Source organism: Centropristis striata, chromosome 5 (genome assembly GCF_030273125.1).
Source record: "Centropristis striata isolate RG_2023a ecotype Rhode Island chromosome 5, C.striata_1.0, whole genome shotgun sequence".
Taxonomy (NCBI): domain Eukaryota; kingdom Metazoa; phylum Chordata; class Actinopteri; order Perciformes; family Serranidae; genus Centropristis; species Centropristis striata.
This window is the reverse complement of record NC_081521.1, coordinates 9,946,257-10,234,614: the sequence shown is the minus strand read 5'-3', so window position 1 is coordinate 10,234,614 and position 288,358 is coordinate 9,946,257. Positions and strand designations below refer to the sequence as shown.

General features: G+C 38.3%; 1 protein-coding gene, 1 long non-coding RNA gene and 2 other non-coding genes across 4 annotated transcripts; 3 read left to right on the top strand and 1 right to left on the bottom strand.

Moving 5' to 3' along the window:
* The first annotated feature begins 47,711 nt into the window (after nt 1–47,711).
* Nucleotides 47,712–282,331, top strand: LOC131971174 (kelch domain-containing protein 8B-like). The gene is made up of 5 exons (XM_059332498.1): nt 47,712–48,135; nt 193,878–194,042; nt 205,028–205,252; nt 262,670–262,771; nt 281,548–282,331. Exons 1-5 carry the CDS (start codon nt 47,745–47,747, stop codon nt 281,742–281,744), a joined length of 1,080 nt encoding a protein of 359 aa, XP_059188481.1. The 5' UTR covers nt 47,712–47,744; the 3' UTR covers nt 281,745–282,331.
* trnak-uuu (transfer RNA lysine (anticodon UUU)) lies at nt 189,167–189,239 on the top strand. The gene has a single exon. It is a non-coding gene; the product is annotated as a tRNA-Lys (tRNA).
* trnak-uuu (transfer RNA lysine (anticodon UUU)) lies at nt 189,700–189,772 on the top strand. Its single transcript has one exon. It is a non-coding gene; the product is annotated as a tRNA-Lys (tRNA).
* Nucleotides 269,267–269,549, bottom strand: LOC131971176 (uncharacterized). Its single transcript, XR_009394359.1, has 2 exons — nt 269,519–269,549; nt 269,267–269,435 (listed from the first exon to the last, which is right to left on the bottom strand). It is a non-coding gene; the product is annotated as an uncharacterized LOC131971176 (long non-coding RNA).
* Nucleotides 282,332–288,358: the final 6,027 nt, after the last annotated feature.

Genomic DNA, 288,358 nt, shown 5'->3' with positions numbered 1-288,358 from the left:
ATTTTGTGTCTTTATTGGTCAATTTGTTAATTTTTTTGGTCATTTTGTGTATTTTTTTGGTCATTTTGTGTCTTTTTGGTCATTTTGTGTCTTTTTTTGGTCATTTTGTGTCTTTTTTGGGTGATCTGAGCTGTGCGTGTGAGATTCTGTTCAGTGAGCGGGGGTCGCGGACAACCTGCATGTTAAATTGGGGGTTGCGACTCAAAAAGGTTGAGAACTACTGATCTATAGAGGGTTAACCTGCTCAAACATGATTACCCAGCACTACTCTAACTGCAAACAGAAAGCAGCACACTGATGCCAATATCTTGTCCTGTTGTCGACAGATTCTGTATTCAGATATCTGTTCATCTAATTGTTGGAACACTGTTCCCAGATTTCAGCAATTAGTTTGGTCGTTAAGTCGTTATCGTACCCAATAGGACTGATGGCAAAAACTCCCTAAGCATCCATGCTCCAATAAAGTAGAATTATGCTTGAAAGTTTATAATGTAGCAAGCTTTAGGCCTGTGAGGTTTATGAGTGAGAGAGAAATGAGAGACAACAGCCGCAGAGAGGGAAATCTAAATCAGATAGCAGAGGGAGGCAATTACTAAATAAATGAGTGCGCTCCAAACGAGATCATACAGTGCTGGTGGTGCCAGACGGGTGTGGTTTACAAACCATTTAAATTTTGTACACAAAATGCCACATCGCATTTGTATCTGAGAGAATCTACAGCTGGGGTGGAAGAAATATGCAATATGTGTAAGAATAAAACAACAAAGGAGAGTGGTAGAATACAGATCTTTAATGTGGGCTTGGCTGTGCTATTTTTTCCCACTTCTGAGATGAGTAATTAAAATTGAAGGTTATTGTTTTGATAAGGGCTTTCATATTGAAATCACAATTTCAATCAAATCACAAAAGCTTAATACCTGATAACCAAGTGTTCTTACAAGCCGGAGCAAGTCAGAGTTTAAGCTGCGACTGTCACCAGCTGAGTCATTCAGCTGTAGCTAATGAATGTTTAGTCTGTGAGCTGGCAGAACAATGAAAAAGAAACTCTTGGCTCTGGGCCTTTTTATTTTGGTCTCCACTGACTGCACATTTACGCTTGGCCAGATATGTTTGTTTTTCTTCCTTTCCTTTTCTTTTTTTCTTTTAAAGAAGAAAAAAACAGTCTGTCATGTCCTATGTTTGATTTAAAAAGAAGAGTGGTCTGTGTGTTTTTGCAAACTAATGTGAGTGGAAAAACGAGCTATGTCTCCGTATTTCACCGCCCGCTCTAATCAGGTGGCAACCTCCGGGTTTGAGCAGGGAGGCAAACCAGGAAGTGCCTTAAGCTGCATTATACTGAAAATTCCAGCAGGGGGCGCTGACGGCAGCTGCAGAAGCATTTTGGTCCATTCATTTCAATACAAAATGAGAAAACTTCTCACTAGATTTATGACATCAGAATTTGTTTTAGGACAACACTATGGTCTCAATCACAAAAAACTTCTTTAAGACAATTTGATGTATATAGTTCAAATAATGGCCCCATTTAGAAGAAAATAGAAGAAAAAGAATTGGATGATTTGGTGCGTGTCACTAACAAGACGAGCCGTCATCAGGAGAGAAGCAGAACAATGCGTATCCACGGCAACCTGTCAATAAAGTCATATATCGCTCTTGCTCCTCCACAGTCCAAATATGGTCTGCTTCCCCTATCGGAAACAAGATGGCAACACAAGATGGAGATGAGTGTAACGCTGAACTCGATGCTTCCAATGGGCAACAAACCAATGGGTGATGTCACGGTGACTACGTCCATTATTTATATACAGTCTATGGCTGTAATGCAGCCGCCGCCATCTTGCTGACGTAGTAGTGATTGATAGCCAAGGAAAGTTTAAAAGGGCCAATTCCCATATGGAAGGAGGTTGGTGGTGAATGGGCGGACTTTCACCTGGGAGAGTGGGGTTCGCGTCCCCTGTGAAAATAAATGCAATCCATTTTTAACTTAAGTTTTTTACGTAACTTGCGGCAGTCACAAGACCCTTGTAACTACTTAATTTACGGCATTAACGTACATTTATTTACTATTTAAACTGTCTTTTATAATGCCTTACCATGACTTTTTTTGCCCTAAACCTAAGGTCAGTCGTTTTACAACACAAATCCACAGAAATCTGTTTGAACTGCTGCCCTCAGGGAAACGTTTCATGAACAGTTTCTATCCCATAGCTATCACCATACTCAACTCAGAGCTGAAAACAAACCCACTGGTCCCACAGCACTAATCAGTGACATCCACACCTAATGCAAATCTCTGCACTTGATATATTTATATATTTACACTACTGTTTTAATGCATACAATGGCACCGAGTTGATGGTACAGTGAATGAATGACATGACATGAATATACTAAGTGCTGAGATGATGAAAATGTATCTTTTCTATTTATTATTTATTGAGATGAGATGATGAGAATGTATCTTGTTATTTACTATTTATTATGCTTTTTTATGAGTCCAGTACGTGAGTGCATTGAATTTCGTTGTATTTCTGTTCAATGACAAATAAATCTAATCTAATCTAAGAAACTGCAACCTATTTTACAACCACGGACCCTACGTGTGTGCTATTTTTTGAATGCGCTGAGTCGGCCCGCGTCACAATACACACGAGTCATGATATGTGTCTACGTGCCGTAATTTGTGGTACTGACACACGACCTCTTCTGCTGTTTATGTTGGAGAACTTGTTGGTTTCACAACAACTTGGAATAGGTAGTCAGCAGGTAGTATCACACCTCTCAAGTGTAAATGATGACATACAGCTGGAGAAAAGGACTTGCCGTACACTGTAAAAAAGGATCTGATCAATTAGTCATAATAACTTCTTTCTATAATTTACTTACACATAACATAATGAGTTATTATCTTTTAACTCATTTATCATCACTCAGTTATCATCATTAAAACTCAGGTTTGCAAGTCACTTCAGTTAGATGTAAATTTCAATGTGTCAACTTAACTTAGCGCAGTGAGTTACAATATTTTGACCGGATCTCTTTCAAACATTTGAAACAGTGTGCCAGCAATAGTACTGCGCAGTGCAAATAGCCCTGGTAATTTGGTCGTAAAACTAATAAGGAAAGAGATAAGTTCTAAGTTTAAGTGTGATCTTTAAGGAAACTGGTGAACCTGCCATTATTAGTTGAGGTAAGATTTAAAGTTATTTAAAACATTAGTCTACTTAATCTGAATTAAAATGCAACACAACTATTTTAATATCATCAAGTTTTGTTAAAGTCGCTGTTCTTGAAATACAGAGAAAAATCAGTCTTGAATGGGATTGCCCTCACGAGAGTTTGATTGATATTCAGATTCTGATAAAGAGTGGTGGAGGGCGGATGAAACGTAAGTAATGGGGTCAGCTCAAGGATAGCCATAACTCAGGAACAGAAGACACTTGGTTGTAAACTGAATGACATCAATCTTGCATTCCCACCTTGAAACTATGGTAACGGAGTAGATCTTGGGAGCTGACAGGTGAAAGATATGTGTGGAGCATCCACGTATCAGAATGTGTAGCTTCTTTGCAGCATCATCCATATTTGAAGCATTGTCAACTGTCAAGGCTACAAATAAATAGACATAGAACAACTGTAACTTGACTGGTATGTGGAGGCATAAAACTGCAAGGCAGTAATTCTAGTTGTATCATGTAAGTGTCCTGATGTGTGTACATTCAGTAACATAAAGCATCATGCTCCTACTAAAACTATCCATTACATTTTTTTTTAACCATAGTTTCCATTCCCCTCAATTCAAACATCTACACTTTTTCCTTTTTCTTTCTTTTCCCCCAAAATCTAATCATATAGTTCCCTTTCTCCCTAAACGAACCACGAGATTTATTTTTTCCTAAACTACCTTTTGTATCTAAACTTAATATAATAAAACTGTAGCTGGCTATTTTGTGGTATAATAACAACCATCTGCACATGTAGTAAGTGGAGCAGGCACCTTCCAATAAAAATTTCAATTGAGCTTTTTCCCCCACTAATTTCTTGTTATGTGTAAATTGCTCTTGCAAAAAAAAAAAAAAACCCTTTAAGTTTGGAAAAATGCCTACACCCCTTCTAACTGACGGTAGTTTTTCTAAATTTAATATTTTCCCCTGACTGATATTTTACATTTTGTCTACTACATGTGCATCTAAATGATTAGAATATCATAGAAAAGTTTATTTATGTCAGTAATTCAATTCAAAAAGTGGAAATAACACATTATACAGATCCATTACACACAGTATCAAACATTTCATGTCTTATTTTTTTTTAATTTCTTCTAATTATAATGATTATGGCTTACATTTAATGAAGACCTAACATTCAGCGTCTCAAAAAAAATTTAATATTAAAAAAGACCAATTTTCAAAGTATGTTTAATATGTAAATGTTGTCCTCTGAAAAGTGTGTCCATTTATATGACGCAATACTTGGTTGGGGCTGTTTGACTTGAACTACTGGAAATGGACTTTTCCATCATATTAAGTGCTACCCTTCCAAGAAAGCAGCATTCAGTCACAGTACCTGCCAGTGTTTGACCATCATCTGACAAGCATTACCTCCATTTAATTGATTTCTCTCCACCCCTGCTGCTACACCACATGCTGTATGCCAGCCAGGCAGAGCTGAGTGCAGCCTGTGATATGATGGAGGAGTATTAATCTTTTTAGTAAAGCTACATACCACACATACTGCTATATGTTTTGAGTGGCTTCACAGCTCTCACTCACACACAATCCAGTTTCAGTCTTTGTTATTCTGACCTTCTGTGAAAGATCTCATCAACGTCTCCTCTACTCCTTTCTTAGTTGTTTAAGTCTTGTTTCCAGGCAACCCATTTTGGAGGAGAGAAAGCGCTGTCGGATGCAGCTCCTAAATCTACTGATATATCTCTGTTGATGTTTACAACCGGCCTCAAACTATCTTCTCTGCTTTCCTCACCCCAAACTTTTTTATCAGCAAACTGACCTACTTCATGATTTCCCCTGGCCGCTTAGAGGAGGTACTTTTCTCCTTTATTTCTCTCTTCTTCTCTTGATTTCTTTTGGACTAGAGCAGTACGCTGCTGTGTTCTCAGAAAACTTCACATGCAATATGAGCTATCTGCTTCACTGTCTCCCTGCAGGAAGGCGCATCACTCAATATTGCAGCAGGGTTAGACCGTTAAAATCAAATAAATAATAAAGCTTGCCAATCTGTGCGAGTTAACGTCACTTTTATAGAAGCAGTTTAGAAGTAGATGTCAAAGGGTGTCAAGTGTTTTAAATAATATGAATGTCAGTCATGTTTCTTGTATTTAAATGAGCATTTTCATCTTGCTCTCCACAGAAATGCTATATTGTACTGTATATTCATGCTAAGAGTTGTAAAGTCTGCACGGCTGCAGGATGAAGACACTGTAACACTCGAGGGATTTGAAGAAAAATACAAACCCACCCAGCATCCTCCTGCTCCAATTAAACCAGTCAGGCACTGGTATTATGTCCAGCCTAGTGTGTGTGTGTGTGTGTGTGTGTGACCTAGGACCAGTTGTAGATTAAAACTCAAGGCATTATCAAACAAAACAGATGGACTGGGAGCATGACAGGCTGCTGGAGCATGCACACGTCATTTTGATGCTGTTAAAACATTTTGAACACACTAAGCTACACACAAGCTATTTAAAAAAAAAAATGTAATCAAATTGGGACCGTCCTCGACTAAAGACATTTTTTTTATCCCAAATTAAAAAAAAAAAAAGAAAAAAAAAAATATATATATTGTAATCATACAATTCTTTATCTTCTACTGTCTTCTAAATGGGGCCATTATTTAAACCAGCTCTTCTCAACCTTGGGGTCGGGAGTGTGTTTTTTGGTAATTTTGTGTGTTTTTTTTATCATTTTGTGGTCAATTTGTGACTTTTTTGGTAATTTTGTTTCTTTTTTTTGTAATTTTGTGTCTTTTTTTTTTATAATTTTGTGGTCAATTTGTGTCTTTTTTTGTCATTTTGTGGTCAATTTGTGTCTTTTTTGGTCATTTTCTTTCCTTTTTTAGGTCATTTTTTCTTTTTTGGGTGATCTGAACTGTGCGTGTAAGATTCTGTTCAGTGAGCGGGGGTCACTGACAACATGCATGTTAAATTGGGGGTCGCGACTCAAAAAGGTTGAGAACTACTGATTTAAACTAACATCAAATTGTCTTGAAGAAGATTTTTTACTAGCAATTGAGACCATAGTGAAAAAAAATCTGAGGTAATAAATCAAGTGAGAAGTTTTCTCATTTTGTATTGAAATGAATGGACACAAATGCTTCTGCAGCTGCCGTCGGCGCCCCCTGTTGGACTTTTTGGTTGAATGCAGCTCAAGGCACTTCCTGGTTTGCCTCCCTGCTCAGACCCGGAGGTTGCCGCCTGGTTTTCAGTGAATAAGCAACAGAAGAAAATGTAACGTTTGTATTACTGTTAACTTATCCAGCTCTGATACGTCAGTAGGGGAGTGAACAGTAAACTGGCTGCTATCAATAACATGAAATTAAAACACATATTAAAATGGCTTTATATGCAAGCTTCATTTCCTCTGAATCCCTTGTGAATAGGGAATGGCGGACTCTGCCACCGACAATGACTACTATACAGAGAGGTTATTACAGAAAGTAAATACTTTGAATGACTACTACTGAAAAATGCTGTCCATAATTACAAAACTGGCCTTGATTTCATGAAAATATGTGTGTGAGACAGAGAGGCTTTTAGTATGAGGCAGTTTCAATTTAATAACCAGAAAACAAAGTAACCTGGGTACCAAGAGCAGTTTTTACTTTTTTGTGTGACTCATCACAATTAATGAATCAAAAAACACCTTGCACATGTTTTGCATCATCTTGCACGTCGTCTTTGTTTAACTGTAGTACATTTAACAACATGGAAAATAACATTTCTTAACTGAACTTTCAACATTCTCTTCAAAATGGAGAGCATTTTGCAAAGTAACTGTTACAAAATGACCTATTTTCTCTGACATAAATTAATTAAGGGCACGTGGCTGCAAAATTATCTCAGTTCGAGGCAGACAACTGGAAGGAAGTCCCCGGTGCAGGGTCTCTGGGTATTAATTAGATGAGTTGGATCTAGTGGGGAAAAGGGTCAAACTGTTAGCGCAGGTTAGTGAGAGTGTTTTCAGAGTTGATGGTGATGGATGACACCAGTGGTGGAGACACATTACTGGTGGGAAAAGTGACAGCCTACACAGATAAGAGACTGGGTTAATCAGAGTGGAGTCAGTGTAAGTCAGAGAGTCAGGGAGTGTCAAGGAGGGCACCCTGTTACCGTATTTTCCGGACTATAAGTCGCTCCGGAGTATAAGTCGCACCAGCCATAAAATGCATAATAAAGAAGGAAAAAACATATATAAGTCGCACTGGAGTATAAGTCGCATTTTTGGGGGAAATTTATTTGATAAAATCCAACACCAAGAACAGACATGTCATCTTGAAAGGCAATTTAAAATAAAAATAGAATAGAGGCAACAACAGGCTGAATAATTGTACGGTATGCTTACGTTACATGACACAACTGAGAACGTGCCTGGTATGTTAACATAAGATATTAAGAGTTATTCAGATAACTATAGCATAAATAACATGCTAAGAAGTTTACCAAACCATCCGTGTCACTCCAAATAACTAAAATCCAATGAAATCTTCATCCTCGGTGTCACTTTTAAACAACTCCGCTAACTCCGGAGTAGAAGATGCGGCGCTTCTTCTTCTACGTCGCTTACGTCAGACTCATCCTCATACTCGGCCTAGAGCGCCCTCTTGCGGTTTAGTGTGAAAATAACAAGTGAAATGATATACCGGTAATAATGTGTTAATAATTTCACACATAAGTCGCTCCAGAGTATAAGTCGCACCCCCAGCCAAACTATGAAAAAAACTGCGACTTATAGTCCGGAAAATACGGTAACCCTTAATAGGACACTCATTGAAATACTTGCAAATTCCAAATTTCAACCCTAGAGAATATTGGAGGATATTACATACAGCCAGAATGTGTAAAAAAAATCATACGGACCGGGGGAGGGGGGTAATATTTTGAGAAAAAAGTTTACGATATTAAAGTAGCAAATCTACAAGAAAAAAAGTTGCAGATTTATGAGATGTAATGTGGTGAATCTGCGAGAAAAAAAGTTGTTTTTTGACCCACTTTGTTCTCGTAAATCTGCGACTTTTTTTCTTGTAGATTTGTCACTTTTATCCAGTAAATTTGCAAAGTCATTGAAGAATAACTGTTTGTATGAGTGTTTCTTGCAGATTTTTACATTGGAGGTCAAGGTCAATAAAGTTAATAATATTATATTATCATACTGATTGGTCAGATGTCATGGTGTCACCGTCTGTGACGTAGCCTGATCTGTGCTGATTAGCTGGAAGAAATCCATGTGGTTCTACAACCAAACAGAGAGACATGGGGACCTCGTTTAGATATCCACTGAAGTTACCAAATATAGTTCTTCGCCTGATAAAGGGTTAAAAATGTTTGTGGAGCTCTGAAAAAGAAGATTTTCATGCATTTGGTCACATCTGTCTGTCTGTCTGTCTGTCTGTCTGTCTGTCTGTCCGTCTGTCTGCAGCTAAATCTCTTATACTACTGGACCGATCGGCCGAATATCTTTTGTGCATATTTATCACTGTCTGCTCAGGGACCTTTGGGGCCCCCAGTAAGACCATAGGATCACGTTTGTGTTTATTCTTGCGTGACATTCGCCGCCCTTATTGTCTGTCATTAGCTTTATTAGCTTTATAGTTTTATTGCGTTGTACCTGTTAGGGCTGGGCGATATGGACCAAAAGAGATTTCAAAATAAAACACACCGGATCGTGTTTTTCTGGCGAGATCTTCGCGACAAAGTGATTATGTACATTCACTGAGTGAATATTTAGAAAATAAAGCATATATTTGTCGCTAGAAATGTGATCAAAATCCATTTTTATGCAGAAACGAAGTCAAAATATTGATTTATTGATGTTTTTTGTCTTGACTGCCAGGACCTTAAAAGTCATGTGACTTGGACACAAACCAATAGGAAAAAATATCCATGGAATAGCCACGGGATATGACTGTCATTAACTTGCATTGTAGCGAAATCAGTGTCAGTTTCATGGAAATTTGAGTTATTCCGTGACTATTCCATGGATTTTGAGTTAAGCGAATCCGTGGCTATTTCACGGATTCCTGTGAGACCATGTTGACCAAAAGTCATATCTCGATATATTTAGGCTGAATGTCGATATACGATATATATCAGGATATTTTTATCGCAAAGTGATAGCAAATTTTCAGTCAAAGCCAAATATAACATGTCACAATTAGTTTTATTGAAACTGTTTATTTAAGTGAACATAAATACTGTATAACAACAGGAGTACCTTTTTAAAAAAACTCAAAGCTCCATAAAGTGCACATTTAAATAAATAAAAAAAATCTGGAATAAAAATAGCCTATGAAATAAAATAGGCCAATCTTTTTCTGAAATAAATATATTTATTAGAGAAATGAATAATGAACATTACAAAAGGACTAAATATGACAGCATTTATATATACAGAAAGATTTTTTTAAAACTATATTGATATATGCGATATGGTCTAATTCCATATCACATTTAAAAATATATCGATATATCTTTCATATCGATATATCGCCCAGCCCTAGCCTATAAACAGGGTCGGGGTAGAACAAATAAAGTCTGATCTTACTTTTTAATTTTTTTTTTATTATACTCTACTGTAACAGGCCAACTACCTACCCTGCAATACAAGAGCAATGATGCTGTAGTACCATTTGCTAAGTGGAAATTGAAATGCCTTTGTTGAATGAGCTCTGATTTAACAAATAATATTAATATTCATAATTATAATAAGATAATGAAAGATAATTATTTTTATTTAAACAAATATGTCTTTATTTGTTTAACTATATCGATATATGCGATATGGTCAAATTATATATCACATTTAAAAATATATCTATATATTTTTTATATCGATATATCGCCCAGCCCTAGTACCTGTTGTAAAAGTCCCTGTCATGTTTGCATTAATAATTTCATCCAGAGGTGCACACAGCTCAGTGAATGCGTCTCGTTCTCCAGGAATGTTGCTACACTGAAAAAAGAACCAACTTAATTGAATTGTTTCATTTGGTAACACCTAAATGAATTAAGTTCTTTCAAATGAATTTAAAATCAATTGTGTTAATCTAACTTATTTAATTAATTTGAAAGAGCTTAATTCATTTAGGTGTTACCAAATGAAACAATTAAATTAAGTTGGTTCAACTACTTTCTTTTTTCAGTGTACTTCAGCACTATGTAACCACAATTAACTGATTTTACTGTGACTTAATTAAAATAAATGGATCAAATGTATGCTGAAAATTGTAAAATGTGTTTTTACACATCGGGATAATGTACTTAACATTATCCCGATGTGTAAAAACACATTTCACAATTCATGCTTCGTCAGGTTTTCTGCAAGAGGGCGAGCAAACAACTTTTAAAATGCTTGTTTCATGAAAAAAAATCAGGATCAGAGCTGTGCTGACTGTGGCTATTACAGCAGTATAAACCCAAAATAAACAACTAAATAAATAAATAAATAAAGATCCAACAAACGCAAACAACTTTAAAAAAATGCTCTAATTTCATTTGATTTTTTTCTAGTTTTTCTAGCAGCTATTATCCATCAGTTGTTAGGATGGGTGGAGAAAAAGAAAAGTGAAAGCCGGACAAAGAGGATTACATGTGGAAGATTAAATGGCACAGATTGAAGTGAACATAATACTAACAGTCTTGTATGTGCCCGTGGGGTCACGACACTAGTGACGTGGCTGCTTATCAGTTTGTGTTTATACCCCCAATGATGTCATTGAGGCTGTCTCCGTGGAAACGGGTAGTGGAGCGACTGATTGGACAGTTAACCTCAGGGGCGTCAGTGCCGACTGGGCCTGCTGTTGCTCTTAGTGGGACTGATGGGGAATGTGCGCCAGAGAGAAACACTTTCATTTAGTGCGCCGGACCGACAGCGAGCGTTGGTATAATTCCCATGCAAACACATTTTTCTTTGCTCTTACGTGCCTCATTGACTGTGACCGTCCTCTCCCTCTATTCTACTTTCTATCTCTCACCAGCACTCTGCCACTGTCTTTCTTTCCAAGCCTCTATTTTTATTTGGCCACATCTTTCAGTCGCTGTTCCTTTATGTTGCTTTGTTCCATCTTCCTTTATCTTTTTACTTTCATGCAAATTGCACGTACTTTGCATTTTGCGTCCAGCCTTCTCTCTCTTTCTTCTCTGTCTGCTTTGAAGATCGTCTCTGCCCTTGTTCTTTCCCTGGTCATAATATACCTAAGCTGCATGTATTACTGCTATACACTTATATGCATGTGTCCAATTTGTATCTTTCTCAGTATATTTATAAGCGTGTAAACTGTTGCACTAAATGACTGTTTAACGGTGGTTGCCTTGATGTGCAGTAAAATTCACCACCCGTGTTTACAGTCAGTGGTTCCAGTATTGGATCCCTGTCTAGTGGTGACTCAAGCTTTATGGACAATGGGACGACTGACTGAGCCAGAACCCATTCACATTTCAATATAAAGCCCTACGAAGCCTGATTACATTTTTAGCCAAAATTGAGTTATAGCTAAAAATGAACTCCTAATGTCTGTTTTATCTTGTGACAAAGTTTTAGATTTCAATTTTGCTTTATTTTAGAAAAAATAATAATGCAATAATGAACTGCAGTAACTACAAAATCCAACTCAAAACCAAAGCAGAATGCAGAAACTTCACTTTGACTGTGATACATTGATTGATTGATTGATTGAGAATTTATTTGAACACAAAATAAAAGATGAACAATTAAAAACAAACAAACAACAATAAATACAAGACAACAACATAAAATGAAACAACAACAAAACTGAACACTTATTTGTGTTCAAGTGGAGTAGGAAGAAGCCAAATCTTATTAAATCCCGCCCCTTCTCCCTATGTTAATTTACTATATTCAGTTATATAACAACAATAATATTTATATATATGTATGTATAACACATAATAATGTAGTATATGAACTTGTTATTACCATACAGTTTAGCCTTGTATTTTGTCGATGTGTTGAATAGTGAAGACAAGAATAATAGAAATTATGATTATATTATAATTATTATTAAGTTTATGTGATAGGGAAATTATTATCTAGATAGTTATTAAGTAAAAAAGTGAGATAAAATTATATTAAGACGGAAATATCAGTCTAAAATACACAAATACTCTACTACACAAATATTTGGTTTGAAAGGTATGAAAGTTTGCATGTTCTCCCCGTGTCCCCTGAGGATCCCCTTACAGGGACCTCTCACAAAAGCATGCATTGATCCTGGTCGCTATAGGGCGACCAGGAGAGGAACCGGTGGGAATAACGTGATCCTCCCACGCGCTACGTCCCACCGGGGAATCTCCCCCTGTCAGGTGTCAAGTAGCGGTCCGCAACTCCACATGTATCGGAGGAAGCATGTGCTCAGTTCAGGGCCCTCCCCAGACCGACAGAGACGAGGTAGCGCCCAGGATCAAGATAGATAGGACAAACTGGGTGATAAAATGGGTTACAAAAATCGTGGGATAAAAATATTTAAAAAAAAAAGAAAATGTTAATTCACTGAAAACAAAACATAAAAACATTCTGTTTTTGATCACTATTAGAACTTTTCATAGCAATGCTAAACCAGAGTGCAGTAACTACATTTTTGGGGTCAAAGGTCAAAAAAATCGTCATGATTTTTTAGCATAAAAATGACATCTTCAATACATGTAGAAATAAGTGTCATATCACTTACCTACATATAACCCATTAGGCTGGCCAGTTAAAAAAAACGTTAAAATACTTTAAAGCAGTTTTTTCTCAGTTTCACTCGTTGTGTAGTTACTGCAGTTAGACTTTGTAGGGCAGAATACAGTACTGGACTTCAGGAAGTTCTACAAGGTCAGGCTTTTTTATTTGCTCACATTGTCTGGTAAAGCAGTAGTTCTCAACCTTTTTGAGTCGAGACCCCCAATTAAACATGCATGTTGTCCACGATCCCCGCTCACTGAACAGAATCTCACGGTTCAGATCACCCAAAAAAGAAACAAAATTACCAAAAAAAGACACAAAATGACTAAAAAAGGACACAAAATGATCCAAAAAAAAAGACACAAAATGACCAAAAAAAGGCACAAAATGACTAGAAAAAGACCCAAAATGACCAAAAAAAGACCCAGAATGACCAAAAAAAGACACAAATGACCAAAAACAGGCACAAATTCACCACAAAATGACCAAAAAAGACACAAAATGACCCAAAAAAGACACAAATTGACCCAAAATTACCAAAAAGACTAAAACACATGAACACCTTAACACAGTGGAGACAAAGCTGACTTCCAAAATGACTTGGCGACCCCCAGAAATCATCTCGCGACCCCAATTGGGGTCGGGACCCCAAGGTTGAGAATAGCTGTGGTAAAGGACGACACACTGCCAGCCTTTTCTTTGTGTCATTCATGTCTAGTTTTATTGTTGGATAAAATAATTAGTTTGGCTGATTGATGAACTGCCACACTTCAGTATGGAAGAGGATTGGGCCCAGGTAGGAGGAAATTTTCATTATGCAATTTGAGAAAAAAATGAAAATGTCTGCAATGAAGAAGACAAGAGTTTGGTTAATTTAGAAAGATACTCACAGATTGGTTGTTCATTAGAGGAACATTGTTTTCTATCCCAACAGTTAGGTAGACTACAAGCTTCAACCTGATTCTCATCAGTGTCAATGTCCAATTAATAGTCTTGTATTTCTGTGTGTTTTATCATTTTTATTGCAACTTTGAGTTTGCAAACTGTAGCTTAATCCAACTTAATTCTCAGCTCATTGGCTTTTTCATGTATGGCCGTTGTCAGTTCACTTAGCGAGCAGAACGGAGCGCTCGGCGTGTTTCAGTTCGGTGAGTACAGATACAGAGTCACAGCTCCGGTCATGTACTTAAGGTGTGGCCCAAGTGAGCCGCGATGGGATTGAATAAGATTCAACTCTTCGTTGGGAGGAGAGAGGGAGACACACCTGACAGAGATCTGCAGTCTACTGGGTGCACTTTCAAGTTGTCTTACTTAGAAGGACAACTATGGCTAGCTATCAAACTAAAACATGACACTTTCTAAATGAGTGGATAAAAGCATCCTTTACTTATGCATGAGTAGTCAAACTTCTCAGGCACAACCCTCCAAACCGTAGTCTCTAATGGTAATCTAATGACTGTTTTCATGTTGGTCTCGGTCAGTCAAGGCCAATAAATCACATAATACTACTACTTAAACATAGGGCTGTCCTCTTTTAGTCCATTAGTCAACTAATCGTTTGGTCTGAGCCAACTCAATGTCGTAATTAGTCTTTTTTTCATGCTTTTAGCATGGTTATGACTTAAAAGCTTATGAGCACATCTGATAAAACAACACACTCACCACCATAGACTGATAAAACATCTGCAGAATCTTACGAAAGATCTGAGCTTCAAGAAGAAAAAGAGCCGGCTCTGCCCTTTTTGTAGAGAGCGTCAGTGTTTAGGGACCAGTCCAACTTATTATCCAGGTATACACCTAGATACTTAGAACTTGGCACCACCTCCATGTCCACCCCACAGGTATTCACTGGCTGAAGGGGGGCTTGAACCTGCAGAAATCTCTGATCTTTTCCTTAGTCTTTGAGGTGTTCAGTAGGAGATAGTTCTTGTGACTCCAGTCACTGAAGGCTTTTATCAGATCCCTATATTCAGATGCATGTCCATTCCTGATACACGCCACAATAGCAGTGTCATCTGAGTACTTCAGGATGTGGCAGGACTCAGAGTTGTATTTGAAGTCCCCTGTGTACAGTGTGAACAGGAGTGGAGCCAGAACAGTGCCTTGTGGAGCCCCTGTGCTGCTCATTAATGTCCCAGAAACACAGTTCCCCAACCTGACATACTGTGGTCTTCCTGTCAGCTAATCTGTGATCCAGGAGATAAAAGAAAGATACTAAGATACTAGATACTAAGGTTTGCACGCTAATTTTTGTAATACTAAATGTTTCTTTTATCTGTGTAAACATGTAATGTTAGCAAAATAATGGACAACTCGTCTCTACGCTGGCCTCAGCTCTCTGTCCTGCTTGATGTTTTTCATTGCAAATATTCACGGCATGTTCGTATTTTATTGATGTTACAGAACAAACTTTTATCAAACTGAGTACGGCTTGTTTTGTTATTGCTGAGACTCTGTTGCAGAAGCACCTCAGTGGGTATACATGATTCTCAATTCTGTGCCACCCAGCATCCACAATGTTGCTTCGGCATAGCAGTTGTTGCCAATCTGAATGGAGGTATTATAGTATTAGTGCAGTATTGGAATACACTGGAATGGATTGTGTTTTTAAAAGCAATGAAAATAGCTGGAATGACAATCCTAAAAAATGCAACCCTCTATCAAACCGTGCTGGCGGTGTTATGGATGATTCACTGTGTAACATTGGGATCCAATTTAACACTTCAGAGGGTATTAACAGCTCAACACAAATGTTTTTAACTCAACCCTGTGGGAAATAATCTCTACGTTTTCTCGAGGCTTCTAATGCACTTTGCATATCTGTGCAGTTCCCATGGAAGATCCCAAGTGAAGATGCTGAATTCAGCTCAGGCTGCAGTGACAGCTGGCTCTGCACAAGGCTCAACATTTATCTTCTTGCTGCACGTTGTCCTCAAATGACAGCCACACACACACACACACACACACACACACACACACACCTGTTTCAGCATACTGTAACATATTCATACATGAGCTATATTATATCTTGTTGTTCCTGGACAATGAAAAGAAAATGTCTATGATGTGAGCAGAATACAGCTGAGCAGAATTAGACAGCTTAATCCTGTTGACTAGCCTTGATGAAAATGATTGTCAAGCTTGTCATTGTACAGTGAAGGCCCGTTGCCGGAGGCTTGTGGGTAATTACAATAATTAACATCATTTTGTGACATGTAGGATTTGGTTGCTGTAAAATACAGTGTATGTGTTTGTCACAAGGCAATAAAATCAACATACTTGCTATTATTAAATATGTGTATTCCTATATTGCCTTGAAATGGAGAAAAAAAAGATTGTGTAATGTATTGTGTAATTCACATACAAGTGCCCAGCCCACGTAGACTTAAAAGACACTTTTGCAGTGGTGAAACATTTCTCTGATAACAATATAACAACGCATTGCAAACAAAGGACTCTTGCAACTATTTTTTTTGTAATTGTCCAACCAGAAGAACTGATGATTCATTCATTCATTATCCTTTACTGCTTATCCACATCCCAGCTGACATTGGGTGAGAGGCAGGATCTAACCTGGACTGGTTGCCAGACGATCACACTCTCATTGACACCTACGGGCAATTTAGAGTCACCAATTAAACCTAAGTGCATGTTTTTGGACTGTGGGAGGAGTGCTATCTGACTTTCGCAAAACAGTTATCATCACACAATCTACATTAATGCATGAAAACAATTCTGGCATTAAAATAATTTATTTTACATTATTTTCAGTTATTTAACAGCCCTATTCATAATAAAATCCAATGTACAAGAATGAAAGACATAGAACTGTGTGTCATCTGCATGCAGATGGTAACATGTTTGGATAATGAATTTTCAGTTGACAGACCTTAATGACATCATAAAGAACTGAAAAACAAGGGGGCCCAGGACTGAACTGTGGGGGACACCATAAGTAACTCATTTTCTGTGTAATAGTCATTAATTCATTATCAGTAACTGCTTATCCACAATGGGTCGCTGGAGCCAATCCCAGCTGACATTGGGCGAGAGGGGGGGTACACCCTGGACAGGTCGCCAGACTATCGCAGGGCGGACATATAGAAACAGACAATCACGCTCTCATTCACTCCTACGGACAATTTAGAGTCACCTCTTAAACCCAAGTGCAAGTTTTTGGACTATGGGAGGAAGCCGAAGGACCCGGTGAGAACCCACGCTGACATGGGGATAACATGCAAACTCTACACAGAAGAGCTGCAGGCCGGAGTCGAACCGGCGACCCTCTAGCTGTGAGAAGAGAGTGCTAAGCACCAACCACCGTCTAGCCTAAGAACTGATGAGACAGTATTAAAAGCATCATATAATAACATGAAATAAACTTCAATCTTTTTTGCTTTTTCTTAAGATTTTTTTTTTCTTTTGCATTTTCATCCTTTATTGGATAGTGACGGAGAGAATGGAAGGGAAGACATGCAGCAAAGGGACCTGGGGCTGGATTCTAACGCAGGGCAGCTGCAACAAGGACTCAGCTTTAATGGTGCGCTCTACCAGTGATCTACTGTCAGACAAAAGAGCCAGGGGGATGTTTTAATAAAACCATTAAACAGAGAGCACAAATATGTTTTTTTTTTTGCAGCTTTCTGATTTTTGTTAATTTATTTTTTGTTGAAAATGGTTTTAATGTGCTGTTTAATATTAAAATACTATAAATAAAAAGAGGCCTTCTGTAAGATTTTGAAGTTGTTTAAATAAATTGTTGCTATGTGGACATTAATACCAGTATGTCATTACAGATGTGCACAACATCATAAGTAACTGATGTTGCTTCAGACTGCTGGTATGAAACCAAGGATTTTTCATTTGGCAGCTTCGGTTTCTCCGTCTTTCCCTCGTATTTCTCGCTCATATCCCTGCTGAGAGGAGCTAAGTCGCAAGGAAGACTGGAGTGAGGTAAGCGAGGAGACGTGTTGGCATATTGAAAAGCAACCATAGTCTTTACTCTACAGGGAGATAACCTGCCTCTTCCTGTAGCTATTGGTACCAGAAAGCTTTCACCTGAAGGATCCAGGGATATCCATGCAATATTAGAAGACCTTGGATTAAATAACCCTCACTATGATTAAATCAGCTGCAGAAGATGCATGTAATCTTCTAATGTCTATGCAGACACCATTTCATAACTGATGCAAATGAATGAATAAATTAAATTAAATTTGCATGAGTTATAAAGACAGTGAATGGCATCCATAGTCTGTTTATGCAAGGGGCAGGGGGCATAGTTGTCTCAGAGGAGTCGGCTGTTCATTTTGAAGTGACCAAAATCTCTGATTAACTGAAAACACACTGTGAAAGTTTTAAGACAGACAAGTCACAGTGCACTGTGGTAGCAACATGTCAATCATAAGGTATACTCTGCTCTATTGGCTTTTTTGCTCTAAATAAGACCATTATTTACTAAATGAACATCAGGCTGTATTGGGGAACACTGAAACTAGGAAAATGTTTACTCTATTAATAAATCAGGTGAGAAGTAAAATATTTTCTCTGTAGACTTTCATACAAAGCGACTTCTTTTTGCAGCTAATGGCGTCAACACCTGCTGGCCATTAGATAACACGCTAACACGCTAAACTATCTGCTGAGTTCCTCTACAATCTTTATGAAGAGACTAAAGACCCAGCTCTTAAATGAACACCACCACACATAATCTACAGAAAAAACTTAACCATGGCACTTACTCCTGTGCGGTCTTTTGACTTCATCTTTGCTTGTGTTGTATGAACTCTCAAATGTACGTCGCTTTGGATAAAATTGTCTGCTAAGGTAATAAGGTTTCCCTTCTAACTCATCAATGCATCTACGGAAATGCCCATATCTCAAAGAACTACTCACCACACAAAACACAACACGATCCCTCCGCTCCACCCACTCAAACTGCCTCCACACACATCCAGATGGTTTTTAGCTTGTGTATGTATGTATGTATGTATGTATGTACTTTTTCTTCTGTTTTTAGCTGTTTTAGCCTTTTTTAATTAGACTGTTATGCTTTTAACCTGTAGCACTTTGATATTTCCTTTAATGTAAAGTGCATAACAAATAAAATGTATTATTATTATTGCTAAGTGACATTGTAGAATTTTAATTAATTGCTTCAATTGCCTACATTTACCATGAACAATCACATAGAATGTGGAGAATTTTCTCTCTAAGAAAACACTGTGTACCAAGTACAGAGCCACTTGTGGCTGTGAACTCTTGTTAATTAATATGTTTGTTCACTGCTGTTGAAGGGGTCTAATTATTCAGGGAACTCAGATACAAGGAAAATTATCTCCTGGCTTGTTGGTGTGGTTTCTGCGGTTGCCATGGTCACAAGCGAGCTGTGGCAGCAAATTGGGAAGAACTCCTTCTTCAAGTAGACAGCAGCTGTATACATTCGCCTACTTCAGCAGCGTGGCTGTAGTCGTGTTTACATTGGGAACAGAGGAGGCAATCATTTGCTATCTGTAAGTCCTGTCAGTATTAAAAGGAGGACATATTTATCAGCTTGTTCACAAGGTTGGCATGAGTTTTAAGCACACTTTATCATGCACACAGGTTCTTTATTACCCTAAAATACATTGTTTCCCCAATCCCACAGGAGGGTTCTCTTCTCTATATCTGATGTGCACAATCCTTTTTTGCTGTTTTCCAAGAGAGGACACACACACACACACACACACACACACACACACACATCCTTGTACTTCTGTCTTTTTGAGGACCCTCATTGGCCAAAATGTCCTCACTTCGCAAATATGTCCTCACTCTGTTGGTTAAAAATGTGTTCCGGTCCTCACTATGTAGGAAGTACAAGTACACACACACACACACACACACACACACACACACACACACACACAGACACATCTTTTTGAGGATCCTCATTGGCTCAAATGTCCTCACTCTGTTGGTTAAAAATGTGTTCCGGTCCCCACTATGTAGGAAGTACAAGAACACACACACACACACACACACACATCTTTGTACTTCTATCTTTGTGAGGGCCCTCATTGGATGAATTCCCTAGCCCCTTACCCTAAATCTAACCTTCACCATCACAACTAAATGCCCAACCCTAACCCTAACATCAACCTAATTGTAACCTTAACCCTAAAACTGAACTCTCAAACAAGCATTTAAAGAAGGTGCGGCAAAAATGTCCTCACTTTGCAAAATGTCCTCACTCTGCTGGTTAAAAACGTGTTGCGGTCCTCACTATGTAGAAAGGACAAGAACACACACACACGCACACACACTGACTGAGCCTCTACAGCAGACATAGAAAGCCAGCCACTGTGATAATGCTCAGACATGACAGGATCCATGTGAGCCAAAGTAATATTTTTACCCCTCTCATCGTCTCATTTGGTCAACATCTCTTTGATCAAAAGTCCTGCAGCCTGGGGAGAGCTGATTATGCTTCCTGGCCAATTTGTGCACAACAAGAAGGAAACACAAACTGAATGCCTGCTTGATTTTTAAATAAAAGACTAAAATTTAAATCTGTGATGAAGCACATCATTTACAATATGTTCTCTGGCCCCGATCTGCCAGGAATACTTTGGGCTAAATTCCACTGGTAACACAAAATCTCATTAGAACTCATCTTGCACTGATATCTTGCTCTCTGGATGTGTGTTTGCATGAAAATCTCCTGTTGCCTTTCAAATCAACTCAGGTCAGCTATCTCTATTTATCATTTAGAAACTTATACAACACAATCGATATAAATGTTTTTAAAAAAAAAAAAAGAAAGTCTGATGGGAATGACTAAATGTCCAATCAAAATACTACAACATTGGGTTGACAACTTTACATTTTGAAATCATTTAACAGTTAATTAAATTAAACTTAACATCCCAAACACCAATTATTAAGGATTAATCAAGTTCTTTAAAATAGATACAAAATGTCAGCTTCATTGTATTAGTTGACCAACTTTAGGGCTGTTTCCACTATCGCCCAATACCCAGAATGAGGCGGGTCTCACTCGTCGAAACGCCCCTAATTTGAATACGAGCAGTCCAGTATTTTTGTCAGGACTTTTTTCATCCCTGTGGAAGAGCAGGGTCTTTTTTCTCCCCCGAAAACAGCCTGGTTACTGATTTGATAGATCACTAAGCGGGATGGACAACAACACACGCCATTTGTAAAAGCAGTGTTGCCAATTTAGTGACTTTGTTGCGTGGTGAAAATATTCTAAATATAACGTACACTTAAACTTTAATAGATTTTATGTAGGAGGCTAAAATATGTTTTGCCGCTGCGCCTGTCCATAGCAGTACATGCTTAGCGTCCATGCCTGTACTGCTACTGGTTTCTCCAAACTGAGGTTGTGCCTTCCGCCATTCACTATATAATACACTGTCAATGTATATGTACCTCAAACAACCCCAATTCAAAAAATCTGAACTATCCCTTTAAGGACAAAGCGCTGCACTGAACTCAAGTTGACACATAATGAGGCAGCTACAAAGGAGGTGTTCACTTAGCGATCTCTGTTTGTTTACAACAAGCACCGGACACTCTGTGCACAGTTAGTGATGCTGGTTAATTCACAATCACTGTGTTTATGATCAGCGGAGACAGCGGAGTGCATAATTAGCCATGCTGCTTTCAGCTGCTGACGTTGTGCACAGCTAGCAACGGTGAAAACCATACGTCACCTCCAGAGTCTCTAAATCCCTCTGGGGGCTAACTTGTAGTGGAGACACGTTGAGTGAGCGGACTTTTGAGAGGGTGCGGTCTGAGACTTTCCTGGTGGACACTTTTCCCCCTAGTGGAAACACGGCTTTTGACCAAAATTGAGTTGACAGTACAAGATTTAGCATTACTTCTAGAGCTGACTGACCTATTTTTGAGAAAAAGCCCCATACACCTGTGTTTTATTAATGTACTAGATTATTACAGCTTACTAGCTACCCTGAAAATACAAGAGCAAATCTATTTCTGGATGATATAATGTCCTTATCTGCTGCCCTGGTCACTTGGTTTGTGATGTAGGGGTAACCAGTGGGAAATTCCTGAATGTTCTTCCTGACCCTGTAAAACAGCCAATATGACACTGTCCTTTGAGCTGCAGCTACTTCTTTCATTATAAGGATATATTAAATTACATTCTATCAGTCAGCCATCGTGACACATTAAACAGAAGCTGAAAGGTGACAGTAAAGGAGCTGAGAAATAGAAAGAGGAGGAAATCTCAAGGGAGAAATGAGCCAAGGGAGGAGGATGTGTGGAAGCAGAACACAATGTACGTCAGATTTAAATTATGAATGACAAGCAGCATCAAACTTTCAGACTGAATCTAAGATACAGAAACCAGAAGGGATGAAGCAGGAGAGGGAGGCAGGGTGCAGTGAAAAGCTGTTTTGAACTATTTTAGGTTCGGGGTGGACTTGGATTTCAGGGTATTGTTCGACGCATTAGAAAACAACCTTCCTGATGAAATGGCCAAGAGGAAATTAAAAGGCTTCAAAGCAGAGCATCTGCTGTGATGACGCGCCTGTCTCGACGCACTTCACAGTTTCTACATGGAGAGGCTCTCCAGCCTCCAGAGTTGTGGGAAGTGAAACATAAACATAGTTGACCTTTTTGTTGCACAAGATGTCTCGAAAGGTTGGCACACATCCTGCTCAGAGATGAGATCTGCTGGCATGAATCAACTGACTTGCACATGTGATATCATATTCAGGTATTGTTATATCTAATGCTTCTCTGTAAACCCTATTTTAGGAATATATTACCTGGTGCAGCTGCAGAGGTTAGGCACATTAGTGAGACTAACATTGAGCCAAAACAACTTAATTGAAGTTAACAGAACTAGTGCAGTGCCACACTACAACGTCTGCAACTCCATAAAACACTTTTTATAAGGTACCTCACCATCCCGCACATACATATTGAACATTGATATTCGCTGGAAACTATTTGAATATTATTGGAAAATCAAACCTTGTAGCGCACTTTAAAACTCCTAAAGATAGGTAGGCTAAATAGACTTACAGATGAGATGAGTCAGGGTGTAAATCCAGAGTGAATTGTGTTATTGACCAGGTGTAGGCCTATCACGCAATGGGGCGGGGCTCCACTAAAAGGCGTCCGATCGGAAACAGTGCAATGCCGCAACACGTCCTACGTAAATAATGATTTTTTGAAAAATGAATTTAAAAATCTTCAAAATCGAGGATGCACTCCTTCGTGCCATGAGCAAGAGACATACGAAATACCCACTTGATGCCCTATGTTTTTGTTCCGGGGTCATATGCCAGCACGGGGGATAAGATGATGGAGCAAAAATCCTATTCCAATCGCATTTTCTGGGTGTCTTATTCTGAGTTAGAGAGCTCCAACATTAGTTGAACTAACATGTTGACATGCACTTCAGTTGTCCAGTTACCGTCGGATTAAGGCAGTTTTTATTTTCAAATGTCATGTAAACTGATGGGTTAAGGATATTCCTAAAAAGCAATACATAGACTCATACAGAATTAATCCCCCTCCGTCATTACTTATGACCCACTAGAAGTATCTGGTGGTGTCTGTATCTACTGAGACTCTACCCTCTGTTTGTGTTTTCTCTTTTCTTCTTATTTGGCCGTGTGCTTTAGTGAAAAGCCTTTAGGCCAAATATGGTTTGTGTAACTCATCGCCCAAAAGACGCTAAAGGGTGCCTTGGGCCTAGACAAGGTGTCTGAATTTAATGATCTGGAACTGATAATGCAAAATGTGTCACCCATTCTAAATGACCACACTTGAAGTTTGGGCAAAGGTCTGCTGCAATTAAAGAGTGGGTGATTACATTTGAAATGGGGGTAACTACACACGTTCAGACAGTCATCCCTTGAAGGCATTTGGGTGTTTCACTTGTGAGGAGAATGAAAGGAAAGCTTGAGAGAGAAGTTCAACTCCATATTTTCCCACACTTCAACACACCTTTGCCAACTCTTGCCTTTTTACATCCTTGGTTTCAAAAAGTGACAAGATTGTCGGATGCACAAAACACTTTTTTGATCATCTGAGTGCTTGTATTTTGATGATAAAAATGATATTCAGTTCATTGGCCATAGGCAAATAAGCTGTTGTAAGATCTTGGATTATATCTTTTACCAATGTCCTGTAATGTGGGGTAAAAGACAATATTCTGTTTGGATAACTATGTAGTGATCAAAGAAAGACGTTTTTTACTTTCTTCCTTTACCTTCAACTGAAAGCCTGTTTCTCCTGTTATATTTAGTCAGAGCATGTCTTTAAATAACTCAACTCGGTTCTGTCTTAAGATGCTGGTACAGTGCACTGCCTTTTCCAGGGTATTTCTCTTCTGTTCGGCAAGTTTTCTCTCATGTAAATATGCTCTGCCAGTTGGAAAAAACTAGAACACTGTGAGCAGCCCGAAAGGTGTCAAAAGAGGATTAGAGATGGAGCCAGAGTTGATCATTAGGCCCTTGCTGTGATCTTGGCACTGTAGATACCTTTAAAGCCATTAATAGAAGAGCCCCAAGAGTTCATCATCAGTGAGGATGACTACTGAGCACTCGTCATTGCTCATGATCTAAGCAATCGATGGTGTTTAGAATGATCCCTTACACATAGACTTTTTCCTCTGAACTCATACCTCAATATTCCAAACCCCAACCCTAATCTTAACTGTGAATGAAAGATGATAAATCAGTTAGAAAAGAAAATGTTGCACAAAACCTAAGTGAGCACATGCAGCCAGCTGGATTCCTTTTATTATTTAATTCCCTACATCTTGAATTAAACTGATCAAAGTAGGCTATGCTGAACATGAATGGCTTCCTAAAAGGAGTTGGACGCGTGACTCAGTACAAGAGGAGATGGCATCAGGGCTTGTTAACAGGATCATTATACTTCAAACAAAGTGCTTGGTGAATCATTGAAGATCATCTGAACCCCCCTATACCTCTCCAATCTTAGAGCTGGCCGGATGTGAACTTTTCTCTCAAGTTCTATTTTCTTTCATTCTTCAAATGGTAAATGGTAAATGGAGTGCACTTATATAGCGATTTTATCCAAAGCGTTTTACACTGTGCTCATTCACCCGTTCCCACACACATTCATACCATTGGGAATTCATTCACACACTGATGAACGCAGCACCGGGAGCCATTTGGGGTTCAGTATCTTGCTCAAGGTCACACTGGTTCCGATCAGTGTGTGACCACTCTACCAATTTAGCCACAAACTCTGGGTCTGACCAGTGAGGCAAACCAAGAAATGCCTGCATTCTACCAAAAATTCCAACAGGGGTCATTGACGGCGGTTGCAGAAGCATTTTGGTCCTATCTGTCTCAATACAAAATCAAAAAAGAGTCAACTTCTCACTTGATTTATTACCTCAGAAAAAATTTTCAGGACCCATATGAACACGATGGTCTCAGTCACGAGTAAAAATATTCTTCAAGAAAATTTTGATGTTAATAGTGTAAATAATGGTCCAATTAAGAAGAAAATAGAAGATAAAGAATCGTATAATTTGGGGCGTTGTTACATTTGATTGCCTCTGTGGTATGCACTCAATCAACACATATACTCTATGGGTTTAGTTTGTCAGGGTGAAAATTTAATTTAGAGCACAGAGTGGAATGGTAACAAAGCGACAACCAAAGAAAGACAAATTGCTATGTTGCTAACTTGCAGTAGATACATTTCATGATATGATGTCAATATCATATTCAATGTTCTTGTACCGTCCCTCTAGAAAAACAAAAGATGTAACTGTCATCTGTGCTGCTGTGCGACTGATTTGCATATCTTTGATAAACAAACTTTGTTCTTTTGTTTTCTTTATTGATTTCAACTGACAAGCTAACGTCAAGTCTGTCCCTCAAGTTGAAGTACCACTTGATAAATTTGAAATGATCTTTTTGTAATTAATCGTCACATTCTACTGATTGTACATAGACGGGTGGAGGGAGGGGCCTGCAGGCTGCATTGTCACTCAAAGCCTGTAGGAGGTTCAAGAGCTTAGCAGCCTCTTTAGCATTCAGTGTTGAATCAAGTTACTGTGATTGATATTCACATCATTTAGCAAGCAATAATTAAAGATTCACCTTGATTCCCATTGGAGTGTGAGGAAATAAAAGGACATGATTACACTGGGAGCATTTTGATTTTAAGCAGTAATGATCCATCATTATCACGCCACTGTCATTCTTTGCCCCGAGGGCCTCTTTGTGATCTTCCTCCTCCACTTCTCCTCATCATCACCTCCACAACTTCATCCTCAATTACTGAAACGCTAGTGCATAAAACAAACGTATTATTATTACTTACTTAAAGACAAAAAACACATTTATACATTAACATGAAACAGTAAGATTTTTATTGCCACTGTCACAGATTCCGTTGAGGGAAATTCACTTGTTTGACAGTGTGATCACATTAACACGTCTGCAAAATACATCTTCTTTATGGGTACACATTAGTAAGACAGATCTTTGTCTCTCTAAACCATTCCCACGTTGAGAATATTCAATAAAAGCAAATGTATGCTGTTAGAATTGTTTAACAGATTTTTAAAAAGACTGCTGACATCACTGGAGACTAGAAACACTCACTATTGTTTTAACTGTGGGAGACATAAGGGACAGAAAACTACACATATTGGTTAAACTGCAAAGTTCTTCAAATACCAATAGACACATCTGTTTTGTTTCTGTTTTTGTTTTCTGAATAGCAGCCAGCTGCTTTTACCACACTAAGTGTTACCCATTTTGTTAACTGTTATTTAAATTAAATGGCCAAAATGCATTGCCAAACAGGTGTTACTCCTTGGCTACCAAGTCCCTGGTGATTGTATTGTATGCAAAATATGGAAAGGAATCACTTGGCAGTTGAGAGGCACAACAAGGGATTTTTTTAAACTCCATTTAACCTGAAATCCTCTTATGATATGTGTGGCTCACGTAAATCATTTGTGTGTTTGGAAAGTGGGCTTTGTATTCATTGTGCATCTTATCGTGCTGCTACACAAAGTCATCTAATCTGGTGATTCGTCCTCTTTGGAATCTCGTGCATTTCAGGTCCTACTGACTTTTTCACATGAATGCCTGTTTTGGTTGTCTTGTGTGAAGTTCTGCAACATAATTAACCAACGGCACCAACATTTTTATACTAGATATTCATATTTATTCTGCACAGGAATTCTACTCCTTAATACATACTCCTTCTTTAGACACTTTATTTTTACATTACATTTTATTGTATTTTTATTGTATTTTATTATATTTCATTGTATTTTTATATAATTTATTGCTTGAAGTATGCCTAGGTTGTTCTTTTTATTTAATTGTGTTGTCATTGTCTCTGTGTGCAATGCTGCTGCTACACTGTAATTTCCCAGCTTGGGATAAATAAAGTACAGTACAGGCCAAAAGTTTGGACACACCTTCTCCTTCAATGTGTTTCCTTTATTTTCATGACTATTGACATTGTAAATTCATCAAAACTATTAATGAACACATGTGGAATTGTGTACTTAACAAAAAAGTGTGAAATAACTGAAAACATGTCTTATATTCTAGTAGCAAAGGGTGGCTACTTTGAGGAATCTAAAATACAAGACATGTTTTCAGTTATTTCACACTTTTTTATTAAGTACATAATTTCATATGTGTTAATTCATAGTTTTGATGCCTTCAGTGAGAATCTACAATGTAAATAGTCATGAAAATAAAGAAAACGCATTGAATGAAAAGGTGTGTGTCCAAACTTTTGGCCTGTACTGTATATCTATCTATCTATCTATCTATCTATCTATCTATCTATCTATCTATCTATCTATCTATCTATCTATCTATCTATCTATCTATCTATCTATCTATCTATCTATCTATCTATCTATCTATCTATCTATAACTGAATAATGGAAGGGCTACACGGTGGTGTAGCGGTTAGCACTTGTCTCACAGCAAGAGGGTCGCCGGTCCGATTCTGGCCTGCAGCTCTTCTGTGTGGTTCTTCTGTGTGGTTCTTCTGTGTGGTTCTTCTGTGTCTTCCCGTGTCAGCGTGGGTTCTCACCGGGTACTCCGGCTTCCTCAAACAGTCCAAAAACATGCACTAAGGTTTAATTGGTGCCTCTAAATTGCCCGTAGGTGTGAATGAGAGCGTGATTGTCTGTATCTATATGTCAGCCCAATGTCGGCTGGAGCTTATCCCAACTGACATTGGCCTGAAATATAGATACTTGACACACATACTTGTGACCCAAGTGTGGATAAGCGCTTATGAATGAAATCAATAATGCAAGATAAGGTCATCATTAAGGCTGGGAACACAATACGTCTTTATGAAAAATTAATTGTGTTTTGGTAGCTCTGGAATTTCTTAGCATTACATGTTTTACACGGCTTGTCAGCAAAAAGATTTGAAGCTCCCAGTAAAGGCCGAGGAAATCCTGGCATTCAATCTCTTTACCTATCAGCAATCGGTCTGACACTGGTTTGGCCTGTGGGGGCAACAGACAATATTTCTGGGGTTCTGGTGTAGTCAGCAGATATCTGCACTGTAAAAAATAATCTGTTTAATTTACGGTAAAATACCGGCAGCTGTGGTTGCCAGAGCTTTACTGTAAAAAATACAGTGAGTGGGTTTTCTACAGTAAATTTAAATGTAAAAATCAGCAAAACCTGTAATTTAGAATGAATAATCCCGTTATTTTTAGGGTCATTGTGTCATTGTGACATCATGGTATTTCTCCATTAATTTTACATGGTAATGTTATATTTTTACAGCAAAACTGTAACTTTTACTGTCATAAACTGTAGAAAACACAAAGTTTTGTGCTATTCTTTGATTTACAGTAATTAAAAGTGTCGACTACAGTGATACACAATTTACACCCTATTTGTGATGTAATTTGACAGTGTTTTACTGTCATTTCTACAAACATTTTTTACAGTGTGGATAATAGACATCTAGGCCAAGACTTTCGAGACTTTTTAACACTCTGACCATATGCTTAAATTTGGTATTCTCCACGATAACATTGCATTAAAAGTTAGTGTGGTTGCATATATGCAAAACGAAAGACTACAACAATGGTTATCAGTTTGGCAGAGTTCTGCAGCGGGAATCTAACGTTCTGCTAGTGAACTCATTCGGGTAATGCCGCCCCAAACAAACGTTTGTTTGAAGATCACTGCATACTTAAATGTGCCTGAATCAGCAATCTTAGCTTTATAAAGCAGCCATTCTGTGCTCCAGATGAAGAATTTTGCATATCTAAGTCTTGCAACATATAAGAAAGTAACTTAGACAGTGAGCAGGAAATCCCATGTGTAGGCTATACATTCTGTTCATAGTTTTTACATTATTAAACTTTTTTATACCTAACACTTGCAAAATGAAATTATACTGCTGGGTTGCCAAACTTTGAATTGGTCCATCCCCTTATAAAAAAAGAAAAAAGAAAAAATAGCCATTCATTTATTTGTATGCTGACCTGAAATGTACCAACATTTTGTCCCATTGAATAGAGATTCTGCCTTCATATGCTGATATCTGTTTGTAGAGATTACATGGCATTTACCCTTTGGCAGTACATAACCTGCTTAATGAGTTATGTGGGGACATTTCTAAAACAAGATGCCCAATTTTCCTGGACCTGATGGGAAATATTTCTCCAGTGATTTTCATGCCCCCTTCCCAAGACTGGTATAATGTAGATGAGGGTATTTTTTCTACCTCACTTCACCTTCACCTTCTCTTTTTCCCCATGTTTGACTGATACTTTTATACATCCTACTGAAATTTTGCCACAAGCATGGCAACCAGTGTTATACCATTGTTATTGTTCACACCTAGCATCATACCTGACCACAGAGAAGCAAGGGGGAGGAAGTACTCGTGCAGGGAAGAATGTAGGCGAGTAATATGGATTTGGATTACCATCCACCACAACAGAAGCATTGCTGATGATATTATGAAAGTGCCTCTGGAGTGGCGTGTTTCCAACATCATTCTGAAGTGGATATTTACAATTGTGATTTTTGAGGATTTGAGTTATGTTGACATTACTGCAGGTGATCACAAGTACATCTGAGCAGGTAATGGGTTGAGATAAGTCCAGTAGAAAGTGCAAATGAACCCACACACTAATAAATTGTGCCTCTGCATAATGTACCTAAACAGACCATCTTTTGGAGTTTATAATCTGAAGAATGTTGCTGTTGTCATCCTCTTATCGCAGTCACTTGGACAGCAGTGTTGCCAACTTAGCGACTTTGTCGCTATATTTAGCAACTATTCAGACCCCTCTAGAGACTCTTTTTCAAAAAGTGACTAGCGACAAATCTAGCGACTTTTTCTGGTGTTATTGGAGACTCGTTACTCTTCTTAACATGTAGCAGGCACCGTCCCAAAGCACTCACAAGCGGCCCAGTCCTCCCGCAGCAGTCTCTCCCAGCTGCAATCAGCAGAGCAGGAAATGTTAACCCCTCAGCGTCCAGTTTGCACCAGTCTGCAAATGAGTCACGCATTTGTGAAATCGCCGCTCAGTAGCAGTTCAGAATATCACCTACCAGAAGCAGGTACTTCCTGAAACGCTACCTGAGCCAGGTAACAATTTAAAGTTTAAACTGGACAGTTCAACAATAACATGTTCCTTGAGAAGCCATACTTTCTGACTCAACCAGACGTTTGACACACCTACCCCACACTTGTCAAAGACCACAACCGGCTGTGTGAGAAAGAAGCTATGCCCGTTACTCAACTGCATGTCGAAGTCTTTCTAACTTGGGTTTAGTGGCGCAATGGATAACCAGTTCATCAGAACATTATAGGTTCAACTTCTGGCTAGCTTGTGTTCTGCTAACTCTCTATAAAATTAACATCTGGAAAGAGCCACATGATGTGTAAATGGCCTTCCAACATGTGATAAAGTGCCTTCCAACCCATCAATTTCAGTCTGTCACAGCAATCATGAAACGTATTTGTTTCACTTCTTATAATTTTTCTTTGGAAAAACAAAATATTGTTCTGAAGAAAAAGAGCAGCGCTCAATAAGCCATTTGTCAAACCACTTTGAAAAACAAAGTTTGTCTCTGAAGAAAAGGAAGAGCATCGTCAAATCTCATTTGGTAAATCCATTCAGATAAATAACAGTAGATATTAGTGATGGGAGGTTTGCTCTTTTGGCTCAGTTTCTTTAGATCCGTCTCTTATGGCACCTAAATGCTTCTTCGTGTAATATCACTCAGCCTTCTATTTTAGCCTAAATTAGCAATTATGAATATTTTGTGTGTTGGTTTTTGTTCAGTGTTTTCATAAAAGCCTTATTTTTTGCTATAAAAGATCAGCTCTTACAGCTGGCTCGTTTGCTAACAACACGATACTTGTAGATATGACAAATACTTCTCATCAAGCTAGATCAGAAACGTTTTAATGGCCATCGCCAGTGCAAGTACCTTGCCAGAGGCTGAGGTGAATTAATTGTGGGTATTGTCCTGCTGGGTTAAACTTTTAAAGCATTATTGAGGGCTAGATGATGCTTTTCCAAAGTGAGTTGCTCCATATTGTAAAATAAGCAAAATAAATAGAGTTGCTTCATTTGTAGGTTGTCAGTATTCAGATTTTACTGCAGATTACCCCGTAACCTACTGAGTGCTAAAAGTATTGACTGTGGCATTCAGTCTAAATATGGAGGAGTTTAAGTCTCAAGGCTAATTGATACAGAAATTTGAATGTCAGATCTGATGCCCTGATCACCCAGAGTCTGTTTGTGTTGTTTTACTCTTGAACATTTGCTCGTATGTGACTTATTTATTCTTTAAAAAGCAGCAGTTCCAGCTGTCCCTATTATCATCAGCCGCATCAGCTTAACGACTAGGAATACACTGAAAGTAGCCCCAGGAGGGTTTTTGGTAGTATGCCACTGCTGTTCCTGTTGTCTCGTGGGAAGTCTCCTAGCTGATGATTTCCTATCTCAGTAGAGACCCTTGGGCCAACTTCTCTAAAGTCCTTCCCTTACAGTTCTGCTCTGTATTACAGGAGCTAAGTCCCAAGATAACAGTAAAAGGGCTATTTTTGGTTCTATGCTAAGAAAAGCCTTAGAGGTACCCACTGTAGTCTATGTTAATGTCACTCAGTGAGGCTTCAAGCATCTGCTGAGAACATTAAAGTAACATTACTAAAAATCACCTACAAATGTGTTTTTGTTAATGTTTATGTCCCCTAAAAAGTCTGACCTTAACTATGCTGACCTATATCTGAACTAGGGCTGGGCTTTGCTTCACAAACAGCATTTTTGATGTATGTATATATGTAACAGTTCCCATATTCAACAAATCTTTAACATTGTGAAGTGGTCTCAGTTTTGTGGGGGGAGACTTCTTCCAGCTCTCCTTTTTTATTTTTATGTTGGAAAACCATGTGAAACAAAAAAAGTTAATATCAATTTGGCATCTCAAAATCCATGGGCCTTTCCTTCTCTCTCATTTCAGTCACAAAACAGAATACCCATGTGACTGTATCAGTGATTGATTAAGTTGCTCATTTACACGTATTTATCTGACGAGGGCGATTGCTATATACTAGGGCCAGGACTCGATTAAAAAATTAATCTAATTAATTAGAGGCTTTGGTAACACTTTCTATGAAGACTACATCTATAGTGCATTATGAACGCATTCATAGTGAATTATAATGCTCATTATAATCAATCATAATGCATTATGACTGCATTCATAAACACATATAAAACTTCATGATGCACTATATCAACAGTTATAAATATAGCTTATAATGACTTATAAATCCAAGTGTCTTATGAGTGCTCTTGACTGGTTATAAACTACAGGCTGACTGATGAGGCTTATAATACATTACAACTACTCATACCCCTCTATACACACACCTCAACAATCAATTGTTATAAGGACTCATAGGATGCCATAAGTATAAATTAATGATCAATGTAAGTAAAGTGAGGTTCATATAGACGCATCTATAATGCAGTATAGCTAATCATGATGTTTCATTGTTGGCGTTAAGTAAAGTGTAACACATTTTCATGCATTTAAAAGAAGCTATGCTGCATCATAAGTCATTTCGTCAGATACCAAATATAGAGAATTACACTAAGATTAGGAATGTAACGGTAAAGCTCAGTTTCAACCTGTAGGGGCAATCCACGTGCATATTTTGTCCACAAAATGTATATTTTTAAGATTCACAGATTTGGAGCTCAATCAATCACCAACACTACTTAATACGTAGATATAAGGGTTTACATTGGCGTCATAGAGGAAATAGGACTACAGGGCTTTTGAAAGAACATTTACGAATAATTGAGTGGGAGTACTGGCTTGGACGAAGTCACAGATTTGGCATTCTTGGCCGGCTCATTCATGACATAAGAAAATTCAACATTCATGAATGTGAATAGAGACCTTTGAGTGGAAAGAAAAGCTGTCCAGTGTGGCCACAACATTCATTGTAAGGTGCCACAGTCGATGACCCCTCTGCTTCCACAGAAATATAAATGTGAATCGTTGTACTAAAGGTTGACACTTAGTTCAAAGTTGAAAGCTACAGTATACAGTATAGTATGTTTTTATATTTGTAGAATTTGTTTTTATATTTGTAGCAGTGGTGGCTTTCCATGCCCGTTGCCTATGTTTGCTACAGTAGTTAATTAAGAAAGAAATGAATAAGAATAAGATGAGAAAGAAATTCAAACTTCAAATATTTCCTCACCACCAGATGGTTGATTAAGACTGTTTTAATTGATTGACTATTGAAATAAAGTTTGAAAAATGTACTGTCTTTTTCTCTTTTTTTGTTTTATTCCTTAAACTGTAATTAAATCCCAAAACCAAAGTTTTCATATGTAAACCCTTATATCTACGTATTAAGTAGTGTTGGTGATTGATTGAGCTCCAAATCTGTGAATCTTAAAAATATACATTTTGTGGACAAAATATGCACGTGGATTGCCCCCTACAGGTTGAAACTGAGCTTTACCGTTACATTCCTAATCTTAGTGTAATTCTCTATATTTGGTATCTGACGAAATGACTTATGATGCAGCATAGCTTCTTTTAAATGCATGAAAATGTTTTACACTTTACTTGACGCCAACAATGAAACATCATGATTAGCTATACTGCATTATAGATGCGTCTATATGAACCTCACTTTACTTAAAGCATACATTGATTTATTTATACTTATGGCATCCTATGAGTCCTTATAACAATTGATTGTTGAGGTGTGTGTATAGAGGGGTATGAGTAGTTGTAATGTATTATAAGCCTCATCAGTCAGCCTGTAGTTTATAACCAGTCAAGAGCACTCATAAGACACTTGGATTTATAAGTCATTATAAGCTATATTTATAACTGTTGATATAGTGCATCATGAAGCTTTATATGTGTTTATGAGTGCACTCATAATGCATTATGATTGATTATAATGAGCATTATAATTCACTATGAATGCGCTCATAATGCACTATAGATGTAGTCTTCATAGAAAGTGTTACCGAGGCTTTGTAATTAATTAATCGAAATTAATCGCATATACATATTTGACCTGAGAACAGTGAGAAGTCATTTTTTTCACATGGATCTTTAGTATACCATTGAATAATGACTGAATACATAAGCTTAAGCAACAAAAATATTGTTTATTTTTTACACTGGTCCAACAGACCAGTGCAATTTTTGCTATGAAGTGTAGCAATAGCATATTTATAAATATAGTACATTTCATAAATCCAGGTAGCCTATAGGTAGGTAGACCTTCTGTAAACTAGAATACTTTGGTTTTTTAAGTAAAACACAACCACGCTAGCTACCACACTACCCGCTAGCTGCTATATGTTTAGCATTGAGGTGATACTTGAGGCTGGATGTGCTGCGGTGATATGTGAATTCCTTGTTGCTTAGCAACACAACCATGCTCTTATGGAAGCTTCCATCCGTTGGTTTTTAGTAACTAAATGTCCCATCATCCACGGGGCCAACCAAAGCGTCTCATCAGCTTCTTCCTTCATGTTCACTGTGGTTTGTTGTTGTCTCAACTCATCAACACTAGTTGGTGCTCCAGTATAATCGGTCCTCCTGAAACTCATCCAGTGAGAAACGTTCCGCGGTGCAAAAATAAGGGTGATTAAAATGTGTCAATTTTTTAACGCGTTAATTTTTGTGTAATTAATTAATCTTAATTAACGCGTTAAAGTCCCGGCCCTACTATATACATCTGTCAGTCTTTCTAAAGCCCATTATTGTTTTCCCATGTTAGTGGGATGCATTTGATTTATAGGCACTTTTCTCAAGTTTTTATCATATTTAAGGCTGCTGTGGGTAAGATTTGGATATAAACATAAACCCATATTCAGCGACACATTTCCAGCTCACCAGAGTCATGGTGCAGAATATTCTATATGCATACACCGCTGCCAGTGAAGCTATACAAGGAAAAGTTAATCATGCACTAAATTGGTCATTTTGTAAAATGGTTCCACTGCTATAGATTTATACATTTACACATTTTCTAAGTAAAATTGCCCTTCAGGAACCCTTCAGGAGACACACTGCTGTAAACGTTCTCCATTTTTCCTTCCACTGGGTGGTTGATTGTCTTGCCCTGAGCTGTTATTGTGCTGTTTGCTCACTGTATTAGGCTGTCAGCATGTGTTGCTAGTAGAGACAGAGCACCCAAGGGAGTCTTGGTCATAGTCACATCTGCCAACAGGGCACCATTCACAGCTCATAACCAGAGACTTTAATCATTTCTAGCAGCTGAGCATAGAGAGAACATTGTGTACTCTTAAGCCTACTGGTATCATATAATTAAATGGCTCAATTAGCCCTTTGAATAAAACTACAGATAGTTTCAACATGAGCACTTTATAAATTCATGGCGGCCTTTAAGTCACCTATCTTTGGCATCATCAAGCACAGTATACACTGCAAAAAACATGAAGCTTACCAAGTATTTTCTTCTTATATCTAGCAATAATGTCTTTATTTTCTTGTTTTGAGTATAATCTACCTACTGACCATAGCTTCATGTGCTTATTTTGAGAACATGTGTCTTTTTTGGCTTGTATAGTTAGCAAAACCTTAAAAAAAATAAAGTCATGAATAACCCTTCACAGGGATTTCAGTCTTGTTTAAAGACTTCTCTTTAGGATTGACACTGTGAGCTTTTCCATGCTTTTCAATCTATTCAACTGTTGAATATGGTGAGTTGTTCCCCAAAATATTGGTTACAATTGAGTTTTAGTGGCATGTAGTTTGAATGTTATTTCAAAAGCATTTTCTACCACCAGTATCTACCACCAGTATCTACCCACAGATCGTGAAATGAGAAAAAACATGATAGTTTAAGTATTTCTGGCTTATTTAAATGTTACTACAGTTGGGCTTTTCAAGGCATAATTGCTCAAAATATGTTTGTTTTTTTATTATTATTTTTTTAAACTTATTTTAAGACATCATTGTTTTTTTCCAGTGGCATGATATTTTTACTTACTTAATCCTCTGAAGTCACCAAAAGAAACACACTCTGGCACGTAACAATGATATACCAAGTAAAACTGGAGACAAGGTCAAATATATTTTGTATCAAATGATAAAACTGGATGTAAGCTTCTTATATGTTATATTTGCAACCTTTGTTCACATGTGCAACATTTAAAATTCTTTATTGAGCATGATAGTGTTTTGAAAGTAAAAAAAAAGATTCAAAATCACATTTCATGTTGGACTTAAAAAAAGACACAAAATGACCAAAAAAAGACACAAAAAGACTAAAAAAAGAGACACAAAAGGACACAAAATAACTAAAAAGACTCGAAATGGCCAAAACAAGACACAAAAAGACACAAAATGACAAAAAAAAGACACAAAATGACAAAAAAAAGACACAACAAAATACACAAAATACACAAAATTGTTACGCTAAACACACAAGACACAAATAAAATCGAGTCACACTAGAATAAAAACCAGAGTTGATGACAAGATCACACACAATCACAAGATCACATTTATGTGTTTCTTTGGTTCAAAATGCTGACCCAGTAAGTCAGAATAAAAATCAATTTTTATTAGGTCATATAGGTGAGGTTGTGCTGAAAAAAATCCCCAACATGGCATTTAAACATTTTTTTAAGTGGTGTATACAGGCAGGATGAAAAGGATTCAAAATGGACAAAATAGCCCAAGGCTCCATAGAGTTAAAGAATTCTTACAGAGAAAAAATGACTCACTGCACTGGCAGATAATTGTACTTGTTTCAAACATGTATTTGCTTAATTCTAGTTATTTATTTCTCATTTTTTGTCAGTTGGTTTTTGCAGTTTAACTAATAGAAAGACAGAGGAAACGGAGAGAGATGCAAGTTTTAAGTAATAACTGTGCACTAAATTAATCAAGAGATTGCCATGTTTTTTAATCTCTCTGTAGACTCACTAGAAGTAATGGAGATAACAGGGAGGACTCATGGCTTTTTGTCTTCTCGGAGGGGTGAGAATATGAGTGCATCATTTATGATATGACATTCTTCAGATGTTAATTTTAGCGGCAAGACTTTAGCCGCATCTTGTTCATCAAATGTTGCCATGAATATTTCTCGATATTGTAAGACAATCTTTGTGGCAAAATTCCTTGTATTGTGACAAAGCAGTAAGACTTGGCTCTCCTTTCAAAATCACAGAACACTGATAAAAGATTAAAAATGAATATGAGCAAATATAAGAACGAAATATGCTGTCAGATGTATTTTTTTTGCCATCATTGCACACTTTCCCACACTGCAAACACATAAACACACACGCACACACATTCTTCCATCCATCCATCCACCATCCATTCTCGTCCGCTTATATGGGGCCGGGTTGCGGGGGCAGCAGGCTAAGCAGGGCATTCCAGACGTCCCTCTCCCCAGCCACAACGTCCAGCTCCTCCTGGGGGACCCCGAGGCGTTCCCAGGCCAGACGAGAGATATAATCCCTCCACCGTGTTCTGGGTCTTCCCCGGGGCCTCCTACCAGTTGGACCTGGAACTCCTCTAACAGGAGGCGCCCGGGAGGATCCTTACCAGATGCCCAAACCACCTCAGCTGACTCCTTTCGACGTGAAGGAGCAGCGGCTCTACTCCGAGCTCCCTCCAGATGTCTGAGCTCCTCACCCTATCTCTAAGGCTGAGCCCAGCCACCCTACGGTGGAAGCTCATTTCAGCTGCTTGTATCCGCGATCTCGTTCTTTTGTTCACTACCCAAAGCTCATGACCATAGGTGAGGGTTGGAACGTAGATGGAGCGGTAAATCGAGAGCTTTGCCTTCAGGCTCAGCTCCTTCTTCACCACGACGGTCCGGTACAACACCCGCATCACTGCTGACGCTGCACCAAACCGCCTGTCCATCTCACGCTCCGTTCTACCCTCACTGCTGAACAAGACCCTGAGATACTTGAACTCCTTCTCTTGAGGCAGTGCCTCTCTCCCCACCCAGAGGGGGCAGTCCACCGTTTTCCAGCAGAGAACCATGGCCTCAGACTTGGAGGTACTGACTCTCATCCCAACCGCTTCGCACTCGGCTGCAAACCGCCCCAACGAGTGCTGGAGGTCCCGGTCTGATGAAGCCAAAAGAACCACATCATCTGCAAAAAGCAGATATGCAATACTTAGGTCACCAAACCAAATCCCTTCCTCCCCCCGGCTGCGCCTTGAGATCCTGTCCATGAAGACCACGAACAGAATCTGAGACAAGGGGCAACCCTGGCGGAGGGCAACACCCACCGGGACGTGTTTGACGTGCCGAGTATGCGAACACAGCTCTCACTTTGCTAATATACGGACCGGATAGCTCGTAGCAACGAGCCCGGTACCCCATACTCCCGCAGTACCCCCACAAGACTCCACGCTTCTTGCTTTATAGATATAAATATGAATTTTTGGACCTTTATTAGCTTTCTTACTGTGAGCTGGATGAGAGAATCAATACCACTCTTATATCTATACACTGCCTGTATATTAAACTCTCTGGTTATGAGAGTTTAATCACTTAACTCTTGTCATCCTTAAATTTCAGTTTGTGAAGAAATGAAACAAGATAAGGTGTGCTAATTGTTGAAATTGGTTCCTCCAGTCATGGTACAACTAGATTATTCGTCTGTTGGCTCTTTATGTTATTTTCTTCTTCTTGGCAAATCAAATTTGAAATTAATTGGGTATTTCCTAAAATGTCAAACTTATTCTTTATATAATTTGAGGTCAGGATTCAGTAATTGCAATGTAACAATTGCTAACATTCAAATTTTAAATGAAGTAACGGTACAAATAGATATTCTTTTCTCTCCTCTGAGACTAATCAGGCTTCATCTGTGAAGATCAAATACATTACAATGTTTTTAGACAAATGGAAACTTTCTGATGTATTTTGGGGTAAATTATTTCTTTCATATTTCTTTTTTATTAATGTCAAACAGGAAAGAGGATTTGCCATTTCCCAAACTAAATGCACATTCTACTCAAACACGTTAGTGAAACTGTTCCCTGGTCAGTAGCTATCAAGCTTTTATTGTTCCTAAATGACGATTAATGGCAAATAATGGCAAGTACATGGAGCCCATGATGGTGCTTGATATTGTTGTTATGAGATTTGCGGTGCAGCTGCAGTATGTTCCGCCGATTATATCAGATCACACAATGCCTTTGTTTTTTCTTATTCAACCCACAGCTGGGGCCTCTCATGAGGAGATTATACTGGTTGGTCATCCACATTCACAGACTCACATCACTTGCTTTTGTTTTTGCACTTTGCCACCAGCATTCTGTTCATACCACCCACTGACACAGGGGAGCTGTGTGTATTAGCAGCTTATGTTGAGTATGAAAGTGTCAGAGGAACAAAAATAAGCTACAGTCAGAACACACATCTTAGGACATTCAGTCAGTGGCGGTTCTACACAGGGGCCTCCAGGGGCCACTGCCCCTGTGAAGAAGCCTTTGGCCCCTGCTGTGACCCCTGTGTCAAATTAATAATAAAATAACAATGAACAATGGAGCAATTCTAACCTTTTTTTTTGTTCAAACAATATCTCATTGTACACAAAAGAAACAGAATGTTTACATTGTATAATATTTTAACTCTATGGAGTCTTATATGGCTATTTTGTCCATTTTTGAATCCCTTTCATGTCTTTACGTGTCTTTGTAAGTAATTTTGTGTCTTTTTTGGCCATTTGTGTTTTTTTGTGTCTTTTTTTTGGTAATTTTTTGTCTGTTGTTGTGTCTTTTTTGTCATTTTTTGTGTGGTTATTCTGTCTTCTCATTATGTTTTTTTGTGTGGTCATTTTATGTCTTTTTTGTCATTAGTGTCATTAATGTGTCTTTTTTGTGTCTGTTTTAGTTATTTTGTGTCTTTTTTTGTCATTTTTATGTCTTCTGTGGGGTTTTTTTTGGTAATCCTGTCTTCTCATTTTGTGTCTTTTTTGGTCATTTTGTGTCTTTTTCAAGACATTCAAAGATTTTGAATGCTTGAATATCATCTTTGCCTTTTTTCATGTGCTAATGTGCCCCTCTGATTAAACACTGGCCCCTCCTTGGCCCCCACAGGAAAATTGGTCTAGAACCGCCACTGCATTCAGTGATGGATATATGATAATGTATGATTGTAACACAATTTAGAACGGTAAATACATAATTTATTAATGTTTAACTAACTACATAATTTAAAAATAGCAAATAGATGGTATATTAATGTAAGTTTATAGTTACTTTACCATAAACAAACAATTAAATTATAGTTAATAGTTAATTAATAGTTTTAGTTGCACTCATTATAACATTTTTAACACCATATTAAGTATGTTAATGATTTTTGAAATGATTCATATAGCTTTAAGAAATTGGTTGCATTTTTTTTAAGATTAAATATGTATAGCACTTGGTAAATGTTTATTATTGGTTTATAAACCATCTATAAACATTATTTAGTTGGTTATTGTAAAGTGTTACCAAACAACCTAATTAAATTGCTGAATATAATACTCTTTAAAAATTATTTATTTCCTGAATAATTACTATTATGTCCATTTTCAAATGATAAAGGTAATATTTTAGGCTAAACCACTTCAACCTAACTTTGTTTTGTTGGCTCAGCACAATTAATTCATGTACTTCACTATTTTAAAAAGTAGTTGTAACTACCCTATTAAATAAAGTAACTCTTAATAATGTCATACATGTTTAAATGGCCCAAGAAAATTACGTTAGTATGTTACAATTACCCTTACAAATCTCGTTGGACTGACCCCTGGTAATTAATTAACAATAACGCAAACACATCATGTTGACCCAACATATTTACATTTTGCTCACTCAACAAAACCGTTTCTCGCTAAATTAAAGCATTATATTTAGGTGGAAATTATTTCCATAATTTTATTTCGTTCTGGGAACAAGTTATTTTTTTGAGTGTGCGTGTATTATTACAATATTGGGGAATTATTACATTATCAGGACTTGCGAAATGAAGGCTAACCTGATAATGTAATAACCTCCCATTAATGTTATACTTTATTACATTATTGGTAAAAAGTGTATTACATTATTGGGAAATGCACTTTATTACATTATCGGGAAGTTATTGCATTTTCAGGTTTTATTACATTTTCACTGGACTCAAGTGCAGATTTTTATTACATTATCGGGGTTATTACATTATCGGGAATTTATTACATTATCAGGTTCTACAGGCCTGAAACAATTGTTAAAAAAGTAGAGAATTGCCATACTGTGTTATTAAGAGTTGGCATGACGGTAGATGCTTAAAAAACAGATTTCTAAAACAAAGTGGTGCATGAGGTGGATTTTTCTACCACAGCTACTGAATAACTCCAACCCCCCTCAGGTATGGGCACACCTGACCTCTCTGCTGTTGTCCTCATTTCTCTTTTCTCTCTCAATTGTAAAAGGTCAGCATGTCCACAGGGCTCAGGCCACTAATTGGAACCAGGAATAAGGCATCATTAATTATGAATACAGTATTATATTATATACATAGTTTGAGAATGAGAGGTTGAAAATGAGGACAGCAGAAGAGAAACGGAGGAAAACGAATTGAGAATTGAATTGAATTGAGATGAATTGTTTCGCTTTATTTCACTCCTCCCACCTGCTAAATGTCATGTCTTTCCCTGTCAATCCTCAGGTCACAGTGTGCTCACCTCCTGCTGTGTGTCTAACACACACACACACACACACACACACACACACACACACACACACACACACACACACACACACACACACACATTCTTGTACTTCTATCTTTGTGAGGGCCCTCATTGGAACAGTGAATTCCCTAGGAGGTTGTAATAGTTTTGAATTTTTCATTAGTTTTAGTTTTCATTTTGTTGTGAATTTTTGTTTTCAAATTCAGTTAGTTTAAATTAGTTTTTAGAGTTTGTTTGCTAGTTTTAGTTGACTTTTTATTAGTTTTAGTGTTAGTTTTATTTTTTTTTGTAATGGGGTATTTGTTGGGTTGGAGATTAAAAGAGGTCACAGTGAATTTTGCCTTTATTTCCTTTGTCTGATCCATCTTTATTATGTTTGAAAAAAGTTGACAAAGACGAAAACAAATATATTAATTTAGTTTGTTTTGTAACCACACAATACAGTTTCAGTTAATTATCATTATCATGTAACATTTAACCCTTAAAACAAAGTCAAAATCAAACAAAATCTCAAAAAAGCCTTTAAAGAAGTGAGGACCGGCCCTAAATGTCCTCACTTTGCAAAAATGTCCTCACTCTGTGGGTTAAAAACGTGTGCCGGTCCTCACTATGTAGGAAGTACAAGAACACACACACACACACACACACACACACACACGTTCATGCAGAGCCAGGCATCTCATTGCTATCAACAGTATGAATGTGCTTCTGATTACAACATGCTCTGTAATCTGCATGTTACGCTGCTACCTGACAAGATTCATTCTCATTCTGTCTGGTTCCATGTTCCAAGTAGAACATTTTCTGAAATCAGTCAAGTGAAATAGACAACTGGAAATCATACTAACCACGAACACCGGAGATGCTACTTAAAAAACACCAAACAATCAGTCATATACTGATTACTAAAACCTTTTTACAAAAAATCCCAGACAAGCCCACATGTATGTCATGTCCCAGTTTCTAGGGCTATATGTTGATGTAATTTAACCCAGGATACAAAGGAATTAAAACTAGGTAAACAGAGTATAAGCAAAGTACAATTATTTATTACCATAAGAAAATTATATACGAACAACAAACTCAAAACTACTTCCTAAACAGAACCAAACTGGTGGAACTAGTGGAAACAGCCCTATAGTCCATGTAAGAACAGAAAAAAGGTGAATCTAGTGAAGCCAAAGAGGAATGTGACTGACTTTGGGGGCAAACTAGGATCAACATCAGCAGGGCATTGGATTCATGGAAGGACCATTTGGTTTTGGGGTCAAACTATAACATCAGTGTAACTCTATCAACATGATGCTGGATAATTACGTTCATTTTCACTGGCTGATGCCCAGGACGGCAGCAGCAAGATGCTAACTGCAGTTTATGGCCAATTCACACAATCTGCCCAACAAAAGCCAAAGATCAGAGGCAATATCTAGCATGCTAAATATCTGATCCGTCAGGGAGCTACAGCCAATGAGAGCGCAGGACACGGGACAAGGAACATTGAGCGCTGTTGTGGTAGCATGTGTGTGTGTGTTTGTTCGAGATGGAAAAAAATAGAGAAAGAGAAGGGACAAGTTGGATGACTTGACATGTTTCCGTATTAATATACTACCCAGAACACTGCTTCATCACTTTTTAACCCACCTGCCCAAACCATTAATATTTTCTAAGAAGCTCTAACCCCAGACTTGGTCAATGTTCAAAACCATAATTATTTGTCGTGATTTTGGTGAAAGATCTCATAGTGTGTGTCCCCCAACAGAAATGCTAAAACCACACAGGCCTCTGGATATTTGACGTGTTAGATCAGGGGTGTCAAACTCAAATACACAATGGGCCAAAATTTAAAACTTGAATAAAATCGTGGGCCAACATTGAACAAATAAACTTTTTAATATATACCAAACATGTTTTGCTTTAACATTAAATATGGAACCAGCAACGCTTATAAACATACAATATATAACTAAATAGTGCAGACATGCAAAATCAAATTTCAAATAAAAAACATCAACAATCAATCTACTTTCTTGCTCCTTTCAGTTATGTCCATGTCCTTGTACTTGTCGTGGTGTTTTGTTTCAAATTGTCGTCTAATGTTGTACTCCTTAGTTATAGCCACGTTGGCTCCACATACAAGACAAACCGGTCTATCTTTTACATATGTAAACAGATATTCTGCCTCCCACCTGTTCAAAAAGCTCCTGTTTTCTGCCTTTCTTTTCGCCATTTTTGGGAAGGGGTAGCTCGGAGACAGCTCTAGCTTGAGGTTGCTATGGCGACTGTCACAGAGGAGCGCGTTTCTGGGTCCTGTCCTGATTGACGTGCCAAAACAACAGCAGGGCATTGTGGGATTTGTGGGATTTGTAGTATTAGCGGTAAATGTGCCGTATAATACCGGCGGGTCAGCTTTTATAGTACAATAATAATATAATAATTTGGTATTGCCTCGCGGGCCGAATAAAATTACACTACGGGACAAATTTGGCCCCCGGGCCAGAGTTTGACACCCCTGTGTTAGATACTGTTTTTGTGATCCCTCGTGCATGTTGTTGCAGTTATATTGTCCAGAAGGCATGCAGCTTACTGAACGTCTATCTTAGAACGTATTGACTCTACCATCATTGCACAGCCTCATTAACGGCCCATAATGTGTATCTCTGCAGGCTAATAACAAGATGACTGACACAATATCCCCTTTACAGCTCCATTATGTTTAATTCAAAGCAAACATATGCAGTATGATTGAGCCAATTGCAGAACACTTTACACTTGTACGCGTACAAACATTTTTTGTGGAAACTAAAGGAACAGGGAAATATGGTAACTGACTAACAAACAGCCTATTTTAAAAATGTAATCTGAGTACTTGCAACCACAATTGCAAATAGGATGGGAAGCTTTGTAAAAAACATTAATGAAAATAGAATGCATCAAATTCAGAATTCAGGGTTCATATTTACACTGCAAAAAAGCCAACTTGTATTTTTTGGCCTAAAACAGTGATTTAAGTTGGTGAAACTTGGAAATATAAATTATTGACATTTAGGGCAATAATGTAAGTTAGCACAACAAAGGAAGCCAGTTGTATGCTCAAAAACAAGTTTGTGAGTTGTTGTTACTTATATCTTTAAGTTGGGGTTCACAACAAGGGACAATAGTTCTGATAACTCTTATTTCTTTGTTGTGAAATGCAGGAAAGCGGTGAAATTCGGTCATTAGCGAAAGCTAGCGGCTAACTGGTGCTAGCGGCTAACTGATGCTAGTGGCGCTGCTTGTTACAGCTACAAGAGTAGCCATTAGCGTATCAAAGCTAACTCAAAATTTTAGTCGCAACATTAGCTGACATTTCATAGCAGCGTTACAATTTTGCCAATTCAGCACATTGCAGAAGTTAGCAGAAGTAAGGATTAAAAGTTATTATAGATTATAATGTAAAATTATAAGTTAGTACAATTTACAGTTGAGTTGACATAAATCTGAATTCAGAGTTGAGCAAACTCAAAAGCAAAACTTAAAATATTTAATTTAATTGCCCAACTTAAAATGTTATTGGTTTGTTGCCTTGCAATTTTGAGTTCACCCAACTTTTCTTTTTTTGCAGTGTACAGACACAGAAGTTTATTACATGAACATTTACTCTTCATAACGCACCTGCCTGGGTAGGTTTAGGTTTAACTTTATCTTCTATTTTCTTCTAAATGGGGCTATTATTTACACTTTTAACATCAAATTGTCTTGAAGAAGATATTTTACTAAAGATTGAGACCATAGTGTTGTCCTAAAAAAAATATCTGAGGTAATAAATCAAGTAAGAAGTTTTCTCATTTTGTATTGAAATGAATGGACCAAAATGCTTCTTCAGCCGCCGTCATTGCCCCCTGTTGGAATTTTTGGTAGAATGCAGCTTAAGGCACTTCCTGGTTTGCCTCCTTGCTCACACCCGGAGGTTGCCGCCTGGTGTAGAGGAAGGGTTACAATCAGATCAAAAAACAATGTTGAGCCAAAGCTCATAACAGAAGAACTATAAGGTGAAAATGAGGCTGCATTTGAAATTTAACATGTTCTAGTTTCTACAATTTTGCTTGCATGCTTCTGCTACCATGTAGTTAAAATACAACCAGATCCATTAAAAAAAAAGTCTAATCTAATTTGAATATATTGTCTTTGTACAGTTTTGAATTTAATATATACAGTCATGGAAAAATGATGAAACCACCCTTGTTTTCTTCAATTTTTTGTTCATTTTAATGCCTGGTACAACTACAGGTACATTTGTTGAGACAAATTTAATGAAATGAGTTTAATGTAAGAACTGATATCTAGACATTTTCCATGGTTTTCTTGATAAAAACCAAACTCATTCGGAAACCAAGAAAAATATGGGTTGCTTTCGGTCATAATGCTTGCTACCTGATTAGTCAGTAATAACCACTGGAAGAAACTTGACATAACTTTTCAGCACATAAACAGGATGTTATTTGTCTAGCTTTTAATTTGGACTCTAATTCCTTGTCTAATCATGTGTTGTCTTTTCTTCTAGGTTTGGCTCTGTCAAGGGACCCTTATCCTCTCCAAAGCTACCGGGAAGCTGCGAAGCACACAGTTCGTAACGCCCTGTGCCTGACAGCGAGGCACAGAACGGCGCTCTGGGATTTGGATTCCTTGTTTAATTAAGAGAAGAAAATCTTTCATAAAATGCAAGGAAGTCTTGCAGTCATTACACTCCCGTAGAGTTTTCATTTAAAGACAGTGGTTCATTTATAAAAGGTTTTTCTTCACTGTAGGCTCTATCACTGGGGTGCAAATCGAACTGCAGAGCTGCAGCAGAGGGGGACTGGTAGCCCTGAATAATTTCCTTTTGTTTGAAGGTTTAATACTCTGCCGTAAAGGCTTTCTCTTGGATTATCAGGGCACTAGTGAAGGTCAGTGTTCCTTAACTCTCTCTTCCTGGGTCTTTGATCCAGTGCCATCTCTCCACTCCCGTCGTTTTTCTCTTTTTCAATTCCTCCACTCTTGACTTTGAGGTTTTTTGTGGGATTAAGTCTTAAGCCATAGGACACCCTCTTCAAGCATATTTTTTTCCCCCCCAAGGAATATACTCAAGCCGAAACTTTAACCAAAAAAACCCTCCAGGCTGGATACAGTGAACGAGAGAAGAGGGCCGGTGAGAAAGGAATAGAGGTGATTGAAGGGCAGATGGCTTCGCTGCTCGAAAAACACCAACAGCCGGATGAATAAAACATTTGAATAGAGAAGGAGTCGTGACATCTGGCTGAGGATCGAGTTAGACACTCTCCTCATTCCCTCTCTCTTTTTGCCTATTCTGTCCATTCTTTCACTCACTAGCATCCCTGTCCTCTTCACCCTCCCTCCTTCTATCCATCCTTCACTTCCCCTTGTCTCTTTCTCTCAAACAGCTTGTTTGAACTGCTTGTTTCGTCTTCTCTCGCTCATTTTCGTTCCACCTTTTTGCGAGCCCCACATTCCACTCTGTCCCTCTCCTACCCCTTCTCTTCCTCCTCCCCGTCCTGGTGTGTGATGGTGTGTCCCCTCCTCTCTGTCCTGGAGACATGCCTGTGCAGGAGATGGCGGTGAGTCCTGTCAAGTCCCTGTACTGGGAGCAGTTCCCCCCCATGTCGCAGCGCCGCGTCTACTGCACTCCCGTCTACCACGAAGGCCTGCTGTATGTGCTGGGGGGCTGCAGTGAGACCGGCATGCCTCTGGACAGCGTAGAGGTCCTGGATATAGAGAGTCAGACGTGGAGCCAGCTGCCCCCACTGCCCACTGCGCGGGCAGGGGCCTCGGCTGTAGCATTGGGGGGGAAGGTGATGGTGCTTGGGGGCATGAACCAGCAGCAGACACCGCTGGCCTCCGTGGAGATGTACCACCCCGACGAGGGCAAATGGGAGACGAAGGCCGGCCTGGGTCAGCCATCCATGGGAGTCACCATTGTGGAGAAAGGTAAGAAAGTGCAATGCACGTGCTGCTTTTAATACCTGAAGTCCTGAAACAGTTGAGCTTATTCTGAACATGATTTGGCGGCATGACAACTGTTGGATGAAGTTGGACTGTTTTAGCCCGGCTCAGTTGGTTGATATACGTTTGATATTTGCCACTGATATAGGTGACTAATGACTTCACTTGTGTGGAGTGAGGATACTACTTTTGTGGGGTTTCCAGTGCTAATTTCATTCTTGCAAAACATTATTACACCATTGTTTTTCTTCAATGTCTTGTTCATTTTAATGCCTGGTACAACACATATAATGATAACAACAAAATAGTTCATTAGATATCAGCTCTTAAATTAAACTCTAGATATTTTCCATGGTTTTATTGATAATGATTTTGGTTATTATCAAGAAAACCATGGAAAATGTTTAGATATCAGCTCTTAAATTAAACTCTTATGTGCTATTTTTGTTGTTAGCATTATATTTGTCCAAACAAATGTACCTTTAGTTGTACCATGCATTAAATGAATAAGAAAATAGAGAAAACAAGGGTGGTCTTATATTTTGTTTCATGACTGTAAACAGTGCAAGATGGTGGTTGACTTTCATTTTTGTTTCAATGCAAAAACATGCAACAGTTGGTGTTCTTTCAGGATTTGTAGTGTAAACTACTATTTTCATAGTCACAAGGTTTATGCTGCTTCTTGACCGTCAAAGTATAAAATATCTGTACAAGTTGGTGGAATGAAGCCTTGTGTGGTTTGTCTGTTTTTTGTAGGCTTCAGCTAGTCTTCAGGTTTGTCCCAAGCTTACCAGCTGCAGATGTAGTTGTGCTTTTATGTGTGTGTTTGTCTGCTTTTTGTCTGAAATGTGCATGTCTGACTGATAAATTAGCTTCAGTGCCACCCTAGCGTTATTCCCAAGGCCAGGAGGAGCATATATCAATAGCTCACGACATTATTTGTTGGGTTTACATAAAAAGCCCCATACAGGAGCAGGGATGGATGAAGGTAAGGCTAGCTAACAGCTCTGATCTGCTCTTGTTTGGATTTGGGGAAATTTAGTCAAAAATGTCAAATTTGGGTCATCCTCAACCTTAAAATCCTTTAAAACATAATGCTGACCTTTGATTGTTATGATCCAGGCTAACTGAGCTCACTAGCTGAAGGCAGTGTTGCCAACTCCTCAGTAAGGAGAGTAGATATTGACTGTCCTAAGTCACTAAATTATGTCATTTAATTTGCATAATTTACCATGTGCATGTACTTGTAATGGACGCTGTAGGAGAGAGCAATAACGTTGTGGGAAAGACTAAAAGTGAGTAAAAAACACCCTAAATATGTTTAGAACTGCAAGCGCACTGTCTTCTGTCACAATCCCAACCCTCCTCCTTTATCCGGCCTCGGGACCGGCTAAAATGACCCAAAAGAGACACTTACTATAAACCAGCCTGCGGCGACTTAGCACATGCGGGATTTGCAGACTGGACACTAAGGGGTTAACATCTCCTGCTCTGACTGCAGCTGGGATAGACTCCAGGAAGGACTGTGCCGTCTGTGAGTGCTTTGGGACAGGTGAGGAGTCGCCAGCAGCCCCCGCTGCTCGTTAAGAAGACTAAGAACAAGTCTCCAAAAGTCTCCAATAACACGAGAAAAAAACGCTAGATTTGTCTCTAGTTGCTTTTTTGAAAAATAGTTGCGAGGGGCGTTTGAAAAGTCGGTAAATATAACGACAAAGTCGATAAGTTGGCAACACTTGCTGAGGACAGTTAGCGGCAGCTAGCATTAGCTTTACTTCTGTTCATCAGGAAACTTAGAGACTAGAAAACAGGAAAGCTAGAATTCATTTTATCCTTAAAATATGATGCAGATTTACCAAAATCAGTGACATAGTTGGTGGTGTGTGATTCACTTCTTGTGGGAAATTGTACCTTGTAACCAGAGTTACATAATGTGTAAACAGGCATTCAGGGCACCATTCTCAATATTACAAGTCAGTGTAGAGTACATTTTTTTAGCTGTTATTTTAAGTTAAAATAGTAGCATACTGTTGCTTTAAAGCTGGACATAAAGTTTTCAACCTATGGTAAGGGAACGTGTCTATGTTCCCCGGGTCCTCTTTGTATGAGACTGGGGAACATACGTAGGTACCTTTTTCCCCACTTTTCCCAAAAAGGGTCCTATGTTCCCCAGTCTGTTACTTTTTCCACCATGACTGCCAAATTCCATGGCAAATAGGCCTATGTAGGCCTACGGGCTTTTTGGCATGCACATGCAAATAGGCCTAGACGAGGAAAGAATAGGTCAGGGGTGGCAAACTTGCAGGTCTCGAGCTAACCCTAACCCCAGGTGTGGGGACCCTTTTTTTCAGAAAAAGGGTCCTATGCTCTCCGGTATGTAATGCTACAGGGGAACATAGGACCCTTTTGGGGAAAAACGGGGAACATAGAACCTTTTTTCCAAAAAAAAAACCTGGAACATATGGATGACCCCTAAGGGAATTAGCTAGGTAGCTAATTCCAGTTACATTTCAGAATTCCCAGGACTAACTACTCTCTCAGGGACTTTGGGTAAAAAATCTCAAACCTCTGCTTTGATAGGTAAAACACATGTTTCATTCTATTCTTTTCTTCAACTGTACAAGATTGCTGGCGTTCGTGAGTCAAGAAGCAGTGTTCCTGAATGTTAGTTATCGCCATAGGCCTACACATGAGTTGCATACAATCTTTGTTTGACAGGTTTACTTGATGCAGTGCTTTGGGAACGCTCACTCTGTTTCTGCTCTAATATTCTAAATGTGTCAGCGCAGACTATGCCTTCACCCCATCAATTAGTGCCAAAAACTTCATGCAGGCTCATTAATAACTGATTATGCAGCTTCTTTGACACATTCTTAAGACTTTGAAACAACAGCGGCAACAACAAACTCATTCCTCTGAAGGGGTGAAGTTAACTAATTAGCTGTTCATTTTGGGAGAAGCCCCTCCAAGCTTTTCAGTCACTGTGGAGCTGCTGAAGTGTCTCTGGAGTGGGAGCTGTTCATTTGTGATTAAAGTGGTGTGAGGGGTGCAGAGATCGATGGCTACTCACACACATGATGAAGCTGAAGGTTTGGTAAATATTGCAGTGAACCAGTCCCAAACTTCTGATGATGTAAATGGTGAGTGTTTGTACTGCGGTATCCGTGTGCGCTACCTCGCACGCTTTATCCGAATGTCAAACATAGCTCATGTGGAAGAGCCAATTGTCACGCAGTCTACCTCTGCTGAATAAACATACTGGACTTAATGCTCATTCCCCAGGCGTGTGCAGGCTGTCTGAGGTTGTGTATGTTGGCACAGAGGAAGGTTTGAGTCGTGAGAAAGCGAGGAAGAGTGGGAGGAAGGAAACAAGAAAAGAAGCGATCACAGGCCATAATAGGGGAAAAGATACACCACATACAAAGGTCTAGAGCAGGGATGGGCAACTTAAATGCTGGAGGGGGCCACAGTTTTTCATCGACACTACCACAGGGCCACATATAGGACTGTGCACTTACTCTACTACTAAACTCTACGGAGTCTGGGGCTATTTAGTCCATTTCTGAATCCTTTTCATCCTGCCTGTATACACCACTTAAAACATGTTTAAATGCCATGTTGGTTAATTTTTTACACCTATATTACCTAATAATAATAGATTTTTTATTCTGACTTACTAGATCAACATTTTGAACCAAAAAGAAACAAAGAAAAACCAACATAAATGTGATCATTTTGTCTTTTTTTTTTGTCATATTATGTCTTTTTAGTAATTTTGTGTCTTTTTTGTCATTTTGTGTCTTTTTTGAGTCCTTTAGTCCAACATAAAATGTGATTTTGAATCTTGTTCTTACTATCAAAACACTATCATGCTCAATAAAGAATTTTAAATGTTGAAAATGTGAACAAAGGTTGCAAATATAACATATAAGAGGGTTCCATCCAGTTCTATCATTTCATACTAAATATATTAGACCTTGTCTCCAGTTTTACTTGGTATATCATCATCAAACTGAAACTGGCCTCATGGAGTTTACAGCCAGAACTTTAGAGGTAAATTTACAGTAGGGCTCCACGCTGCTTTGTTTTCTAGTCTGGATGTGATGAAGAAGTCATGATTTGGTGCTTTTGGTGACTGCAGAGGGTTAACCAGATATGATGAAATTACAATTTTAAATGTGTTTACAGTGCAGTAACTTAACATATTTCATGCTCAAATGCATGTATAACAGTATGAATAGGAATACAAAAGGTTTGAAGTAAATAAAAAATAACCACTTACTGTAATTTCTATTTTTTTCAGTGCAAGAACAGCAGACCAACATTAATTGCAAGAAGGAATTTTGTGCATTTTTAAACTGCACTTTTAAGATTTCATGCTCAAATGCATGTAGTTGTACTGAGGGCCACTTTAAGTGAGGGTGCGGCCCGTATGCAGCCCCCGGGCCTCCAGTTGCCCATCCCTGGTCTAGAGAGACTTTAAACATTACATTGACAGTAGACTGAGGGCTGACAGTGAACAGAAAGAGAACACAAGTGAGATACCATTTTTGAAATTCCTCTTCACTGCAGTTTCCTGTGTTTACATCACATGCTGTTGAGTGCCGACTTAATACACCAGCAAGGGATCAGTGTGACCTTTCAAGGAAACAGAGACAAAGTGGGGGAATATTTCTATTATATGTATTTTCATTCCATATGCTGTGTTTTATACACTAGTTTAAATAAGCCAGAAGACAGGTGCTGCTGAGTGTGATGCAGACCAGGTTGGTTCGTCCAGCATTTACCCCGTCTGGCTCTGTGTCCTGTGGGGTCTTCCATCAAGGTAAATCCTGGCCTATTTCGATAGGTCTGGCTAATTAAAGTGAGGAATCTGTTTCATTACTGTGGCTTATATGGTCCCCTGCTCAGTAACCAAGGTAACTTATACAGCTGAACTGCTCCGAAGAAGGCAAGCTGTCGAGCTCATGTTAGCTTAAAGCTTAGCATGCATAATTAAAGAAAGAAAAACAGTTGAAGTTATTTATTAGATCACTCGTTTTGTTCCAGCTGTGAAGATAAAACAGTAAAAGCTAGTGGGTTTTTTTTTAATGCCGATACCTATTATTTTGACATCAGTCTTAACCGATCCCCGATATGTGCTGTTGATTTTTTTTTGGGCCGATTCTTGAAGCCGATATTTACTTTTCTCCCTCCATTTACATGATAAAAATGACACAATGACAAATGTTTCACAAGTCTCAATTAAAAAAAAAAAAAAAAAAACATTTATTAAAAAAACAAACATTGTAGAACCTGATAATGTAATAAATTCCCGATAATGTTATAACCCCGATAATGTAATAAAAATATGCACTTGAGTCCATTGAAAATGTAATAAAACCTGATAATGTAAAAACTTCCCAATAATGTAATAAAGTGTATTTCCCAATAATGTAATACACTTTTTTTTTTACCAATAATGTAATAAAGTATAACATTAATGTTAGGTTATTACATTATCAGGTGAGCCTTCATTTCGCAAGTCCTGATAATGTAATAATTCCCCAATATTGTAATAATTTAACAGCAGACCACCCATTACTTGGGTTCAAGTGGTGATACTGTGTATCAACTTTAGCTCAAGAGCTCTAGCGCCACCAACAGGTCAAAGTTGAATGTTGATTAACTTTTGACCCGTTCATCCGTTTTTCACCAACGAGGTATCCATGATGACACACGAATGCATCTAAAGGTGCTTGGTGTTATACTTTATTACATTATTGGTAAAAAATGTATTACATTATTGGGAAATGCACTTTATTACATTATCGGGAAGTTATTACATTATCAGGTTTTATTACATTTTCAATGGACTCAAGTGCAGATTTTTATTACATTATCTGGGTTATTACATTATCAGGTTCTACAAACATGATATTAACAGTTGGATAGCAAACAATGTGTATGTTGTTCTAGGCCTAGAGGTGGTGGCGCCTCAGATGATCCACATATTTGATGTGTTTTTCTTTTTTCTGGTATCAGCAGCAGCTCACCAGAGAATGGAGATGTTGCACCGAGCCTTGCCTGCGTATCGGCCGATATTTGCGTTTTTTACTTGTTTCGGCATCGGCCGATATATCGATCTATCTATAGTAAAAACTGTCCAAACCATAATCCTCTCCAGTTTCTTTTCCAACTCCTGAACTTTTTGAACTAGATGTCCAGTTTCTTGCTTGAATGAGAAGATGACACTTGTCATGCAGCAAGGTACATACACAACTTATAAAAAGCAGATACAAGCCATAATCATTATAATTAGAAGAAATTCAATAAATTAAGACATGAAATGTTTCATTCTGTGTATAATGGATCTATATAATGTTATTCCACCCTTTTGAATTGAATTACTGACATGAATAAACTTTTCTATGCTACTCTAATTTATTGAGATGCACCTGTAGTCTGTCAACAATATTTTGCAACGCAATCTTCCTTGCCTCATTAATTGACCCCCATTATATTTTTCTTCATCTATAGTTCCAGTAGAATGGTTTTCTCAACTTCTGAGAAGGCTGCTCTTGTCTGGGCTGCTTATGAGTTAATATTGATTAAGACTTGGCTTAATTGTGTTGATGTAACGGCTTGAGCCCTAAGCAAAAGTTGACGTTAATTCAAACCAGGCTTTTTTCAATTAGGTGCAGATTTCATTAGCTGCGTTGATACAACCAACCTCTGAGGGCATCAGGAGGGTGTTCTATATTTAGAAACCTATCTGGTTTGATCTATTCTGATCATTCTGTGCTGTGTTTCCCTGCGTTACCCGTCTACACACCTGCTCTGAATCAGCCTCATAATCATTCCCCAGCCAATCAGCTCCCTGTCTGTTCTCCTGCCTAATCACTACATTTTCCTCACCTGAGCTTTTCCGTCTGTCTCCCCACCTGCACTTCATCCCCTCATCATATTAGTTTATATGCAAGGCCTGGTTTGGATCCTTGGTTCTCTATCGCAGTAGTTCTCAACCTTTTTGAGTCGCGACCCCCAATTTAACATGCATGTTGTCTGCGACCCCCGCTCACTGAACAGAATCTCACACGCACAGTTCAGATCATACAAACTCAGTTGACACGACGAATTTTGGAAAAATAATGAAGCAGACAACAACTAAAACATCTCTCTGTCTGTGCATTTATATATATGTATTTATATTTTATTGTTACTTTTAATCTAAGTCCTTTGCTATCAGTTAAAAGGTCCATTCTGACCTCCTGAGTGTGTAACAGTCAGCTTCAAGCCAGAGACTCCTTGGGAAGTAACAACTTGATACTTTGGGATTTGTCAGAAAAGACACAAAAATTACCCAAAATAATCAAATTGACCACAAAATGATCAAAAAAAGACACAAAATGATCAAAAAATTACATAAAATTTAGCAAAAAAGGACTCAAATTGACCAAAAAAAGACACAAAATGACCAAAAAAAGACACAAAATGACCAAAAAAGACACAAATTGACCACACAATGACCAAAAAAGACACAAAATGACCAGAAAAGACACAAAATCACCAAAAAAAGACACAAAATCACCAAAAAGACAACACATGAACACTTTAACACAGTGGAGACAGAGCTGACTTCCAAAATGATTTGGCGACCCCCAGAAATCATCTCGCGACCCCAATTGGGGTCGGGACCCCAAGGTTGAGAATAGCTGCTCTATCGCACCAAGACTATCTCTTCACGCTACCTATTCCATATGTATGGGGTCAGTCCCCATACATATGGAATAGGTAGCTGGAATGATAGTCTCTCTGCTCAGAGAACCTGGGGGACCCATGTAATCTAGCTCTGCCTTGCCTGCATGAACTTTAAATAAAAGGTTTTAAGTGAAAAATGTAGGGCCGGGACTTTTACATGTTAATTAAGGTTAATTAATTACACAAAAATTAACGAGTTAAAAAAATTGACGCATTTTAATCGCACTTATTTTTGCACCGCGGAACGTTTCTCATTGGATCAGTTTCAGGAGGACCGATTATACTGGAGCACCAACTAGCGTTGATGAGTTGAGACAACAACAAACCACAGTGAACATGAATGATGAAGCTGATGAGACGCTTTGGTTGGCCCCGTGGATGATGGGACATTTAGTTACTAAAAACCAACGGATGGAAGCGTCCATAAGAGCATGGTTGTGTTGCTAGGCAACAAGGAATTCACATATCACCGCAGCACATCCAGCCTCAAGTATCACCTCAATGCTAAACATATAGCAGCTAGCGGCTAATGTGGTAGCTAGCGTGGATTGTGTTTTACTTTAAAAAACCAAAGTATTCTAGTTTACAGAAGGTCTACCTACCTATAGGCTACCTGGATTTATGAAATGTACTATATTTGTAAATATGCTATTGCTACACTTAATGGCAAAAATTGCACTGGTCTGTTGGACTTATATACAATAAACAATAAACAATATTTTTGTTGCTTAAGCTTATGTATTCAGTCATTATTCAATGGTATACTAAAAATCCATGTGAAAAAAAAACTTTTCACTGTTCTCAGGTCAAATATTTATATGCGATTAAAATGCGATTAATTTCGATTAATTAATTACAAAGCCTCTAATTAATTAGATTAATTTTTTTTATCGAGTCCCGGCCCAGGTAAAAAGTTATTTCTGTTCAGTTTGTGTTGCCTGCAGTCTCCTGTGTTTCGGTCCACCTGCTCAAATCCCCATGCCAGTTGTATTTAGTGCAAATCAAAGCATTACGTACATGTTGGATTAAAAAGGAATTATATAAAATTACAGTCAAAGTATGAAGCTACAAATTTGTAAAACCGACATGTAGATGGACACTTCAAAAAGACAACAATTCATTTACTTTCGCTAAAACCGTCTCCCAAAACACAATAGTCCAATCACAAGCTTATGTACTTATGTGCTGTAATGTAAGCTCAAAACATTGGCATGTCCAGCTAACTCACTTACTGCTGACAGTGATTTTAAAAAGCCAGCTTTAGGACTGGAAAATCCATCCACTGTGTGGGAGCTGTCCTGGATGCTACAATGTTACAGTATTAAATCACAGTTGAGGCTAATGTTAGTGGCTCTGTCCTGCTCTGTAGAGAATTTGGGGAAGATTACTCCGGCAACCTGAACTGAACTCGTTGCCAGTGATAGCCTTATGTTTCCATTGGTTAGTCCTCACCCTCAGAGCCTTTTCTCTATTAAAAAGTGAAATGTGAACAATAGAGGATAAATCTAACCTGTGTTGCTTGTACAGTTGTTTTACTAGCATATAATAGGGCTGGGCGATATGGACCAAAAGTCATATCCCGATATATTTAGGCTGAATATTGATGTACGATATAAATCCCAATATATTTATCGCAAACTGAGAGGAAATGTTCAGTTAAAGTCAAACTTAAATATGACATCTCACAAGTAGTTTTATTGAAACTGTTTATTTAAGTGAACATAAATACTGTATAACAAGGAGTACCTTTAAAAAAAAAAATCAAAGCTCCATAAAGTGCACAATTAAATAAAAAAAAATCTTAAATGAAAATAGCCTATGAAATTGTATAGGCCAATCTCTTTGCAAAATAAATATATTCATATCAGAAAAGAATAACGAACATTACAAAATAACTAAATATGACAAACCCTAATATTTATATATCAAGAAAAATGGAAAAGAAAATTTGAACTATATCGATATATGTGATATGGTCGGATTCCATGACATTAAAAAAATATCGATATATCTTTTATATCGATATATCGCCCAGCCCTAGCCCATAAACAGGGTCGTGGTAGAATAAAAAAAAGTCTGATCTTACTTTTTTTTTTTTATTTCATTATACTCAACCCAACTACCCAACTACCTACCCTGCAATACAAGAGCAATGATGCTGTAGTACCATTTGCTAAGTGGAAATTGAAATGCCTTTGTTGAATAAGCTCTGATTGAACAAATAATATTAATATTCGTAATTATAATCGAATAATTAAAAATATATTTTTTTATTTAAACAAAGAGGTCATTATTTGTTTTTCAACATGCAATGAGCAGGGCAATATAAAATAATAATTTTTGGTACGTAAGCTCTTAAAAAAATCTTTATTTATATATATTTACTAGGGCTGGGACTTTAACTAGCTAGCGGCTAGTGTGGTAGCTAGCGTGGATTGTGTTTTACTTAAAAACCAAAGTATTCTAGTTTACAGAAGGTCTACCTACCTATAGGCTACCTGAATTTATGAAATGTACTATATTTCAATTATGCTATTGCTACACTTAATGGCAAAAATTGCACTGGTCTGTTGGACTTGAACAAAAATAAACAATATTTTTGTTGCTTAAGCAACAAAAGTGTATTCAGTCATTATTCAGTGGTATACTAAAAATCCATGTGAAAAAAAAGACTTCTCACTGTTCTCAGGTCAAATATTTATTTGCGATTAATTAATTACAAAGCCTCTAATTAATTAGATACATTTTTTTAATCGATTCCCGGCCCTAATATTTAACTAAGAGAATGGTGTTTTTGTGAAACTTTCACTGTGCATGCTGCAGTGCGTTTAAATGAGCATAGAGAACACATACATGCGTGTTGATGCTTTCAGTGTGGTAACTCGTGCAGCGGAGGAGTTCTGCTCTAAAGCCCTGCAGTAAAAACACTTCCCCTAAGTGGATGCTGTCACACTCATTAAAGAAAAACTCCCATTAAAGAAAAGCTTAACATTAACAGCTCAAGCGCTCTGGTTTTCATGTTTGTTGAGTGCAGTAGAAGAGATATGTGTGCCCTCTCAGCAACTCCAGCGTGACTATAAAATAAATAGCATGAAATAGAAATGAGACCAGAACCACACACCGTTTCCAGTTGTCAGTTATTAAGGAAGAAGAGAATTGGTGTAGCTGATAATTAACACCGCCAGTAAATCCAATGGAATTTATTAAACTGAGACACGACAGCAGCCAGTGTTAATCTGTGAGGATTATGCCTGCTGTTCTACATGTTAATCTTAGATTTACATCACCCAATTGTTTATTACTAGAGGGGAACCCTGCAGCAGTGTGGAAACAATACAATTGCTCCTGTTATTCTCTGATGCCTTCTGACATCTGTGTGACAAATGACCAGCTATATGTCCACTGTGTGTGGTGTGTTAATGTCAGAGACTGTGCCTCAGCCATAAGTGTATGAATGTGTATATGAATGGGTGAATGAGCACTGTCTGTAGTGTAAAGAGCTTTGAGTGGTCGCAAAGAGATAGAAAAGCGCTATATAAGCTGTCCAGTTACCATTACCATGTGCACAACATGGGTCTAAAGCAGGGATGGATAACTTAATTGCTGGAGGGGGCCACAATTTTCCATTGGCACTACCACAGAGCATGAAATATGTTAAGTTACTGCACTGTAAACATATTTAAAATTGCAGTTTCATCATATCTGGTTAAGTGCACGGTCCTATATGTGGCCCTGTGGTAGTGAACATGAAAAATTGTGGCCCCCTCCAGTATTAAGTTGCCCATCCCTGCTGTAGTCAGAAGTACATTCACTTTCTCAGACTTTCACACAATTGGACTTTCTTTTGCAACCAGTGGAGTCGCCCCCTGCTGGCCATTAGAAAGCATTGGCCGAACCCAGCTTGTTTTACGTGTGTATACTTGTGCATGTGTGGCATCTTTATTGCTCTATGCTGGTGGATAGTTGTTGGCCAACAATGGCTGTAAGTGTAAACAGAAACTTGCTCTAATTGGGAACTTGACTTGACAACACTGACACCTCTACAAGGATACACACTACAATGTTCCCCTTGCCATCCCTGCCAAAGCTCCAGGATTTGGGCCAAAATTTTGAGAAACCATTATCCAAAACCATGTGTGTGTGTACAGTCACATCTAAGAAGGTTTGCCTGCAGCTGAATCATGTGAAACTCCTGCAGTGACAGCTGACCTTGAGGGATACAGAATTTAAATGAGTTTGGTGTGTCTGATGGAGGGACGGAGCACTGATGAGAATGGTTGTGCACAGCATGTGCAAAACAGTGGCCTTTAAACCCTGTTGCTTCATTTAAATAATGATTTCAAACCTAAGGCAAGGCAAGTTGTGACATGCAAAGTGTCCAAAGAATTTAAACTCAGAATGTCATGACTTCAGTTGGGATGTAACAACTCAGATTTAAGAAGTGATGAAGTGATGAAGTGTGAACTTACAAAGAAGCACTTATGTTAGTTGCTTCTGTGTGTGACTTTACTGCATGTTGATGGATGCAAATAAGACGCTTTTTTGTAGATTTGTAGAATTGTAAAATTGTTTATTTGTCTCCTTGTTTATGTCCTTACACAAAAAATGGCATAAAGAACTGAAATGTTTAAGTGAGAGGTAATAAATCAACAACACAGAGGCTCCTTAGTTGAACCAAGATGGCAAACTTCACTCTTTCTACCCTGATAAAACACAAAACCACTTACACTGTTGACTTGCCGTTTGTCAGCTGTTGTCATTCCATAAGTATCTGCAATAAAGGGCCTGTTCCACGTCGTAGTAAGTCCAGTAAGTCCAGTAAGTCCAGTGGCTGGTTGTTTCGTTACACTTCACTTTCTGTTTTTCTAGGTTTAGGTACTAAAAGGCTTCGTTCAGTTCATTTTAGATGACAAAACTACTTCTCTAAGGTTAGGGCTAAAAAGTTCATGGTTAGGTGTCATAAAAGATAGTTTAAGAATTAAAATAAGTGCATGTAAATGGCAAAAGTGAAGGAGTAACGAGGACTATATGAATACTGGAAGTGACATATTTAAAACGTGACATACTGAACTTAAGTGACGTTACTTAAAATAACATTATTTACTTTTGCCTTTACTTTGGACATGCTTGGCGGTCTGCTGAGTGAAAGTCCTGAGTTAGTTTGACTCATCCACCAACCTTCGTCCCGTCCTAACAGCAACTTTTTGTTTTTTTATACTACCCTTGCATCCCCCTTTGCTTTTAAACGCTTTCAAACACTCTTGCTTTCAATGTCACTGCAACCTTGGCGTCATTGTTAAATACTACAGTCAACAATCTACGTAAATATAGCAGCCCATTGAATGAGCTGATAAGAACTGAGTGAACCTACTAGGAGGTAGAGTCGGCCCATACTCGATCATATTTATGGGATGGTAACGACTGATAAACACCCATTCAATAGTGTGATAACGACTAAATCAGCACAGATCAGATCTTGTCTTTATCTTTACGTTCTTACCTTTCACAATAAAAGCCCTAGACGTATACATTGAGTACATTTTTGCTATTGGGAACTCAAATTCAATAAAACTTGTTGTGCTAAAAGAAAATTTGGTAGGGCTGTACAATAATTTAGCAGTCTGCCAGATGCTGCTCTGGCTCAACAGGAACTAGTGTGTCCCCTGCACAAAAACCTGATTTTCAAAACCTTTTTGAACATGTGTTGCATTGCTGCAGGTTTAAACAGTTTTGAATGTGAAATTTTCCCAACTGAGTATTTAGCATTTTCATGTCAATTATCTGTCATGCCCTTGTGTTTTTAAGTGCCTTTAGTCTTGTTGATGTTACTCTAAGAATGGTGTCAAATTTGAATAATTAGAACTGGCAGCTAATTCTTTAAATCAATCTGAAGTTGACCTACATATGCTTAATCCTTAACCATGCCGTTCAATTAATGTTTTTCTATTTATTCGTAGTGCCTCTGTTTCCTCAGGTGACTCCTCTGACTAGGATTTTTCTCATCTGTGGTGTAAAACTCAAAATACTTCAACACATTCCTTCTCTGACGGTTTGATGCAATGATTATCGGTTGAACACAGCTCACTAGTTTAATTTTGTGTTAACAAAGACTAGAAGAAAAGACTCATTACTGCATTCACTGCACTGCTGCTGACACTTGCTTTGGCACGTTTATCATTATTGGAGATATCAGAGTCACATGAAAGAGATGAACAGTTGGAAGATGAAGGTCCTCAGCTGGATCCTAACCAAAGACGTCACATGTTAGACCACTGATCCAACAGAACACCCACACTCTGACTGCCTATAGTGGTTACACCCTCCTACCAGTCCTGTCAAGCTGTAAGGACTGGTATTTTTACATGAATGTGTGGATGAAGCAACCAAGACACAGAGTTTGGTGTACAATTTATGCTGCCATGAGCCTTGGATTTATTCTAGTGTCAATAAGAATCAGCTCTAGGGCAAGTTAAACAAGTAGATTCAATTTTAGTATCCATTTAATGTGTAACATGAGGGGTGTAGTGACCTGATTGCTACTCGAAAAAGATGCCACTACTATGATGAGATCCCGTTTATAGTGTTTTACATGCACAAATGAAATGTCCAGTTTCCGTATATATCAATTAACTGAGTCTATTGTAACGTTTCCAAACGACTGTATACTTCTTTCTTGAACAAATAAAGTTATATTTCCAACTTATACATCACATTTCTGTGGTCAAAAAACTGTGTGCCTCTCAGGCATCTCACAACAAATTAGTCATACATTATAGTGAAATGTGAACTCTAACATCAGAAGCCATAATGAGTGCTCTTCTCTACCCGGTGGTGGGAGGCGCAAACAAACAAATAAACAATCAACCCCTTGTAAGAGCCATTTTGCTTTAAGTCAAAATGAGAGACAAGATTGACCAAACTGGAGAAGGACAATTAAATGCTGCTGGAGGAAGAAATAACAATGTTGAAGAAGAAAACAGAAGAGAAGCAAAGTGAGGATATTACCTGAATGAATGTATTAAGACCATCTCCTGTGGTGGCTGTTGTAGAGAGGAGATGTTTAGAGAGGCTCAAATACATTGGATATAAACTCTGCATTTTTCCTGACTGTACAGCAAAACATTGGAAAATGTAAGCATCGTGAGCTGAGGGCACTCTTATGCAAGACTGATCTCTGCTGCGGAGTGGGCTACCAAGCCAAGATGCTCATCACCTTTGAGAATACCGCTCATGAATTTACATGAGCATCAGTTTGAATGGATTTCTACTTGACTGTGATAAAACTAACTTCATATGGTGCCCCTTCTATGAACTGCACTTGTTTGAGCTGTGGAGCAACGTCCCTAGTTACCATTGACACACTTAATGACAGAAGGAGATAAAGAGATGGTGCTCTGTGACCGAGGTAGAAGTCATCACAGCCTTGCAAAGTAATGGTCCATTTAGAAAGTCTAAAGAGATCAAGGGAGAACACTGTTAAATAGGGATGCACCGACAAATATCGGGCCAATACAAGGGCTGTTTCCACTACCGCCCAATACTCACTACGGGTCTCACTCGCCAAAATGGCCCTAATTTGAATAAAATTAACTGGCCGCGGCGACTCATTAAGAAGAGTAAGAACGAGTCGAATCAGCAGTAGTCTCTCCCAGCTGCAGAGCCGGAAGGGATGTTAACCCCTCAGCGTCCAGTCTGCAAATTGCTAATTGGCTAACAGTTAGCTCTGTAGCAGTACAGTGTGTATGTCCTGCTGCTGCAGGAGGTTTACAACAAGCACCGGACACTCTGTGCACAGTTAGTGATGCCGGTTAATTTTACGATCACTATGTTTATGATCAGTGGAGACGCTGTGCATAATTAGCCATGCTGCTTTGTTTATGATCAGTGGCGGACGTTGTGCACAGTTAGCGACTACGGCCACAGTTGAGTCTCTCGTGTTTAGTCCGTCGCGTATGTGATCACGGATTACGGTCAAAACTGTCGCTAAGCAATTACACGACGCTTGAAAACCATACGTCACCCCCTGTTCTTGCACTGAAAAAAAAAGAAATCACAGTAAGTGGTTATTTTTTATTTGCTTCAAACCTTTTCTATTCCTATACTGTTATACATGCATTTGAGCATGAAATATGTTAAGTTACTGCACTGTAAACATATTTAAAATAGCAGTTTCATCATATCTGGTTAAGTGCACGGTCCTATATGTGGCCCTGTGGTAGTGAACATGAAAAATGGTGGCCCCCTCTAGCATTTAAGTTGCCCATCCCTGCTGTAACCTAAAGAGTCCCACACTTGTAATAGTTACTGCAAGTTCATTCAAAGATTTAACCTCACAGCAAGAAATAGATGCAAACTAAGAATTACTCAAAATCCCATATGCACATCCCATATGGTGCTTACATGCATACAATGTTGGTATGCTCTTTCTGTGCTCAAGTTGCTGCTATCTTCTCTGCCATCTTGAATATTTCTGCTCCAGAAATCTTGTTACTGAATGATGAATAAACTCCATGTCTATCTTTTCACAACAAGAGAGTTTCGTTTGAAGGATTAACAGTAACAAAAAACCTCTGGTTATGAGATGGAGACCTTCTGGTGAACTCTGAATATTTCAATAGAAGCTCCTCTTGTCATTTGAATCTAAAATTACATCTATTCATTCTATGAGCATTCAATTCTATTCTCAAATGAATCCTTTAAACATATAATATATGGAAATATAATACTTCTTTGAACTTTTATTCTGTCTCGGGTAAACAAAATAAATGTCTAATTAACTTGTTCTACACTGGAGCCTGTAAATTAAGCAGTGGGAGACAGCTTCAAGTTTTATTTGGCTTGTATATATTTGTCTTTGTGCAAGCAAGAAGTTAACCTAAGTATGGGCCATGGGGAATATAGACTTAGACAAGATGTATCAATATTTGTCTAAAGTCTTTAGACTGAGTTTTTCTTCTTGTAAGTATGAGGGAACTGTCTTTTTTGTAATATAATAAAACAGTTGATCAAATAAGACAGAAATTATTTTTAGAAGACAGTATTGGAGAGCTTTAGTGTCTGTTAAAGGGGACATGTTATGCTAATTTTATTTTTATTATCTTGGGTTTATACTAGAAGATGTTTACATGCTTTAGTGTTTAAAAAACACATTGTTTTTCTGATGATACTGTTAGAAAATACCAGTACTGTATTCAGGCTCTGTCTGACACGCTTTGATAAATCCCACTCTGCTGTGATTGGTCAGTGTTTCAGAAACCCAGTCTCATCAATCTGCATAAAAATAACCAACTTTATACTTTCAAATTACGGGCAATGCGTTTGCCAAAATAGAATTTTGTGTGCGGATGACGTGTTCAGGAAAGTTTCTAAAAAAAGTGACCCTACTAGCAGCAGGACATTGTGAGGTAGTAGTTTCCTTGAATTCATGCTACAAAACCACTTCTCTAGGTTTAGTGCAAAAAACGTACTGGTTAGGCGTTATAAAAGACAGTTTAAAAAGTAAATAAATGCACATCAATGCCAGAAGTGAAATTCTGAGGATGAAGTGGCATACAGTACACTACTGGTCAAAAGTTTTAGAACACACCAACTTTTCCAGAATTTAATTCAAAATGATGCAGTTTAATGTCTCAGTCTACTCTGAAATTAATGCATATTTAAAATTCTTTATTGAGCATGAGTGTTTTGAAAATAAAAAAAAGATTCAAAATCACATTTTATGTTGAACTAAAGGACTATAAAAAGACACAAAATTACCAAAAAAAAGACACAAAATGACAAAAAAAGACACCAAAAGACACAAAATGACTTACAAAGGCATGAAAAGAATTCAAAAATGGACAAAATAGCCCAAGACTCCATAGAGTTAAGTTGTTCACCCATTTCTTGTTCCCTGAAAAAGGCCTACTTGTATAATTCTGAAATGTACATTATTTTTCAGTTTTGGTTAACCTTACCTTTTTTTATTTACCTCTGGCAGTTCACCACTTACCTTTGTACCCTTTCAAGCTGTTCATTTGACTTGAACTGCTTAAATTTCAATAAAAAATTGAAAAATTGGGATGTTCTAAAACTTTTGACCGGTAGTATATATAGGTAGTTACATAATACGTGAATTTAAGTGATGTTTGTATCAAATGGTTTACTTTGGTTTTCATGTGGGACACGAACCCTGTTCTCCTGGCTGAAAGTCTTGGGTTTGTGTGACCCATGCAACACCCCTCCCACTCTCCCTAAGGGCAATGTTTGTGCTTTATTCATAACAACTATAACCAATGAGAGCACTGATAACTCCAAGCATAAACATGGGGACAGATTGGCACAAATTCGATTTTGGCATACACATTGCATATGTAACCTGACTGTGGAGGCATTTTCTGCCAATATTTAAAGTACATACGTAGTATATATTAATGCTGGTGTTGCTCAGTGTCTTCCATAAACATCTGTTGGTTCTTCACACAAAAAGGTTATTACATATTTAGACATAAAGCCTATGCACTGGTCTTTTATGCAGCAATTGTTGCTTACTGTTTCTAGACACAACATTCAAACTTGGCCCCTCCTCCTCGGCCTGGGGCTTGACTTTCTATGTTTTTGTTTTTTAGCTTTGTCTCTGCTATTTTCGTAGCTTGGTGCACAAAGAGTACCACTAAGAAATGTCTCAAACAAAAAAAAGAAAGTAACAGTCTCTGCAGATGCAGACACCACCACACAATTCTAGTGGGTAATAAGTGGTGATTGAGAGGGACGTAGACATAGAAACGAGCTCATATCTGAGCGTATATATTTTGTCTTGCAACAGGGTTCATGTGTGATTCATCAAACGTTCGCATCTGTTCGTTTGCCCGCACCAAGAGCAGGCTGCAGGTGAGCAGCCTGCAGGTGGGCAGCAAGAATAAATATAAAATGGGTGGAACACCAAGGGCAGTTTTTTCCTCTTGGAAAGGCTTTGCTGTCCTCTATCTTTTCTCATTTTCTCTGCTCTTTATGGAGGTTCTGAGAGCAGGAACATTAAACATAAATGGAGGCAGAGACAGAGACGAACGTGCATTGTTAACTGAGATGAGCAGAATGAAACATCTAGATGTGCTTCTCCTACAGGAGACACACAGCTCAGTGGACAAGGAGATGGACTAGGCTACGTCTTGGAAGGGACAGTGTTTAAGCCATGGTACCAACCTTATTGCAGGAGTAGCAATTTTTATTTTCTCAACATCCCTCCTTAAGAAATAAGGTAGAACAGGTCAGGGTCCAGGTGGTGCAGGCCACTGGCACACCCTTTATATTTATAAATGTATATTCTTACACTTCTGCTGCTCAGAGAATACATCTATTTCAGAAGCTAAGCGACAAACTCAACCAGTTCAACAGCACCTCAGTAGTAGTCGTAGGAGTTTGTGTTAAACCAGAAGGTGTCAGGGTGGGCAGCGGGGACTCTCCAAAAATTTTATTTTATGCGGTTCTGGAAATCCATTGGGCCTGACTTGCACGGTGCTGTATTGAAGTGCTTCAGGTCAGCAGGCAGTACTTTCCTTGCTGCCAAAGAAAGGAAAGTATAGACCTGGCCTTACTGAAGAACTGGAGGCCAGTAGCTCTTCTGTGTACGGATTACAAAGAGATATCCAGATCCCTGTCAAACAGGCTCAAAGACTTCCTGGGGATTATTGTTCATGCTGACCAGAACTATTGCATGCCGGACAGAACAATAATGGATAATATTTTCCTCTTAAGTGACGTCATTGATGGGTGTAAATTGTATAATATAGACTGTGGTGTGTTGTCTGGAGATCAGGAGAAAGCCTTCGACAGGGTCGATCACTCTTATTTGTTTTCTGCACTTTGGTGATGGGTTTGTGTCTTGGGTTTGTGTTTTGTATATTGGTGCTCCGACCTGTCCCTGCAGCGAGGGATCAGTTGTCCTTTTTCAGGACAACTCTATAGTTTAGCTGTGCAGGTTGAGGGGTCGACTCAGTGGCCTCTTATTGCCTGAGTCTCCTGATGCACATCACATCGACTCTTTGGCACAAACTTGTTGCCCTGACAGCACCGACAGGTTTGGTAGACCACATCCAGAGAGATATCCTGGACTTCTTTTGGTCCCACAATCACTGGGTTCGGGCAGCAGCCCTTTACCTATAGGCGGTCTACCAAACTTTTGTTAAAATCCTGAACCTGCGTTCTCTGGCAGGCATGAAGGAGTCGAGATGGACCGAGTTCTTTGGTCCAGACTTTTCTCCGAACATAAGCGGGCAACAGACCTCCAGTGGAGGGTTGTGCACGCGTCAATCGCTACAAACAGATACAGAGAGCACCTTGATCCGGAGCTGGGGTAGCAGCGTATTTTCTGGGCTCAGACTGAGACCCTTGAACATTTATTTGTCAATTTGTCGGCTTACATCATTATTCCAACTCTTAAAAAAGTGGTTTCTGGGTCTTGGTGAGTGTTTTTCTTTTGATTTGTTTGTTTTTGGCCCAAAACACAGTGCCAAGAAATAGACTGTGCACACTCTGGTGAACTTTTTATCTGCCTCTGCTACGTTAGCCATATGGCTAACACACAGGAACCGGACTTAGGGATTTTCCAATGTGGGCTTGGTGCTGGTTTTTGGTGGACTGCTTTTGGCCAGACTGAGGGTGGAGCATGCTTACTACAAAATGATGAACAATGTGCAAGCCTTTAGTCACACATGGGCTGTGAGGGAGGTTTTATGGTCTGTGGGGGGAGGTGGAGAACTCATTGTTTATTTTTGATCTTTGATTAGTGGAAAACACAATGGCTGTGGCTCAGTTGGTAGAGCGGGTCTTCTTCTGATCGGAAGGTTGGTGGTTCGATCCCCGACCATGGCAGCCTACATGTCGAAGTATCCTTGAGCAAGATACTGAACCCCAAATTGCTCCTGATGCTGCGTTCATCGGTTTGTGAATGAATTCCCAATGGTGGCACCAGTATGAATGTGTGTGTGAATGAGTGTAGAGTGTAGTGTAAAGTGCTTTGGATAAAAGCGATATATAAGTGCACCCCCATTATTTATTATTAGTTGGTTTGTTGTTTTTGTTTGCTGTTTTTTGTTTTGTGTTTTGAGTGATGGCGTAACATTTTCAAGGTGAAACCAGATCATGTAAATAAAGGCACTTTAAGAACCTCCTCTCTTCTCTTCTCTTCTCTTCTCTTCTCTTCTCTTCTCTTCTCTTCTCTTCTCCTCTGCAAGCATTGCTGTTCCTTGGCAACAAGTGTGTGACTGCCGTGTTTGTTTTTAGACTAATCAGAGGGAGTTGTAAGTGTCTGTTAGTGTGTGTCAGGCAGAGCTACAGACAGAGCTTGTATTCTTCATGTTTTCCTAAATTAGCAGCTGACAGAACATGCATATGTGTGTCTCTGTGTGTTTTGCTGCTTCTAGTGAAGTGAAACCCATGCATGTGTGTGGATTTATCTCTTATCCTCCAGTTCTGTCTTTTCATCCTTCATCAGTAATCCCAAACGCTGCTGTAAAGAGCCCCCCCACCCCTTTGCTCAAACGTTGGCCCACTTTTTGTTTGTCTTTGCCCTTTCATGTCATCTTTCCCCTCTCACCTCTTCTGCTTCACTCATGGATAAGCTTACACCTCAGCTAACACACATCTTTTTTCCTCTGGCTTAGCTCAGATTGCAGAGACATGAAACATTGTGTATAATAAATGCAATCCCCCGCTGCTCCCTTCCAACATCTAGCTTTTAGTCCTCTTCACGCCGAGACACTTTTTAATTGCTGCTGTAGTGTGACTCAAAAGTGTCACACTCCCACTGCACTGATGACTATAATTTCCTTTTTTCCCCTTGGTTTGTGATTAGCGGCCGCTGCCCTCTCTTCAGTCACAGCAGTCACTGTCTGTCTGGCTGTCAGCCGGCCTGCACGCCACCTGACTGAAAAATAACTGTTCACAGGGCTGTCAAGCTCCTGAAAGATGTAATGTATGTTTCTACAAGGAAGAAAATAAAGGCATGCTGTCACAACTTCAGAGTGGGAGAAGAGAGAGTTCTTTGGGGGGGAAAGTGTGATGTCGGTTACAAATAAAATCCCAGGAAGACTCTATATTACAGCTATATTACAATGGGGTTTTTTTTCAAATTACATTTCACAACATTTTACATTACATTTTCTTTTTTAAATATATTTTGACCTCACTGTATAAAATGATATGTATAAATCTGTTGTGACCTCATGAAACTTTACAACCACAAACTTGAGACATATGATAGGGTTGCCAACCGTCCCTTGAAAATCGGAATCGTCCCGTATTTAGAAACAAAAGCACCCGTCCCGTATTGAGGTGAAAAGGGACGCACTTTGTCCCGTATTATTGTGACAGTCAAAAAATAGTCAGTAAATGCCAATGAAAATTTAATAACAGGGCGCTTTATAAGTAAACTTACGGTAAACTTGTTCCCAGGCCCCGTCCTGCTCTGTGACCAATGAACTTACAGCATATTCACACACGAGTATGACGATACAGAATACGCTCATCCCATTGGTCGAGGAGAAGATAGCAGGAGACAACAAAGCAGCATGCGTAGGTGACAGTGACACAGACGCCGACACTGCTTTACGGGGCGCTACACCTGAGCAGCAATGTGTCTAGTACCCCTCCGAGAGAAAAAAACAGAAAATGATGCAAAAATACTGAAGAATGGGTAAAAGGAAGCACCTGGGTGGAAAAAGTGCGTGATAACATCTATAAAGCCACTGTACGGTGTGCCGGCGCTCTTTTCCCGTAGCCCATGGTGGACTGACTGATCTGAAACAACATGCTTCCAGTACTGCGGTCACGCCATCTGCACTTTAAATTTTAGTGCGCAATTACATTGCACTTTACGGCCCGTTTGTCAGCTGCATGACTCCAAAATAGCCATTCAATTGTATTCATGCTGCTCCAATAAAATAAATACATCAATTTGTTATCAGCAAACTCCAGTGCATTCTTGAAGACCAGGTCCCCATGTGTTCATGACATGAATTTCATGCCTTGTTACTGAACCAATTTGGAATTATGGAATGCTATAATCTTCCAAAATGGCCATTCAATTGCATACATGCTGCATTTTAAAAGCCAACAAAAGGAGTGAATCAAATTGTTATCAGCAAACTCCACTACATCTAATTGGGCCTAATTATTATTTTGTGTTAAAGTGAATTGCTGGATAATCATTTTTTCATTTTTTTTCATTTTCCATGTATTCATGTCACACAAAAATATGCATATAATTCAATTCAGGTTCGAGTCGATTGTTAAAAAATCATTTTACTTACAAAAAAGGGGCTAAAAAATTTCACCACGCCAGGATGAGTGAAGGCAATCGGGTCGGCCGGCCCTGCCAATGAAGTGTCCCTTATTTATTTTTCGGGGAGTTGGCAACCCTAACATATGGTGCCGTACAAAGTCTAACTACAGTAACTACATTTTTGGTCGAAATTGAGTTATAACTAAAACTGAACTCCTTGATATCTGTTTTTGTGTTGTGACAAAGTTTTAGATTTAATTTTTGCCTTATTTCAGAGAAATAATGAACTGAAAACCACAGCAGACCGCAGTAAGTTTTGGTTCGGTCTACTTTGACTCTAATACAGTAGAGCCTTGTATTTCTTCATTGTGTTGAATAGTGAAGACAAGAATAATAGAAATTATAAGTTTATTTGAAAGTGAAATTAATATCTTGACAGAGATCAAGTAAAAAAGTGAGATACAATGATATTAAGACTATCATTCATAATATTAAGTCTAAAATACACAAATCTTTGAATTTGTCAAACAATTTTAAATACATTGATAACAAAATCAATTTGAAAATGTTTATTCACTAAAAGCAAAATATAAAAGCTGATAGAAGACAACAACATTACCATTAGAACCTTTTACAGCAAAACCAGAGTGCAGTAATTACATTTTTGGGGTCAAAAGTCAAATAAATCATCATGATTTTTGAGCATAAAATCACATCATCAATAAACATAAAAACCATAAATGCCCAATGTAACATTTATGTCACATCACAGATCTTTTATGATGTGGTTTTGAAAACACATCATAAATGTGTTCTATGTGGTCCACTTGGTCTGTGGCATACCCCCCATAACTTTCCTTCAAGGATAAATAGGTCTGGGTTCTTATGGGTTAAAATATGTATTTTTCTACATTCTTTGGGCTTTGGGACCTCCTATAGCCACATCCACATATTTTCTACTGCTTGCTTTTCTTGAACAACTTGCAATGACCTGGTTTCTGGGCTCCTGGAGCCTCAGAATGCATTATGTAAGAGTCTGTTCATTCTTCAATAAGCAGGGGAGCTGTAGCACTCTCTGTGATGTGATAATGTGCTGAGTTATGGGTCAATTTGATGGCATGATATCATGTGACTGGTTGTTATGGGAGAGCGCTAACATAGAAATATTAAGGTAAGGGAGCTCCGCCTGACTTATTATTCTCAGTATGTGTGATTTCATGTGTTATATATTCTTGTAAATAGTAAACATGAAAGCAGTAAATATCTTCAGGTGTAGTCGTACACATTAGAATAACAAAAGCCTGTAAATATGTTCCTTTTCCTTCAGTCATGGAGTTTTAAGAGCTTTCTTTTATCAACACTGACACCAATTCACATTCTTTCTCTACATCTCTGTGTTAACAACATAAAGACGTGCTGGAGGACACAGCAGGACACATTTCTCAGCACTTTCTGTGTCTTTATCAGCACTTTCTGTGTATCAAACAGTTGCTCTTGCAAAGGAAACTCAGCTAGATATTGCGCAGTGTTATCTAACACGTTTTCAGAGCTTCTCCTCATATGTTTTTGGTTGCTCCACTGATCACCTCCTGGGCCTTTTTGCATCTAAATAGTTATTTATTGAAGTGATATCAAAAGAAACACCCTCATTCCTTTCTGAGTACATCTTATGGGCTTTGACGTTTAAATTGCAACACAAAGTTCAAGTTTCTTTCAAACAACTTATTGCTCTTCTTAGAAAACGCATTTTATTTGAGAGAAATATAATTATTTGGAATAGAGCAAAAGGACATTGCTATCACACATAGTATGCATCAAACAAGATACTGAGGTCTCCAGTACAAAAAGGTCCAATTTACTTTTTGGTATATATTTTTAAAACAATTTTTAACCACCACCAGTGATCTGTTTCATTCTGAAGATGAAAATTTCTCATTTCTTTTCTTTTTTTTTCTTCTCATGTTTGTTCAAACAGAGAGACTGTTGTGTCATTTGTCACTGGATTTAAATGAATGCCTCTGACTGCAGTAAATTCAGAAAAATCTAATTATATGTCAATAAAGGAATGTATTAAAATACGACTGTCTTGTGATTAGTCTAAAATCAGACGGTTAGAGATTTGTAGCTTTGTGGAGTTCATCTCCTCCTTTCTTGCCTGCTAAACATGTTCATGCATTTCAAACAACTTCACCTAAAGCTAAAACAGTGCTGCTTTATGATACCTAAAACAATATTACAATAAATTTTACAATTTAAAAATGAAAATCTTTCATTACCCCCCATAAAAGGTCTAAAATAATGCTTAAATATCAAATTAATAGTAAACAGGATTGAATGCAACACTTTGATCTTTAAGAAAACTTACTTTATAAAAGACATATTGACAGACTGGTCCCCCCTCAAAAACAGTAGCAAAATCCAACCCAAACCCCACTGCTGAAATAGTTGTAATGATTGACAGCGATGTGGAGTGTAAATGGCTTGTGAATGACATTTTTCCGTAACTTCCATGGATCACGTAATGCTTGTCACTACTTCACTTCTGGCATTTACGTACATTTATTTACTGTATAAAGTGTCTTTTATATGTCTTACTAAGAAATTTTTTTTAGCCCTAAACCTAGGTCAGTGGTTTTGTAGTATGAATTCACAGAAACTGCAGCCATTTATTAAAACCGTGTATGTGTAATGATGTGTGTGCTAGTTTTAGAACGCTCATATGTGTTGTTATGGTTGGTTTGAGAAATGGTCTATTCTATCATTTAAGTCAGAGATCTTGTTGTTTTGAAGCCTCAAGTTTGGCAGTTAGGCCATCACCATCTTGGTTTTTTTGAGCTAGAAGTGACCATATTTGGACGGGAGGTGTTTACCAGCCTCATGGGGCGAAGTCCAGCAGAATAAATGCTAATTCACTAGCCTACGCTAGCGCTAGGAGTATAACGGTGTATTGATTCAATGACTAACGATCAAGATTATCATCTTCATGGTACAGCTTCATTTTGAAATCCGTACTTTATATTTTTTATTTTAATTTTAAATAATGTATGAGTGTTGTAAGATAAGATATGATATGACTTTATTTATCCAGTGGGAAAAATTATTTGTCACAGCAGCTCAAGATGCAGACACATAGATAGAAGAACAGAATAATAATAATAATATAAAAAATAAGACATATACTTACATTCTAAACACATTATATACATACATTTCTGCTATTTGGCATTATTATTAATATATATATATATATATATATATATAGAGAGAGAGAGAGAGAGAGAGAGATTATTGTGTTGTTTGTTTTCCAAAGAGTATTTTGCATTTTACACATATTGCAAATTGGAGAAAAACATTTAAACTATTAACATGCAAAAATATAAGTTGTTGCATGTAGTGGTATGAAAATCAATGAATAAATATATTTAAATATATACAGAGATATACACAGTATGTGTCAGTAATATAAGTGGTATATGACAAATATAATACATTTGTAAAAAAAACAAAAAAAACATGGAATTCCCCTTCAGATCAATAAAGTATTTCTTCTTCGCTGCCTGACTGATCACTAACACATCCAATAATCGATGAAGGACACGGCTTTAAATTTGCTGACCTGTGACTAATGACACCAAGAGGCTACAACATGTGGAGGTAGCAGGCGAACATGAACTGAATCTCTGACATCAACATTAATCTCTTTCATAATGACTACACAAAGCCATGGAAGATGAGGAAACAGATTTGTCCTGCTTAGGTTTGATTTTTATCTGTTAAGTGCATTTTACATTCAATGCCATAACACAAGATAAGCTCAGACTTCCTGTTAGAATTGTAGAGAGTATTCATGAAAATGAGAATAAAGCTGGGGTTAATTTTTCAGTCATGAACATACCTGGAAAACCATTTCAGAGCTCTTCTCACATTCATGATCATCTGTATTTCTCACATTGTAATGGCTTCAGCCCAGCACAACAATATGCACATACACACAAATGTACCCGCTCCGTTTGAATGTGAGGAAACCATTAGTTTTGAGGATGCTAAGGCTCTTTGATCTGATTTTTTCCGATCCTCACCTTGCATTACTGTTCAGATTGTCCAACAGATATCTACAGTGTTTTACACACACACACACACACCCACACACCCACACACCCACCCACACACACACACACACACACACACACACACACACACAAATGGGTGCACTGGGACCATTTTTTAAGATATTTTGCCCCTAGCTTCAGATGAGCTGGTTCAGGCCTAATTGTGTGTATCTATGAGTGTGTGTGTGTGTGTGCATGCAGTTCTGTTTTTAGTTGGTTCTGTGTGTGTATGTGTGTGTGTTTTCTCCTGCTTTAGTTACACATTCTGTTTGTCTTCATTAAAAATAATGTTTCTCCCACAGACAAACACACCACCATTCAGACTATCTGGAGACTTCACTGAATGTTGGAGCAGCTTGTTCATAAAATGTATTTCAGAGTTAAATAAGACATACTTTAAGCCCCTTTGCTCTGACTGGTTAATGGTTTTGGGTCTTATTTATGGTTTCAGCATCTCTGCACCACCATTGCAGCCGGGGAATGACCGTAACAGCACTTTCTACCGATATGTAGGCCTAATATAGTTGTGACATCACAACCTTTTGGCGGACCTAAAAGCTTGTTTAAAGCAGATAAATGAGACGGCTCACTATTGAGTTGTTTCATGTATATCATGTGAGTTACTCCCATAGACTGTATATAAATAATGGACGTAGTCACCATGACGTCACTCATTGGTTTATGGCCCGTTGGAAACATCGAGTTCAGCGTTACACTCGTCGCCATCTTGTTTCGCCATCTTGTTTCTGATACGGGGAGCAGACCATATCTGGACTGTGGAGGAGGAGAGGGATCTGATCACTGACTACAGCCTCTCTACACCTCAACCTGACTGAGAGAAGCTGCTGCTAATTCATGTTAGCATTAACTGGAGCATTAACTGGGATGTTAGTTTTGGCTAGCAAAAAACAAAAACAAAACTTTTGTAACTTACCTCAGAAAACTGAACAGTGACTCCTTGGAGTGTCTGTTAGTCCAACCAAACGCTGAACAAGACATTTTAATGAAAAAAACGTTTAAATATAAATGTCCTTTTTTCATATGTATATAACGTTATAACTTTATTGACAAAGGTAGCCACGCCCCAAATCATACAATTCTTTATGTTCTATTTTCTTCTAAATGGGGCCATTATTTGAAATATTAACATCAAATTGTCTTGAAGAAGATTTTTTACTAGTGATTGAGACCATAGTGTTGTCCTAAAAAACATTTCTGAGGTAATAAATCAAGTGAGGAGTTTTCTCATTTTGCATTGAAATGAATGGACTGAAACCTTTCTGCAGCCACACTTAACTGCTGGAATTTCAATTTTCATTAGAATGCAGCTTAAGGCACTTCCTGATTTGCCTCCCTGCTCAGACCTGTACTAGACTAGCAGCAGCTCCTGTGTCTATTTCATTCACCTTTATTTAACCAGGCAGGTCATTAAGAACAAATTCTTATTTACAATGGCGAGAAGTGAAGCTGATTATGGATAATGACTGAATCTTTCAAGTAAATAATGTTGCATACAATACATGTCTTCTTAACTTTTTGATGCCAAAGTGGAAAAAAATGCCTTTTTTCGACACCTTTCTCTGTTATAGCAACAACCTCCCATAAGATCAACACATATGACAACACATACACGTCTGTTAAACCCTTTGGAGATCAACAACACAAATAGTGTTAGCCATGCACTGATGTATGATTGTAATGCTAAATATAACTGCTGAAATTAGTTATTTACACAACTACCAAATAAAATATAAATCCGTTATTATCAACATTCCCAACATTTGTAGCATGTACACATAGGAGACAGGAAGTCATTTCATCCCATTGGAGCAGCTTGTAGTGCATCATCTTCTGTAATAGAGTATCTTTATTCAACGGCACAGTTACTGAATAAGGGCTGAGTGCATTTTTGAGTGTTTTGATACTTTCAAGGTGTTTTCATCGAACCTAGTTCTGCTTTTAATCCTACTTTTTTTTTTTTACAGTAAGGAACATTTAAACTGAATAGCCTCTGAATGGTTCTTTTTAAATCCATGATTGTTTGTTTGCAGCTTTTAAGAATGGTCTTCTTTATAAAAGGGTATTTTTTCTGAGAGGCTTACATTCACAAAAGCGGAAAAACCTGAAATAATGACATCAAAGTGACATTTGTCTATGGAGACGTCACAATCCCTCTTACTAAGGGTTATTTCGTTTAATGTTGCAAACTTTTAAAAAATAAGCCTTGTGCTTGGAACAAAGTTTCAAACTTTTTTCTTTTCATGCACCTCCGTAAAACCATAAAAACCCACAGTGCTGAGCATAGTGGTTTCTATTCTCAGTATGAGTTTGTGGTGACAGAAGCCTCTGATAGTCCGACCCGACTGAGCTGAGGTTGAGATGTTCTGCTGGAGGCTGCAAGCTGGAGTTCCTGCGTATTCATGTCTCATCCAGTACTGTATCATTTATTATGAGAGCTACAAGAAACATCTGCATTTACTTTCAACTCACTGATTCTTATCCTCTGTGTTTGAATTTGGATTGACTCTCTTCTGTTAAGGCTGCTAAGCAACAAGAAAAGCTACCGCGAAATGCAGCAAGTACTTTCTACAGTATGTAACGTTTGGAAGATGAAAAAACACATTCTTCTTCTTTCAAAATATTAGTTGAAATGAATTAAAAATGAATTATAATTCAGCCTGATTTGGTCCTGTATGACCACAAGCTTAAAGCTGCCTAATATTAGCTGATGGTATCAAACTTTATATAGGCTAGATATTGCTGTATGACTGTCATTACTGATTAATTTCACTGACCACTACCATTTTTACTCTACATTTTATTTTCCTGTAATCATCAGTTGTGGGTTCAGTGGCTGTTATTTTCCAAATATTCTACGTAGTGTTCAGGGCTAACTTTTTAGCTCATCACCCACTGTAGCTAGTTAATAACTAATTAACATTTTTAGTAGCCACAATTTTGTAGTGGGAGTTTGTGTTGATACATTAATGTGCATTAGCACACTGTAAAAAAAAAATCTGTTTAATTTACGGTAAAATACCGTCAGCTATGGTTGTCAGAATTTCACCGTAAAAAATACAGTGAGTGGGTTTTGTACTGTAAATTCAAATGTAAATATGAGCAAAAACTCTCATTTAGACTGAGTAGTCCCTTTATTTTTTAGGGTAAGTGTGTCCATTTTACATGAAAAAAGCAGTGTTTTCTACAGTTTAAAAGTGTGTACTATTACTTGTTTTACAGTAATTATAAGCATCTACTACAGTGATATTCAATTATTAATTTTATGCCCTATTTCTGATGCAATTTGACAGTGTTTGACTGTAATATCTACAAACATTTTTTACAGTGCATTTTTTAATGTGTTTTATTCAAATAGGCCTAACTTGTAGAGTTAATGCTTCACCTTTTAATTTGTGCTTGCCATAGTGTGACTGACTTGCTTCACTATTAGCTTGTTGTGGTAACTAGCCACCAAGGCAGCAAGTAAGTGTGACTCATCACTGCCAAACTCCAACCACATTTGGCTAGTGGATGGATGCTAATGTCAATCCCTGACAGTGTTGCTTTAAGGAAATAACTGATTAGCAAATACGCTAACCAAGCTATTTGATTTCTCTCCCAGAATAGGATTAGAAGATTGATGTGTCAAATCTACATTAAAACATCTAACTTGTGTGGACAATGACTACTGTAGCCACCAATGACAATAAAATATGTTTAATGTACATATATACTGTACATAGTGAATATATAGTTTAACATGAGGACAGTTAGGGGCTAGGTGTGAAGTCACTCAACTGACTTGGTAACTCTAGTCACACATCAACTCAGCCATTATTGCTAACACTAGCCACCACAAGCTATTGGTAGCCAGATAAACAGGCTGCAGCAGCAGGGTGTTGAACTGAACAAGGCTGCAATTTAACTTTTCAATTGTAACAGGTAGAATTTGTCATTTCTTCTTTTTAAAGAACAGTGCTTGAGTCTTAATCTCCGTCTCTGCTAAGCTAGGCTAAACATGACCTGAATCATAGCTTTTCTTTGGAAAAAAAGGAACATAGTTGTAGGCTTAGAACACTAAAACATTATTGGTTAATGTAGGCCTTCTTTGCATTTTTTAAGTCTGATTTTTGTTTGTTGGTGTTACCATTGAGAGCTCACCAAATGTATATATCTTAGGATATTTATATCACTTTGAATATGTTTGATAGCAGGACATTTGTAAGCTTATTAAAATGTTTAAATAGACTAGAATTTTACATTTGTAAATAGAAAGTTTGGGGTCAGCTGCTCAACAAGTCTTGTGGAAATACTCCTATCCAGACTCATTATTTTTGCGCTGTTGCTCAGATAGAAATCCACTACAGGCAGATGTACTATACAGTCATGGAAAAATATTTTATTTATATATTTTGAATTTTTTGAGTCTTAATTTGTTTTGCCAAATATAATGATAACAACAAAATAGCTCATAAAAGTTTGATTTAAGAGCTGATATCTACCCATTTTCCCTGGTTTTCTTGATAATGATTTTGGTTATTGTCAAGAACACCATGGAAAATGGTGTTATTTGAGTTATTTTTGTTGTTATCATTATATTTGCCCAAGCAAATGTAGTATAAGTTGTACCAGACATTAAAATGAACAAGAAATTGAAGGGAAAAAAGTGGTCTAATCATTTTTTCCATGACTGTGTATCCATAGACCTGAGTGCAAACCAGTTCTGAGCTGAGCTTTAGCTTTTTCTCAACTGGAAAACATTGTAAGTACCACTATTGCTCTTTCCAACTTAACATACTGACTGCAAAGCATTCAGCAAGATCCTTCCACTGCAAAGACACACTCAGAAAGAATCTGAAAGCACAGCTCGACGAGAGCGGCAGAGCAAAAGTGCATGTGACTAAAAATGTAAGAGACAGCCCGTGGAGAGAAAATAACTCCTGGAAGTGTGGTGAACATCACAGGTTGATGCATAACAACTTTTGATTATCTGAGAGTGCTGAAATAAGTTGAGTAAAAACACTCTGATGTTCAACTCTGACCCAGCAGAGCCATAAGTCTAGACTTAAAGGGGCTTTGGCCAATGACTGAGGTGCTGACTCTTAAATGTTGAAGCTAGGATTACTTATGCTGGAAGCCTGGCGTCTGATGATACTCTCTCCATTTGCCGTAAACTCTAGTGGCAGCGCCTCATCCTCTCAGTGAAATCGCTTTACCATGGGAAGCCTGGAGCCCTGCTGAGGCTTTCATTAAACGCTCAGAGAGGGGATGATTACAGAGGAAGACCTACACAAACAAGAACTGGCTGCATGACAGGCAGGAATCTGACGGCATAAAACAACAACACTCCTTGTGTTTGATCTGGATGAAGAGCTTTCCGTGTACAAAGGGAAAACAGGGAGGCAGGAAAACAGTTTGAGTGGAATGAGACGCAAAGTAAAAACATGAGAAACACGGAGGCTTCACGAAGAAAAAGTAAATATTAAAACTCTTGAAATCTTTTGATTCTGTTTGATGAATGCTAATTTGGTACATGCAGTGGCGGTTCTACACAGGGGCCTACAGGGGCCACTGCCCCTGTGAAGAAGCCTTTGGCCCCTGCTGTGGCCCCTGTGTCATATTAGTAATAAAATGATCACTCTATAACAATGAACAATGGAACAATTCTAACCTTTTTTTTTCCCGTTCAAACAATATCTCATTGTACACAAAAGGAACCCTGAATGTGTACATTGTATAATTATTAATAATTATCGTATATATTATTAATTGTGCAATAAAATATTGTGTATATATATATATATATATCAGATTATTCTGACTGTATTGCACTTTCAAAATAAAAAAAGTGATTGTGCACAAAAATGAGAAATGTCATTGTCACACAAATTTTTTTTTTATTGTTGGTGAGTCTCATTATTTAAATCAATGTATTTGTATCTTCCAAATATACTTAAATGAGATGTTTAAATAAGCTAAACTAAAGATTTTGAATGCGTAAATATCATCTTTGCCATTTTTTAATGTACTAATGTGCCCCTCTGATTAAACACCGCCCCTCCTTGGCCCCCACAGTAAAATTGGTCTAGAACTGCCACTGGGTGCATGGCACTGCATTCATAATAACAATACAATACAGCATCCAATTATTATGATAGAAATTGAGTCCCGTTTCTTTCTGTTGACCGGGTGCTGTAACATTTCGATTTTCTTGCAACACTTGTATTTGCTTGACAAGGACCACCAGCAGTGAGCCCCAGCAGTAAACTTAAAAAAGAATAAGAAAAAGCCAAGACTTTGGAAATACAGACATCAGTTGACTGTAGGGGGGCAGTGATTTTGAGCACATGCTGTGCTTCATACTGTATGTTTCATTAGAGTACAGCTTTAGGTTGTCAAATAAAGAACTTCTATCAGTTTCTACATTCCGCCTTTTATAGATCCGCCTCACTTTCTACTCTCTGTTTTATTTCACAATAAAAACTGTTCTCATTATCAGTTGAGCTTTGCAGTTATAGGCTTTTTAAAAAACTAAAAACTTTCTGCAGAGAGCTTGGTTTTTAGAGTGATTTATTCATGACATTTAAAAACACATCACTGGCTGTAACAATACAGCGGTGGACAAGTAATAATTTAAGGCACTTGCGTCAAATAATTGGCCATTTATTGCAATCACAGTAGATTTTGCAGAAAAGGCTTGGACTGAGATCATAGAATCCAAGCAGCAGAGAAGATTCTGTTGGGGGAATTTAATCTGTGTTAAAAGAACAAGCTCTGCACTCATAACGGATAGTAAAAAAAAAAAGAAGAATAAGAAGTCTGTTGGCGCAATCAGACCCAGTGAAACATGGCATGTGGAATTACAAACACTGGATCCGTCATGTAATGACACAAAACTACTTTTCTCAAGAGGCTATTGTAAATGGTAAATGGATTGCACTTATATAACGCATTTATCCAAAGCGCTTTACACTACAGACTGCACTCATTCACCCGTTCACACACACATTCATACTGGTGGCAGAGGCTACCCTAAACGGTGCCACCTGCCACCATTGGGAATTCATTCACACACCGATGAACGCAGCATCGAGAGACATTTGGGGTTCAGTATCTTGCTCAAGGATACTTCGATATGTAGGCTGACATAGTCAGGGATTGAACCACCGACCAGCCAATCAGTATCCGACCGATCTACCACCTGCGCCACAGTTGATACAGTTTTGAATATTGTCACTATCCAGTCCAGTAGCATTTGGAAAGTTTAGAAGATCTGTATGTTTAAATCATTTTCCCCCATTCAAGTTAGCGGATCGCTAAACTGGATGTAGCATCTCAGCTGGCGGGAAGTCTCCAGTCCTCTAACAGCTAGCTAGCTGAATGAGTCAAAAGTAAAATGCTTTAAGCACACACTCTTCGTCATAGTGTAGTGTTAGCGTTAGCATCCAAATCTATTGCACACGCATGGAAGGCGTCCTCTAGAAACTAGTCAGTAAGGAAAGAAGCTATTTGCTGTCCTAAAAGTCACTAGAAGTCGTTAAATGATGTCATCACCTAATTTGCATAATTTACCATGTGCATATACTTGTAATGGACGATGTAGGAGAGAGGAATAACGTTGTTGGAAAGACAAAAAGTGAGTAAAAAACACCCTATATATGATTAGAACTGCAAGTGCCTTGTCTCCTGTCACAATTTCAACCTTCCTCCTTTATCCGGCCTCGGGAACGGCAAATGTGACCCAAAAGAGACACTGACTGTAAACCAGCCAGCGGCAACTGTGCACATGCGGGATTTGCAGACTGGACGCTGAGGGGTTAACAACTCCTGCTCTGACTGCAGCTGGGAGAGACTGCTGCGGGAGGACTGTGCCGCTTGTGAGTGCTTTGGGATGAGGGAGGGGCTGCCGACAGCCCTAGTTAAGAAGAGTAAGAACGAGTCTCTGAAAGTCTCCAATAAAACCAGAAAAAAGTCTCTAGATTTGTCTCTTTTTTGAAAAATAGTTGCTTGGGGGGTCTGAAAAGTTGCTAAATCTAGTGACAAACTCCCTAAGCTGGCAACACTGGAACTACTATGTGTCTGTGGTGGCCACAGCTGTTCATATACGCCTCCCCTTGGCAGTATAACAGGCATTATGCTAGTATTGCCAAGCCTCAGACAAAGATGAAGAGCAGTTTACAGAAGTCTGGTAAACTTTCTTTCTGACTACACAAATCCAGATTTTTGTGAGGTAATGCTCACAGTAGTAGCATATTGTGCTTCAGTTGAAATTAACTGCTGAGCTGAGATTGAGCCCTCTTGTACTATTGTGCTACTCTCAGAGGTACAAAAATAGGACTTTTCCAAAATCACGAACCACAGCTGGAATAGGAAGTAACAAAATAACAGTAACAGTTGTCAATTAGCACTTTGTCCACTCAGAACAGGCTGAAGAGAGAGACATCTCTTGTAGCTGAGAGACCCAAAACAGACTTGACTTGTGACTTTAGAAGTTGAGAACTAGAAAGAAAAAGAGAGCTGAGGGAGCACCCTCTGTGTTTCTGAAGAAAGTTTGTCTTGACAGGCCGATTTTGCCGCAGGCAAAGACATCCACTGCAGAAATCCCCCTGTCACTCCTTGCCTCTCGGTCTGACCTTCTCACAGTACCACATTTTGGCAGAGGGGTCACGGGTCTTTGGTAGAAGAGGAACAGCATCAATCTCAGTATGGGTTGTGTTATGCCTCAGGTTTGCATCGTAATAGGGAAAAATAAAATATCAACATTGTTTTTGCAGTTTGGACTTACAGCGTTGCAGTTGGGATGTACCACAAACTGCAGGGATGGGCAACTTAAATGCTGGAGGGGGCCACAATTTTTCATGGACACTACCACAGGGCCACATATAGGACCGTGCACTTAACCAGATATGATGAAACTGCAATTTTAAATATGTTTACAGTGCAGTAACTTAACATATTCCATGCTCAAATTCATGTATAACAGTGTAAATAGGAATACAAAAGGTTTGAAGCAAATAAAAAATAACCACTTACTGTGATTTATTTTTCAGTGCAAGAACAGCAGACCAACATAAATTGCAAGAAGTCATTTTGTGCATTTTTACACTGCACTTTTAAGATTTTATGCTCAAATGCATGTAGTTGTACTGAGGGCCACTTCAATTGAGGGTGTGGGCCGTATGCGGCCCCCGGGCATCCAGATGCCCATCCCTGACATACTGCATCTTATTTTACAGCTGTACAACTTCCTGTCACGTATTTACCAGCAGGCTGACTGAGTGGCACTTCCTCTCTGGTGTATACTGCTATCAGCAGGCTAATAGAGTAACACAGACAACATGTTCTCACAGGAATCCGTGGAATAGCCACGGAATCACTCAAATTTCTGTGAAACTGACACGGATTTCGCTACAATGCAAGTTAATGACATGTCATATCCCGTGGCTATTCCAACATACAAAGTGATTATGTTCATTCACTGAGTGAATATTTAGAAAATAAAACATATATTTCTCGCTAGAAATGTGATCAAAATCCATTTTTATGCAGAAACTAAGTCAAAATATTGATTTTTTTCACAAAAAATGACAGAACTGTCCGCCATGTTTTTTGTTCTGCCCGCCGGGACCTTGAAAGTCACGTGACTTGGAACAAACCAATAGGAAAAAAAATATCCATGGAATAGCCACGGGATATGACTGTCATTAACTTGCATTGTAGCGAAATCCGTGTCAGTTTCACGGAAATTTGAGTGATTCCGTGGCTATTTTACGGATTTTGAGTTAAGCGAACCCGTGGCTATTTCACAGATTCCTGTGAGACCAGGTTCGACACAGAGCAACTCATACCACTTTACATTAGAACAGCCTGTTTGATTTGATTTGCTTTGGCTCAGTGGCTGCTTTTTGCCTCAACAGGCACATTGACAGACAGACACACTGCTGGAAGGCTTTAGCTGTGCACAACAGGAACAGTTCTTTCCCATTCTTTCATGCTTGTATTTGCAGATACTCTGCAGTCATTCTTCATACACGATGCAGACCATTAACAGCCCCGTCACTGTCTGTTGGTGCACACCTGGTGGTGTTCCAGCAATGGGTGACAAGTGTGAAAGTTCAGCTTTACCCCACTGACAGATGTGAAAATGAAACAGATGTGGTCATCGTTATCTCAAATGTCTCAAGTCACATTTAATAAAATCGTACCATAGATCAAAATGTCTTTGCAGTGTAAAGACTAAAAGACATGAGCAGACATCTCTGCACTGTTTTAAAGCTAAATTCAGAGATTCAACACAAGTAGTCTAGTCGTAATTTCTTGAACCCAGAAATGTTGAGTACCCTAAAGTTTTATTGCAGAAATGTCATATATAGGCCTAATGGATGGCATTTCACTTGGTTGCTAAAAGTTTCACTTTGGGCAATTTGCATAATCAGCATAATAAGCCAATAAAGTCAAGACACCACAGGTGAATAGGGTAAAAAAATGAAGTAGTAGATATCACCATGAAACTTTCTCCGTTGATCACTTATGTTAAGATGAGAAAAAAATGTATTGCATGTTTTTTGTATTTTAATGTTTGCATATGCAAATGAGGCCATATCTCATCAAATATGCACTCATTTACATACAGACAAAATCAGATTGTTTGATAAAGTCATGCTCAAAATATTTTTTCCAAGGGTAAACATGTATACTTGGGGGTCTGAGTTGAGTCTGAGTTGGTGAAAACCTTTGTGGAACCTGGTCAGGAGGCAGTGTTGACCTATGGATGGACGGATTAAGAAATTAAGTGCCCCATGCAAAATAACTATATAACAGCATGCATACACACACAAACCCACAAGAACTATATACAAGAACTACATACAATGTGCACAAAAATGAGAAATGTCATTGTCGTGCAAAAATAATTATTGTTGGTATGTCTCATTGTTTCAATCAGTGTATTTGTATATTCCAAATATATTTAAATTCGATTTTTAAATGAGCTAAAATTAAGGTTTTGAATGCCTAAATATAATCTTTGCTGTTTTTTAATGGCCCCCTCTGATTAAACACTGGCCCCTGCTTGGCCCCCACAGTAAAACTGGTCTAGAACAGCCACTGCTGTTAACAAATTTAAAATTGCAGTTTCATCATATCTGGTGAAGTATACGGCCCTATATGTGGCCCTGTGGTAGTGTTGATGAATAATTGTGGCCCCCTCCAGCATAAAAGTTGCCCATCCCTGGTATAGTCGGATAAAAAAATAAAGCAAATGCTTCACAAAGCTTCAGCAATACTAGTTGGGCGTGAGAAAGTGTTGCAATAACAGAGCCCCATAAAATCTGAATGGACCCTGAATTATACCATTAACTTTGAAGATGTCACAAGAAAGAAACCATATGAAACATTTTAAGTGAGTGTACTACTGAACTGAAGCCAGACAGAACCAGTGCTGAATGGTGATGTGTTCACTTACAGATAAACACAAGGAAGTTTCTTTAAGGGGTGATGTGTTTACTTCCAACTATACATACTGACAGCCTTTGAATGGTGATGCATTCACTGTTGTAGGTACAGATATGTCTTTGAACTTTGACGCATTCAGTTATTTTTGTACGTGCTGAAAGCTTTGAAGAGTGATGCTATATGCATTTGAATGTAGATGCCACAGCTTAATTAAAAATAAGTTATTCAAAGCTCCAATCTGTGTGAAAATAAAAACCCTGCAGAAGGAGAACAACACTTTAGTAAGTAGGTATGTATAAGCAAGAGAGAGAAGAAAGCAAGGGCTGTGTGATGAAAGACAGGCAGAGAGGTGTGTTCATCAGTAGAAGAACACAGTAATAAAGACACTCGCATTCAAAGCACAGCAGACTTGCAGGGAAGAGGGAAATAAACAACACCACTAACTTCAGACTTGATAACAGCCTACGTTAACATCCAGTGAGTCAGTGACCCACACACTCAATAGTTGACCCCACAGTTGTTCACATGCTAATAAAGATTGATTAGCTGCTTTGTTTATGCACCATTAGATATTGTGATGAGGGGCAGCACGGCCGTGGGTTAAATACATGCTGGGCTCCTCATACACTTGCATACACAAGATGCACACACACACACACACATTTTACATTTGCACTTTAACCGCTTGGCTGATGCTGTCACTTGAGTGTTTTGATGTTTTATTTAGGTCTGTTCCTCAGAAGTCATTTTACAGGAAGCACATTGGCTGTTACAGGAACCAAAGTCGAGTGTTTCTTCACTGTGTTAGGTAATGCCATGATGCTAGGTTTAAAATTTTAATTACTGCTGTTAACTACTGACTACCAGACTTGTTCCTCATGTAACAATGAATTATTTTGTTGTGTTTTGGGAGTTGTTTCAGTAATGGATCAAATTGTGTTTTCATTACTAATGAGCCTTACTGCCATTGGTGGAGTCAGGTTGTCTAAGGGGTGCTAGCTGCATGCACTGCATCTTGTTTTCCTTACTGGAAAGTCATCATACCACTTTTTCTCACTTCTTTCACTGGAAGGCACCATTTGTCGTTTTCTTCACTGGAGAGGTACTCCAGAGGGCACTACAGCTTGTTTTCTTCACTGGAATTGCAATCTAAAAGGCATTTCTACGGTGGCCCCGAGAGCTCACAGTGCTGAAATTTAAGAAAACACATGCAAATACACAAAACACAAGCAAATTGAGAAAACATCTTCATCAATTTGACATCAGAGCGCAGCATTTAGAAATTGTGCTGCAAAGACCACAACACAACAGAAGTGTTTCCAGAGGACTGTTAAAAGTGATGCACACGTCTGGACACACATGTGATATTATCAAGTAATTACAAGATAATGATAAATTCACGTTATAATGTGAAACTATCACTTTATTTCATGATAATGATATTTTCATGTTATAACGTGATATATATAGTTAGCCCGCTAGCCTGTATGAATCACTTTGCAGTTAAACAAATCAAATAAATGAATGATACACATTTTAGTTGGTCTCTCTCAACAGCACCGAGTTGGTCTTGCTAGCCTGCTAACGTTAGCACAGTATCATCAGCCGCTTACGTTAGCATGCTATGACCGTTATAAAATTATAACTTTATTATTACTTTATATTACTACCTTTCTTGAGTGAGAAAATTAATCAAAGAGCACGTCGATGTTCCTTTTCGTTTTCTTTATGATCAGACATCATATTACACTGCCTAGTTACAGCGGGAGAACACTCAGATTTTACGAACTGCTTAGGGTCCCGCCTCCAATTCAGTCCTGTGTCCTCAGAGTTTCTCTCTCTCTGTGTCGGGGCATATTTAACTATTCTGTAAACCAGAATTGTGATGGCCCACAGTTCAATGTTTAGTGCATGTTTTTAGTACACGTGTAAGCTGCTAGGTCTACTTTTAACCTTAAAAGGATACAACTCATACTGTTTATATTAAACTCTCAAACGCCTCTAACATCTGACAAATCATAAAGCCCTATAGCAAGTTATTACCTTACCAGGAGTCTCTGGCTTGAAGCTGACTGTTACACACTCAGGAGGTCAGAATGGGCCTTTTAACTTATCGCAAAAGGCTTAGATTAAAAGTAACAATAAAATATACCACTTGTAACATAAAATATACTACATGTGATAATATCACAAGTGTGTCCAGACGTGTGCATCACTTTTAAGTGTCCTCTGGAAACACTTCTGTTGTGTTGTGGTCTTTGTTTTCTAAATGCTGCACTTGTGTTGTCAAATTGATGAAGATGTTTTCTCAATTTGCTTTTGTTTTGTGTATTTGCATGTGTTTTCTTAAGTTGCAACGCTGTGAGCTCTCAGGGCTACCGTACATTTCCATCATTGTATCCACCATAGGGCCCTTCTGCTGCATTTTTGTTGTTGAGCAGGGTTGCACCAAAGGGATGATCACCCCGATGCTCCCTCCCTGAGTTCTCCAGTGCTCACTGCCCAACTAAAGGAGTGAATTCTCCAGTTTGATAATGTGAATGGCTGCGACTGAACTTGTAAAGCAAACGCTGCTTACTGCTTGACCGTCCGTAGGACTCTTCTCTGTTCCTTCTTCAAGTCTATTCTGATCATGTTCCTGCTGCATTTCATTTCTCTTCTTTTTTGATATTTTCCCTCTCTCTCTCATTTTACTCTCTAATTACACTTTCTCATTTTTTTATTGTCCATGCCATCTTTTCTCCTGCGCCTGCCTCTGGCCATCGCTCCTTCTCCTCTGCTCTGCATGCATAATAATAGTGAGCCAGATAATAGAGTATCTGTGTTGTCTTAATGACACAGCCTGAATATGGATGAGAGTATCATTATTTCTGAGGGCAGGTTGGGGGACAGATAACGATGATTACATTGAGAATGATGAACATGCGTCTGAGAATAAACCCTAATTTGATCTGTATAATCTGATTCAGGGTCTGTACATTAACTGAGGTCAGGACAACAACAACAAGACAGGCACAGAAAACAAGACAGTTCATCTTACCGCAGAGTCAAAGTTCTGATTCCACAGGAGCTGCTCTGAGAATAGAATAGGCAGTGTTGCTTTCATTCAGGACAAAAAGAGAAAAATGAAATGCAGTTGTAGAGAATTAATGGTAGTCCCAGGGGAGGTTGCTTACTTTCTCAAAGCATTGATTCATACCTGTTATGGACAACCAAGAGCAAACCATAATCTACCGTGTTAAGATAAGAATTTTATTGATCCATTCTGGGAAATTGAAGCATTGCAAGAGCACTTACAGAAAATCTATGAGAAACTCTGAAAACGATGACACAAAATATAAAGAAGACAAGCAGTAACAGCAGGGTTGTATTAAAATGCATGTACCAATATCAAGCACCTTATAAAAATGTATGGGAAAATGTATAAAATACAAATGTGTTTTATATATCTGTAAAAAGATATTAGCACTGTTGATTTCACGTTTAAGATTGTCATTTTATTCCATTTTTTTCACCGTATAAATAAAAAGTTTTTTCCATCAAATGACAAGAAAATACTTTATAAATGCTGCATAAATTAAAGATTTTACCATTAAATATTACCGTATATTTTTGTTAGATATATGGTGTTTAGTACATTTAACAGTTAGAAGAAGTATTTTTACGAAAGATAAATGCAAAAATTACATTGATGTTGATATACATTACAGTATATTTTTTCAGAAACGGCAGAAAATATGTCAATCACAATTTCCAAGAGCCCAAGCTGGCTTGTTTTGCCTAGCCAACAGTCTGAAACCCAAAGTTATTTGATTTGCTACCATATAAGACAAAGAAAAGCCCATAAATATGGGAATGTTTTTATTTGGGTAGGTATTTGGTCTAAATCCAAAATACTGGACAAAGGACCAAAATGTTTTTTATTACAAATGATTCAGAGGGGAACATCAGTGCCTGTACCAAATCTAATAGCAATCAATCTAATGGCTGTCAAAACCGCTCCAGTAAAACCAAAACATCAACCTGCTGGTGGCCCTAGGGGATCCTCTGGGCGCCATGACTGTCTGTATTGAATGTCATGTCAATCATCTGATAATTGTTGATATATTTCAGTCTGGACCAAAGTGGTGGACAGACTGACTGCACTGCAAAAAAGCCAACTTGTATTTTTTGGCCTAAAACAGTGATTTAAGTTGGTAAAACTTGGAAATATAAATGATTGACATTTAGGGCAATAATGTAAGTTAGCACAACAAAGGAAGCCAGTTGTCTGCTCAAAAACAAGTTTGTGTGTTGTTGTTACTTATATCTTTAAGTTGGGGTTCAAAACAAAGGACAATAGTTCTGCTAACTCTTATTTCTTTGTTGTGAAATGCGGGAAAGCAATGAAATTCATTAGCGAAATCGGCTAACTGATGCTAGCAGCTTACTGATGCTAGCGGCTAACTGATGCTATCGGCTAACTGATGCTAGCGGCGCTGCTTGTTACAGCTACATGAGTAGCCATTAGCGTACCAATGCTAACTCAAAATTGACATTTCATAGCGGCATTACAATCTTGTCAATTCAGCACATTGCAGAAGTTAGTGGAAGTAAGGATTAAAAGTTATTAAAATGTAAAATTATGAATTCAGAGTTGAGCAAACTCAAAAACAAAACTTAAAATATTTAGTTTAATTGTCCAACTTAAAATTGTATCGAAGTTTGTTGCCTTGAAATTTTGAGTTCACCCAACTTTTCTTTTTTTGCAGTGTGGCTTCACCGTCCCTAGAGCCATGGCACCATTATTAAAATAGTTACAAAAGAAGTTTTGGTCAATGGATTTATGAATGTCTCCAAGAAAATCAGCAAAAGAAAAAAATGCTAAATGAATGCTTGTTTCTTTGCACTACCATTATAAGTAGTTGGTTCATTGAGATAATTAGGTTACTGCCAATTCTCCAGTCGTTAAAATCATTATATGATTCAAGAGGAGGGTAGAGGAAAAGAAACCGGACTTATACGATGGACGGATTTATTTGCCAATTGACACCATTTATAAATTGATAAAAGTCGTATCTTGATCAACATTACTATTATTACTTATTTCATAATTTGCAGGTCAGTGCTAATTAACTAACGTTAGCACAAGCCAACTTCTAAATAATGCTAGTAATGCTAGGACTAACTTAGCGTCACCGGCATGTCGTTAGCCTGCAAGCTAAAGCAGTAAGTCTGTAAGTCCATGAACTGTATATTATTTTAAATAAATAAAGTACATTTTTTTAAAGATAAATATTGGATATACACTGACTTTACCTGTGATGCTTCACCTGAGCTGACAGCTCCACCCGCTCCACTGCTGTCAGTCATCTTTGGCTTTGACATGTTTGGAGAAATCTTGGTCTGATTATTTCCCCCTGTGACCTACGTGACGTCATTTCAACCAATTTCTACTCGTACCCACAAACTTGAATTTGTGTTCACAGTGAAGACTTCGTAGTCGTAGAAATTAGAGTTGTGTTCAAAAGACATTGCACTCACAGCTTTTAGATTCTTTATTCTCGCATAAAAACAGTCCTAACCCAAACAATTTCTCATATGAATAGTGGGAATCATGCACACATCTTCATTACAGCTATCTTACTCCATAGACTGGTTCCTAAACACAGACGCTCTCTACAAAAAGGGGCAGAGCCGCCTCTTTTTCTTCTTGAAGCTCAGATCTCTGGACATGTGTAGTGCGATGCTGCAGATGTTTTATCAGTCTGTGGTGGTAGTTTGTTGTTTTATGCTGCAGTCTGCTGGGGAGGCAGCATCACACGCAGAGATGATCAGACTGGTCTAAAGAGCTGGTTCTGTGGTTGGAGCCAGGTTGGACACACTGGAGGAGGTGGTGGAGACAGGCACTGTCAAGATGTTCGAGTTAGGGCTGGGCCATATATCGATATAAAAAATATATCAATATATTTTTAAATGTGATATGGAACTAGATCATATTGCATATATATAGATTATACATTGATATAGTTCAAATTTGCACTGTGATCCTTGCTTCAGGCAAGCTGCAGCTTTTATTTAAGATATTTTTTAATTTAGTGTGCACTTTATGGAGCTTTGATTTAAAAAAAAAAAAAAAGGTACTCCTGTTGTTATACAGTATTAATGTTCACTTAAATAAACGGTTCCAATTAAACTACTTATGACATGTCATATTTGACTTTGACTGAACATTTGCTCTCACTTTGCGATATAAAAAAAATATCAGGATATAGTATCGGGATATGACTTTTGGTCCATATCGCACAGCCCTAGTTTGAGGCCATCCTGAAATACCCAGATCATCCGCTACACAAAACCTTTATGGACCAAAAAAACAGCAGTGGACGGCTCCTCTCTCTCTGTTGCAGGACGGAGAGATTCAAAAGATCCATCTCTCCTACAGCCATCAGGCTGTCTCATTCTAACAGAGATTCTACCAGACTAACTGAATTTACCCTCGGGGATAAAAAAGTAATTTTGATTTTTGAATTGAATTCTGTCTCTCTTTAAAACTCTGACCTTTTCCAAAAAATCTTACTTCTACACGTTTGCATAAAAACTAATGGCTCTACTTCATTTTGGCTTCACCTCGTTTTCTCTCCCTCCCACTTAGACTCATTCTCATGCTTTCAACCACTTTTCCCAACAGCATTCTCAATATCTCATCAACTTGATAGCAATGTGATTATGAGTGCCTTCTCTGACTAATTACTCATCTAAATCTCTATGGACAGCATGAGTCATAGGCATTTGCTCTTAGCTTTTTGTAAAGCTTTTTACATAAAATTCATCCACACACAATTTTGCATATTCTGTACAGCAAATCCACGATCACACATACAAATAATATAGTGGTCAGTCACTGCTATATATGAGAATATCTAAATACTCCTATATTTATGTCACACTGCGGAGAGGTGGTGTTTTATTTTGTGTTCTGGTCTTGTTATTTCCTGTTTTATTTTGAAATAGTAACTCTCCTCTGGTTTCAGGTCACTTGCCCTTCCCCGTGTGTCATCTGTCTGATTGTCTCCCCAATCACTGATTGTGTTCACCTGGTGCTCCCTTCCCTCCACGTGTTCAATAGTCTGTGTTCACCTGGTGCTCCCTTCCCTCCATGTGTTCCAATAGTCTGTGTTCACCTGGTGCTCCCTTCCCTCCATGTGTTCCAATAGTCTGTGTTTTCCCTTGTCTTGGTCCAGTGTGTTTGACCCCGTAATACCAGACAGTTACAGTATCTCCTTCTTGCCACAGCTTGTCGTGTTTTCGGCCTTTTGGATTCCTCGCAAGAGTGATTTTTCTTTGTAATTTATTAGTTAAGCGCAGTTCTTAGTTTCATAGTTTTTTGAGTCAGACGTTTTGTTTTTCCTCCTTTTGGAGTGATTTTGTGTTCTTTATTATTTTTCCCCCTTTCGTCCTGATCCAGTTTTTCATAGTGTTTTAGTAGAATATTTTACTTTTCCTATCAGGTTTTGTCCCTCCCTTTTGGAGAGCTTTTAGTTTGTAGGTGTTATTATTTAATTGTTTCCCCCCCTCCCGAGAGTTTAGTTAGTTTTTCCCCCTTATCTTAGATTAGGATTATTACATTTAATTTTTAATGTAGATAGATTCAGTGTTCATCCTCCTTTGGAGCGACTTTTCTTTGTTTAGTTTTTACTCAGAGTCAGGTGTTTCATAGCTCTTTTCTTTCACTCTGTTAGGATTTACCCTGCTGCATTCTTTGAGTAAAGAAACATTTAAGTTCACCTGCTCTGCATCTGAGTCCTGACTTGAGCCAAGCCTGAAGTTTTAGTTTGCAATGTTGTGTATTTAAATGACACTGACTTGCAGCAGTGGAGAACCAGCGTGTGTTCACTCAACCAGTATGTTTCCCCTAAAGCAGCCCCAGGCGTCGTCACACACTGGTGGCCCTAAATTGCAATGAGATGTAACTATTTAATTTCTGCAGATGCACCTAGATCCTGCAACATGACACCAATAAAGAATTAATTCATGTTTGACAATGTCTGCGGCTGCTTTATATCAGAGAATAAAAAAAAGGAACAGAATTCAAAATGTCTTCCTCTGAGGTATTTTGACCCACTGTTATTTTCTCTGCTTTCTCTTTCTCTTTCATTTTTCTCTTTCTATTTGCATTTAGATATGATATTTCGGGTTCTGTGGTGCGTTTTTGTTTTGGTGTCTTTTGTTGAAGATGTGATGATAATGATAATGTAATGGATAAAGTAGGACTACTTTACATAAGTCAGACAACTGGGACTTTGTCCTAGAAGTTCTGTGCTGTCAGTGGTACAGCTGTTTACCAACACAGAACAAGGGAGAAGTCTTTCAAGCTAAAATTAATATTCATGTCTGCAAAAAAACCCAACAACAAGCAAAACAGTAGTTTGTTAACTTGTTTAGTCCAAATTATAAAAAGAAAATAGCACATATTCTCAGGTGATAACAGACGACATTGGTGTTGTCAGTGAGGTGTGACTATTTGATGCCGGCTGACAATGTTGGTGTAATTTGATTAATATCAGTGTGGACAGATACTAAACATTGTTCATAATATCACTGCACTAACAGCCACTCAGGCAGTCGCCCACTTACGAGGCAAATCTTGTAAGATTCCTGAAGAACTGAGGGTCATTCAGTCATTTATTCTGTAATAACAATTTTAAAGTATAATGTCATGTATGAGGTGGTGTCTTTCAAAATATATCCACACTGGTTATGTAGTTCAGTAGTTCTCAACCTTTTTGAGTGGCGACCCCAAATTTAACATGCATGTTGTCTGCGACCCCCGCTCACTGAACACAATCTCACGGGCACAGTTCAGATCACCCAAAAAAAGGAAACAAAATGATCAAAAAAGACACAAAATGACCAGAAAAGACACACAATGACCAAGACACTAAATTACCAAAAAAAAGACACAATATGACCAAAAAAGACACAAAATTACCCAAAAAAGACACAAAATTACCCAAAAAAGAAAAAAATTAACATAAAAAGACACAAAATGACCAAAAAAAGACACAAAATGACAAAAAAAAAGACACAAAATGACCACAAAAAGGAAACAAAATTACCAAAAAAGACACAAATTGACTAGAAAGTTATCAAAAAAAGACACAAAATGACCAAAAAAAAAGACATTAAGTGACCAAAAAGACTAAAACACATTAACACATGAACACTTTAACACAGTGTAGACAGAGCTGACTTCCAAAATGATTTGACAACCCCCAGAAATCATCTCGCGACCCCGAATGGGGTCCCGACCCCAAGGTTGAGAATAGCTGATGTAGTTAACAATTGTTAAATTGAAGGTGACAGTTTTGCTATGTTAGCTCACTGAATGGCTGTCTGTGAGGAGTCGCACATAACCAGACTTAACTCCACTATAGTCTGTATATACATAGACTGTATCCCAAAGTCAAGGATCCTTCTTTGGTAGGATCCTTCCTTCAGAGTCGGGTCCTCCAGAGACGAGGCCAGAAACCTTCCTTTTACGGTAATAACGCACAAATGGAACAGCCTCCAGTGTACAGGTGTGTGTCATTGTGTAACAGGACGTCCTGCCTAAATTCAGCGCTGCAATTTCAAAACCAGCTCAGACATGGATGTGTCTTTGGCATCAGTAACTTGACACATAGTATTTGTGGAAATGGAAGAAGATGCTTAATCTTCACGATTTAGCAAGTAAAAGCCACAAAGTGGATTAAACCTGAATATTTACCTGATCCTGGCCGCTATCAGTTTCACTTTTCAGTTTCATAAAACCAGCGGAGCATAACTCAGCATGGAAATGTGTTCTGTGATATTTTTAATTTAACCGCCAGCGTTGCTGTTCCTTTGCTCACCGTTTTTCACGGAGGATACACACATGCATCCTTGGAATTTGGACAAAAGAAGGACTCTGTCCTCTGGAGGATCCTGGACATTGGGACAGTGCTTCAACGGATGTCGACAACATAGTATCCTTCAAATTCAGCCGTTTGAGGATCCTTCCTTGACTTTGGGATACAGTAGGGTGACCATATTTTGATTTCCAAAAAAGAGGACAATCGGCACGGCCTCGAGACACAAATTCAGACAGGCTTCTCGGAGGTTGATGAACATGCTTTATTATGCTTCAATGGTGCAAAATTAACTTCTGTAATAAAATAAAATAAAATCTGTAAAAAACCTGTAACAAAATAATAGCTCTTGTAGACTCTTTTAAAATAAATGAATAAATAATATGAAATAATGTTCTAAATATGAACTCTTCTGTTAGAAAATCTCACAAAGATACTAACTTAACAAACAAAAAGAATCTATACTTTTCATCTTTAGTTGTCTTTGAGCTTTGAGATCTCCAGCACTTTTATTAGACACTGAGACATATGTGCCAGCATTGCACACGGTGCACTCCGCCTCCCACCTGTCCCGACCGGGACGGTATGTCGGAAATTTTTTTGCAGTTCATCTGTGAAGCTGCTCTTACGCTTCGGCATTTCCCGTGCAATGCTGCTCCGCTGTTCGATCTGCCCTCTGTCTGCTCTGCTCTCTGTCTCTCTGTGTGTGTGTGCGCGGCGCTGACCCGCCCACTAGGCAGCCTCTTGGTAATAACGTCTCGCAAAATTGTGTGCAAATCGCCGGTCAATTTACGTGCACGTGTACTGGTCCTATGAAAAACAGTGAACACCGGACATTTTCGTGAATTAATAAAACCCGGCCGGACGCCCCGGACAGGACGTAAAAAGTGGACATGTCCGGGCAAAAGAGGACGCTTGGTCACCCTAGGATACAGCCATTGTGACACATCCACCAGAACTCTCGTGGCCGTTCTTTGGAGGCAGACCGATAAATTAACAAAATAAAAGGAAAAAACTAAAAGAGATGCACTCTATGCTCAACTTACCAAACCTGTCTTGTTGTTGGCTTCCTACAACATTTTTTTTGTGAATTGCATGCACCAACCTTATGTAGGCTTGATGAAATGAATAAATAAATTGTTAATGTTTTCATGATATGCTGTATACACCCACTCAACCACTCGAATATGTCATTGAGATATCCAACAACAGTTTAACAGTTTGCTTTTGAACAATGGATACATCTCCCAATCCTGTTTCATGGCTGTGATCAATTTCCTTCCCTTTTCATTGTCATTAAACAGCCATCACCATAAAATACATCACATCTTTTTTGTAGCGTCCATGTTGTTTAAAGCTCTGAACTCACAAGTCGCAAGAAAGTGAGCAGAATTTAAATTCCAGTTGGATTAAATTTCTTTTAACATGCTAACTTAAAACCCACCTTCACCCAGAAACCCCTGCAAGCACCATTCCATTTTTCCAGCACATCTGCTTTCTGTGTGCTCCACTGGAGGCTGCTTTATGGTTGGGTGGGACCTCTGTTCTGAGGAAGAAAGTTCCATTAGTGATTCAGCTCGTGTTTTCAGACCAAACACGTTTCTCTCTTTCTCTCAAATCACCTAATAATTGGTCAAGGACCCAAATAGGTAGGATGATATATTCTACCCTCATCCACACACACACACACACACACACACACACACACACACACACACACACACACACACACACACACACTGCCAACTGTCCTTCCCTTATGCCTTTTCCTCATCTTTAAGCCCTCCTCCTCCTTGCTTTATGTAGCTCCATCTATTCCATTGCCCCATGTATAATCTAATCCCTTTATTATAATATTCATATATGGGCTTTATCTCTCTAGGGATAATGGAAATGTCCCAGTGTGAAAACCTATAGAAGGCTTTCAGATGGCCATACTGGAAGTCTGTGACATTAGGGTAACATTGGCTATGGACCACTAATTGCCTTTTAATGACCTGATCAATCCCTCTACTGTTGGTTGTTTGGAAAGTATGTTTGCTAGCTAGCTAACTAAGGTATCTAGTCAGCTGGTGTTCTTGTTGTCAACATAGTACACAGATTAAATCACCCAGTAGACTTACTGTTATTGTATCCTTTATTTATTGATAAATGAGATCCTTCACTACAGCAGGGGTCTCAAACTCAAATTACCTGGGGGCTGCTGGAGGCAGTATCAAAATGACCAAAAAAAGACACAAAATTACTAAAAAAGACACAAAATGACAAAAAAGACACATAATTACTAAAAAAAGACACAAAATGACAAAAAAAGACACAAAATGACTGAAAAAACACCAAATTACTTTAAAAAGACAAAAAATTAGAAAAAAGACACAAAATGACCAAAAAAATACACAGAATTACCAAAAAGACACAAAATGACAGAAAAAACACTAAATTACTTTAAAAGACACAAAATGACCCAAAAAGACACAAAATGACCAAAAAAACCCTAAATTACCTAAAAAAAAAAGACACAGAATGACCAAAAAAAAAGACACAGAATGACCAAAAAAGACACAAAATTATAAAAAAAAGACACAAATTACAAAAAAAAGTAATTAAAGGGACCTTCCACACACAACACGGTAAAGTGCCATTCATATAAAACTCACATTAAACTTTCCTATTAAGTTTGGGGCCACAAAATATCGTCACGAGGGCCGCAATTGGCCCGCGGGCCGCGAGTTTGAGCCCCCTGCACTACAGGAACTTAACTGGTCACTCAGAGCAGCAGACCTCCACCAAGGCCATACCCTATCTTTCAATGTTGATGAAAGTGAAAAAAAAATTTTTTGTGTCCATGAAGCCATGTCTGAAGCTTTTAAATGCTGCATTCACCAGACCGCAACAGAGTAGATTGAAGGGATTAGGTTGATGTTGCATCTAGGTCTTTGCATGACACAAGCAGTCCATAGACACTTTTAAAAAAGGACTAAAAATATTCCTTTTTAGCAAAACCTTTGGTTCCTCCCATCTAGATGGTTTTTAGATTATGCATGTATGTTTCTGTTTTTTTTCCTTTTTTATCCTTTTTATAATTAGACTGTTATGCTTTTAACCTGTAGCACTTTGAGATTCCCTGTAATGTAAAGTGCATTACAAATAAAATGTATTATTATTATATTATTATTACAAGCAGGATTGGTTTGTTTGGTCAAGATGCCTCTCACTTTAGGCAACTTGACAGAGTCTGTTTTTTTGTGTGTGTCTGCCTATGAAATAAGGTTTTCAATAATAATAACTCTCATAAAGGTAAAAGAAAATAACAGGAATTTTGTATATTTGATTATTTTTTGCTATACCTCTATTACAGTCATGGAAAATAATATTGGACCACCCTTTTCCTTCAATTTTAATGCTGTTTTCCATGTTTTTCCATAGAAAATGTCTACATATCATCTCTTAAATTAAACTCTCATCAGCCATTTGGTTGTTATCATTATATTTGTCCAAACAAATGTACCTTTAGTTGTACCAGGCATTAAAATAAACAATAAAATGAAGAAAACAAGGGTGGTCTCCTAATTTTTTCCATGACTGTATACTACTACTGCATGTTTCAGATTGTGGTACTCGAAGCTGGATTTTACATTTCACCAGCATATCTACCACAGAAATCAACAGGCTGGAGAATGAAATGGAGCTGGTGAATCAATATATTTGGAGCAATACTTCCAACTCTCACACCTCCCCCTCCATCTATGATAGCTCCAAGCATGTTAAAGTGAAATGGTATGAGAATGTGAAATCCACTGAGTCAGTCAGTGTATGTGTGTGTATGTGCTACTACATGCATTGATAAAACAGCAAGGGGGAGTTTTGACTCTATGAGAAGCCGATCAGATAAATAATGTAGGGAGCCCTTGTAGCTCGGCGTGTTGGGAAGATTAAAGGCCATTCATACTGCTTTTTGCTGCAGTATGGTTATGCATATGCATGTTAGAAGTGGTTTTTATGCATGTATATGCATGCACTTAAGAACCAATGGTTTCTAGAAAATTACAGTATGTTATATAATATTTTGCAATCCATGAAACCCTTAGGTGATGTGGCAGTGCAACTCTCTTCACAGCCTCCACAAATAATTGACTTATGAAAGTGAGTAACACACACACACACACACACACACACACACACACACACACGCAAACCCACATTCACAAACAAAGACCCACATACACTATTTATAGCTGCACACTGGGATGCTCAGAGCACTGTGATGTCTTGTTATTTTCTGCTAACTTCAGTTTTGATATAGCAGGATTCCATTTTCTATGCTCATCTATCATCAGCTGTCTTTACCCTCCCTATGCTACTCACAGTTTGCATCTCATAAAAACACTATCATTTCATACCTGTTAGTTCAGATAAGACCTGTATTCTACTACCCAGACACTATTATTTGTGCTCTATATATTTACTGTTTTCCACATTGCATTGCAACTGCTGCACAAATATAAAATCTGATTTGAATCTAATTGTAATGTTCAGGTTTTTTTTTACAGGGTAGCTGCAGACAGAGAACGTCATTATAGCATACGTATACACTCTTCCTACAAGTTTTATTTTCACCTCATTAATGAGGCCTACACAGCAGGATGGTCTCTAAGAGTATTTGTGATGTCTAATCCGCAGAAAGTGTTTTCTTTAATTACAAATGAAGTGCCTTGAAAAACTAAAGCAAAACAGAAATATGAGGTGATACTTAACTAGTCAACAGAAGTGTATGTTGTGAAGGTGAAATGGGTAGAGCATTGTTTGGTTTGTGTGGTGAATGAGCCAGCATGCTAGTTACTTTAACATGTTGTTAGCATGCTAGTTACTTTAACATGTTGTTAGCACGCTAGTTAGTCTTGTGTCTTGTGTATTAGCTAGCTTCACATGTTTATAGCTAGTTGTTGTGACTATTACCATGAAAGGTGTTGGTGATGCTCTATAGACAGGAGTGGTTTCGTTGAATGGTGGGTTGAGCAGCATGGTACCAGTGATAGCAATAATGGGGAGTGTGTCTATGTTCCCCTCTTTGTATGAGACTGGGGAACATGGGACCCTTTTCCCCGCTTTTCCCCAAAAGGGTCCTATGTTCCCCGGCCTGTTACTTTTTCCACCATTACTGCCAAATTCCATGGCAAATAGGCCTAACCCTAACCCTATTTAAAAAGCCCAAAAATGAACTGCAAAGTAACCAGAAAGTAGCTGCTGTGCAAATTTAAGTTTTGGGCTGCTTGAGTTAAGGTGGGCCATGCAACGGTAGGCCTGCTTTATTTTAAGTTTATTTAGTTCACAAAAGAGCTGTTAAATCTAAATGTCAGTTGAAAAAAAATATTTCAGGAGTCATACATTTTGATAAAGAATAAAGAATGTGTAACGGAACCCAGATTTGACAAACTTAGAAATATGTTAACAGGATCTCCAACATCTCTACTTTGTATTTTTTGAGCTATGAACCTTTCAAGTAGTTGGCTTTTAGTACTCGTCTGACTTAGGTTCTTTTGGAATGTCCAGAATTGCCTTCACACCAATTTTCGCAGTTATTTTTTTTTCCGTGGGCCTGGTGTCAGTAGGGTTACCTCCTTTTCAAACTCCTCTTCCAGCGTTTGCTTCCTTCTAGCTTCAAAGTCGTCACAATGAAAACAGTCGCTAAATGATTACGTAGCATTGAAATAGATGCATGGTGTTTACATAATCAACAAAAAGCTACAAGGGAATTGTTGGAAGTGGAGACATGCCGCCTGAGAGGGCAAAGTAAGTGGACGGGGTAACTTGTGGGACTAATGCGTGTAATGTAAACGGGGCTATTGTAACACAATGTTGAGCCTTTTCAGTGTTGAGAACGAAAAAATAAAAAATAACAGTTAGTGCTTTTTCTTGCGTAAGACATGTCAAGGGGCATAATTAAAAGGTTTTCTTATATCAGTGGGGTTGCAAATTATTGATAGGACAAGTGGAAACATTGAGTGGGCCATTGTATTCAGATCAAACTACCTTTGAGGCCAGTGGGGCCTGTAGGTACTTACAATGTAGATTTAAGGCCAGATAGAGCTGTCTCGTATTTGCTTTTGCTTGGGTGAGGGAAGGATTTAAAGGTAACTTAGAGGGACGTCAGGACAGGACTATATAACTTTGTTGTCTCTCAGAGGGATCAGTTAATTAGACAGCCAAGCCAAATACTCACTGTAGGGCCTAATGATATGTCCAAAAATCATTAAAGATTAATATTGGCCTTCCTTTGGAACAATCATCCAACTCTTACCACATTTTACTGTGAGCAAAGTGGAAAGAATGACATGGTTGTGGTATCTTTCAGTAAGGAGGAGAATGGTAGAAGTGCATGGATGTTGATACTGTATGTTGATATATGTGAAAACCTTGCTTTATATACCCTAATACAGGCAGTTTTCACTCATTTTTTTTCCTGCTAATCATATAGATTGGTTGTGAAGAGCTGGATCAAAACGACTTGGCTGTTAAAGAACTGAAAGAGCCCAGGTCTCGAGCTGAAACCTTGCGGTGCTGCTGCCAGCTGGATTTCCCTCGGTGTACTAAAAGCTGCTCCAAGTCCTTGTCCGTCATGTTGTCAGACTCACTTTGTCAAAGGATGGCAAAGCACCACACAAAGTTAAAAAAAAAAAAACCTTGTAAATAATTTATAAGCTAAGTTAGTAAATGAGTTGCCTCATCTGTCTGTCACTTTCTTTAATGATGGATGTTGGTGACATGGCACAAACTTTCCACCTCTGATCTTTTTTTGTAGATTGGATTTTTTTCCCAGTATTTCACATTATGTAATTGAATTTCTTGGTAAGATGACGTTATTATTTCTGACAACAGCGTTTGGTTTTGTGACGATCTTGGATTAAAAAAACAGCAAAGACAGTATAAGGAATGGACAACATGTCTACACCTCTCCCCACTGTACAAAAGTGGAGCCAAAATATCCCTGATATGTGCGCCGCCATCTTGCCCTGGTGACGTTATTTTGATCAAATAACTATTTAAAAACCTGAACATACATACAATGTTGACAAGAGCTACCTTAAAATGGGCAAAGTATCGTTCGGGAAAAAAAATTAATGTGTATTTTGAGTTTTTGGTTTGGCCAGGCGGCAACTTCCGGGTCTGAGCAGGAAGACAAACCAGGAAGTGCCTTAGGCTGCATTCTACCGAAAATTCCAGCAGGGGGCACTAAGTGTGGCTGCAAAAACATTTCTGTCCATTCATTTCAATGCAAAATGAGAAAACTTGTCATTCGATTTATTCCCTCAGAATATAAACACTATGGTCTCAATAGCTAGTAAAACATTTTTCTTCAAGACAATTTGATGTTAAAAGTGTAAATAATGGCCCCATTTAGAAGACAATAGAAGATAAAGAATCGCATGATTCGGGGCGTGGCTACCTTTGATTGACAGGTCACTAACAAGGTGAGCCATCATCAGGAGAGAAGCAGAATAATGCGTATCCACGGCAACGTGTCAATACAGTTATATATAACGTTATACAAATATATATAACGATATAAAATGATTTGAATTGATTTGACCCTTTTACTGTATTTTCACTTAATGACAGTTTATTTGAACGTTTTGTTCATTAAAAATGTCTTGTTCAGTGTTTGGTTGGACTAACAGACACTCCAATTTTGGCCACATAAAAAGGTCTTTTTCAACATCTGGTTGGATTTAAAGACACTTTCAGGAGTCGGCTGTTCATTTTGAGTGATACTTATCCCTTACTAGTCAAAATAGTTGGCTCGCTGCTCTAGCATTATCATATACATACTGCATTCCAGTACCTGATCCATTCTGCACGTGTGCTGGTTGCAAAAAAAAAAAAAAAATATGGTGATGTACTGTGATATACAGTCTATTGTGTGCACACAATTAAACTAAAACTGATGTTCTGTCATGGTTTGTTATGGACAGGATCACCCATCTTTATCTAGACATTTGAAAACACTCTCAAAATGTCAGATTTGTTGTTTGTAGCAGATAGCTCCAGTCAGGTTCAGTTTGTAGGGAAAGCTTGGTAATATTTAACTGTACTAAAAGTATATCTGTTGAAATTCACAAAACAAAGACTTTTCGAGGGAATTTCTGTACACTCACTAAAGGCAGAGAGACAAATGATTAAATATAATAATAATAATAATAGTACAATTAAATGTAGGTGTGTGTTCAGTATTAGTGCGCAAATATCAAAATGTTTTTTTAAAAGAAATGTCATTTAAATAAAAAGTTGTAAATTTCATGTCTCTAATAATTAGCATCAGGCCATTTTGCGGCACATTAGCCAACAGCAAAAATACAACTTTTTACTTAATGGGTGCAGTTTTTTGTTGTTGTTATTGTTCATCCCAGTAGATGGTGACCCTGCTAATCAGCATTTTAATTTCCATGTGGATACTTTGCTTTACAGCTGGCTTGTAAAATAAGTTGTGAAATAGTTGTGATGCAACATTGGATCACAGATCTGGCACAGAAAGGCTCAGACTCAGGTGTGGTAAAAGCAGTGTGCTCTTGGTCAAAAGGCAAGACAAATAATGCAGAGGTTCAAAGCAAGCAGATGGTCTGCAGAGCAGGTAGAGGCAGGAAGAACACAGTAGAGGCTGGACTGCTCTGGTGAAGTAGACGAGCTGGGAGAGCGTGACTGATGTGTCCTCTGACATACTGAGGCTGACTGTGAATGAGGAGCAGCTGGGCGGGCAGATGACTGGGTCAGGTGATGGCAGGAGAGGTTAGTATGTGCAACACACATGCTGTGTCTCAATTTAGGGGCATCTGTAGACCAAATTCATCGTACCAGACCTATCTGAGGCCAGGCTGCTCAGAATGAAGCTGAGAAATGTTGCCTTGTTCCACCCAAATTTGGAGGACATTGATGGTCAGTTTGCTCTGAACCCTCAGGTTGTTGTTTTTTCCCTGCGAATTACAGGAAAATCCAAAGAATAACATCTAAACATTTAGTGATATAATTATGCTGATGCCCAGGCCTCACTGCCTGCATGAGCAGTGTGTGTGTGCTTCACAGAACCTCTTGGTTTTTATTTTGGCACCCATGCTAACATGTAAGATAAGCCGTGGCTTGGCTGTGTGTTGGCTTTGGCACACCTCAGTTTTCCATGTGAGGTAAGTGGTTCTCAACAAAAATGGACAGCAAAATGATGTTTTGACATTTTGTCATATTGACACCATGCCAGCAACGTCACACCTTTCACAACTCATTCAATGTCTATGTCCATAGAATATGTCACAGACATGAAAAAAAAGTATATATATGTATTAATAATAATGATAATAATAATAATATGTGTGTGTAGGCTACCTGGATTTATGAAATGTACTATATTTCTAAATATGCTATTGCTACACTTAATGGCAAAAATTGCACTGGTCTGTTGGACTTGAACAAAATCAAACAATATTTTTGTTGCTTAAGCTTATGTATTCAGTCATTATTCAGTGGTATACTAAAAATCCATGTGAAACAAATTACTTCTCACTGTTCTCAGGTCAAATATTTGTATGCGATTAAAATGCGATTAATTTCGATTAATTAATTACAAAGCCTCTAATTAATTAGATTTTTTTTTTTTATCGAGTTCCGGCCCTAATAATAATAACAATAATAACTCAATTAACCTTGATTTGCAATATAAAAATGAAGCATTTTGAAAAAGGCCACAAAAGTCTTGTATTATCCTCCAATAACACTTGGCTGGGTAGAAATGTTCAATTTCCAATTATTTCAATGAATGAATTTCCAGTGAAGCTGAAAAACTTGCATGCAGCATTTATCATCTTGTGGTTTCTGACACATACTGTGGAAACAAAGTCCGATTCACTTGCTGGATTTAAGGGGCAACAGCAGCAGCTTTCTTTTTCAATAAAGCGGCTTTCACTTTCTGTTGTTAAGATTGACAACTGAGAACTTTTTCTAAGTCAAGACTTAGTATGCAGTGCTCACGCTACAGTCAGTTTGTTACGAGCAGCCCCTCTGATCCTGTGATCTGCTCATGTTCATATATAGATCAGACACTCTGTCTCCTTTTTATTTGAACCTATTCCCAAGATTGTGCAGTGACAGCTGCTCCGCATGCTGAGATACCAGAATTACAGGGTGAACGTTTGAGGACACACTCTCCTTTTCACCTCAGGGGGTCCAGATTTCCTTTCACTGTATTCTTCCATGGCACTTAGATCATTCCATGTCAACTGGTTGCAACTTATATATCATTTCCCTTTTTAAAAATAGGGGGAAAGTTGAGAGCCTGACCTGTGTAAAGTTGATGGGCTGACAAGCTTTTCTGTCAGGCTGCTTCTGCCACCACTGAAGAAAATGTTTCATTTGAAGCCTTTAACACACTTTTATGACACGTTTTTTACAAACTTCAAATGCTTTGTCAGAGCTGCACTTACAGATCTTGTTTCACCATCAAATACTAACAACAATTTAAAACCCAGTGGGTAACCAGTAAGTAGGCTCCAACGCAGGGCCGTGATGATGTTTGTTTATAACATTTAAGTTCCTGCTGCATTTTATACAAACTTTAGACAAACTTTAAGTTGCTTTAAATGTCAGAAAAATGCTGGGAAGCTTATTCATACTGGTAGCCTCGGCAACCTGTACACTGTAAAAAATATTCTGTTTAATTTACGGTAAAATACCGGCAGCTGTGGTTGCCAGAACTTTACCGTAAAAAATACATTGAGTGGGTTTTCTACTGTAAATTTAAATGTAAATATCAGCAAAATCTGTCATTTAGACTGAATATTCCTGTTATTTTTAGGGGTAATTGTGTCATTAATTCACACATCATGGTATTTCTCCATTCTTTTTACTTTAAAAATGTTATATTTTTACAGCAAAACTGTGTGTTTCTCCTAGTTTATGACAGAAAAAAAAAATCTGTTTAATTTACGGTAAAATACCAGCAGCAGTAAATTTAAATGTAAATATCAGCAAAATCTGTCATTTAGACTGAAAAATCACTTGCCATTTTATCCCTATTGTGTCTCTTTTTGGTAATTTTTTGTCTCATTAGATAATTTTACGTATTTTTTTGGTCATTTTGTGTCTTATTTTGATAATTTCATGTCTCTTTTGGTCGTTTTCTGTCTTTTTTTTGTAATTTTGTGTCTTTTTTTGATAGTTTTGTGTCTCTTTTGGTCGTTTCCTGTCTTTTTTTGGGTCGTTTTGTGACTCTTTTGGTCATTTTAGGTCCTTTGTTAGGTCCTTTGGTCTGCTATTATTTTTAGGGTAGTTATGTCCTTGTGACATTTTGGTATTTCTCCATTCATTTTAAATGAAAAATCTAATATTTTTACAGCAAAACTGTGTGTTTTCTACAGTTTAGATAAAAGTAAAAGTTTTGTGCTATTCTTTGATTTACGGTTATTAAAAGTGTCTGCTACGGTGATATTACATTTTTAATTTCACGCCCTATTTCTGATATAATTTGACAGTGTTTTACTGTAATTTCTACAAACATTTTTTACAGTGTATGAATGTGTGTGTGAATGAGCGTAGTGTGTAGTGTACAGTGCTTAGGATAAAAGCGCTATAAGTGCAATTTAACAGAGCCTGAAAGTCTATTTTACTTGTTTTGGGTGTAGTTTATTTATTTATTTATTTATGTTTTATTTATCTAGGATATTTTTTTTTTCAAACATGTTTTTATTAAACTTTTTCTTGCAAAGCAGAAGCGACAGAGAGAACAGAAAACATCACTAATAATAGTGCACAAAATACAGACATTTAAGCCGGCACAGTAAAAGTGAAGAAAGAAAAAGAAAGTAACAAATAAATAATATAAATAAATACAAATAAAAATGGGGGCAATCAGGGAGACCAAAGAAGCCAATATAATATATACTCAAGTTTGATAGCTTATCATTCTATAACTCTGCATATTTTTCCCAGGCCAGGTCCACAAGTCCTGACCTCATCCTACGAGATGTGGATCTAGGATATTTTAATATTTCTTTTCCACATTTCAATTCCAATGTTTAATATTCTCAAGATTTAAAAATCCCTTGCTGTGGAAAAGGATGAACTTATTATGTTCTAATATTGTTATAAAACGAAAACAATACTATGTACAACACTATGTAGAGTTTAGAACAGATGGTTTTTGGAGATAGTTTGCACTGAATGCATACTGTATACACTACCGGTCAAAAGTTTTAGAACACCCCAATTTTTCCAGTTTTTTATTGAAATTCAAGCAGTTCAAGTCAAATGAACAGCTTGAAAGGGTACAAAGGTAAGTGGTGAACTGCCAGAGGTAAATAAAAAAAGGTAAGCTTAACCAAAACTGAAAAATAACGTACATTTCAGAATTATACAAGTAGGCCTTTTTCAGGGAACAAGAAATGGGTTAACAACTTAACTCCATGGAGTCTTGGGCTATCTTGTCCATTGTCCTTTTGTCTTTTTTTAGACATTTTGTGTCTTTTTTTTGTCATTTTGTGTCTTTTTTTGGTAATTTTGTGTCTTTTTTTAGTCCTTTAGTCCAACATAAAATGTGATTTTGAATTTTTTTTTTTTACTTTCAAAACACTATCATGCTCAATAAAGAATTTTAAATGTTGCAAATGTGCATTCATTTCAGAGTAAACTAAGACATTAAACTGCATATTTTTCAATTAAATTCTGGAAAAGTTGGTGTGTTCTAAAACTTTTGACGGGTAGTTTATACATTATCAATGTATGTTGAGGAGATTTGCGCTGGCTCACCTGTCAGGTGTACATATGCCTGGCTGCACTTTGAAGTGGAGTCATCAAAGCTGGGCTGCAGGGCGTCCAAACCACCTATGGGCACTGATTAAGTAGTTCCGGTTAAACTGTCTCTTCACCATTATAAATTTGCTGGCTGGTAGTAACCATAGCAACAGGGATGCAGTTCAACTTTCCGTTTGCAATTCATTGTCCTTTATCATCTGAACGGAGAAAGGAGAATGAGACAGACTGTAAAACACAAGCTGCAAGAAGTCCAATGCCCCTCTGAACTTACTGACTGAGGGAAACTGAGTTGATGGCTTGCAAAACACTTTAGATATCGATTTCAAAATGCATGGAAATATAAACAAGTGTTTTTTTATACATGACCAGACAAGTGACCATGGTATAACCCTAACCCTAACATCTTCAGTTAAAATGATTTTTAATATGAATATTTTAATATGTTGTTTCTCTGTATACTCTGCACTTTTTCTAAACCAATTGGAAACTTGAATGGCAGTATATTCCCAGTTAAGGTATTAATAACTATCTATACCTCAGTGCCAAATGTTTAATATATTTTTAAGTGCATTTTTTGGCAGACAGACTAACCCTCCCTCCATATTCCACCCTTGGATTGATATTTCTTTTCCACATTTCAATTCCAAAGTTTAATATTATTGCAATTTAAAAATTAATTGCTGTGGAAAAGGATGTACTTATTATGTTCTAATGTTGTTATAAAACCAAAACAACATCGATACAACAATACTATTGTTTATTGTGATAGTTTCTGGGAAGATATATCGTCCTAAAAAATATGTTAATGTGACAGGTCTACTGCTGAGTCTTCCATCACCTAGAACAGCTGTTCTCAACCTTGGGGTTGGGACCCCAATTGGGGTCGCGAGATAATTTCTGGGGGTCGCCAAATCATTTAGGAAGTCAGCTCTGTCTCCACTGTGTTAAAGTGTTCATGTGTTAATGTGTTTTCGTCTTTTTGGTCACTTAATGTCTTTTTTTGTCATTTTGTGTCTTTTTTTTGATCATTTTGTGGTCATTTTGTTTCTTTTTTGTCATTTTGTTTCTTTTTTGGGTCATTTTGTGTCTCTTTTGGTCATTTTGTGGCTTTTTTTTATCTTTTTGTGGTCAATTTGTGTCTTTTTTGGTTATTTTGTTTCCCTTTTTTGGTAATTTTGTTTCTTTTTTGGGTGATCTGAACTGAGCGTGTGAGATTGTGTTCAGTGAGCGGGGGTCGCGGACAACATGCATGTTAAATTGGGGGTCGCGACTCAAAAAGGTTGAGAACTACTGACCTGGAAAGCCACATCCACATCTCTGACAGATGACTCATGTAGAACACTGCAAACCATGCAGTCTTAATGAAAGGTGAATGTGGTCACAAGTGCAATGGAAGAAGTTTGACTTTGTGTTCATCAAGAAACCACAGTCCTTTCAACGGAACCAGTTGACCTCCTGAACCTGCCGCTCTGCCACTGCTTTATCTCACATGTATTCTCACAATCGATCCATCAGCGTTAGCTTCCTCCTAATGATTAATGCAGTGCTGCCACACATTCATCAGCAGCTTGGTATCAGGTGTTGCCTTACCTCTCTTCTTTCTCTCATTTGAATTGCAAATTTCCTGAAAGGAAGATAGTGAAAAGCAGTGGTGGGCTGCAGAGCGCCCTGCCAACCCAGGAGAGAGACGAGGGGCCAGCATCAGAGCAGCCAGCTGGTTGGGAAAAAATATGACACACAAAAAAGAGAGAAAGAGAGAGAATCTAGGGCTCAAACCACCCACATAGTTCACATATAGAACACAGAAGCTCATGTCCTGAACATGCCGGTGCCATGAAACACACACACACACACTTTTTGAGGGCCCTCATTGGCTGAAATGTCCTCACTTCGCAAAAATGTCCTCACTCTGTTGGATAAAAATGTGTTCCTGTCCTCACTATGTAGGAAGTACAAGAATACACACACACACACACACACACACACACACACACACACACACACACACACACACATCATTGTACTTCTATCTTTGTGAGGGCCCTCATTGACTGAAATGTCCTCACTTCGCAAAAATGTCCTCCCTCTGTTGGTTAAAAATGTGTTCCGGTCCTCACTATGTAGGAAGTACAAGAACACACACACACACACACACACACACACACACACACACACACACAGTATAGGCTGCTTGATGGAGAAAAGGAGGGATGTGGGAAGACAGGATAGAAAAGGAGGGATGGTGATGTAGTGATGATTCTTTTCTTCATCAGGAACACTGACAGAATTCCTGCGGTGCCTTCGTTAAACAGCTCCACTGTAATCCATCTGAAAACTAATAATCTGAATATTCATTGTACAACATGGTGCAGGGCGTAAACTGTTGCAGGCAAGTGTTGAATTTGAAGTAATCTTCTGTGAAAAACTGTTTTCCAGTGTGCCTTTGGAGACTGCCTGCAGAACTACTGTAGTACAGCTGAAACCAGTGTGTGTTTGTATATGTGTGTGTGTGTGTGTGTGTGTGTGTGCCGCATTTGACTGCATTGTCCTTTGGGAAGTCTAGCCACTCGAACATGAGAGAGGGGGTGAGAAACAGGGCGACTCACAGGGGAAAAGGAAGTAAGGGGAGACAGGAGGAGGAAGAAAGCAAGGCTGTGAGGTGTGGGGAGGAAGTCATGGGAGAAGACAGCAGGGAGAGAGAGGACGCAGTGGACACAGTCACACTCTTCACATTTTGCTGCATCGCCAGAATGCTAACACTGTTACTGCACTCTTAGTTTGACTGAATCAATTTTTAAATATCTGACATGGGGCTAGAAGAACTCAGCGTGTTTTTAGCATAAGTCAGCTTGTCTGGATAAACTCTCAAATAAAAATCTTGTGTGCATTTTCTTGTTAGGAATAAAGTGGTCTGCTTTATTTTGCTTAAAAGAGAATTTCTCATTGGAACTAGTGTGAAATAATGAGAAACAACCACTCACCCAGTATGAGACTTAGCTGCTATATATAACTATATATATGCTATATATAACTATAGACCAGGGGTCGGCAACCTTTATGAGCAAAAAGAGCCAGTGTTGGGCAAAAAAAGGGAAAAATGTCGTTATGTCCTTATTTCAAGCCTTTCAATGACTATTACAGCCTACTAAGTCTAAACTAATATGTCATAATGAGCATTTATCAATATGATTTTGTCAGAAATCAGTGAGAACCAAAGTGCAAATGAGAGGCTTGACACTTGACAAATATCTCAGGAGATTTGGAATCGAAAGCTAGCCTAGCTAGGGATTGATTTGGGTCTACACCAATGTTAAAATGATATATGTTAAAAAATGTTAATGTCAACAAATATTTTCCTAAATTATTTTATTTTGTATCAATGTTTTGGCCACAGCCAGAGGGAGCTTACCGCTGCTATAGACTATCAAACTCAGTGGAAAATGCATCTGCACACTTTAATTTGCAAAAAAGGTGAGACCAGCACATACACACTGTACTGCTACAGAGCTAACTGTTAGCCTGTTAGCACATACACACTGTACTGCTACAGAGCTAACTGTTAGCCTGTTAGCACTGACTACCCTGCCTCTTAAAGGAGCCATGCCTCTCTTATAGTGGACGCATTATAACGCAGACTTTTGTGCCATTTAAGTTATACTGCAAATGTTTGACAGGCAGTAGGAATTGCCAAAAAATCTCTCTGCTAACAGAGCCCGAGAGTTTATTTTATTTGTATTGATTGTAGTTTATTTATTTATGTTTTATTTATCTAGGATGTTTTAATATTTATTTTCCACATTTCAATTCCAATGTTTAATATTCTTGAGATTTAAAAATTCATTGCTGTGGAAAAGGATGTACTCCACAATACTATCGTTCATCGTGATAGTTTCTGTAAAATATATCGTCCTAAAGAATTTGTTATCATGACAGGCCTATGTGTCAGTATCTCAGAGGTGATCAACTCTAGATCAAGTTCAACCAAGTTCAGCAACCCAATAGGATGCTCTTTTGACATGGAACTGCTGAGAAGTCGGATCATCACAGACACTTTTCCACATTGCACCTGTCCCTGGTCCCATCACTTTTGAGGCAAAACCCTGCAGAATCAGCATTTTCATATTTTTTCCTGACATCTCCAAGCACCACGTCTGCCAGTGTTTGAATTATTTCATTTTAGATGTGTATTTTGCATTATGTGGGATACCTTTAGCAGTGTTTGCTCGTTTCTCATCCTTCTCCAATGTGTACTCCATCAATTTTAGAAAAAAGACCTGAGGCATTGCATCATTATCAGCTGTCGGCCTTTCATGTCTCAACGTTTCTGCAGTCCCAAAATGTCATTTGAACTTCAAATGACATTTTAATAGCAAAATTCAAAGAGGTTTTCAAACTGAGGCGAGGAAGTGTTGAAGCAAAGTTAGAGACATTATACAAAGTCACTGCATGAGGTGAACGCTGGTGTTCTAGGTCCTAGGAAGTCAGCTATTGTAACATGGCTACTCACTGGACCTGCTGGAGATCTTGTTGCACAGTCAGCAGTTGGAGCTGCAGCAGTGGCTGTGACACAATACATGGAGACGATGTAGGTCCTTTAAAACCCAGAGCAAAAACCAAATATCAGACTCCTTCTCTGAGGCCAAATCTTAACACACAAACATGATGCACACATCTTTACATTCATGTGATTTGCACTTTCTGAGAATATCATCACAAATAAACATTTATAAATCCCCTTGGCAAAATAGACACCTTATAACTCCAGAACTGGAACTTGACGGATAATCTGTCTGTTTTCTTGGTCTCACGTTTTAGTCATGGCAACATCATACTTACAATCATAAGAATTACAAAATCCATCAGTATTAAAAGTGTGTATAAATGTACTTAACTAAGTCTCAGAGTGTCCCATCAGCATGTTGTTATAATCCAGGATTATGCATTTATGTACTGATATTTAAATACCGAGCCATTTGAAATTGCATTGGTGGATTTGACAACTTGGAAAGGAATGTAATAACAAGTTAAGCAAACGGAGCTCTTGGACACTTACGTCTCTTCATCAATTACAGCTATAGTGTAGAAGCAGCATATTTTGGTAACACTTTACAATAACCATCATTTATAAATGGTAAACAGATTATTTACCTAGATATACTAGATATTATAGTTTATTAACGTTTAATCATAATTTATAAACCGTATATAGGCCATTTAGAATGGTAAATACATAGTTTATTAATGTTTAACTAACTAAATCATATATAAATGGCAAATAGATGGTATATAAATGTAAGTTTATACTTACTGTACCATTAACAAACAATTAAATTATAATGAATACTTTATCGATAGTTTTAGTTGCACTCATTTTAACATTTTAACACCATATTAAGTATGTTAATGATTTTGAAATCATTCATATACCTTTAAGAAATTGGTTGAAATCATTTAAAGATTAAATATGTATAGCAATTTGTAAATGGTTAATAATTGGTCTATCAACCATCTACTAACATTACTTAGTTGGTTATTTTAAGTGTTACCCATATTTTTTATATCTATAGAATACAATCAGTTCCATTATTTGATTGTAAGTAAAAAAGTGTGTATGCAATGTACACATTTTTCATTTTATTCACAATATAGTGGATAAACAGGCCAGCTTCCAGCAAAACATTTGACTATTTTTACGATTATGCAAACCACAGATAACATTGATCTGTAAGATTTAAAAAGCCACATGGGTGGGTTGCCAGGTTGGTGGGAGGTGAGGCTGATGGACCAACCAACAGGACTTTGAACTGGGAGAGCAGATTATTCAACGTTTGGTCCAGAAGAAATGTTTTTGTGTCCTGTTGATGGAATTATTGATTTATAAGCCAAACCCCAGAATTTTTTTTATCAAAGTGCAGAAGTTAAACAATATGTAATCTTAATCAGTAGAGGTGTAAATCACAAGTTTCATCAAAATATGATTAAATAGATTTTTTTGGCAACCATATGATAATTGCTGATGTTACAATCTCTCCTGATATGATTACATTTTGATCCAGACAGTATTATATACCCACTTAACACATCATCATTCAATCATTCATTCATTATTCTTAACCGATTATCAGCACTCGGGTCGCAGGGGGCTGAAGCTCATCCCAGCTGACATTGGGCAAGAGGCAGGTACACCCTGGACAAGTCTCCAGACTATCACAGGGCAGACACATAGAAACCAAGCGGCAACCTCCGGGTCTGAGCAGGGAGGCAAACCAGGAAGTGCCTTAAGCTGCATTCTACCAAAAATTCAAGAAGGGGGGTGCTAACTGTGGCTGCAAAAGCATTTCTGTCCATCTATTTCAATAAAAATTAGAAAATTTCTCACTTGATTTATTACCTCAGATATTTTTTTTAGGACAACACTATGGCCTCAACCGCTAGAAAAAAAATCTTCTTCAAGACAATTTAATGTCAATAGTTCTAATAATGGCCCCATTTAGAAGAAAATTGAAGATAAAGAATCACATGATTTGGGGTGTGGCTACCTTTTATTGACAGGTCACTAACAAGGTCATCAGGAGAGAAGCAGAGCAATGCGTATCCACGGCAACGTGTCAATAAAGTTACATATAACATTACATAGATATAAAAAAGGACGTTTAACGGTTTTGTTACCTTTGGACACAGCCAGGCTAATTGTTTCTTTCTGCGTCTTTATGCTAAGCTAATTGGTTGCTGGCTGGAGCTTCATATTAAATAAACAGACATATGACCGCTATCATTAGTCTCATTTAACTCTTGGTAAATAATCCAATAAGCTTATTTTCAAGTTGAACCATTTCTGTAGGACAAAAAATATTTAAAGAAAAGATCAAAGTGGTTAACAGCTTTTTGAGATAAAGAAAAACTTGAATATTAAAGAGAAAAAAAACTGTCTGTACAAATGCGTCTCGTGAGCTGGCAGCAGTGCCTAAAAGGGGAATACAACGTTGCTCCTGTGTTGCACCATCCTGCCTGTGTTTCTCTATGAATCTGTGCTCCTCTGTGAATTACTAGAGACACTACAGTCACTGATTTAAGGTTTGTAGTTATCAGTCATTCATGTTTAACAAACCTGCATTGCTTAGTGTGCAGTCCACACAGTATTATAGTGATGCACTTTTTGTGTTTCTATTCCAAGAGTGGATTTTTAAATGAGAACATCACTGTGAGCTCAATCCTGTTTTTCAATTTTAGTTTGAGGGTGATTTCATTCACACTTCAGGTTGGAAGAAGTATTCAGTAACGCTTTATAATAAGGTCCTTGTAATAACCATGAATTAACAAGTAATAAGGCATTGTTCTCGCTTTATATCCGGTAGCTGCAAAAAGCATAGTTAACTGTTAGTTAACTAATAATAGATAAATAAAGTATATTCTCATATCAATAAGCAAACAAAATAAGATTAATAAAGGCATGGCAAATACATAATAGGTGGGTCAGCTTTTATTGATGTTCTTACGCATTTGCAAACTGTTAACAAGTTTCTTATTAGTGCTTATAAATCTCTTATAGCCTGCTATTAGCTGTATTATAATGCCATTATTAACTCTTATATAGGCTTATAAACACACAATAATGTTAATAAGCATCTTGTAAGGACTTACAAGGGCCTTATTACTTGTTAATTAATGGTTATTACAAGGACCTTAATATAAAGTGTTACCAAGTATTCAGATTAGACCTTTTTCACAACCACCCATAAGATAAAATAAGATAAGATAGAACTTTAGGTAACACTTTACAATAAGCAACTAAGTGATGTTTATAGATGGTTTATAAACCAATTTTTAACTATTTACAAAGTGCTATACATATTTAATCTTTAAATGTTTTCAACCAATTTCTTAAAGGTATATGAATCATTTCAAAATCATTAACATACTTAATATGGTGTTAAAAATGTGATAATGAGTGCAATTATTTAGTTTTGCAGTTAATTAACTATTAATTATAATTGAATTGCTTGTTAATGGTAAAGTAACTATAAACATACATTAATACACCATGTATTTGTCATTTATAAATGATTTAGTTAGTTAAATATTAAAAAATTATGTATTTACCATTCTAAATGGCCTATAGACGGTTTATAAACATTCATAAACTATCTGTTTAACATTTATAAATGATGGTTATTGTAAAGTGTTACCAAACTTTATTAATCCTGAAGGAAATCCTTGTTCCAGAATGCTCCAAGTTACAAAAACAACCACAATATAGGATAATATAAGAAAAACAATGAACAAAATAGGTAACAACAACGATATATAATATAAATAAGACAATAAATATTATCACTCCCTCCGGGACATAAACAACACCATGGTTCTGATTACTGATGGATTCATTGCTTGGTCATCATTTCTGAGACAAAGATCAAGCATTCATTATTATTAATAATTACCGTATTTCCTCAAATAGTAGCCGGGGCTTGTATTAATAAAAAATCAGTTTGGGACCCGGCTAATAATAGGGGCAGGTTATTATTTGAAGGACGCTTTTATTAAAAAAAGAAAATCAGAGCAGCTCTGACCGGCACTTTTTAGAGTGTTTTACACAGCATATTGTAGCCAGTTACCCAGATGTCGGCCATATTGGAAGTACTGGGATGTAAACAAACAATGAACAGCACGCTGAATGTTCATTTGAAGCAGGATTTAAAATGTCTACACTACAAAAAAGCCCAGAAGAACGTGCGTAAATGGCTCAACTTTACAGAGAATGACTAGGACAGCAGGAGAAACAACCATATTTACCTACAGTACTAACTCGTGTGGACAAACTTCTAAATACAGAAATCTGTTACCGTCAAATGATGTTTCCTGAATGGTGTTCTCCATAGCATCACCTCCGCGGTTGGAGTTAGGATTTAAGTTTAAGGTTCGGCCTTGTAGAGAGAACTGTTTGGGGTTCAGGTAAACTTGGGCTCATATTAAGCAACTTATAAGCTTATAAAAGAGGCTGCCTTTTAGTTACAAAAAATTGTTTTTACACCAGGTTACTAAATGAGGCTGGTCATTAATCGGGGCCCGGCTTTAAATTGAGGAAATACAGTATATCATACTTCATCGTCCTATATATCACACCAGCCCTGAGCATGGGGAATGACTTTGTGACAAATGGTTTTCTATTGGGTTCGGTGGCCCTGTTAGTATTATTTAGCCTCTCCTGAGGGAGTGTAGAGGTTCCATCACTGTCACATCACCTACAACTCATCTCTGCCTGCCTTTGTTTAACTTTCATTTCTGGCTGCTGCCTTCCCCGTTTCTCACCTGTCTCTGGTCTGCTCCCTCCCCATCACCCTTTCTCATACTTTCTCTCTCTCTGTCACAACCTCTGTGTGTCTCTCTCTCTCCGTCTCACACAGGCATGTCAGTATTGATCATACAGCCCAGTGCGTTGCCTTTGGCTGCTCAGCTTTTCATGGAGTTGACGTACACATAATGGTCTCCCACTGAACCCCTTAAAACGCCTAAGGCACTGAAAAAGAAGGGGTTTAGTTTGACACACAAACCCACACACACACACACATCAGAATACAGATGTGTACACGGCAAAAAAGGTGTCTAAAAACAAGATAAAACACTAAATTTGAGAGAAATAATCTTGCTGCATGGACAGATAATTTCACTTGACAAGATTTCTTAAATTAAGATTATTAAATCTAGAAATAAGCATGTTGTACACTTAAAATAAGAAATTAACTCTTAAAACAAGATACATATCAAACACTTCTAAATCTAAAGTTTTTTTTATCTTGGTAAGAAACAAATAATATGGATTGCACTCTGCTCGGGCCAGTTCATCGCTGCTTGCAGCTTTAATTTATCTTGTTTTAAGAGTTATTTTCTTATTTTAAGCATTCAACATGCTTATTTCTAGATTTAATAATCTTAATTTATGAAATCTTGTCAAGTGAAATTATCTGTCCATGCAGCAAGATCATTTCCCTCAGATTTACTGTTTTTTATTCTATCTATTTTTTAGTCACCTCTTTTTTGCAGTGTACATGTTCATATAACACACATTGACTGCCTATAGAGCTCCATTCACAGTACTGTATTAAAGGTAAAAATAGATAACTGTGAATTCCTTTTCAGCTCTCTTTCCTATTATATTCTAATGCATTTTGATCTTGTAGCATTACGATGTACATTTGACACAAGTCTCTGTGTTGTAATTTAATTTCATACGCGCTCACTTCATTTGAGTGCTTAGGATCATTAGAGCATTTGTTTAGGACTGCTAGAGCTAAGGATATGAAGATAAACAACTGTGATGTTCTGGCTGCCTGGCAAAGGATTGTCTGTTTAATAGGCTGACACAACAGCAGGAGAGGAATATCAAACACACGCACAAACACATTAATGCAGGCACGGACGAATCGACATGCTAGAGTGCATAAAGAGGATAGCACACAGACATACATGAATAAACAATCTAGCACACGCACACACACAAACACACACGTGTGGCACTCTGAGGTACCTTGAACAGTGCATGCCCAAACAAATATTCATACTAACAACTCACATGGATTATTGTGATCTTCTGTGTTTGAATATATATCTGCATGTTCTTACAGCATCACTGTGCTGCCAGATGTGAAGGTAGCTTTGTGTGACAAGCATTAGGGGTGGGACGATATGCTTTGGCCACGATTCAATTGTACCATGATTCTAAGGTGCAGATTCGATTTGTATCATGATTCTTGACCAATAATTGCAATTTTCTTTTTTTCCTTCTTAACCCATTGACGCCTAAAACGCCTGTAAAACCTCTGGCAAAAACCTCTTAAAATAACCCCCTAAAACCTGAAGTTTTTCTGGAAATTCAACAGAAGTGTCAACGCTTCGACTAAATAATAGATTTTTCAGCCTCTGTAGCAGGTAGAAATGAAATTCAAAAAGTATTTCAGAGCTTATACAAATACTACAAAACAACGTATCCACTTTCCAAGCTTCAATAGGTTAAAGAACAATAGAGATGATAAACCCTGAATACCATTCCCATAAACAATGCACATCAGTCTGTGTCAGTCAGTCCTGCAGCTAACATTTATTTCAACTGAGACAAAAAGAGGTGTATAACATGTAGAGCATTTTTTAAAGTTTACAGCTACAAAATAAATTGAAATGTCCACACAGCACAAATGTGGGTTAGTTTTAATATAATTAACTTAATGTAATGAATTGTTCAATAGATTAACAAATATGTTTCTCAATAATAAGTAAAGTGCTCTGACTACTTAGTGCTCTCTGAAGTAGTGCTGTAAGATAAAAATAAAACACTTGGTCAAAATAGAGACTCTCTGTGTTGGATTCTGTTAACAAACTGTGCTCTTATTTTGAAAGCTGCATGTGTTTAGCGACAGGAAGTAATAGTAGCTATTTGTGATTAAAACAACTTGAATTGTAAGCTAATGTTAGCTTGTGGCTAACGAACAGCATAATGCAACATTGTGTTTGGACCTCTGAATGCCCGGACAGGTTGATAGTATTTAGTTGGGCTCGAGCACACGCAGACGCACACAGAGAGATGATGTGGGGACGGGACTGATAGAGACAGGTAGGCACGTTTCTCTATCATGCTGTTATTTTGCAGGTCTTTGTAGCTGTTTTGTGTGTCTTTCTAGCTGTTTTGCTTCCCTTTGTAGTTGTGTTGAGTGTCTTTGTAGCTGTTTTGATTCTCTCTGTGAATAGTTTGAGTCTCTTCATAGTTGTTTAGAATCTGTATCATGTTATCTCTTTATATCAAGTCTCTATATCAAGTCTCTTTGTAGTTGTTTGAATGACTTTAAAAATAAATGATAAAGGGACCCCCTAGCCTAACTTTGGAGAACTATTTAGCCAAGTCTGACGAGATATCATGACATATGTGGTATAAATGAATTCCTTAGGTGTTCTAGTTTCATATGAGTACCAGTATCATCACGTTAAAACTGAACCTGCTTATGTTCATCTCATTATAACTGGATGAGAGGTTGCAAAAACCAAATTCAGCTCACAATAAGCTACCACGCATGAAGGCTGATCCCATATGAAAATAACTAACTGGTTAACCAGATATCAGTCGTAAACAAAGATTACACTGTTGCCTTGCTGCAGCACCAAGTAATGAGCTGAACCAATCTTTCCATATTTGTCACGCTGATTTTAGAACACAATTTTAAATGGAGAAGCCTGGGAGTCAGCGAAGCTTGTAATTGGCTTACAGCATCTGCAGGTCCTCACAGGAACTATCAGAACCATAGGCTTCATGCTGTAGCACAGCGCATGAGGGCCAGACAGATCAAATGCTGTCTCTTTCTATGGGGATGAGAGACATGTGTCTGAGGTCGATCTCAGAAGAAAGGAATGAAATCGACGGGCAAAAAGCTGCATTGTTCGGTTTGTGAGTTTCAGGATTATCTGTGTGGGTGCTGAATGTGTGTGGGCGCAAAGCAAGATGGGTTTGACCCTGAATCTCCTTGGCTATCAGTAGAGCTTTCTCTCTCGCACTCTCCCATTTCAGTAAACATCTCTCTGTCTGGATCCATTGCTGTGTCTTTTGTTCCTCCTCAGCCCCCCATCCATACAGACCACAGAGATCCCGGTTATATAATGAAGTCGCTGCTGTCTTATGTGCAATAATGAGCCAACTTGTTTCCTGCAAAAAAGATGGGGAGAGCTGGGAAATACTGAAATATGAAAGCAACAAACTCTGATCTGATCTCTAGAGACTCGCTGATTTCCTACCTGCATATGTTAATGGTCTGCCTCTGCAGTGTGCTGAGGACCAACTTCAATGGCAGCCTTGTGGAGGAAGTAGTCCACGGTGCGCGTTAAAACATTACTCGCACAGTACCTGAGGAAGATTTAAAATACCTGAAGAAAAACAAATTAAACAAAGAAATGAAGTGGAATAATACACATTGTTATATGGGGAGCGTGTCTATGTTCCCCGGGTCCTATGTTCCCCTCTTTGTATGAGAGTGGGGAACATAGGACCCTTTTTTCCGCTTCTCCCAAAAAGGGTCCTATGTTCCCCGGTCTGTTACTTTTTCCACCATACCTGCCAAATTCCATGGCAAATAGGCCTAACCCTAACCCTATTTAAAAAGTCAAAAAATGAACTGCAAAGTAACCAGAAAGTAGCTGCTGTGAAAATGTAAGTTTTGGGCTGCTTGAGCTAAGGTGGGCCATGTGACGGTAGGCCTGCTGGCCATGCTGAGAGTCTACCGCAAAGATTGATAGATTGCGGACCCTATGCTCCCCGGTATGTATTGCTACAGGGGAACATAGGACCCTTTTTGGGAAAAACGGGGACCTTTTTTCTATAAAAGGGTCCTATGTTCCCAGAGCTACATGGACTTTGTCACTCTTTGTACTACTTAAACTCACTGCCTCCTTTGCTCACATCATAACTGCTACGACCACTAGAGGTCACCCTAATTGTAAACATAAATCTGAGTCGTAATAAGTTGTTTGTACAAAAAACCTATAGGCGTGTGTTATGGCAATTTTGTGGATTGCACTAAGTTAATGGGTGAGCTGGCCAAACACAAAGCACTCAATACTCTGTTCAGCAAGTTTTATTAGCACATTCGTATTCCATACACCGCACAATCCCGAATGGGTCTTTCACAGTACAGCAAAGTCCCGTACACCGCTCGACTTATATCTGTTGTATTCCCCAGCATTGATTCTTCAGCAAGTCTCAATGTGGCCCTATCTTCCTCACCTATACATCACATCAGGACAGAGCCCACTAATCTACATGTTCCCCTCCATCATAGTGTTATCAGAGTTAAGTTCACAGAGTGAGTTCCCACAAGGCCTTGCGTCTTGAATATCAAGTAGGTCGCCGCCTACTTCATGTCCCACCATGCAGGAAACACCAAATTTCCTTCACACGTGTTTCGACTGAGTACTTTCCGAGTACTTTTTGGAAAGCGGCTGAGTGTTTTGGCTCCGCCCACTAATTAGTTCCCCTCGGCCTCTGTTCCCATATAGGTATTTTTGTAGCAGCTAACCAACGGAGTTCCAATGTGACAACAGACCAACAAAGCAAGCAGTGTTGCCAGCTTAGTGACTTTGTGGCTTTATTTGACGACTATTCAGACCCCTCTAGTGACTCTTTTTCAAAAAAGTGTCGAGCAACAAATCAAGCAACTTTTTCTGGTGTTATTGGAGATTTTTGGAGACCAGTTACTCGTCTTAATGAGTCGCAGGTGCCGTCCCAAAGCACTCACAAACGGCCCAGTCCTCCTGCAGCAGTCTCTCCCAGCTGCAGTCAGAGCAGGAGATGTTAACCCCTCAGCGTCCAGTTTGCACCAGTCTGCAAATTAATCACACATGCGCAAAATACTACAGCTCAGTAGCGGCTCAGAAAGTACCTACCCGAGGCAGGTACTTTCTGAGCCAATTCATGTTGAAAAAAAAAACAAAACAAACAAACACATGAAGCACATAAAGCACAAAAATGTAGTTATTAGTAAATAAAAAGTGCATTAAATAAATACTGTACATAAAAGGAAGCTACCTTTTCCCTACATGCATAAATACTCTGTCAGGGAACTCTGCCTGGGATTGCATGTGTATTTAAATTATCACAGATTTGCATTAAATATAAATGGGGCCTCTGGAGTATAAGCGCAAGGAAAACACACAGCAGCTTGGCATGAAATGTAGGCCAGAATACAGAATACAGATGGAATAAACGTGTCATACACACTTAGTGCCATCTCTCCTCTCTCTTGTTTTCTCACCACTGTCTCTGGGTGCCAGATCAAGCTGCAGGCAACAGCTGAGAGAGAAACGTGGAGGTATGAGCGCTTGTAAAGGAACAGTGACATTCCATACTTCTTAGAGCTGTATAATCCTGACAAATATATGATATTCTTTAGAGATGTGACTGGAGGTTGAGGGGGGAAAAATCAAAGGAGGTAGGAAGGAATGTTTATTCATAAGCTGGTGCACCTGTGCATGCTGCAACCAGCTGCAGGCAGGAGAAAAAAAGCTTTCTCTGTGTACAGTGCAGGATGTTGCACAGGTGTAAACACAATCAGAATTCTGATTCTGAGTCGCTGTCTGTCTGTCTGTCCTCCGATTTTCTCAACAACCGTTCATCTGATCCTCATCACACTTGGTGGATGTGTTGCTGAGGATCCTAAGGTAGTACGGTGATGAGTGTGAGCTCTTCAGATCTGTGGGAAATATTTATTAGCAGTGTGTTATGAACACACTGTGCAGTGTATTCAGTGGGGAGCCCATTAAGTGTTACACTGTGAATGGCACGTTGGGTACAGCTCTCTCTTCGCTGCTCTCAAAACAGCACAAAAACAGATTGAGATGTTGCATTGTAGTAGTGATGTAGTAGTTTACTTTTAGTCTTAGTCTAGTCTTTGTGTCAAGCTGTCATTTTTGTTTTTATTAGTTTTAGTCACATTCACACTAAGGTTTTTATAGTTAATGAAAACTAAGGAAATAACGAAAACTAGAATTGAAAAAACATTTTCGTTGACTGAAATAAAAATAAAAACGATAACTAACTGAAACTGTATTTTGTGGTTACAAAACTAACTAAAATTATAGTGAAAATGTCCTTTGTTTTCGTCTTTGTCAACTTTTTTCATACATAAACCTTTTTGGTTGATATAAAATCTATTTAATCTATCTGGTTTTATGACTTAATAAACTTATTGGGGCTGAGATGGATCAGACTAAGGGAATAAAGGAAACATTTATTTTGACTTTTTTAATCTGGCACCCAACAAATACCCCATTACAAAAAAACTAAAACTAATAAAAACTAAACTAAAACTAGTTGTGGGCACTTGTTACATGTTTTTAAAAAAAAAAAATACATCAGAGAAATTAAATTTGCATTTTTATGAATGATGTTATTATAAAATAGAGGTGCAGGACTTATTGTAGGGCTGGGCGATATATATTTTTAAATGTGATATGGAATTAGACCATATCGCATATATCGATATAGTTCAAATCTGCACTGTGATCCTTGCTCCAGGCAAGCTGCTTTATATATAAATGTTGCCCTCACTAGGGTTTGTCATATTTAGTTCTTTTGTAATGTTCATTATATATTTATTTCAGAAAAAGATTGGCCTATTTTATTTCGTATAGTGGGGCGGATTAGCTGAACAATCGTTCATTTTGTGATAAAAGCATGAAATTTGGTAGATGTGTTGGTGAAAATGTTTCAAACAAATCTGGATATTGGGCCACCTCAAAAGCGCCCCCTAGTGGCCGTGGCAGGCATTTGTTATACAAATAAATCAATAATGAATAAAAACTGCCCTTTTAATAATACCAACTGGTGATGAATTGTATATTGTTGGAAAGCCTGATTAGTCACCTTTACAACGAGGTACAGTTTGTAAGGATCGTGCATTCATGGAATGAGCAACGGGGCTAAACGTGTGGGTAGCACCCCCCAAAAATGTGCATCCCCTGTGGGGCGGATTATAGCTCAATAAACCACAAGAATTGTTTATTTTGTGATAGAAGCACACAATTTGGTGGATGTGTTGGTGGATATGTTTCAAACAAATCTCTATATTAGGCCATCGCAAATTCGCCCCTAAGTGGCCATAGCAGTCATTTTCTTCGTTAAAATTACAAAAAATATGTAAATTATTTCTTAAAATATTTAAAAAATGTAAACTAAATATACAAACGTAAATTAAAAAGTGTAAATACACCTATTAAATTAACAAAAATCCAGTTAGACACTCTTTCAGTTATTTTTCCTGCCCCACCACAATCGGGCTAGCCATCGAGCTATCTAGCAAATGGGCTAGCTAGCATTTGCTTCCTGGGACAAGCAGTGCAGTGGACTGTCCATCAAGGTATGTCTAAATATTTTATTTCACCTGTTATGAATAAAATATGCTATGAACATCATAAAGGCTACAGAGAAAAACAATCATCATGGGCCTTGGTGGAAAACTAAATTAGTAAGATAGCAAAAATAGGTACTTAAGATAGCTAGTTAGCTTGGAACATGTATCAGTGGCTGTTGGGTGTGAAAGCTTAATAAGACACTGTTAAATTATGTCCTGTGGAATGTGGACATCTCTCTCTGCACACACACACACAGGCACACACACGAACACATACACTATATGTCATATGTCTTCTTTGCCCATGTGGTTCTTTTTTTCTTTTTTTTAAAATGTATTTTATAACTCCATCGCAGTTAGTCAGGCGGCTTAGGACCAGATTTGAGAAGAAAGGGGACACGCCGGAAAAAAGCACCAACATTTAGACTTAAGTGAGAGAGTTAAGTTGTTAACCCATTTCTTGTTCCCTGAAAAAGGCCTACTTGTATTATTCTGAAATGTACATTATTTTTCGGTTTTGGTTAAGCTTACCTTTTTTTATTTACCTCTGGCAGTTCACCACTTACCTTTGTACCCTTTCAAGCTGTTCATTTGACTTGAACTGCTTGAATTTCAATAAAAAGCTGGAAAAATTGGGGTGTTCTAAAACTTTTGACCGGTAGTGTATATCATATATCGATATTCAGCCTTAATATATCAGGATATGACTTTTGGTCCATATCGCCCAGCCCTAACTTTTATTGCAGTGAAATACAAGGCCACAGTGAGTAAAATGTAAAAAACAGCAACAAACATCCTGAAACAGCTTGGGGTTCAGAGGGTTAACCCAGCAAAAAACTACACCGCTTCATTTGTATGTAAAGGGTGTTGGGGTTTGAAAGAAATCCTGTCTCGCTACTCCCACATAACACCTCCTCCTCCATGTGAGAGTTTCCCTGAGTGATAGCCGGGAACTAGAAATGTGTGGGGCGACCCGCAACCCAGAGCTCTGAGTAACTTACTGGAACATTGGATGCATCCACATTCTCTGTTACTCACTTATTTCTCTTTATGGTTGCAGACAATAAATGGATGGACTGGACCAATGAAACCATCTGCAATTTTTGTATTACATTTCATACATACATACATACATACATACATACATACATACATACATACAGTACATCCCAAAAGTTTGGACACACCCATATCATTCAATGCGTTTTTCTTTATTTTCATGACTATTTACATTGTAGATTCTCACTGAAGGCATCAAAACTATGAATGAACACATATGGAATTATGTACTTAACAAAAAAAGTGTGAAATAACTGGAAACATGTCTTGTATTTTAGATTCCTCAAAGTAGCCACCCTTTGCTACTAGAATATAAGACATTTTTTCAGTTATTTCACACTTTTTTGTTAAGTACATAATTCCACATGTGTTCATTAATAGTTTTGATGAATTTACAATGTCAATAGTCATGAAAATAAAGGAAAAACATTGAATGAGAAGGTGTGTCCAAACTTTTGGCCTGTACTGTACATACATGCATACATACAGCTCAACTTTTAAAAGCAGTTTGGCTGATAATTAGCCTACATTAGAGCAGGGATTTGAAGTCAACAGTACTGTCCTACAAAGTCTAACTGCAGTAACTACATTTTTGGACGAAATTGAGTAAACTAAAAATTAACTCCTTGATGTCTGTTTTATCTTGTGACAACGTTTTCGATTTCAATTTTGCTTTAATTCAGAGAAATAATGATACTACAAAATCCAACTCAGTAATTGCACTTACCACGGTCTGCTTTGGATATATATACGAATTTAAACATAAAACCGTGTAGCCTTGTATTTCTTCATTGTGTTGAATAGTGAAGACAATAATAATATAAATTATACATTTATTTGATAGGGAAATTATTACCGAGATAGTGATTAAGTAAAAAAGTGAGATAACATTATATTCAGACTAAAATATAACATTACTTCTAAAAAGTCTTAAAATACACAGATCTGTTAAACACTTTTAAATACACTTATTACAAAATCAATTTGAAATGTTTTATTCACTGAAAACAAAATATAAAAGCTGAAAAAAAGACAACAACATTGTTGTTACTGCACTATGTTTATCATCACTATTAGAACCTTTTTCCAGCAAAACCTGAGTGCTGTAACTACATTTTTGGGGTCAAAGGTCAAATAAATCATCATGATTTTGAGCACAAGAATTACATCATCAATACATGTAGAAATAAGTGAGCTATCTATAACCCATTTGGCTGGCCAGTTAAAAAACATTAAATCGGTTTAAAGCAGTTTTTCTCAGTTTTATCCTTTGTGTAGTTACTGCAGTTACACTGCATTTCGGTAGATTTCAGTGGTCCAGTCCATCCGTTTAATGGCTTGCAACCATAAATGACTTCGTCAGCCCTCTATTCCCGAATTACCTTTTTTTTTTTTTTACCTTGTGGCCATCCACAATCATATGAATCTGAAGCCTACACACAGAAATGTCAAACATTCTTTTTATCCTGAATAATAATGAGCAACTTCAGGTAAAACAAAAATATCTGTTTCCATTCCATTATTTATGCATAACATATTCTGATTCAAGCACACTGGTGCATGTGCTGCTGAACCTCCTGCTGGGTGGGTGTCTGTCAGCACCACAGAGAGAGAGAGAGAGAGAGAGAAAGAGGGGGGGAGAGGGAGATTTTAGCTCTAATGAGGATTGTGATGTAAGATGTCCTATGGGACTCAATATGGCACTTCTACTGTCTTCCTTCCTGCACCATGTGCCGAGATATAGAACAGAAGTGAGGCTGTTAAGAGGGTCAAGAGATGTTGGTTGCCAGTTCAAATCCTCTCTCACTTGCTTTTGTTTTGGCCGTTGTACTCACCCATAAACTGTATATAAATAATGGACGTAGTCACTGTGACATCACCCATTGGTTTGCGTCCCGTTGGAAGCATCAGTTCAGCGGTACACTCGTCGCCATCTTGTTTCCGATACGCGGAGCAGACCATATCTGGACTGTGGAGGAGGAGAGGGATCTGATCACTGACTACAGCCTCTCTACACCTCAACCTGACTGAAAGAAGCTGCTGCTAATTCATGTTAGCATTAACTGCAGCATTAACTGGGATGTTAGTTTTGGCTAGCAAAAAACAAAAACTAAACTTATGTTACTTAGCTAAGAAAACTGAGCAGCGACTCCTTGGAGTGTCTGTTAGTCCAACCAAACGCGGAACAAGACATTTTTACTGAACAAAACGTTCAAATAAGTTAAGTCATTAAGTGAAAATACAGTTAAAAGGTCAAAGTTATGAGACCAAACCGCTAAACCTCCTTTTTTTGATATGTATATAACGTTAGATATAACTTTATTGACATGTAGCCATGGATACGCATTGTTCTGCTTCTCGCCTGATGCCGGGTCGCCTTGTTAGCCACCTGTCAATCAAAGGTAGCCCCGCCCCAAATCATACAATTCTTTATCTTCTATTTTCGTCTAAATGGGGCCATTATTAGAACTATTAACATCAAATTGTCTTGAAGAAGATTTTTTACTAGCAATTGAGACCATAGTGTTGTCCTGGAAAAAAAATTCTAAGGTAATAAATCAAGTGAGAAGTTTTCTCATTTTGTATTGAAATGAATGGACAGAAATACTTTTGCTGCCACACTTAGCACCCCCTGCTGAAATTTTCAGTAGAATGCAGCTTAAGGCACTTCCTGGTTTGCCTCCTTGCTCAGACCCGGAGGTTGCCGCAAGTTAATGACTCTTATTTAGGAATGCTTTGACATGGCTAAGTTCCATGAGGTGAGAATTACAAGCAGTCGGATGATCAGACCAACCTCGTCGCCACAGATGTTGCAGATATTTGATTGCAGTTTGTGTATAGATGACATTTTAAAATACCCACACTGTGTCACTGCAGGCCTCACAGTGTAATTAGAAAACTCGCCAGGAAGCAGCAAATGGGACTCAACAACATGAACACATTTCCATCTAAAGCTATGACTGCACTTTGCCAGGGTCAGACTGGGAACAAAATTCTTGGCAATTTTTGTCTGGACAAGCCCCAATTACCCCCCTGCACCCCCTGCCTGCAACACCTCCTGGCAGGGCAGGTACTCTGACTTGCAGCCAACAACATAATAACTCCATTCACACACACAGGACAACTCAAGTCACAGCACAAAAACTACAACATTCACCTGCATCTCAGCAACGAAGGATTTAAAAAATACAACAATCTTGAACACAATTAAGCGTACTTGAACATACTGAATTCTGCGAAGTCCTTTGCAGTGGTCTCCTCTTACCCCTGTTTTGCTCGTGAATCAGCCCGTTGCTGCTCATGTGTCCAGAGTAAACGTCAGAATAGATCGCTTGTCAATACCACCCATAAGGACATAGGAGTGTTTGTCCAGCCTGTCCTACTGTCAAAATGTCAGTATAGGTCGTGTGTACAGACAGCGAAAAAAGAAGCTATATTTCCCAATTTCACCGCCATCTTGCAGACATTATAGTGATTGACAGCCAAGTGAAGCTTAAAACGGCAAACCGCATTTGGTTGGAAATTGGGGTGGTGAATGGGTCAAACAAGCAACGGACTACAACCCAGGAGGGCGGGGCTCGCGTCCCGTGTGAAACAAAAGTAAACAGTTTTTAACTTAAGTTACGTGAATCATGTTTTTGAACGTAACTTACGTTTTTCTTCTCACATTCTCATTTCCGGCATTTACGTACATTTATTTACAATTTAAACTGACTTTTATAACACCTAACCACAAGTTTTTTGCCCTAAACCTGAGGTCAGTGGTTTTACAACATAAATCCACAGAAACTGCAGTCTTTTTAAAAAAATGTATAACCGTGGGCCGCACGAGTGTGCTTTTTTTAGAAATCGGTGTTGTACCACGAGCCTCGCTGCGATACTTTAGTATGTGCCGTAAAACGCATGCCGCAATTATGTGCCTGCGTGCCGTAATTTGTGATACTGACACACAACCTCTTCTGCCATTTATGTTGGAGAACTTGTTGGTTTGTCAATAGTGGCTCACAGTACATTCTAAAAATAGCACACACGTTATTATACATACATGAAGACTTTGGAGCAGCTGATTCTACGCCCACTGAGAACTGACAAGTCAAAGACAAACTCGACCCCCTTCAGTTTTCATCCAAACAACACATGGGTGACAGCATCGTTCACTCCTCTGCATGCTTCACCGTGCCCTTGCTCATCTGGAGGAAACTGATGCTTGGGTGAGAATCATGTTCTTTGATTTTTCTAGCGCATTCAACACCATCCAACCCAACATACTCAAAAACAAGCTGACAGAGATGGGAGTGGATCTTTCCTTCATCTCCTGGATCACAGATTACCTGACAGGAAGATGGTTGGGGAACTGTGTTTCTGGGACATTAATGAGCAGCACAGGGGCTCCACAAGGCACTGTTCTGGCTCCACTCCTGTTCACACTGTACACAGCAGACTTCAAATACAACTCTGAGTCCTGCCACATCCAGAAGTACTCAGACGACACTGCTATTGTGGCGTGTATCAGGAATGGACAGGAATCTGAATATAGGGATCTGATAAAAGCCTTCAGTGACTGGAGTCACAAGAACTATCTCCTCCTGAACACCTCAAAGATTAAGGAAATGATCAGAGATTTCTGCAGGCTCAAGCCCCCCTTCAGCCAGTGAATACCTCTCTACAAAAAGGGGCAGAGCTGCCTCTTTTTCTTCTTGAAGCTCAGATCTCTGGACATCTGTAGTAAGATGCTGCAGATGTTTTATCAGTCTGTGGTGGTAGTGTGTTGTTTTATGCTGCAGTCTGCTGGGGAGGCAGCATCACACACAGAGATGAAGGTGGTTGGACAGACTGGTCTAAAGAGCTGGTTCTGTGGTTGGAGCCAGGTTGGACCCATTGGAGGAGGTGGTGGAGACAGGCACTGTCAAGATGTTCCAGGCCATCTTGAAATACCAGATCATCTGCTACACAAAACCTTTAGGGACCAAAAAAACAGCAGTGGACGGCTTCTCTCTCTCTGTTGCAGGACGGAGAGATACAACAGCCATCACCGCTCCTACAGCCATCAAGTCTAATTCTTCCAGAGATTCTACCAGACTAACTGAATTTCCCCTCGGAGATAAATAAAGTAATTTTGATTTTGATTGATGTACTGTTGCAGTAATAAAAGGCGGTGAATTTATGCTACCAAACCACTGACCTAGGTTTAGGGAAAAAACTTCCTGGTTAAGCGTCATAAAAGACAGTTTAAACAGTAAATAAATGTACGTAAATACCGGGAGTGAAGTAGTTAAGAGGGTGACGTGACTACCGTAAGTTGCGTAAAAAACCTGATTCACAAAATGTGAGCCACAGAAGTTACATAAATAACATTTACTTTTGTTTCCAAGCGGGACACGAACCCCGTTCTTCTGGGTGAAAGTCGGCCGTTTGTATATTATATTTGCAATAGTTCAGTATGAAAATGAAGCTCAATAACTCATGTCAAGTAAACTTGAGATTGTAAACTTTAACATATTAAGCTAAAAACAAACACAGGACTTTGACCCAGGAGACCACTATTCGGCCCGTCTGAAATTAAAGTCTACGTTGACTTGTTTTAACTTATGTACGTAAGATAAATTACATAAATGATGATTACCTAAACTATGATTTTTTTCCCTAAACCTAACCAAGCAGTCGATTCACAACTTTAACCATGTGTTTAAAACTATTACTGTAATCCCGAAATTCAGAATGAAGTTCCATTGTATAGGTATGTAATTTTTAGGGGACAGGATTGCAGATCTCAGCAGTTACATTTGTGAGCACAATGTTAAAAACCAACAGAATTTTCGGCCAAACTGTATGAAAACAAATCACATATTTCCTTTAATCTTCAGCTGCAGAACTGTAAAGTGAGACAGTATGAGTCCTTGGACAAATGTGTCAGGAACAGCATCTATTGTTATGATTGTGCTTACTGTGATTCAGTCTTACAGTGGATTAAAGAGTTGTATTCAGCTGTAATGTACGGGGTAATGGTGTGGATGACAGCAGAGTTCAACAGGCTGCACAGCTCACTGAGCAGGTCTGATGACTGTTATTATGAGTGCCACTGATGCATCATGCACTTAGCCGTTTACATTTGCTCTTCATTTACTTATCACTCAAACTCCTGGACCCTGTTGCATAAAACCACTCACATTTTCATATAAGGATGCCTTAGGAAAAAAAGTGTTGTATAACATCATCAGTTTGATTTTCTTAGAACTTTGTAAGTGAAAACCCTTTGATCTCTAAAAGCGCTTTCACAACCCAAAGTTTAGTCTGAATCAATCACATCTGGAGCGCTTAAACCCTTGTTACGGTTTGTTTGTTTGTTCGGACCTTACTTAAGAAGAAATTTTGGGTATCTATACTTTACTGGAGTAATTTTCAATACATTTTTCAATACAATTTTCATTACATTTTCAAGCAATTATCTGTACTTTATACTCCTTACATTTTAAAAAATAGCCTTGTTACTCCTATTCATTTCAGCTTGTTTTCATTGCGGATTTTCATCGTTCAAAACCAGCTTGGTCTCATAACTTTGACCCTTTCACTGTATTTTCACTTAATGACAGTTTATTTGAACGATTTGTTCAGTAAAAATGTCTTGTTCAGCGTTTGGTCGGACTAACAGACACTCCAAGGAGTCGCTGGTCAGTCTTATGGCCTAGTATAGAATATGGTCATGCAGATTAAGGCATTAATAAGTACTAGCATTATTAATTCATAATGATCCAAAATGCTATGCTAATAAGCACTTATAGTAATATGTAACCTAACATGAAGTGTTTCTGTATGAATGTTAGAGAAGAGGTGTTTTAAGAAAGGTGACATTTTAAATCATGTAACAGCAGCGATAACAAAATGATAAAGGTTATTCCGACTCTTTTCAGACACTGTTGATGTGCCCTTTAGCAAGGCACTGAATAGGCCTACTAGACAGCTCCGTAGAAGTGTTTGCTGTTGCCTTGTGAATTTGATGTAGCTTGTCGTAGCAACAGAGCCTGTCATGTATACCCCCTCTGGGCAAGTAAAAGGTTAACACATGCAATATACGGCCTCTTCCATGAGCCAATTAAGCCATGGTTTAACAACTGCTGCCACTCACTGCTGCTGCTATTCATCTTCCATACAGCTACTGCAATGTAAAAGACACTAAAGTCTACGGTTTTCAGTTTTCTGTAATGCTCAATAAAAACACAGGCTTGATACAGAAATCAAGGCCAAAATCAATAGAGAAACCCACCATACTGGATAAAGTAGTTGCTGTCTCAGTAAAAAACAACATGCTTGTGTGCTTGTGTCATCTGGATCACGTCCCCACAGAGCTTTGGATGAGCTTAGGGAGTCTCTTCTCATTCAGCAAAAGGAGAGGGAAAAAAGTGTGTGCAGGCCTGTCTTCATCGTCTTTGTCAGGTTCTGGTATTGAGTTATCCATCAGGATAATATCTCTGGATCTATGTGACGCCTGAGCAGTTTCATCTTTCACACTGCAGCTCATGTCTTTCACCTCAGTGTTTGACCTGTCTATTTCTTGATCCAAAGAACGTTTCCCACGCAAACCACCAACGGACCTACAGGTGGTGGGATTGAAGGATTTTGGGCTCATGCTGGTCTTTGGACTATTCTTGTAAAGCTGCTCTGTCAATCTCCTTCACTTTCTGGTTAGTGAGAATAAAAGTGTTTCATTCAATTATACATCATGTTAATTTTAGAGAAGACCTAATATTCATCTGCAATCACTATCAGGGTTTTGAGTCGTTTTTGTCAAAGTCATAAAGGCTGAAATTTCATTTCGGAAAAGAACTTGATTTAATTTAGTGTTAATCTCTTATCTGCTGCTGCTTATTTCAGTTTTAACCCAGTGGTGTAAAGCGGACTTGGGAGCAAATAAAAATGAATATAAAAACTAGAGCCGGGACTCGATTAAAAAAAATTAATGAAATTAATTAGAGGCTTTGTAATTAATTAATCAAAATTAAACGCATTTTAATCGCATATAAATATTTGACCTGAGAACATTATTTTTTTTCACATGGATTTTTAGTATACCATTGAATAATGACTGAATACATAAGCTTAAGCAACAAAAATATTATTTATTTTTGTTCAAGTCCAACAGACCAGTGCAATTTTTGCCATTAAGTGTAGCAATAACATATTTAGAAATATAGTACATTTCATAAATTCAGGTAGCCTATAGGTAGGTAGACCTTCTGTAAACTAGAATACTTTGTTTTTTTAAGTAAAACACAATCCACGATAGCTTAGGGTGACCATATTTTGATTTCCAAAAAAGAGGACAATCGGCACGGCCTCGAGACACAAATTCAGACAGGCTTCTCGGAGGTTGATGAACATGCTTTATTATGCTTCAATGGTGCAAAATTAACTTCTGTAATAAAATAAAATGAAATCTGTAAAAACTAGCTCTTGTAGACTATTTTCAAATAAATGAATAAATAATATGAAATAATGTTCTAAATATGAACTCTTCTGTTAGAAAATCTAGCTTCAACAATATATCTCTTAATAACTGCAATAAGATAAATAATAGAAGAGACTCACAAAGATACTAACTTAACAAACAAAAAGGATCTATACTTTTCATCTTTAGTTGTCTTTGAGCTTTGAGCTTTGAGATCTCCAGCACCTTTATTAGACACTGAGACATATGTGGCAGCATTGCACACGGTGCACTCCGCCTCCCACCTGTCCCGACCGGGACGGTACGTCGGAAATTTTTTTTGCAGTTCATCTGTGAAGCTGCACTTACGCTTCGGCATTTCCCGTGCAATGTTGCTCCGCTGTTCGATCTGCCCTCTGTCTGCTCTGCTCTCTGTCTCTCTGTGTGTGTGTGCGCGGCGCTGACCCGCCCACAAGGCAGCCTCTTGGTAATTACGTCTCGCAAAGTTGTGTGCAAAGCGCCGGTCAATTTACATGCACGTGTACTGGTCCTATGAAAAACATTGAACACCGGACATTCTTGTGAATTTATAAAACCCGGCCGGATGCCCGGGCAAAACATGTGACGCTTCCATCCGTTGGTTTTTAGTAACTAAATGTCCCATCATCCACGGGGCCAACCAAAGCGTCTCATCAGCTTCTTCCTTCATGTTCACTGTGGTTTGTTGTTGTCTGAACTCATCAACGCTAGTTGGTGCTCCAGTATAATCGGTCCGCCTGAAACTCATCCAGTTAGAAACGTCTGCGGTGCAAAAATAAGTGTAATTAAAATGCGTAGATTTTTCAAAAGTTTGTTAAAGTCCCGGCCCTAATAACAACATAAAAAAAGTAGGCTTACTTTTATATCTTATTAGTACAACTGGTACAATGCTTTAGTGCTTTGATCAGTCTATATCCCTCATATTGAAATCATTAGGGAATGCCCTCTCGCGATCCATGCACTGAGCTCCACTGGTTCATTACCAATTTCCAAGAGACTGGATTGTAGGCAGTGCTTTTATACACATTGATCATTGAGCTGGTTAGTTGTGCAGCATGAGTTACCCTGATGTACAGGACCCCTGAAAGAAGTGGACCACCATCCCAAATGAGAACCTAGGAGTTACCTCGCTAACCCCAGCACTGTGTTTCCACTTGTTCTGGTCACATCTTTTTTCTAAAACATATGTAATAATAATAATGACTTGTGGGTACCAATAGAGCCCTTTATATTTCGGGCATCTTATGGTCACATGTCAAGGGAGCCCTTTGAAAATAGGCATGCTGGTTTCTCCTCGTTAGTGTGTTATCCAGCTTCCTTCCCAACAAGCTAGCATGGTTGGTACCAATGGATCCCTTAGTTTACCTCATATCTTCACTGTGTTTAAGTGACACATTGAGCCTAGAACAGCCTCTGAAAGATGGAAAGCTTTTTTATTTTTGGAAAAGGTTTTAATACATCAATGTGTGTGGTGTTGATGCTTGATCTCGGTCTAGCTCACTCTTAACCTGAGTAGGTTCCAGTTAGGTGAAGCTGAGAAGGTAAAATGCTGTTCACTGGAGTAGGACTCAAGCACAAAAATACCTGGGACCCAATGAGGGCTTTCAAAGCATTTGTGATGGCATGTGAGAATATATATTATTTATTATAATGTATATAATAACGCCCCCATGTGGTGTGGAAGGCCTTTGTTGGAACAAGTTGCTCCAATAAAAATTTGGTACCCTAACCCTAATGCTAACCCACAATCCTGTCAGACATATTTAACCTTGCCTTCCATTTATATATATACGGTACATATATACCTGGTAAGAACAGTGTACATTTCTAAATCTGCTTGTGTCTTCTTGTTCAGTGTCTGACCCAGAATCTAGTTTTATACAGCTACTCCTGGATACAGAGTGACATATTTCTGGTTAAAAAAGTTTGAGATGTATTTTTCTTTGGGTTTGTCAGCTCTTGGCATCAGATGCAGTGTTACAAGTGTATAGGGGATGGTAATGGGATTCCAGAACTCACCACTGAGCCTTCTGCTAGAATCATGGGCCAAACAGAATGAAGTATCAGTGACAGGAGCTTCCCACTCGACAGCATTAATACTAATGTAACAGGTCTCACCCACGTTTTTTTTTCTTATGACAGCCAGTCCAGGCTTTATTATTGGATTGAAGGGCCATGTAATCGTCCTTCACTCTGAAATCACTTAATTTTCTTGATCGCATCTCACCTCTGTGAGGCAGGTTATCCGCTCTTAAGAAAGAAAGAATATTTACAGGATTTACAAGGACACCTGAAGGCTTTTTCACATATACAAGTATTTCTGAGAACATGCCTTGCATTGGACTTGGTCTATAAATAATAGCACAGTTCAGCCTGTGCACTGAGACCAGTATTCAGTATGCTACTGCTTTATTTTATATTTTCCTCTGATTTGCAGTAAACTCTGAACAGTCTGGGTTGTGAGTATGGACAATGAGCAATGTGGCTACATGGTCACAAACCTGCGTTTCTACCAATTATACCATTCAGCTGTCTACAAACACCCAATCTGTTACAATTTTACAGCTTATAGAGAGGGTATACATGGATTAAAGTAAAAAAAAATCTTTTGACTGAAATTTTATTTGTGCTACAGCCAAGTCACGTGCAGTGTGTAAAACAAGTTCCAGGTTAGGTTACTTGACACCTGCTTAAGAAATACGAATGCATAAGAATTCAGCACCAGATGCAGCCATCACATTTAAATGCTCAACCAATACTGTTTACAGGAGGAGGATTTTAAACAGCTGTTCTATTGCAATTTATTTTTGTCTTTTCATTTCTTTTTTTTTTTGCAAAGCTTGTCTTTACTCTCTAAAATAATCAAGCATCTACACAACTTTTCATTACATGTTTTTATTTTCCTTACTATTTCAAGTAAACCTTTTATACATTCTAACTGCTGAGAGGACCTTCATAGCTTCTCTCAGTTTCCTTTCCTTTTGTTTTTTAAGAAGAGTAAGAAGAAGTCGAAGCGGCACAGTCCTCCTGCAGCAGTCTTTCCCAGCTGCAGTCACAGAGCCCCTTAGCATCCAATCAGCAAATTGCTAACAGGCTAACAGTTTGCTCTGTAATAGTACAGTGTGTATGTGCTGCTGCTGCAGGACGTGTTCACTTGGTGATCTCTGTTTGTTTACAACAAGCACCAGACACTCTGTGCACAGTTAGTGATGCCGGTTAATTCACGATCACGATGTTTTTGATCAGTGGAGAAGCTGTGCATAATTAGCCATGCTGGTTTGTTTATTATCAGCGACGGACATTGTGCACAGTTAGCGACGGTGGCCACAGTTGCGCCTCCCTTGTTTAATCCGTTGCGTATGTGATCACGGTCGAAACTCTCGCTAAGCGATTAAGCTACGATTGAAAACCATACAACACCTCCGGAGTCTCGTAAATCCCTCTGGGGCCCTTTTTGTAATGGAGACACGCTGAGTGAGCGGACATTTGAACCATGTTCCCAATCTTAGTTCAGCATTTCATAATTATCTCAAAACACAGGTAAAGACACGTGGAGGCTCAAGTCAGGCCCAAGGCATGAAAAAAGTCTTGTGTAAATTTGTTACAGCAGTGAGTAGTATTCATTTTATCAAAATGTGGATTGGATTGGATTGAGTTGTTGTAGGATTCTATGTTTAATTCATGACTGCATCTATCTGTTGGCCATTTCCCAAAATGGCTCTTTTTATTGGCAATTGAAAGGATGTTTCAATCAACCACAACCTCTCCAATTTGTAAAGTTTTTATTTATTTTTTTTACTAGCTTTTGTTTTAAGAGCAATCCACAGTTGCTGTCGACACTGGGAGCATGCCATATATCTTAAGCAGCTCAGGCATGTTTGGGAAAACTAGATGTGCATTGTTATCTTTAGCTTCTTCACAGCTTGGAGTGCCTGTTGTAATTCTTGCTGTTTTCCAGTTCTCAGGGACTGTTAGGCAATGGAAGGCATTCAAGATTTCCCATGTGGAATTATCTCATTTTGTAAAGCATCTCTGCAAGAGTAGTAAAGTGTTTTCAGTTTTGATCTTCAAAGTTTGGAGGGCATTGGCAGTGATAGCTGATTGAACTTGACCTTTGCAGCACTTTCCTCCTCCGAGCTTGTCCAGGGACTTCAGATGATGCAGCCGTCTTTGTAGACTGTTAATAAATTTCCTCAAATTCTTTCTCTGTTCTGCTGTGGGCCAGCCACTGGAAAATCCTTGTATAATATTGTACACTTAAGCCAGATTCATGTCTTTCCACTGCAATGGATCAGAACCAACTGCAGTGACCTGGTGATCTCTAGACAAGAATATAAAGTGATGCTACTGACAAGTACTGAGTCACCTGCTGAAGAGTCTGGGGCATCTTTCATTGGAAGGATTTCTGCCAGAAAGAGCTTTCCTCTGCACATGCCTGTGCCTTGCAGAAAAGCGCCCAATGTCACTATTTTTTCTCTTTAAAAAACAGTTTTTTTTCTTTTCTTTTCCTTTCTTTTTCCCTTTCTGAAGGCTTAAACTACAGAAGAGGATTATGGCCAGTTAGGAGGAAAAAATAATGAAAGAAGAAAAATAAAATTTCATTATGCAATTTGAGAAAAAAGTCGAAATGTTGAGAATAAAGTCATTTTTTGAGTTTGATAAAGTAGACTGCAAGCTACAACCTGGTTTTCCTCACTACATCTAATATATGTCTAAATAATTCACATAAATTACATAAAAGCAGATTTTCCCAAACAATAGTTGTGGTGACCTGTTACCAAGAACAGCTCATTTATGTGTAGGGGATTTTAGTACTACTGTACCCTTAAATATTGTGCTTATTGCTGATTTTATGACATTGATGAGAATCAGGTTTTAGCTTGCAGTAACTGTTGGGATAGAAAACAATGTTCCTCTGATGACTTATTGACACGGGAACAACCAATCTGTGAATATCTTTACAACTTTGCAAACACAAAAATACAGATGTTTTCCCTAACATGGTGAATAATCATGATTAATAATCGTGATTACAATATTGATCAAAATAATAATTTTGGCCATAATCGTGCAGCCCTACTTTGTGCTCTGTCTCTATAGTGCTGGACACATTGGGAAAGCAGTGGATGACAGTTGCTCAACATGGACTGATGTGGAGCTGGAGCTGTTAAAAAATAGTTTTGACACCTGGCTTCATTTAATAAGAAAAAAAAGTTTTTGCTGTATGAACAGCTTAAATGACATCTAGTCCTGTTGAGTCCGGCGAAGACTTTTCAGACAACACCTTCTGTTTCTGACAAATGACTCAGACCTCCCCTGAGCAAATAAAGCTGGCAGCCAATGAATTCATAACAGCATGTCGTCCTCCACTAATGGCCCATTGTCAAGAAACACTTCACCATAATGGAAAATAATTTATCTACCAACTCAGTACCTGAAATAGTGTCTTGCTGTAGTGTATCCCAGTCGTCTGGTTCTGATTTTGTGCTTCAGCCTATGTCTGCATGTAAACTGTGATTTAATTATTACAACAGCGTGTGCTCTATGTAATGGGTTATCTGCTGTGTGAATCATGAAGGTGTGGCTCTATAACATAGTCATTGGGATATGATTATGAAGATAGAACAGCAGCTGCCATGTCTGTAACCTGCTCCGCTTTGGGGGAACCTCATTTTCTGTTAGCTCCACTCTATGCAGGGTAAATGAGATATATGCACCAAGGTGGCTGTCAAACCATTTATCATTTTAATAAGGCGGAGGTGGTTCTGGGGCCCTGAGTTGCTTTTCTCTCCGCACTGCTATCTCCAGGGGCCAAATTCAGTTTGATCAAGTGATTGTAAGACGTTTCAATGCTCTGCAGCTTCGGTGAGAAATGACTAGTGCTGCTGAAAAACATCTTCTTTTAGCTGTTTTTCTCCTCTCACTCAGTCCCTATCAAATTAATTGATGTCACATATTAAGAAAACATCTCTGTGTTTCATGTCTTAATTAATTAGTATTGCTGTCGTACAAGTTGTGTGTACAAGCTGCAGCTGAAAATGACTTCCTGGGAAGTTGACACAAAATTTGCCTTAGAGGGAGAGCAACATCGACAAAGTGCAGATTGAGTCAGTGTTTGAAGTGTGTTCAGGGCTGTACAATGCAACTGTGTATTGGTGTACTGCAGTGATGCGGTGAATATTATGGGCTGTAGTGCCTGCAGTGGGAGACAACTGATGTACAGTAAAACTAGATGGGCACATCCACATTTGTTCTTTTTTTTTGCCTGAAAAGTAATGATTTAGTTACAGGACAAATAACAAGAAGTCACTGATTAATGTGTCAATCATATTATTAATGACTTTAAAGTTGAGGTGAAGTTAAAAAAGGCCTATTAACCCTTTCAGGTCACATTCACGTCAATTTTTTGCACTGCATAGAATAGAATAGAATATATCTTTATTGTCTGTTCAACAGAGCAGAAATTTGTCTTTCGACACGGCTATAAAAATGCATGCAAAACACACAACAATTACATGAAGTGAGATAAAACAACAACACTTCAGTAAAAACACAACATCAATAAAAAGAATGACGTGGGGTACAGTGTTACCGGCCACTATTTAGTATAGCGACTGCAGATGGTAGAAGTGACTTTTTATAAATGTTTTTATGGGCCAGTGGGGTTCTGTATCTTAATACATAATGTACTTCACAAAAAATCTCTTCAAATTATCATATAGAAATATGTTTTCTTCCTGTAAAACAAAATATGCTGTGTGCTAATGTCAGCAAGTACCAACCAATTTCAACCGATAACATAATGACATCCACCAATCAATCAATCAATCAATCAATCAATCAATCAATCAATCAATCAATCAATCAATCAATCAATCAATCAATCAATCAATCAACCAATCAATCAACCAATCAGTCTTCGGCTGTGATTAATTAGCTCCTAGCTAGTAACTGCAGTGATAAGAGTTGTGATGCGAGTTGGGACCAGGAATGTAAACATCGACCTTCTGTCTTTCAAAATTATTTTTATTGGATTTTCCTTGAATGCATAATTATATCAGCTGTCAGAACACACATCATTTTATCCAATACATCCATAGATTAGGCAAGTACAAAATAAATGTTAACACCAGAATTATATAGTCAAAATATACAAAAACAAAGCAAATATAAAATAAACAAATAAATGAAGATGACCATATATAAGGAACATTTTTTTAAAAATTAATAAAATGGAATAAAAGGAAGACAAGACACACATACAAACAGACAAGAAGGGACAATATAAGAGGGAATGGAGGGATCGGGGCTCGACGGGTGGGGTTTAAGGTCCAGTTGCTCATAGAGTCAACCAGAGAACCTGAAGTAATAATGGATCAGCTGGAGGTTTATCTCTAAATGAAGCCCATCAAGATGCTTTACAAATCCCATAAAGTCATCCCATGTCTGGTGAAAGTTCTGTAGAGAACCATTCAAAAAAATCAACCACCGTGCTAATAAGGAGGAGAATGCATAAACTTGCGTTGACAGGAAGTAAGTCATAGATATGTTTTATGAGACTACACCACAAATGGCAATAAGGGGGCAGGGAGTAACACATTTTTAAATTATATATATATATATATATATATATATATATATATATATATATATATATATATATATTTGTCAGTGACAAATAAGGGTTGGCAAGATGTCAAATGGCGTAACCACAAAAGAATAATAAATATGAAATACTTTATCCACCTGTAGTGTATTTAAGTGGACTTATAAATATAATAACTTAATTTCAAAAAACATCAAATGGCATTTTTTTTTGTATTTCTACATTTAGACATTTCGTCAATATTGAGCAGAACATATTCTAAAAAACATTTTTTTCACACACACATTTTTCTGACACTGGGTTAGATCACGTCATTGGCCCATATATATATATATATAGTAAACCTATTCAGTGGATGGGAGGAAGAATTGTAGAATTTTGTCCAAATATGGTGCTTTATGTTAAATTAAGACCAGCCCACATGCAGCCGTCCAATTTGACTCTCTATAATCATTCATTCATTTACTATTCATGGGGGCCTGGAGCTGATCCCAGCTGATATAACACTGATATTAAACCCTGGACAGGTCTCCAGACTATCACAGGGCTGACACATAGAGACAGACAACTATTCACACTCTCATTCACTCCTACGGGGAGAACATGCAAACTCCACACAGAAAAGCTGCAGGCCAGATTCTAAACAAATTAAAAATATTTGAAAATCAAGTCAGAGTTTGGACAAGCGGTAAATTAATTTCCAAATCATTTTTTTGTGTAGATTAGCTAAGCAATTTATCATTTCAACTGTTTTCTATCTTGGTTGAGAAGTTCTCTGACAAGTTCTATTCACTCCAATTATTGACTATAATACTGTTCACTGTCAGGGTTTAACTTGAGACGAGCAGCTACAACATTAGATAACATTAATACAATACAATAATTCCTGAATCAAGGAGAAGGTTGACAGTCTGCATTCATTCTTCCAGAGACCTTGATAGCAGTATTTTATGTTGACATTTTAATCCACGCCAAGGAGGTTATGCTTTTGGTTTGGTTAGTTTGTTGGTTTGTCAGCAGGATTACTGAAACACTACAGGCCTGATTTTCATCAAACTTGGTGAGTGGGTGAAGCATGGGCCAAGGGAAAGCACATCTGAATTACAGAGTTGATACATTAATCCTTTTTCATTTTTTAATGAAAAAGGACGGTTCACTCCAAAACGAATACTTGAAACTGCTCACAGCAAAGTCTGGGGATTACCTTGAGTAACCAGGTTATTTTGAAAAGAGACATTGCTGTGGAGTCTTTTTTTTGGCACATTGAGCACCACAAGGAATATACCACACAGTGAAAAAAAAAAAAAACCTGTTGTTTTTACGGTAAAAAACGGCAGCTGTGGTTGCCAGAACTTTACCGTAATAAATATGGTGCAACTTTTTTGTAATATTACGGTAAAATTATAGTAGCACTGTTGATTTCACGTTTACGATTGCCATTTTATTCCATATTTTACCGTAAAAAATACGTTTTTCTATTAAAAGAAACGCTGTTCTGCCATGTAATTGACAAGACAATACGGTAACGCTTTATATTAAGGTCCTTGTAATAACCGTTAATTAACAAGTAATAAGGCCCTTGTAAGTCCTTACAAGATGCTTATTAACATTACTGTGTGTTTATAAGCCTATATAAGCCTATATAAGTGTTGATAATGGCATTATAATACAGCTAATAGCAGGCTATAGGAGATGCATAATAAGAACATTAATAAAAGCCTCATGAGTATCTTATAATTCTTCATAATAGCATTACAAACACCCATAACCCACCCATTATGTCTTTGCCATACCTTTATTAATCTTTTGTTTGCTTATTGATGATTAAAATATACTTAATTGCTCATCTATTATAAGTTAACTATGCACTTGTTAACAGTTAACTATGCTTTTTGCAGCTAAAGGGATCTAAAGCGAGAACAATGCCTTATTACTTGTTAATTAATGGTTATTACAAGGACCTTAATATAAAGCGTTACCGAAAATACTTTATCAATGCTGCATAAATTAAATTTTATTAAATTTTAAGATTTTACCATTAAATATACAGTATATTTTTGTTAGAGATATGGTGTTTAGTACTTTTAACAGTGAGAAAAAGTATTTTTACAAAAAATAAATGCAACAATTACAGTGATGCTTGTATATATTACAGTATATTTTTGTTACAAACACAGTGCCAGTGTATTTTACAGTAGAGTAATGTATTTAAAAAAAAAAAAAAGAATTAACCCATTTATCATTTTACGCTCTTTTACTGTCATGGTTTAGAAGTTTTTCACTGTAAAATCTACAGACATTTTTTACAGTGCATCTAGGTTTATTACATTCTAGAAAAGGTTATGGTTGATATCTCCAACACTTGACGAATCACATTTAAATCTAGATTAAAATCTAGAATCTAGATAAATTACACCCAGGGGAGGAAGAAAAATACATTTTATTTGAGGGTGAACCGTCTCTTTATTATTCCGAATGCCCTTTTAGTTTATAAATGCTGCCGTGGTTGCCTCCCGGTTTTCTAGTTTGCCCCAGCTGTTTTTATTGCTGCTTCCTGTCTAATTTTCTGTGGAACTGTAGATTAATTAACTCGACATCATTCCCTTCCAAGAACCAGTTACAAACCCTTAATGAAAGACAAGGTGTTGCTTATTAGCTCAACAGAACCAAATTGGTTTTCGTACTTTAATAACAAAGTTAATAATATTTTTTGGCCTCTTTTTAGAGGTGCAAGGCACAAGGTTCATACACTTTTTCAGTGGTCAAATTCAATCACTTTTCATGACTTTCAAGGTCCATTTTCAAGCTTTTCCAGGACCTTACAACGGTTGCAAGTTGCATGTTTTAGATTAGTTTTTACATGCTAAAAGGGGTAATTTCACTCAACCGTACCGACAGCGATGGTTTTACACTTTTAACATCCAAAAGTACAGTTTGCTAATCTCAATATTCAATTTGTTTTTTTTTCATTGAACATGTGATTATCTATAGTCAGATTGCATGGGAATACAGTAAGAATTTCAAGCATTTTCAAGCACTTTATCCAAAATCCAAGCACTTTTCAAACCTTAAAAATACAACATTAAAATTTAAGCATTTCAAGCACCCGTACGAACCCTGAAGGCAAGTTAGGTAACTGCATTTCCATTCACTAACCTGTTTTCTACCCCTGATCTAAAGTTTTCTTGTGAAACACTGACTGAAGAACTTGTACTGCAGCTGAATGTTAAACGCCTGTGAGTCCTTCAGGTCATCTGACAAAGACTGGAGTCTAATGGTACATTTTGACCAATTCCAAAGAGGGATGTCATTTGCAAGCTTCTCATTAATTTTCTATATAATGTATGCATTGTGGGAGCAGTGTGGCAGGTTTGAGTTGCAGGCACTGCACATTGGCTGCTTCACATTTGCATAATGTAAAGGTCCAGTCTAATTAATGCAAAGCAGGCTGAAAAGACAATGCCTTGTGACTTGTAACTCTCAAATCTAGTGAGTATTTTAAAGTTTTTTGTTCAATAGTTATAGGTACCATGTAGAGTTGTGATTGGACTTAAGAAAATGCTGGGTAACACTTTACAAGAACCATCATTTATAAAGGGCAAACAGATAGTTTATTAATGTTTAATCATCATTTATAAACCGTATGTAGGCCATCTAAAATGGTAAATACATAATTTATCAACATGGTCTCACAGGAATCTGTGAAATAGCCACGGATTTGCTTAACTCAGGATTTCGCTACAATGCAAGTTAATGACAACAACTACAAAGTGATTATGTACATTCACTGAGTGAATATTTAGAAAATAAAACATATATTTCTCGCTAGAAATGTGATCAAAATCCATTTTTATGCAGAAACTAAGTCAAAATATTGATTTTTCACAAAAAATGAGAGAACTGTCCGCCATGTTTTTTGTTCTGACCGCCGGAACCTTGAAAGTCACGTGACTTGGAACAAACCAATAGGAACAAATACCCATGGAATAGCCACGGGATATGACTGTCATTAACTTGCATTGTAGCGAAATCCATGTCAGTTTCACGGAAATTTGAGTGATTCCGATTCCGATTTTAGCTCTTTTTTCCTTTTTTATCCTTTTTATGATTAGACTGTTATGCTTTTAACCTGTAGCACTTTGAGATTTCCTGTTATGTAAAGTGCATTACAAATAAAATGTATTTTTATTATTATTATTATTATTATTAAAAAACAATTAAATTATAATTAATAGTTTATTAACAATTTTAGTTGCACTCATTATAACATTTTTAACTCCATTATAAGTATGTTAATGATTTTGAAATGATTCATATACCTTTAAGAAATTGGTTGAAAACATTTGAAGATTAAATATGTATAGCACTTTGTAAATGGTTAATAATTGTTCTATTAACCATCTATAAACATCACTTAGTTGGTTATTGTAAAGTGTTACCAAATGCTAAAATTAATTTCCAATCAACCTCAAAGATCTGCTGAATCAGATGTTTCCGTCCCTGGACTTTCTATCGAGCTGCTACTGTGTGATGCATTTCTGCATTCTTGGTGTGTGTCACTGTGTGTTTAGTGGGTTGTGTAGTAGCTGGGATGGTTTGTGAGAATCCCAGGCATCTGTCTGGGTATGCTCCGCTGTACTGGTGGATCTGTGTTACTTCAGCGAAATCCTCAGCGGAACATTCAAACGATCCCATCAAAACTTGCATTACCACCAAGCTTACCAGGGATTACACAGTGCAGAGCACACCAGAGGAGCGTGCTACACTGTTAGACACAGTGGAATAAAACTCAGCAGAGAATGGTGTGACAACTTTCAAGCATACATTTAATGAGACCCAAGAAATAATTAGAGGTATTCTACCATAGGCAACACTGAGTGTGCATCCTTTATTTTGTGGCTATTGCATTGGTAATTTGTTCCCATCACAAACTCGAAAGCCATAACCGATCGGTCTAGCAAAGATTTAGCCTCTGGGATTTCAGTGTATTGAGAAAACAGATAGTAGGCCACGACCTCGTCCTCTATGCGTCATTGTTTACAGTCCCATTAGCAACTTGAAACTAAAGCATGGAGTTGGAAATGAGAAGTGACATCTATGACTAGATTGTTTCACAAATAGCCAGTTTAGCTTGGTTAGCTAAGCTTTTAAAAAAGCAAAATCCCTGTCAGCCCTTTTAAAGCATATCGACCAATGCTTGCCACACTGACTGCCATCAACCAAAGCCCACTCAAATGTGATTGGTCAACACAACTCAACCACCAAAGAAACTAGAACGCTTCAGATACAAATATTTGGTAGCAATTATTCATTATTCAAGATAGGGATGCGCCATATCGTATCATTCACGATTATACCGATATATTTTTTATGGGTAAAAAAAATGCATATCATGATATTGGCAACATTCCTACTTCTTGACGTAGTGCCGTACCTAGACCGTGGCGACCCGCCAGAGTCTCATGTGCTGCGCTAACGTCACATTTCAAGCTACTGAAAGTATTTTTACACTATTCATAATATATAGTTATTCTGAGTTGTGTTGTCGTTGCTCAGCAGAGTGTCTGTCACCCTGCTCCCCACTGCGCTTCAAAACAAGAACCTAGCTGTCTGTATCAGTCCCATCCCCACATCATCTCTCTTTGTGCGTCTGCGTGCACACAAGCCGAATTAATTACTATCAACCTGTCCGTGCCGTCAGAGGTCCAAACAAACTGCTGCATTATGCCGTTCGTTAGCCGCGAGCTAACATTAGCTAACAATTAAAGTTGTTTTAATCACAAAAAGCTGTAGTAGCTTTTTGTGTTTACTTCCTGTCGCTAAACAAATGCAGCTTTCAAAATAAGAGCACAGAATCCACCACATCATTTACAAGAAGACTGTCAAAATAAGATGCCTTAAATGAAACATAGAAGAACCCTTATTCTTCTTTACAATAATTAATTAAAATAGGCAATGATTAAGTTCAGTGTATATGAATGAATAGTGGCATTACAATGTGTGAGAGGCACCAAATTTGGGCTTTTATGAAAAAAGAAGCTCTGAATTATCGTGATAATCTTTTAGGGCCTTATCGCCCACCCCTAATTCAAGATATATGGGTTGATTAATCTGACAGTACACCCTGGAGTCCAGTGACTGCTAAGATTCCTCTTAAATAATACTCGTGTGACAAGGCTGTGGTAAAGGAATGTTTAGGTTTAGGCACAAAAACAACCTGGTCTCACAGAAATCCATGAAATAGCCACGGAATCGCTCAAATTTCCGTGAAACTGACACGGATTTCGCTACAATGCAAGTTAATGACAGTCATATCCCGTGGCTATTGGTTTGTTCCAAGTCACGTGACTTTCAAGGTCCCAGCAGTCAGAACAAAAAACATGGCGGACAGTTCTCTCATTTTTAGTGAAAAATCAATATTTTGACTTAGTTTCTGCATAAAAATGGATTTTGATCACATTTCTAGCAAGAAATATATGTTTCATTTTCTAAATATTCACTCAGTGAATGTACATAATCACTTTGTGGTGAAGATCTCGCCAGAAAAATATGACTGTCATTAACTTGCATTGTAGCGAAATCCGTGTCAGTTTCACGGAAATTTGAGCGATTCCGTGGCTATTCCACGGATTTTGAGTCAAGCGAAATCCGTGGCTATTTCACGGATTTCTGTGAGACCATGTTGCACAAAAACCACTCAGTTAGGGTTAGAGAAAGATCACTTCTTCAGACTACTGGGTCTGTCGAAGCAATGGGACGTTAGTACAATGGCAAGGCACTAAAATGGTCCCGCTGACTCAAGATGGATTTACATGCAGATATCTGTTTATCGAGATTATTTCTGTCAAGGAGAACGTGTTTGGTTGTCTTTCTATTTGTCTCTGTGGCCTGCCTTTATGAGTTTCAGCTGGGATTTACTCCAACCTGCCGCAACCAGGATAAGCAGCTATGGATAATGAATTAATTGATTTTTGTCAGGGTGGTGGAGGGTAGGAGCTTGTATTCATTAGGCGAACGGAACAAACACCCTGGATGGGTCTGTTTCTGGGCTAACAAGATTTAAATTCTAAGCCATTGCAAGACTTGGGATCAGGGACCAGGTTATCTTGGGAGTCACTGTGCTAACTACTGTGCTGTACTGTAATGCCTCCATTCACATATTTCATTTTTTATTGCACATTCAAAAGAGAAAGACATCTCTTAAAGCTTCCTTTTCTTGGATAGCATGAGATAGCACCTGGCATAGTTTTAGAGGGAAAAACATGAGTGATGAGTACAGTCGATTCAAGACTCTGCATTTCTCAGAAGGGACATGAAGGGCACATGAGGAGGCAGTGATCAAATAATTTTGATCAAATCCAAAGTCAGATACAGTATGGGCCAGAAACAGAAGCATTGTTTTATATTGATAACTGTTGAGCAATACACACATCTGGAAAAATCTTAATTTAAGAAATCTTGTCAAGGTAAATTATCTGTCCATGCAGCAAGATCATTTCCCTCAGATTTAGTGTTTTTATCTTGTTTTTAGACACACCTTTTTTGCAGTGCACAAACACAATTACCTCTATCATATTGTTGTCAGCAACTGTTATCTTCAAATCTGGGCAAAGATACGCACTACAGGGTAATTTCAGAAAAAAATATATATTCAGAAGTGTGTAGGTGTGTAGTTGTGTCAGGTTTATACATAGCAGGGTATTTAGAGAAACGAATATTCCCACCCCCTCCGTTTTCAAAAAAGTTGTCATTTACATCAACCCGCATAAATACACCGTCGAGTGCCATTATACATAACACGAGCCACTTCCTGTTCCTTTCAAAACAACTAGATAGAATGAACGTGAGAACCTAAAACCCCCTTTCTCCCAGTTGACACGACAACACATAACGTGAGTTTTTCAAATTCTCCATTTTGCCCGGAGTTTTTAGAAATAATCGTTTTCTGTGATAAAAACGGGGTCTTCATGTAAATGAGAGGCCAAACTGCATGGAAATATCTGCGTTTTCCCTTCGTGTAAATGAGGCTTTAATGTAACTGATATCTTTAGCCATCTAGTTCATTGTGTTGCCAGGAGAACATTGCAAACGTCAGTAATCACCAGAGACACATTTATACACACACACGCTGTTTGTTTTGTAGTCAAAGGAGACGGGCTGTCACAGCCTGTTTATGCCAGTGTTGACACTCGCAGAATGACGGGTAATGATGTTGTTTTGTCACTGTGTTTGAACTGTGTGGAGCAAATCCTGCTGCCGTGGCTGGCTGTGTCACCGCCCTGTCATCAGCCAACTCAGCTCAGGCAACGCTACACAATCACCGCCGTCACATGTACAGGATGGGACAGATCAGAGAAATTAGAAGATGTGTGTGTGTCAGAGAGAGACGTGGGGCGATGAAGCTGATTACGTGTGTCATCTTGAGCAGTACTTACAGTACTACCTTTTTGAGTCGCGACCCCCAATTAAATATATGCATGTTGTCCGCGACACCCGCTCACTGAACACAAAATGACTAAAAAAAGACACAAAATTACAAAAAAGGAAACAAAATGACAAAAAAATACACAAATTGACCACAAAATGATGAAAAAAGACACAAAATGACCAAAAAAGACACAAAATTACCAAAAAAGACACAAAATTACCAAAAAAAGGAAACAAAATGACCAAAAAAGACACAAATTGACCTCAAAATGATCATAAAAGACACAAAATGACCACAAAATGGAAACAAAATGACCAAAAAAAGACACAAATTGACCACAAAATGATCAAAAAGACACAAAATGATCAAAAAGACACAAAATGACCAAAATGACCCAAAAAAGAAACAAAATGACCAAAAAGACACAAAATTACCTAAAAAAAAACAAACCCAAATGACAAAAAAAGACACAAAATTACTAAAAAAAAGACACAAAATTACCAAAAAAGGAAACAAAATTACCAAAAAGACACAAATTGACCAAAAAAGACAAAAAATGACAAAAAAGACACAAATTGACAAAAAAAGACACAAATGATAAAAAAGACACAAAATGACCAAAAAAGGAAACAAAATGACCAAAAAGACACAAAATGACCACAAAATGATGAAAAAAGACACAAAATGACCAAAAAAAGACACAAAATTACCAAAAAAGACACACAATTACCAAAAAAAGGAAACAAAATGACCAAAAAAGACACAAATTGACCTCAAAATGATCATATAAGACACAAAATGACCACAAAATGGAAACAAAATGACCAAAAAAAGACACAAATTGACCACAAAATGATCAAAAAGACACAAAATGACCCAAAAAAGAAACAAAATGACCAAAAAGACACAAAATTACCCAAAAGACACAAAATGACAAAAAAGACACAAAATTACTAAAAAAAAGACACAAAATTACCAAAAAAGGAAACAAAATTACCAAAAAGACACAAATTGACCAAAAAAAGGCAAAAAATGACAAAAAAGACACAAATTGACAAAAAGACACAAATGACAAAAAAGACACAAAATGACCAAAAAAGGAAACAAAATGACCAAAAAGACACAAAATGACCACAAAATGATAAAAAAGACACAAAATGACCCAAAAAAGAAACAAAATGACCAAAAAGACACAAAATTACCCAAAAGACACAAAATGACAAAAAAGACACAAAATTACTAAAAAAAAGACACAAAATTACCAAAAAAGGAAACAAAATTACCAAAAAGACACAAATTGACCAAAAAAAGGCAAAAAATGACAAAAAAGACACAAATTGACAAAAAAAGACACAAATGACAAAAAAGACACAAAATGACCAAAAAAGGAAACAAAATGACCAAAAGAGACACAAAATAACCAGAAAAGACACAAATGACCAAATAAAAGACACAAAATGACAAAAAAAAACCACAACATGACCAAAAACAAAAAGACATTAAATGACCAAAAAGACTAAAACACATTAAAACATGAACACTTTAACATAGTGGAGATAGAGCTGACTTTCAAAATGATTTGGCGACCCCCAGATATCATCTCGCCCAAGGACCCCAAGGTTGAGAACAGCTGATCTAGAGCAAGATGGAGAAAGCAGAAGATGAATGTAGCTGTTGAGTGATGGAGAGTGTGTGTCACTGCTGTAGCTGTGCTGTGCATCGCCAAGCTGTCACTTTGGGTTTATGTCTGCTACCTCGTGTTTGACAAACAAGGACAAGCCTGCACAACATCACAGCTGGCTTGTCTCTGTGTCTCATCATCATCATCGTCTCACATAAACACACACACACACACACACACACACACACACACACACACACTGGTATGTCTCACTGACATGTATGCATCCACCTAATTTCTCTATGGTTCACTCACACATATGAGCAAGATTTTATTCACTGTTGCCAGAATATCACCGTGAAAAATACAATGAGTAGGTTTTCTACTGTCAATTTTAATGTAGATATCGGCAAAAACTATTATTTAGACTGAACAATCCTGTTATTTTTAGGGTAATTGTGTCTTTGTGACATTATGGTATTTATCCATTAATTTTATTGATTTTCAAATATTTTTACAGTTTCAGTTTTGTACTTTCCTTTATTTACGGTCATTAAGTGTCTACTACGGTGATTTACAATTTTTTATTTTACGCCCCATTTCTGATGCTATTTGACAGTGTTTTACTGTAATTTCTACAAACATTTTTACAGTGAAGGTACCTGTTTGCATTGACTGTGTGATAAGTTAACCAACATTATCAAGTATGAATTATTCATTGGGTAAAAACTAGGCTTTTTGCATTTTAAAATCAAATTGAACTCTTTTTGTTGTTGTCTAGGAAACAGTAAAACACTGGTTGAGATCAGAAAGAAGGCATTATCACGTCCATTACACATTGCATCCATCTCCATCTTTGTTTTTTGAAACTGAGAGACAACATGTTTGGACTGGGGAGGAGCGAGGACAGGTGTATCTAAAAACTAGGACATTTCTAAAGAAATTTTGAATGTGCTTAACTCTGGCCCATAACTCTCACCCATACATTATTGACACTGTCGACATTGACACATTATCTCTACCGTTGCTGAGGTATGTGACAGGTCTGTCTGTCTGTCCTGTGTGTGTGTGTGTGTGTGTGTGTGTGTGTGTCTGTGCCTGTCTGTCTGTGTCTCCCTCTATCTATCTGTCTGTGAGAGAGAAGGATAAAATGGTTGACATTCAAACTGTATTATTGACAGTCATTGTTATTATATGGAAAATTCAATAAAGTTAGTCACAGTCAAGCTTGTGTGTATGTGTGTGTGTTGGGGGGCAGGTTTCGGTAGCCAAGCAACCAGGGCCAGGTGGTGGCCACCAATCAGAGCAGAGCAATCAACTGCCGCTGCTCCTGTGACATTTGACGCCACTGAGAGAGAGAAAAACAGCTGAAAGTTTCCCTCGAGCAGAAAGCATTTTTGTCCAAACCGGAGCTCCTATCATTGAACCGACTTCACTTTGAGCATTCTGAGTTCTCCCTGAACGTCTACATATGTGTTTTCTGAAGAAAAAATGACAAAATTGTTTTTTTAGATTGATCAGAAGAAACTGGTACCTCTGCTTTCCTCCATAAATGTTCCCACCTTTTAACATGGAAGTCTATGAGGCTGTGGGTTGTGTTGGTGGATCATCTGTGCGTCCTACGCCCAAACTATAACTCTGACAGCTTTAGCAGACGGATGTGAGTCAGAAAACAAATTTTCCTATATTTCTATGTATAAATTATTTCAATAGAGTTGCATCTGAGGCCTCGAGCGCAGTTTCCAAATTGATTTTTTGACATTTTTTTCTCTCCCTCTCCACTCTAACTATGATGTCATCCACCCTAGCCTCTCCATAAGGTAACATTGGGGGGATTTTTTTTAGCGTGTTTTTGCAGAATAATTTGGAAACTGTTTGCCGAAACCCTTAGAAAAGTCATAGCACACATGTCATGGCCGAGCCGGCCGATTTGATACCTTTTTAGTGTATGTACGACTAAAACTCTGGGAGGAGTAGTTGACCGAAAAAAACACTGACAAAACGGAAGAATAATAGGAAGAAGCTTGCTGGCTAGTATATAGTGTACTCTGAGAAGCACACTCAATAAACTGTTAACTCTATTGCAGAATGTACGTTTCTTTCTGGAAAAAGTTAATTACGACTCCTTGGAGTGTCTGTTCGTACAACCGAACTCTGATAAGGACATATTTAAATAACCAAAATGTTCAAATAAACTTTCATGACCTGAAAACACACAACTTTTTCAATGTTCTGAGACGAAAATACAACAAACAGGTTCACTGCTACTTAGATATCCAATTAACATCACATTGTCTTTGAGAAGACTTGAAACAAGAGATTGAGACCATAATGAGACCATGACATTTTTTTTCTGAAGTAATAAATCAAGTGAGGAATTGTCTCATTTTGTATTGAGATAGATAGGACCAAAATGCTTCTGCAACCGCCGTTGGCAACCCCTGTTTGAATTTTTTAACGAATGCAGGATTAAGGCACTTACAGGTTTGCTTCACTGCTCAGACCTGGAGTTTTCCGCATGGTCCCTAGTGGTGTGGTGTAGGAAGAACGACCTGGTGGGGGTCCACCCTCTGCTGGTCATGAACAACCAGGTTGTAAAGAGTGGTGAGTTTTAGATTCCTTGGCACCACTACTTTGCACTCTCTGAAGTGGGAGGACAACACTAGTCTCATTATCAGCTGGGCCCAACAGAGGCTTCACTTCCTGCGTCAGCTTAGAAAGTCTGGTGTGTCAAGAGATGCTTTGCCCAGTTCTATAGAGCCACCATGGAGAGTGTCGTGGTCTTCTCTGTCAGTCTGGTACGACAACTCAACTGCCATGGAGAGGAGACAGTTGGAGAGGGTGGTGCGAACTGACTCTTGAGTCATAAGATGTGACTCCATCGATGCCACACGGATCAGCCACAAACAGTGGCGGTTCTAGACCAATTTTACTGTGGGGGCCAAGGAGGGGCCAGTGTTTAATCAGAGGGGCACATTAGCACATTAAAAAATGGCAAAGATGATATTTAGGCATTCAAAATCTTTATTTTAGCTTATTTAAACATCTCATTTAAGTATATTTGGAAGATACAAATACATTAATTTAAATAATGAGACTCACCAACAATAACAGTTTTTTTTTCTATGACAATGACATTTCTCCCTTTTTTTAATTTCGAATGTGCAGTACACTATATAAATATATATATATACACGTATATACACAATATTTTGCACAATTGGAGTTGGAGTCTCCAAAAGCGCCAAAGCATGACTTCGTCATCACATCCAGACTTAAAAACAAAGCAGACCAAAAAAAGTCACAAAGACACAAAATGACTAAAAGAAAGACACAAAATGACCCAAAAAGACACAAAATGAGAAGACAGAAAAACCAAAAGAAGACATAAAAATGACAAAAAAAGACACAAAATGACCAAAAAAAGACAGAAATGACCAAAAAAGACAAAATGACTTACAAAGACACGTAAAGACATGAAAATGATTCAAAAATGGACAAAATAGCCCTATAAGACTCCATAGAGTTAAACTATTACACAATGTACACATTCTGGGTTCCTTTTGTGTAAAATGAGATATTGTTTGAACAAAAAATAGGTAAGAATTGTTCCATTGTTCATCGTTATAAACTGATCATTGTATTATTAATATGACACAGGGGCCACAGCAGGGGCCAAAGGCTTCTTCACAGGGGCAGTGGCCCCTGTAGGCCCCTGTGTAGAACCGCCACTGGCCACAAGGTGCTGAAGGAGACCGCTCCCATCCTGCTAGTTCTTTCTTCCAAATCCTTCTTTCTGGAAGGAGATATCAGAGCCATAGGTGTAGGTCCTCCCGTATATTCCCTGATGCTATTATGCACCTTAACTCAAATGCACAGGCTCTTTGCTGGTAGAAATCAGGCTCCAGCCAACACTGAATTAAATTGAAGATGTATTAAAATACCAGACGTATAGCAGTATAAAAATTAGGGCCGGGACTCGATTAAAAAAAATGAATCTAATTAATTAGAGGCTTTGTAATTAATTAATCGAAATTAATCGCATTTTAATCTCATATAAATATTCGACCTGAGAACAGTGAGAAGTAATTATTTTCACATGGATTTTTAGTATACCATTGAATAATGACTGAATACATAAGCTTAAGCAACAAAAATATTGTTTATTTTTGTTCAAGTCCAACAGACCAGTGCAATTTTTTCCATTAAGTGTAGCAATAGCATATTTAGAAATATAGTACATTTCATAAATTCAGGTAGCCTATAGGTAGGTAGACCTTCTGCAAACTAGCATACTTTGGTTTTTGAAGTAAAACACAATCCACGCTAGCTACCACACTAGCCGCTAGCTGCTATATGTTTTGTAAGTGCGATTAAAATGCGTCAATTTTTTAACGCGTTAATTTTTGTGTAATTAATTTATCTTAATTAACGCATTAAAGTCCCAGCCCTGATAAAAATGCCTCACATATGGTTTGACAAACACACAGAAATCTGACCAACAGTCGCAGTCTCTTTACAGGAAACTCCTGCTTGATTAAAATATGAGCAGCTCTGAGTTAGGAAATCCCACTGCACCATTTGGAACAATAACAGGAAAGCAAGAGACCTTACACACGAATATTAGGAAAACTATGCAGTTGCTGTTTGGACCAAGGACCTGTTTTTGTGTATCTTGATATCTGTTTTGTGATACTTATCATTAAATCCCGCCCAGGGCTGTCTTTCAAAGAAACTCTTGTCGTCTCTTAAGATTTTCCACTACATAAATGGCGAACCAGCCAGGAAAGCTTTGCACCAGTCACTCACTCACACAGCAATAAAGTATTGATTGATTGATTTCCTCAAAGGAAACTTGTGTTGTCACATTGTGGGACGGATATTGTTTTTAGTTTTGAACCTGAAAAATCTTTATCACACCATGTTGATCATCACAGCCACACATCTACCTGATTTTTAATTAAAAATTAGGAGCTCCAGGCCAGAGGTTTTTTTTTTTTATTTATTTATTTATTTTTCAGCTGTGGAGCCCTAATAAGAGAGAAAATATATCATAATAAAATGCTTCATAATATGCTATGATTATAATGCATTATAATGTGCACTCATAACTATTTATTTAGTTTAGTTAGGGTAAAAGCATCTCATGGACATAGGCAGGAACCTGAGCATTCAGGGCTTTAAAAACAAGTAATAAAATCTTAAAATCAATTCAAAAATTCACAGGAAGCCTAGCCTGGTTAACGCCAGACTAATCACAAATGAGATTAGTCTGGACACCAGCCATTCATTTCTCCGTAGAGGAGGTGTGGTTTACGATCCTCCAGAGCCGTTTATTGGGCGCTACGAATGTCTAACAAAAGCGTCTGTAGGTAGCTCTTAGCCAATCAGATCAGTTAAACCAGATGACGTAGTAGAGCGACAGAAATTGATGTTTACATAGCCAGACTAGCCCATCTCTACTTTGAGACTAAAATGCTCAATTCTGCTTCTGCAATGTTTTTCTGCAGCATGTTCTGACTCTGGCTGCTCTGTAGTTTCAGCTCACAGTCTACCAGCAGTGTGTGTGTGTGTGTGTGTGTGTGTGTGTGTGTGTGTGTTGCTTGCTGCTTTGCTTCTCCAGTTCTCGCTTTCTGCAAGATTATTTATGTTTACGCCTTATTCCCCCTCATGTCATTCAGCCACACACATCCACTGATTTTATGGGCAATAAACAAGCTGCTGGGGGTCTCTGGGGGCTCCGCTGTCCCCCGGCTCGTAGCCAGATCACCGGCGTTACAGCAGTGAGCGGTAGCAGGGCTAGTTGGTAGATTAGGCTTTGGCCAAATCCTGTTGGAAGCAAGGCTAAAACATCCTTTTTGGTGGTGAAACAGGAGTGTAAAGTCAAACGTTGTTCTTCTTTTAAAATCAACTTTGGCTCTTAACTATTTAAAATGCCGTCTACAGATCGAAAGAGAGTTTCGTGTCTGCTGCAGCCATGTTGGATCCGTAAGAAAACTACAAAACTATGCGAGTAGTACGCGTCATGGTCTTGCCGTCCCTTCCCGTTCTGTGATTGGATCCCTAAAACAGGGCTGAGAAACGGCCGTAGTTTCCAGACTGCCTGCATGTTCGAAATTAAATCGAGCGTGCAAGGCAGTATGGGTATACCCAGGCTTCAGGAAGCCAGTGGTAAAATGCATTAAAATTTGGTAAAATTTGCAGTGTAGACCCCTTTGTCATTGCACTAGGTGACATTTTGGCTTGTAACTCTGGCTGGAGCTGCAGTCATAAATGTACGGTGATATTTTAAGTGGTTCACCAATTTTTGTAGAGCTGTTTGAAATGTTTTCAAGGCTTGTCTCGAAAAACACTGGTTTAAACTACTAAAAGTTACTCAAAATGTCATGTTTGTCATAAGCACAGATGCTATTGTGGATATTTTACAGTGTGATGCTGGTTACCAGCAGAGCTGCAGTGCGTATTGAGGCTTGACAGTATGCAGTTAAAGACTGCAGATGGAACAGATAGCTGCTGACGTCACATGGCTGTAAAGAGTCACCAGTGTAGCTAAAAGAAAGATGTTCAGTGTCGTATGAAGGCACATGAGATCATCAGACATTACCTGTATGTTTATCACACACCATTGTTTAACTCAAACTGGCTCCTATGATTACAAATACAGTTTATTCTCATTCTCTGTGGTGTAGCTTGACAGAAACACCTGTCTACACACTGCAGCTGAATCTATTATGCTCTGCTTTGTACAAGGCCCACAAATTAAAACAGCAGTTAATAAACAGAGGCACTCATTACAGTTCCTCCCGATCAATTCAACAGTGGCTTTACAGGAAATCTGATTAGTGCAGCTTGCAGAGGTAAGTAGCAATTGGAGACTGCAGCAATCGAGAGACCGTGGAGAGAAAGCAGCTGCACTGATGAATATCTGTCCAAATGGAAAGGTGCTTTAAGGTACTGAAGACGACAGACTTGTTTCTTGTTAAACAGCAGGAACATGTATTTCAGTCAGACTGACAGCAGGATGTGTCAATTGTTTATTTTAACTTGAGATGAGATTTTAATATTTGATTATAATCTACACTACGAAATTGCTTGATATACCTGTTGTGTTCTATTTGTGGTATTGGCCAAAAAATTCAGATACAGGTAATTTTATATCTTGGTAATGATAAGCCATGATTTCTGGTTATTCAATAAATAAGTAGTCTATGTGAAATAATCACATTGTAAAGCTTATTTTTGCAAACTCCATACTCATGGCTTTGTGGCTGCTAAACATGTGCAAATAAGACAAAAATATTTCATTCTCAAAGGACCTTTATTTCATTTATAAGGACAAATAAAACGGTCGATTTTGGGATTCATTGGCTGGACACGAAATTAATATGGTTAATAAAATAATAGATTTCTGGCTCAGTCTGACTCTTGTGATGTGCAAAGCTGATGTGCTCACATATGCAGGACCTTAATTAATATTAGGTCCTGACTGATTGGCTGGTCTGACTTTGGAGTCGTTCAAGAGACCTGCTTTCTGCCTTACTGCCTTCTACGTAGAAACCAAGCGGCAACCTCCGGGTCTGAGCATTGAGGCAAACCAGGAAGTGCCTTAAGCTGCATTTTACCCAAAATTCCAGCAGGAGGTGCTGACGAGCTGCAGAAGCATTTTGGTCCATTCATTTCAACACAAAATGAGAAAACTTCTCACTTGATTTACACTATGGTCTCAATCGCTAGTAAAAAATCTTCTTCAAGACAATTTAATGTAATAGTGTATATAATGGCCCCATTTAGAAGAAAATAGAAGATAAAGAATCGTATGATTTGGGATGTCGCTACCTTTCATTGACAGGTCACTAACAAGAGAAGAGAAGCAGGACAATGCGTATCTAGTGTTGTCAGATCCCTCTCGCTCCTCCATAGTCCAAATATGGTCTGCTTCCCGTTTCGGAAACAAGATGGCAACGCAAGATGGTGATGAGTGTAACACTGAACTTGATGCCTCAAACGGGCCATAAACCAATGGGTGACGTCACAGTCACTACGTCCATTATTTATACAGTCTATGGTAAATACACACTGTATCTCTCTCTTATCTCTGAGACACACTTATCTGTGGTTAAATGAGCTGAGCCCAGTTTATTAAAAACAGTGCTATACATGGTGCTATCAGACGCCCAGAATTTACCCCTCAGTGTTGCCAAACAGCGCCTCTATGTTTCAGCTTCTAAAACAAGTACAAGGATCGTAACATGAAGCCTATAAGTACAACTTGACCTCCATGGCAAATTTCAGTCTCTTGGGGTGGAGAGATTACGTGAACTGACAAGCCAAGATAGACATCACAGTGAGATTGTGAACAGAATATACATATATACGAATATATATTTGTGTATTTGCATGTGTTTTCTGAAGTTGCAGCGCTGTGAGCTATCAGGGCCAGCGTACTGACTTGATCAAAGGAACATCATATGGAAATCACAATTTCCCATGCTTTGCCTGATCTGCTCCACAGTTTCCGGTGAGGCGGATTAGGGCACAGATCAGGAAACTGAATCTTCTGGATGGGTTTATCTGCAGAGAGGAGAAGCTGCCAAATATCAATGACAACCATTTTTTCTGGCTAACAAGCACTTTATCACTTGTCAGCTCATCAATGGCTGCCGATAGTGCTTCTTTGTGAATTTAAAGTGGTTTAAGATCAATATAACTAAAGCTATTCTTGTTTGCTTACAGTACCTGCAGTGCAAGGGCAAAGTTTTCACCTAACTCTGCAGTTTTACTTTTAAACACATCAGGGGTGGCAGTTTGATTTTTTTCTCTTTAGAGTGCTTTGTCGTTTTTCCTTTCTGTATAAAAAAAAAAAGCCTTTGTTTTATCCAGACTCTTTCCATTCCCATTCTGCCTGTGTCTGCAAAACAGTTCAAGAAACAGAGATTTTGTGCTGTTCCACTTGTGAGTTTCTTTTCATTGTTTTTTGCTCAACTTCTGTATTTTACATTACTAGTACAGTGCCTGTAGGAAGTATGTATTCGTAGTGGGAGATTAAGTAGATTTTTCAATTATGGCCAAATGAGGTTGTGTGTGAAAGTGGGATGTACATTGAGGTGTAATATTCTTGTGTAGTGTTAATATACAATACAATAGTATTAATATACAATAGTTTATTAATAGTACACAAAGTCTTGTTTTTACTGTTTTCAATGGATCAAACTGATGCGAAAGAAAAGGCTGGTGAGATAGCACATTACGCAGTATGCTGCACTAAAAGTACATTAACATGAACCCAATTAGCTGATAAACTATACTGCATGTAAGTATCTCATATCAAATGATTATGGGTATCACGCTAAGCAACATGAATGTCATGCCTGAATTAAATAGAAATGCAACATAAGAAGTGAATAAAGCTAAATCTCCACTTAGCATGCTAATCGCGAATAACAATTTGCACGTTACATGCAGACCACTACAACATCTGCAACTCCATAAAACACTTACTTTTCATAAGGTACTACACCATCGAGCACATACACATTGAACATTGATATTCACTGGAAACTATTTGAATATTATTGGAAAATGTAACCTTTTAGCGCACTTTAAAACTCTGAAAGATAGCTAGGCTAAATAGACTTCCAGATGAGATGAGTCTGGGTGTAAATCCAGAGTGAATTGTGTTACTGACCAGGTGTAGGCCTATCACACAATGGGGCGGAGCTCCCCTAAAAGGGGGCGGAGCTCCCCTAAAAGGCGTCCGATCGGAAACAGTGCAATGCTGCAACACATCCCACGTAAGTAATGATATTTTGAAAAATGTATTCAAAAATCTTCAAAATCGAGGATGCACACCTTCGTGCCATACGCAAAACACATACGAAATCTAAGGTCAGTCTGACTAACGGTCAGAGAGATATGAACTAGACACACACACACACACACACACAGACGCTTCTTGCTTTTACAGATTTCAGTTTTAATTGTAATATTTTACATAAAAATGTAAAAAACTGACTTTGAAACATATTTTGGCAAACCCCCCAGTCTGTACTTGGAAACAAACATAATACTTCTGGGGCTCTTTTCTTTCCCTTTAGGTTTTTCTCCTCGGGAATTAAACCGCTTTGTTGTTGCAGTTAGGACAGACAAGGCTTCTGTCAAGTACAAAACATTCAAGTACAAAACATTCAAACTGGCAATCCAAAGTAAGGGTGATAAATTAAACAGAACAGCTTGCTTTTACACAGTTACACTTTAACACGCACACCATTTTAACCATGTTATAGTGAATTAAACAAAGCTGTGTAGCTATGCTGGCAAATTTAAGCTTTTAGCTTTCACCAATTTAGTCCAGACTGAAATATGGTTAACAAATATTCAACAAATTTGCATTTATTTGGATGGTTGGGTGGACGAACAGGTGGAAAGACAGACGGATAGACAGACGGATTGATACTCATGGTCCCCAGAGGATGAATCCTACTGACATTGGTGATCCCATGACTTTCCTCTAGCATCTCCAAAAGACTAAAATAAAGTCATGGAAAAAATGATTAGACCACACTTGTTTCCTCTAATTATGTAAACACAGTAAACACAAAAGATTGCATTAAAAATCTCTGCAAAAAGAGGAAAATCATGTTACACTTGGTCGTGGTGATTTTTACCTTTGCTGAAAAAGAGTTGACGCACTAAATTGGACATGGAAACTTCTGGAAAAGCCAAAACTTTAAAGGGAAGCTGACAGCAGGGCTCCATGCTGCTTCGTTTTAACGTTGTGACATCATGAAGGAGTCATGCTCCGGCGCTTTCGTGGACTCCAGAGGGTTAAGAGCTGATATCTAGATATTTCCATGGTTTTCTTGATAATGATTGTGGTAATTACCAAGAAAACCATGGAAAATGGCTAGAAAATTAAGATACACTGGAAGGGAAGTGTTCAATCACCCTTAAACATAGTCCGGTAGTGCTATATGTGTCCTTCCGGGGATGCTAAAACATAAAGCACCCTTCAGTGCTGTAAGTGGATATGATTGCAGCCCCAGTGGAGACCAACCCTAGCACTGTTAATTCTATTGTGTGCCCTGTGCTGAGTATCGTGTAAAAATTGACTTTGGGTTGCAAAACATTGTCTCAATGAACTTCAATGTCAAAGTAGCAATAATTAACACATCCTTTCTCTCCTAGCACTCTTTGATTCCTGTCAAACCTGATATAATCTCTACTCATTCTCTGAACTATAAATGGACTTTTTTACTGGGCGTCAAATCAAAAGCTAATTTCCCGACTGTCTGATTTCTAAAACCAGAGTTTGAAGTGTACAGAGGACATGGTGCCAGGTCCCCGCATAACAAGAGCATTATTATAATTATGATTTGGAATCCCCGCCTTTGTGGCATTGTGACTATTTTAGGAGAGCAGCAGGTGCAATGCTGCCATATGAATCATTTATTTTAAGAGGACTCTTAAATGTCAGTATCCAAAAGTAATGTGTAAAGTGGTAAGAAGACGTTTTGTGTTGCAAGATTGAGTTGAGAAGGAGAGCACATGCCAGCAGTGGAGGAAATGGAAAGGTCAGGAAAGAGCGGCTTCATGTTCGCTGTTTAGTCCGGAGGAGCCTCTTGAAAGGAATTTATTACTTGAAAGCTGTCCCGTCCTTTTTGGTGCTCTTGAGAAAGTCACTTAACCTCTAATTTCTCTTGTTCCCAGCTACCAGCATTAGATGTTGTTGTATTGGTCAGTTCCTACAGTGGCCCTGAGAGCTCACAGCGCTGCAACTTCAGAAAACACATGCAAATACGCAAAACACAAGCAAACTGAGAAAACATCTTCATCAATTTCATTCAAGACAAGTGCAGCATTTAGAAAGAGTGAAGCAAATAGACCACAACACAGACAATAAGAAAAACGCACTGGAAAGACCACAACACAACAGAAGTGTTTCCAGAGTTGGGGCTGCTGTGGCTAAGTTGGTAGAGTGGCAGCATACTGATCGGAGGGTTGGTGGTTTGATCCCTGACTATGGCAGCCTACATGTTGAAGTATCCTTGGGCAAGATACTGAACTCCAAATTGCTCCTGATGCTGCGTTCATCAGTGTGTGAATTAATTCCCAATGGTGGCAGGTGGCACCGTTTAGTGTAGCCTCCGCCACCAGTATGTATGTGTGTGTGAATGGGTGAATGAGCGCAGTCTGTAGTGTAAAGCTCTTTAAGTGGTCACAAAGCAATGAGAAAAGCGATATATAAGTGCAGGTCCATTTACAATTTACCAGAGGACACTTAGAAGTGATGCACCCATCTGGAGACGCTTGTGATATTATCACATTATTTCATGATAATGATTATAACGGTTATAGCGTGCAAACGTTAGCTGGCGATCGATAGCATGCTAACTTTAGCTGGCAATCGATAGTGTGCAAAACTATAGCTCATTGACTGGCCAATTGAGGGTGGCTCCAAAAGCGACTCAATCCCCACAGAACCACATGTTAAATTAAAGCAGATGTCAGACATTGCAGAAGAAATAAAAATCTTTAAAGCCTGGTACAAAAAAACACAGCTTTGGCCTCTACGTATAGCTAATTTCCCCATTCAATTAATGGTGATGCCTTCCAAGGTGGTATGCTTCAGCAACCAGGCTTCATTCAGCCCGCCTCAGCTTATAAATGTTGTACCACACTGAGCTTCAAAATGACTTTTTCGAAACCTTTAAGGAATATCATGGAGACTGTTTCCATATGGCTTAATTTTACTGAGCAGTTGGCAAGAAAGCAATTAGTCTTCCAAGCCATACAACCACATATGTCACTTGTTCTTACCTTCAAATATGACCCATTGGCCTATAGCATTTTCAAAATTTGCCCCACTACTGCTGGCAAGAGATCAGCAAGTCCACATACCTAAACTTAAAGAAGACCATTTTCAAAACATAGTTTACCTTGTGAAACAGCAACATAGCAGTACAACAAAGCCACTTGCTAAGTACATGGTCAGGCTGAATCAAAAAGTAAAAAAAATATATGTAACTACCGTGAGAAAGTTACATAAGTTACCTTCTAATAATGTTGACTGCCAACTTCAGAAGGGACACAAACACAGGACATTAACCGAGGAGACCAGTGTGTGTGTCCTTTCTGAAGCTGTATCTGTAGTTAACGTAAAGACTGGTGCATCTCATACATCTCATGCTAAATGCTTCCTTGTGGACTGGTTTGCTTGACTCATCCACCAAATCTTCCACCACCATATGTGGACTTTGTTGTTCTTTATTTTATTTTCTGCCTTGGCATCCTTCATAATTCCTACAGCCAATAGATGGTGGCACTAACTACAAATGTAAATATGCCTGTGCAAATGAACTATGAGACATTTTTGAGGCGAGGATCGTATAGACAGCCCTATTTTCACCCAACACCAACAATGCAGGAAGGAGATATAGAGGCTGAAATGAAAGAAGAGAGATTACAGAATTAACACAAATTTGGGAACGCTGAAATGGAAAACACATTTTATTTGTGAGAGAGAATGTGTAGAAAGCGACTTAAAAACAAAAAGATCAGGGGAAGAAGCCAAGTTATGAAATATAATTTGTGTCTGTCTGGGAGAAACTATGCACTGGATAACAGCAATGCATAAAACAACACTGCAATCTGTACCATCTAGAAAAAAAGACACACAAAAGAGACATGTTTCATGATTAGAATTAGATCTCTGGCAAAGCTATGACTCACTGCCTTTGCAAGGCTACTTCTGTAGTCTTTCATCTTCAGAGAATACATTAAGTAGCACATGTAACAATGAAGCAATACAAAACGTCTGTGTGTGAGAAGGAAAATAGAAACAGCTCACGATTCAAGCCATTTTATTTTTACACAAACATTTATATTTCACAAAATTGTTGAACTTTAAAACATAGTTTCCAGTAGTCCAGTAATAAGAGGGAAGGTTAAGTTGACATTAAACCTTATTTTATATTCTTGACAGTGCCCAAGTTGTTGTTGTGGGAAAGGTCATATTTAGCATTTGTCTTTTTAAACAAAACATAGTAACTTCTGCTCCCACGTGTACACAGTATATTTACTCCTGCTGAAGAGCAGGTCACCTGTGACTCACTATGTGGCCTACAAATGACGTTCATAATAATTAGTTTTCCAAAACTGCTGAGAGGAGAATGTGATTACTGCCTGAATGGGATGAAAATATGACAAAATCACTGATCCTGAATACTACTTTATATTATCTCTACAACCAAAAAAAGCCAAAAAAGCAAAAACAGCCTCAATTCTAGGGTCTGTGCTAACCACTACGCCAACATGCACCGTTTTCTGCATAATGCTTTTGTTTATTACCAAGGAACCTATGAAAAATGTCTAGATATCAGCTCTTAAATTAAACTCTTATCAGCTATTTTTGTTGTTATCATTATATTTGTCCAAACAAATGTACCTTTAGTTGTTCCAGGCATTAAAATGAACATGAAAATGAAGAGAACAAAGGTGGTCTAATATTTTTTCCCATGACTGAACATACAGTATATAACTGAAATCACATTATTTTCTTTAACTTAACCCAATGCTGGGAGTCCCTTAACATATATCAGTAAAAATAAACCATGCTTTAACTCTATGGAGTCTCATTTTGTGTCTGTTGTTGTGGTGTTTTAGTTGTTTTTAGTCATCATGACCAAAAAAAGACACAAAATGACCAAAGAAAGACACATTTTTTTGTCATTTTTTGGTCATTTTGTATCTTTTTTTGTCTTTTTTAGTCATTTTGTGTCTTTTTTAGTCATTTTGTGTATTTTTTAGTCATTTTTAGTCATTTTGTGTCTTTTTTGGTCATACTGTGTCTTTTTTAGACATTTATAGTCATTTTGTGTCTTTTTTTTGTAATTTTGTGTCTTTTTTCTTCATTTTGTGTCTTTTTTTTTAGTCATTTTTGTCTTTTTTTGTCATTTTTAGTCATTTTGTGTCTTTTTTTGGTCATTTTGTGTCTTTTTTTTAGTCATTTTGTTTCTTTTTTTGGTCGTTTTGTGTCATTTTTAGTCATTTTGTGTCTTTTTTAGTCCTTTAGTCCAATATAAAATGTGATTTTTAATCTTTTTCATCATGCTCAATATAGAATTTGAAATGTTGCAAATGTGAAAAAAGGTTGCAAATCTAACACATAAGAGGGTTACACCCAGTTCTATCATTTTATAGGGTTAGGGTTTACTTGGTATATCATCATCAAACTAAAACTGGCCTCATGGAGTTTACAGCCAGAAATTTAGAGGTAAATTTACAGTAGGGCTCCACGCTGCTTTGTTTTCCAGTCTGGATGTGATGAAGAAGTCTGGATTTGGAGGGTTAAGCCGCTACAGACAGACAGGAGGCTCTATTGTCGTTAACCTTTAGCTACAAAGTGCTTCCTGCCAGCGCCGCCTCACCGACGCTTTGTCATGGTCCTGTATGTGTGATGAAAACTCACTGAGCATACTCCCATGTGTATGAGATGCAATGGGCTTTCCCTTAACTCCAATGTCTACTCATCCGCAGCAATATTAGATGATAAATAGCACAGAGGTCCTCTGAGGGCGGGGGGAGGGAGAGGGAGGCTGGATGAGTCAAACAAACCCGACTTTGACCCAGGAGACTGGTGTTGTTTCCCGTGTGAAACCAAGTCAGTGTAGTTATTTGGAAGTACAGTCTGTGTAACTGTATCCGGTGGTTAAATGTTGGAGTATTTGTTTTTTAGTCCAGCCCTGTTATTTAGCCTAGTCAAGTGACTTGACATGACTGGAGACATGGTGGCTTGGATCTCTGTTCATTTCATAAAGATGAAAATAAAGTTAAATGTCGGTAAGGTTTACATGATGGTTTTTTGGTAACCCTATCCATGACTACAACATCAAACAGCAAGTGTCTGTGAGGGCTGATGTTAGCTTCTGTTACAAAAACACAACGTAGTAACATTAGCCTGAAAATCACTGATATCAGCAATAAAAGAAAAATAATAAAATGTTTCATTAAACCACGGACACTTAGAAACCCAATCTCTGAGTTACGTTTAATCATATTTTTCAATTTAATGCTGAATTAAATGGCCGTTATCGGCTTAATAATTATGTTTCATATTGTGACTTGACTTTACCGAAAGTCTTGACGTCACTTGGCTTGACATAACCTGTGACTTGACTTGACTTGCAAGACAAAATGACTTTGGATTTGCCTGCGACTTGGAACAAATGACTTGAGTCATATGTCTGCTACAAGTTAGATTTATAAAAACATAGACAGTAATTGAAAGCAAGCAAATTATTCTTTAATTTTGTATTATTTAGTTAAAAATAAATATTACATTACTATGGTTATTTTTGTCCACATTTCAGCACAAATAAAGCTTGGCTAAGGATATATGATTGTTAGTTTATATCAGTACTTCTTTGAGGTTAAGGGACCTTAAGGATCATAGCAGGGGGCACTAAGTGTGGCTGCAAAAACATTTCTGTCCATTCATTTCAATGCAAAATGATAAAACTTCTCACTTGATTTATTACCTCAAAAATGTTTTTAGGACAACACTATGACTCTATCACTAGTAAAAATTGTTTTTCAAGACAATTTGATGTCAATAGTTCTAATAATGGCGCCATTTAGAACAAAATACAAGATAAAGAATCATATGATTTGGGGCGTGGCTACCTTTGATTGACAGGTCACTAGCAAGGCGAGCCGTCATCAGGAGAGAAGCAGAACAATGCGTATCCATGGCAATGTGTCAATAAAGTTATATATAACGTAATATAGATATAAAAAACGACCTTTGGCGGTTTGGTCTCATAACTTTGACCCTTTCACTGTATTTTCACTTAATGACAGTTTATTTGAACGTTTTGTTCAGTAAAAATGTCTTGTTCAGTGTTTGGTTGGACTAACAGACGCTCCAAGGAGTCGCTGTTCATTTTTGTTTTATGCTAGCCAAAACTAACATCCCAGTTAATGCTCCAGTTAATGCTAACATGAATTAGCAGCAGCTTCTCTCAGTCAGGTTGAGGTGTAGAGAGGCTGTAGTCAGTGATCAGATCCCTCTCCTCCTCCACAGTCCAGATCTGGTCTGCTCCCCGTATCGGAAACAAGATGGCGACGCAAGATGGCGACGAGTGTAACACTGAACTTGATGCTTCCAACGGGCCACAAACCAATGGGTGACGTCATGGTCACTACGTCCATTATTTATATACAGTCTATGGAAAAATATGTGTATATGTAGTTGAGCACAATTGTTCACTAACCTCAGTCATGGTTAAAAGACACCAACACTGACTAACAGATCTCTCAAGTCAACGTCCAGTGTTTTACCTATCACACTTTTTCCTCCTTCATATGGCAACTATCTGTGTCACTTGAACACACTGCAATATATGCTATTGTTGGTTATTTGCTGAAATAACTGATGCATTCAGACATATTTGGGGCATCTGGTAGTAATAAGAGCTGCATCTTGGTTGATTGTTGCATGGGGTGATTATGTGGTCCATATTATCCCCTTCATTGTGTTAGCGGATACATGCTTGAGCTATTTATGGCACCAGCCGAGACTATTTCTGTTCTGACATTCATTGTCCTCCCATGCTCTCACCTTTCACTTACTAACAATGTAACAATGACATTCAGCTTTTGTTGTGTGTGTTTGAGTATGTGGGTCTGTGATGCTGCATGAGGCCAATCAATGAGCTGGGACAATTCAAGAGTTATTCAATGATTATGTTGAATTGCTGAATTTTGTGAGTGTCACTAAATAGTAAATCTGGTTTGGCGCTGATATGTCCATGGAAAAGAACAGTTCAGTAAGGTCAAAGGTGAAATTCTACAGCCGTTCAAGTTAAATTCAGTGTGTCTGCTGGAACAAACCAACACAATATAGTGATGTGTTGGTCATGAACGAGCCAGATCAAAGAGCCGGCACTTTTATGTGAATGATGGGAGCTGTTCTTTTTTTTTTTTTTACTTTTACTTTTCTTGTTAGGGAAAGTAAGCAAGGATCATACCACCAAGCAGGGAGGGGCAGGGGTGGCAGCAATGAGATGGTGACAATGACAGAAAAAATATAATATAATATATATTTTATTTTAATAAATACAGTATAACTGGTCTTCCTCAATGCCAATCTGCCCTTAAAGATTAGACAGATGATGGTGGTTAGTTCATAGAGACGCCTAAAACTGTTTTATTATGTTGTTTATTTATTATTATTTTTACTCTATGCCAAAAACATTTGTTTGTTTTTTTGTCCAGACGTCAGTAGTTGGCATTAACAAAGCACATTTACTGGATTGCTGTATTTAATTTATATTTTTTCACTACTTACTTGTTTTGCTAGGTGTGTGTGTTTAAATAAAAACAATTAAAAAATGTGTAATTTCTATGCTTAGGTTTTTGTAGGCATTTTCTATCTGCTTTGTGTAGCAGAGCGGTTCCTCAAGCCAGTTGGAGAGTTACAAGGCATTTTACAACTGTAAATGTAATTGGCTACAGCAATTTATTGAAATTTAAGTGATATATGTGTTCAAATACAAATCACAAGTTATACAGTGCTACATTTTTCTGAATTACAAAAGGTATAAGTGGTAAAATGAAAAGCCATTTGGAGCCTAAAGAGCGGCTCTTCTTGGTGAGCTGAGCCAAATGATCCGGATCACTAAAAAGAGACCACATTCCCATCACTAGCACAATTATTCCATAATATTCTCCTGGGTTGTTGTCGAGTCTGTGCAGAACATTGTCTTTTCTCAGTTCATTTCCTGCTATTATTCAACCTGGGAAATCTAGGAAACAGGATTTATTTTTTAATATACTACCTGCGAGTTCATATATCCTTTCCTCAGTCTATTTCTGTCAAGTCCACATGCTGCGTGCAGGGGAAATGGACTTGACACTTCAACTGTTGCTGCAGGTCTGTGTTCTCTCCATTAACACGCCGACTGAAACCAAGCTGCTCTCACCCTCCTCTGCCTGCGCTCTCAATGTGAACTCAATATGCTCTACCTGCTTCTTTTGTGCCACTGTTATTTATGCTTCTTTACCTCACAATCACACCATAATGCACTTTGATCTTTTCCTTCCTCAAGGGGGTCTTCAGACAGCACTATCGATTGACCGTTAGCCTCACTAAAGAGGACATTATGACTGCTGCTGTGTGTGACTAGTCATTGTGAATCGGACTCCACATTCATTCACTTTAGTTCATCAGCAGAACAAAAGAGAGAAATAACACATAAAAGAAAATTAGGAGGGAAAGGAAGCAAGGAGGGAAGGAAACAAGGCAGGAAAGAAAGATAGGGAGATCATAAGGAAAGAAAAAGGACAAAAGGAAGGAAGGATAGTGAGGATGTAAGGAAGGAAAGATAGAGAAAAAGAAAATAAGCGAGGTGAGGAATGAAATAAGGAGGGAATAATGAAGGAATGAAGTGGACAAAGGAAATAAGGCATTGAAGAAGGGGAAGAAGTGAATAAGGTAAGGGAAGGAGGGAATAACAAAAGAAATAAAGAAGGTAAATCAAAGAGTAAATATATATATATATATATATATATATATATTTTAAATAAGGAAGGGAAGAAATAAGAATGAACATAGAAAGTAAAGATAGAAGAAAGAAAGAAAGAAAGAAAGAAAACAAGGCGGGAAAGCAGGAAAGAAAGAAAGAAAGAAAGACAACAAGGCGGGAAAGGAGGAAAGAAAGAAAGAAAGAAAGAAAGAAAACAAGGCAGGAAAAAAAGAAAGAAAGAAAGAAAGAAAGAAAGAAAGAAAACAAGGCAGGAAAGAAAGAAAGAAAGAAAGAAAGAAAACAAGGCAGGAAAAAAGAAAGAAAGAAAGAAAGAAAACAAGGCAGGAAAAAAGAAAGAAAGAAAGAAAGAAAACAAGGCAGGAAAGAAAGAAAGAAAGGAAACAAGGCAGGAAAGAAAGATAGGGAGAACATAAGGAAAGAAAAAGGATAAAAGAAAGGAAGGAAAGAAGGATAGTGAGGATGTAAGGAAGAAAAGATGGAGAAAAGGGAAATAAGGTAGGTGAAGAATGAAGTAAGGAGGGAATAATGAAGTGAACAAAGGAAATAAGGCATTAAAGAAGGAGATGAGGAAGAAAAGAAGGATACGAGGGATATAAGGAAGGAAAGAGGGGGAAGAAGTGAATAAGGTAAGGGAAGAAGGGAATAACAAAAGAAAGAAATAAGTTAAATTAAAGAGTGAATATATATATTTTTAATAAGGAAGCGAAGAAAGATAAGAATAAGGTAGAAATAAGGAAAGAAAGGAGGAATGAATAACGAAAGTAAACAGAAAGTAAATAGAGATAGAAGAAGGAAATGAGAAAAGAAATAAAGAAGGAAGGAAGGAAGAAAGAAAGAAAGAAAGAAAGAAAGAAAGAAAGAAAGGAGTAGGAGGGCATAATGAACATGAGGAAAGAAAAAGGATACAAGGAAGGAAGGAAAGGAGGATAGTAAGGATGTAAGGAAGGAAAGATGGAGAGAAAGAAAATAAGGTAGTTGAAGAAGGAAATAAGGAAATAAAAAGCATTGGAAATAAGGAAATAAATAAGGAAATAAGGCATTGAAGAAGGAGATCAGGAAGAAAAGAAGGATAAGAGGGATATAAGGAAGGAAAGAAAGGGAAATGAATAAGGTAAGGTAAGAAGGGAATAACAAAAGAAAGAAAGAAGGTAAATAAAATAGTAAATATATATATTTTTAATAAGGAAGGGAATAAAAAAAGAATAAGGTAGAAATAAGAAAAGAAAGGAGGAATGAATAACGAAAGTAAATAGAGATAGAAGAAGGAAATAAGAAAAGAAAGAAATAAAGAAAGATGGATGGAGGAAAGAAAGAAGGGAGAGGAGGAAACAAGGCAGGAAAGAAATATAGGGAGAACATAAGGAAAGAAAAATGATACAAGGAAGGAAGGAAAGTAGGATAGTAAGGATGTAAGGAAGGAAAGATGGAGAAAAAGGAAATAAGGTAGTTGAAGAAGGAAATAAGGAAATAAAAAGCATTGGAAATAAGGAAATAAGGCATTAATAAGTCACATATCTTATTAATAATAATTAATAAGACACAAAAGAAAGAAAGAAGGTAAATAAAAGAGTAAATATATATATATTTTTGATAAGGAAGGGAATAAAAATATGAATAAGGTAGAAATAAGAAAAGAAAGGAGGAATGAATAACGAAAGTAAATAGAGATAGAAGAAGGAAATAAGAAAATAAAACAAGAACTGATGGAGAAAAGAAGGTAAAAGCAAAGAACAGTATGAAAATTAAAGGACACACACAAAGGAAAGAAGGAAAGAGCGTGACTCCTCTCGTGTTTCTGTCCTTGTGAGGACAATTGATCTGGCTAAAGATAGACCCAACAAGCTTCCATCTCCTTCTCTTCATATCAGGACTACCAATGATTTTCTCTGTGTGCATGCACTGCTGCATGTAATTTTTAAAATTGCACCAAAAAGTATTTTTGTGCACCATTTAGTATATTTTTCCATCTACAGTCATGGAAAAAATGATTAGACCACCCTTGTTTTCTCCTTGATTTTTTGTTCATTTTAATGCCTCGTACAACTAATGAAGCTGATATCTAGACATTTTCCATGGTTTTCTTGATAATAATTTTGTTTATTATCAAGAAAGAAAGAAAATGTCTAGATATCAGCTCTTAAATTAAACTCTTATCAGCTATTTTGTTGTTATCATTATATTTGTCCAAACAAATGTACCTTTAGTTGTACCAGGCATTAAAATGAACAAGAAATTGAGAAAACAAGGGTCTAATAATTTCAAGGACTGTATATGTGATGTCACATATTAAACAAGACTTGTAATTAATTTAGCTGTAATGTACTTTTTTGTCCTACATGTAGTAGTAGTAGTAATAATAATAATAATAATAATAACAATAATAATGATGATGATGATGATAATAACTTAAATCATAAACTTCATTTTAAATCTCTTCTTAAAATCCACCTCTTTTCATTGGCTTTTGAGTAGAGTTGATTTTATTTTTTTGATTTCATAATTTTATGATTTTATGTGTATAGCCTACAGTGCATTTCATGTATTTTCTATTTTATTCTATTTTATCTTTTTGTATATTATCATTTTATTCTCTATTTATCTTTATTAGTATGCTTTTATTTTGTTATCTATTTATTGTGTTTATCTTTTTGTGCAGCACTTTGGAAGCGTTGTGTTTGCTATAAACATGCTATATAAATAAAGTGGATTGGATTGGAAATACATACATATATATATATATATATATATATATATATATATATATATATATATATATATAGCATATTTTAAGAAACCCAAGGATGCTTTACACGGAACCAATACGTACCATACACTGCAAAAAAGCCAACTTGTATTTTTTGGCCTAAAACAGTGATTTAAGTTGGTAAAACTTGGAAATATAAATTATTGACATTTAGGGCAATAATGTAAGTTAGCACAACAAAGGAAGCCAGTTGTCTGCTCAAAAACAAGTTTGTGAGTTGTTGTTACTTTTATCTTTAAGTTGGGGTTCACAACAAGGGACAATAGTTCTGCTAACTCTTATTTCTTTGTTGTGAAATGCGGGAAAGCGGTGAAATTCATTAGCAAAAGGCAAAAGCTATCGGCTAACTGATGCTAGCGGCTAACTGATGCTAGCAGCGCTGCTTGTTACAGCTACGACAGTAGCCATTAGCGTATCAATGCTAACTCAAAATTGTGGTCACAACATTAGCTGACATTTCATAGCGGCGTTACAATCGTGCCAGAGAAATTCAGAGTTGAGCAAACTCAAAAACAAAACTTAAAATATTTAATTTAATTGTCCAACTTAAAATTTTATCGAAGTTTGTTTTTTGCAGTGTAACATTACAAGTGGACTGTGTTAACTGCAGCGCTGCGTGTTGTCAGGACACTTTTCACGCTGTCACGTCGCCTGTTATATATTTTTTTCCTCCCCGCATGAGAAAACGGATCTGTAGCTTGAGTGTGTGAAAAGAGTCATTTGTCTTAGTCACATGTGTGAGAGGTGACGTTCCTCCACAACATACATATTTTCTGTACAGCTCTTTCTGAACTGGTCCAGTAGCTTTCAGTGACACAAAAGGCCCACATAGGCAGTGCATGGTGAGTAGAGCTAATAGCAGGCTGAGGCTCCTATTGATTTGACATTGATGAGTGTTCATTAGAAAGAGTGCAGTGCCCTTTAAACATCACTGTGGGACACTGTCTTCCATCTATAACTGCAGCAGTGAGTGCTGTCATTCCATGTCCCGCTCTGTGTTTCCTGAAAGTAACATTTTGCATTTGCAGTACTGTAAATGTGTACTTTTCGATAACTGTTGAGTTTATTTTTTGCTGAGTAATACCTTCGGAAAATATACTTCTGACCCATTGCCTTTTCTATCTAACCAAAACATTTCTTGTGTAACTTTATTACAGTTTTTAAAAATAGTTTCTCTTTGAAATGGTAAGATGTAAAGAAGGGATTTCCATACTTTTCTACTTTTCTACATTTTAATTCAGTTTCAATTAAATTGCTCTTCAGTTACGTGAATAGCATTTTTGAATGTAACTTACTTTTTTTTACGTAACTTGCAACGGTCATGTGACCCTTGTAACTGCCTCACTTCCAGCATTTACGTACTTTTATTTACTGTTTAAATTGTCTTTTATGGTAAATGGTAAATGGACCTGCACTTATACAGCGCTTTTCTAGGTACAATGCGACCACTCAAAGCGCTTTACACTACAGACTGCTCATTCACCCTTTCACACACACATTCATACTGGTGGCAGAGGCTAATGTAAACGGTGCCACCTGCCACCATTGGGAATTCATCCAATCCATCCAATCCATCCAATCACTGGACGAACGCTCTACCAACTGAGCCCTTTTATAGCGCCATACCAGAGGTTTTTTGTCCTAAACCTAAGGTCAGTGATTTTACAACATAATTCCACAGAAACTGCAGCCTTTTTTACAACCACAGACCTTACGTGTGTGCTATTTTTGGGAGTGCCTATGTGCTGTAATTTGTGGTTCTGACTCACAAGCTCTTCTGCTGTTTCTGTTGGAGAACTTGTTGCACGAGGAGATGCAATAGTTCTGCTAAATGGAAAACGTTTTTGCCACTCCAAGTATCCATTTGGGAAACCTGACCCTCCCATTCAAAGGGCTCCAAATGGCACCGTTGATTCAGGGAATGGTAAAAAAAAAAAAAGAAGAAAAGAAAAAAAAAACGTATCCAGTAAGTGACTAGGCATTATGACATTATAGATTTGTGTAGACGAATCAAAACGATGGCCTGAATATTTCAAAAAGGACTCACAAGAGACAAATGAAAAAGTTTAAAATCAAACCAGTAAGATGAAATGTCCTTTAGACCAGCTATTCTCAACCTTGGGGTCCCGACCCCAATTGGGGTCGCGAGATCATTTCTGGGGGTCGCCAAATCATTTTGGAAGTCAGCTCTGTCTCCACTGTGTTAAAGTGTTTATGTGTTTTAGTCTTTTTGATCATTTAATGTCTTTTTTGTCATTTTGTGTCTTTTTTTTTTGTCATTTTGTGTCTTTTTTGGGCCATTTTGTGTCTTTTTGTGGTCATTTTTTGTCATTTTGTGGTCAATTTTGAGTCCTTTTTTGCTTAATTTTATGTAATTTTTTTGTCATTTTGTGTTTTTTTTTGTCATTTTGTGTTTTTTTTGTCATTTTGTGTCTTTTCTTGTGAATTTGTCTTTTTTGGTAATTTTGTTTCTTTTTCTGGGCTATTTTGTGTCTTTTTTTGGTAATTTTGTGTCTCTTTTGGTCAATTTGTGTCTTTTTGTGGTTATTTTCTGGTCAATTTTGAGTCCTTTTTTGCTTAATTTTGTTTAATTTTGTGTCATTTGAAAAAAAATCATTTTGTGGTCAATTTGATTCTTTTTTGGGTAATTTTGTGTCTTTTCTGACAAATCCCAAAGTAGCAAGTTATTACTTTACAAGGAGTCTCTGGCTTGAGTCGCAGACAACATGCATGTTAAATTGGGGGTCACGACTCAAAAAGTTTGAGAACTACTGCTTTAGACCCTAGTGGGGAGTGGGTCAAGCTCTACAAATGCTGGCTGCTACATTTCCAGTAATGCAATTTTTTTCCCATTGGATCTTTGTGTGTAAACTAACCACCTTTAGAACTCACAAATGTGTTTAAGTAGGCTATAAACCAAGGAACAAGTGGGATTCTGGGTGCAACCCGTAATTATACCACACCTCTAACATTGGGTCCACTTGATTAGTCTACTACCCTGGTGTATAACACCTGGGCACTACTGCGCTCATTTTACATTAATTTGTTGGCAAACTGCACCCACATGATGTGAAGCCAACATACACTTGGATAGTAATCAAGTGGAGACACTCAGGCGCAGGTTGTGACTGGAGTTTTTATGTTAGGTGTTTAAAGAGAGATATTGGGGAGAAGGGAAATGATGAATTGATCTCTGTACTAGTTGGACTGAAACAGACTGGTTGTCCTCCAACGTCTTGGATGGCTTGAACAAGCAGCTGACTTTCACCCAGGAGTAGGGTTGGGCGATATATCGATATAAAAGATGTATCGATATACACTACCGGTCAAAAGTTTTAGAACACCCCAATTTTTCCAGTTTTTTATTGAAATTCAAGCAGTTCACGTCAAATGAACAGCTTGAAAGGGTACAAAGGTAAGTGGTGAACTGCCAGAGGTAAATAAAAAAAGGTAAGCTTAACCAATACTGAAAAATAATGTACATTTCAGAATTATACAAGTAGGCCTTTTTCAGGCAACAAGAAATGGGTTAAACAACTTAACTCTATGGAGTCTTGGGCTATTTTGTCCATTTTTTAATTCTTTCCATGTCTTTGTAAGTCATTTTGTGTCTTTTTTGGTCATTTTGTTTCTTTTTTTAGTCATTTTGTGTCTTTTGGTGTCTTTTTTTGGTCATTTTGTGTCTTTTTTAGTCCTTTAGTCCAACATAAAATGTGATTTTGAATCCTTTTTTACTTTCAAAACACTATCATGCTAAACCTAACTAAATCCTAAACAATTTTAAATGTTGCAAATGTGCATTAATTTCAGAGTACACTGAGACATTAAACTGCATCATTTTCAATTAACTACTGGAAAAGTTGGTGTGTTCTAAAACTTTTGACCAGTAGTGTATTTTTAAATGTAATATGGAATTACACCATATCACATATATCAACATAGTTCAATTTATTTTTCTTTCTTGATATATAAATGCTGCCCTTACTAGGGTTTGTCATATTTAGGTCTTTTGTAATTAGTTCGTTATTCTTTTCTCATATAAATATATTTATTTTGCAAAGAGATTGGCCTATTTTATTTCATAGGATTTTTATTTAAGATATTTTTTGCACTTTGGAGCTTTGGTTTTAAAAAAGGTACTCCTGTTATACAGTATTCACGCTCACTTAAATAAACGGCTTTAATAAAACTACTTGTGACATGTCATATTTGGCTTTGACTTTGACTGGACATTTGCGATAAAAATATCGGGGTATATATTGTATATCAATATTCAGCCTAAATATATCGGGATATGACTTTTGGTCCATATCGCCCAGCCCTACCCAGGAGAATGCGGTTCGTGTCCTGTGTGAAAACAAAAGTAACTTTATACTTAACTTACCGTTTCAATGTAACTTCCATGGCTCACGCCACCCTCATAACTCAAACAAATCAGTCAAAGTAAACTGAAACATTGTCTCGTTCAGTGTTTGGTTGGACTTAAAGACACTCTGAGGAGTCGGCTTTTCATTTTGATTTAAGATGAACCCTTGCTAACCAAGCTAACTAGCTAGCTAGCACTAGCATTAGCTGTTTAGATATTAAACCAATGCTGCAGAAACTCGAGGCTTCAAACCGTGTGGGTGATGTTACAGTGATTCTGTCCAAACTCAAACAAAATTAACATATTTATCTAAACCTAAACACAAAATTACATTTAAAAAGTGCTCTTTAATAAATATAACTTATTTTTTATTGACCTCAACAGCTGTTACAATTCCCCCTTGCTACATACACTCTTGCATTAAATTAATTATTATAGTCTTTAAAGAGTTAAAATACACCAATTGTATGTTATTTTATGTTAGATGATATATATATTTTGGAACCAAGTTCTGAGAACTATGAAAAAGTTCCTCTGGTCTGAAAACGTCTTATATCCACCTATGAAGACCATCATCTGTATGACTTTCCAGCTTCATCATCTTGCATTCACCTTACTGCCGTGGGGGAAAAAACTAAAATTTGTGATCTTAATCCAGGCAGAAATCACATTTCCTTCCAACTGTATCTGACAAAGTCAAAGTAGATCAATAGGATATGAATGTATTTGAAGGTTTCAAATGTCACACTGCTTTTACTCTCAATTTTTATTTGCTCACTCTCCTCGTTTTAATTATGCCTCCATCTTTCTCGCTCTGTTCCAGACTGAACCTCTAAAAATAGGAACACTGGTCTCATGATTTATTACTGGTCAGATAATTATGTAAGCGCTCTACTGACCTCACTGGATCTCAAGAGGCCAATGGGCTGGCAGTAAACAAATGTTTCCAAAGGGAGCAAAACCTCCAGAAAAAAAAACTTTTAAGACAAACTGAATGAGGAAATAATCTTTAGACAGGGCTAAGCTGTGTTATAACACAGAGCTGCATTGATTATTGGATTTATAGATTAGTTTATCACCAGAAAAATGATTTTCAATTATCAATTAATCATTAAATTATTTTTTAATGCTGTTTTATCTTCCTGAAATTGGAAATTAACTGCTTTTCTTCATTTTACATCATATTTCATTGAATATATTTGGGCAGACAAAACAAGACATCATAGACACAGAAACTGGATAGGTCGTTTTTCAGTTTTCTGACATTTTCTAGACCAAAAGATTCATCAAGAAAACAATCTAGAGATGTTTAAATAATTAAGATAATCATTAATTGCAGCCCTAAGTTCAATGTGAATCAAAGTGAAAATTTGCAGAGAATAAATCTACCTTTTTTATGATTTTTTTTTTTATGTCAGCTATGCACAAAGCTGGTCTGAGAGCTTTGCCTTAAGGAGACAGAATGAAAAATGTTGACATTTCTAAGCGGACTAAATATTAATTACTCTTTCATAATTATTTAATTTATTGATATTATCTTCTTCACTCTTCCTCCCTTTTTCTCTCAGCAGAAAGTAGTAGTAAAAAGTCTTTTAGGAGAAACATGAATTCATGCAGCATGCAAATTATTTATTTCCAAAGCAAGATAACTCCTATAATCATACTGTGATGATTCATTTACAGAAACTAAACTATATACTTAGTATATAAATGTTAATCAGGACCTTGCGTTAGAGAAAAAAGCTGAGCATACATGAGCAGCAGCTCTATTCACAGTACCTTTCCAAACTGCATCAGTGAAACACCTATTTTTAAAGTAAAACTGCTTTATTCTGTATTTTTTCTGGTTTTAATCACCTGGTCTGCACTGCAAAAAAAGATAGTTGGGTGAACTCAAAATTTCAAGGCAACAAACTTCGATAAAATTTTAAGTTGGACAATTAAACTAAATATTTTAAGTTTTGTGTTTTTGAGTTTGCTCAACTCTGAATTTCTCTGCCACGATTGTAATGCCGATATGAAATGTCAGCTAATGTTGTGACCACAATTTTGAGTTAGCATTGATATGCTAATGGATACTCTTGTAGCTGTAACAAGCGTCAGTTAGCCGCTAGCTTCAGTTAGCCGCTAGCATTAGTTAGCAGAACTATTGTCCCTTGTTGTGAACCCCAACTTAAAGATATAAGTAACGGGGCGTCCCGGTGGCTCACACCGGTAGAGCGCTAACCATGTATGCCGTGTGCTGCGGTGGAGCCGGGTTCGAATCCGGCCTGAGCTCCCTTTGCCGCATGTCTTCCCCTCTATCACCCCCTTTCTATCTCTCACTATCAATAAAGCAACAAAATGCCCAAAAAATAATCTTTAAAAAAAAAAGATATAAGTAACAACAACTCACAAACTTGTTTTTGAGCAGACAACTGGCTTCCTTTGTTGTGCTAACTTACATTGTTGCCCTAAATGTCAGTAATTTATGTTTCCAAGTTTTACCAAATTAAATCACTGTTTTAGGCCAAAAAAATTCAAGTTGGCTTTTTTGCAGTGTGTTTGTTTGGAGATGAGGAGACCTCTGCGCATAATTTGGCTCCTTCCTGGACACAAAATGTTGAATTCTAACCAGGAGAAGCTGACTTGAGTAACAGCATCGATCTGTCTTTTGTTGTTGTTTTTATTGACAGACCCCAAGCGGCAGAAAGTTACATACTGGACGTTTATTGGAAATAACCCCCCCAAAAAAGAATCTTTCCTTTTCTGCAGTGACTGTAGCAGAGCATTGGCTATAGGGATTAATGAAAAAGGAGATGACAGAAAGAAGGATAAAAGAATATAATGACAAGAGAGGCAAGAGAAGGGATGGATGAAGTCAATTAAACCGAATGGGAGAAAAAGGGGATAGAAAATGATGAAAGTCAAGTGAAAATATCTATGTGTGATAAGGGACAGGCAGTGGGATCTCAACAAGACACAGAGTGATGAAAGATGTTGTGCTGCAGAGGAATCAAAGCAGCAGACTGAGTTATATTAGAGCTAGGAAGAAAGAGAAGGACGAAAAAATAAAGCATTAGTAATAAGTAATTTTTTTTTATCACTTAGCTCCAGGTAGTGACTCAGTGGTCTGGCTTCAACAGATTTTGTTCACAAAGGACCAACCTGGCAATCAGCCACCCCATAATAGCAGTCTGTAGGTTACGCTGTGGTTGCCATGGAGTCTCCCGGGGTGACGGGCACAGAATAGAGCACGGTTTCCTTAATTAGAGGAGATTGGGTATGATTAGAGCGCGGCTGGGCCAAAAGACGAGGGAGAGCTCACAAGCACATAAACACACACAGGTCACAGGTTAGTGTGTGGGTGGACAGAGTGTCAAGCATCTAGAGTCACACAAATAACCGACTAGATTGGTAGATATCATCGTGTCATGCTGCCAGTACATCTTGGCAGGAGCGCAGATGAGATTTTTGTACTGGGGATCATTTTGAAATGATTTCAACTCAGTAAGTTATTTTTCCACTCCCTTAACTAGAATATGTTTTACATTTACAAACATTTTTAAATGAACTGTAGTGAAAACAACAACCAACATAATTACATAAATAAAAAGAAGTTTCTACTTGAAATTCCCAGCGCAGCCAAGCAAATTTACTGACTTGAAGCTGAGTCAATGAAGGACCCAAAAACATCTCTCCTCCTTATATTAGACAGGAAATTTCCCAGCGGTATGTTCAGGATGTCTGTCAAGCCTTTTGAAGCTGTGTTTCCCACAGGATTTTCTGAGACTATGATTGGGGGACCCAAACAAAGTTGGGGGGTTCGGGGGAATGCTCCCTGTTCTTACCGTGAAAATCAGAGCTTGAAAGTGAGAATTTGGAGCTCGGAAGCTCGAAATTTCTGACATTCGTGTAGACCTTGAATGCACCATTAGCCGCCGGACTCTCTATGTGCGCTGTAATGTAAAAAGTCTAACTGATGGAACATTAATCCTCTGTTTTAACGGTGATGTTTGTTGCTGAAAGTGACGGGGGGGACAACAGGTTCGTACCATTGTCAGAAATGCCTCTTAGGCTGCGTTCAGACTGCAGGCGAATCTGATTCAAATCAGATTCCTACTCAAATCTGATTTTTAGGGCTGACTGTCCACACTGTTTTTAGCAAGCGTCCAAATCGGATATGGCTCTGTTCAGACTGGGCTACATTATTGACTGATCTGACAGGTTGCCATAGTAACGGCGTCAGAGCATCTGACGTCATATAATTGCGACTGCGACAAGAACAACAAACATGATGGAGGCAGGTCACCTCAGTATATTGGCCTTATCACTGTTCAGTAGAGGTGCAGAACATCTCAGACGCACCAGGGGAGAAACCGGGCGGATGGACTTCTGTTCCCGGTCAAATTGACCTGCTGACTTAACATCAACACAAATGAGTCAAGAGGATTTGTATTGAAAGTAAAACACAGTTTTTTAACCAGAAATTACCAAAACAACAAAATAAGAGACTAGCCATATGAATATGGTGTATGTGTGTCTGTCAGTCTCCACAGCACACAAGTGACATGTCATCATGTAGTGACAGTAAACACGATGCAGTGTTTAGAACCAGAAGACACAAAATTGAAATAGGTGGAAATGAACAAGGTGCACGTGTGTGCATCTACACAGCACCTGAGGGACATGTCATCACAGTGTGCTGAGATGGGCTGTCACATGTTTACTTCTGCTGCTCATTTTTTAAAAGCTCTGACAGAGAATATATGTAGCTGCAGAGTGTAATGTTGGTAGGACTGCCTTGCAGAGAATCTTCATATGTTCTGCCCCTCCCCTGTTGAATGTCCACTCAATGTGGTTGGAGTTTGCCCAGGGGAACAGTGCAAATTATTTGTTTCTTACGAAGATAAAAAAAAAAAAACACATAGATTTAGAAGTGTTAGATGATTTATCTTGTTTTAAGAGTTAATTTCTTATTTTAAGTGTTCAACATGCTTATTTCTAGATTTAACAAGCTTATGCCCCGTTTACACGAGGACGCTTGCGGGTAAAAACAAAATATTTTATCGGAAGTGCCTTTCGTTTAGACCGTGGCGGCGTTTTTGGGGCTTAAAAACGCAAAAATCTGAAACCACCTTCCAAAGTGGAAAAGTTGAATCCACTCCGCGGTAGCGTGTCCGTCTACACTGCCAAGACGCAAAACTCTGATCAGATCTGCTCACGTCACATATGTGTTTACGTCACATACATACCCCAGTACAGGGAAATAAACAAACATGTGGGATTATTTCCATGCGTCGGACCTTCAAGCTGCTCTGGCAGCTCTAATAAACTTACAGGAGTCTTTCCACCAAATGTACAGGATATGTAGAGATAGTATTAGTGAACAGAGAAGGATCTGTCATGCAGCAAGATCATTTCCCTCAGATTTAGTATTTGACATTTCTAAGTCTCCACTTTGACTGCTGAGTCAAATTGACCAGAACAGTATCGATGAAATATAAACATGCAGGGGGGTGTTGCAAATATTGTTAAATTAAAATGTTCATTTTATATGTAGATTACACTTATTAAGCCAAGCAGAAGAAGTTTCATCTCAAAAATATCTCAAAAAATACTTTTAAGTATTTTTTTTTAACTTTGAAATGGGTCAATTTGACTTACAACATAACAGGAGGGTTAAAAAAGGACCACTCAAAATTTTAATTCATCCTTTATTTATTTTCATGAGGAATCATTGAGGGCACCCCCTCATTTACAAAGATGTCGAGAGTACAGAGAAAACACAAAACAGAGTAGAGAGAAAACACAAAACAGCACAGACAAAACACATGCAGAAACATTAAAAACAGTTGCAGTGAAAGCCAGAGTTATTGGTTATCATAGTTTTTACTGGCCCAGAGTTATAATTGTGTTGAGTTTGAGTGTAGTCCCTTATGACGGGGAACTGAGGCAGTTATTTCTTCAAAGCCACCAGACTCCACGGACAAAAACAGCTATTTTACCTTGCAGAACACAAGAGTCGCTTGTCTAAAGTCACCTCGTTAATTTGTTTATTTGTGTTGTTTTGTGACTTTCACATCTAAACCAATATGGTGTCCACAGCAGGATATTCCGTGCCAATTGTTTACAGTTTACTTTTTTATGCTAGGGCTGAGTGGGCGTTTCCATTTCAAAAATCCAGAAAAAGAACGCAGCAGGAGTCGCCTTTAACTAGTGTTGGGACAATGAAGCTTCATGAAGCATTTGCTTTATTTATGGAGCCCACCAGATGGCGCTCTTTTTTAAACAAAGGGCTGAAAACACTCAATTATCAATGCTGAAGCCTTTTTTTTTAAGCCATGTCCGCCATCTAGTGAGGTCAAAAAATAAAGCAAATGCTTCACGAAGCCTCATTGTCCCAACACTACCTTTAACAATGCTTTAACTTGAACTCTGACTATTTTCGAGGTGAAAATGCTTTTTACAGCCTCTAGTAATTCTGCCTCTGAGACTGCATGCAGCTCCAACCACCTCCAGCAGTGAGACAGGCAGATCAGTGCCGCGTCAGCAGTTTGAGAAACACTGTACCAGACTGTTTTGATGAAGAAGTAGCTGAGCTGAAAGGTTTTGGATTTACCTGTTGTGAATGAAATGAATTTCCTACTCAGTGTGACTGGACTAACAACAGGGTGAAACAGTCTGGAGTCTGAAGGATGAGGCAGGTTGTGTATCTGTACAGCAACATTTCTGTATCTGCTTTTGTTTTATTTACAGTCATATGTGACATATGTGTTGTTAAAACGGTAATGTTTCCCTAGTCTGTGATTCATGTCTCTTTCCTCAAGTCCTCCAAACCATAGGTCCACATAGGTTAGTTTGTTTCTGCTCCATTTTGAACCACAGGAGCCTTTCCTAAATGAGCACCCCTATGAGTGGATGGAGATCAACATACAGTCATGGAAAAAATAATTAGACCGCCCTTGTTTTCAGCTGATATCTAGCCATTTTTCCATGGTTTTCTTGATAATGATTTTGGTTATTATCAAGAAAATCATGGAAAATGTCTAGATATCAGCTCTTAAATTAAACTCTTATCAGCTAATTTTGTTGTTATCATTAAAAGTGTCCAAACAAATGTACCTTTAGTTGTACCAGGTATTAAAATGAACAAGAAATTGAAGAAAACAATTGTCTAATTTTTTTCCCCCATGACTGTATTGTCATACCTAAACACGACGGTCGCAGTAACAAATGGTTAATGTTGTAAAAAATATGATTATGTCCAAAACTAATATAGTCAGAGTCATCTTTTCTACCGTCCTGCAAATATTTCAGAACAAAAGCCTTGTGTTTGCAAATAAAGAGATTCTGTTTATGAATTGTTGAGGGTTTTTTCATGTCTGTGACATATTCCTGCAAATATAGATATTGAAACTATAGTGGAAGTTGTGATGTTGCTGGTATGACTGTTAAACATCATTCCCCTGTCTATTTTTGTTGGAAACTGCATATCACACAGAAAAATAAGCGAGACCCTGAATCTTTGGATGTGTCGCAGGTGACATGCAGCCGAGCCGTGCTGTGACCGCACCGATCATGCAGACTGTGTGGCTGCTCTGACCTGTTAACATGGTTGTTACTAGTGGTCGACCAATACGGGTTTTATTAATGTCGATACCGATATCAGTCAAACCGATCCCTGATATGTGCTGCCGATTTTTTTGGGCCAATTCTTGAAGCCGATATTGCTTTTTCTCCCTCCATTTACATGATAAAAATGACTCTATGATACCAAATGTTACAATTTAAGTCAATTAAAAGTGTCAATGTGATTATCAATTATCTTATTTTTCAGAAAAAGGGTCCTATTTTCCCCGGTATGTATTGCTACAGGGGAACATAGGACCCTTTTTGGGAAAAATGGGGAACATAGGACCTTTCTTCTAAAAAAGGTGGAACATAGGTCCCGGGGGAACAATGTGGATGATGTAGTATTGAAACATAAAAAGTTGGAACCTGCCACATCTCGTGATATTGGCCTGGTAAAAGCCAAACGTGCCACATAAATGCATTCAAGAAAAAATGAAACTTTTCCAAGCTCTCCTCTGGTCATGCCAGTGCTTTTTTTTCTACATTTAATCTCAGTGAAAACAGGTTTTCATTTCATTGTACATGAAAATGCTTATCACACTGCTGTGACAAAGGAGCTTTTGGATGTGTAAAAGCTCAAGTAAAAGCAATTTAGTTTGACAGACGTTTTGACAGTTATTTTCTTTGTGCTGTTTTGAATTGGTTCACACACAGACACACATCCTGCATGTGAAATAATTTGCGCTATTACAGACACTTACTGACACACATACACACACATTGTTGATAATTGTTTAACCTACTTCGCTTTCCCCCTTTTTCTTCTCTAGTTTCTCTTTAACACACATGCGAGTGGCCAGGAAGGCAATATGCTTTCTATTGTCACTTCAGCTCTCTGGCAGCGTGGCAGACATTTTTTTTACCCACTTTGTGATTAAGTGGTGATTTAGAGGATCACCATTAAAAATTGAAATAAGTTTTCATTATTCAAATTTGCCCATTTTAATATGTCCATCATTTTAGGCTGCAAAGTGCAAGTGATGAAAACAGTTTGAAAGTTAGTTGAAAGCCATTAGGAGAAAATCACTCAGACTATTCAGGATACAGCTACGGTGCCAAATACCACCGACATTTAAAATGACTGCCATAAAAGTATAATACTTTCTTTTCATTACACTGGGCACTAAATGTTCTTTCAGACATTAATGGGGAAGAAGCCAACTGACTTTGCAGTATGCTTAAATTTTCCAAGGTTGATAAACTCTCTGCAGCCACTTTTTTAGCAAGCAAGGTGTACCTTATAAAGTGGCTGGTGAGTGTCTTTGGTACGGAGTAAAATGTTGCATTTATGGATTTTCATCAAGTAGCAACTTCTGGCATTATCATTTAAAAATAAATGTTTACAAATGGAAAGACTGACCTCCTTTTTATTTTGTATGGATGTGACTGCATTGGCCCAACCCTTCATTTGGACTCCAGGCATTCATTTCCTCCAGAGAGTGTTTCAAGCGAAGCCTGGATAGCTCAGTCGGTAGAGCATCAGACTTTTAATCTGAGGGTCCAGGGTTCAAGTCCCTGTTCAGGTGACAAGATTATTCAGAGAGCAGACACTGTAAGGCCATTATCATTTGCATTTAGCCACAAACATGTGTCACTATTGGGCAAATCAGAAATCTGCTTCCAACCCATCTTTCTTTTCCAAAGCTACATGCAAGTCAGAGTCCTCCAGGCCAGAATGATTATGTATGTTTGTGTCTTCACTTGTGGGTTTTATGCCCCTGTGTCAGAGGCAACAACACTAGCCAAAGAATGTCATTATTAAAGAGTTCCAAAATGTTGTGGTCTTTCTTGGCCCAACCCTTCATTTGGACTTCCGGCAATCATTTGCACTTAGCCACAAATATGTGTCACTATTGGGAAAATCAGAAATCTGCTTGCAACCCATCTTTTTTTCCCAAAGCTACATGCAAGTTTTGTGGTCTTTCTTGGCCCAACCCTTCATTTAGACTCTGGGTAATGGTTTCCTCTAGAGAGTGGCTCAATGAAGCCTGGATAGCTCAGTCGGTAGAGCATCAGACTTTTAATCTGAGGGTCCAGGGTTCAAGTCCCTGTTCAGGCGACAAGATTATTGTGTGATCTGTCTGTAGTGCTCAGAACACTGTTGAAGAGCTTGAACAGGAAGTGAGGTGGCAGTTTCTGATGGATTTGGCAGAAAAGACACCCCCTCGATTGCAGACACCGTAATGGCATTATCATTTGCACTTAGCCACAAATGTGTGTCACTATTGGACAAATCAGAAATCTGCTTGCAACCTATCTTTTTTTCCAAAGCTACATGCAAGTCAGAGTCCTCCAGGCCAGAATTAGTTGTAAATGGACAAAAGTTTTGTGGTCTTTCTTGGCCCAACCCTTCATTTAGACTCCAGGCAATCGTTTCCTCCAGAGCTCACTGCTCACGGAACACAATCTCACAAGCACAGTTCAGATCACCCAAAAAAGAAACAAAATTACCAAAAAAAGTAAACAAAATGACCAAAAAAGACACAAATTGACCACAAAATTATCAAAAAAGACACAAAATGAGCAGAAAAGACACAAAATGACCAAAAAAAGACACAAAATGACTAAAAAATACACAAAATGACCAAAAAAAGGAAACCAAATTACCAAAAAAGACACAAATTGACCACAAAATGATAATAAAAAAAAAAGACACAAAATGACCTAAAAAGACACAAAATGAACAAAAAAAGACATTAAGTGACCAAAAAGACTAAAACAAATGATTTGGCGACCCCCAGAAATCATCTCGCGACCCCAATTGGGTTCCCGACCCCAAGGTTGAGAATAGCTGCTTTAAACGGTAGACCATCAGACTTTTATTCTGAGGGTCCAGGGTTCAAGTCCCTGTTCAGGCGACAAGATTATTGTATGAACTCGAGAGGCTCGAGAACCACGTCATTACGTTACTGTTATGTCTGTGTATGTGTCCACTCTCTTAGCAAGCATAATAACAGCAATGAATGATATGGACTGCAATTACGTTCCTATTAACACTCAACGTTAAGATGTTAATGTTAGACTTTCTTGTAAGATAACGGTAGCCAGCTGACACTAGATCGCTAACGTTAACCCGTATCAAACATTGCAGGTAAACAAATAAAATGAATAATACCCGTTCTAGTCGGACTCTTCGGTCAGATAATCCCGCCCCCATCCCCTGACACAAGTGGTTTGTGGTGTAAGAGTAAGGAGTAAGAGAGACATTACCATATAGACTCTCCTAAAGGGGATTGTTACCAAAAGCAAATTAAAAGTCATTATATGGATTTCACACTGGTGAAAATACAAATGAGGCTAAATGAAGGGGCATATCCAGTATGAACTGCTATTTATAGATAGCTCATTACAGCGCCAGACTTGCTGACATTGTGGTGAGTGTGGCCCTTTGCAATTAAAATATTAGCGCTCGGCTCAACCTACTTCGATCCCTGGTGATTCGAAAAAGAAAAAAAAAGATTTTACAAGCCAACGAATGTATGTATATTATGCTCCAGTCCTGCCGCTCCACGTGGATGCATTGCGACACGCTCTATGTGCTGAATGTGTCCTTGATGCGTCATTTATTTTATGTACAACAGTGAAATTGGATTTACTCAGTCATAACTGCAGCACTGCGTGGCAATCACACTTGTGTTGAGTTGGATTCCGAGTGACAGATTTATTATTGCTTTATTCTTCACAGTTTAAGTCACAGCTCTGTGGATCTGTCATCTGTCCCGGTGAAGGAGATGCTCACCCTCTCTCTCTCTCTCTCTCTATACCTCCATGTTCCTCTCCCTCGCTTTCTCCTTTAGATTTAAGTTGTCACAACTTTCAGAGACTAATGGATTGTTAATCTATAACTCTGCCATGTCCTCTCCTAACCTCTTGTTCACTCCTCTCTTCTTCTCGTTTCCTCTTCTCTTGTTTCCTTTCCCCTTGTCATCCATTCCTCTCCTCACCTCTATACGCTTGTCCTCTTCTCGTGCTTCCTTTCCCCTTCTCCTCTCCTCTCTTCCTCGTGTTTCCTCTTTACTACTCCTCTTTTACTCTCCTCTTCTCTTGTTAACTCCTCTCTTCTCTTGTTTCCTCTTCTCTTCTCTTGTTTCCTTTCCCCTTCTCCTCCATTCCTCTCCTCACCTCTATTCGCTTGTCCTCTCCTCATGCTTCCTTTCCCCTTCTCCTCTCCTCTCTTCTCTTGTTTCCTCTCCTCTTCTCTTGTTCACTCCTCTCTTCTTCTCTTGTTTCCTTTCCCCTTGTCATCCATTCCTCTCCTCACCTATGTTTGCTTGTCCTCTTCTCGTGCTTCCTTTCCCCTTCTCCTCTCCTCTCTTCTCTTGTTCACTCCTCTCTTCTTCTCTTGTTTCCTCTTCTCTTCTCTTGTTTCCTTTCCCCTTGTCATCCATTCCTCTCCTCACCTCTGTTCGCTTTTCCTCTCCTCATGCTTCCTTTCCCCTTCTCCTCTCCTCTCTTCCTCGTGTTTCCTCTTTACTACTCCTCTTTTACTCTCCTCTTCTCTTGTTTCCTCTCCTCTTCTTCACTCCTCTCTTCTTCTCTTGTTTCCTCTTCTCTTCTCTTGTTTCCTTTCCCCTTGTCATCCATTCCTCTCCTCACCTCTGTTCGCTTGTCCTCTCCTCGTGCTTCCTTTCCCCTTCTCCTCTCCTCTCTTCCTCGTGTTTCCTCTTTACTACTCCTCTTTTACTCTCCTAACCCTTTCCCCTCCTCCTCTTCTCTCATATTCTCTCCTCATGTTTCCTCTTTTCCTCCTCCTCTTCTCTTGTTTCCTCCCTCCCTGTGTTTCCTCTCCTCTTCCTTCCCTCACCTCTTCTTTCCTCTCCTTTCCAAATTCCTCGTTACCTGTTTGCTCCTGTCCTCATGTCTCCTGTCTCCTTGTGTTTCCTCTCTTCTCCTCTCCTGGTCATTCCACCCCTCCCTCCAGTATTTCAGCATGGTGTTTGCTTGCCCAGCACTTTCCCTCTCCTTTCCCTTGCTTCTCTGTATATTCTAATGACACTGCAGTGGTTGAGGATGCTTGCGGTGTCCTTGTGAAGAAGTGATTCAGGGTTATCTGGAAGTTTTTCAGACCTGGCTATAAATATTTCAAGTTGTTTGGATGACTATGGATGGATGAGACAGATAGCAGAGCTGACAGCTCGACCAGAAAGGGCGCTGCGATGCATCACTTTCTCCGGTTGTGTGGAGAGGTGTTGGCAACATCTTTCCCTTACTCACCTCACATTAACCTTACAACAAGCTCGAGAGGAAATGTCTACCGGCTACATTGTTGCAACATTTCATTTTTTTCATTTCTCGAGAAATCATTGAGGGCAACCCCTCATTTACAATGATGTTGAAAGTACAGAGAAAACACAAAACAGAGTACAGACATTAAAAACAGTTACAGTGAAAGGCAGAGTTATTGGTTATCATAGTTTTAAACTGGCCCAGAGTTATAATTGTGTTGAGTTTGAGTGAATGTTGTCAGATGTTCCAGGTAGATGCAGCAGAAGCAGTTTTTCCAAATTCAGTATTTGTCAGGGGAACATTGAGCATTAACCTTTTATCAAGCAAAGAACTATAATTGGTAACTTCAGCTAATATTTCGAGAAAAAAGTTGCAAATTTACTAGATTGAAGTGGCAAATCTACAAGAAAAAAAGTTGCAGATTTAAGAGATTTAAAGTGGCAAATCTGCGCGAAAAAAGTTGCAGATTTACAAGAAAAAAGTGGGGGAAAAAGCAACTTTTTTCTCCCAGATTCACCACTTTAAATCTCATAAATCTGCGCATTTTTTCCTTGTAGATTTGCCACTTTTATCTCGTAAACTTTTTTCTCAAAATATTATTTTCGTATGTTGTTTTTTTTTTACACATTCTGGCAGTATGTAATATCCTCCAATATTCTCTAGGGTTGAAATTTGGAATTTGCAAGAATTTCAATGAGTGCCCTATTAAGGGTTAAGCATTAATCACTAGAGCGTGTTGGATAATTACTATGTGACCAGTTTAATAAAGTGCTGAGGTATGGTGGCATGTCGCCTATCAAGACTTTATAAATAAAGAGGAACCAATGCAGGTCTCGTCTCACGGATAAAGGTGCCCATCAAGAGAGCAAATTGTAATACGCTCTTTAAAAGCTGTTAATAAACTCTTCATTGTGACTCTCCTGTTTGTCTCTGTGCAGATGGAAAGGTGTATGCGTTGGGGGGTATGGGAGCTGACACCACACCACAGGCTCTGGTGAGGGTTTATGATGCGGAGAAGGACCAATGGCAGCCGATGACCTCCATGCCCACACCGCGGTACGGAGCCACACCCTTCGTAAGAGGAAACAAAATCTTCATGATGGGTAGGAAACAAAATCTTATCATCTTATTTCTCACTTTTCTATTTTGTCATTTGTCAGTGTTTAATTTAATTTAGTTTCATTTCAAGGAACAAGGCACCTTTTGGAATAAGAATTACTTTGATTTTTTTCCTAAACATAACTCTTATCTCTTATCAAATGTTAGCATACATCACACCAAACTAACATTGTTGGGAATTTAAGAATGCCTCTTTTATGAATAAATGAAACCTTGCACAGGGCGTCAAATATGTAAATAAAAGGGCGTTATCATAAATGCTGGTCTTTTGGCCGTGTGCTGCTCTGCACCTTCTAGAAAGTTGTATTTTGTTGAAAGACAATTTAAAGTATATTGTATGTGAATCAGTGTGTAAGCGAGTCAAGGAAGTTAGTAGTTAGTTTGCATGTATGTCTGTAAAGCAAGGTTAACATACAACTTCGAATGATTTAGCTGTACTAAATATACACAAATACACACATAGAAACCAAATCATTAATTGCAGGTCAAATCATTTGTACTTCAAGTCCTTGCTGATTGCTTATCTAAGCCCACTTCATTACTTACAGTCCAGTTGGAAAAGGGTGGAAATCCTTTTTGATTGAGGGTGTGGAAGGAAGTTTGATTTCCAGCTGAGTTTCAATAATTTACTGCCTTGCAAATGAAGTTGCTGGTTAGTCCTTGTTGTTGAGGTGAAGCTTCCTCTGGCAGTTGCAATGAACTTTGCATACATGAATGCAACCTTGGTGCGCAGGGAAGATCAGAATCGCAGTTGTTGCAGAATTATCTCCACATTTCAAGTCCACAAATGAACCCAAGATTCACCTGTGGTCCGATCACAACAAACGCAACACCCTAACATGGCTGTAGATGTTAAATCTTGTTTGAGAAAAAATGCAGATAAATGCATGGCTTCATGCATTTATTCTATTTATCATTTAATCCCTGTAGTGGCTTGTATTGCAGCCAGAGGCAAATTTCTACCGTCAAGTCAAGACAAACAAGTCCTATATTAAGTCCCTACTCATAAACTTTCGAGTCCAAACAAGACATTATTCACTTTTCACAAAATGTAATGCCAGATTGGTTCAAACAAAGTTGATCTGGGAAATTAAGTGTTGGCTTGCTGCAAATTAAATATTTTAAAGGTAATAAAGTAATAAAGGGGGGACGTTATCAAGTCTTTTAAAGTCTGAATGAAGTCACAAGTCATTGGTGGTAAAGTCCACACCAAGTCTATGATTTAGGGTGTGGCTACCTTGTGATTGACAAGTTGCTACCAAAGCAACATGTCAATGAGCTGAAGCCACGTGTATCCATGGCGCAGTGTACATTTAAAAAGCCATAAACTTGCTTTTGTTTTTATCTCAGATTATTAAAGCTAACTTTATTAGCAGCAGTTAGCTGGTCAAAAGAACAAACTCAAGGCTTCAAAATGGTAGTCCACACACCAATGGGTGACTTCATGTTGACTACGTCCACTTCTTTTACTACTCTAGGACTCAACAATAAAGATTACTAGATGGCAAGTAAAATGCCGTGTCAGGGTAGTAAATCAAGCAGCTTTTCTGACTGATTGAGTGGTACAAAGGAAACAAACAAAATATATTTTCCAGAGCTGAGGAGTGAATTATTTCACTCACTTCTCATCTCTCTATAGAGTTTCACATGTGCCGATCTGCAACTCATGAGAAAACTGCAGCTAGTAAAGACAAAGTTCATGTGCTGAAGCGCAAGTAAGCATTTCAATTATCTTGGAAACAGAAGTTTAGCCAGGTCATAACTGGGTCATTTTTCAAAGGCATCAATTCTCCGAAAAAACAATTCTGGAGTCCCAAAACAAGAGGCAAAAACAACTGCAGCCAATTTGATTTGTGACCCATTTGCCCGACTGTGGAAGTGGAAAAAACAACAATTGAATCCTGCTTCTCAGTTTGCTTGGAAACTGGTATTTCATCCTAATACTTCTATCTGTGTCCTCCCTTTTACACATGGACCCACAGTCTCTCTGATGTCCCCTAGGAGTTAACATTCAACGGAGTGAGTTGGGACGTGCTCAGTCACTTTCTCAAAGACACTGATAGCTGATGAAATATTTGAACTCACTCAGTGCTTAGAGAGTGTAGATAAAGGGATATGAACTGTAAGTTTGCACACTCTCCCTAAAAGATGTGGTTGTACTTGGTCCAGTCTGTCTTACACAATTGTGTTATCTCTGTTTTACTTTGTTGCTCTTAAGCAGCACACAGATTTACTATCTGGAGACGTGAGCGTGTTACAATGTTTTCAGCTCTGTGACTTTATCTGCACAGAGGTTTTAGAGTTGTGAAAGACAAAAGTGTGTCTCTTAGGCCCACAAAGAGTCTCACAGTCTTGGTACAATATTGATCAGAACGACAGAGCTGGAGTTAAAAGCTGCTCGGTAGGAGAGAAGAAAAAAATTTGTACAATGCAGATGCTCTGTTTTGTTGCCATCCAGTCATTTTCCATCCATGATCAGAGGTTACATTTGTTCTCATTGTGTCTCTCTGGGGGGCTGTTATTGCTCATTGACACTTGGTCAAAATTTCACACAGCTGCTGAGAGAGAAATTGGAACCACACAAAGCAGCGTACGATCGTTTTATCTCCCCGCAGAAGCATTTTGCAAAGAGATGAATTCATTTCACTGCACGCTATCAGCAAGAACACAATCCACATTCAGCACAAAGTATCTGTAACCTTCTGAGAGCAGGCGCTTTTCATATCAATGTTTTTTCTCCCACGCTCCACCAGAGGGGCAGAATAACTCTTTGCTTCTGTATGGTGGCTGAGAGAGCACACAGCGGACAACACAAGCAGGAGGAGAAAACATATTCATCAATTTGACAACATGGAGTCCACATTTAGAAATACTGCAAACACTGTACGCATGTATTTGAGTGCAATTTTAAGATAGGCTACTTGTATTTCCATTCCATTTTTATTTACATTTATCTCACAACTGTAGTTATTAGTTACATAAAGATTTCACAGATTCATTGCTACATACATTCAATGCAACATAAATGCAAGTATGCAGCTGTTTTCAGTGATAAAAGTTCTGATAAAGCTACTGTACACTATCTGCTCAGCAGCAAACAGACACAGTTAGAGAACAAAGTGGTGGGAAGTAACTAAGTACATTTACTCATGTACTGTACTTAAGTACAGTTTTGAGGTACTTGTACTTTACTTGAGTAATTCCATTTTATGTAACTTTATACTTCTACTCCACTACATTTAGAGGCAAATATTGTACTTTTTACTCCACTACATTTACCTGCCAGCTTTAGATACTTTTCAGATTCAACATGAAAAAATACTATATATTTAATATGATTACAAATTTATAAAATATAACAATGTATTAAGTAGTTAACATTAGTCCTATCTGGACAACAGTAAAATGCTACTTATATAAATGTATCAATACAAATAATCTTATAATATATTTAGAACATATAAAACAATCTGAGTGGGTTCAGAGTACTTTTACTTTTGATACTTTAAGTACATTTTGGTGCTGATACTTTTGTACTTTAACTTCAGTAAGTTTTGAATGCAGGACTTTTACTTGTAGTGGAGTAAATTCACAGTGTTTTATTCTTACTTTTACTTAAGTAAGGGATCCTAATACTCCTTCCACCACTGGTGCTTAGCTAAAGAGCCTATCTGCTGGTTATGTAAATCAGCTATTGTTAGCTAGCATGTTTGCTATCCACCTTATTCTCAGGGGCGTTACTGAAGAAATGATTATGGGTGCAACATCTGGTGAGTTAGCAGAAGTGGTAACTAGTAGTAAGCTAGTTAGTGCTAGTGGCTAACCATGGTAACTAACTGCTCACAGAATTCACCTTCACATATTGCTTTAATTTTCAAAACAGAAATGAAAAGAGATGGTTTGGATTTTTAAACATACTGGTCTCCCCTGAAAAAACATCTCTATAAGGTGTTTGTACATGCAGCAACATACGACTCACATTGACACTTTAGACCAGGGGTGTCAAACTCAAATACACAATGGGCCAAAATTTAAAACTTGAATAAAATCGCGGGCCAACATTGAACAAATAAACCTTTTAATATATACCAAACATGTTTTGCTTTAACATTAAATATGGAACCAGCAACACTTATAAACATATAATATATAACTAAATAGTGCAGACATGCAAAATCAAATTTCAAATAAAAAACACATCAGTGTCATTAATTTATTAAATAAAAATGAAATAAAAATCATATGCCCCTTTTCTATTTGCATCCTTCCGATTTAAATATCAAAATAAACTTCTCAACAGGTTAATAAATTCTGCCTTTCTTTTCGCCATTTTTGGGAAGGGGTAGCTGGGAGACAGCTCTAGCTTGAGGTTGCTATGACGACTGTCACAGAGGAGCGTTTCTGGGTCCTGTCCTGATTGACGCACCAAAACAACAGCAGGGCATTGTGGGATTTGTAGTATTAGCGGTAAATGCGCCGTATAATACCGGCGGGTCAGCTTTTATAGTACAATAATAAGATAATAATTTGGTATTGCCTCGCGGGCCAAATAAAATTACACTGCGGGCCAAATTTGGCCCGCGGGCCAGAGTTTGACACCCCTGCTTTAGACTGTCCACCGGCGCCATCTTGCAGACGCAGTAGTAATGATGGAAGGCGATGCAGAGCTTAAATGGCGGATATCACACTCGGGGCCAGTGTTGCCAACTCCTCAGTAAGGAAAGAAGCTATTGGCTGTCCTAAAAGTTGCTAGAAGTCGCTAAATGACGTCATTAAACACTAAATTACAAAGGTATGTGAAAGATCCCTGCGAGACAGAGAATAATGGCAAGACACAACGCACATGGGAATATCATTTCATTACATCACATTACACACAGAGCTATGAGCGCTGTGCAGACACAATAATGTGATTGTCTTCTAACTGGAAATCCAGTTCATTATTTATCTCTCTTTCTCTTTCATATTGTGTGAATATAGATCCTGCTTACTTGCTGTACTTGAAAAGTTTATTGTATCTTTTAAATTCCTGCTGCTTCTCCAGCTGCTGCTCCCACTCCCACTACTCGGTGGGAGTGGGGGTTTGGATCAGTGGGTGCCTGAACACCCTTTGATTTAAATGTTGTGTGCACCCAGACAGCATCAGACTAACTGCCATATGATGCAACTCATCAGGATTCATACTGCTTAAAATTCTTTGTGTGTGTGTGCACTTTGAATCAAAGATTTTGTGCAGTGTTAGGTCTGATAATAAGCACACAAGTGCAGCTGAAAAGAGGCTGTCAAAAAGTCAAGGCTGATGGAAAATGATTTTGTGTAACAAAAAGCTATGTGTATACAGCATTTCCTTTTTTGCATGACTATCTTATTACAGGTTCTTGAATGAGGGATTGTGGGGTATAAAGTAACACCACTCTTCTGCATCTGCAAAGACGGATAAGAAATCCAAATTAGCACAAAGACAAATCTCTCTCCCTAAAGCTCTTCTTACAATTAAAGCTATGTGTCAGTTAACAGCAGATAAATCAGAAATGATCACTTTATACCAGCTAATATCTTGTACCTTCATCTGCAAGGACAATCTTATACATCATTCAGTAGAGACAGCAGATATATTAATGTAACAACAAGCATTACAGCCTGTAAGAACACAATCTATAACACAGAATTTTGGCTGCTATACTTTCTTGGGCATTTTTGGGAGGGATCCAAGTGGTGACTGCTATAACTTGAGAGCCAGCAGCAATAAAGTCCAGAAGGATTTAAGCAACAAACTAGAGACCATCTTGTATTCGGATCACACCAACCCTTGCTTGGACCAGACATAGACTATATATAAATAATAGATGTAGTCACCGTGACGTTACCCATTGGTTTGTGGCCAGTTGGAAGCATCGAGTTCAGCATGTTCACTGACTACAGCCTCTCGACACCTCAACCTGACTGAGAGAAGCTGCTGCTAATTCATGTTAGCATTAACTGGAGCATTAACTGGGATGTTAGTTTTGGCTAGCAAAGAACAAAAACAAAATGTTCGTCACTCACCTAAGAAAAATTAACAGCGAATCCTTGAAGTGAACAAAACGTTCAAATAAACTGTCATTAAGTGAAAATACAGTGAAAGGGTCAAAGTTATGAGACCAAACCGCCAAAGGTCGTTTTTTATATCTATATAACGTTATATATAACTTTATTGACACGTTGCTGTGGATACGCATTGTTCTGCTTCTCTCCTGATGATGGCTCGCCTTGTTAGTGACCTGTCAATCAAAGGTAGCCACGCCCCAAATCATAGGGATGTTACAAGAACTAACACTTTGGAACCATGTCAATGCCTAAATTCTAGAAACATGACCGTACAAGCTTTCGTACAGCCTAGGGAACCAGGGATGCTCAGTGTCCCTCCATGCTGGATTGAACTCCCCAGCCTGTCCTCCTGTCAAAAACGCCAATAAAAATCAGGTGTAGAGGCAGCGAAAAAAATAAGCTATATTTACGAATTTCACCATCTGCTGTAATGCGTCAAACAAGCAACAGACTTTCACCCACAATTTTTAATTTAAGTTAGGTTTTTTTACGTAAGTGAAGTGAATCACGTTTTTGAACGTAACTTACGTGTTTTGCGTAGATTGCAGCAGTCACGTGACCATTGTAACTACCTCATTTCTGGCATTTACGTACATTTATTTACTATTTTATTATTATTTACTATTTTATTATTTTGCCCTAAACCTAAGGTAAATGTTTTTACAACATAAATCCACAGAAACTTTTTTTTTTTACAACGCGGACCATATGTGTGTGCTATTTTTAGAAAGCCCTGTTGTACCATGAGCCGTGCCGCGATGCGTTAATGTGCCCTGAAATGCAAGCCGCGATACGTGCCGACGTGCCGTAATTAGTGGTGACACACGACCTCTTCTGTCGTTTATGTTGGAGAACTTGTTGAACTCCCCCACACTCCCCAGCCACTTAAAGATGAATCAAACAGTGGCATTCAACGTCTTATTGTAATTAGAACTGTATGCACAACATTTTCTATTTGATCTAACTGTCAAACAAATGTCATGTTTTGACAATACACCTGAAACCAGCAGAATTGTGTGCTTTTACTGTTAAACGTTTGACATCTAAAAAGACACTACTACTACTCCATTTCTACACTTGTGATGTCATTGCCTCAACATGTGAGAAGGTGTGTAAATAAAAACATGTCTTCCTGGTGGTGCAGGCAGGAAGTCACCTCCTCAGGAATAATAAGGTCAAGGGGTTAAATCCCACAGGGGGCAGGTGCGACTTTCACTGAGCAAGTCATGCATGTGGTCTTGTTTCAAGTGTTCAGTGCTGAATGTGGCTATATTTCTCAAATGACTTATCAGTAATGAGCTCAGTTTGTGGTCCTGACTTTATTACATCAGTGATTCATCACAGTAATGGTGCAGTGCAGTTTCTTTCCTTTTATGATTGTGTCTATGGAGTCACCAGAGTGAACACTCAAACACAATGTCCCTCATTTATCAAAAGAGCGTACGACAGAAAGTGAGCGTAAACTGGGCGTACGATCATTTCTACTCAAGGCTCGGCATTTATCAGTTTAGACGTGAGCGGAGGGTATGATCAGATCTCAGTCTGCTCTCAGCTCGTGTACGCAGGTTTGAGTCAGCGTGAAGTCCACACGTCTGAGTCTGAGAATTGTTCTTAGACTATTGTATCGATGCCTGAAGCTGATAAAACTCTGCCATGTTTTGTTTTTTAATGGTGACAAAGCAAAACATGTTAAGGCTATATTATTTATCATTAAAACATCATTTAAAATAAAGACACCCTGCGACCGTGAAGTTTCTTTAACCAGAATACTAGCCGAGGATATTAAATGTTGTTGTCTTCTGCTATTTACCGTTATTATTATTATTATTATTAGGGCCTCGGGGCAATCGCACCGAGCACTAGTCCCATACAGCAATAGCTGTAGGGCTCCCATCGTTCACTTAAATGTATGCACGTCTCACAAAAAATAGTACACAGGGGCGTACCGGTGGCTCACACTGGTAGAGCGCGTACCATTAAGGCTGCGCCTTCTTGCGGCAGACCCGGGTTCGAATCCGGCCTGAGGTCCCTTTGCTGCATGTCCTCCCCTCTGTCTCCCCCTTTCTATCTATCACTTTCAATAAAAGCTAAAATGCCTAAAAAAATAATCTTAAAAAAAAAATAGTACACAGAAGATATATGGTGAATTCTATTGGATTTTTAATGCATCTATATACTGGACCTTTATATCATAACCAGCAGATCTTTCAGCTGAAAATGTCCTTTCTCTCATTCCTCTCTGACTCTAATGCTTCCCACTCAGTTCGACTCTCTGTCTCGCTACTGCTATCGATCTCCATGCCACCCTGCCTACTCCAGTTGACCCTCTTCCACTTTCTTCTCTCACTCCTCCACATTCTCCTCTATTCCCTCTATTACTTTCCCACAATTTCTCTCTGTCATTGTTTCTTTTTCTCATCCCATACCTAATTTTCCTCTTTCTTTCTTCCTTCAGTTTCTGCATTCTTCTTCTCTTTCCATTTCTCCTCCCTTCCTTCCTTCCTTCCTTCTTCAATCTCTCCTCCCTTGCTCCACCATTCACATTCTTACTATATGTTCCCTCTCTCACCACTTTACCTTCCCCTTGTTGTTATATTTTACAAGGTTAAGTTATGATTCGTGGAAGTAAACAACTTGTCGGTGTCCTGAGGGAGAACCCTGCTGCTGGGCTCTGCTTTTAGTCGAAAATAAAAAGTGGTCCCAGTGCTGGTCTGCACGCTTGCCAGACTTTGACATAAATGCCAAGGAAACTTTGTGACAGGAGCAGGGGATTAAAGAGGAATGAAAAGAAACAAGAAATGAAGAACAAGGACAAACAATGTTAGATAGAATGCCATATTAATGTACAGTCATGGAAAAAAAAAAAAAAAAAAAAATTGTTTTCTTCAATTTCTTGTTCATTTTAATGCCGGGTACAACTAAAGGTACATTTGTTTGGACAAATATAACGATAACAAAAAAAAGCTCATTAGATAATAATTTAAGAGCTGATATCTAGACATTTTCCATTGTTTCTTGGCAATAACCAAAATCATTATCAAGAAAACCATGGAAAATGTCTAGATATCAGCTCTTAAATTAAACTCTTATCAGCTATTTTTGTTCTTATCATTATATTTGTCCAAACAAATGTACCTTTAGTTGTACCAGGCATTAAAATGAAGAAGAAATTGAAGAAAACAAGGGTGGTCTAATCATTTTTCCATGACTGTACATGCTAGTATTTCATGATAATATATTCTATGCAGATGACACATCTTTATGACTATAGTGTATCAGGTTATTGCAGCATCATATTCCCAGTAGATTTGAACATATATTTATTATTTTATTTCTTTATTGGATCTCCATTAGCACCAGCACAGTAGCATATCTATTCTTCCTGGAGTCCAAACATTAAATCAAATTGTCTATTCTCCGAGATCATCAACAAAACAACAACAACAACAACAACAACAACAACAGCAACCTTCAATACAGTCACAACACATAAACAATCATAGACGCTGACAAACATGAAGGCCTATCACAAGACAAGATGCAACACTTGTACAGTACAATTAAGAGTCCATACACACAGTGGCGGTTATACACAGGGGCCTGTGTCAAATTAATGATAAAATGATAAATTTATATCTATGAACGACTGAACAATTCTTACCTACTTTTGTTCAAACAATATCTCATTGTGCACAAAAGAAACCCAGAATGTGTACATTGTATAATAGTTTAATTGTGCAATAAACGCTTGTGTATATTTAAAAAAAATGATGACTGTAGTGCACTTTCAAAATAAAAAAAATAATTGTGCACAAAAACGAGAAATAATTGTTATTGTTAGTAAGTCTCATTGTTTCAATCAGTGTTTTGTAGCTTCCAAATATACTTCAATGAGACTTTAAAATAAGCTAAAATAAAGGTTTTGTATGCTAAATATCATCATTTTTAATGTGCCCCTCTGATTAAACACTGGCCCCTCCTTGGTCCCCACAGTGAGATTGGTCTAGAACCGCCACTGCATACACAACATACAAACAGATACCAAAAAAAAAAATAAAAGATAAATAAAGGCAAAGAAAAAGTGCTCTCACAGGATAGGAAGATTGTTTATACACAGCAAAATCAGGAGTGTTAATTCAACTCACAGAGTGTTAAATATAACACTGATTCTGAGTTAAAATTACACCTTTAAAAGTGTTAATATTTTAACTCTTTAATAGTGTTAAATATTTGACACCCTTGGTGTTGTTTAATGACACCACATAAATGCACTTTTAACTCCAAATTATGGTATTCCTTTTCACTTTGAGTGTTAATTTTTAGCATATATCGTGTTATTTTATGACTCAAAATGTATTTTCAACACTAAAATCATGTTACTCCCTTTCACTGAGTGTTGATTTTTAACATACATTATGTTACTTTGACACATTAAAGTGTATTTCTAACCCTAAAATCATGTTATTGCCTTTCACTAATGTGAAAATTAATATTCATTGTTTTGTTTTACGATACATTAAAAGTGCGTTCTGTCTTTAGCCGAACAAACAAGTCACAAAATCTGAAAAATCAACTCCAACTGAAGTGAATCTAACTCAGGTGTTAACATGTAACAACGCTGGCAGAGCTTTTTGATCAATACAAGTGTTAAAACAACTCAAAAATCAACACTCACCAACTCAAAATTATCAATACTGAAAAAACAACACTACAGATTTTGCTGTGTACGAACACCCTTGTGCACCCGTACAATTTAGCTACTGCAGCTGCAACATTAAGAGAAAAAACTGTTTAAGCAAAAATGTATACCTCAGCGCTGGTATCATCATCATTCATGTGTTTTGAGCCTCAGTGTGAACATTCTCCTGCTCTCCTCCTCCAGGTGGTCGTCAGGGAAAGATGCCGGTGACGGCGCTGGAGGCTTTTGACCTGGAGATGAAGAGCTGGACACGTTACGCCTGCATCCCCAGCCGGAGGGCCTTTTCCTGCTGCGCCACAAATGAAAGAAGCCTGTTCAGCCTGGGGGGCCTCCAGCAACCGGGGCCACATAACTTCTACTCCAGACCTCACTTTGTCAGTACCATGGAGGAGTATGATCTGGATCAAGGTAAGTGAAGACTTGTACATGAAACTACTATTTTTAAAGCAGGACTCAAGGGCGGACTGCCTTTCTGGAGGACCTGGAGCTAGGCCTGTCACGATAATCAATATATCGACTTATGATTAGATATATAAAAATGGACACAATAGTTTTTCTGGGCTCGATAATTGTTGTTTATATGCGTGTTTGTTTACATAAGCCATCATCTTTTTCGCCAGTCACGCGGCTTCTGTCCCTCTCCTGTCACTCAGCTGCTCTCTGTGGGAGGCGCGGCTCACACACACACACACACACACACACACACACACACACACACGCTGCCAGCTGAAGCATAGTGAGTGTGTTACTCCAAGTCAAGTTTCCCGACGGTTGTACATTAGTGATGGGAATGTGGTCTCTTTTCAGTGATCCGGATCATTTTGCTCAGCTCACCAAGAAGAGCCGGCTCTTTTGGTTCTTCATTTTACCATTTATACCTTTTATAATTCAGACAAATTTAATGCTATTTTGACTTGTGATTTGTATTTGAATACATATTTCACTTAAATTTCAATAAATTGCTGTAACCAATTACATTTACAGTTGTAAAATCTCTTGTAACTCTCTAACTTGCTTGAAGAACCACCCTGCTACACAAAGCAGATAGAAAATGAAAATATTTAAAAACCTAAGCATAGAAATGAAAAAGGACAGATATTGACTTTTTATTTTTTTTGTCCAAACACACACACGCCTAACAAAACAAGTAAAGTGCTGAAAAAATAGAAATTACATACAGCAATTAAATGTGCTTTGTTAATGCTAACTCTGGACAGAAAAAAGTTTTGGTATAGGATAAAAATAATAATAAATAAACAACATAATAAAAATAAATATAATACAATGGTAATACAACAGTTGCAGGTACTTTTTATAACGAGAAAAGTTAAAAAAAAAAAAAAAAAAAAAAAAAAATCCCATCGTATAATACTGCAGATATTCGACAGGCAGTAGGAATGCAAAAAAAATCTCAGAAACAGCTGTTTATATATTATTTATAATGTATAATAATATGGTATTTATCTCAGTGCAATTTCTGTTAACAGAGCCCAAGAGTCTATTTTATTTGTTTTGAATGTCGTTTATTTATTTATGTTTTATTTATCTGGGATGTTTTAATATTTATTTTCCACATTTAAATTCCAATGTTTAATATTCTTGAGATTTAAAAATTCATTGCTGTGGAAAAGGATGTACTCCACAATACTGTCATTAATCATCATAGTTTCTGGGAAAATATATCGTTCTAAGAAATAGCTATGGTGACAGGCCTACCTGGAGCAGATCATGGGAGGCCATTGCAGAAGTTGGGCTCAGGTGTTGTTGGCATCAGGCTCTGGGGGCTTTAGCCGGGAATTAATTAAGACCATCCCATCACATGAGATAGCAGCTGACTCACTGAAGTTGAAAACCCCAGAAATAGAAACATCTACATGCTTTGTGCATTCAGCTGTGCTGGTGTCAGCAGGAGGACAACTGGAATAGCAGAGTGGATTCAGGACCACAGCACACTAAGACCAGTGAAGGTTTTGCAGTTGGAGTGGCAGGCAGGAGCCAACATGGGGAGGCAAAGTTTGTGTAATTAGCTTAGAGTTGTGACATGAGAAAAAAAAAATCGAAATCTGGACTTTGAAACTTGAGATCTCGACTTTGAAGTTAGAGATCTTGACTTTACTTTGTATCGTGCATCAGGCACTTCCCTCATAACAGCCTAATTACGCCTCAAAGTTTATCTTGTACATAGAGAGATCTCGAGTTTCAAAGTCGAGATTTAAAAAAAAAAAAGTTTTTTCTCATGTCACTTCAGGGGCTCTGGGGAAACGTTAAGGTTGTTGATCAGTTGGTTAGTTAGCATAAGTAACATCTACGAGGTGACGTAACGTTAGCGTTAGGGTTAACTTATAAATACGCAAGGTCTCATGTAGGTTTAATCGGGGTTATTAAAAAACTTCTACAAATGCTACAGTTTTGCTAGCTTCTTCCAAAGGTGACGAGAACACCCAATCCGGCAACACGTACCTGTGTAGCGCAGGACGCGGTTTGTTCGGAACTGCAGTGGGTAGTTCTAGTCTGGAAACGAGCTATTAATTTTTCCGTAGAGGAGGCGTGATTTATGATCCTCCAGAGCCGTTTATTGGGCGCTATGAATGTCTATCAAAATCATCTGTACGTAGCTCTTAGCCAATCGTATCAGTTATACCAGATGACGTATGTAGAGCGACAGAAATTGATGTTTACATAGCCAGACTAGCCCATCTCTACTTTGAGACCAAAATGCTCAATTCTGCTTCTGCAACGTTTTTCTGCAGCGTGTTCTGGCTCTGGCTGCTCACAGTCTACTGGCAGTGCTGGTGTGTGTGTGTGTGTGTGTGTCCAGTTCTCGCTTTCTGCAAGATTATTTATTTTTACGCCTTTTTCCCCCTCATGTCATTCAACCACACATCCACTGATATTATGGTCAATAGACGAGCTGCTGGGGGTCTCTGGGGGCTCTGCTGTCCCCCGGCTCGTAGTGAGATCACCGTGGTTACAGCAGTGATCGGTAGCGGGGCTAGTTGGTAGATTAGGCTTTTGCCAAATCCTGTTGGAAGCATTAAGGCTAAAACATCCTTTTTGGTGGTGAAACAGGAGTGTAAAGTCAAACGTTCTTCTTTTAAAATCAACTTTGGCTCTAAACTATTTAAAATGCTGTCTACAGCTAGATCCAAAGAGAGCTTCGCGTCTGCTGCAGCCATGTTGGATCCGTAAGAAAACTACAAAACTACAAGCTTCCATCTGTCGAGTAGTACGCGTCATCGTCTTGCCGTCTCTCCCCGTTCTGTGATTGGATCCCTAAAACAGGGCTAAGAAACGGCCATGGACACCAGACTGTCTGCAGGTTCAAAATGAAATCGAGCGTGCAAGGCAGTATGGGTATACCCAGGCTAGTGGGATCCATAATAATGCTCCAAAATCACTGGATCCTGCATTTCCCATATTGCAACAGTCTTTACCTTAGTGTCTTTCCTCCCAACACTCCTCAGTTAAGTATCTTTAATAATGCAGACTTTCAGCAAGAATAAGTAAAAAAAACTATGGTAATCTTGAAGGTAACCCGGTTACTTAAGATACTTTAATTTTTTTTACAGTTACTACAGGCACACACATGCAACGCAATGCTGTATTCACTTCTCTTTTAGGTCTGGGCTCCCTCTCAAATGCAAGGTGAGAAAGAGACAGAGAAGAAGAGGGCCATTATCATTTATAGCCAAACACATTAAGCCTGACTGAGAGGATTCACAGAAGCAAAAGGATAAATCAAATGTTATATCGCATGCTGACAGGCACAGAGGAGTGTCAAAAGATGCATTGTTAATATGGATAGCTGGAGGTTAGGCTCACATAAAAACCACAGACACAGTACTGTACTCAGAGGGGGGAAGGGTTCTTTTACGAGTGAGCAACCAAATAATCCTCATATCTGCACACACTGAATTACTTCCCATTCTTGAGTATGTCTCTGTATGTCTCTACTCACGTAGGTGTTGCTTACTCACACACACAAACACACACACATGCAGAGAATGTGCATTCATGCAGTCGGTAGCTGCATAATATCTTCTTTGTGGTTTAATCCATTCATCCATCCATCAATGAGCAGCTCAAATCACCATTTGCATCATATCTAATCATCCTCCTTCACCTGGCTGCATAGCAACTCTCTTTCTTTTATTATTCACAGTCAAAATGTGATAAATCCAAATTCATCCATTATTTTTCAATGCAAAACTTTTTCAACATTTTTCAAGACTTAACATTTTTTCTCAAAGAATGACAGTTCTTACCCTTTATTTTCAAGCTCCTCAATTGATCTTTCACTAACGGGTCTGTTAGGATTCAGTAAATACAGTAATGCTAATGCTAATGTAATGTGGAAAAAAATCAAGGGATCACCAAAGTTATTATAATTTCTTGTTAAAGTGACAAGAATGTCTGTCAAATTTCACAGACATTTGTAGGTAAGTGAAATGTCTCAACTACATATTTGTGTATTCATACTGTACCATCACCGTGTGTCTGTGTTTTCAGCCGCAAATGCATGTAAATGGGAAGCAAATTTCACGAGCATGAGTTCTGCTTGGAAATGCAGCAATAAAACTGCAGCGTTTTCACGTTCAGTCTTTTCTGGATCCAATCCTGACTGTAATGATATTTAACCCTTAATAGGACACTCATTGAAATACTTGCAAATTCCATATTTCAACCCTAGAAAATATTGGAGGATATTAAATACAGCCAGAATGTGGACTGTGGAATGTGTAGAAAAACATACGGACCTAGTGGAGTGGGTAAATATTTTGAGAAATAAATTAACGAGAATAAAGTGGCAAATCTATGAGAAAAAAATGCGCAGATTTATGAGATTTAAAGTGGTGAATCTGCAAGAAAAAAGTTTTTTTCCCCCATTTTTCTCGTAAATCTGCGACTTTTTTGCACAGATTTGCCACTCTAAATCTCTTAATTCTGCAACCTTTTTTTTTTTGTAGATTTGCCACTTTAATCGAGTAAATTTGCAACTTTTTTGTCATTTTATTGTATTTTAATTTTTATTCATACTTAATATGCCCTAATATGCCGTGATAGTCAAGTTTTTATCGTACAAGTTTTTGAAGAATAACTCTGTTAGTACAACTGTTTCTTGCTGATTTTTTTTCTAAATTTTTCATTTTTACATTGGAGGTCAAGGTAAATGGTAAATGGACCTGCACTTATATATTCTAGTCGCTTTGCGACCACTCAAAGCTCTTTACACTACAAACTGCGCTCATTCACCCGTTCACCCACACATTCATACTGATGGAAGAGGCTACCCTAAACGGTGCCACCTGCCACCATTGGGAATTCATTCTCACACTGATGAACGCAGCATCAGGAGCAATTTGGGGTTCAGTATCTTGCTCAAGGATACTTCGACATGTAGGCTGCCATGGTCGGGGATTGAACCACCAACCATCCGATCACTGGATGAACGCTCTACCAACAAATATCCGAAATGTATTTTATTATAATAATCTATATATAATATAGAATAATATTGTTTTCAGACCAATCCTGTTGTCGAAGAGATTGATTCATAAAGTTTTGAGAAGATATACACTTTATCTGTCAAGAATAAATCACATTGATCAATTATGATGATTTCCATTAAATGATTGTGACAATCAATCAAAAATATTCTATTCCAACTTAATGGGTGTAGTTGTAGTGATGCCAAACAAATTACTATAATTGTAATTTGCCCAATAAATTACTAAACAAAGTAATGGTTTCCAATTTTTCTCAAAATGGTTGTCAAAGAAAACCTGACAACTTTTACTTTTGAGTCTCTAACACCCTCACTACAATACACGATAATGTCTTTATTTCTAACCCATATCTAATGCAACAGGTACTTCTGGTTAAAAAGACTCAAAGGGTATTGGCATGCTTTGGGCGTACTGGGCACGGTACACTTCACTGCCCTCTACACCATGCCCCTTGATCCGTGAAAGTAGAGCCCAGAATGTCAGTGAATAAGTGCTGAGGACAATCGTTAGCTCCTGGCCTGGTCAGGAAGCAGAAACCTGGTCGCTCATCAAATATTACTGTGTGCTCAGCCGCCAACACACTGTGGATCTTATCAGCTTTCTCTTCATGTTTTTCTTCAAGTCCAAATTCAGTCTTCTTGTTTTTCTGCAACTCTTAAATTTCACTCACTGAATCAAATCACGACTCCGCTCCGAGCTTTGAACAAAGGCCATCTATGTATTCATCTAACTATCTATGTATAGGACGATGAATCATCACAGTTTCAGTGAGGATATTTTAAGACATTTCCTGACTGAATCTCACAACATTTAGACTCTGAGAGACTGAACATATCCTGTCTCTGACATGACCACAACATATTTGAAAAGATTTGGACAGGGGCAACAAAAGAGTAGGAAAGTTGTGTAACACTAAAAAAAAAACAGCTGCTTTGAACATTTAACAGGTAAACAGGTCTATGACAGGAGATAATATCATGATTTGGTATAGGGTTGCCATTTCCTTCACATCAAAAAGGAGGACACTTTGCATACACGGGACAAGCAAGCAGATATTTGTTTGGTATGATCCGGTTTTAAGCAGAGTTGTACTCCCGATTAGCTTGATGCTTGTCAGTGCTAGCATGTCTCTTTGCCTTTACTGCTCACATACATCACTTTGACATAATGTACAAAAAAAATGAAACTCCCTCTTACTTTTTGTAACAAACCCGTGTTCTCTTGCCCATTTCGGGTGAAAGGAGGTCTTTCTCTTTGGCATTTTCAGACTTTCGGCGAATCAACACATGGCTCACTTGAATATTCATGTGTTGATAGGTCATGACAGGAAAATGTAACCAATGAAATTACTTATTTTGACACAGCTTTTTTGACACACAGTTTTAGCCAATATGTATTAAACTAACAAGGTAACGTGTCAAAAGGCAGACCTTTTTGTTATTTTCTCAAAAGGAGGACACATGAGTGTAGCCAGACAGGGCATTTAAATGCCGTACTGTCCAGCCTAAAGCTGGACGAATGGCCACCCTAATTGGGTATGAAAGGGATATCCTCTAAAGGCTTCACAGGGTTCACAAGCATGAAGGATGAATGCACAGTTGCAAGGAATTTAAGGATTTCACCATCTACAATCCATGACTTTAATAAAAGATTCAGAGAATCAGGGAAACCTCTGCATGTAAGAAGCAAGGACAAAAAAACACCAATGGATGCCTGTAACTTCTCCAACAAGTTCTCCAACATAAACGGCAGAAGAGGTCGTGTGTCAGTACCACAAATTATGGCGCGTATCGCGGCTCACGTTTCAGGGCATATATTAACGTATCGTGGCATAACAACGACGCTTTCTAAAAATAGCACACACGTACGGTCCAGGGTTGTAAAAAGAGGCTGTAGTTTCTGTTGATTTATGTTGTAAAACCACTGACCTTTTCTCACTTTAACCTACTTTAACAACATATTGAGCCCAAAAGCATGAAATCCGAGTTGAAGAATTATACTATTTACTACAATAAAAACCACAAATGTGCTCAATGAACTGTTTTGGAACTTCAAGATGTAAACATAGGATACAAATATGCACATATAAAAAGGTAAAAATTTAAATATAATAAAACTATATACAAAAAAGTCCCATAAAAACATATATTTATAGGCTTTTTCCCCCTCGTTAGCCACACTAACGCTCAAATATTAAATTAAAACTATCATATCTTTGGTTTTACATGACCGAGGAATGTCAAACAAAAATTGGGAGAAAGTTTCAAGTCTGTACTTTGGAGTGAAGTTGATAGCAGCGCTCCATGTGACCTCTTTTTTTTGTTAAACGTCACATGATCTGGTCAGGACAGCACGATCAAAGACCCAAGAGGCTTAAATAGAAAGTTGTAGTGAAGACTTCCATCTTGCTATCACTTCCTCTCAAGCACACAGAAATCTGGAAGTGCATCCATTATTTATGTACCTATTTATGTCCAATTCCGCCCCTAGCGTTACATTATAACCTGAACCATAATTCTGTCATGCAAGTTAAAGTAGACAGACCCTATTTTTCATTCATCCATCGTGCATACTTCACACTCAACCTTGAATTGTGTACTCACACAGTGTTATGCTGCATGCCCACACATCAGAATGTGTGTAGGCCCTTTTTTAAGTGGATATCATCAGTCCTTATTCATGGAAGTCCTTGTTCTCTACAGCTTTATGACCAACACTGTAAAACCAGTGTTCCAAAGACTTCAAACTCAATGTGAGAGATGTGGACGAAGATCTCAACCTCTCATTGTGCTGATAAAGATTAATGGTGGAGGAAAGGTTGAAAGTGCCACTGTGAGAGCAACATTAGTCACTTCCAATAGAGCTTCAATATTATTGTTGGATGAATTATATTATGCTGATTTTGCTGGCCTCTTTGATAATGTATTCTAGGTTATATACAGCAACATATGTGTGCAACATGAGTTCAACAGGAAACAGAATTAATCTCTCTGATGATGAACATACCCTGCAGCGAACCTGCAGTGTTTGCATACCTGTGGAGTCTGCACCTGCTGGAAAGATGTTTCCAGTTATTATTATAGTTTGTCAGTGTTTGTATCACTCAATATCCTGAAAATAAAGGTTAATTATTTTTTATTTAAATATTTATTTTTGGGGTTTTCAATTTGTTCAACTCAAATACACATAAAACAATAGAAAACAAACAAAAGCAAACACTTTTTGACCAAAAAAGTGTAGGCTGTACTGCCCTACTAAGTCTAACTGCAGTAACTACACTGTAAAAAAATGTTTTGTTTAATTTACGGTAAAATACCGGCAGCTGTGGTTGCCAGAATTTTACCGTACAAAAAAGTGAGTGGGTTTTCTACTGTAAATTTAAATGTAAATACGATCAAAAACTGTAATTTAGACTGAATATTCCTGTTGTTTTTAGGGTAATTGTGTCCTTGTGACATTATGGTTTGTCTCCATTAATTTTACATGATTTTTTTTATATTTTTACAGTAAAACTGTGTTTTCAAAAGTTTTGTACTATTCCTTGATTTACAGTAATTTAAAGTGTCTGTTACGGTGATATGCAATTTTTTATTTTACGCCCTATTTCTCATGCAATTTGACAGTGTTTTACTGTAATTTCTAAAAATATTTTTTACAGTGTACACAAAGGGTTAAACTGAGAAAAACTGCTTTATAGTTTTTAACTGGCCAGCCAAATGGGTTATAGAAAGGACACTTATTTCTTCATGTATTGTCAATGTAATTCTTATCCTAAAAAATCACGATGATTCAATGGGATTTATTTGACCTTTGACCCCAAAAATATAGTTACTGCACTCTGGTTTTGCTATAAAGGATTCTAACAATGCACAAACAAAGTGCAGTAACTACAATGTTGTTGTCTTCTATCAGCTTTTATATTTTGATTTCAGTAAATATTTTTCAAATGGAATTTGTTATAAGTGTATTTAAAAGTGTTTAACAACTTTTTAAAAACATGTGTGTGTTTTAGACTTAATATTATAAAGTAATGTTATATTTCAGTCTCAATATAATTTTATCTCACTTTTTTTAAACCACTATCTAGATAATAATTTCCCTATCATATACATTTCTAATTTCTATTATTCTTGTCTTCACTTTTCAACACAATGAAGAAATACAAGGCTACACTGTATCACAGTCAAGTGCAGTTACTGCTGCTTTGGTTTTAAGTTGGATTTTGTAGTTACTGCAATTTTTATATAATTATTTCTCTGCAATAAAGCAAAATTGAAATCTAAAACTGTTTTCACAAGATAAAACAGTCATCAAGGAGTTAATTTTTAGTTATAACTCAATTTCAACCAAAAATGTAGTTACTGCAGTTGGACTTTGTAGGGCAGTATAGCTAGAACTGATTTTGCCTTTCCCATTGACACGAATATCAGCACACAGCATGCTGTCTCTTCAAATACATAAAGTCACTTTTAATACTGTCACTGTTAAATATACCTACACCACATCACACAGCCAACCAACAGCCCACCTGCTGAGTTACATAAAAGTAAACTATGATAATCACCTAAAAGTTTCTTAAAATTCACAGCACCGAGAGGGACACGATTCTCCTCCATCTTGATCAAGAAGATTATACTTTTTCACAGAGTGGCTGAAACCCATCTGTGATATCAGATGTCTCCTTCTAGTTAATAACAGACAGAATTAAAAACCTAATATATGATGGATGCTCTCTGTTCTGTTTTCATGGTGCTTAAAATGGGATTTGCAGCAAATGTAGTGCAAAATAATAACTTGGGCTAATCAAAGCTCATCACAGCCCGAATCATTCTGTTCTCAAGGTAATGATTCATTTAGTTTCAGGTGATAAACTTCACAAGAAACTGAAGGTATGGCGTACAGTTTAAATCATTTACAGATTTACAGCGACCGTGTTTGCCTCATCTAAATCAGCAGGCATATTACCCACATTTGCTCAGTTATCTTTCATGCAGCAACGTTTCGTTTGAGCCATAACTCATCAGCAAAAAGCCTCATCGGAGCGTTTGTTTGTTTCCTAAGTCTGGTGCAGGAAAGGACTTTCTCTATCAGCATCAGCATCAGCTTTGATAGGATCTGACTCAACTAATGCATAATCTTCCTGTATTTGAGCTGGATTATGAGCACAGAACAGCTCATGTTCTCACTCCATTCAACGTGCCTCCAGGGTGGAGTTGCATACATTGTGAGGAACTCAACCAGCAATTCTTTTGGGCTGCATACAAATCAGCTTCTCTATGTATCACAATGAATAAACCAAGAAGGAATGACCTCTATAAATACACACTCTTTAATCCTAAAAATAATTTCTATTGGAACGATGGGTCACACACTCTTGGTTTTAATGAGAAACGTATTTTTTGTGTTATTCACTGAGAAAGCCCCAGTGGTGAAGAATGTGGTAAAAAAAGATTTCCACATCAAGAGAATGTATTTTTTTACTAATCCCTTAAAGGCAACACCTCACCAGCTTTGTTGAGGCCCAAAAGGACTAAAAGCGATTGCGTTTTGAAGTACACTTATTGTTTTGAAGACTATTGAAAATATTCCCAAAACTGCCTTTTATCATCTTAAGAACATTGCCGAAGTACGACCGTTTCTCTCTGAAGCCAATACAGAGACACTGATGCATGCTTTTATCACCTGTAGAAATGAATATTGTAATGCTCTACTTTCTGGTCTACCTAACAAAAAATGAGATTGATTATAGTTATTTCAAAATTCAGCTGCTCGTCTGCTGACAAAGACCAGAAAGAGAGCTCATATTACACCTATTTTAAAGTCTCTGCATTGGCTGCCTGTGTGCTTCAGAATCGACATTAAGATTCTTTTACTGGTTTATAAATCTCTCAATGGTCTTAGTCCAGCCTATTTATCTGATTTACTTTTATATGAACCCTGGAGGACCCTCAGGTCTTCGAGGAGTGGCCTTTTAATAATACCAAAAGTAAGAACTAAAACCCACGGTGAGGTGTCGTTTTCTCAATGTGGTCCATGTTGGTGGAAGACCTGAAGACCTGAGGCCATCAGCGACGCTTCAGATTTTTAAGAGCAAACTTAAGACTTATCTTTTTAATTTGGCTTTTACTTGAACCATTTTTAGAGATTTTTCTGCTCATGCATCTTAGTGTTACAGCATCTTCTCTTTTATTGATTTATTTGATATAATTTTTTAGTCTATGGAGTCTATCTTAGTCTTTTTTTTTATCATGCTCTCCTTTCTTTTTCATCTTTACATTACTGCAATTTTGATATCCTTATTTCTCTGCCATAAAGCAAAATTGAAATCAAAAACTTTGTTACAAGATAAAACAGACATCAAGGAGTTCATTTTTAGTTCTAACTCAATTTCAACCAAAAAATTTAGTTACTGCAGTTAGACTTTGTAGGGTCGTGTAGCTAGAACTTTCCCATTGACACAGATATCAGCACACAGCATGCTGTATCTACAACAAAGCAAGTCGTTTCCATCACCTGTCAATGGGAAAGGCAGAATCAGTTCTGCTCTAATGTTACTACATAAAGTCACTGTTAAATATACCTACAACAGAAATACTTTTTATCACTTCTGTTCTTGCTGCCAATGTTCAACCCTTCTGCCATCACACTAGAGGCCTCGTGTTGATTCAGCCTTCAACCAACAGCCCACCTGCTGAGTTACATAAAAGTAAACCATGATAATCACCTAAAAGTTTCTTAAAATTCACAGCACCAAGAGAGACACGATTCTCCTCCATCTTGATCAAGAAGATTATACTTTTTCACAGAGTGGCTGAAACCCATCTGTTATATCAGATGTCCCCTTCTAGTTAATAACAGACAGCATTAAAAACCTAATATATGATGGATGCTCTCTGTTCTGTTTTCATGGTGCTTAAAATGGGATTTGCAGCAAATGTAGTGCAAAATAATAACTTGGGCTAATCAAAGCTCATCACAGCCCGAATCATTCTGTTCTCAAGGTAATGATTAATTTAGTTTCAGGTGATAAACTTCACAAGAAACTGAAGGTATGGCGTACAGTTTAAATCATTTACAGATTTACAGCAACCGTGTTTGCCTCATCTAAATCAGCAGGCATATTACCCACATTTGCTCAGTTATCTTTCATGCAGCAACCAATCCACACAATATTTAACAAAAACATAAGTTTCTCCGCCACACAGCAGGGTGTTGAAGCTGCAGTCCCAGTTTTGATAGCCCCATGACCTCGAATCTGAGCTAACCAACCAGATGAGAAAACATCCATCCATATTTTTTTTATCATTAACCTTAAGCCACAAGGACGTAAGTAAAGGCCCTAACCAATCATAGTGTTGCAGGGCGGGTCTTGAGAACTGCAGATTTTGAAGCTTGATGCCAGCATTTGAACCACAAACTTAAATCTGCATTATTTGATCATCTTAGCTACTCGGGCAGAGCCGGCCCAAGCCTCCATGGGGCCTGAAGCAAAATTCAATTTTGGGGCCTTCTATTTCTGCCAATAATATTGATTGTTGATCATTCACACACCTACTATAAACTCATTGCCCTCTGGCAGAGTTGTTAAATTATCCTATTGCCAGCCTGATATGTCTTCACACATTTATGGGGGTGGCCCAGTTAATTACATAAATAATACCAATGCAATAATAATAATACAAACAATACCAATGAATGAATGATGTCCAGGGTGTCACATAATATGGTTTTTAATCTAAAAATATATCACATTCAGCTAGAAGCGTGACTTGGGGTTGATTTACACAACAATCCAAATTGTAAAGCATTTTTTTTTACTGTAAAAGTGTCATCTGGTTTATTATTTTTGACTTCAAAAAACGTGCAAACATACCTTTATCTTGGCGTTTTTTCTCCTCTTCCTCTTTCTTTCCTCTGCTACTGAAGGATATGTCCTTTTTTGCAACATTGTTTTGCCTCCAACGACCTGCACTTTGGATGAGCAGCAGCGGAGCTTTGACATTAAATAGAGGCAGTAAGAATCACTAGGCCGACATCAGCAGCAGCACTCTGTTGACATAAAATTGTGTTTTTTTTTTTTTTACAATAATATATCTTTCATCATATAGAAAGCATCACTCATACATGCAAAATATGAAACAAAATATATACTTATTTTTTGGTCAATTGCTCTTGGGGGCCCCCTTGTGGCCACGGGGCCCTTAGCGGTCGCTTAGTTCGCTTATGCCTTGGGCCGGTTCTGCACTCGGGGGCAGTGCAACAAGCAGAAAATACAAAATTACCATATTATCACCATATAAAGTTGTAACGGCAAATGTGTAAGCAACTGACACATTCAGGGGTCACAGCAGCATTAGCTTTTTTATTGGAGTTATGTTGGTGTCCCCTCAATGAATGTAAGACCAATAGTCACTCTTTTTTATCTCTGAAAATGACACTTATGAGAGGGAGGAGAGTGTAGAAAAACAGTGAAATTACAAGCTGCAAAACCAAATCAATGGGGCGAAAGAGGCTAAAATGCTCTTTTGAACTGATGGGAACTGTGTAGATGGGTGATAATTCTCTGTGCACCAGTAGAAACAACGTCTTTCACATTATCATTTGTCATTTCACTCATTATTGTAAATGCAATACAAATAAAGGGTTATATATGACCAAGTATGCTTTAGAAGTTTTATTAAAAGCTCTGAGCATTTTAACAGTCTGGAACTGAAATTTACATCACAGTAACTGAACGCTCACTGCTTACTCACTGACCAGAGTGGATGGATGGCTCATATATTGAGCCACTAATGCTTCATTTCAACTGCCCAGTCACTTGACTCAACTCAGTTTTGATAAAAGGAGCTTTTCTCTATTTCATTGTCCACTCATCATGGTACCCCCTCTGTGTAGGAGGGATTCTTGTTTGGCTGACTTCTCACCATGGGCAAAATATACAAAGAAGCAGTTCAGGCAGAGGTACAAAAATGCCAGGCATTAATCAAGGTCCAAGAAACATGAAGTAGTCAACATAGGAAACACAAGCGAAAGGGAAAAAGGCTGGAATGCTTACTGGAAGACTAAAGAGAGACTAAATACATAAATGTACAAAAAGAGCGTGACAACAATAAGGGTGTGGCAGATAGTCGAATAAGGCGGGAAAAAGCCAAGAGGACAGAAAGTGAAGTGACATAGGGAATCGAGAAACAATGTGAGTACAAAACAAAACAGGAAACTGAAATAATTCTGTACAAAATAAAAGACAGGACCTTACACAATTCACTGAAGCAACGCTTATCCTTGAAGATCCGACAAACATTTTTAGCCTTTTGACTCTGAATGTTATTCACAAATATAGATTTTCTCCATTTAGCTCTACCCCTCCAGGCTTTTGGTGGTTTTCTCGGCTCTCTTCCAGACAAGGGGAAACTGATCCAAGTAATAACAGATGTCTGGGTACTGCAGGTCTGCAACATCATCCATTCAAGACTTGTATTACAGTAGTCAGTAATGTGTAATCCAAGCAGTTTTGCAATATAGAGTTCAATGTACTTTGACTTAGAGTGTGAAGTGAACTCTGATAACTTGAAATCAACAATTCATTTTGCTCGCATTTTTCCTGCCAAAATGGCTGCCTCAACAAAACAAGTCATGTGACATCTGGCGCTCTCTGGGATGGGTGCGGATCCAAGAGATATATGGCAAAAAAAGAACACAAGAAGATCTTCACACTTAAATAGCTCCTATAAGAATGGATTATTTTCATGTTTTACTTGCTTTTTTGGCACTAAAAAATAAAAGGGTACTCTCCACAACCCTTGCTAATTTATACCTAAAATTAGGGAGTCCAGTTGAGTAAATCCATGCCAGACCATGCAGTGGAAATGCAGCACAAATGCAGCTGATAATAATCAAGTTTAAAGACAGGGGAAAAGCCTGTAAGCCTACAAGAGCAATGTTAGAATAAATGTTTTTTTTTTTTTTAAAGATCTGAAGTATCATCTTCTACTAGTGTTGTTGTAGACTTGTGTACCCAGTGGTGGAACAAATCACAGGAAAAACTGACAAAAAGCTGAATTTTAAACGTCTTGTAATTCTCATTGTTTTGTTGTTTGTCAGTTCATACTAAGATGTCCTCTATAAACTATAAATAAAGTGAGACAATGAACACACACGTCCAACATTCAGTATGTATTATTGTAGGCATTTCACATGTAGAATGTGGGAGTGTTGACATTTCACATGCGTATGAGCAGCCACTTTGTGTGTGTTTGTTCATGTGCTCTGTGCTTTTGTCACGTGTGTGTGTGTGTGTGTGTGTGTGTGTGTGTGTTCTTGTACTTCCAACAAAGTGAGGACATTTCGGCCGGTCCTCACTTCTTTAAAGGCTTTTTTGAGATTTCAGACTTTGTTTTAAGGGTTAAAGGTTACATGATAATGATAATTAACTGAAACTGTATTGTGTCATTACAAAACTAACTTAAACTTAATAATAATAATGTCCTTCATTTTCATCTTTGTCAACTTTTTTCATGCATAATGAAGATGGATAGGGCAAAGGAAATAAAGGCAAAATTTACTGTGAACTCTTTTAATCTCCCACCAAACATATACCCCATTACAAAAAACTAAAATTGACACTAAAACTAAAAACAACTCAACTAAAACTAAAGCATTTAAAAAAAAATACTAAACTAAAACTCATTAAAACGAACGATTTGAAAACAAAAAATCACAACAAAATTAAAACTAAAACTAGTGAAAACTCCAAAACTATTAGAACCTTGCAAGGGAATTCACGATTACAATGAGGGCCCTCACAAAGATAGAAGTACAAGTGTGTGTGTGTGTGTGTGTGTGTGTGTGTGTGTGTGACTAATTTCACCACATTGCTGTTCAAGATTGAGTTGTTTTTTTCTGCCTTCTCTCCCTCTTTCATTTCTGCTCCTTTGTGTGTGTCTTGCCATGTCCTTTTAGGGGGAAGGTGTAACCGGCTTGGTGTCAGCTCTGTGATTGACACAGAGAGATTATAGATCGCGGAAGCAGAGACATGAGAGAGCGTACCATGGAGCTAGCCATTAAAGCAACAACAATAACAACAACACAGTGTTCCTCCTGAGGCTTCAGACACACAAGACAGCCTGTCCACGGAGAATCAAAGCAGATAGAACTGAATGGAATAAGGAAGAAAAAAGATAGAGAACATGAGAGGGTCAGCCCCACAAGTAGCTTTTTATCCATGCAATTAGTTTGATTTAGTGGCACAATGGAATGTTTGGTCAAGTTTATCCAGAGGACAATCATACGCTTGAATGTGAAAGAGAGCTGTTCTGTGATTATGCTCTTTAATAGAGGTTATAACCCTCTGGGCCTTTGCTCACACTGAGCAGGTTCATTACCTGTTCATTTTTGTACAGTCAGAATGTTTTAATCAAGGTGATTTGCATGTAAATGTTCCCCACATCAGCTTTCAGTGCTGATGAGAAGCAGAGCAGCACGCAGGGTTAATGAATGTTCTGGTGTTCACTGCGAGCCATTGCTGTGTGGAAAATACAGTATATTCCAGGAAAAGAAAGACAAAAATGCTGCATCTAGGGCAGATCATTCTTATATGCAAGACTAAGTGATAGCACAACTGCTTTTTAGGGGCACCTAGGGCTGGGCGATATGGAACAAAATTCATATCCTGATATATTTAAACTGAATATCGACATACGATACATATTCCGATATTTTTATCACAAAGTGAGAGCAAATGTTCAGTCAAAGTCAAATATGAGATGTCACAAGTAGTTTTATTGAAACCGTTGATTAAAGTGAACATAAATACTGTATAACAACAGGAGGACCTTTTAAAAAAAAAATCAAAGCTCCATAGAGTGCACATTTAATTAAAAAAATATCTAAAATAAAAATAGCCTATGATATATAATTAGCCAGTCTTTTTCTGAAATAAATATATTTACACGAGAAAAGAATAACGAACATTACAAAAGAACTCAATATGACAGCATTTCTATATAAAGAAAGTATATAGTATAGTATATATACTATATATATATAGTTCATTTATATATATATATATATATATATATATATATATATACATATATATATATATATATATATATATATATATATATATAAATGAACTATATCGATACATGCCATATGGTCTAATTCCATATCACATTTAAAAATGTATTGATATATTTTTTATATCGACATATTGCCCAGCTCTAGGTGCACCCAGTGTTGTTTTTTGTCAACACACCAGTACACATCATAACTATGTATGAGTAACTGGATAGTCAATAAATTTTAAGCTAAAATGTATGGCGTATTGGCATGACACTAGGTTTGTCACTTCATTTTTAGTTTTCAACGCCTGAACAGTATTATGGGTATGTTTTGATGCCATCAAAACATGACAGCAACCAGTTCTAACTATACTATAATTTTTCTTTCGATTTGTGATAAGAAATTTAACAAACTGTAGTTGAGGTAATGAAGATTTTTGGTAAATGGGCACAATGTTTTACCCATATAGCCATTATGTCAATGACAATTGTATTCTACAGGTAAACGCTTTTATACACTGTTGATTTGTTCACGGAAACAAGAAAACTTTCAGTCATTTTTCTATCATAAAGTTTGTCTGAGTTTTATTTAGCCTAAACCTAGGTCAGCCTAAATTTACGGAAACTGCAGCCTGTAACAGCCACGTTACAGCTAAACGTTTTTGACAGGAGAACGGCTGGGCTGTCTGTTCCCTCAAAGCTCAGCAGTGTCTAGATGGTTTTCTATTGGTCAACAGCACAGTTTTGTGTGTCAAATCACCAAATTTGATATCTACGTGATTTACTGATCGGTCTTGGCATGTATTACACATAAAGTATGTGTAGCAGAATATGCTGCAGTATGTAGGTACTGTTCTCCATTTCCACCTACACACCCTTGAGACAGTAGTTGAAAAGGAATGTGAGATTTACAGTATTTGGACACATCACACAATAGATAGAAATTATAGAAATAACTAATTTTAGCCTCTGTAACATCTGACTTTGTCACAAGGTGACTGGAAAATAAAAGTGATTAAGAACATTGAGTGGCAGCCACTGCTATTTTGGGTGCGCAAGTGTTTATTTTCTATATTTTATGCATGCAGTAGCCTACATTTTGTGAATTGCAGTACACCCCATTACTTTGAGCTTAAATAGGCTGATTGTTTTATTTTTATTGCTAAGGGATTGAGGCAGTAACACCCAGCTAGACTGCTGGGAAGGGTGGCCAAACTAATTGACCCTGTGCTCAGCATGAACACTCAGTTTCTAGTCCCAGCGCAGTGTGAACGTCTGTTTAACCACACCTGATAATTAAAAAAGGAAAAAAGAGGACAAAGGCATTGGAGAAAAAAACATTTTGTACTTTGGTACAACCTAGTATTATAAACAAGACTAAGACTCTATGGGGACTGCTCATTGTTCAGGCATGCCATTGGACCTACACATCGATATATGGGTCAGCTGGGCCATTAGTCAGAAAATGCAAATTGCAATTCCAATGTGTTTCTTAAGAAATAAAATGTTTCATGGTGTGAAAGCACTGGTTAAGGAATGGTTAGGTTTAGGCCATAGATAAATATATAATAATATATAAAAGTATAAATAATGGACGTACTGACCGTGACATCACCCATTGGTTTGTGGCTCATTTGAGGCATCGGGTTCGGCATTAGACTCGTCGCCATCTTGTTTCTGATACGTAGAGCAGACCATATCTGGACTGTGGAGGAGGAGAGGGATCTGATCACTGACTACAGCCTCTCTACATCTCAACCTGACTGAGAGAAGCTGCTGCTAATTCATGTTAGCATTAACTGGAGCATTAACTGGGATGTTAGCTTTGGCGAGTAAAAAACAAAAAGAATATACGTTACTTACCTAACAAAAATTAATAGCAACTCCTTGGAGTGTCTGTTAGTCCAACCAAACACTGAACAAGAAATTTTGATGAACAAACGTTAAAAAAAAACTGAAGTGAAAATACAGTGAAAGGATCAAAGTTATGAGACCAAACCGCTAAAAGTCTTATATCTATATCACATTATATATAACTTTATTGACACGTTGCCATGGATACGTATTTTCTGCTTCTCTTCTGATGATGGCTAGTGACCTGTCAATCAAAGGTAGCCCCGCCCCAAATCATACGATTCTTTATCTTCTAAATGGGGCCATTATTTACACTATTAATACCAAATTGTTTTGAACACTTTTTACTACTAAATGAGACCATAGTGTCAAAAAAAAAAAATTGGAGGTAATAAATCAAGTCAGAAGTTTTCTCATTTTGTATTCAAATCAATGTACCAAAAAACTTATGCAGCCCGTCAGTGCTCCCTGCTGGAATTTTTGGTAGAATGCAGCTTAAGGCACTTCCTGGTTTGTCTCCATGCTCAGACCAGGAGGTTGTCGCTTGGTTTAGCCACAAAAACTACTTTGGAGTATTTTCATTCAGATATCTTGAGGTCGGAGGTCAAGGGACCATTTAGATAATGGGCTCATGGGCTTTTCTTTAGAGCATTTTGGCCCACTTCCTGACAAGCTAGCATGACATGGTTGGTACCAATGGCTTCCGTAGGTATTCACTGTGGCATTAAAAGTGAGCCTGCTATAGACTCTGAAAGACTAAAACTCAGCCCAGGAAGCTGAGTTCTCAAGGAGTTCAAGAGGTTTAAATTGAAAGCCTAATTGATTCATGGATTTGGAGGATTGTCACAGCACTACTGACAAGTGAACTCCCCCATATCTCCAAATGCCCTTTCTTAAGGGGTGATTGGTTTGTAGTGAAGTCTGCTCCTTCACTCTGCATCTCTTCCTGTTTGTTTCTTGTTCTCTTCCACCTGCGTCACAATTTAATCATCACCTGAAGGTGGTCCGCTGCGCTCCACAGCTTAAAAATAGCCTGCCGGTGTCTTTGCCATCTGAACCAGGTCACTGGGTTGGTTTGATGTTTTCTATCTGTCTCCGTTCTCAGTTTAAAAGTCATGCAGGGTTGTTGAGCTGAAATTCATGGGAAAGTTAATATGGATTTTAAAGTTCACACAGGCGATAAAGATTTAACCCCATTTGCCTGCAAACCTTCTTCACAGAAATGGCATGCCAATCAAGCCCGGCCCTCCTCAGAGGGTTAGGAAGCAGGGCTTTGATCTGCAAACAGATTGCTTGTAGTGGGAAAGTTATGTCCACCCATTCTTTATATAAGATTAATGTCCTTTCCTCCTCCTTCACTTTCCTTTCTTCCTCTCTTGCTCTGCCTGATCTCAGCTGTTAGGACTGATGGTCGCCACTGATTATCTGGTAAAGTGAAGCATTACAGATTCAATTTTGAAAGCCTGAATGATCTTGCAAACTTATCTAAGCTCAAGTGGTGTCAAAGATTTTGGATATTTTCAATGACATCTGGAGTTATGAAGATAGATAGACACATTTGATGTGTGGATCGCCAATGGTAAATCCATTTTTTAAGTCACACTTGTAAAGCTAAAGCCTATGATTATACGCTATGATTTGTCAATTGCTGTCAATTGTCTTGCACATTAATCATATCCATTATGTGTGAAAGACTTCCAGTGTCTGCCCAGCCATTTCCTTTCAGCTTTTTGCTCTCTCATCCCGTCCATTCACACAGTCAACCTCCCCATCCATCTCCCCTGGCCTCTCGCTTCTTAAATCTCTCCACTTTTTCTAGCTTTCTGTCTCATTGAACTCTTTGACAATTTCTTCTCACCTAAGTCCTCTGTGGCCTTGCTTTAGTCACACTTCTGTCACACTTTCATCGTTTTAGTGCACACCTACTCGGGAGCAGAGACACTGACCAGAGGCTTCTGCAGAAAATCAGGAAAAAACAAGCAAATGTTATATACAGTAAAAGCACAGTTTCACAAGTCCAGAGGTGAATGAATACCTGAAGGTTCTACTTCCCCTAACTTAAGTTCTTTCTTTGCCTACTGTATAGCAAGACAACACACTGGCATCACAACTCATCACATACTGACATTTTTTCACTGACTACAGCCTCTCTACACCTCAACCTGACTGAGAGAAGCTGCTGCTAATTCATGTTAGCATTAACTGGAGCATTAACTGGGATGTTAATTTTGGCTAGCAAAAAACAAAAACTTACTTACCTCATAAAAATGGGCAGCGACTCCTTGGAGTGTCTGTTAGTCCAACCAAACACTGAACAAGACATTTTTACTGAACAAAACGTTCAAATAAACTGTCATTAAGTGAAAATACAGTGAAAGGGTCAAAGTTATGAGACCAAACCGCTAAACGTCGTTTTATATATATGAATATATAAAACGTTATATATATAACTTTATTGACACGTTGCCGTGGATACGCATTGTTCTGCTTATCTCCTGATGATGGCTCGCTTTGTTAGCTACCTGTCAATCATGCCCCAAATCATACGATTCTTTATCTTCTATTTTCTTCTAGGTCCAAGTTTCCAGTTTTTTAGAAAAAAGGTCCTTTGTTCCCCACAATCTATCAATCTTTACGGTAGACTCTCAGCATGGCCAGCAGGCCTACCGTCGCATGGCCAACCTTAGCTCAAGCAGCCCAAAACTTAAATTTGCACAGCAGCTACTTTCTGGTTACTTTGCAGTTCATTGTTTGGCTTTTGGGTTGGGGTCAGGGTTAATAATAATAGCCTATTTGCCATGGAATTTGGCAGTAATGGTGGAAAAAGTAACAGACCGGGGAACATAGAACCCTTTTTGGGAAAAGCGGGGGAAACGGGTCCTACGTGAAACCCTACCACATCAAAACATGTAAATATTCTTATTCTTAATTATTATGAACTTCAATAATTCTATTAACAACAAAAAACTGCATTTAGGCTCCTACAAGATGTTCCTAGTCAATGCAGTAGCGGATGGGGAGCGTGTGGAGAAATGCGGGGACTGGTGTGATGTGACCGCCTTTAATTATTATTTTTTTTAAAGTAATCGCTAACTGGCAGAATAAGAAAAAAGGCAATACTATGTACTTTTCAATGACTAATAGAGAGCAAAAATGCAATTAATATGCATTAATGGTTAATATATGTTTCTTAATATAAAGTGTTTGCAATATTTTCCCAAACCATTTCCCTACCCACAGTGTTATTGCTAACCTGCATCTGCACCCCATGTCTATACTGATTAACAGACAATTACACAGTAATCAGCTCAGTGGATGTTAGTGCAGTTTTATTAGGAGAACCTGTTGATTAGGAGAGAAGTTCAGTTTGTGAAATGTCAAAGAAGCCAGTCCTAAGCTGGTGTCTGTCTCTTAATCTATTTATCTTACCTAATGTTGCTTTCTAACTCCTTGTCAGTCTTTCAATCACGCCCCCCTCTCTGAAGCGATGCTTATAATGAGTTTCATTACCAAAAGTGGCCTTGCTTTGCTTGTTCAGAGGATTGAAGCGGCGATGATACGCAACAGGTCATCATGGTGATTTGTTTTCCTCCTACATGTTTTACCCACGGTGCAGTATGGCTGCAGACATATCTGTATGCAAATGAACACACTGGCTTTATGGTAATTACATTCATGCATAGTAAACAGCTCTTCTAACAGACGGGTGCTGCTGTACACAGTAATAAAACAACTGTAATTATATAAGTATGAAGCTGAATAGGTGTTACATATGTGATGTCTAAGTATGTGATTAAAAGACCAGCTTGCTGTTCAGACTTTTATTGGTAAGGGCATGCTGTCACAGGAAGCCTATAAATAGACCCTTAGGACTGCTGGTGGTAACTGTGTGTGTGTTTGTGTGTGTGTGCATTGGATTGTGCATGTATATGTCTTATGTTAGTAATAAGAAGATAGCAGTGATTGGAAGATTTTTTGAGAGGACAGGTAGTTCATAGCTATTGCTCCAATTACAAATGCACTCAAATTCATAGCTATTCCAATAAATTTTGTCTGATGAAGTAGTCAAGGGCCGTGTTTCCACTACAGTCGAATACCTGGAATGAGTCGGGTCTCACTCGCTGAAACGCCCCTAATTTGAATATGAGCCGTCCTAGAAGTCGTTTGACAGGACTTTTTTTTGGTCCTGTCTAAGAGCAGGGATGTTGTTCTCCCCTGAAAAAAGACGTTGCTGATTGAATAGAACACTAAGCAGGATGTGACGTAGTACTCTACACCACAACAACATGTGGCAACATTTGTAAAAGCCAGCGAAGTAGCGAGTAGTCACAAGTGACAAGACAGATAATCCCCTTTCATTTGGTCCCACAAATCCCCGCTATATTGCTGGAAAGATCTGTGCCAGCTCTTCACCTTAGGGCGTTCATAGTGATCCCTTGAAGGTAAAGTGATATTCTGCCCTTTGATGGTGCAGTCCTGAACAAGGTGCACAGTAGCACAGTGCTAATATGCTAGCAGTTAGCTCTGTAGCAGTACAGTGTGTATGTGCTGCTGTAGCAGGAGGTGTTCACTTAGCGATCTCTGTTTGTTTACAACAATCACCAGACACTGTGCACAGTTAGCGATGCCGGTTAATTCACGACCAGCGGCGGACACTTTGTGTTAGCATGCCCTTTTGTTTATGATTAGCGGCTACGCTGTGCACAATTAGCCACGCTGGTTTGTTTATGCTCAGAGGTGGATGTTGTGTACAGTTAAAGACGGCGGCCACAGTTGCGTATTTAATCTGTTGCATATGTGACGTCACGGTCGAAACTGACGCTAAGCCATTAGCGACGATCGAGAGTCTAGTAAATCCCTCTGGGGCCTTTTTTGTAATGGAGACACGCTGAGTGAGCGGACATTTAAGAGGCCGTGGCCTGAGACTTTCCCAGCGGTCACTTTTTCCCCTAATGGAAACACAGCTATGACCATGTTTATACATAGGAGGGTATTTAGAGAAACAAATATTTCCCCCCCTCCGTTTTCAAAAAAGTTGTCATTTACATCAACCCGCATAAATACGCCGTCGAGCGTCATTATAACTATGCCAAACCTCTGGGCAGCAGTGTAGGGAGAAGGATAAAGTCATGTAAGCCAATAAGAATCCTCAGAATCAACAACAACGAATAACACGAGCGACTTCCTGTTCCTTTCAAAACAAATAGATAGAATGAGCATGAGAACCTAAAACCCTGTTTTTCCCAGTTGACACGACAACACATAACCGGAGTTTTCCAAATTCTCCACCTTGCCCGGAGTTTTTAGAAATAATCGTTTTCCGTGATAAAAACTGGGTTTTCTTGTAAATGAGAGGCCAAACCGCATGGAAATATCTGCGTTTTCCCTTTGTGTAAACGGGGCCTAAGTAGTATGAAAGTAGGTCCCCGATAGGGTGGCTGGGAGGGTTGGTGGTTGGGTCAAACAAACTCAAGGCTTTTACCCAGGAGACCGCTGTAACACTTACCCTGTTCTTTTTTCCAACCTATTTTCCTATATTTTTGGGACTAAGGCTATGTTCAGACTGCAGGCAAAAGCGGCCCAAATAACAGTGTGAACAGCAAAAAAAACATTGAATCCCAATTTTTCAAATCAGACCTAGGCCTCTTCCGTATGGATGTCCTAAATCAGATACAGGTCTGATGTTTTCCAATGTGACTTCAGTTTGAACAATCATGCATTTCATGAGACTTTAACGTTACTGTAGAGCAACAATGGACACAACTCTATGCTGGTGGTAGCAGAAGTCACTCAGACACGGTGATTACACAATCAATTATTATGATCCCACCACTCCACACACACTTCCATACAAATGGAGCAGCCATTGCTCCACAAAAGCCATTGGTAAAAATGTTGCTCTTTTTCTCCTCGGCCTTCCTCGTTATCATCTGCTCAGAACTTCACCGGCTTCCACCGTAAACTCTGACCTCATCAGCCTCCATGTTTACCTCTGTACACAGCGTGCTGCGTGTGACATAGTTGTTATTGATCTTCTGCGGGTCAGTTCGGGACTGTGAGCAGTTCACCCCGGAGTCTGATATAGGCCACTTTGAAAATGAATGTGTACATCCAAGCAAAAAATCAGTTCTGAGCAAAAAATCAGCATTTACCATTAAATCATGCAGTGTGAAAGTCTGAAATTGGTCCAGTGTTGAGGGAGACAGCTGCATTAGGCTGCAGTGAAAAGAGCTAAACGGACAGGCTAGTTGTGCAGCCTCACTGTACTTCTACTAAAAGAGATTAGTTTATTATAAGTGTCTGACAACTCGCTTTCTAGAAGGCATGATAACAACCTGCCTCCACTCTTTCGGAAGCTGCTCTCTCCACTTTTGGAACTGCACTGTTCTTTAAGGAAAATGTGTTTGGAATAGGATGTATTTGCCACTTTGGCTGGCAGTAGCCATCTTGGTCAAAATGATCACTGCAGACCTGTTGGTGTGTGGACTAGAGTGTCACAATTTGTAGTACAACTCAAGATTATAATAGTTTGGGATTTTTCATTAGTTTTAGTTTGAATTTCGTTGTGAATTTTGTTTTCAAATTCAATTAGTTTTTAGAATGAGTTAGCTTAGTTTAGTTTTTATTAGTTTTAGGTTTTTTGTAATGGGCTATGTGTTGGGTGCCAGATTCAAAGAGGTCACAATAAAGTTTGCCTTATCCCCGATTAGGTTATTAACTCTTATAGTTCTGTTTTTTTAATTTTTTTTTTAATTTGGTTGGAGTGTAGACATCCTGGTATCAGTAAACATATTTACCATGTGTTCCTGCATGTTCACTAACCACCAGCTATTTGGTCGGAGCTAAATAAATACCTTTCATATCAACCAAAAAGGGTTATGCAGTGTTTCCCCTATATGTATTCTGCAGCACCGCCACAAAAAAAAACGATATTTGTAATATGATGAGTGAATTGAAGACTTTCATTTTCACACAGTGAAAGCACAACATCCGAAGTTTACAGAGTGTTGCACCGGTGACATGTTTGTGCAAGCGCACTTCGGATTACCATAATAACTAAATGGTTCACCTTATCGGAAATTTTCCAATGTTTTCTGAAAGCTTAGAAGTTGCTCTTTACAGCCAATTTGGTGTCATTACGGTAATTTCACTTGTGCTTCTTATTGCATATGAATTATGTATGAAAAAAGTTGACAAGGATAAAAACTGAGGACATTTTCACTATAATTTTAGTTAGTTTTAGTTAGTTTTGTAACCACACAATACAGTTTCAGTTAGTTATCTTTAAGAGAAAAAAAAAACTTTTTTTTAATTTCAGTTAACGAAAATGTTTTTTCAATTCTAGTGTTTGTTATTTCGTAAGTTTTCGTTAACTTTAATAACCTTGGTACAAATAGCCACAACTTTAGAAACAAAAGCTAGCCTATGAAAGATTTGGTAAGTGTAGCTTGTAAGGAAATGCTAAAACACTAGCTATTGTTTTTATTGTACATCTACACTAAGCTATGCTTTCTGTACTCCAACACAACAAACTTTTAGCAGCAAGTTTTTTATTATAGAATTGTACGAACCTGTTCATGAGAATATATTGACAGACATGATAACAACAATCTTCCTTGGTTGTCATTATTTGGAGATTCTTAGCTGTCAACTGTGTCTGAGCATCTCAGGAACAAATGAGTTGGGCTAGATGGAGAGAGGAAGGGAAAATAAAAATAGATTCATTATGCAGTGCCATATGTCACACTAAGGAGCCTGAAAACAAAGCTTATCTCATCATTAGGTCCACTTAAGCACAATGGGGGCAGTGCAACAGAACACAATCAAGTAAATAAACCCGACAACTACCTCCCTAAGTGTCACCAAGTTTACTTATCCTACAGTGTATGCAAGAAGTATGGAAACAATGTTGCCTCCAGCATCAACTTTTCTTTTCTTTTTAGAAACAGAACCACCCCCAACCCATCCCATCAGACAGCACATGCGATACAAAGTTAGGCAAAAAAAAGAAGGTAAAAATATTCATAATGACCAAGACAGTATGTAATGATGTGATGTGATGATATGATATGCAATAAGTATGTCAGGTTGGGGAACTGTGTTTCTGGGACATTAATGAGCAGCACAGGGGCTCCACAAGGCACTGTTCTGGCTCCATTTCTGTTCACACTGTACACAGGGGACTTCAAATACAATGCAGCGTCAGACACAGAGATGCAAGGCGGTTGGACAGACTGGTCTAAAGCAACATGGTCTCACAGGAATCCGTGAAATAGCCACGGATTTGCTTAACTCAAAATCCGTGGAATAGCCACGGAATCACTCAAATTTCCGGGAAACTGACACGGATTTCGCTACAATGCAAGTTAGTGACAGTCATATCCCGTGGCTATTCCAACATACAAAGTGATTATGTACATTCACTGAGTACATATTTAGTAAATAAAACATATTTCTCGCTAGAAATGTGATCAAAATCCATTGTTATGCAGAAACTAAGTCAAAATATTGTTTTTTTTCACTAAAAATGAGAGAACTGTCCGCCATGTTTTTTGTTCTGACTGCCGGGACCTTGAAAGTCACGTGACTTGGAACAAACCAATAGGAAAAAATATCCATGGAACAGCCACGGGATATGACTGTCATTAACTTGCATTGTAGCGAAATCCGTGTCAGTTTCACGGAAATTTGAGTTATTCCGTGGCTATTCCACGGATTTTGAATTAAGCGAATTCGTGGCTATTTCACAGATTCCTGTGAGACCAGGTTCTCTAAAGAGCTGGTTCTGTGGTTGGAGCCAGGTTGGACACACTGGAGGAGGTGGTGGAGAGATGCACTGTCAAGATGTTCCAGGCCATCTTGAAATTCCCAGATCATCCGCTTCACAAAACCTTTAGGGACCAAAAAAACAACAGTGGATGGCTTCTCCTTCTCTCTTCCAGGACAGAGAGATACAAAAGATCCTTTTCTCCTACAGCCATCAGATTGTCTCATTCTAACAGAGCTAACAGACTAACTGGATTTCCCCTCGGGGATAAATAAAGTAATTTTGATTTTTGATTTGATTTGACAATAATAATGGCATAATGATTTATAAAAATGAATAAAAACAATAAAAAGTAGTATGTAGTAGTACGGTACAGTTTGTCTCCAGTCTGCAGTATGTACTCAAGTTTTTTCCAGTCAGAAAACCGTCTGCCCATCAACAGCAGATTTTTCAGAACTGCAGGTATGTAATCTAGGAAGGCTGTCAACTATTAAGAACAACTCGTCCTGACCCTTTACAGCAGCCTGTAATCTTTCATGAGGGAGGATATCAAAGATCTCCCTGTACCAAAGGGTGAAACTAGGTGGAAGAGTTTTGATCCAGTTTTTTAATGTACACTTTGGAGCAACTAGAAGCAGCTTATCAAGGAGCTGATGATGTAACACAGTGAGATTTAAGTCCCTAGAGGGAAGGCCTAGGAGGAAAACCCCAGGGTCTTTCTTAATTTTTATTTTGAATATCCCTCTGACTATCTTTATAATAAGTGTCCAAAATCTGGAAATTAGTTTACATTCCCAATACTAATGGAAATACGTCCCCCTTTCTAAGTTGCACTTGGTAAACAGGAGATATGGAGTGGTCAATTTTGTTTAAAATAACAGGAGTAAAAGGCAGCCTGTGAAGTATCTTGTACTGAGCTTCTCTCAGCCGGTTACAAGTAGATGTGGACCTTATCAGGCGTATAGTTGCCAACCAATCATCCTCAATATATTAGCATCCACTTTTCTCTGCAGATGCATTTGTAACAAGACAAACCTTTTGCCATAGAAGACAGTTGATATTCTGCAGAACTTTGCTAATTGGACATAAATTGTGAGGTGCATAATTGTACAACACTCTGGAGAGATTATATATCTCGAGTCGGGAAAACGTTGCTGGTGAGAGGGAAGTCCTATAACCTATAAAGCACTTGTGTCCTAATGGACTCAAACTTAACCCACGGCACTTACTCTTGCTTTGTTTCTTGACTTCATCCTTGCTTGTGTTGTATTAACTCTCATTTGCACGTCGCTTTGGATAAAAGCGTCTGCTAAATGACTGTAGAATTGTAGAAGTCTGGAATGCCTTGCTTGCTCTGCTGCCCCCGCGACCCGGCCACGGAGGCAGGATGATTCTGCAGACGTAAACTGTGAGATATTATATATCTCACCTGGCCTGGCAACACCTCAGGCGGGATGTTTGGAATACCTTGCTTAGACGGCTGCCCCCACGACCCGGCCCCAGATAAGCGGACTAAAATGGATGGATGGATAATCAGCCACTATAAAAGTCAGTCCAAGGGATACAGGGCTTTGAAAAGGAAGTATGTCTCAAGCCTAAGTTCGGGCTATGTTTGAAATATGTATCCCAAGAGGCAGCGCCCTCTTGGGATACATCTTTCAAGCATATTACCAATACACTTGTGCCAAATATTGATATTTTTTATTGAAACATGCGGACACTCCAAACAGATTGGCAGGTAATTTGACCTGGCAGACTTCATGACTCCTCGTAGCCGAGCTTTTCACAGGAATGAGGGAAAACTTGCAGTGAAAAAGAAGCAACTCGGCCGACAGTAGGGGAAACCAAATCAGTTTTCTGTTAACTTAATTTACATAGATTGAAAACCTTTTAGCAAAGCATAGTTGTATCCTTCCTTTAAACATTTTTACCCCCACAACTGTTGTACTTTCTGGTAGTTTATGGCTTTTCTACATTGGAATGATGGACATGGAAAAGTTCCACACTCTTTGTTTACATTGTTTTATCTCAGTTGTCAAATTCTTCAAAACTGAAAAGGCAATGCAATGATACATTTGACCATTTTTTAGCTCGAGAGGGAAGTTCAAATCAATCCTGCCCACTTCCTCACCTCCACACACCTTCCTCATCCCTGTATTAAGTAGGTGTGCTTTACTCACATACTTTTTGATGATTCAACGAGCATAGGGCATATTGCTTAGCTTCTCTAGAATGAAAAAAACGTTGTTTCCCTCTCTTAAAAATTTATACTGGCCAGTTTTTTTTTATCAATTATTTGCCCATTATTTTAACCTAAAAAAACACACACAGTAACAATAAGGAGGCAGAATTATGAGGTTAAGAGGTTTACTGGATAGACTCATATAGACTGTCTAAATAATGGACGTAGTGACTGTGACATCACCCACTGGTTTGTGGCCCGTTTGAAGCATCAAGTTCCTCGTCGCCATCTTGTTTCCAATGATCTGATTACTGACTACAGCCTCTCTACACCTCAACCTGACTGAGAGAAGTTGCTGCTAATTCATGCTAGCATTAACTGGGATGTTAGTTTTGGCTAGCAAACAACAAATGTGTTGATTACCTAAGAAAATTGAAAAGGGACTCCTTGGAGTGTCTGTAAGTCCAACCAAACGCTGAACAAGACATTTTTACTGAACAAAACGTTCAAATAAACTGTCATTAAGTGAAAATACAGGGAAAGGGTCAAAGTTATGAGACCAAACCGTTAAATGTCCTTATTTATATCTATATAACGTTATATATAACTTTATTGGCACGTTGCAGTGGATACGCATTGTTCAGCTTCTCTCCTGATGATGGCTCGCCTTGTTAGTGACCTGTCAATCAAAGGTAGCCCCGCCCCAAATCATATGATTCTTTATCTTCTACTTTCTTCTAAATGGGGCCATTATTAGAACTATTATCATCAAAATGTCTTGAAGAAGATTTTTTACTAGCGATTGAGACCATAGTGTTGTCCTAAAAAAAAATTCTGAGGTAATAAATCAAGTGAGAAGTTTTGCATTGAAACGAATGGACAGATTTTTTTTTCAGCTGCCATCAGCACCCCCTGCTGGAATTTTCGGTAGAATGCAGCTTAAGGCACTTCCTGGTTTGCCTCCTTGCTCAGACCTGGAGGTTCCCGCCTGGATAGACTGCGGTACATAAATATACGTTTACACAATGTTCGTTGGTGGCCTCTACTGTAAGAACAGTATCTCTGTTTAACGATGGTTAACTGAATTATAAAATAATCTCTGGAGAAGCCGTGCACACCTCCAGGTAAATCTATTAGTGCAGGCAGGAGCGGTGGTAGTCAAGGAAACCCAGGACTGTCACCCAGAAGAGCAGGTGTCATGCTGAATGATCACTATATCATGATATATATCGTGATCGAAATATAAATAAGCTATGTACGAGGAATGAAGATTTTAGCTGTGTTGCCCAGCCTTATCTACGTATGGCAGCTATGGTTAAAGTTATGGAAAGATAGTGGTTAGAGTTAATAAAAAGGCTTTATTGGATTTAATGAACCTTGGATACTGGGCTGTAATATAGCTCTTGTTTAAACAACATGGAAAAGAAGGAAAGTTAATGTTATATATCCATTCATGTAGTTTTATCAAGGACCCAATAAACAAACCTCTATAGTCAACCTGTAAAAGAAAAAGGTGTCAAATCAAGAGCTGACATCTGAAGTAATCATTACTCTGATCCAACATGGCAATGCACAAAAACCTGAAGTACCACCTAAATTAGGCTCATGAAAAGCTAATTGCTGTGACTTTTGTGGTGCACTTTTATGATTAGCATTTTGGATGATTACAGCCCTTAAAGTACTGAAAAGCATCAGTGACCTCGGTGACATGAATCTCATTTTACTACAAGTGCAGAGAAAAATCAGGCATTCATCTGACGCCTAAAACACCAGCTATGTGATTTTGACAGCAGCTTTGTGCCGGCCTATTGAAAGCACTCAAAGAGATAAAATAGTGTGAATGAGAATATTGCAGTTTATATGACACATTTTTATTCTCCAGTGTAAAATATGCAACTCATTCCAAGGCCACCATATCTCTGCCGAATGTAATAATGATCTTGAGTTACTGACCACAGAACTCTCCACAAGAAAGACTAAGGTGTTCCAGGCAAACGAGCGAGAGAGTGATTAAATCACAGCTCAGACAAAGTCAAGGTTCTATGAATAGGTGTGGAGACACGCTTGACACGCCCGGCTGCCCAAAGCTCTCATTCAGCGACACACACCACGTACCACACAGTGGACTTGAACACAACCTCTTAAGCTCTCTATCGGCGGAACTCCATCACTTCTTGAAAATGACCTTGTTGGGGTAAAGCGATTAGCCCTGGCAGTGCGTCCTCCACAGTATGAAAGTGTTTACATTAGACCATCAATCCTCCTCCAGGCTCCTTATCACATGGATGTGACGGTGGGTGTTGACCCTTTGCATCTATGCACACAGATCCTAAACTCTTGAGGGGAAAACCAATAAATAATAACACCTACAAACAAAAAGCGCTCCAAAAGGGAGGAACAAAATCTGATAGGAAAAAAAAAGATTCTACAAAACACTATGAAAAACTGTATCTGGACTAAAGGGGGAAAATAATAAAGAACACAAAATCACTCCAAAAGGAGCAAAACAAAACGGCCAACTCTAGCTGGTGACGAGGTCAAACACACTGGACCAAGACAAGGGAAAACACAGACTATTGGAACACATGGAGGGAAGGGAGCACCAGGGGCCTCATGTATTTTAAAGAGTGCGTAGCTTTCATACTGAAAGATGGCGTTCTTACGCCAGGTTCAGCGCACCTTTCCTTGATACATCCCAATCAGCGTGGAATTGAGCGCACATGCACGAGCCACCAACCACGCCCCGGCTCCTCCCGAAAATGAATATGCAGATGACATGCAAATGACTATAAATATGCCGGCTTGCTTGCTGATGTTTGAAAGAACAATGGCAAATGTACGTTCAATGAAGAAGAAAAAGAACTTTTCGGCTTGCAAGGTGGATGTGCTGATCTCGGAGGTGGAGGCCAGGAAAAATTTGCTGTTTTGTGGCAAGGTGTCACTGTGGCTGTGAACGCAGCTGGATCAGAGACCCGCACCATGGCAGAAATAAAAAAGAAATGGTCTGACATTAAGGTGAGTTGAAAGAAGTTGTAAAACCATGTAATATATTGTACAGGTATCATCCTGGATGTCATGCTCACAGATCTCCTACTTGAACCCCTACAAGGTGGACGTTAAAAAATGGCTATCAGCACACAGACAGAGTTTGGCTGCCACGGGTGGAGGCCAAGGAGCACCAGCGCTGACGACAGAGGATGAATGGGTGGCCGCCATAATCGGGGACGCTGTTGTCATTGGCATCATGCCAGAAGGCGAGGGGGACTCCGACCTGCTTCTTCCCGGTAAGCACATGAAACACATTGGCCAAACCTTAAAGCTGAATGTATAAACCAGTCAAAACGTCTGTGCCATATGTTGCATTCACATTTACGCACAATAAACGGGCAAAACAATGAGTTTAATACGATGATTTTTTTATTTGGATAGATGGCACTGGAGAGCCCAGCGCCAGACCCACGCCACCACGTGGCAACCAAAGCCCACCAGAGGCTGGGGGGAGAGAGGGGGATGAGAGCGGCGATTCGGCAGAGGACGCGCAACCAGGGGGATCCAGTGCGTCCACCTTGACTGTGCCCTGTGCCCGGAGGTAGCGGTCTGGCTGTGTCCTCACAAACGAAGTGCTGGAGACGCAGAGAGAAATCATTAACATGATGAGTGAAATTCATGATGGAATCAACCATCAAAATGTCATATTGACAAATATGTGTGCAGTGTTAAAAGAAATGGTTAATAAAATGAAATAAATGTTTGAAATTACCCTGAATGACATCCAAGCGTCGTTGTATGGCTGCGACATGTGTTACCACATGTGGGCCGGGGTCTGGTCCATCCTCCCACAGCTCCTGCGCCACGGGGACGCCACGCATTTGTGCCACATTGTGCAGCACACTGCAGGCCATCACAATGCGGCACACCTTCAGTGGTTTATTCAGCAGCACGCCACCACTGCTGTCCAAGCACCGCCACCGGCCTTTCAGCTGCCCAATTGTTCTTTCCACCACCGATCGAGCCCGAGTGTGGAGTTGGTTGTACAGGTGCTCCTGCTCGGTTAATGGGTTGGTGAGCAGCGTTAGCAGCCACGTTTTAAGGGGGTAGCCACGGTCACCTTTGAGGTATGATTTAATGCACAAAGTTAATTATAGCTAATTAAAAACCCACACTGTTAAATTGACAGGCAAAGGGCCAAATAACTGTAAAGCAGCTATAATCTGATTCATAAAAATAACACCATAACTTACCAAGGAGCCAGCCGTCACGCACAGCTCCTGCTTGGAGTCTAGTCCCAACACTGCTATTCCTCAGAATGAAGGAATCATGGGTTGAGCCAGGCCACTTTGCCACAACATTCATAATTAGCATTTCAGCGTTACATATGATCTGGCTGTTAACGGAATGAAAATGCTTCCTATTTACATAAGCAAATTCATTCTCCGATGGTGCCCTTAGCAATATGAGTGCAGTCGATCGCTCCAATTACATTTGGAAATCGGCTCGCCGCTGCAAATTGCAGTTTGATGTTGGCCTGCTCACCCACAGTGTAAGGGAATTTTACGTACCTGGGCAGCATGCGAATTAAGCCGTCCCATACGGCTGGCATGGCTCGGCTCAGGGAAGACTGGGAGATGCCCGACCTGTCAGACAGCTCCCTTTGGAAAGCCCCTGTTGCGAGGAACCCCAGTGTCGTGAGGACCTGCAACGGGACTCGCAATGCGCGGGACCTTGCAGTGGCCCTCTGCAAGTCTGGGCCCAGTTCGGCACAGATTTCCAATAGGATTGTTCTTGGCAACCGGAACCGGCTCATAAGCCACTCATCATCATGGGCCAGTAGATCAGCGTGGTCTCTGAAGATCCGCTCCCTTCGAACTCTACCATTTTCTATATCCTCCAGCGCCAACAAAGCAGCCATTGCGTAATGCGTGCCAAAATCATGTTTACACATCGTTTCATAAGCCACACTTAATTGCCTACACCTTGTAGTCCTAATTAATCATCACATACAGGATCAATAATGTCCCTCACCTGAGTTATTCTTTTCCCACACACGTGTTTTGTCCGGGGAAAAAGGGATCTGTGCGTCACGGGTCGCTGCGCACCTGCAGCGTTAACATCTCCGTGTTAAACCAAAGGGGAAACAGTCGGCGATCGGGACTTTCACACAGTGATTTAGGCTTAATGTTATCTGTGAAAAACGTGTTTCACTGAGTTTTTATTGGGCTCCATATTAATCACAAATACTTTATTGGTTACAGGGGGATACTTCGGTTTCTCTCCAGTTCCTCCAACAAAAATATAAATATATAATATGTAAGTATATATGTATATAAAAATAGTACAAATAGTAAAACATATAGACTTATGAATATATACCTACAAAAATTAACACACTTAAAAACATGCATAGCCTAACTACTCATGAAATATACAGACTTCAACATACTATTATTGCACTAATAAGCCGCAGTCTGCAGGTGGCATAAGTGACATGTAAAATATCATAACAAAAATCATCTACCCCCCTGATATTCAGAACGGGTTATTGATGGTGGAAAACGGCATTTTCCTTCCATTTTCCGAGAGCTATGAACTATAAAAATAATGTCAGTTGTGTGTAGTATGAGTTTAGACATGAAAGATGTTTTAAATAGAGCATAAAAGACGTTTCTGCCAAACAAAAGTTTGCGGTGCCACCGCACATTGTCACGGCACCTCGAGAGGTTGCGGAGCGGTCCACACATTCTCACGGCAAGTTCACTTTTCATACATGTGCCGTGTGCGGAAAAAACAGCGTACGCAATGTTGATACATGAGGCCCCAGGTGAAAACAGACTATTGGAACACAAGGAGGGAAGGGAGCACCAGGTGAACACAGACTATTGGAACACATGGAGGGAAGGGAGCACCAGGTGAACACAGACTATTGGAACACAAGGAGGGAAGGGAGCACCAGGTGAACACAGACTATTGGAACACATGGAGGGAAGGGAGCACCAGGTGAACACAGACTATTGGAACACATGGAGGGAAGGGAGCACCAGGTGAACACAGACTATTGGAACACATGGAGGGAAGGGAGCACCAGGTGAACACAGACTATTGGAACACATGGAGGGAAGGGAGCACCAGGTGAACACAGACTATTGGAACACACGGAGGGAAGGGAGCACCAGGTCACCAGGTCAATTGGTAATTAGGGGAGACAATCAGACAGATGACACACGGGGAAGGGCAGGTGACCTGAAACGAGAGGAGAGTTACGATTTCAAAATAAAACAGGAAATAACGAGACCAGAACACAAAATAAAACACCACCTCACTGCGGTGTGACAGTAATATTGTGACTATGACTTTTATGACACTGGTTTTATCTGAGGTAGCTGCCAGGGATATGACAAGGAGGAAATTGAATATTAGTAGGCAATTGTATTGTATTAGCACTCTACACAGCATTCTGTAAAATGTCAAAGGTGCATTTATGAACTTTAATTATTAATGAATGATGATCATTTTATTTGATCCTGAATTGTGGATCACTTTGAGAAGTCACTCTCAACACGGATGCTATGAATAAATCATTGATCATGCTTCTGAGGTTTAATAATAATAATGATGATTGAGATCTTGCCATAATGATGGTTGGCAGAAACATGATGAATCAGCAGTACGGATTCTATAAATAGCAACAGACATGCATATTGACAACCAGCCTGGCACTTCTAGAGAAGCACTTCTTCTTCTTCTTCACTGTATTTCTCATTGACAGGTATTGTAAGTGGTGGCGCAGGGACCTGTACGCAAACACAGGTTTAATGGCTTTTCTATAGCCATTACACTAGCTAAGCGGGACATGGATTCTGCTCCGCAGGGCGTTTGATTTCAAGAGTGGTGGCTGTGAGGGGCGGCTTGTGTGGTATCACAGAATTAAAGTCAAATAGAGTAGCTGGGCATTACAACACGCTTGTTTTTTATTTGGATAAGAATTGATGCCACTGGGTATCACCAAAAAAACCCCATAAATCTAAAAACAGAAAAAGAATCAAACCTTACTCACACAGTGTCAGATCAGAAAACTGGTGATTTGTAACAGTTTTGGAAGGCACTGTCTTGTCTTTTTGAAAGGTTGTAACAAAGGGCGATTTAGGAGTTCTCAGATGAGTCACTTCCTGTGTGTCCCATGGCTCTCATAACTGCCATGCCCCTTGAGGAGACTAGCAACAGCTCTGAGTCTATTAATCTCAATGGGATAAGTGAAAGTGAGCACTTTCTTTTTCACAGTCTTTCGTCCCAGAGTCAACAAAGGAAATATAGGACCATGTTTTTGACGTCTTCTGAACATTCTGACACAAAAATAGCTTTATTCAGGTGGACAAAACAGGAGAAAAAATAACTGTTTTCAAGACCTGTCTCTATAACAGCATCAGGCAAATTTTGTCAAAACTGTTTTGCCACATAAAAAAAATGTCAGAGCTAAAGAGTGGATGACCCATCTCCACTTCCTCCCACCATACAACAGTGAAGCCAAAATATCCCCAAACGGCTGGTGCCATCTTGCACTTGTGACGACATTTGGAGCCAGAGTCTGCGTAGTTGTGATCGAGAGTGGAGCCTGCAGTATTGAGTTCCTGCCCAACCATTTATGAGTCAATTACAGCTGTCAAAAGGCATGTTTCCATTAGGTACTTTTCCCTCTAGTGCCACTATGGGTGTGGCTTGGGAGAGAGGATCCGCTCAACTTCACCGGTTAGCGGCTCAGGTAGCGGCTCAGAAAGTACTGTCTGAACCACTACTGAGTGGCAATTTCACGCATGTGTGATTCATTTGCAGACTGGTGCAAACTAGACACTGAGGGGTTAACATCTCCTGCTCTGACTACAGCTGGGAGAGACTGCTGCGGGAGGACTGGGACGCTTGTGAATGGTCCAATAACACCAGAAAAAGTCGCTAGATTTGATGCTAGTTGCATTTTTGAAAAATAGTCGCTAGAGGGGTCTGAATACTCGCTAAATGTAGCGACAAAGTGCTAAGTTGGCAACACTGCTTGCCGCGTCGGTCTATGTCTTACTCAGACTCCGTTGATTAGCCGCTACAAAAGTACCTGTATGGGAGCAGAGGCAGAGGGGAGCTAACTAGTGGGTGGAGCCAAAACACCCAGCCGCTTTCCAAACAATACTCAGAAAGTACTCAGTTGAAACACGCCTAATCATGACATTACACCCCTGTTTTATAGAATCAAACAAAAAATGTGTAATTTAACAACACGTAATATGACAAACTGTTTGTGTGAAAAATGTATTTGACCTCTACTTTGAGTTTTCTAGTTTGGCTCATGCCCCATCCACTAACATTGAGGGGCGGGATTAATAACCTATACTGCAGCCAGCCACCAAGGGGCGATCTAGAGGTTTTAGCCTCATTTGTGGGGTCATGTCGTCCATCTTTATATACAGTCTATGCTCCTAGCTAACACATTTTTGCAATGATAATTGTCACTGTTAGCTCTATTAATATATCTAATGTTAGCAAAAGAAAATATAAATGCATAATTAATTATAACATAACACCAAAGATATGCCACTCGTTATTTCATTTGGCCTTATTAGAAGAAACCAATTGGCTCGTGTGCTGCCAACTGATAGCACGAGGAGTATGAGAAGGATGTTTTGTAACATGGTAGAACCGTCTCTTTAAAAATAAACACACATTCATTCTTCTCTGACTCATACATGGTGCAGTGTGTCTCATATCCCATACACGTGTGTGTCTTCACACATGTTAGCACACACACACACATGCTGGGAGGCTAATGGACTTGGACTCTGGTCTCAACTGAGCCTTGTGGGCTGTTTCACACAGTAATTGAGCTTCCTTCACTTTTATCCACATTCTCCTGCTGTCGCTGTTGGAGGGTGGAGGTGTGAGGGAGTGTATGGAAAATGGAGGGGGAGAAAAGGAGGGATAGAAGAGGGAATCTTTGTGTGACTGACCTTCTGGAACAGAATCAGTCAGATAAGTGAGGAGACAGAAGTTAGAAATGGAGATAAAAACAAGATCATTTCCATCTCTCTCTCTTTTTTCTTTTTTTTAACAGCCCATGGTGGCCTTAAAACAGCAGCTGTCATCTCCACTCTTGTTTTTCTGCCACTGCTAAAGCTGATATTATCTTGTGATTGCATAGACTATCAAATAGATTTGTTAAGCCTCCCGCTGATTACATCTCTTTCTATTAAAGCACTGTCTGCAGAATAATTACAGTGTGCAAATGAGTGATACTCTACCCTGCCAGGGAGGAGAGAGGAGGCCGCAGAAGTGTTGAGCGATGACTCAAAACCTGTCAGCTGTGCCAGACCTTCAGATCCAAAGACCTGTTTTTTTTCTCTCCCTCTCTCTGAATCACCTCTGTCTTGTTTACACTCTCCCCTGCGTGTCTTCTCCCTCTCTGCTACTCTATGAACAGATTCTGAGATTTCATGTTTGGATATTGGATGTCTTACTTTTTCCCCACACTTGTTTTTACCCTGCTGTTTTGGAAGCTGTGCGCTGTTGCAAAGCTCTTTCCTTCCAACTCGTTTTGCTTTCTTTCTTTTGATCTCCTTCACCATGCAACACAGTAGATATGCAGTATGTGATAGTCAAGGATTGATGTGAATGAGAGACAAGCTAAAGCATCTGACTCAGACTGTCATTGGTAATCCTTCATCACTGGGCAGCTATTCTCCTTTTTATATTGAGACATACACTGCAAATAAAAAGAAAAGTTGGGTGAACTCCAAATTTCAAGGCAACAAACTTCGATAAAATTTTAAGTTGGACAATTAAACTAAATATTTTAAGTTTTGTTTTTGAGTTTGCTCAACTCTGAATTCAGATTTTTGTCAACTCAACTGTAAGTTGTACTAACTTATAATTTTACATTGTAATAACTTTTAATCCTTACTTCTGCTAACTTCTGCAATGTGCTGAATTGGCACGATTGTAAAGCCGCTATAAAATATCAGCTAATGTTGTGACAATAATTTTGAGTTAGCATTGATACGCTAATGGCTACTCTTGTAGCTGTAACAAGCAGCGCCGCTAGCATCAGTTAGCCGCTAGCATCAGTTAGCCGCTAACATCAGTTAGCTGCTAGCTTTCGCTAATGACCGAATTTCACCGTTTTCCCGCATTTCACAACAAAGAAATAAGAGTTAGCAGAATATTGTCCCTTGTTGTGAACCCCAACTTAAAGATATAAGTAACAACAACTCACAAACCTGTTTTTGAGCAGACAACTGGCTTCTTTTGTTGTGCTAACTTACATTATTGCCCTAAATATCAATCATTTATATTTCCAATTTTACCAATTTAAATCACTGTTTTAGGCCAAAAAATACAAGTTGGCTTTTTTGCAGTGTACAAGCAAAAACAATTGAACTCTAGTAAGTACTTGTTGGCTGACAGACATAGACTGATTGACATAAGTAGTGACATCACCCATTGCTTTGTGGACTACTGTTTTGAACAGTGGTGTTTGCACTGTAAAAAAAACAAACTGTTCTTTTTATGGTAAAAAAAACGGCAGCTGTGGTTACCAGAGCTTTACCATAATAAATACGGTACAACTTTTTTAATATTACGGTAAAAAGATATTGGTACTGTTGATTTCACGTTTAAGATTGCCATTTTATGCCATTTTTTACTGTATAAATAAAAAGTTTCTCCATCAAAAGAAACGCTGTTCTGCCATATAATTGACAAGAAAATCTTTATAAATGGTGCATAAATTAAAGATTTTACCATTAAATATTACAGTATATTTTTGTTGGAGATATGGTGTTTAGTACATTTAACAGTGAGAAAAAGTCTTCTTTTGCAAAAGATAATAAAGTTACAAAAATACATTTGTTAAACTTTAAGTAATCATCCACCTCTTGTTTCCAACTTAAATGAAATACCAACAAATTATCTAAAGTAAATGTTACAAAAAGCGACACAGAATGTGTACAGCCAAGCAAAAAATCAGTTTTGTGAAAAAAAAATCAGCATTGAGGATTTAGTCCTGTGAAAGTAGCCTAAGTCATATACATATTCATGTAGTTTTGTCCAATGTGTGGTCTTTTGCTTACTGAAAATGTTGCCCACCCCTGAGTCAGGGAATGGTTGCTTTATTCAGATTAGATCTGAGAGACAGTAATGATTCCTGCTTTTTCAGTATTTTATTTGGAGTTAAAAATAGTTATGTATGATATTATTCCATTTGTATTCATTACAGTTAAACTATTAATAAATGTACAGCTAATCATTGCTAAGAACCAGCCCTTTAAATTTGAGTCGTTTATGCTAATTTTCATTTCAAGTACAGTTTCCAGAACTGCCTCCGGTTAAGTCAGATTTATTCATTTTTATGCATCTTTTTCAAGTAGTACTCCATGAGACGTGATGAATTTAAAGCTGCTGTTAGGTACCGTACCCTTAATACCTGCTGCAATTAACAGCACACTTTTTTCCCCTACACACCAACCACCTGAGGAGTCATCATTCATGGGAACATTAGATGTGTTAGTAGTTCAGGGTGCATGATATGGCCATGGCCCGTGGAACTGATTAAAGCCCACATCAACTTACAGGCCCACCCACGAAGTGTGAATATTGATAAGATTACTGAAAGTTTAGGCCCATTCTGACTCAGTGCATCAAAGCCAGCATCAAGCCAGAGGCTCCTTGTAAGGTAATAACTTGCTGTAGGACTTTGAGATGATGTCAGATATTAGAGGTGCTTGGGAGCATAACATAAACAGTATGAGTTGTATCCTTTAAGGCAGCTGTTCTCAACCTTGGGGTCAGGAGATGATTTCTGGGGGTCGCCAAATCATTTTGGAAGTCAGCTCTGTCTCCACTGTGTTAAAGTGTTCATGTGTTAATGTGTTTTTGGTCACTTAATGTCATTTTTTGGTCATTTTGTGGGGGTTTTTTGTTTGTCATTTTGTGTCTTTTTTGTGTCTTTTTAGGTCACTTTGTGTCTTTTTTGGTCATTTTCTGTCTTTTCTGGTCATTTTGTTTCCTTTTTTGGGTGATCTGAACTGTGCGTGTGAGATTCTGTTCAGTGAGCGGGTTAGTCGCGGACAACATGCATGTTAAATTGGGGGTCGCGACTCAAAAAGGTTGAGAACTACTGCTTTAAGGTTTAAAAGTAGACCTAGTAGCTTGCACGTGTACGAACATGTGCACCATACATTGAGCTTTAGGCCGTCTCAATTCTGGTTTGCAGAAAGGTTAAATACGCCCCGACACAGAAAGAGACTCAGAGAACCAAGGGCTGTATTGGAGATGGGACCCTCTCTTTTTTTAGCAGCGCTTAAGATCTGACAAATTGTTCTCCCGCTGTAACTAGGCAGTGTTATTTGATGTCTGATAATAAAGAAAATGAAAAGGAACATCAACGTGCTGTTTGATTCATTTTCTCACTCAAGAGAGGTAGCAATTCCACTACATCGGTTCTCAGCCAGCTGACAGCCGGCCGGGCGTAGCTACCATATGAACCATGAACCCTTTTCTTCTGGGTGAAAGTCCACCATTTGTTCGACCCGCATCAAATGTGACATATGCCATTTAAACTCTGCAACGCCGTCAACCATTACCACTACATCCGCAATATGGTGGCAGTGGACAGTCTAAAATCTAAATATAAGAATCAGCCCTTTAAATTTGACTTGTTTATGCAAATTTTCATTTCAAGTACAGTTTCCAGAACTGCCTCTGGTTAAGTCAGATGTATTCATTTTTATGCATCTTTTTCAAGTAGTACTCCATGAGACGTGATGAATTTACAGCTGCTGTTACGTACCGTACCCTTAACACCTGCTGCAATTAACAGTACTTTTTTTTTCTCCCTACAAACCAACCACCTGAGGAGTCATCATTCATGTGAACATTAGATGTAGTAGTTCAGAGTGCATGATATGGCCATGACAGTGGAACTGATTAAAGCCCACATCAACTTACAGGCCCACCCACGCAGTGTGAATATTGATAAGATTACTGAGAGGCCAAGGAGACTCATTATCAGACCTGGTAGAAACCAGCAGCCTGCGTCTCCTGCCCCTCACCGTTTTGGTTTCCTCTAAAGCCCTGCTGGATAAGACTGAGCCGCACTAATCGGTTTGTCCAGGATCATCTCCAGAATGAGCCAGGTAATATCTTCCCTCATTCATCAGATCCTCATTCAGCTCAGGCAGCTGTCTTCCTGCTGTCCGTGAAGCTGAGGGACTTCATGTTATGAATGAAAACATACTCTTTATCTCCGCACTCATGTTTAGTTTTCTGTGTCCTGTAGGGTGCATTGTTCTCCCAGATTGCTCTGCACATCCCCTCAATCCTCATAAGACATGTGGATTAGTGCATCGATCTTGTAATCGATAGCAGAGTGCAATTAATCAAACCTGCATTGCACCAACTGCCGCAGGCTGTGTGTTCATGACTGTTTGTGTGTGTGTGGGGAGCTGTGTGAGTGGAGGTGATTATCTCGCCGTCAAGGATGCAAATCCAGTTGCGGAGGAGAGGGGAATACATACTCACTATGGGAGAGCCAGATAAAGAAATGCAGAGGGAGAGAGACTTTTAAAGGCTTTGTGTTGCACCAGTGGATCCAGCAGGAAACCTGGTAAGGTGAGGAAATAACAGGAAAGACAAAAAGAGTTCTGAAGGCATGTAACATTTTGTTTTTTCATTTTTTTTTACGTTCCTCTGAATGCAACCCTGCAGAGGTGGAAGAATATTCAGGTCTCTTACTTACCTATAAGTACTAATACCACAATGTGAAATGACTCCACTACAAGTAAAAGTCCTGCATTCAAAACTTATTGAAGTAAAAGTACAAAAGTATCAGCATCAAAATGTACTTAAAGTATCAAAAGTAAAAGTACTTGTTATGTTGAATGACCCCACTCAGATTGTTTTATATATTCTAAATATATTATGACATTATTTGTATTGATGTATTCATGTGTCAGGTGTTTTAATTTTGTGAAGGTCGTAGTAGTAGTCATTTAAACTACCTAATATACTGTTATGAGGTATCATTAAAGAGCAAATGTCTAATCACTTTAAATTTATCATGTTTTTCATGTTAAATCTTGACCCAAAAAGTAACTAGTAACTAAAGCTGTCAGCTATTTTGCTAACTGTAGAAATGCTCTATATTCTCGTTTTTGAAGGGAGATCAGTTGCCATAACTGGGTTAAGTAACATTTTGCGCAGTGTGCTGTATCAAACAGTGAAGAAAAACATTAAAAGGTAAAGAAAAACCTGCATCCCACTGATTGCCACTTACTGTTTGGTTGAGTGATACTATTTCAATATTAGCTTTTGCTAATTGAATTGCAGCCACGCGTAACTAGCAGCAATCTGACTGGCATTTGATCCGCTGTGTGACTGCCTGACAGTCTGTTACGCTACATTATTCTGACAGCAGCTTGGATGCATGTGGGTGTTTTACAGTTTGGTTTTAGTTTGCCTGATGCTGGCTCAATGACTGCTCACACCTCTGAAGCAGCCTACGTCTTTTTACATCACACAGATGAAATCTCATCCTCGCTGCCTGTCCAGGCCGCTGTGGACTCACCAGCAGCATTGTCAGCCAACAGATGCACACGTTTTGGACCATATGGGGGAAGCATGGCATCTATTCATGCTGTAGACCTTGATGGGACTCAGTTGAGGGTGTAGCGACAACAAAACACATCAAGCTTATTGGATATATTAAGCACATTTCTCTTCATTCTGCTAACACCATCAGCAATGATTCACATGCGGAGATGTGTTGTGTGTAGTGCTGAGATGTGTGAGTTGTGAATATGAATCTCTTAATGGTTATATATTTCTTTCTATGTTAGATCATGTAAAATTGTATCCTGATAATGTGGATCATTTTTCAAATTAGCTTGGATTGTACTTTTTTCATAAATTGAATTCAGGAAATGTATGGATGTGTATTTTATAATAACTACACATATTAGTTTTCCATTACAGTGGTTTTCTTCATGGCAAGTTTTTTTCAAATGATTGATATTCTATTTTTAAGAAAAAAATGTAGGGCACCACTACACTCACAGAAATAAAGTGCTGGATTTGTACCTTTAGGAGCTACAAAGGCTTGTCACTGGGGCAGTACCCTCTAAGGTACAGCTGTTGTACCTTTGACAGTGGCTTGGGAACATATACAGCCCTTAAAATACACATAGTTGAGGTGCAATAATTGACCCTTGGGTGTACATTAAAGTAGATAGTACTTTGGAGGACAGAAATGGACGAAATGTCCCATGTCCAAAGGTACATACCCTTTTTACGGTCTAAAAAAAAAAAAAATATATATATATATATATATATATATATATATACATATATGTTCCCAAGCATAGACTGTATAAATAATGGACGTAGTCACCGTGATGTCACCCATTGGTTTGTGGCCCAAGCATCAAGTTCATCATTACACTCGTCGCCATCTTGTTTCCAATATGGGATGCAGACCATATTTGGACTGTGGAGGAGGAGAGGGATCTGATCACTGACTACAGCCTCTCTACACCTCAACCTGACTGAGAGAAGTCACTGCTAATTCATGTTAGCATTAACTGGAGAAGTGAAGCATTTGCTTTACTTATGGAGCCCACTAGATGGCGCTCTTTGTTTAACAAAGGGCTGAAAACACACTCAATTATCATTGCTGAAGCCTATTTTCAAGCCAAGTCCACCATCTAGTGGGGTCAAAAAATAAAACAAATGCTTCATGAAGCCTCATTGTCCTAACACTAGCATTTCTACAACCCTGATTCCAAAAAAAGTTGGGATGCTGTGTAAAACGTAAATTTAAAAAGTGCATGTTAGAGTTTTTTTGCAGAACAGATGAGAGGAGAGTAAAATCCTTTTGACTATTAATTTAAGACAATACTGAAAGAGTGAGCATGTACATGGACCTTCTCTGTTCAGAAATCACAGGCTGCTCAGCAGTTAGCTGTAAAGAAAAGGATACCTAGCTTACTTTAACACAGAGTTATATAATGTAAATGTGCGACTGATCTGATTGGTCAAAAACTGTTGGGGCAGCAGCATGGTTTAGACTCGGTCTGCCCATTTCGTTGGCACACAGGCTAGTCCTAGCCTCTTGGTGCTTCAGCTCTCGGACACCGCCCTGTAGAAGGAAAAAGCTAACAGCACACTTTTGTATCTTGTCTAGTGTTCGTCAGTGCCTGTCTCCACCTGGGCTCATGAATTTGAATTGGAGCACAGAGTGTTTCCTCCAATATGTAAATGGTAAATGGGGTGCACTTATGTAGCACTTTTATCCAAAGTGCTTTACACTACACTCTACGCTCATTCACCCATTCACACACACATTCATACTGGTGGCCAAGGCTACCAGGGCACACTGGTGCCACCTGCCACCATTGGAAATTCATTCACACACCGAAGAACGCAGCATCGGGAGCAATTTGGGGTTCAATATTTTGCTCAAGGATATTTTGACATGTAGGCTGCCATGGTCAGGGATCAACCACCAACCTTCCGATCAGAGGACGGCCCGCTCTACCAACTGAGCCACAGCCGCCACTATGTGATGATGTGCAAAGTGTTATCATATATCCTTTCTGTTGATACTCTGTATTTATGTGTACTGTGCCTGGCACATAAAATGTGTGTTCCATGTCTCGCCATATACACCTCTAAGCAGCATTTTACTAAAGGTCATAATGCATACCATTGCAAATTTTATTAATCTCTAACATGCATCAAATTTAGAATTCAGAGTTTATAATAGCTGGACAAAAGTTTATCAGTTTTTAACATTTACCTCTTCAAACCCACCTGCTCAGATAGGTTTATGCACAGAGGAAGGTTAGACCAAAAGAAAAACTGAGCCTGTTGACACTGCCATCATAAAAAGGACTTGAAACACAGATGGCTCTACATAACGGAGGAATAATGAAGAATCAGACACACAGTCTTGAGTTCATCTGACTGGCATGCTTCAGCTGCGCCAGAGCAAGCTGCAGTTCCTTAATTTGTAATTTGCGGCACCTGTGTGTAACTTCTCCCATTTCAGCAATCAGACAAATCAATGTAAGAACAATCAAAACTCAACAGAGACAAAGTCTACAACAGAAGAATAGTAAGAACAAACTTCACGTATGAGGCTTCATTTGAAAAAAAACATCTTTTAGTTTCTACAGTTTCTGTTTCTACTGATTTCAGTGCATGTTTAGCATGTGGCTAAAACATGACTGAAATCAGTTCACCCCTAGCCCTTCTTACTGGCAGGCAGGTGGGTTTTAGGAGGTGAAATATATTTTAATTTTAATTTATGGATTAGCAAAAATATCTCATTCAGTCCCATTCACCTTTTAGACAATGTAACTTTTTTGGGGTACAATCTGTTATTGTACTTTTTACTACATTTCTCTATCAGCTTTAGTTACTTTGCTGATTGACAGTAGCAATACAAAACAACCATATTTTTACTTGGAAACTCACATCAAAACAACCTAGATTGGAACATAGTCCAGACAGATAAGAAAAATATGTATTTCTAATTTTGGGGCAAACCTTCACTTAAATACATATTTTTGCAAATACTGCTCTTTTTGCAGGGCAGTACAACATGAAAGTAATATTCCTTCAAATGTCACTCACCAACATAGGAGGTGGAGCTGTCTTCACACTAATGTTCAGCATTATTTCTCCTGATTTTGTGAAAGAAATGCACATCTGCAGATGGCCTTTTCAAGGTGCTTGTGCGTTGTGATCAGGTGTAGTACAGGAATTTTATTTCTGCTTGAACTATCAATGCACATCTATCAGAATGGGATCCCAGAGAATGCCTGCTGTCATTACCACCTCATTTCCTTGCCGGTATCTTCCCATTTCTACCTTGTGATGACATTTAGAAATACGAGGATGTGTAGTGTGTGGGTGTGCAAGTGTGTGTATCCGAGAGGGACTTTTTCAATGCATAGGTAAAATTGTGTCATGACCACATCTGCCCACATGCATATTAAAATCTGTTCATCTGTTTCTGTCTGCAGCTGTTCATCTTCGTGTGTGTGTGTGCTGCTGCTTCCGTCTCATATGCCTTTTTCAAATTGGTGTATGTCTTATTGAGCTCGGCGATGGGTACACAGTGAAGTGTCTGGGGGGTTAAACAGGAGAGGGAAGAGGATTGATTCTGCGCTTTAAATAACACACTCTCCTCTCCTCCAGCTGAGTCCACCCGACACATATCTGACCCACACGTCACTCAACTCACCAGCCCTCACCCACCACAGACTGACGTGTGTGTGAACTGTCTGTGTGTGCAGTCCTTGCAGTCACTTAGTCTCACAGGAACCAGAGGATAGTTGGCCAAAGTGAATAATTGCCTGTTTATTTCTTTTCCCCAAACTTTGTAGTTGGCTGGGGCCAACAGCATTCATCATTTGTGCTGATAAATGGCAGCGGTCCCTCCTTAAAGCAGCTCCTTTGTCCTCTAATAGATTAAAGCAGGAGTGAAAAATGCTGCACGTGAGTTTTCCTTTTTGTATGTAGAGAAGGGTTCGCTCTGTCTCTTGGAATCTTTCTGCTTGAGAAGCTTTGTGAGAGGCTGTGTGTCAGAATACACATGTGACAGGCTCAAAGCGTTTCTCTTCTCTCTCACACTCTCGTTTGATAAAGGTGATCAGGCCCGGTACTACAAGGGTGCAAATGCTTCCATTGCACCCACAGTGCAAAATTTTGGTTATCACCTGCTTCATATACTCTTTGGGGCCATGTGCTGGGTTTTCCTATTAGTCAGGCGGCTTAGGACCAGATTTGAGAAGAAAGGGGACACGCCGGACAAAAGCACCAACATTTCTCCACATGCTCTCTATCACCATAGGTTTCAATTTTTGGTAGGAGAAACTTCATCAAGATTGCGGATCGGAGATGGCAGCCATATAAAGTCTATGAGAAACAATAAATCTTCCAAGCCACTTAGAAGGTCAATCTTGGTGTCAAAATCTATATTTTCTGGGTCAAGGAATCATTTAAAGCTATTGAGAATATCACTAGATGACTCACTGTAAATAATTTGTTGATCAAGATCTGACATGAGATGAAAGCGTTCCCTCGATTTTTTTGAGCAGTGTACATGGCAGCTAAACCTCACTCTCCCGTGAACATAGATTTCAAACATTTTCAATTTAGGATTCCCTGCTGCAGCACTTGAAGACCTACCAGTCTGGGTGAAAATGAACATATCTATTTGATCAAATAAGCATCTAGTGATGTTCTCAATAGCTTTAAATGATTTCTTGACCCAGAAAATGTAGATTTTGACACCAAGATTGACCTTTTAAGTGGCTTGGAAGATATAGCATTTCTCATAGACTTCATATGGCTGCCATCTCCGATCCGCAATCTTGATGAAGTGGCTCCTACCAAAAATTGAAACCTATGGTGATAGAGAGTATGTGGAAAAAATTTGTCCAGCGTGTCCCCTTTATTTAGCTAAGCCGCCTGACTATATTGATGTATAGAAATAGTGGCGGTAGTAACTGTGATCTCACCAATTGGTTTGTGGGCTCCAGGTTTTCAAGCCATCTTAGTTTATCATTGTTGCTATTGGGTTTTTTGAAGCCATCCCATGTGTAGAATAGCTTGGAAGCCAGAATTATGCAATGTCATCAGCTACTGCTACCACTAGTTAGCTAGCTTGATTATTCATTAAAAATTAAGAGCCTACTCTAGAGCATTCATTCATTCATTATCCTTAACCGCTTTAAACTTTAAACATTAAGAAATAAACAAACACAGACACACAAATCAGTCAATCAGAGAGAAAGTGCAGAGGATCAACTGAACACAGACACAACACTGTCATGCCTATTTCTGCCATTTCTTTATCTACAGACAGCAGCAGGAAAAAGAGCAAAACAGCAAAAGTTACAAGCTTGCATGCTTGTTTGAAAGCTCAGCTCCTCAGTCCTCTCCTCCCGTATATTGGCACTATATTTGCATGTTATCTGTCCTTTCCTTTTTCCATGGCTGAATAGCTGATCTGTTGCAGCCAGCATATCTATTAGTGAGCTGCTGGCGGCTCTGCCTTCCCCTCCTCTGACTCAGAGATTAGCATTTAGCTGCTTTCCCTACAGCCAGCACTACAGCAGCTCTGCAACACATTTGTCACCTCTCGTAAAGTTTCATTTGGTTTTTCTGTACCTGATTTTCAGATTTTATTCCCCTTTCTCGTCATTGTCCTTTGTACATGATCAGATAAGTTTTTAATACTTTTGTTGAGTGTTTTGCCGACTGATTAGCTTGTGGCTGGTGTTTTTTTTCGGGAGGAATGCCGTCCTCCGAGGCGCCACCTCCATCTATCGGGCAGGGAGTACAGATAGTCCCGTCAGATAGTAACACTACTGTGGAGGAGGTTCTTCTGGCTGTCAGTGAGCAGGTAGGACATGATAAACTTGTGTATGCATCCAGAATGAACAGAGCAGTGGTTGTGTTGTTGAAAGATGTGTCTCATGTCAATCAGCTGATTGAGAGTGGCGTGTTCATTGGGGATGTTTTACGTGCAGGTGTCCCCGCTGTCAGTTCCCTCCATGCGGATCACCGTCTCCGGTATGTTCAAGTTTGAGGATGCAGAAAAAAAAGTCAGATATGTGTGAAGGTCCTGAACCTGCGTTATCTGGCAGGGGTGAAGCAGTTTTTTGGCCCAGACGTTTCACCAAAAAGCCAATGGTGGTCTCTGTACAAGCTGCCAGTTGAAAAACGGACAGTGGACCTCCAGTGGAGGATCAAACATGGTGCAATAGCTACAAACAGATACAGAACGCATCTAGGTCCAGCTTTTAAAAAGGTGGTATCAGGCTTTTGGGGAAGAGTCTTTCTTTTGATTTGTTTGTTTTTGGGCCCAAATACACAGTCTGGAAAAAGACTGTCCACAACGTGGTGAACTTTTTATCAGGCTGTGCAAAGTTGGCCATTTGGCTGACATGCAGGAAGCAAGCTCAAGTGTCAGCAGTGTGGAGCCGGTCCTGATCCTGAAGGCACTGCTGAAGGCCAGACTGAGGGTGGAGCATGTCTACTACCACATGATGAACAATGTGCAGGGCTTCGGTCGGATGTTGGCTGTTAGGGGTGTTTTGTTTGCTCTGTTGGGAGGGGCGGAGAACTGAACATTCATTTTTGATCAAAAATAGTTTTCTGTTTTTGGTTGGTTTTTCCTTTAGTTTTGTTTGTTTTTGTTGTGCAAGAATTGTTTTGTTTACCCTGTGATGATTGGTGAATAAAGGGACCTTGAAAACCATAACTTATAAGATACAAATAATACATTTGATTTCATGCAATTTCTCCTCTCTTCTCCTTTTAACAAGCATTCAAAAGGAAAATACAACTAGTACATTTGATTTCATGCAAACAATGAAAGGAGAGGAAAAAATGCATGAAATCAAATGTACTATTTGTATCTTGCTTATGAACATTTGTTAAAAGGAGAAGAGAGGAGAGGAGAAATTGCATGAAATCAAATGTACTATTTGTACCTTTTTATGAACATCTGTGAAAATGTGTTTATTCCTTCAATTTTATTCCTCTTTTCTCTCTTTATCTTCTCATGCCTGCCTGTTATTTTTGCCGACAAACAGAAATGAAAAAATTCCACTAAAGTTGTTTCTTTTAAATTTTCTGATGCTTAGCAATTTTAACAGCAGCTCAGAAAGTGCTGTTAACACAGAAATTGCCTTTCAAAAACTAAATGGTACTTTATCAGCTGACTCTCCTGCCTCTGTCGTACTTTGTGTTTCATGCAAAGTGGAAGTTGGCATTCTGTCTGTTTCCCAGTGCTGGGAGACTTGGCTGCAGTAGATGTACCCTGTCAGGTGGCACTGTTGGGTGAGATAAATGCTCTCTGGTGACTATTTAGTGACCTGCACCTGTGTGACAATGTGAAACTTAGCTTAGTGTGTTGTCAAATGACAATTCATTTGTCCACCCATCAATCTATTGACTGATCGATATGTCTATCTGCTATTATGCTTCTGTTTGGGTAGCTATGGTAACAGGCAGTGCTGGAAAGAAACAGCACTGTACTGAAGTATAATTTTGAGATTTTACAATTTTAGATTAGACTACCCAAAAGTATAGCAAAATTGTTAAGCTACAGGTTCACCAGTGTCTGATTCAAAGGAAATTAATGGTTTATTGGATGTAACTTATAAAAGATCAGTTACAGATCTGATAAATTTCTCAGTGTAACTTTAAGTGTTAATTGAAAAGAAGCTTCATGTAGACAACTTCCCAATGCAACATGATCTCACAGAAATCCGTGACATAGCCACGGATTTCGCTTAACTCAAAATCCGTGGAATAGCCACGGATTCGCTCAAATTTCCGTGAAACTGACACGGATTTCGCTACAATGCAAGTTAATGACAGTCATATCCCGTGGCCAACATACAAAGTGATTATGTACATTCACTGAGTGAATATTTAAAAAAATAAAACATATATTTCTCGCTACAAATGTGATCAAAATCCATTTTTATGCAGAAACTAAGTCAAAATATTGATTTTTCACAAAAAATGAGAGAACTGTCCGCCATGTTTTTTGTTCTGACCGCTGGGACCTTGAAAGTCACGTGACTTGGAACAAACCAATAGCCACGGGATATGACTGTCATTAACTTGCATTGTAGTGAAATCCGTGTCAGTTTCACGGAAATTTGAGCGATTCCGTGGCTATTCCACGGATTTTGAGTTAAGGGAAATCCGTGGCTCACGGATTTCTGTGAGACCAGGTTGTCCCAATGCTACATACTTTGCCATTAATGATTTACTTTGATACCCGAAGGTAGATTTTTTTCCAAATACTTATGTTTTTTTTTTAAAAATAAGGTTTTGAATGCAAGACATTACTTGTAATGAACTCTATTTACATTGTTGTTTTGCTGCTTTTACTTAAGTGAAAGATCCAAGTTCTTAGTTCTTGGATTAATCTACTTTGACAGGAAGGCAACAAGGTCAGACTGCTCCTCTCAGTGTCAGGGAGTCACAGCTTGACTCTGAGGGACTCAGAGAAACCCTGGGGAGGTTGGGTTTATCCACTTGGATATGCTATCCAGAGCTCATGACCATGTGTGAGGGTTAAAGTGAGGATCAGTAGGTCAATAGAGAACTCTAGCTAGAATTTAGCAAGGGTGGCTTAATATATTTATTTTTTTGGGCTATGGTCTTAAACTTTTGATTTGCTGCTGAACAGCCTGTTTGAGTTTAAATGCAGTTTTCAATAAATTGCCTACTCTATTTTTTTTTTGTCTCTTGCTCCTGTTTATTCTTTTTGCATTTCAAAGCTCTACCAACCACCAACGCGAAATGAGAATACTTGGAAATTTACCCCCGGTCTTAAGATTTTGTTCAGAAGTGTATATATAACCCTAAAAAGATCTCATAACAACTCATATTTATGTTTATTGTGAGGTTGCGGCCTTCAGTGGCCGTAGTCATTAAGATGAAAGCAAAAGAGGAAGTCAGGTGACTTAGTATAAAGAGAGACAACGTCCACGTAGGGAAATGGTCGGGGTGGATGGATGGGTTAAACAAACACAAGACTTTGAATCAGGAGACCGCTGTTCATGTCCCATTTTTTAAACCAACATTCAGTGTTGAGGACTAAAGGGGGAAAAATAATAAAGAACACAAAATCACTCCAAAAGGGGGAAAAACAAATCGGCTGACTCAAAAAAACTGTGAAACTAAGAACTGCGCTTAACTAATAAATTACAAAGAAAAATTACTTTTGCGAGGAAACCAAAAGGGCGAAAAACAAGACAAGCTGTGGCAAGAAGGAGATAAGTGGCTGGTATGGTGATGGAGTCAAACACACTGGACCAAGACAAGGGAAAACACAGACTATTGGAACACATGGAGGGAAGGGAGCACCAGGAGAACACAGACTATTGGAACACATGGAGGGAAGGGAGCACCAGGTGAACACAGACTATAGGAACACATGGAGGGAAGGGAGCACCAGGTGAACACAGACTATAGGAACACATGGAGGAAAGGGAGCACCAGGCGAACACAGACTATAGGAACACATGGAGGGAAGGGAGCACCAGGTGAACACAGACTATTGGAACACATGGAGGGAAGGGAGCACCAGGTGAACACAGACTATTGGAACACATGGAGGGAAGGGAGCACCAGGTGAACACAGACTATTGGAACACATGGAGGGAAGGGAGCACCAGGTGAACACAGACTATTGGAACACATGGAGGGAAGGGAGCACCAGGTGAACACAGACTATTGGAACACATGGAGGGAAGGGAGCACCTGGTGAACACAGAATATTGGAACACATGGAGGGAAGGGAGCACCAGGTAAACATAGACTATTGGAACACATGGAAGGAAGGGAGCACCAGGAGAACACAGACTATTGGAACACATGGAGGGAATGGAGCACCAGGTGAACACAGACTATTGGAACACATGGAGGGAAGGGAGCACCAGGTGAACACAGACTATTGGAACACATGGAGGGAAGGGAGCACCAGGTGAACACAATCAGTAATTAGGGGAGACAATCAGACAGATGACACAAGGGGTAGGGGTAAGTGACCTGAAACCAGAGGAGAGTTACTATTTCAAATTAAAACAGGAAATAACAAGAGCAGAACACAAAATAAAACACCACCTCACCGCAGTGTGACACTCTTCTGCAAAGTCACTGAAGTTTTTTTTTAACAAACACTTCAGTTACAGCTGTTAAGCTAAGCTAAATACCCTAATCCTTCATACATTAATTTGGCACTTTTGTTCAAAACGACTTAACTGCATTCAAACCATGTAGGATGGATGAAAGATTTATCGGATGGATTGCCAAGAAATTTTGTACAGACATTTCTCTCGAGATGAAATCTGCTCACTTTGGTGATCCCCTGACTTTCCTGCTAGAGAGCCATTGGGTACAATTTTTAATTTAGGACACAACTGTAGAGAAAACATTGCCATTGAACAAATCAAAACTGTACTTCTACAATCCTCAGTGCTGTAGGGTGTAATTTCCACTCGGGATGAAAAAGAAATATTCCTCACATCTTTCAAAATCCATGTTTTTTTTATCCACGAGGGAAAAGCCACAGTGTAAGACTGGTAGGCTGCAGCACTACGGGGAAGAAAAGACCACAATCCACAGTGATGGATACTTAACATCTGATAATTTGCAGTGTTATGCATTCATTTACATTATGTCTATGCAGCACATTTTTAATGCTTGTGCTGTAGTGTATTTTGTTTCATTTGCCTGAATTTGCAGCTCATTTCCCTTGCTGAGGTTCTTTGCAGAGTAAATGTGGAGGAGTGAGACATGGGATATGTCACTAAGTATCCCTGTCCCACATTTATTATTTATTCTGCTGTTGGGAAGTCTGTTTCCAGCCAGAGAAAGAGGGATGGGGAAGGTGGGGAGTGACGGAGGTCCTGAGGCGAACCATGTTGTGCTGTCAAATGGTCTCTCTATAATACACTCCATTTATTTTTTCTCTTCTTCCACTCATTCTTTTTTCGTCTTCCACATACGGTGTCATATGAGGCTAATGCTAGTGTCACGAATTAAGTTTTTCAAGTGACTCAAGTTTTTGGAATCACAGTTTTACATTGTTCTTGTTAGGTTCTGCTCAGTTTGTGAGACCACCTGTCCTCCCCCCAAAACAACACATATTTACGTATGTAGTCAGTAGTGTAACCATGGTAATACGTATACTGCCGAACTAGCCTGCTCCGGGGCAGGCTAACTGTCGAGCTAACTTTAGCTGTGTGTCAAATGATTTCTTTTTTTTTTGCAAACTTCTCTTTATTGTTTTTTTTTCTTTCGTTCACATACAAAAATAAAGAATGTACATGTTCATTTATGCTTAAAATCAACACGACAGAACAGAATTATAGTAGAAAAATAAAAGCAATAAAAAAAAAAACCCACAAAAAACAAATACAAAACAAACAAAACAAAAACAACAACAAAAAAAACCTAGGTGGAGTCAAATCAAATATCAAAACAAAAATAAGGTTTACAAATATAAAAGATTTAAATATTAATAATACAACTCGAAGGATGTCAAATTTTCCTAAATTTCCATTTGTTCATTTTTCATGGGGTTATATTTAGTATAATAATCCATAAATTGCTGCCATATGTCAAATTATTTCTAACGAGCAAAAGCAAAATCCCAACAGACAGTTCCGCCACGTTTCTGTTTGCACGTGCGTTACTTTTTTCATATCCGTGCGGAAAGTTAAGACTTAGTTTTTTGTGTTACAGTCTGGTTTAGAACTTTTTTTCTCATGACGGACTCATGCTAATCTTTCTGGCTTTCTGCTCTGTTTTCCGCAGTTTCAAATCCCGTCCGTGAGGCAACAGAGCACTGTAGTTAACATTACAATGAATTATTTTCCATTGAAACTTATGCTATATAAAACTTGTGCTGTTGCTTTTTCATCTGGTAACTAACAAAATGATCCTGATACAACTTGTATTACACTAAGTGATGTACATGTTTTTATCAACACCAATTTCATTGTCAATTTAATAGTTTAAGAGTTAACCCTCTATGGTACAATTTTTGGCCTGTCAAATTTCTACAATGCATCTTTTTGAGTGATGCGACACTTTAAAAAAGAGGGAAGAGTATAGGGAATCACTAGTAATGCTTTAATTTGTCACATGACCTCCAGTAGGCCATACTGAAACCCTATTTTGCAGACTTTTCCAAAGGAAACAGCTTTGCCATTTTGTGCCATAAAAAATTGCTACTCCAGACAAGAAACCGGTTTGAAAAAGTTCCTTTTATGATGTTTTAAAATATAAAGCTACTGAATCTTTTACACGTCTATTCAAAAGATAATGTTCAAATTGAGAAAAAAAAACCCTCTTTCACTTCACCGTTATGGTACAATGTTGCCTACAGACAACAAACCCCAAAAACTTCCAAAAAAAAAAATATATATATATATATAAAATGTCTTCAGATTATGTTTATTTAGTCTATTTTAAGACAAAAAAACACTCCAAACATTGTTTCCCTAACTGGCATCATGCATACCATAGAGGGTTAAAATTCTGCAATTATACTGGTTATTTCTCGCCTTTTAATGTGTTAAAAAAAAAAGTAAGGTAGCCTTTTGTGGTAAATTGCGAGAAATGCAATGAAAATTGACCCCACCACCAAATTTATGACTAAAAAAACAACACCCATGATTGTCAGACAAAAATGTGAAATATAAAATTGACAAATTACACCAGAGGGAGGGTTTGAAAGAGTTTTAATAAATATATGGAAGTTATGTTTGCGTGTCAAAATACTGCTGTGTGTTTTTCTTTAAATTCCGAACTTCCATTATCTGCTGTGGTTGAATGACCTGGTTGAACATGACTGACAGTCTGTCTTCTCACCTCTGGCAGGTATCTGGATCAAACCCAGCCGAACATCCAGGATGAGGGAGAAGAGGGCTGACTTTGTGGCAGGATGCCTGGGAGGAAGGGTAATCGCAGCTGGTGGTCTAGGTCAGCACCTCTTTCCTTTCCCTTTTTCAGTTTGCTCTTCTCTCTCGTTTATTCACAGCGCTGTGCTTTGACCCCAGAAGTAAACCAAAGGGAGAGAGACAGAATAACAATCCAGGTCATCCTGTAATCGATTTCCAATGCTGTAGCACCTTTTATCTATTAATGGACATACCTTACAATGGCTCTGCCCCACTGTGTTAAAACCTAAGTTTACTAGTGAAGACAAAAATAATAGAAATTTTAAGTTTATTTGAAAGACAAATTATTATCTAGATAGTGATGAAGTAAAAAAGTGATAAAATTATATTAGGACTAAAATATAACATTACTTTATAATATTAAGTCTAAAATAGACAAATCTTTGAATAGAGTTGTTAAATACTTTTAAATACACTTATAACAAAATCAATTTGAAAATTTTTATTTACTGAAAACAAAATATAAAAGCTGAAAGAAGACGATGACATTGTAGTTACTGCACTCTGTTTATCATTACTATTAGAACCTTTTACAGCAAAACCAGAGTGCAGTAACTACATTTTTGGGGTCAAAGCTCAAATAAATTGTCATGATTTTTTTAGCATAAAAATGACATCATCGATACATGTAGAAATAAGCAGTTTTTCTCAGTTTCACCCTTTGTGTAATTACTGTAGTTAGTTAGATTTTGTAGGGCAGTATAGTATAGTAAATGTCTATTTTTTAAAACCCATAAATATGTAAAATAACTTAATTTTATTATTATTGTTATTTTTACTTTAATACGACCGCAAACTTTTGGTGCCTGATTTTTTACAGTTTTGTTAATTTTATTTTTTATTTTAACAGTAAAGGAGGATTATTAGACTTACAGTCGGCTCATCTGATAATAAAAAGGCCTCAGCACTCAGAAGTTGAAGTTGTCTTCACTGTTAATATTTAATCAAACAGCACAACTGTATTAAAACACCTCACACACCAAACACATGCTCACACACACAAATCAAATCAATTTCCCATTAACTTTCCATTTTCTACTTGACTGAGCTGCATTTGTTAAAGTAAATACAGTGAAGAGACACGGAGCAATGCTACAAATTAATCAGTTGTCAGCCTTCTTGATGACATGCTTGTTAAACAAACATTGATTCTTTTTTCTTTGCATATGTGTGCATCAGCAAGATTTGCACATACAAACTTAGTAAATAGTTATAGAATAAAATCTATTAGCAGATTCCTGCAGATTCCTGCAAAAATGTGTCTCACTACAAACACAACAGAATGAATGGGAATTATTATACGAATACAATTCAATCAGAGTTGATACATGCATTTTGTCGTCTATAAATCATTAATGCATTAGATTGAGATAGTATAGAATAATTTGGGGACTTTTTTGAGATTATTAGCAGCCTAACTATTATCTCAACCAGGGTCTCTCTCTGTGTGTTTGTATGTGTGTGTGTGTGTGAGAGAGAAAACACCATTTTTTTCCTGCTGAGACAGACAGAAATCCAGCAGGGGACAACAGAAAGAGAAAAGAAAAAGTGAATTGAATGAGATACAAGAATGAAATGGATGCGTGTGTGTGTGTGTGTGTGTGTGTGTGTGTGTGTGTGTGTGTGTGTGTGTGTGTGTGTGTGTGTGTTTAGTAACGTGCAAATGTGAAGGAGAGTGAGAGAAAAAGAGGTAGATATGTTATGTTTTTCTCTGTGCGAGTGTCAGCTGTGAGCCTGGCTCACCATCTAATCCATGGGGATATTTTTGGCTTGTGAGTCATAGTCATAGCTAGTTTATAGCACATTTACAACCCTCTGCCTTTGACTTGGATAATAAAAGAGAGAATACATCCTTAAATATACATAGGGCATCAATGTATACAGTACATGTTAGGATGAAAGGTTAAAGTGACATTGGACAAGTTTGTTGCTTTAATCAAATCAAATAAAAATTTAAATAAAATTAAATTAAAAATTAATTAAAGGTTTTGTGTAACAGATGATCTGGGTATTTCAGGATGGACTCAAACTAGGGCTGGGCGATATGGACCAAAAGTCATATCCCGATACTATATCCTGATATTTTTATCGCAAAGTGAGAGCAAATGTTCAGTCAAAGTCAAATATGACATGTCACAAGTAGTTTTATTGGAACCGTTTATTTAAGTGAACATTAATACTGTAAAACAACAGGAGTACCTTTTTTTTTTTTTTTTTTAAATCAAAGCTCCGTAAAGTGCACACTAAATTAAAAAATATCTTAAATAAAAGCTGCAGCTTGCCTGAAGCAAGGATCACAGTGCAAACTTGAACGATATCAATGTATAATCTATATATGCAATATGATCTAGTTCCATATCACATTTAAAAATATATGGATATATTTTTTATATCGATATATGGCCAGCCCTACATCGAACATCCTGACAGTGCCTGTCTCCACCACCTCCTCCAGTGGGTCCAACTTGGCCCCAACCACAGAACCAGCTCTTTAGACCAGTCTGATCATCTCTCTGTGTCTGATGCTGCCTCCCCAGCAGACTGCAGCATAAAACAACACACTACCACCACAGACTGATAAAACATCTGCAGTATCTTACTACACATGTCCAGAGATCTGAGCTTCAAGAAGAAAAAGAGGCGGCTCTGCCCCTTTTTGTAGAGAGCGTCTGTGTTTAGGGACCAGTCCAACTTATTAACCAGGTATACACCTAGACCAGGGATTGGCAACTGGAGGCCCGGGGGCCGAATACGGCCAGCACCCTCACTTGAAGTGGCCCTCAGTACAACTACATGCATTTGAGCATGAAATGTTAAAAGTTCAGTGTAAAAATGCACAAAATTACTTCTAGCAATTAATGTTGGTCTGCTGTTCTTGCACTGAAAAAAATTAATAAATCAAAGTAAGTGGTTATTTTTTATTTGCTTCAAACCTTTTGTATTCCTATTTATACTGTTATACATGCATTTGAGCATGAAATATGTTAAGTTACTGCACTTAAATTTTTAATTAAAATTGCAGTTTCATCATATCTGGTTAAGTGCACGGTCCTATATGTGGCCCTCTGGTAGTGTTGATGAAAAATTGTGGCCCCCTCCAGCATTTAAGTTGCCCATGCGTGCCCTAGATACTTACGCCTGGATTCCACTGGATGCGTAACGGCTGCAGATCCGTCGTCGGAGCCGTTACGCACCCATTATAATCAATGTGTGAGATTCCACCGACTGCAGATCCGCTGCGTAATGAGTCCGACAACGCAGGGCCATCCGACAGCCCTCGCAACACTTGCGCAGAGCTTCTATTTTTGTCGGACGACGGAGCACTACGCATAAATTCAGCACAGAGCAGATCGTTCGGGACAGGAAGTCTTGCACAGACACAAAATAAAACACCGGTATATTTTCAAAATAAAATACCTCGGGTTCGCTAACGAGGTCGGCCGGCTCGTTAACAAGCCGGCCGACCTCGTTAGCGCTCGTTAAGACGGAGTCGCTGGATTTGTCTCCAGTCATTAACGAGGAGATGTTGATTATCTTCCAGTTATATCAATTGATTAGGCGTGAATTTGCGAGATCTCGTGCGTCCTCGGGACTCTGTGTCGGAGCTGTCCGCAACAGCTCCGACACAGACGGATCCGGTGGGTGTTGACGGACTGCGTAGATACGCAGTCGTTGCGGACAGACCCCTGTCGGAGTCGTTACGCATCCAGTGGAATCCAGGCGTTAGAACTTGGCACCACCTCCATGTCCACCACACAGGTATTCACTGGCTGAAGGAAGGCTTGAACCTGCAGAAATCTCTGATCATTTCCTTTGTCTTTGAGGTGTTCAGTAGGAGATAGTTCTTGTGACTCCAGTCACTGAAGGCTTTTATCAGATCCCTATATTCAGATTCCTGTCTATTCCTGATACACGCCACAATAGCAGTATCGTCTGAGTACTTCTGGATGTGGCAGGACTCAGAATTAGTTATGTAATGTAATTTAATGGCTATAACATAATAACATGGTACTCTGTAGGCCTTGTTTTTACAATGCATTCTGTCTGCTATGATACGATCCTCCAGGGAAATTAAGGCTCCATTTACAGGCCCAAAGAAAGTGCTTATGAGTTTCATCTATGTATACGAAGATAATACAATATAAATACCCTGTAGGCTCTATAGTCTGATCCAATAAGGTACAGTGTCAACAGCATTGCATTAAAACTTAACCACATCCATTCTTCACAATAGAAGCTTACCAGAGAGCTTTTCACTGAGAAGCAAGTAAAAAAAAGAAAGAAAGAGAAATCCAGAATATCCGGTCGTTATCTACAGGTACAGGAAAGCCAAACAATGGAATCATAGCACTGATATCGGGGTTCATATTGGGATAATTACATTTTTTCTCTCGCTTTGAACAGTAGCCAGGCTGCTAGTGATAGCCATGTTAATAATGCTACCATTAACTAGTTTTAGCGGCTAGAAAGTGAAGCCAGAGCTACAACAAAGTAATTTAAAGGTACGAGAAAGTGATGATACAAATACAAAAATGTTTCTGCATGCGGCTCTTTGTTTCCCTTACAGAAATACAGAAACAATATCAGGTTGTGTGGTTGGTAGTTGGCTGTGGATTCTGAAAGCATCTGGTTAACTATAATGGAGGGTATAGAGCGGTAAGGATTAAAAAGATGTCTGTTTCAACTCTAAGTCTTTGCATTAGTCTTACCAATCAAATTACATTGATAGGTTTGATGATTCTACTGACAACTTTTCCTTAAATGGCTGATTAAGGTGCCCCAAGAATAACAGCTTTAATTCTAGCATTTTCTCTACACATAAAATGTATAATTCAACTATGGATTTGAATGGTAATTTCTATGCTGATGATACAATCTTGTATTCCTTTATGTCCTCTGTGGGTTACAGTCTGCTTTTAATGACCTCAGGTGTCTGTAAAGCTCTTCTTAGCTCCAAAAAGACTAAATGTATGCAGAGCAAACACCTATTAATGTCCTACTTCAATTCATTATCTCAATGGAAAGCCATTTGATGCAGAACAGCATTGCAGACACTAAAGCCTGATTTCCACCGGCCACTGAATGGTTGTTTATATAATTTATTCTCAGGTGTCATGCAAAAGAGATCCTGCTCTCAGTGGCCCTCATTTACCAAACGAGCGTAGAAACCAGCGCAGATCTGAGCGTAGATTTCCTCCTACGGGTTCACGTGTGATTTATCAAACAATCGTATCTCTCCAATCACAGTGTAACGCCTGGATTCCACTGGATGCGTAACGACTCCGACAGGGGTCTGTCCGCAACGGCTGCGTATCTACGCAGTCCGTCAACACCCACCGGATCCGTCTGTGACGGAGCTGTTGCGGACAGCTCCGACACAGAGTCCCGAGGACGCACGAGATCTCGCGAATTCACGCCTAATCAATTGATATAACTGGAAGATAATCAACATCTCCTCGTTAATGACTGGAGACAAATCCAGCGACTCCGTCTTAACGAGCGCTAACGAGGTCGGCCGGCTTGTTAACGAGCTGGCCGACCTCGTTAGCGAACCTGAGGTATTTTATTTTGAAAATATACCAGTGTTTTATTTTGTGTCTGTGCAAGACTTCCTGTCCCGAACGATCTGCTCTGTGCTGAATTTATGCGTAGTGCTCCGTTGTCCGACAAAAATAGAAGCTCTGCGGAAGTGTTGCGAGGGCTGTCGGATGGCCCTGCGTTGTCGGACTCATTACGCAGCAGATCTGCAGTCGGTGGAATCTCACACATTGATTATAATGGGTGCGTAACAGCTCCGACGACGGATCTGCAGCCGTTACGCATCCAGTGGAATCCAGGCGTAAGAATGATCGGCTGTTGATAAATGTGGCGGCTGGAAACAAGCGTCATTTAAATAACACAAAAGTTTTAGAACACACCAACTTTTCCAGAATGTAATTGAAAATTATGCAGTTTAATGTCTCAGTGTACTCCTTATTCTTGATTGAGCATGATAGTGTTTTGAAAGTAAAAAAAAGATTCAAAATCACATTTTATGTTGGACTAAAGGACTGAAAAAAGACACAAAATGACCAAAAAAAAGACACAAAATGACCAAAAAAAGACACCAAAAGACACAAAATTACCAAAAAAAAGACACAAAATGACTTACAAAGACATGAAAGAATTAAAAAATGGATAAAATAGCCCAAGACTCCATAGAGTTAAGTTGTTAACCCATTTCTTGTTCCCTGAAAAAGGCCTACTTGTATAATTCTGAAATGTACATTACTTTTCAGTTTTGGTTATCCGTACCTTTTTTTATTTACCTCTGGCAGTTCACCACTTACCTTTGTAAGCTGTTCATTTGACTTGAACTGCTTTAATTTCAATAAACTGGAAAAATTGTGGTGTTCTAAAACTTTTGACCGGTAGTGTATTGTGACGAAGAGCACATTGTCACCTGGCTTGCACACATGGCACCACGCACTTTAGACTGAGTGTGACTACATATGCACTTTAATAGTTGCACAGACACTTTAAGAGGAGCAACAGCACTTTATTGGAGATTTGCACAATACATTTTAACAGTGTTTTGCACATTGGTATAGATATATTTATCATATTTATTGAATATCTTTTAACCATACTTGTTGTCCTTTGTCAGGTCTTGGTTTGCTGGTGCTGTGTGGGCCACGCAGTTTCACCTAGAGCAGAGGGACATGAGGTTAAATGTGCCTAATTAAAATGTATGAATGCATTGAATAAGCCAAGTGTATTGAGTACTCACCAGTCTTTGTCTGTAAGGTGTGCAGGCAAAAGGCTTCCCCAGGCAACGGACACTGCTTTTGTAGTTCCGGGGGCAACCAAGTGTAAATTGGTGTGGGGGTGAAAGAGATGTCTGTGTTGTATTTTAGCAGATGATTTGGATGTGTGTATTTTCTTTGTTAAGCAGATGTAAATGGGGTGTATATAGAGTATTGATGAGGTTTGGGTGAATGTATTAATAAGATGGTGGGTTCAGCATGTTGTTGGGCAGTGGATCCCGGTAGATGGAATCTCCCTCAGTCATTAGCTGGGACACCCTATAAATAGGAGCCATTTTAACAACTGGGGGGGCTTTTGTACTGATGACTCTATGCTGTCATGGTTCAATAAAGAATTGTCTCTGTGACCCACCGCAAACCTGCCTTGGATCATTCTTTGCTGTACTATCCAGCCGTAATTGTGGTCATTCTCACATGTATATATGGCCAAAAAGAGGATTTTTAAAGTCACCTTTATTAGCAAAGTGCACCATTACAAATAACAACAGGAGCGCAATAGACATTTTACAGAAATACGCAGCAACGGGGATTTACAAAATAAAAGTAACTATAGTTATAAAGTTAAACAAGTTCAATGAATATTTTACATTTGGAGCACATACTTCAAGCTTTCACAGCTTTTTGGTTGCAGCCAGGAGGTAAACAATGTCTTACAGTAAGTTTTAATCCCAAAAGAAGAGGAAAAGTCAAACCTGTGAGACCAGTGAGACCTCCTGAACAAATTAAGGTTTAATTAAAATAAAGATTACCAAACTTACCATTATAAAATTATAGGAGTAGAAGCAGATTCCTTTTCATTTTAAAACAAGCCAGGTGATTCCTCTCTGCTCACTCACATACATGCAGAAGCTACACAGTATTTGTCACTTTGTGTCCGTGTACATTTCTCTGTGCACCTACGCACTCTATCAGTCCATCTCTTCTTCATCGCCTCTCTAATTTTGCACCCCAACCTTGTCCGTACTTCATGATGAGTGCTCAACAACTTGATGTCTGCATGTAAATTGAAATTAGAAGCAACTCAGAGAAGACCGACTTGAGATGAAATTATGTGCTCAGCCACATCATTTCATTATCAGATTATTTGTCACAAATGTGCACACACACACACACACACACACACACACACACACAAAACCAAATGCAGCACTCACATACATTTCATCTCACACACACACAAAGCTGTTCATCCTTCTTCACTTACATTCATATTTTGTCTTATTTATCTGCGCAATCTACATTGGTATATATATTTTAAGGTAGCCTGAACTGAAAGGACAGAATGACAGAGACGTCACTTACAATCTGCAATTATATCTATACAGTCATGGAAAAAAATGATTAGACCACCCTTGTTTTCTTCAATTTCTTGTTCGTTTTAATGGCTGGAACAACTAAACATTTGTTTGGACAACTATAACGATAACAAAATAGTTCGTAAGAGTTTAATTTAAGAGCTGATATCTATCTGTCTTGATAATGATTTTGGTTTTTATCAAGAAAACCATGGAAAATGGCTAGATATCAGATATAGGATCCGAATCTGCAATCAACCACCATTCTGTGTTAATACAAAGTGTTACGGCAACTCTCACAGAAACTCTGCAGTATGGCTGATGGTTATGGGTGTAACGACTGTGATACAGAACTGGTAGACTCAAATGCATGACTCACAGGCTGTAGATGGTATAACAAAAGCCTTTACTTGGTGAAAAAGCAATCAAAAAAAATTCACTCACATCGACAATCAAAGTACAAACAAAGAAAAGCGCTCACTTGGAGGATCAAATACTCTAACACAAACATAAATCAGACCTGATAACATGACATGACATAACATTTTACAAACTTGTCCATTTTTTTCAAGTCAATGAGAAAATGACTCTACTTCTCACTTGATTTATTACCTCTGTAATCATGTTCATAATGAGTTTATGCTCTCAATTGCTACTTTAAAGTCTTCTTTAAAACAGTATGATGATAAATTATGGTCACATTTTAAGTATAATAAATAATACAACCGTATGCTTTAGGGTGTGGCTACATTACAAATAACAAGTTTGTACCACATTGGTGTTTACATTTTTGTTTTAGTACATTGACCCTTAACAGTGTGTTTTCAGTTTCAGTAAATTTTCACATTTTGGTTGGCTAAAAATGTACAGAAAGTGTTTGCAAAACTGCAAAGCAATGATTCTTTTTCACCATGGTGGGAAAAATTGTCACATATCATAACAGACCTAAACTAAATGACCATAATACGCAACCAGACTGGCAAAATAATTTGCTCCCATTCATTGTGTATACAAGTCAAAGTCAAGTCAAAGTTTATTTATAGAGCACATTTAAAAACAACCTCAGTTGACCAAAGTGCTGTACAGTTATTAAAATAGAATAAATCATACACAAATAGGTATAAATAAAAACAATGAAAACAATAAAATACTAAAAACAGTCAAATAAAATAGAATAAAATAGTAATAAAAACTCAATCCAAAACAGAGTTAGAGATAAAAAAGACAAATAAAAGGGTAAAAAGGTGAAAAAGAAAGCCAAGGATTCTTGCCTAGCTGGGACTGAACGCCAAGGACAATAAATAGGTTTTTAATAATAAGCAACTATTTTGCTGCACAAAGCGAAAAGCAAAGCAAGCAAAGCTGTTCATGTTATTGTCCAAATACGGTAACTTTTGGCGCCAAAAAAAACAAGATGGTGATGGCCTAAATGACAAACTCAAAATGGTCATCCACAAACCCATGGGTAATATCACGATGACTATGCTCACTTCTTCTACAGTCAGTGGTCCAAGCTGGCTGCTGGTTGTGGATCAGAGCTCGACCTGTGGTCAGTCAAAGAAAAGCTGCAGAACTTTCAGTGCTGACAGTCTCAAGAGGATGAAATTCAACAGAAGGATTGATTTGAGTTTTGAACAAATATTGTTTGTTGGGTTTGATCATCTATGATTAAATCAGATAAATTGTAGCCCAGTGATTAACTTGCTCATAATCTATATTTGATCTTACCACTACGAGTCTTGGTTAAGAGTTTCTTTTTCACAAAGCTGCTGAGAACAACTTTCACTGAGGTACTTTGAGAAAAAATCCCATAGGTACTTGACTTTTTGCAGCCAGTGGAGTCGCCCCCTGCTGGCCATGAGAAAGAACAGATTTAAGGAACAATTGTAGCAATTCCTTTCTAGGCAGCGCATACACTACTGGTCAAAAGTTTTAGAACACACCAACTTTTCCAGAATTTAATTGAAAATTATGCAGTTTAATGTCTCAGTGTACTCTGAAATGAATGTACATTTGCAACATTTAAAATTCTTGATTGAGCATGATAGTGTTTTGAAAGTAAAAAAAAGATTTAAAATCACATTTTATGTTGGACTAAAGGACTAAAAAAAGACACAAAATGACCAAAAAAAGACAGAAAATGACAAAAAAAAAGACACCAAAACACACAAAATGACAAAAAAAAGACAAAATTACCAAAAAAATGACTTACAAAGACATGAAAAGAATTAAAAAATGGACAAAATAGCCCAAGACTCCATAGAGTTAAGTTGTTAACCCATTTCTTGTTCCCTGAAAAAGGCCTACTTGTATAATTCTGAAATGTACATTATTTTTCAGTTTTGGTTAAGCTTACCTTTTTTTATTTACCTCTGGCAGTTCACCACTTACCTTTGTACCCTTTCAAGCTGTTCATTTGACTTGAACTGCTTGAATTTCAATAAAAAACTGGAAAAATTGGGGTGTTCTAAAACTTTTGACCGGTAGTGTACGTGCACAAAATGAAGCTAATCTTTTTTTTTACTTGCATCTAAGCCAAAATAAAGTCTGACCACATTGGCTTCATTTTTCCAGACGTGTAGGTTGCCGCTTGGCTGGGACTGAGCAGTGGTTGACCTGTTCTGAACCCTGCTAAGGCATCATAGTGTTCAGTCATGTTGTCTCTGAAAGGTGTGAATGGCTACCTCTTGCAATGCCGTCACGGTGACCATATTGAGCTGCACTTTGACCACTGAAAACATATAAAGCTTGTACTACACAAACAATTGGAGAAAGCAAGAAAGAAAGCCAAGGATGAGTGCTGTGCATTGCCTGCTAATATATGATAAGTGCTGTTAAAGAGGGCACGTAATGGCACTATTTACAGCACACATTAAGCATTACCACAAATTCCTCTGCAGGTGTGTTGCAGCTTCCTTTTGACCTAAAGTGCTAAGCTATTGTCTCGCTGTCTGAAAGCAGAAGCAGCGGGAGGTCAGAGAGGGGAACAGAAAAACAGAAATAAACACTTCAAAAAGGGTCCTACTGAATGATGGAAATGGAGATTGATATTGGAGCTGCAAATTCATACTGCAACAGATTATTACATGGAATATTGTCTTGAACTTTTTGTCTTCCTAAATTAACTGAGAAATACACCAGTAGGTCGTTAACATATTGGAGTAATTATTATCAGAGCCCAAACAAGGTCAGAGTGTGCTGTGTTTTCATTATAGGAACAGGTATTTCAGGGGGCTGAAAGCATTGTGACTCCAATCGTAGTTCATTTTATCCATGTGGTAAAAAAGATAATGAAAAATCTGTCAGTGAAAATTGCTTATGTGCAGGGTATCTGGTCTTTTAGGTTTCAATTATCTTAAGGTCGGTTTCCAGCTTCCCCTTTTCATTGATACAGAAAGGAGGAGACAGGAGCTCTGACTCTGAAACTCCATTGTAACATGACAATAGGTCAGAAACATTATTTCAAAAGTGATTGAAGGAAGATACCGTAGGCACATTGTAAAAAATGTCGAAGAGCCATGAAAGTTACACTTCTCCTCAAGGTGAAAATTCAGAATCTTCCTAAAAAACAACAGTAAAGGTTAGATTTAATGCCAATAACTTGGAATTAAACATTTCTAATTGCATGATGTTACCAAGTTGGATAGGCGACAGATGAAGTAGAAAACAAAACATTTTGTGAGGAGTTAACCTGATTTTGCCAAATAATTTGAAACACAGAACTAGAACTTAAATGGTGGACTTTCAGCCAGGAGAACTTTGAATGTAATTTCCATTTTTTACGGGCCGTAGTTCTATGTATAATGATGTTTGTGCTATTTTTAGAACTCTCCGCTTTGTACCTGGAGCCGCTTTTGACAAACGCTCATATGAGTTGTTATGGGTGGTACTGACAAAAGGTCTTTTCTGTCGTTTGGTTTGGAGATCTTGTTGTGTGTCTGTGTGAGAGTGTTGCTTGCTGCTTTGCTCCTCCAGTTCTCGCTTTCTGCAAGATTATTTATTTTCACGCTTTATTCCCCCTCATGTCATTCAGCCACACACATCCACTGATTTTATTGGCAATAAACAAGCTGCTGCGGATCTGTGGGGGCTCCGCTGTGCCCCGGCTCGGAGCGAGATCACCCGTGGTGCGGCGCTAATTACCGGCACTACCGGTGATCTGGCTATGAGCCTTGGGACAGCGGAGCCGCCGAGAGACCTTTCGCCTTTCAACTTTCGCTCTAAACTATTTAAAACACCATCTACAGCTAAAGAGAGTTTCGCGTCTGCAGCAGCCATGTTGGATCCGTAAGAAAACTACAAGCTTCCAAGTGCCGAGCAGTACGCGTCATCATCTTGCCGTCCCTCCCCGCTCTGTGATTGGTTCCCTAAAACAGGGCTAAGAAACCTCCCTGGTTGCCAGACCCTTTCGCAGTTCGAAATTAAATTTGAGCGCGCAAGGCAGTCTGGGTATACCCAGGCTAGACCTACCCAAGGCTGTGATAAAAACCAATGCCCCAGCCAAAAATTATTTATTATATGGAAAATAACTCAATTTTTTTTTGTTTTTTCTTTGAAACAGTGACATTGTGCAATCAAACTGGCTTTTAAAGGGTTAAAATTCTCAAAATCTTTGAATAGTTTTGAGCAGGGCAGAAGTTGTTTAAGAGGTTTATGCAGAAAAAAGTAGAAAAAAATATTAATCTGTAAAGTTTTTATAGCATTTTTTTGGAGGTGGACATTTTCAGCCCGAAAGGGCTCGAAAGGGTAGTATATTTGTGCACACTGTATTATAGAGCCATTAGAAAAAATTCAATTAGAATTTCAAAATATAACAAGATAGAAATCCTTCTTCCAAAAATCATATCATTTGCAGTATCACAGCCAAAATCATTGCCAAAAGTAAAGTGAAAAATTTCTGAAATGGCTGAAAATGTCCTTAACCCAGAGGGTTAAGCAACAAAAATATTGTTTATTTTTGTCCAAGTCCCACAGACCAGTGCAATTTTTTGCCACACAACCATGCTCTTATGGACGCTTCCATCCGTTGGTTTTTAGTAACTAAATGTCCCATCATCCACGGGGCCAACCAAAGCTCTCATCAGCTTCTTCCTTCATGTTCACTGTGGTTTGTTGTTGTCTCAACTCATCAACGCTAGTTGGTGCTCTAGTATAATCGGTCCACCTGAAACTCATCCAGTGAGAAACGTTCCGCGGTGCAAAGGTAAGTGCGATTAAAATGAGTCAATTTTCAATGCGTTAATTTTTGTGTAATTAATTAATCTTAATTAACGTGTTAAAGTCCCGGCCCTAAATATAATGTACCTGTTTTTGTGGTATCAGGTTAAGCAAATTGTGTTTGTCTATACTTTGGATTTAGATGCAGCTCAGACCACATTTTATGACAAATTAATGCAGAAAACTAGGTAATTTCAAAGGGTGCACATACTTTTTCTCGACACACAGATGCCAGTAGCTGTGAAGAAAAATGAGAGTGGAGAGGAGGACAGATAGGCAGGGGTTACGAGTGATAAAGTAGAATTAAAAAAAGAAATGACAGGAAAGAATGAACTTAATGGAGATAAAAAAAAAAATAATGGGGGTATGAGGAGAGAGATGGAGGAGGGGAGGAGAGGAGGGGAGCAGTGGCTGGATGAGCGGCTGGTGAATTGACATGACGTCTGTGGGCTGTGAATCAAAGCAGCGACAGGAAGCCTTTGAGCACCAAGAGCAGCACGCAGTATGTTTGTTAGTGTGCATGTGTGTGTGTGTGTATTTAGTGACAGATTTGGGTACGTAAGTGTGTCTCCATAAAAAATGATAGGGGAGCCGAGGCCTCATCATAACACATATTGCTTTAAAAAGGCCGTTTGGGCACCGTCACTTTGTTCTTCCAACGAAATGATAATAGTCTTCCTTAGACACACACACACACACACACCATACACTCACCAGTCCATATCATTTGAGGACCCGCTGTGATGTGGGTCTCCATGGAAACGGCATCAACTGATGTATAATGACAGTGAGCATTGCACCTGAGGTGAAAAAGAGGGGGAGGGAACGAGAAACAGGGGAAAAGAAGCACAGCAGAGCTTCGAAAGGCCAAGAGTCCTGAATAATATTATGTTATATTCATAAAAGGAAAATTAATCTTTCATGTGGATGTCCAGTGTTGATGGCAAATGTAGTCCAGTGAAGCAATAAATTCCTCAGTAGAAGAGGACCAGAACCTGTGGCCCCAGTTGAATCTCTAAAGTACTACAGTCATGAAAAAAAAATGTCAGACCGTTCTTTTCTTCAGTTTCTTGTTCATTTTAATGCCTGGGACAACTAAAGGTACATTTATTTGGACAAATATAATGATAACAACAAAAATGGTTCATAAGAGTTTAATTTAAGAGCTGATATCTAGACATTTTCCATGGTTTCTTATCATTATATTTGTCCAAACAAATGTACCTTTAGTTGTACCAGGCATTAAAATGAACAAGAAATTGAAGAAAAGAAGACTTGTCTAATATTTTTTCCATGACTTTATATTCCTGATGGAAGACTATGGAATGTATTGAAGAAGATGTGTCAGTCGATCTGCAACAATCAAAGCATTTCAACTGTGAAATAGATACAGACTGTGTTTTTCATATTTAATCCTGCATTCAAGTAACTTGGCACAAAAAAAAAAAACAGAATTTGTAGTAGAGTGAGACCTCCTCTTGCACCTCTTTTCCTCCCCTCTCTACTCAGAGCGAGTTTTTTTTTTTTTTTTTTTAGACAATGTTTTTAATGAGCCTTTTAAGTTTTCTCAGTCTTGATTTAAATTTCATCAGCACTGCCTAGAGTAAAAACAGTCATTGAAATAATTGACAGCTCTGTTTGAGACTACTTTACTCTGATTGGTTCTTCTCGTTTAGACACAGTGGAGTCTTTTGAATACAATTAGGAGAACTAGGAGGAGGCGGAAAAACATGATTTTTTTTTTCTCCGAGCAGCAACTCTAGGCCTGAAAAGTGAAGCCAATGCAGAAGTGCTTTAAGCCTGCATTCTCTCTAATGGCCATTAGGTGGTGACTTCAGTGGCTGCAAAAAAAGTCAGTTTGTGGAAAAGTCAATATAAAAATGACCCCACTTCTTACTCGATTTATTACCTCAGTAAACATTATCATTCTTGTAAATTATGATCTGAGTAGGAGTAAAATAGACAATAAAGCATGGTATGCTTTAAGGCAGGGCCACCTTTTGGTTGAAAGGCCATTAACACAGTGTGTGTTTTCATTTTAGTAACTGACCCTTTAACAGTGTGTGTGACGGAGGCTCAAAGATAGTAAACTGACTTCTCTGATTCGTAATCGAGAGTGGGCATCTGTTAGAACGCACCTAAAGTTCCTCCAAGATTTAGATAAATAATGATGGAGGAGACAGTCAATTCTTTTATGGCGCTTTAACCCATTAAAGCCTGGAAAGCGGATACGTCGTTTTGTAGTATTTGTATAAGCTCTCAAATACCTTTTTGAATTTCATTTCTATCTGCTACAGAGGCTGAAAAATCTATTATTTAGTTGAAGAGTTGACACTTTTTTTTCCAGAATTTTTCCAGCATTTCCAGAAAATTAGAGGTTTATTTTAAAATCGCCCAGCGATTTTTCAGGCCTCAATGGGTTAATCCAGTGTGGTTTTGGAATATCACAAAAACAATAACAGCCATCAATAGTCAGCTCACAATAAGCTTGACTATAGCACACAATCCGAAATAATAATATAATTATCCTTAGCATGAAAATGTATGAACATCAGAGAAGGAATATACATGATATGATATATCCCATATTTAACTGATGACAAAGGGAATAGTCAGCGGTATAAATATAACATAAATGACCATTTAAACCAACAGAGGTAATAGTTAACACTGATTCATCGTTACACTCGTCGCCATCTTGTTTCCGATACGGGGAGCAGACCATATCTGGACTGTGGAGGAGGAGAGGGATCTGATCACTGACTACAGCCTCTCTACACCTCAACCTGACTGAGAGAAGCTGCTGCTAATTCATGTTAGCATTAACTGGAGCATTAACTGGGATGTTAGTTTTGGCTAGCAAAAAACAAAAACTTACTTACCTCATAAAACTGAACAGCGACTCCTTGGAGTGTCTGTTAGCTCTGGCTCCTAGCTATTTAACAGAATCACTAACTCCATACAAGCCAACCCTCGTCCTCAGATCCTCTGGTCCTTCTGACTGTTCCAAAGTCTAAAATGAAAAAAACAAAGGTGAGCAGGCTTTCTCCACCAGAGTGCCCCGACTTTGGAACGAGCTGCCCAAGGAGATAAGGCATGCAGAGTCACTAACTTCTTCTAAATCATTTCTTAAAACCCAATTTAATACACTTGCTTTTATGTATTACTTTCTATCTCACCACTCCTTTTTACTTCTTCACCTTTTATTTTTTTTCCTCCTTCTACCTTTTATTTTCTGTGTATGTGAGAATGTCTTGTGATTGTTCCTGCTCTGTCTCTTATTGTTTTTCTTTTAATGTAAGAATTGTTTTTAGCCTTATGGCATCATTCTCTCTGTAATTAACTGCTCTCTGTCCAAGCACTTTGTAAACTGGTGTTTTTAAAAGGTGCTATTAATAAAGTTATATTATTATCATGTTTTAGGATATAGTGACAGTTTCCCCATATTTTCTGTCCATGTGGAGGCAGCCCATCAAGTTGTAAACATGGCATTGATATGAAGTTGTGGTGTTGTTGCTTATTTACACATCCAGCAGAGCAACATTAGCATTTATTTGAAGTTGTGTTTCTTTTCATCGAGTGTCTTCCCCAGTTCACTCCACCTTCTCTATAGTTGCAGACACAATCTTTTTTAGGAAAAAAGTGATTATTGTATTGATAGAAAGACTATTTCAGTGTGTTTATGACAACGTGGGAGATGGAGTCATGGGGATTCTTCAACACATTGATGTAGGAGGTGTTATCTTGGATTTACTGTCTTTATATGAGTGTGTGTGTGTGCGTTAGCTCTTAATGTAGTCCACTCCGAAAGCTCCAGCAACAAGTGTGTCATGCGTGCCCTGGAGGTAATAAGTGTCTCAGTTTATGGCGAGGTGTTGCTTGAAGTGTGATGAGTACACATTCAAAATCTTGAAGTGCCAAATTTTTAATGATGTGCATGTGTTCATGTGTGCACAGAAACAAACGATAGCAGTACAGATTTAAACCCTTTAAGCAACCTGAATGGTTGAAAACCACTGAATTCATAGCACTGAATAACTTTTCTCAGTGTATGTGAGTTTATGTGGTGTGAATTCAATGCTGTCAGCATTCAATATCAAGTAGCAGTACTTAGCTCTGTAGCAGTACAGTGTGTATGTGCTGCTGCTACAGGAGGTGTTCACTTAGCGATCTCTGTTTGTTTACAACAAGCACCAGACACTGTGCACATTTAGAGATGCCGTTAATTCACAATCACTATGTTTATGATCAGTGGAGACTCTGTGCATAATTAGCCATGCTCCTTTCAGCTGCTGACATTGTGCACAGTTAGCGACGGTGAAAACCATCCGTCACCTCCAGAGTCTCTAAATCCCTCTGAGGGCTAACTTGTAGTCGAAACACGCAGAGTGAGAGGACTTTTGAGAGGATGTGGCCTGAGACTTTCCCGGTGGCCACTTTTCTTGTAGCAAATAAATTGGCCAGTGAGTGTAGATTGACATAACAATGATTCAAAACAATATAAAAACATAATAAACCTAATTCAGGCCTAAATGACTGGTGGACTGTTGCTGTTTGAGGGCCAGAGGTGAACACAATTAGAAGGAACATCAGCGGTCAGAAGGTTTTCTAGCATGTATCGTCCTACTGCTGCCTTACATCTCAACATTAAAGTCACCCTGGGGGACTTTCATTATCGACCATCCAAGAGGACACTTTTCTTGCAAATTTTGAACCTCCACTGAGTCCACCAGTGGCCTAAATACAGTCACATAAAGTCACAGAACAGCTTGCACAAATTTGAAGGCCACCCTGGAGGGCACGTCATCATATTCTCTCTACTAAAGGGCACCCTAAAAGGGTACTTTATCATGTTTTTTTTCCATTGGAAGGGCACTCCAGAGCTGTGTGCTGTGTTTACCGGTGTGTGAGTGAATCCCTGATGGTGGCAGGTGGCACCGTTTAGGGTAGCCTCTGCCACAAGTGTGTGAATGGCTGAATGGGTGGTGTTAAAGGTCTTTGAGTGGTCGCCAAGACTAGAAAAGCGCCATACAAATGCAGTCCATTTATCATGGTTTCCCCATTTAAGGGCACCCTAGAGTGCATTTTATAATGTTTTCTCCATTTAAGGGCAACATGGTGGCCACTATATTACATTTTCTCCATTTGGAGGCACCTTGGAGGGCACCTGTCCACTGAGAAGGCACCCTAGAGTGAACATTGTCATGTCTTCTCTATTTACAGACATCCTGGTGGGCACTTTAATGTGTTTACCTACCATGGGGTCACCCAAGAGGACGCTATTACTGCATTCTTTTAGAACAGTGGGGCACCAAGGGAGGCAGTCGCCTACCACTCCACTGTCCTTGAAAAATGAGATTGCATCAAGTTCAGACAATAGAATATTTCCAACTATTTTCCGGACTGAGTTAAAGAGGTGGCAAATGCTGCATTTTAAACATAATTGCTGTCATTCTAACATGTTCCTCTCCATTTTGCAGGTAATGAGCCATCGCCGTTGGGCACAGTAGAGAGCTACAACCCAGTGAAGCGGCGCTGGGAGTATGTGGCGCCCATGCCCACCGCACGCTGCTCCTCTGCCCTCCTGCAGACAACCAGCATGCTCTTTGTCATCGGCGGAGTCGCCCAGGGACCCAGTAATGCAGTGGAAGCCCTCTGCCTACCGGAAACAGTGTGACACATGCACACGCGCTAACACACAGAGAGGAGTGCAAAGCGGCATTAATATTTTATTCATGTGTGTGCAAAAACACAAATGAAAACACATGAATTGGATCCACAGATTTAGATACTTTTCTACCTTTATGTCCAACTGATGGATTCCTCTTGTACACTTGGATGTAAGAAACTCTTTTTGACATTCAACAAGCATTTTCAACTGCAGAGACAGTTTGTGACAGTGCTGGACGAATTAAAGATGGAGGATGGAAGTTCAAGCCGGCTGCTGTGACTGGCGAGGACAGCTTTTCTACACTGGGGAAATCAGATGACGAAAAAAACGAGCAAAAATCCGACACACACACGGTGTGAACACGCCTTTGAACTGTTGAGCATTTTTCAGAATAAAAGCAGGGTACTTTTCTGGATATTAAAGGAAGATAGGGCCATATCTGTATCTCTTCTTTGCGGCGGAGTCGCTCTCTCCTGCTGCTGCTTCAGCGAGCTCGGACACTTTTCTATGACCTTAGAAACATCCGTTCAGTTTTAGACAGTGACATTCTGGGAATGTGAATAATCCGTTTAACATTCATTCCTTCCATTCTCAATTGGCAAACAAATATAAAATAACGAAAAATTGACTTTTTTTTTTTTATTTGTTTTTTATTATAACACAAAAAACTAAAAAAATGCTTGTTTTTTCATATTTCAATATAATATATTACAAAAATACGAAATGGAAAAATGGGCACCAGGACTGAATTTGATTTTAATATTTAATTGGTCGGGTTTACGTGACCTCATATTTTTGATCTGAGCCTAATATTGAAATATGAAAAAACAAGCATTATTTTTTGTTTTTTGTGTTATAATAAAAAACAAAATAACCAGTCAATTTTTTATTATTTGATTTTTGATTGCCAATTAAAATTGGAAAAAACGAATGATACACGGATTGTGAATGTCGGTTTTGATTTCTTCTCTTTTTTGTTGCAGTGTTGTATATGTGCGAAAGTTAGCACTGCTAGAAAACCGCTACCACAGTGTCAACAACAGTGGCCCTTAACATGCGTTCATACTGCAAGCAACTGCTAATCACAAGGGTCCAGGTGCCATAGTATAATTCCTTTTTCTGTCCAAACGAAAATAGGGATTTTTTCGTATTAAACCAAAAACGGAAAAATGGATTTTGCTATCAGCATCAAAAAAAGGAAATAACCAAAAAACCAAAATGAAATAACGGCCGTTATTTGGTTTTTGCAAATTAATTTTTTCGTTTCTCATTTATTGATATGACGTCGGACACATCGGAATCGGGAAAATAAAAGTCCCGTATTAATAAGTACTTATTATTATCAAGCATAAAAAAGACAAAAAAAAGTATCATCATACACTAGTATATGCTACTATTCTCTGAACCATGCATGGTTCACATTTATTAACTTGATTATTAATTATAATCATAACTAATGCCGGCAGGTGAGCCTGACGTTTGGGAAGTCTATCTGACCACAGATAGTTTTTTCCTATTTTCGTTTGGACAGAAAAAGGAATTATACTGTGGCACCCGGACCCATAAGCCCGTCCATACTACAATAGGTGAAGCATTGGCTGGCGCTGACAACAGTCATTGTGTTTCCTTTGACTGTGGTCAGCACCTTGCTTCACTACACATCTATCCACCTCATCTATCCACTTCAACATTAGCACTGCAGAAATCAATCCCAATCAATCAACAAGTCCTTCACACTGTAGCACAAGGATGTAGTTGCTCATGGAGTGAATGCAGAGTTACTCATACCTGCTGCACTGAAGCATCCAGTCAGTTGAATAATAATCTGATCAACCTCCTGATGTATTTTTTAATGGTAGTAATACATTGTATTATTTTCCTCAAATTGTTGTCAACCAGATGATGGATACAATGGGAAGAGCCTCTTGAGGTGATGATAACTGGGCAACATTTTGAAGCAATTTTATGACCTTGGTTTTTATCAATGATTTTTTTTATTTAAAAAGGTGAGCAGTGAATGGGCTTGAAACGGTCAGTTTTGGTCAAACCCTGTACTGCAGGATAACATTATCGTAATTGCTTCCTTTTTGCATAACCAGTCTCAATCTAGACCTATTTTCAAAATTCATACATGTGGTCAAAGGCAGTCCAAAAAAATGTAAGTTAACTTGAACAACAATTGCACATCTGAAAACTCAAATTTGACACATTTTGGCTGTAGCCATGTTGATTTTTGGCCATGGCCTAGTTGTTTTTATGGAAACTATGTGTAGAACAGATAAGTAGCCAGAACGATGCTTTATTATCCAACAAGTTCTCCAACATAACCGGCAGAAGAGGTCGTGTGTCAGTACCACAAATTACGGCACGCAGGCATGTATCACGGCTCACATTTCAGGGCACTATTAACTATCGCGGCGTGGCTCACAGTACAACGATGTGTATTAAAAATAGCACACACGTACGGCGTTGTAAAAAAAGGAGACTGCGACTGTGGATTTATGTTGTAAAACCACTGACCTTAGGTTTACGGCAAAAAACTTCTGATTAGGCGTTATAATAGACCGTTTAAACAGTAAATAAATGTACGTAAATGCCGGAAATAAGGTAGTTACCATGTTCTCGTGGCTGCTGCAACTTACATAATAAATGTAAGTTACGTTCAAAAACGTGATTCATTCATGGCCCGGGAGCCCTTTCCCAATATCTCTACTGTCAATAAATCTACAAAATGGCCCAAAAAATATCTAAAAAAAAAACGTGATTCATGTAACTAACATAAAAAACGTAGCTTAAGTTAAAATGGTTTACTTATGTTTTCACACGGGACGCAAACCTTGCGGTGAAAGTCCGTTGCTTGTTTGACCCATCCACCACCTCAACCTCCAACTAACAGAGGGAATCTGCCCTTTTAAACTTGGCCTGGCTGTCAATCACTACTATGTTAGCAAGATGGCGGCTGCCGCATTACAGTGGACGGTGAAATTGGTAAATATAGCTTGTTTTTCGCTGCCTGTACAGACAGCATGTATTGACATTTTGACAGGAGGACAGGCTGTTTTATCAGCTAAGTAGCTAGCTAGCTACTCCAGTGTCCAGCTGATGAACAGCTCAAGTCATTCATGTCTTTTAGCCCAACCCAACACTGAACAAGGCAAACGTTACAGTTGTCTTTGACTCTGTCACAGTGGCCCTCATTTATCAAAAGAATGTAGAAACGAGCGCAAATCTGAGTGTATATTTTGTCTTACCACAGGGTTCATGTGTGATTTATTAAACGTTCGTATCTCTCCAATCACAGCGTAAGAATGATCGGCTGTTGCTAAATGTGGCGGCTCGAAACTTAATTCTGTGGCCATGCTCCGAGAGACATCTGAGGTCGCAATCCGGCCAAAAAAGAGGATTTTTCCTTTTTCTTTTTTTAAGGTCACCATTATTAGCAAAGTGCACCGCTACAATTAACAACAGGAGCGAAATAGACATATTACAGAAATACGCAGCGACGGAAAAAGTACTTATAGTTATAAACTCTAACAAGTTCACTCAATATTTGGATCACAGACTTAAAGTTTTCAAAGCTTTTGGGTTGCAGGAGTTAAACAATGTTTTGAAGTAAGTTTAATACAAAAAGAGGAATTTCTCAGAGTCAGAAAGTGAAACGCTGACATCCAACAGCTGCAACACAACAAACTGGTTTTGTTCGTCGGCATAAAAAAGTTTCATCAAAGGAAATCACTGCTGCGATTAGCAGAGGGCAGCATTTAATATCCTCGGCTAGTAGCCTGTTTGAATAATTTCACGGTCGCAGGATGATATTTATTTTAAATTATGTTTTAATGATAAATGATGTAGCCTAAAAATGCTTGTCACCATTTATCAGCTCCAGGCATCGATACAATAGTCTAAGAACAAAGGTCCGACTCAGAAGTGTGGTGTCCAAATTGATAAATGCCGAGCCGTGCTTAGAAATGATCGTACACCCACTTTACGCTCACTTTTTGTCGTACGCTCGTTTGATAAATGACGGCCAGCGTGTTTTCACTTCATCAAAGACAAGGGAGCCCCACCCAAAAGCAGACCCTGCTGTATCATCTGTTTTATTCTAAATGGAACCATAATTTACAAAATGAACATCATGCGATTTTAAAGCACTTAAAACTACTGATTGAGCCTGTGATTATGAATCCAAGTTGATTGCAGCTGCTACAAACTTTTCAGAGGCACCTTTTATTCCTACAGTGGGTGAGCAACTGGTTGTCAAAAGACTTTTGGTGGAAATGTTGTTTGTTCGGTCTGATGTGAGGCTTTGTGTACAAGACTTAGGGATGAAACATGATGGAGGGAGCGGCAGTGCAGAATGTTTTGTGACAGATTCAGTGACTTGTGGAAAGGAGACAAGAAAGAGCAGAAAACAAAGGAATTAGGCAGTGTAGTGTGTTACCATGTGGCAAGCAGCCTCTGTCGGTCCTTCTTATCCTGCCATACTGGTAGCATTTTTGAATATAAATGTATAATATACACTTGAAGGACCGGCCATTAGCTCCTATGCTAATTCATTTTGACAGGAGTCAATTGTGGCTCAGCTGGTTTGGTCCCAGATGATTGAATAACTCACAAATTATAGATTCCAGATTAAATTGAAACCTTTTCTTAAGGGTTAAATATGTAATTAAGTTAATTCAGTGTATGAAAAGGCATTTTTGTCCATTTCAACTAAAGTAATTAAAGCTATAGATTGTGTACGTGGATGTACCCTCAGGGTCTGAAAAGACATGCAGAAAATGCAGAAGTGCCTTAAACCTGCATACTTTCTTGTGGCCAGCAGGGGGCAACCCCATTGGCTACTGCAATGGAGTCTGATTATACTGTATAGTCTATGAGAAAATGATCATACTTCTTACTAGATTTATTACCTCAGTAAACATCTTCCTAATGGGTTTATGGTCCCAATTGCTAGTTAAAGTCCTCTTTAAAACAGCATGATATTCATATAATGATGTCCCATTTAGAGTAAAATTGACTATAAAGCAGGGAATGCTTTAGGGCCAGGATACCTTGTGTGTCATCTTTTTTTCAGTTATTGAAGGTTCATTGTAACATTGAAGTGGCCTGAAAATGTCTTCTTCAGCACTCTAGCACAAGGACACTCAACTTACTTTACCTGTCACATTTGCAAAATGACAGGAGTCCAGGGGCCAGTTAATGAACCAATATTCATAATATTTATCAGATACATTTAATAAACGTTAAAAGGCCCATAATCTAGTCACAGCATAGGCAAGGTGTATTCAGGGGTGTTTCTAGGATTTTTGGATATTCAGGGGGTCAGAGGACCTCCCCAAAAATTCCACTCGCACTGTAAAACTATTTATTTTAATTGTGAATTAGAAAATAGTCGAAGGGAAAACTACACCTATTGTGGGCTAGATAGAATTAGCATCCGGATTAATATCAGAGTTAACTTTAATTACAAATACACGTAGTGAGTCAAGCTAGCTAGCTAGCTTGAGCAGAAAACATAGTCCCACACTTCTGTCTGTGTGGGACTATGTCAAACTTTTACCTAAATGGTTGTCCACATAGCAATGGGGGACATCACGATAGCTACGCCCACATCTTTCATACAGTTTATGGTTAAAGCACTTTTGCATTATATTCTGCCTGGAGAATACACAGACTGATATTTGCCATGACAACATTTAAAGTTTTTAAGCCGCCAGACTTTATTTGATGATTTGGTGATTAAAGGTAGAGTGTGCTACAAGCGATAAATGAGTGTGGGACTTGCAGTTGGAAAGAAACTGGAAAATGAAAGCCAGATTAGATTGACAGATATGATTGGATAATTCATAGACAATGGTCTTTTTTTACAACAAAATTGAAATACACACCTGCAGCCTTTTTTACATAGTTTAGAGATTATATTTATCTGCTACATCCAAACTATTTTAATTAACTCAGTGTTGCGGGTGTTGAAGAATTATGTCTCCCAATAAGGCAACTCTATTTAAAAAGACTCATACCAGTTAAACACAAATAACAACTATGAAGGAAGAGTGAGCTATTCCTGACCCCCCAATATATGCATTATTTCTTACTCAGTCAAACAAACACACATATTTTTTTTGCCGTCGTGCTCCACTTCATATATGTTTGTGTTGTGCACCCTGGCAGACCTTGTTAACAGTCAGACATCACTGTGAGGGAGCAATGAAGCTGCTGGAGCTCAGATGAGATGCCAGTTGACAGTTGGTTATTTCTGGTGCTGCATTGTATGCATCTAATTGAGCACATATGTTTGCATGCACACACACACACACACACACACACACACACACACACACAGAGCCAAGCATAGACCTGTAAACCTGAGTGCAGTCACCACTCACACACTTCTGTCTGGCAACAATCACAAAAGCTTGGAGAGAACACAGAGATCAGTTAGTCTGTAAACAGCTCTGCTGGTTGGGGACCCTGGTCCTCTACTCTATCCAACACTGATCGGCCTACTTCAATCAACTGCAGTTTGTGAGTTTATGTGTGTCTATGAGACAGAGAGAGAGAGAGAGAGAGAGATACAGTGGATACAGTTTAACTTGCCAAGGCTGACCTGCAACACT

Excerpts from the sequence above, each read along its gene's own strand:
- LOC131971174 (XM_059332498.1), top strand. The coding sequence starts at position 47,745 with ATGCCTGTGCAGGAGATGGCGGTGAGTCCTGTCAAGTCCCTGTACTGG. Across the intron at positions 48,136-193,877 it reads AGTCACCATTGTGGAGAAAG|ATGGAAAGGTGTATGCGTTG; the intron begins GTAAGAAAGTGC and ends GTCTCTGTGCAG. Across the intron at positions 205,253-262,669 it reads GGAGTATGATCTGGATCAAG|GTATCTGGATCAAACCCAGC; the intron begins GTAAGTGAAGAC and ends CACCTCTGGCAG.